Here is a 288,358-nt window from a genome sequence, read left to right as displayed (position 1 = left end):
AGTTAATCAGAAGATGTAGAAAGAACTTTTATTTTTCATACTTAATAGTTAAGGAAAACAATAGGTAAAAAGCATTAATGATATTTTCTGATTCATGGAAAGAAAGCCTGTGTTTTCATCACTAACTTAGGAAAGGAGAGCTTAACTGATACGTATTTTAAGTGTTTTATTATTTTTCTGTGTCTCTGTAATTCAGTGTTGTGGAAATTCCTCAGTGTCTTTTCAGTTGTATTACCTTTGTATAAGGAAATTCAATCCCAGGAAATTAGCTTAAATTCAGTTATAGTTTCTATTTTCTATGAAGTTATCTGTGATAATAACACTGTCACCGAGATACCATTTATTCTGATATACGTGGAGGAAAATTCAATGTTCATTGCATGAAATCAAGAAGGTATTAAATATAACTTTGTTCTTACTCTTAAAAAGATGCCCAAAGGCAAAAGTGCCATTTTCTGTCAAGTACAACTCAATTGATAGTTCACTCTCCATTCTGCACAAATGCTTCTTTTAAAATGATTCAATTCCTCTACTACCTCATCTTCTCTGGCCAGGCAGGAGTCATCCAGAGAGAAGATTGGCCTATTATCTTCCCACTCTGTCAGAGGCAGCAGCAGTAATGGTCATGATTCTCTCATATGCTACCAGTTCAATGCTCCATAAAACACAGGAACTATGCTATCTAGACTTAATTGTGCCTAGAGTAAAATAAAATGAAATGAGGTGAGTACTTAAATAATATGTTGATACTATGTTGTCTCTCTATGTACATATTTTAGTTTTCAAAATCTAAATTAACATGTGACTTCAATATCTTATTAGGCATTCACATAGTTAAAAATTTAACTTGCATTTCATCAAAATTCGAGTTGCTTGGGATATTTTTACAATAAACAATCTAAAGAGCTGTTATAAAACATATTCAGTTCACTTTGTTAGCCCCCTTGTAAATGGAAAAAAAAAAAAAAAGATTAAGTTACCAGGTGTTATTTGTCTCTTAGATCAATTAATTTTGAACATATGGATAAAGCTTTAAGGATAATTGAATGCAGCTCTCTGCCCCCTCCCCCACTTTATTTTTCCTTTCAACTTTTGAGAATGTGATTTTATGTATGCATGCATATGACTGTCTGCATGAGTTCAGAAGCCAGCTGAAGTAGAAAATATCCTGTGCTATAGTCTTCTTTTCATGGCATTTCTGATCTTGCCAGTTAGAGAGTTAGAGAAAAAAAAAAAAAAGATATGTGCAAGTTTATTCCTGTCAGATTTCCAGACTGTTTCCAATTAAAATTCTCAAAGAAATATAGATGAACTGCAGAGAATTAAAACAAGAAAAAAAATCACGTACTAAAAATAAGTGTATTTCATAATCAGGGACCCATCAAATCTCTCACTTTGGCATATTAATGACTAGCCTCAGTAAAGTATTAATCCCTTAAGTAAAATTTACCATTAACTTTGGTGAGCTCTATCCCAATTCCAGTCGTGTAAATAGCTATGAATAGGAGGAATATGGTACACATGTAGGCACACACGCATGCATGCCCGTGATGAAAATTAGGACAAACCTATAGAAAGACTGAGAGGTGGGAGCTCATCTCTTTGGGAAGGAAGAGAAATCTGAGCTAAGGATAAAATGGAATATTTCCAGGAAAAACAGCAGAGGCCCAGCACTAGATGAGGCAAACAAAGGTAATGTCCAATAAGAGCTAGTGTGTGCAAATTTGCCATCTTGTCCATTCTATAATCTGCTGTATTTGACGAATGCAATCAGGTGATAAAAGACCTTGGTAAGGAACAGCAGTTCATGGGAGCATGGTAATAGAGTTTCTATGGGGGCAAGATCAGCAAATTTGGGCATTTAACAGTTAATTGTGTTTCAGGGAAATTCTACCCACTAGGGCAACTACCTTAAACGTTAGCCCACCCAAGAGTCACAAATTTAAGCATTAATGACAACACTTCCACAAGGGATATGTTATTATTAATTCATATTTTTAAGATAAAATGAATAATAAGTAATTATTTTTGAAATACATCTAAATAATATCCTACACAAATATATTCTAGATCCAAACAGCAAAATTTCAAGGATCAGAAAACACAGTGTATTTTAAGAGATAAGTGAGAAACATGGCATAAAGAATGTTTACTCAACTCATCCAATAAGAATAATTCTTGGGGTACCTGGGTGGCTCAGTGGGTTAAAGCCTCTGCCTTCAGCTTAGGTCATGATCTCAGGGTCCTGGGATCGAGCCCTGCATCGGGCTCTCTGCTCTGTGGGAAGCTTGCTTCCCCCTCTCTCTCTGCCTGCCTCTCTGCCTACTTGTGATCTCTGTCAAATAAATAAATAAATAAAATCTTTAAAAAGAAAAGAATAATTATTAAATGGATTAAAGCAGCACAAAAAATAATAATATAGAAAAATGTCAATTATAGGCATTTATATAAAATTGGAATCTAATAGTGTACTGGTAAAATTGTATGTGTTCTTATTCTGGAAATTACAGCCTGTATTTTCTAAAACTCATGGCTCAAATTAAAAATAATCTAGAAGTCTGGATGAAAAAATCTTCCTAAGTGAATAGTTTTTAGTTTTCAAGAGATATAGGAATATTATAGTAATATCCATAGGGGCAAAAAAAAAAAAAAAAAGGCAAGTTAAATTGGTAGCACCAGCTATAATTCTGAATTTCTTTGATAAGTTATGTGGGAAGAATTTTTTTTTTTTTTTTTGTAAGAAGAACTTTAACTATCAGTGGACAGTACAAATGGGGGGGGGAAGGGAGTAGTAATTATAGTCTTGACTCACATTTAGAGAAAAGTCAGACTAAAATAAATACACACCATCCTCACAGACATCTTCAAACACAGTACATAAGGAGACCCATGAATGGTGACTTGGCCTATGTTTGCTTAGGAGATAATAAAACAGTGAAGTTTCACTGGAAATCCTAAACACATTGAAATAGGACTATATTTTAATCTATGTCAGTGGTTAAACAAATTACAAACCAAAAAATAATAGAGTGTCTTGAAGTTCCTAATGGAAGTAAAATTTTTTAAGGCAAATTCTGGAAAATCTTGTCTGAATAGATAACCTCCCAACTCATACTAATTGACTTATAGCTATTAAATAAACGTTATTGGTTGTAATTTCTTTCATCAGTAAAACAAAACAGGATACTATATAACAGAAGTTTATGTGACTTCACTACTAAATTCTACCACATATTCAGGAAGAAATATTTCAAATCTTACCCAAACTATTTTAGAGCATAAAAAATAAAGAAAATATACTTAGCCTGATCATATTGTATGAAGGTATTATATTGTTTAGTGAAATCTAAACAAAGACAATATAAGAATGATGAATCAGAGGATAATTTCACTAGGGAATATAGATTCAAAATCCAAGTTATTAGCAAATTATATTTAGCAATATTGAGAAAATACAAGATACAACAAAATTGAATTTACCTCAAAAGCCATTAAACATTGCTTTAAAAATTAAAATAGTTAAAATTGGTACATTAAGAATCAATAGTGTCATCTCAGCGAAGAGGCGGAAGTAGTTCTAAGGACTTTTTTATACGGAAACAATGAAAATGAAGCAAAAACTGTCAGAATAAATTTTGTCAGAATTCTAGAAGATAGACAAAGGTTTATAGAAACGTGCCAGCATATAATAATAATATAAAAAGGGCGAGTTAAAAATGATAATAAGGGGCACCTGGGTGTCTCAGTGGGTTTTAACCTCTGCCTTCGGCTCAGGTCATGATCCTAGGGTCCTCGGATTGAGCCCCACATTGGGCTCTCTGCTCTACGGGGAGCCTGCTTCCTCTTCTCTCTCTCTGCCTGCCTCTCTGCCAACTTGTGATCTCTGTCAAATAAATAAAATCTTTTAAAAAATGATAATAATAACTTCGTGGTTTTTTATTTGCTCTCTCCTTCCCTATATTCAGTGCTATGGCAGTCTTCACAGAGCATCCAACATTTCCAGGGTGGGATCTGGGTTATGTTTGGGATGGAGCAGAGTAGACCTTATTCTCAAGGATCAATTGTGTTTGTTTAGCTCTCTCTGGAGGTTAACTGAAGAAATCACGCAGGACACTGGCCTTTGTTTCGCCTCATTAGGAACTCTTTCAGGCCAGAAAAGTGGTTACAGTTACCTGAAGGGCATTCCTCAAAAGCATTCAAAGGCAAATGAACAATCTCAAGAAATTACACTTGAGGCATACAATAGAAATGCCTGTAGTCTGAGAGGAAACACCTATCCATGTCCTCCTTGGCCATAAAACTTCACCATACCTTGGTCCCATCAAAAGGTCAGTGTATAACTTTAACAAACGCTGCCCTCGCTCCTTAATATATAACCAGTGAAACTCCTGCCTGACTAGATTTCCAAAACAAGTCAGAGTTCAGTCTCCATCTTCATCTACAGCTAAAAACTTTTTGAGGTAAATTCAGCCATAGAACTCACTATGCTCCCCTCAAAGATCTAGATGGAATGGTTTCCTTCCATTAGCAGTTCAGATATCATCTAACAAGGGAGTGAGATCCTGGCAATATAGAGCTTAAATGCATTCTCCATGGGTCTCTTACTTAGGTTGACATGAGGTAATGTTTCTGCCCATGACCATAAGTAATTTTTAAAAAGAAAAGTATGAGGGAATCAAGAAAGGTGGTGTCAAGTGGTAGTTTGGAAATAAATGATTAGTCAAGCTAATGTCTGCAGGAATATAACAGCAGGAAAAAAGATTTTAGGTAAAGAAAGAAGTATGAAGGTTAAAAAGTCTTGATTAATTCAGAAACCAAAGGCAATTATAATAAAGACAAAAAGCAATTAATGGTATATAATAATTGATTTATAATTTAAAAAAAAAAAGAAGCTTGGTGAAAATTAACTTCAATTTGGAGTATCCAAAGAGATTTTTTTTGAGGATATTGGTTCACTTAATTTAACTTCATCCACACATGTGATTTATTTTCAGTTTCTTATTTCTGATTATTAGCTTTTTACAGTAAATGTTTTTATGAACTGATTATTATTGAAAAAATTTATGGGACAATTTCACATATTTTTTATGTTTAAAATACATTTTTACGTATTCTTGTATTTAAGAATTCTGTTAGGCCTATATACCATAATGATTTCTATGTGATTATACATACATATGCTAATAGAATATTCAAATAACATTTGTATACATTTCTTGGAAGTTTTTACAATAATTTTAAATTTGGGCTTTTTTTTTTTTTTCATTTATTTGAGAGAGAGAGTGAGAGAGAGTACGAGAGGAGAGAAGGTCAGAGGGAGAAGCAGACTCCCCATGGAGCTGGGAGCCCAACATGGGACTTGATCCCGGGACTCCAGGATCATGACCCAAGCATAAGGGAGTCATTTAATCAACTAAGCCACCCAGGTGCCCAATAATTTTAAATTTGGATCTTCAAGCTCATGGTATAGCAGTAGGAACTGATAAGGAAATAAAAAGAAACATAGATATTGGGAAGTTTTGGGTATATTTCTATCATTCAAGCACTTTAAAATATTTTAGTTAAAAGCCATACTGCACACACAGTTCACCTTAAGCAAACTTAATTTTATCTTCTTTGATATTATATCAATTAATTAGGTATGTCCAAAAATTATAATGCTACCTTCTCTATTGACTATGTGAGTGGTTATTTTAGGTGTTAATATTGGGTTGTCATTTCATATGCAGTGCAGCTCTTCTTTTACAAGAATAAGGAACAATGAAATAACGTTTAAAAAAGGGCTGTCTCTGCTAAACTGTCAGTACATGATGACAGGGAAACCAATGTAATCATTTTTATAATGTTAATATTTTTAAATAAAATAATACAGACGAATTATAAGACAAAATGAGAAGGCATATAATTCAGGGTCAGATTGTGGAATCATTTATGTGGAATTCCAGATTTTACATTGAAATCATTCTTTTCTGAAAGAAATAGGAGAGCAAAGTTAGAAATGACCTTGACTCTACCTTCCCTCAATATTCAGAGAGATTCAAATCAAATAAAGATAAAAAGCTTATTTTTTAAATCAACATATAATGTATTATTAGCCCAGGGGTACAGGTCTGTGAATTGCCAGACCTTTAACTGTGAATTTATACACTTCACAGCACTCACCATAGCACATACCTTCCCCAATGTCCATAACCCAACCACCCTCTCCCAAAAACTTTTTTTTTTTTTTTTTAAGTGAAATGTCTGGGACACCTGGATGGCTCAGTTGACCAAGGGTCCAACTCTTGGTAGTGGCTCAGGTCATGGGATCAGGCTCTGAGTCAGGCTCCAGCTCAGTGTAGAGTCTGCTTGTCCTTCTCCCTCTGCTCCTCTCCTCCCCCAATCCTGCTCTCTCTCTCGTGCACTCTCAAATAAATAAATAATTTTTAAGTGAAATACCCTAAACAATAAACTATAAAAAAAAAGACAATGTGTTTTAAGCACTTATATCATTTATTTCATACCCATAAAATCTTTGATCATTATATAGTTTTATGACATCTTTCATCTTTAAAAGCACTCTAAAATTTATATACTGAAGGTATAATTATATACCTTCAGTATATAATTCTACTAATTATAAAGAAGTAGAAAGGATTGAGGGGCTCTGGTGATTCATAAAAAATGAGCCAAAGAAGTGTAATGTGAGAATCTCAATAGAATTAAAAAAGCACGCATAATTTTTAGGTCTTGATTGTGTACCTTGTGGGAAAATGCTTTCACTTTCCATTCAACTAGATATTAATCTTATTTTAATGTTTATAAGAGCAAACATTATGGGACTTGATGATTTCAACCTTTCAAAACAATGGGTAAAATAAAACAAATTATTTAGTGTTTTGCAGAGTGAATAGTAGTTCTATACCAATTCTCTCTTCAGAGTTTCTAACTGCATATATGTCACACACTTAAGGATCTAAGCAGTGATCTATAACATAGCATTTGCTTGTTTATTCATTTTTACGATCTTTTTTATTTATTTGAGAGAGACAGAAAAGAAAACAGTAAGAGAGAGAGTGAGAGAGCATGAGCTGTGGAGAGAGGGAGAAGCAGTCTTCCCATTGAGCAGGAAGCCCAATGTGGTGCTCCATCCCAGGATCTGGGGTTGTGACCTGAGCTGAAGGCGGACGCTTAACGACTGAGCCACCCAGGCACCCCCATCACTTGTTTAGAAATGCATTATGTTCTTTAATTACAAGCCTACCTTGTTTTATTGAGCTTTGCTTTATTGGTGTTTTTCACAATTCAAAGGTTTGCAGGTGGCAACTCTGTTGAGGAAGTCTATTGCATCATCTTTCCAATAGCACTTGCTCACTTCATGTTTCTGTGTGACATTTTGGTAATTCTTGCAATATTTCCAACATTTTTTGTTATTAATGTGTTTGTCACAGTGATCTGTGTCAGCGATTACAACTCGCTGAGAGCTCAAATGATGGTTAGCATTTTTAGCAATAAAAATTAAATACCTTTTTTTAAGGTATACACATTGTTTTTTAGACATAATGATATTGCATGCTTGGCAAACTGTAGTGTAGTGTAAACATAACTTTTTACTTTTTATTTTTTAAATTTTTTATTGACATATAATGCGTTATTTGCTTCAGGGGTACAGGTCTGTGATCATCAGTCTTACACAATTCACAGCACACACCATAGCACATACCCTTCCCAATGTCCATAACCATAGCACATACCCTCCCCAATGTCCAAAGCACCCTATCCCTCCCCTAACCACCAGCAACCCTCAGTTTGTTTCCTGAGATTAAGAGTATCTTTTGGTTTAGCTCCCTCCTGATCCCATCTTGCTTCATTTTTTCCCTCCCTACCCCCATGACCCCCCGCCCTGCCTCTCAAATTCCTCATATCAGAGAGATCATATAATTATCTTTCTCTGATTGACTTACTTCACTCAGCATAATGCCTCTAGTTTCATCCACATCATTGAAAATGGCAAGATCTCATTTATTTTGATGGCTGCAAGTATTCCATTAATACATACATTACACACACACACACACACACACACACACACACACCCCACATCTTCTTTATCCATTCATCTGTTGATGGACATCTGTGTTCTTTCCATAGTTTGGCTATTGTGGACATTGATGCTATAAACATTCAGGTGCACATGCCCCTTCAGATCACTACGCTTGTATCTTTAGGGTAAATATCCATAGTGTGATGGAAGGGTTGTAGGGTAGCTTTATTTTCAACTTCTTGAATTATCTCCATACTATTTTCCAGAGTCACTGTACCAGCTTGCATTCCCACCAACAGTGTAGGGGGGTTTCCCTGTCTCCACATCCTCTCCAACATGTGTCATTTCCTTACTTGTTACTTTTAGCCATTCTGACTGGTGTGAGGTGGTATCTCATTGTGGTTTTGATTTGTATTTCCCTGGTGCTGAGGGATGTTGAGCACTTTTCCATGTGTCTGTTGGCCATTTGAATGTCTTCTTTGCAGAAATGTCTGTTCATGTCTCTGCCCATTTCTTGATTGGATTATTTGTTCTTTGAGTGTTGAGTTTGATAAGTTCTTTATAGATTTTGGATACTAGCCCTTTATTTGATGTGTCATTTGTGAATATATTCTCCTATTCTGTCAGTTGGCAGTTTTGTTGACTGTTTCCTTTGCTGTGCAAAAGTTTTGATCTTGACGAAGTACCAGTAGTTCATTTTTGCCCTTGCTTCCCTTGTATATATTCACAATTTTAAACACAACAGTATTATTGGCAAGAATTAAAAAGGCAGATTTTGACTCTTGCATTTTAAAGTAATAGTAAGACTTGAAAGATATATTCTTTAGGTACTAAAGAAAATGCTTCTTAGCTGCCCAAGGGCCAGTTTTAGAAGGCAATTGTCCCTGTGACTAATTCAGTTGATAAAAATAAATTCATCACACATTTAAACGATTTTATCAAATAGCTACAGTGCGATAGATATAATCTCTGACACTAAAATGAAATAAAGCTAAAATTGACACACTATTTCTACCTACAGGGAGAATAAAGTTTTGCAAAGGAGAAAGAAATAGCTGAAATGATTCCAATGTACATGGATAGATGCCACCTTGAAAAGCTCTGTGAATATGTTGCATAGCTGTGCAGTAGGACAGAGCATGTCACCTAAATAGCACATAAAAAGAAGCCCTTAGGGCTGGAGAAAATACAAAAGAGATAGGGGTGAAGGATGTATGTGTTGCGACGTGGGGTTACAGAGATTGTCAGGGCCCATCCTTTTAAAGGTATTAAAAGCAATTTAATAGCTATTTGTCTTCATAAGGACATGTCAACCTGAATTTAATCAAGTGGAGAAAGTCACAAGATGGGAGACTCATAGGATTCATTTTGCATGTTCATAGTATCACTCTAATGTGAACAGTGGGTTGGAGGATTTCCACGATAGGGAGATTGGCACGTCAGGAAATCAGTCCAAACCTGCTGGTCACAAAAATGAGGCAAAAACTTTCTTAAAGAATCCTTTAAAACTGCATAATCTTTCCAGCTTCATTCTAAGTACAGGAAAATGGGATTTCATGGTAGAGTAAGGCTTTTCTTTAGCTGTTGCCAATCTAATGAGAAAATGAAAACTGATATCTAAAGGATGTGATTGCTACAAGGGAAGACACACATGATTTGCTGAAATAATGAGTGTTGCTTGCATTCAACTAGGCTCAAAGAAAAAATGGGACTGTATGGGCTTCCCTAACTCAATTCTGCCTGGCCCATGGAGGGAATGTATGCTTCCTGAATATTAATTAGAATTGAGCAAAATGATATCATCAGTAAATAAATTGCTGTTAATATGAATATACTTTTCCCTCCTGTTTTGTCACTATGTAATATGTGTTTTCCCACACTTAAAAGTTTAGATTTTTCTTGGGGAAATTCTTATATGTATGCAAACATTTTTCAAAGGATTTTATCTAACAATAAATAAACATTAATAACTGAAATGTCAAGATTATTATTTTTTTTCCATGCAAGGGGAAAGGATCTGTTTTTATTGTTGGCTTGTTAGGGCTTTGCTCTAAGCTATAACAGAAAAATACTTTTTTTGAAAACAGTCAACATTTTTAAAACAAGAAACTAGTTTAAAATTCACCTTTATTAAACCCAGTGCATATGAAAATTATAGAAATGAAGTAAAGGTAACATAAAATAGTGCAAAAAATAACACCACAATACTCTTAGGAAATTGCATCTTTACTAATGTGAATAATAAGTGATTCTCCATTATGATTATTTCTAGAAAATAATTCTCCATTAGCTAATGACAAACCTAAATGTATCTAGAGAAAAGATGATAAAAAAAGATAATAAAAATTGCATATGGATACATAGAAGTTGTATCTTTTTTCTAAAATCATTTGCTCCAATTTGGAAAATTCAGAACATGTTGAATATCTGTCAAACAATACAAAACTACAGTCTTGCATCATGGGTCATGGCCCAGTTTTTTAAACTATAACCAGATGAATCACATGTATTGCAGTGACTATATTTAATAGACAATGAGATGGATGGCTTGTATATTCCCTTCTATTGATTTTACCCACTTTTAAAATAAAGTTTTTACTATCACCATAAAATGAGTTCAGTAGCCTTCAACCATCTAGTCTTTGGAACAATCCATATCCAACAGGAATATATTTTCCTTCTTCCAAGTATAAATTTTGTAGAACTTCTTATGATATTTTAGATAGCTGCTTTTATGGAATGAAGATTTTCCTTCTCTTCAGCCATTATTTGTAAATTGAAGTTTTCTGTTTCTTTTTCACCAAATTTAACATTCTGTAGAAATTAATTTTAATGATGTTTTTAAATTTTCATTGGTGTATGTTCGTTTATAATTCACTTGAAATGTCTTTGTATTTACCTTGTCTGAACTTGTGAAACTCTAACACATCACATTTTATTTTTGGAAAGTCTCTACATTTTTCTTACTAGGTCCTTACTAGTCCTGTTCCTATTATTGTTCTAATCTGATGATTTTCAATGAAGCAGCTCTTGTTTTTATTGTTTTAATATTGCTTTATAGTCAGTTCTTTGTTTTATTTAATCTTTTCCTTATCTCTATTTTTCTTTTCTTCCTTTGAGAGGAGGAGCAATGGCATTAATTTTATCCTGTTTTGCTAATTTCGTTAAGAGCATGAATGCTTTCACTTTGTATTGTTTTTGATTGATAAATTTAGACAACTTTTTTCTTTTGCAGTAATTATTGCATGATAGGATCCAAGATCTGTTGTTGCTGTTATTATTGTTTGTTATTTAACAAACATTTCCACTTTAATCCAAAGTTTATTCACAGAATTTCTATTTTTTTTCTATTTTTATCAGTGATTTTTAATGATAGCAGAATTTGCTCATAGAACATTCATTTTTGTGGGATTATTCAGGCTTTCTTGTAGTTTACACTAAAAAAAGTGAATGTTATATTCTCTATAGAAACTATAAACATATTCTCTATTAGTTCTGAATTCATTTTTGTGTACTTGATTCATTTTGAGTTATTGCTTTTCTGCATCTAACTCTTACAGTTTAACTGATTATTGATTTATATTTTCTACATTTTTTTAAGGTTGTATCATATATTTTGGATTTATACTTTGGTTGCTTTTTATGTTTTGTATTCCACTTTGATTTTTTTTTAAATATGTAATTTTTTCTTTATGATTAAAAAAATTTGAGTTACTGGTTTTCTGATAGTAAAATTAACTAGACTTTCTTTTTAAATTTGGGGTTTTTTTGTATTTTGCTTTTCATCATTTGATTTCAAGCATCACTGCATTATTTAGATTAAAATGCTTACCTTCAAATAATACATTGGTACATCTTTTTTATTCTAATCCAATCTGAGACTATCTGTTTTTTTGATAGGTAGATTTTAAAATATTATTTTAGGTCACATATTATTCAGTCATCTCTGGTCCAGGGATGATAAAATAGCTAATTTAATGTTACAATGTAAACTAACATTAAATTAGTTATTTTATCATATGAATAATAGTAATTCATATGTACTATATTTTTATTTTGATTATTGCCAGAATCTTTATATTTGAAGTTCTTTCTTCTATGTTTGCCTAAAAGTTAAGAAACGAGGTATTATAATAAATTAGTGATAATCTTACATTATCCTGAACACACACAAAAAATGTTAATTTTGGTCTTCTAATCTATTTTGGTCTTCTAAACTATTTTGGTCTTCTAAATCAATTTTGGTCTTCTAAACTATTAAGAAATTAAAACTTTTTTCAGATTTTTTTGAGCAAACGGATTCAAATCAAGTGTCACTAAACCAAAAGTGTTCCACCAGCAGGCTGGGACAAAGTCTTTTCAGCAGACGCTGAAGCAAAGGAAAGAAATTATTTGATTGGTTATGGCTTATGTGGTTGCCTTCTTTGGGAAAGTCTAGTTGGCTGTCTCAGATTTATTGTTGTTAAATTTCATTTTTTTAAGGATAGGAGTACATTTACAGTGGACTCTGGCTTGGGTTTCTGTCTGTTTATATATGCTTCTAAGGCCCTGAGCCACCTCATTGTAATGGCTTACTTCTATAATAACTTTAGCATTACAGTGTCAGGGTCACTATTATGTCTTTATATTTTTGATGTGACTGTAACTTTGATGGCATTGATTTTTCCCCCCAACAATAGGGAAACAGTTGGTTATTCCTCTCCACTTAGTTTCTTATTTTTTATTCAGATATGAATAACCAATCTTAATACTTCTGAAACCTATAATATCTTTAGAGTGTCTTCAATTTAAACAATGGTTGGAACAAATATATCCTTTGAAGTTTGATTTCATTTCCCTCAAGCTTAGAAAGTATTATTCCTTTCTTTTCCCTCTTGCTTAGAGTTTTGCTATTAAAAAGTCTGACTTGAATGTTAAGGAGAGATTGCATTAACAATATAACTTATTATGTTTATTCAGTGCTTAGTTATTCGGTCTCTAGAACCAGTCTGACTAGATTTAAATCTCACTCATGGGTTTTCTAATATATAATTGGGAATAATGATAGTATGGTAGAATTGTTGTATTAAGTTAGTTAATCACTTAAAACTGAATAGTCTGTAGAATATTTTAGCATTCAAATTCATTTAAGCTCCATTATTAAATATATTAAATGTGAAATCATTGTAGAAGCCATATTAAGTATCCTCACTATTAATTTTGAATCAATATGAAATAAATACAAAACAAACATAGAAATTCATTACACTGAAAACAAGAATGTATATTTAATATTGTCAAAAGTACCTATCCAACTAGAAGAAAAAAAACACTGGGTTTATGCTTCCTGTTATATAGGAAAATGACTCCAGATAGGTTAATGGACTAGTAAATAGAATAAATAAATATCTTACAAAAATTTTAAAATTGGCATGTCAAGGTCAGAGGGCCTATTTAAAAAAGATAAAAAAGCACAGCAACTATACTATAATCAGCCTGTCCCCTCCCCACACAAACATACACACTTTCAAGATACAGAAGGCTATACAGAAATTTGTGAATCATTCATGACAAAAAATAATACATAGGAAAAAATGGTTGCTACTATCTAATAAATAAGTAATATACATAATAAAAATGCAATTAAATGCAATACAGAGAAATTAATAATCAAATAGGAAATATCTAAAGAATATCAAAAGTCAATTCAAAGAAGAACAAAATTAAACAATCAAATAAATTAAATAAACATTAAATATGTTTATATTTAAATATAAACATATTTAAACATTAAATATGTTTATATTTAAATATAAACATATTTAACAATTCAATAAACATTAAAAGAACTCAAACTTAACCAGTAGTCAAGAAAACCTAAATAATCCATCAGTATAACTTTATGTCCATCATATAGCCAAAAACATAAAAATTATCACTTGTGAATATTAGGAGAAATAATAGTATCATTTTGCAAGGGACTAAATAAATATAAAGTCTCTTAGACAAGTAAACTGGCAATCTCAATATCTCTCTTTCTCCCTCAGCTACCCTGCAACCAGGAATATCATGTTAATATAGAAATATTATTACTGAACGTGATCAAAAAGATACATGTACCTTAACATATATTGAGAACATTTTCTTGATAGCAATAAAAATTTGAAACTAAGTGCATATGTCATATTCAGCATGGTAGAAACTATCTGCTAAGTATTTAAAAAAAGAAAATAAAAGATTTAAAGTTATAAGGAATATGTAGGTATCAAATTAGAAGTATATAACTTGATGATATACATAATGATGTACATAAGGAAGTACATAATGATGGTATTGAATTAGAAGTACATAACAACAGGAGGAATAGAAAATAATAATTTCAGGATGCCTGGATGGTTCAGTTGGTTAAGGGTCTGTCTTCAGCTCAGGTCATGATCCCATGGTGTTGGGATCAAGCCCCGCATCTGGGCTCCCTGCTCAGTGGAGAGCCTGCTTCTACCTCTCCCTCTCCTGCTCTCCCTGCTTGTGTTCTCTTGCTACCTGTCAAATAAATAAATAAATAAAATTTAGAAGAAAAGAATTGTTTTGCTAAATAAAGCAAAATAGCAAAGTAGTTGAAGAAAACTCAAATGAAATAGGATAAAAAGAGGATAAAAGCAATGTATCAAAACTTATTAACTAAGTTAAATCAATAATTAAGGGGAATTTATAGAAATAAATGTTACTATTGGAAACTATTTGGAAAAAAGAAAGGTCTAAAATCAGTAAGCTAAGCATCAATCTTAAAAAGCTAGAAAATACAAATGAAATCCAAAGTTGGTAAAAAGAATGAAATAATCAGATAGCAGAGATCAGTGAAATAGAAAATAGACAAATGATAGAGAAAATCTATTAAACTAAAAATGTTTTTCTTTGTTTTATTTTTTTTTCAAGGATTTTATTTATTTATTTGAGAGAGAGACAATGAGAGAGAGCATGAGACGGGGGAAGGTCTGAGGGAGAACCAGACTTCCCATGGAGCAGGGAGCCCAATGTGGGACTCAATCCTGGGACTCTGAGATCATGACCTGAGCCAAAGGCAATTGCTTAGCCAACTGAACCACCCAGATGCCCTTTGTTTCATTTTTTTATTGTAGTAAAATACATATAATGTAACGTTTACATTTTATTCAGTTGTAAGTGTACAGATCAACTGTATTAAGCATATCATCACTATCTGTTGTGCAAACATCACCATCATCAATCTCAGGAACTTTTTCTTCTGGCAAAACCACAAATCTATATCCATTCAATAATAATTCCCCATTCTTCTTTACACCTAGTTCTTGGAAACTACCACTCTACTTTCTGTCTCTATTAAATTTGACTACTTTAGGTATCTGATATAAATGAAATCATACATTATTTGTGTGTTTGTGATTGGTTTATTTCACTTAGTATAATGTCTTAAAGATTGATGCTTATTGTAGCATGTGTCGGAATTTCCTTCCTTTTTAATACTATTATTTCATTAAATACGTATCTGTTATATGTTGCTTATCTGTAGATATATTGAATGACAGTTGGATTATTTCCACATGAATACTACAGCTATGGGCATGAGGACAAACATCTATTTGATACCTGTTTTGAGTTTTGTTGGTCATGTACCCAGAACTAGAATTGCCATATCATATGATAATTCTATTTTTTTTTTTTTTTTTTTTTTGAGGAGCAACCTTTGCTACTTTCGGCAGCAGCTGTACCATTTTACTTATATGCCACCAATGTGCAAGGTTTCATCTACATCCTCAGCAACACTTGTCATTTTCTGTATTTGTTTTGTTTCGCTTTATTTTAATAGTAGCCATCCTGACGGGTACAAGGTGGTATCTTATTGTGTTTTGATTTGTATTTCCTTAATGATTAGAAAGGGTGACAGTCTTTTAATGTGCTTATTAGCCATTCATACATCTGTGAGAAAGTATCTTTTCAATTCCTTCACCCAATTTTGAGTCAAGCTATTTGTTTTCTTGTTGTTGAATCGTGGAAGTTCTCTATATATTCTAAACATTAACCCCTCATCAAATCTATGATTTGTACATGTTTTCTTCTGTTTTCTGAGTTCCCTTTTTACTCTGCTTTTTAAAAAAAAAAGGTTTTAAAAAGTCATGGAAATCATGAAAATCATGAAATCCAATTTGTCTATTTGTTGTCGTTTCCTGTGCCTTTGGTATTGTATTCAAGAAATCATTGCCAAATGCAGTGTTGTAAAGTTTTTGTCCTATGTTTTCTTCTCAGACTTTTATAGTTTTAGGTCTTAAATTTATTTCAAGAATCCATTTTGTATATAATTTTAGGTAAGAGTCCAGCTTCATTACCTTACATATGAATAATCTAATTTTCTTCACACTCTTTGTTGAAAAGATTGTCTTCTCCATTGAATGGTTTTGGAGTCATTGTCAAAAATAATTTGACCATTTATATGAGGACTTGTTCTGGACTTCTTACTCTCCTTTACTGGTCTATGTCTCTTTCTTTATAATCAGTACTACACTGTTTTGATTACTGTAGCTTTGTAATATGTTTTTAAATCAAGAAGTGTGAGTCCTCCAGATTTTTTTTCTTTTTCAGAATTGTTTTGGCTATTTGAAGTTGTTTGGGAGTCCATATGAATTTTAGGATTTCTTTTTTTATTTCTGCAAAAAGAAAATGCCATTAGGATTTTTTTAGAGATAGCACTAAATCTGTAGAGTACTTTGGATTGTATTGACATATTAACAATATTAAGTTTTCTAATCTATAAACACGGGATGTCTTTTCAACTATTTATGTCTTCCTTAATTTCTCTCAGGTGTTTTGTAGAGGTTTGTTTTTGTTTTGTTTTGTTTTTTGTTGTTGTTGTTGTTGTTTTTAAGATTTTATTTTTAAGTTACCTCTGCATCCAATGTGGGGCTCAAATTTACAACCCCAGGGTCGAATCAGATGCTCTACTGACTGAAGCATTCAGGAGCCCCTGTAGTTCTTAGTATAAAAGCCTTTTACTTTTTTGGTTTAACTAATTTCTAAGTATTTTTAATGTCATTATACATGGAATTATTAATTTTCTTTTCAGATTTTTCATTATTGCTGTATAGAAATACAACTGATATTTGTGTGTTGACTTTGTATCCTGCTACTTTGCAGAATTCATGTATTACAGGATTTTTGCATGTGTGGAATCTTTGAAATATTCTCTGTTAAAGGTCATATTTTCTGCAAGAAGAGATAATTTTGCTTTTTTTCCCCCAAATTGAGTGTTTTATTTTTAATTTCTTTTTCTTGTTTAATTGGTCTATCTAGGAATTTCAGATATGGTACTATGTTGAATAGAAGTGGCCAAGGTAGGCATCTTGATCTTTGAGGAAAAGCTATTAGTCTTTAAGTATGATGTTTTCTATGTATTCTTCATATATGGCTTTAATTATGTTGAGTGGTTTCCTTTTTATTTTGTTGAATGTTTTTATCATGAAAGGATGTTAAATTTTTTTCAAATGACTTTTTGCATCAATTGATATGATCTTGCACTTTGGTTTGGTTTGGTTTTCCTTTATTATGTTAATGTGGCATATTACTTTGATTGTGTTGCAAACCACCCTTGCATTCCAGAAATGTTCTTTACTAGCATCATCACATGGCTAACCCTTACTACAGCTGGTCTCACATTCAATTTCATTGCAGATGTTCTTTTCTACAGAGGTCAGTCCCACCATATGTGCTCTAATAATACCTGTACTATTTTGTGTCATCCTTAATACTTAAATTACTTTTCATATAGCTGTCTTCCTTCAAGACTGAAAGGTTAAGGATCTAGGGATCATGTTTCTCATTCATCACTGAATATCTCAGACGTCAATGGTTCCTGTAATACAGTAGTTTTAAAATAATCTTTTGCTGATTGCAACAATGATTGGGTGAGGGAAAATGTATGAGAGTAGACAACAAAGGTTTAATCTAACCTACATCAATGTTTTGACTTGAGTCAAAACTCTGATTTGTGATTTTCACAAGAATATTTTTTCTTTTTTTTTTTTTTTTAGTTTTTGTGTTAATGAGACTTGAAAATTTGCAAGCATATATAGACTTTCACATTTTCTCACATGATAGTAAATTTCCTGGCAAAATAAACTGATAAGGTTAAGACATTATAAAAATGCCAGTCTTAATTCTGTTTGCTGTATTTTGTCGAGGATTTTCACATTTATTTTCATCTAGATTATTGGATTATAATTCTCTTTTCTTGTACTATCCTTCTCTGGCTTTGATATCATGGTAATGCAAACCAAATTTAATAGCACATTAAAATGATCATACACCATGATTAAGTAATATTTATCCCTGCAGTGCAAAGATGGTTCAATTTAGCAAATCAATAAATGTGATACACCACATCAACAAAATAAAAGATAAAAATCATATGGGCATCTCAAGAGATGCAGAAAAAGCATTTGTCAAAATTCATAGTCACTTCATGATTAAAACTCAACAGGGTAGGTAGAGAAGGTATGTAGTTCAACATTATAAAGGACATGTATGACAGACACGCAGCTAACATCATACTCAGTGATAAAACTGAAAGTTTTTCTGCTATGATCAGATAAGGATACCTATACTCTCCACTTCTTTTCAACAGAGAAATGGAAGTTAGTCAAAGCAACTAGGCAAGAAAAAATCATGAAGGACTAAAACAACCTCTGTTGGCCAACGAAATTATCTTTTATTAGGAAACTCTGAAGACCACCAAAAAACTATTAGAACTAATAAAAAAATTCAGAAAATTTTCAGGATACAAAATAACATACAACTATCAGTTGCATTTCTAGACATTAACAAAAAACTATCTGAAGAGATTAAGTAAACAACCCCATTTATTATAGCATCAAAAAACAAAAACAAAAACTTAGGAATAAATTTAACCAAGGAGGTAAAAGATATATGCACTAAAAACTATCAAACATTGATGAAGTTAAGGACATGAACAATGGAAAGATTTCTTCTGTTATTGGATTGGGAGAATTAGTATAGTTAAAATGTCCATACTACCCAACGTGATCTACAGATTCAAGTGCAATCCCTATGAAAATTCAAAGGCATTTTTCTAAGGAGAGAAAAAAAAATCCTAAAATTTCTATGGAAACAAAAAGACCTATATGGCTAAAGTAAACCTGAGAAAGAACAAAGCTGGAGGCATCACACTTTCTATTTATTTATTTATTTATTTATTTATTTATTTATTTATTTATATTTTAGAAAGAGTAAGCGGAAGAGCATGAGCGGGGATAAGGGTAAGGGGACAGGGAGAAAGAGCATCCTCAAGCAGACACCCTGCTGAATGCAGAGTCCAATGTGTGGCTTGATTCCAGGACTCTGAGATCATGATCTAAGCCAAAATCAAGAGTCAGACACTTAATCAACTGAGTCACCCAGGCACCCTCCCAACATTCTGATCCCAAATTATATTACAAAACCGTAATAATCAAAATAGTATGTTATTGTCCTAAAAACAAACAGGCCAATGAAACAGAATAGATTGCTAAGAAATAACATATATATGTATATATTCAATTAATTTAAACCAAAGAGCCAAAAATATTCAGTGAAAAAAAGGACAGGTCTTCCAAACCCAATTCAGCTGGCATAACTGAATTGCCACATGTTTGCATAATCCATCTTATACCTTACACTAAAATCAACTCAAAATGATTGAAGACTTGAAGATAAGACCTACAAATGTAGAAGTCCTAGAAGAAAACTTATGATGTTAAGTCTTGACATTGGCCTTGGCAATGATTTTTTTGGATTTGAAACCAAAAAGCAGAGGCCACAAAATCAAGTAAGAATGCCAACTAAAAAGCTTCTGCACATCCAAGGAAATCATCAGAAAAATAAAAAAAGCAACCTATGGAATGAGTAAAAATATTTGTAAACCTCTTATTCAATGAAGGGTAAATATCCAAAATATACAAACAACTCAAAAGCAAAAAACAACCTAATTAATAAACAGAGGACATGAAAAAACATTTTTCCAAAGAAGACATATAAAAGGCCAACAAGTACATAACAAGAGGAAGATGGGTATCCCTGCCACTCAGAGCTTTCTCAGCATGTAATAATGTAATTAACTACCTGGCCTGTTAGAGTTAAAGAACTTTGTACAAAACTCTTCTATGAAAACAAAACAAAAAAAACATCCTATATTTGGAGATTTTAATGGTATATCATACAATGTAAGCAAATATATACATCTATATGTATACATACCTTTACATATATAATACAGATACTCAATTTACACCATTTTCATTTTTTTCTGTGTGAGTTTTATCTCAAATGAAGTGACAGGGTAGTGTGAATATTCATCATCTGATATAAGATTAATCTAAACAAAAAGAAATGCCGGGTGTATGGTATATTTAGAAATTGGTGACTAAGCTCAAAAGTCATCAGAGTGTTGTTTTGTTGTATAAAACTTTAGTTATTTTTTTCTGCTACTATGTGAATTTAGACAGTACAATAGGATAATTGAAAAAGACACATTTTATATTTAAAGAGTTGGGTTTGTTTCCATGGGAACATTTGGCAATGATTTTTGCAAAAGAAAATGACTAAGCGTTCACATTCTAATGATGCTCTGTTTTGTTTGTTTTTTTTTCCCCTAATGTTCAAGTCTTGAACAATTTAAATGATTGAGATTTCTACTGCTAAGATGAAATCCTTAACAAACTGCATTTCTACTTAAAAAAATGTAAAGAAAAAACATTTTCTGATTCATACCAGTTCCATTTTTAGGCAGTCTGAAAGAAAGTTAATGCTACAATTTCTCTCTATGTATATGTCTAGGTTTTATGATATCATTTACATTTTTTTTCTTTTCTGGCTACTTGTATTTATGAACAAATCTTTTAGAGTTTTATGATTGCTTTAATTCAGTATATTTTTGTTTTTTATAGTTTAAAAAGAAAATATATAAACAGTAATTGGCTTGATATCACATGAAATGATTTCTAACAAAAGGATTTTCATTGAAAAAATTCTCATTTTATTATGTTTCCTTTGAAATGAAATGTTCTACTTTATATGAAATACAAGAGAGAGAAAAAAGGTCCCTTGTGATCTTTTTTATTCTTGTGGTACTAATTGCATAATTTGTTCTTTCTTCATTTCTTAGCTATTTATTTGAAATTTCTCTCTCTGTTTCTTTCTTTCAGGATAGCTAAAGTCTTGTCAATTTTGTCTTCAAAATACAGCTTTCACTTCTGTTGATTTTTTTCTATTCTTTTTCCATTCTCTATTTCATTAATTTCTGATCCTATTATTACTCTCTTCCTTTTGCTAACTGTGGACTTAATTTGTTCATTTTTTTCTAATTCCTTAATATGTAAAATTTTATTTGAGATTATTATTCTTTTTTAATGTAGGTATTTATTGTTATGAATTCTTACTGCTTTTGCTGCATCCTATGTTTTAGCATGTTGTATTTTCATTTTTATTTGTATCAAGATGTTTTCTGATTTCACTTTTGAGTTTTTCTTTGACTATTTGTTGTTTAGGAATGTATTGCTTTGTTTACACATACTTATTAATTTTCCATTTTTGCTTCCTTTTGATTAATAATTACTTTGATGTCTTGTTTCATATCCTTGTGGTTGGAAAACATGTATGATATGATTTCATTGTAAAAATTGTACAGCAACAAATTGGATAGCCTGGAAGAAATGAGTAAATTCTTAGAAACATACAAACTACCATGACTGAACCATGAAGAAATAGAATATTTGAACAGACCAATAACGAGTAAAAATATTGCATTAATAATCAAAAACTCCCAAAAAAGAAAAGCCTGGGAGCAGATGGCTTCTCTGATGAATATTATCAAACACAGGAGAAGAATTAACACCAATCCTTCCAAAATTCTTCAAAAAATTTGAAGAGAGGATTCTTCCAGCTCACTTTATGAGGCCAGCATTACCCAGATACTAAAATCAGAGAAAGACATCACAAGAGAAGAAAATTATACTCCATTATTCTGTATGAATATAGATGCAAAATTTCTTAACAAAATACTTGGAAACCAAATTCAGCAGCCTATTAAAAGGATCATGGACCACAAAAAAGTTAGATGTCTTCTTGGATGCAAAATGGTTTGACTTCTATAAATCAATAAATGTGATACACATATTATCAGAAAGAAGGGTAAAATAATATGATTATCTTAATTGATACAAAAAAGATTTCAATATCCTTTCATGATAACAGCACCCAACAAACTAAGTTTAGAAAGAATGTACCTCAACATAATGTCATATATGATAAGGCCCCAGCTAATATCACATTCAACAATAAAAAACTGATTTTTATTTTATTTATTTATTTATGTGTTTTTTGCTATGGTCAGGAGCAATACAAGGATGCCCACTCTTGCTACTTTTATTTTAACATACTACTGGAAGTCTTAGCCAGAGCAATTCGACAAGAAAAAGAAATGAAATGCATTCAAATTGAGAAGAAAGAAGAAAAATTTTCTTTGGCACCAGATATTATTAGTATATAAAAATGGTATACACTGCACCAAGAAAATTATTAAAACTAATAAGACGACAATTTAGTATAGTTTCAGGATATAAAATCAACAAAAACAAATCAGTTACAAGTCTACACCCTAACACTGAACTCTCTGAAACATAAATTAAGAAAATTCTATTTATAATAGCACTGAAAAAATAAAATACTTCAGAATAAACTTCACCAAGGAGGTAAAAGACTCGTGCACTGAAAACTACAAATTATAGATGAAAGAACTTCTTTAATATGTATATAAATAGAAAGACATCTCATGTTATATGGATTGGAAGCCTTAATATTAGTAAATGTTTATACTGCCTAAAACAATCTACAGATTCTAAAATTCCAATGGCATTTTTTAAGGAGATGGGAAAAAAATTTTAAATTCATGTGGAAACACCAAAGAACCAGAATAGACAAAGCAATCTTGGAAAGAACAAAGCTGAAGCCATCATATGTCCTGATTGTAAAATGCATTACAAAGGTATAGTAACTAATACAGTATAGTATAGGCATAGAAACAGACATAAAGATTAATGGAACAGAATAGAAATCCCAGACCTAAACCCACACATATATGGTCAAATGATGTTCGACAGGGTGCCAAAAATACAGAATAGTGAAAGGACAGTTTCTTCAACAAATGGTAAAGAGAAAACTGAATATCCTCATGCAATAGACAGACACTGAACCTCTATCTTATACCATGTATAAAAATCAATCAAAATGGATTATAGGGGCGCTTGGGTAGCTCAGTGGGTTAAAGCCTCTGCCTTCGGCTCAGGTCATGATCCCAGGGTCCTGGGATCGAGCCCCACATAGGGCTCTTTGCTCAGCAGGGAACCTGCTTCCTCCTCTCTGCCTGCCTCTCTGCCTACTTGTGATCTCTCTCTGTCAAATAAATAAATAAAATCTTTAAAAAAAATGGATTATAAACTTAAAGGAAATACTTAAATCATAAGATTTCTAGAAGAAAACATGGATCGAAAAGTTGATGTTGGTCTTGCTAATGGTATCTTAGATATGACAATTGAACACAGGCAACAAAAGCTAAAATATACAAATAGGACTGTATTAAAATAAAAAGCATCTGCAAATCACAGCAAAAGAATGAATCAAGAGTGAACATCAACCTATGAAGCAGGAGAAAATATTTGCAAATAATTTATCTGAGATGTTGTTCATGTCAATAATACATAAGAAAATTCTGTAACTCGGGCACCTGGGTGGCTCAGTTGGTTGAGCGACTGCCTTCAGCTCAGGTCATGATCCTGGAGTCCAAGAATTGAGTTCCACATTTGGGCCCCAGCTCCAAGGGGAGTCTGCTTTCCTGCTGACCTTCTCCCTTCTCATGCTCTCTAATTCTCAAATACAAAAATAAAATCTTAAAAAAAAAAAACAACCCAAAAACTAACTTTAAAAAAACAATTATGTAACTCAATGGCCAAAAAAAAAAAAAAAAAAAGTAAAACAAATAACCCAATTAAAAATGGGTAAAGGACTTAAAAAAATGACCAACGATTATATGCAAAGGTGCTCAAATAAACTTTGCAGATCTTCTATATAACATAGTAGCTATAGTTAAGGACACAGTATTGCACACTTAAAATTTTATTGGAAAGTAGATCTCATGTTAAGGGTTCTTACCACACACAACCATAAAAATAATAAAAAGGACATGAACTTGTAGAGGCAAAGAATATGTTTATTATTTCCATTGTGGTGATACTATCATAGTGTATGCATATGTCCAAACCATCAAGTTGTATACACTAAGCATATGGAGATATTTGTATATCAATTATGCCTCAATAAGCTGTTGTGAAAGAGAAAGCATATTTTGTAAACAATGTGAGCATTTGTCTTAATCACTTCTTAAGGCTTTATTAAGAAATTAAAGTCCAGAAATTCTAGATATACTCATGAAATGCCTTAATTGAAGCTCTGCTTAAAAATAGTCTGAAGAATTACTTTGCTCTCACACATAGACTTCCATTTTGTTTCTTGTTTCTCTGCCTCCCTTAGTGACTGTATAGTTCAGACATAAAACTTGGCTCATAATTTTATCCTGAAAAAATTACAAGGTTTGAGGAAAAATTTTCCTGTGGATTTTCCTTTTTCTTTTTTCAACCTCCTATATATTTATAACAGCAACACATACCACACACACGCACACATACACATATAAATGCACACACAACACGTACACACACGCACACATACACATATAAATGCACACACAACACGTACACACATACACACACACACCAAAGTATACTCACATACCTTCAAATCATCATCACCTTTAGAAACTAATGTCACTATATAGAAAAGAAAGAGTCATATATTTTTCCTCTTCATTATTTTCACTTCCACTGGCATAACTGGCAAAGAAACAACACTTGTTTATGCAGGTCTACAGTGTTCTGCCTTTCCTTTCTCTTTCCTCCTATGTATTTAAAATGTTCTTAAAGGAAAAAAAAAATGTCATGGATCCATTAATTGTTCATAAGGTTAGAAGACAATAAACACCAAAAAAAAAAAAGTCTAAGAGAAAAGAAAGCAAGATGCTAGAAGAAGACACATAAAAGAGATTTAAAAAGTAAAAGATGCTGTATAAAGGTAACTAAGAGCTACCTAGCTTTCATAGTTGGGCCCAGAAAGCATGTAACTGTACAGATGACAGTGTAGTCAGTCTCTCACACTGTCTTGTGAAGTGTGTCATTTCTGTTCTTTGTAAAGACAACATTTCTGGCCCTGATCTACCAAGCCAAACTGTCACAGATGGAAGTTAGATGTAGTGTGAATCTGTCCTTTTCCCCATGTTCAGGAGAACAAGGTTCCTAATAAGGAATATAAGTTTTGATGTCATTTTCTTTTGATGATACCTCAAAAAATGTTCAGATTTTGAAGATGCTCACTTCAATGGACTGAGCTCAAAATGAGATGCTGTGAAGTCTGTAGGGAAATGACCTTTTGTAATTTCTCCAAAATGACTTTGAATGCAAGTTGTGCAAAACTTAAAAGTGGCAAATTGTTCCTGTTGTTATTTAATTGAAAAATCACTTTGTTAGTGGATCAGATATACTTAGTGTGTTATAATAAAAGAAAGTGTTATTTTGAGCTCAAGAATTCCATGTCAGACAAGCAAAAGCTAGTTAGGACCTGGAACACACACATTGATTTTTTCCTAATTTTTCTCAATCTTGTCCTATAATTGTCAATTAATTTTACTAAGACTTATGAAAAGGAAGAGGGGTGGAGGGAATAGGAAGTTATTATTCAATAGGTATAAAGTTTGTTATGCAAGATGAATAACTTCTACAGATATGTCACATAACCTTGCCTATAGTAAACAATACAGTATTGTGCATTTTAAAATTCATTTAGGGGGTATATTTCATGATAAATGCTCTTACTACATAAACAAATGCAAAACAAAAACACACAAGGAAACTGCTGGATATGTCTATCCTCTGTACTGTGATGGTATGGATTTTTGTGCATGCCTAAATCCATCAACTTGTACACATTAAATATGTGCAGTTCTTTTCATATCAGTTATACTTTCTCCATAAAGCTGTTGAATTTAAAAGGTACATATCTAAAAATCATAAAATGGATAAAAATATACTATATTGAAATTTGAGTCAGACTAATTTATATGAAAGTTTAATATCCATTTCAGGATATGGGGACCATTTTAACACAATAATAATGGTGAGTGAGGTTTTGAATGTCAGTTCCACTAGTGTTTATCTGCAAGGACCTGAGCAGGACAAATTTGTGATTAACACTACCTTCTTCATAAGAATGCAATGAAAGAGAAATGAGATATATAGTTCAAAATAACTCAGGACTTTTCCTTAGCTTCCAGTGAATGTTAAGTACTATTTTATTCTTTAAAGAAGGATTGATCTTGGGTTGTTTGGGTGGTTCAGTCCATTAAGCCTGGGACTCTTGATTTTGGCTCGGGCCATAATCTCAAGGTCATGAGATCAAGCTTCAGGTCAGGCTCCCTGCTGAGTACTCTCTCTCTCTTCTCCCTCTCTCTCTTAAAAACAAAACCAAAATTAAAACATGGATCTACTATGTAACTTCTTGTTTACCTGGATTCCCAGCACTCAGCTGGATCCTAGCAAAAATTAGACCTTCAGTAATTATTTATGAGCACATGAAAAATACCTTGAATTACATAAATCATCATTTGCATATAATTCTCGAAAATGGCATTTCTAAATAATAATCGGTATCCAGCAGAAAAAAAGAAAACTATAACGTACCGTAACTTCTCACTTTGAAAGTCACCATATAAAGTAAGAAATACCTGATACTAAGGAAAGAAAAACCCAAATATAGTAGATTGCAGTATGATCTCATTGTTTTGGCTACAGTTATCATTTTGAAGCATGCTTTTGAAGCCAAGTGACTTCTGAAATTTTTTCCCATTATATCATCTGGTGTTCTGCTTGCTCAAATCAACTCTGTGAGATAGGTACTATTATTGTTCTTTTTTTTTTTTTTAAGATTTTATTTATTTGCCAGAGAGAGAGAGAGAGAAAGAGAGAACACACAAGCAGGCAGAGAAGCAGGCAGAGGCAGTGAGAGAAGCAGGCTCCCTGCCGAGCAAGGAGCCGGATTGGGGACTCGATCCCCGGACCCTGGGATCATGACCTGAGCTGAAGGCAGCGACTTAACCAACTGAGCCACCCAGGCGTCCCTACTGTCCTTTTTTAAGATCAAAGGGAAATTAATGAGGTTAAGATTTTCTCTCAAGGTCACTCCACTGATACATGTCGTTTTGAGTTTTTAACATTTGAATGTTCTATGAGTATGTATGTAAGTATGTTTGTGTTTGGGGCTATTACAGTTTGGTTATATATGTGTATTGGAATTTAATTTATTAACCTTATAAAAATGAAAACCTAGATTATTTTAAATGAGTAATTTAAATTTGCAAATCATATTTTATTCTCCCTTATAATTTAATATATATGCCATTGAACAAGTTAAAATATTAAATTCCCCTAAATCATTTTCTGTTTACAAATTTAGCTAATTAAATTACCATAACATTTTATTGTTTCTACAGTTAACATGATATTCTAAAGCACTTTAATATCTCTCAGAATATTCTTAAGATTTATCAAGCAAATTATTTCATGTATTTAAGGAAATCTTATAAAATATAATAAGTCAAAATAATAAATAGAATAAATTAAGACCTCTTAAATATTCCAATATCACTTACAAACCTTAAACCTGATTATACATGCAATCTAATCTCACACATTTAGTTCTGACTGCCTCTTTCAAATTAAAATTATGCCTAATATTCTGGGTATTCTCATATTTCATATTCTCTTAAGGATTAATCTTTAATAATAAATGCAATAAGTATACTGAAATAAAACTTCTTTCTAGGCTGGGAACACATTAATAGTATGGGTTGAGATATTTCAACATCTTATTTCTAGAATATTTACTTCTAAAATTTATTTCTAAAATATCTGGGGTTATAAAGTCATTCACATACTTCATGATGTAGTTTTACCATTTTATTGTTTTGAACTTACTGGGAGAAAAAAATTAATAGGAAAGATACAAACCAGTAACATATTAAAGATTGAAAATGGGGACCAGTGTACCATAGACTATAACACTGATTTCATCCTGTGGAGCTATTGTTTATAGTCATGTTCTCTGTTCTGTCTGCCACATCAACAGTGAAATTTGAGCAAACATCTTTTTTTTTTTTTTTAAGAATATTTATTTATTTATTTGACAGAGATCACAAGTAGGCAGAGAGGTAGGCAGAGAGGGAGGAGGGAAAGCAGGATCCCTGCTGAGCAGAGAACTCCATGCGGTACTTGATCCCAGGACTTGAGATCATGACCTGAGCCTAAGGCAGAGGCTTAACCCACTGAGCCACCCAGGTGCCCCAAGCAAACACCTTCTTTTAGGACTTAGTGGGTCATCCATCCCTTGAGTAATTTTAAACTTAGTGGGTCATCCATCCCTTGAGTAATTTTAAATTTTATTTTATTTTTAAGATTTTATTTATTTATTTGACAGACAGAGATCACAAGTAGGCAGAGAGGCAGGCAGAGAAAGAGAGAGGAAGCAGGCTCCCCGCTGAGCAGAGAGCCCGATGTGGGGCTCAATCCCAGGACCCTGAGATCATGACCCCAGCCGAAGACAGAGGCTTAACCCACTGAGCCACCCAGGCGCCCCGTGTAATTTTAAATTTTAAATTGCTCAATTACTTTTGTAATTTTTCCCAGTTTAACACCTATATGGGTAGCTGGAATTCTCCACATCACTCCCATGCTGACTTATGTCCATGCCCACACATACATACACACACCCACTTAGGCATGCATACACACAAATGCAATTAATGTATTTTCTGCATGACTAGTTAACCACTTTCTACAGTCACATACTGGTTTATAGTAGTAATAATAATTGTTGTTATGATCTCTCTTTTATTTGAGAATACTGTCTCATCTCTATTATATCATCTGTCTCATTGGCAATGAGTTTATATTTATAAAATTTTAAATATAGAGATACATTGTAAGCAAAATACTAAATAACAAGATTAGGGAAATATTTAGGTAATAGCTATTACTTATTAAAAGAACTGTGTTTAAATGATTCAGATCAACACTTTGTAGATGACTATATAAAATTTATCAGTGTGATGATAGGTGATCTTTATTTCTTAGCATTCTTTTATGCATTCCTCTTGTTTACACTAATTCTTATATTAATAATCCAGAGATTTCATTCTATCTGTTTTCTTCAGGAAGCTTTTTTCCAGTCCAAAATTGGGATATTTATCCTCCCAGTGGCCTTTCTGCTAATTCTGTCTTAGTGACCCACACTCTGCATTGATTATGTCTATTTAGCTAACTTCTGCTAATATACCGTGGTCTACTTGAAGATGGAGTTAGTGATTGGCCACCACTTTCCTAGTAGACTAAAATATAATAAATGATCAAAATTATTTATTGATTATTATTTGTTAAATTATTTATTAAATAAATATAATTTTTACATACAGTCTACTAAATTATATACTTCACCTCAATTAAATAATTATGAAACATTTTATAAGAGAACTTAAAAAAATCTACCTAATCTGGGAAGTTAATAGCTTTTGGTAATAAATGAGGATTTTGAATACACTTACCAGTCCTCCTGACTCTAGTAGTTATATGGATCAAAAATATAAATTAACTAATACCAATTAATGTTTCATTCAGCATAGTAATACACCAATTATCCTAGCTGAAACTTCCAATATCACAGTCTTTAGAATGTACTCATAGGAAGCTTTCTCAAGGTTAACAATCTGAGCGAAAGGGAATGTTATAAAAATAAATTCCCACGTTCTGTAATTTCCCTATTGCTATTTACTAAAACTGATCTGCCTATGGACTGACCTACATACTTTCATAGGTTCCCCTTTCGCACATACGTTCCCTAAAACTCCTACTTAAAAAAGAAATATATCCTCCTGCTATTCTGATGTATTGTTCCTGGGGGTAAAACCACATGGAATGCAAAAGAAAGTGTCAATTAGAATTATTGGTTCTTGTGGAAACTCCTTTTATGATTTATTATAGCATAAACATTCTTGCTTTTCTCATATATATTTTTGTTTGAGTTAATGAGGCTTTAAAAGCAGAGTATTTTGGCACTTGTTGAGATCTTTTAAATTCAAATATATTGTAGAGCAGTTAGTGAAAGTGATTTGTCCTCTTCCATTTTCACCAGTTTTTGTCAAATAATACATGGCTTCTTAAGAAGAGAGTTTTAAAAACAAATTAAAGAAAATATCAAAAAACAAATTAAGCAGTGTTTAAAGGTAAGTAATATTTTTAAGCTTTCTCAAAACTCATCATTAGGATGAATGAGTGGCTGAAAGGAAAGTTGTGGGGGTGAAGAAAAAAGTTAAGTTTGTTTATGATACCAAATCTTTTAAATATCACTGGAGTGCTTCCCAGGACACCCACAATTTTCAGGATGCACTGAGTAAACAAATGTGATTTCTTTTAGATACAGTCCTCATAATCTAATGAGATAGGTAATAATGTCATGAAGTATTTGCTCCAAATACGGCCATTTCTAATTTTATTTTTTTCTTACAATATGTTGCATTTCCTACTTATTATTACTGAAGTAGCTGTTAGTCATTTGATTTCAGCAGCATATAATTTTGTTTTCATTAGATGCAAGGGAAATGGTGGTGGAAACAAACAAAATGAATGGATTTATTTCTTATTTTATTCATATTCTTATTTATTACTTAGATGTCGAAATCAGACTGCTATATGCCCATACATAACTTGGAAATAATATCCTTTATTCTGTCATACATCTTCATAAATAACATAAATTTTTAAAGATTTTATTTATTTATTTGACAGAGAGAGAGAGAGTGCACAAGTAGGCAGAGAGGCAGGCAGAGGGAGAGGAAGAAGCAGGCTCTCTGCCAAGCAGGAAGCCTGATGTGGGGCTTGATCCCAGGACCTTGGGACCATGACCCGAACCGAAGGCAGCCACTCAACTAACTGAGCCACTCAGGCACCCCTAAATAACATAATTTTTAACAACATAATAGACTACCTTGTTGCAATTTAGATAACAAGAAACTTATATCATGAAAAAGTTAATTATATTACTTGTAAATGATTAATTTTAATTCATTTTAAACATTAAAAAGTTATTTATATTATCTACAAATGATGTTGGTTGTGACTTAAAATTTGTATTTCACAATTTATATTTTGGTTTTAAAAATATTTAAGTGGATTTTAATATGTTTTTTGAATTGAAAAATGAAAAACATTTTCGAGAGAAGTGAATCTTATTTGGCTGGTTGGTTTGACAATGACAGCTGATTTTGTTATAAAAATAATAAAATAGAAAATAGATGTAAAATTTAATTTGAAGATTTTGGTGAGAACCATTTAAACATGACATTTAAAAGACATTTTATTTGGGGCAGCTGTGTGATTTAGTTAAGCATCCAACTCTTGGTTTTAGCTCAAGCCATGATCTCCTGGGTCATGAGATCAAGCCCCGTGTAGGGCACTGTGCTCTCTGCAGAATCTGCTTGAAGAATTTCCCCCTCTGTCCTTCCCTGCTCGCTTGCACTCTTTCTCTCTCTAAAATATGTAACTCTTAAAAAAAAAAAAAACATTTAATTTGAAAACTGTAATAACACATGTATTGCCATTATTATTTTACCAAAATTGTTTGTAAATCTGATAAAATTAAAGCTCTCCACACAAAGGCATAATATATAGAATTACTAGTCATGTAATATAACTTATGAAAACATTTGGTAAAAATTTTAAATGTAGGTACATTTAATGATAGAGACAAATTCTGTTACAGATCAAACTGTTTTTTTTTAATATTGATTTCAACAACATTGATAAGGGGCTAGTTATTAGTTGGTAGATCATTAATTTTGTGGTGATAGACTATTATATAAATTTTGACTTACAATTTGAAATGAATTCAAATAGTTGTGTGGTATAGATATATTAAAATTCTTTTCATGCCATCTACTACTATATGTGACCCAGATTTCTCAGTTCTTATAATCATTATTATGCAATGCTAAAATTCTGTAATTACATAATAATTCTAATACCAGATAATCAATGAGCATGAAAGGTAAGACTGGCTCTGTATTTCTAATCAACATGCTATTTATGAATTGGTGAAGTAGGAGTTCAGAAAAGGCAAGTTAGAGTTGATAATATTTGAGATGAGTCCAAAGAATGAATAGATCAGGAAAGAGTTTAAATATTTGCAGGTAAAAAGAAAAACTGGCAAAGGAAAGTAGGTGTTTTACACTGGAGTATGTCAAGAAAGGGAAGTCAGTGTTAGTAATGGTAAGGTGAAAGCTAGAAATGCACTTTAAAAAGCACAAAGATATCCACGCATCAGTTCTCTCTTACACTCAGATGAACTCTCTAGAGTTTTTGTTGGCTGCAATGCAAAGATCCTGATGAAATGGAGAAAAGGCAGGGGTTGGATATATTTGGATAGTGAAAAAAGTTGATATAGTTGATATGTAGTGGCCAGGTGGATCTACATGAAGGAAGACTATGGACAAATAACTATAGACAGTAGTTACCGCCTACACAGATTTTGACTCTATTCATTCTGCTCCATATGCACCATCATAACCCTTGTCCATTCCATTTTGAGCTCTCACTGGAACTGTTGCACTTCACTGCCATTTTTGTTTTTCATCTTCTGATCTTTTCCACCTTTCCTTTTCTTCATTCCTCACTAATACAATTCCACATAGCAGCCAGTGTTGTTATTGTTGTTACTTGAATTAGATGATGCCAGTCCGTTGTTAAAAACTTAAAAAAAAAATTCTTAATTAACTTGTCATGTATGTTATATGCCAATCTTTAGACATATTCTCTAGGTAGAATGATTGTATAATTCCTTGTGTAAAACTTTCTGAGGGTGACAGGGGGCACTATTGATAATTACACCAAAGCAACAGTTATAACCTCATTGGGGCATGCTGGAATGGATAGCTGCCCTCTTTATAATGGCCCATGTCTCTCTCTCCCATCTATCCAGTCAACCTCATCACATTTCAGTCTCCATCGTATCTCTTCAGTTTATCTGCAATTATCTCTTTTATGTTCCATATAACCATTTGTATCTCTTCAATACAAATGGTGTTATAATTATTCTTCCCTTTCCTTCACCATTCTACCCAAAGTTTCTCCTGCTTTTCCAGTTACTTCCTACTGTATTGTATTTTTATTTTTACATATTATTTTTTACTTTCTGACTTTGTTTTTGAATTTGTCTACTTTCATGTCATGTGTCTCCTCTCCCAAGAATGAGATTATTTAAAAGAATGTACTTCATCTGACTTATTCATTACTTTATCCCCAGTGCCTAGAACAATGTCTGGAACATTCAAAGAACTTAAATTTGTTCAGTAAACACATGAATAATTTAGTTCATGCAGGGTTTCAGAAAACACTGCAGTAGAACAGCCAAGATCTCCTGAGATATTGAAACCGTAATCGGTATTAGGGATCAAAAATTAGAAATAACAAATGTAAGAAATATTGCAGCAGTAAAAGAAGGAGGATTTTAGATTGACAAGCTTTGGATAGCACATAACTTTTCCAATGGGTAATACTGACATTTTTGAAGTAATAATCCTTTGTTTATTATTATCTGGTATACTGCAGAATTTTAGGATATCTGACTTTGGTGTACTAAAAACCAGTAGTACTTCTGTCTTTGTGACAATGAAATGTGTTCTCACGTATTTTACTCCTTAGAGAGGTGATAAAGTTGAAAACCACTGAGTTAAAAAAAAAAGAAGAGGAAACTTAATGGCATTCAGATTTATAGCAGAAGACGATACAAAAGCTGGTAAAAATCTAATAGTGAAGAAGTGACAAATTTTTCATGAGGTTGCAAATAATTAAGACTAATTAAGGTTTCGGGGTGCCTGACGGGCTCAGTTTTTTGCGGGTCTGACTCTTGGTTTCAGCTCAAGTCATGACCTTGGAGTTGTGGGATCAAGCTCCACATAAGGCTCCACACTTAATGTGGAGTCTGCTTGAGATTCTCCTTCTTCCTTTCCCTCTGCCCCTCCCCCAACTCGTGTTCAAAATAAATACATAAGTAAGTAAATAAATAAATAAAACCTTATATAAAGAATAAGGTTTTGTAAGTCTCTGAAATATACAAGCATCTTTAAAAGTAGATCCTCCACTAAGCTAGAAATATAGTTTTGAATATTGCCCATATTATAACATATGTGAACAGATTACCTTCCCCAGTGAAAACAAGGAAAAAGGGCATTGGGCTGAGGCCAAAAGTCCAAAGGTCACCAAAACCTAGAAAGCAGAGCAGAAAAATTCACATAAAAACTGAGAAGAAACAAATTTAGGAAGAAACTATGAGATTAATCACTAGGAAACCAAGTATCTTTTTGTCTATTAGAACTTAGTTCAATATTCTTCCAAATAGTTATGAATTAAGAGTTAATAATGGAAGCAAGACTTTTCTGATCTTTGATCCATTCCTTTATGAATCTTAATATTGGATGATGACAATAATTTAGTGTCATATGACTGGCTCCATTAAAGAATGAAATAGATAAAATCAAGTCTGAATAAATTCAAATTAGCTAACTTCCTAAATGGGAATTCAATGTGCAATGTTTAAAGAATACTAATAACATAAACTAATAAGAATGTGATATATAGTCTTCAAAATATTGTCATCTGTAAGTGTTCACTGCAGCATAATACAATTCATGAAATATTATCTTAAATCTACTTGAGTACTGATCATTTTATTTCTGTATAAGTTTCTTAAAATAATTTATTATTATGGAATATTTGTGTACATACTTACAATGCTTCTGAAATGGATATATGATTCATTGATACTAGTGTGTTATTTTTTTAAAGATTTATTTATACTGAGAGACACAAAGAGCACATACAGGGAGGAGGGGCAGAGGGAGAATGTAAGAGAGAATCTTGAGGGGTGCCTGCGTGGCTCAGATGGTTAAGCATCTGCCCTTCGTTCAGGTCATAATCTCTAGATCCTAGGATTGAGCCCCATGTTAGGCTCCCAGCTCAGCAGGGAGTCTGCTTCTTCCTCACCTTCTGCTTCTCCTTCTGCTTGAGCTCTGTCTTTGTCTCTCTCTCAAATGAATAAATAAAATCTTAAAGGCGGGGAGGAAGAGAGATAATGTCAATCACACTCCCCACTGAGCACAGAGCCTGCCACAGAGCTCTATTCTCACAACCCTGAGATCATGATCTGAGCCAAAATCAAGAGTCAGATATCTGTTCAACTGACTTAGACACCCAGGTGCCCCAGCATGTTATTTTGAACAACAACAGAAAGAGCCTTCAACATGGATGAGTATAGTATATACTCCTTTTAATTCTCAATCAGAATAATAGTATAGATTCCTTATGTATGACTTTGTATGTCTTATATCAAAGTATGATGTATGACTTTTCATATTAGCAGGGTGTTAAATGATCTACCTTAATTCTGAATTTTTCAATCCACCAAAGCTTATACATCAAATGATTTTGAGATTGAAACCAAATTCCTAATGTCAGATAACAGTTGAATCTATATTGTTTTCAGTATCTCATTAGCTTTGAGATATTTTAAGTATATATCCACATATTTATTCATTCAATAAATACTTACTGTTATGTGTAATGACTGATATTGACACTGAAAGACCTTGATTGCAAAATGATAAACAAGAGAAACATACTCCTCCCCTCTTGTGTTTACAATCTAGGGAGACTGTTAGAACCTACAAGAAAGTAAATAGACAATTTTAAATTTTCAATGTAGGGTCTAAGACAGTATTTCAAATGTAAGAGGACAGCCAGGTTTATGATAATCATATGTTCATCGCAAAGGCCAGGACTCTCGAGGCTTTTCTAATTCCCACCCAAAAAACATCTCTGAAAAGAGATGACAGAAGTTTGGAACCACGTTTCAGGTACAAAAAATTTGTTAAATTTTCTAATACAAAGTTCATTCATCTACAATATAAAGATGATAGTAACCTATACCATAGGGTTTTGATGAAAATTAAGTTAAGCTTTACCTGTAATGCATAGTGCCTACAACATCTGTGTATGTCTGCATGATTTCAATATATTGTTGATATTATTATATTCATGCTGGGGTTCCTTGTGCAAGACAGGAAGGAAAGGTTGAATAGCAGAAAAGAGGTAAAAAGTGAAAAAAAAGGGAACAAAATGTGACACTCTATTGACTCTGACTGGTTTTAAATTCCCAGTAGGTGGATGGACAAAACAAATCTTCACAAATATCTATCATAAATTTCAGTGTTTTTTGATATACACGGATGAATATGTGAATATATGTACATATATTAATGACACTTGTGGTTAAGAAGGAAAATGGTGCCAGAATTTATCATAAGAATGTTTCTGTATTTCTTCTTCCAGAAATCTGCATAAATCATGGTCTTGTGAGGACATTTTTCTCTTATACAGTATGCAACTGGGTATATTAAGCCAATACAATGTAGATTTTAAGTCCAAATCATAGTCCTAACCTCCATATCATTTTCATATGTTTGTACTATTTATGAAATCAGAAATACAATTGATGAATATATTTTAAAGGAAGTGAAGTTTATCATGTTGATAAATTCATATCATATTACATTGAGTAAAAACATGAAGTGAATTAAATTAATAAAAGTACCTTAAAAACAGGACTTCAATTTGAATATGAATTCATATAATAAAAATACCCTCCAGCAGAGAAAAATATGAGAGTTATACATGTTTTTATTTGTAAAATATGAAAAATATTTTGATTTATTAGGAGGCTTAATCATCTTTTTAAAAAAATACAAGGCCCAAATCATTAGAAAAATAGTACTTTTCCTTCAAAAATACTCAATCTTTTTTAAGATTTTATTTATCTATTTTTAGAGAAAGAGAGAGAGATTAAGAGCATGAGCAGTGAGGAGGGACATAGAGGGAGAGAGAATATTGTGCAGACTCTGCACTGCATGTGGAGCCGAGGTAGGGCTCAATCTCACAACCCGGAGATTATGACCTGAGCTAAAACCATGAGAGGGAGACTTAACCAACTGAGCCACCCAGGTACCCCCAAAATACTCAGTCTTTTAAAAATATACTAGAAATATAAAATAGTAGAAATAGTAAAAATGTAATTACTGCAAATGAAGCTTTGCCAATATCTGTTCATTCATCTCATTAATCATGTCTATGACTACTGTATTCTAAGCAAATTGCTGATGATATACACATAAGATTAATGACAATGAACCATGAAATAATTTTATGAGAGAAATGACATAGAATTCGAATGTCAATAAGATGCATAGGTCAATTTTTTTAATACCAATCAGAAATGTTGATCAAAGATACAGAAGAGAGGGCGCCTGGGTGGCTCAGTTGGTTAAGTGGCTGCCTTCAGCTCAGGTCATGATCCCGGGATCCTGGGATTGAGTCCCCCGTCAGGCTCCCTGTTCAGCAGAGAGCCTGCTTCTGCCTCTCCCTCTGCCTGCCGCGCTGTGTACTTGTGCTATCTCTCTGTCAAATAAATAAATAAAATCTTAAAAAAAAAAAAAGGATACAGAAGATAGCTATGGTGCTAGATTTAAGAATCTTCATAAATTTAATCGTGATTATAGACTCAGATGTAGGAAATACTATTTTAGAAGAGGTATTTTAGATATCTGGAGTCTTTTTAGTCTAGCATCTGAATGGTTTTTTTTTTTTTTCATATATTTAAGAATTTGTCAACTACCATGTAAGTTAAAATTGGCCTAGGGCATAGGCTTGTGAACAGGTCTCTATTATGTGGAAAGTATTGCTGATTGAATCTCCTCCATTCCATTTTTATTCTAGGGTACCTTTTTTAAAACTATATTTTTCCCCAAAACATTACAGCTAGCAATTTAGTATTAAAAACTTTCCAGGAAATAAGTATATGCACTCTTGATTTCTGGCAGTCAGAACTAAAGGAGAAGAAAAAAGTTGTCTTCCTGCTTTTTTAGGCTGTTTTTCTGCTGAGTCAAACAAAACTTCTCCACTTAACATATTCTAGCCAATAGGAAGGAGAAAGTATAGAAAAGAAAATGCGTGTGGCGTCCTAGAGGTATTAAAATGCAGTGGCAAGCATCACTTCTTTTCGTATCTTATTTGTCAGAACTTAACCACATATTTCCCCCAGTTTTCTGGGACAAAGTCGTTCCCTGCAAGATAAAATCCAGGAGGAGTAGTATTACAGAAGAGTTTGGTACATATTTGGGGAACATTTTTCTTGTAAGCCACTAATACCAGGCACAAGGAGATCAGAACACCTTCCAGCAGTAGGGCTGCTAATTGCTGGGACTTTGGTTTCCTTCCCAGGACTGACAGTGGCACACAGGGCTGGTGCTTTGTGAGTGAGAATGGCTGTGGTTTATTACCACTTCTGCGTGGGGGGCAGGGCATTGCTCTGGCTGCTTTGCCTCAGGGCCTTTGTTGCCAGCCTGCTCTGTGATCTACACAATATCCTTTTAATGGACTCATTGTCTCTTTAAAGCGGCAGGATGCTGCTGCAGCTCCTCTGGTGACTAAGAATTCTGAGTCTCACAACGATTATGCAGACAGATGGCAAGAGGATAACAGAATCCAGAGGAATACAGCCTTTTTCCCCCCTATGGAAAATTAGGTACTAGGCATAGAAATCCATGCAAACCAATGTTAGTTGGTCTTTTTAAAAGATATTTGTAGTGTAAAGATGATGTGAGGTACTTCAGTTTTAGGAATCTCAGTTGGAGGAGTTTTTGAACTCTCCTATAAAAATTTCCAGGTGCATCTACACAAAGAGTTATTTTGGGTTGTGCTGAGTGATTTAGAGGATCACTGTCTCATTTCTAAATTTCTTCCAGAAAAGTCAGATTAGCCCAGCACATGATTTTTGGCCAGTAGAGTCGGGTGTCCCCTCTCTCTCCCTTCTTCAATCAGTTTTGACATCAAGCTTCAGGTCTGCACATCTCCCTGTCTATAAAAACACCATCTGGTATGACATGAAACCCAAAAATCTAAGTGACTAAAAAATAAAGCTGTATTTCCCTCTTACAACAAGTCTGATGTGAATATCATTTGTCAGGTGGTTCTCTTTGGTGGCTCTTCTCCAAATAATAAATTCAAGGACTCGAGCTTTTCCATTGTATATCTCTAGTATTAGAACATCTTCACTTGCCAGTCGTGTAGAGCAGGACAGCAAGAGTGGGACAAATTCAAGTTAGGAAATACATCTTCTATGTGCCAAAAAGGAAAATTAAGTCCTTTCATGAACATACAGCATTTGTCTCCTCCACATTATCCAGTGGTTGAACTTGTTGAGAGTGGTCAGTTTCTCTGAGAAAGATAGAGGAATAACACACCCTACAAAGCATTTAATATAAATGCTTAGAAACAGGAAATGTTCACAAAATTCGGGAAATACTATTTTCATTTTATAACTAACCAGACACAGAGAAGCTGAGTAATCGTCTCATCATCACACAGCTGATTAGCGAAAGAACCAGATATTAAATCTGTAGAGTTTATCTTCATTGTTCACCTTCTTAAACAATATTCTTCATTGGCCTCCATTGGCCTTTTATTCTGAAATTGCAAGATTTTTCTTTTGATGTTAATTGCACTTACGTATTTTTAGTTGTATTTTAACCAAATTCTTCACGTCTTTAGAAAATAAAAACGAGGGATGTCGTCTCATTTCAACTTAGTCTGCCAAGTCTAAGTGGAAGGAGTAGATAATTTTTAACTCCTAGAGGAATTAAAAATATTAAAAAAATTACTTACTTAACAGATTCAAATTAAGAATGTAACAAGAAATAGCATACCAATTTCATAGATAAATTATACATTTAAAAAAGTACACACATATGGGCGTCTGGGTGGCTCAGTGGGTTAAGCCTCTGCCTTCAGCTCAGGTCTTGATCCCAGGGTCCTGGGATCGAGCCCCACATTGGCCTCTCTGTTCAGCGGGGAGCCTGCTTCCTCCTCTCTCTCTGCCTGCCTCACTGCCTACTTGTGATCTCTGTCTGTCAAATAAATAAATAAATAAAATCTTAAAAAAAAAAGTATACACATAGTGATATCTTTTTAATATCCATATTAGTCAATGAGTTTTGAAAAATGGATTTTTAAACTTTCATAAATAATAAAAATTTTGCTGAAAGTGTCTGTAAGAGAAGTATGCGACAAAAAGATTGATTAGTATCAACTTATAGCCACTAGGATTTTGAACATTATATAATGAAATACTTTACACAAAATGTTGGAAAAGAGAACATTAACACATTGCTAGTGTAAATATAAATTGTTACAGTATTTGGGACCTAGGAAACTATTCCATACATCTAAAATCACAAATAAGTAAGTGTGATTGATCTTCATTAATTTGTTCAGTTTCCTCCCAAACTATTTCTAAAGTGTAGAAGCTTGCATTCTTTGATATTTGGGATTAAGATAGTATTTTAAGCTCTGTTCGTTGGATGCATTTGTGCAGCCTTTGATTTACAGCTAAATTATTCAGAGATAAGAACATTCAAGAAGGCATTCATTTTGCTCTTATTAATTATAGGAAAATCAGCATGGTTCTGATGTCTGAAATTATAATAGGAGCTTCCTGACTCAGGATACCAGATTGCAGAATTGGGAAGCACAGTTCTGTCTTGTGTTGTGAAATCTTATCTCTGGAGACAGACTAGAGAGATTTCAGCCCTCTCGATGACCTGGAAGGTTACGTGTATCTATTTTACGTGCCTGCGCATGCACAAACACATGCTTACTTCCTTCACCAAATTCCCTTGTATGAAAACTAGCAAGGGTGATTTCTGTAATATATAATTAAGAATACTGAGTGGTATTGCAACTGAGATAATAAACATTTAAGGAATAGGTACCTATATCTATTTGATTCTATATAATTGTATCTATCTTTCCTACCTGTTAGTTTTGTAGGCTTTGAGGATCTGGTTTCAGGAAAGAGATATAGTAAGCCATAGCATTCAGGATTCAGTCAGTGGGATCCTTCAGTCATCAACGGTGGTCATCTCGAATAAAATGTCTATTGAAGCAATAGGAAATAATAGACAGGCATGAGTTGGGGATCATAAGGAATATAAAGACTGTGGCTATCTGCTTCTATTTACCGTGGAAAAAGAATAGGTTTATGTTTTAGATTTTTCATCTTAAGGCACGGTCAAAAAAAAAAAAAAGAAAGAAAAGGAAAAGAAACAATTTCTATCATTTACTTTAAAAAGCTCTTATATCAAAAACAAACAAAAACCCTAAGGACTGACACAGCTGAAATTAATGAGCCATTGCTAATCTTATGAGTTGGAGAATTACAAGACAGATTTGATGTATAACTTCACAAGTTTGTATTTGTTTCTTCCAGACTTGGAGATCTGATTGGGAAAGAATAGGAAAACCAAGATCTTACCGGTGATGTTTGAGAAGAATGAGATGTCTTGTTTGTAGAAAAACATTATTCTTGACTCCTGTTAAGGAATGATAGGGCAGACATTATTCAGGAGGTATACCACCATGGGGTTTTGCAGCATGGGAGAGAGATTGGGTTTCACTCCAAATACAATAAGGAAAAGTGGAATTTAGAGCAGAAGGCAGGGTGAAGAGCCATGGATGTTTTTGGTTGTAATGCATTATAAGCCTTTCTAATTCCTTAATTACATAAGAAGCTCCTTAGGATGTGGAACAAATCTCAGTTCTCTGTAACTAGAAAATATTGCCCTTTTTAGGGCATTTCATTCCTTACCTTGGTATTGGACTTCTGAAATGACTAACTATCTGGTTTACATTAGGTTTTGTATGGGATGCTTTCTTTCACAAGCAAGAACTAAATGATATTAGTATCAAAAATGAACACAGAGGTGACTTAGGGGGAAAGTAGGTTAGGGAGTACTTGGCGATGTTTCTTTCAACACATAGAGTTGTCTTCTTCCTCCACAAGGACAGATGCTTTCTTCTAGAAATCAGAGATCTACTCCAATGCAGAGACAGTGGTTAACGATCTCATTAGAACTACTGGATGGTCAGGGACTGAAACAAGTAATATTGGAAGGTTCTTTTTAAAAATAATGTTTGAAGGAAATATTGTAATGGAGTTTTTGGAACAGATATTGAGTATGCAGATGCTTTTCTTGAAAGCTATTTCTCAGGCAAAACCTTTCTACAATGACAGTTCTTAATCTAGGGGAAAGATAATCTATTTATGAAGTCAGTGAACCTCTTCCCCAAGTCAACCCAATAGTTCCTCAGTGGCTTCATGATCAAACTGTCTACAGTGGCAGTGATAGAAATTGTGTGGGTTTTTTAAAAATGTAATTTCATGAAGGCTGATCAAGCTACTGTCAGTTTTAATACTGATTCGACCATCAATAGAAACCAATGCTTAATCTTCAAGAAAAGCACTATATATCATCAAGGATGCCAGCTAGTCACTGGACTCATTCAAACATGGAAGAGGTAGGAATATTTTCTTCACAGAACGTAATAACTCAAGATCTGGAAAAGATTTGTTAAGGTAAACAATGAAAAGGTAGGAGAAATTAAAGGAAAAGAGATAATCAAAATCTGACCAAATATTTCAGTGTGATTTTAGTTTTTTTAAAAAATTGATATAAATAAACTTAAGAAGCCAAAATGAGCTATTGCATATTCTTAGAGTCTATCTTGCTATTTTTGTTAAATATTTTACCTTTTTTTAAAGAATGTAACAGCACTTCTAGTACAGATTATAGAAAATTGGTTGAAATTTCTTCAGTACTTTTCAGTGTGATACTACTTAACACTTTTATTCTTATGAGACATTTAAACATAAAATTAGCAATATATCATAACTAAAAATGCCAAGAGACATATTTCCATAATATAGGAAATTGCACCAATATTTTTGCATGTAGAAACATTTTTCATTCTAAAAGTACTAAGTTTACTTGGATAAGACAAACAGATAAAAAGGCTATTCCAAAATAGCACATTTGTAAAATGGAGAAAAGTTCAGCAAGATTTACAGTTTTATTTAAGATTTTAAGTAGTTTTAGATTATTTATCACTGTTCTTTGCTTTTCTTCTCCAAAAGGTTGTCTTTACTAGTTGCAGACATCCATGAAAAAAAAAAAAGTAAATATAAACATCTCGAATAAAAAGACAACTAGAGCACGTACATCATGATTATAGCAGCCAGCTGGAAACTCCAGGGGAGAACAGAAATGTAATCCAATGATAAAACAATCTCTTATGCACAAGGGTAATCGCTGTAGGTACAGGACCCTGATATGTAAGTGGAAATAAATACCCTCACTCTGTGAAAGGAAGAAGAATCTCGTCTGATTTAAATAATTCTAATCTTCTGAGTGCAATAGGCTGAGAGCTAATTCCACAGAAACCTAATGACAAAATTTCAAACAAAAAGCAATTAAAAATATATTCTATCAAAAATTTAGGAGTTGATTAGAATTCTCCTATATTTTATAGATTTGTATCCAACACTCAAGTATCACTAACATCGTGCAGAGTTGTCTTTCTCTTTGCATACATGTATTTAAATATATATTGGTCCATTTCTATCTGACCATTTTGTTTGTCCTTTAATTGAGTCACCTTTTGTTTTGTTATTAAAAAACTCAAAAATGAGAAATGGTTATAATAAATTTCTAGTGACAAAACAGTTACATCTAATTGAATAGCCTTTAACAATAAATGGATCTTATAACATCAATGGTTGTATTCTTAGTTCAAATATTACAGAAAAGTCATCTTTTGAACCTAATAAAAAATCAAGTTGTATTTTTTTAAGTTTTTTTTTTTGTTGTTGTTGTTTTTAAGTACTCTCTACACCCAGTGTGGGGCTGGAACTCACAACCCCTAGATCAAACGTTGCACGCTCTACTGACTAAGATAGCCAGGTGTCTCCTAAGCTGCATTTTTTTTTTTAAGATTTTTATTTATTTATTTGAGAGAGAGAGATCACAAGTAGGGAGAGAGGCAGGCAGAGAGAGAGGGGGAAGCAGGCTCCCTGCTGAGCAGAGAGCCCGATGTGGGGCTCAATCCCAGGACCCTGGATCATGACACAAGTCGAAGGCAGAAGCCCAACCCACTGAGCCACCCAGAGGCCCATCAAGCTGCATTTTTGAATGATAAAATATTTAAGTGTAGGGCTTGTATTTTAAACACTACACAAAACAATGTTAGAAAATAGTTAACATACTAAGTCATGTAAAATAATGCTGGTTTGTTATCTAAAGTCAAAAGTACTACTATTTAGGAAAGGTCAGATAGAAATGGAGGTAAAAATCATCCATTTTAACTTGGCCTCATTCTCTTTAATGTTATGAATATTTTAAACAGAAAAATAACTCCATGGATATAAACAAGTAAAATCAAACAGCACTTTTTTTGGATTTGTTTTAATATTTTCATTGAATCTGCAATCATGTCAAGCTGTTGGAAATTGTACTGCAAAAAGGTACCATTGCTCTCTCTACTTTTTAAAAGTTTATCTTAAGTAGGATACTACTCTAATATATTAAAACTTTGACTAATTAGAATCAAATTAATTTAGGCAAATGATAAAATATATTACATGATTAAAAAGTTTTTCTTTGATCTATCTACTTGTATTTTCATGTCTTCATTGATTTAATTATTATTTTCTAGAAAGTTGTCCATGTTCTCAAGCATCTCACTAATTATTATTATAATTATTAATATAGTCACACAATTTACTTCATTAAATTTCTTCATTTTTCAAATATTATTGGGATATTTCTTGCTTTTTAAAATTTACTTTAAATTGTTTTGGGTTACCTGGGTGGCTCAGTCATTAAACATCTGCCTTTGGTTCAATTCAGGTCATGATCCCAGGGTCCTGGGGTCCAGCCCTGCATCGGCTCTGTGCTCCCCAGGAAGCCTGCTTCTCCCTTTCCCACTCCCCCTGCTTGTGTTCCCTCTTTTGCTGTCTCTCTCTGTGTCAAATAAATAAATAAAATCTTAAAAAAATAAATAAAAACTAAAAATATATATATATATATATATTTTTATTTCTTCTCCTTTGATTTGTTTGACCATTCTAACTTAGTAGGGAATCTCCTGGATATTTGACTTTTTTTTATTAAAGCAATTTTCACTTAATTTTTAAGAATTTATTCTATATTTATAATAAATTTTAATTTTAACTATTTTTCTATGCTTTTTGAGATAGAATTGACATATAATATTAAATTAGTTTAAGGGTACAACATAATGATTTGATATATGTATTATGAAATGATTACTATAATAAATTTAGTAAACATCCATCAGCTCACATAGTTATAAAATCTGTTTAGTGATGAGAACTGTTAAGATTTATTTTTTTTCTTGTCTAATTGTTCTGGCTTGAACTTTCAATATTATATTGAATAAAAGTGGTGAGAGTGGGCATCTTTCCTTGTTCTTGACCTTAGTTGATAGGCTTTCAACCTTTCACAATTAAGTATGGTAGTTGTGGTCTTTTCATATATGGTCTTTATTATGTTGAGGTATGTTTCCTCTGTACCCAGTTTGTTAAGAGTTTTTGTCATGGATTTTTGACAGTTTGACAAAAATGAGAGTTTTTGTCATGTTAGTTTATCCATTGCATGAGGCCATTGTATTTCAAGAATATCCATTTAAAATACAAAGTTTTATTGTAAATTTTCATGTACTTCATAATTATCAAATAATGTTTATAGTCATTTATTAAATGTAATCACTATACATAAATATAGCTGTAAATATATATATATGTATTTATTTAATTATCTATAACCAGTAATTATTGTACCCTTAATAGTTTTTCTCCGTTCTTCTCATTAGCAGAACTTAGGAAAACATACTTTAGATACATTGTGGAATTCACTATTCCACTTGATTTCCACATTGGCATTTATCTTCTGCTTGAATTTTTTAGTTGGATTCTTCTCTTGTGCACTTTCTCTTAAGTGGATAAACTGTTGTTTTATTTTCTGAATTTTTTAAATATCTGCAAATGTAACTTTTCTCAATGCTATGATTGTGCTATCTTGGTTAAGAAAAGATTTGGGGGCTGTGATCTCATTTCTCAGAAATTTTCAGATGCTCTTCTAGCTGTTGAGGACACTAGCAATAGAACTTTTAGTTATTTGTTAGTCATATGTTCTCTCTCTGTATGGAAATTTTGTAGATTAAGCTCAGGAGTTTTATAAGGCTAAACCTCATATTAATATCCTTCCTCTCAATCTTGTCCATAATTAAAGGGTGGAATTCTTTCAGTCTTTAAGATATGGTTTCAAATTTTTTTCTTTAAATTAATTTTACTTGAAATAGTGTTCCTATGAACAGAAAAGAAAAAAACAATTTGATGTACAGCCGTAACGGCAAAACACAACTTTTTCAATCTTATAATTTTATCAGGTTTACTCCAACTATTATTTTGTTGTCACTTTAAGTGAAAATAACTTACACATAAAGAAGATTCTTATGTATTCCTCCACAATCTATTCATCTTCTTTCACAAGAAGGAAGGCGTATAATGAATTTGGAAATTCTTAAACAACAGATGTATTGGAAAATGTTTCTCTTGTGATAAAATATTAAATAAATGGTATATACTTCTGCAGCTGCTTTTATACTTAGCATGGTTTTTGACATTTTATGAGTATTGATGCATATAGTGTTTGTTCATAGGTTTTGATTGCTAAATAATTGCTTCTAATATATGCATATACATGAAAAATATGTTTCTATGTATTTATATACATTTTGTAAGTTAATTTTGGTATTTACAAAGTGTATATATATCTAGATGCATATATACATATTCTTAAATTATACATATATATTTAGTATTAATTTTCACTTAATGTGCATTTAAGATATTTGAAGTATTGCTATAATAAATAATTTTAAACAAAAAAAAAATTATCTTTGGGATGCCCGGGTGGCTCAGTCGGTTAAGTGGCTGCCTTTGGCTCAGGTCATGATCCCAACGTCCTGGGATTGAATCCCACACTGGGCTCCTTGTTTGGCAGGGAGCCTGCTTCTCACTCTGTCTCTGACTGCTACTCTGCCTGCCTGTGCACTCTCGCTCTCTGTCTTGCTCTCTCTCTCTCTCTCTGTGTCAAATAAATAAATAAATCTTAAGAAATTATCTTCCTGAGATATATACACATACATTTCTAGAATATTTCCTTATTAGTGGAATTGCTAAATCTTGAGTAATATTATGTAGCACAAAGTATAAAACATGTTCTCTGGCATGTCTGACTTAGTCTTCTGTTAGATAACTTTTTCTTTACCAAATCTATAAGTTTATTTCCCTATATTCTATATAACACTTTAATGTATTATGTTTTGCAATCAAATAACACCTTCATGTTTTTCTATGTTATTACTTGAGATGCATATTTTCTGTGTGAACATCAGGAAAGGGTTAATAAGTAGTAATTAATGGAAAAGTTTATGTTACCTGGAATTTATATGTGTGCATATTAGCTGATTACTCAAAGCATCATTGACTGAATATTTCATTGTTGTCCAGTCCTATCATTAGTGAAGATGATAATGAGGACATAAGGACAAGGACACAGCTGTGTCTCAGGGAGCTCCATAAATACCAGAGACCCCATATTGCCATAGCATGACACTAACATTAAGTGACCTGGTGAGATTAGCCAATTACAGAAATATTTCAGTGCCAGAATCGAAGACTAAGGAGCTGCATTTGCTCCTAAGAACAACTTTTATTTGACTGCAACTTACATACTGGTGGTGGGGCACGAGAGTGGCTCAGTCAGTTGAGTGTTGGATTCTAGGTTTCAGCTCAAGTTATGATCTCAGGAATACGGAATCCAGCCCTGCATTGGGCTCCGGGTTTAGCATTGAAGTCTGCTTGAAATTCTGTGTTTTAGGGCACCTGGGTGGCTCAGTTGGTTAAGTGTCTGCCTTAGGCTCCTGTCATGATCCTGGCATCCTGGGTTTGAGCCCCGCATCTGGCTCCCTGCTCATTAGGAAGTCTGCTACTGCCTCTCCCTTTTCCTGCCGCTCCCCCTGCTTAAGCTCGCTCTCTGTCTGTAAAATAAATAAATCTTTAACAAAGAGGACATAAAAAGGCACTCCACTGAGCTCATAGGTGATCCTGTTGTTCCTGCAAAAAAACAAAAACAAAACAAAAAAACAATATGTGAATTAATAATGAAAATAAATAAGACTTCTATGGTAAGAATTTGGCTAATATTCATGTGTCCTTGAAACTAATATAAAGTTTTATTTTTGTGTATTAGATTTTCAGTATATCTATTATATAAAGTCTATTAATTACAGTCTTTCTAAGGTTTTTCTGATCATTACCTGCTCATTAGTAAAATAGTAAACTAGGGAATAGTTGTTGTTGTTGTTTTAAAGTGACGGTGGATATATAAAAATTTTATTTGTCTTCTTTTTCTACACATCTGAGAGTACATAATTACAATCATCTACCAAAAAGTTGATTTCTTATATCCTCCTGTTCTTTTTTTTCACTTTATGATTAATGTGCTATCCCGTTTCATCATCAGTAATTATTTTTTTCCTTAAGACCTCTTTGTCTGATACGAATATTGTGCCTACTTCCTTCATGTGCTTATATCCCCTGTATATTTTAACAATTTTTTTAAAATTTTAATTTTCTTGTTAAGAGCTGACAAATGGAGTTCTACTTGAGCCAGGATGTAGAAACAGACCAGAGTTGTCGTCCCAAAGCTTGATGCAATTAAAAGGCCAGGCAAAACACATAGCAATGGTTCTGAGACCTTGGACGTAAGGCCACATAGGACACTGCCCCCTGCTGGTGGGGAAGCAACAGCATCCTGTCTGGAGAGAGTTTTTAAGCCCCAACAGAGGAAGAGGGAAGTCTGGCGGAGCATGGTAGCCACCCCATCCCCCACCCACCCCGAGTTGAGAAAACTTTGGGAGAAAGGGAAGAGCAAGGCAGCTAGAGTTTGCAGGGCAAACAAGCACTAGAGAGAACTACTTTGACTGAGAGCTTTGAAAATCTTCAAAGGGTCCCACTGGAGTCACCAGCCTTGGTCTTCGTAGGTAGTCCTATTGTGTAGGGTTAAATAGCAAAGGTTTTACTGCTTTATATACAGGACTAAGAAGGAGGAAATCCTGCCTCATTCTTATTGCAATGAAATTCTCATTGCAAATAAGAGCAATGATACAGTGATTTAATGATACAGTGGTTTAATAGGACTTATTTATAGTCATCTTTTCGAAAGGACAAGATGACCTGTAAAGCCTGTGTCAGGACTAACTGTGTAAAGAGGGTTTAATAGATCCATATCATAATGTAAAATATTGTAGAAGGGAAAGTTACATAAATAATTACAGAAATAGTTTATGTAGAGCTATGTTAAAATGAAATCAATATGGTTGTTTTCAATAGGAAGCCACTAATCATTATTATGTGAAGCACAACTCTTCTAAGTAGGAAATATTCATTAGAAGATAAGTTTTAACCCAATTAGCTGAGTGGTTGTTTTACAGGTGATCAATAAATTCAAATCTCCTTTTCAAATCAATTAAAATATAATTTGTGTGCTGGTGAATAAATGCATTTCTGATGCATTTGCTTATTTAAAGGTGCATGCAGTTCTTTAAAGATCAAGGGATAGATAAAAAACATCATTGTTTTCATAGAAAGAACTAACATATATACCATTTAATAGAAACTAAAAAATGAATAAAAAATTCTGAACCTGACAGAAGTATAAAGCTCTCTATCTGTTCAGGAACTCCACAGTAGTTAGTCCCCACCCTCTCTCCACATGTGGATGTAATGCTAGGAGAGCATTTTGGAAGAATATTTAACTAAGTGGAATCTCATCAGGAAGCACTTCAAAGGAGTGCTGTTTAATGTTCAAATATAAGTGTACTTTGATGACCTTCCTTTTATCGAGCTCACTATTAAAATGCTTTCCTAATACTTCCTTCCCCCAAAGCCTGGGCTTGTTAATCATATGATCTCTTTGAATAACCTTTGATCCTACTAGGTGATTAAAACCAAATTTGAAAAGAATATAAGGCATTGAAGCAAATTTGACCTTGGTAAAATTATAAACATTGCCTTCAAATATCCCCTCATCTGAATGTCATTTTCTGTTTAAATTTATTGATTTTCCTCTAAGTACTCGTGCTATCCCTCACTTCTTCCTGTTTTTTACAACCTTATCATAGCTTTCTACAAAGGTTGCCTACTTTCAAAAATGTGACATTTGTGAGAACACATAATTGCAGAGAAACCCACACTCAAATTCTTCCTTCACTATTGTATTAGTTGGGTTACCTAGAGCCATATATTCTTTCTGAACTTCAATTCACTTACGCACGAAGCTGGAAACAAAAATCTGTGATTCCACATAGCATTTAAATGGAGTCAACTGATAATGCATATTGATTTTTTCTTAATATAAAATACACTATAAATTAGTATATTATTACATTTAAGGTCATTCATGGCATTTTTTTCTTCAATGAAGCCTTTTTTTTTCTTTTTCCAAAAAATCACTTTATTCCTTTAAAAAATCATTTTGGCTTTGTTTTGTATTATATCCCATGAATAACCCAGTTTGAAAAACGCATAAGCTGACATGACTTATCTTCCAGTTTATGTTAAATTAACATACGGAATATAAGAAGGACCAGTTAGGTAACACATTACCTATAAGCAAACAGGTAGAATATAAGCAAACAGAGTTAAATGGATAACTAAGGAAATGTTACTTCAAGTATTGTGAACAGTCTCTCTGTGGAATCGTTTTAATAGGAAAAATTCTGAAAATACTTTCCTTTTATCCAGTGAATATATTCTATTACTAATGGAAAATGAGGTACAACCTCATTGATTTTCATGTTTGCAGACTAAGGTGTACTTCCAAGTAAATCAAATGAGTAATTAAACCAAAGTTTGGTATTCAGAGAAGAATATTAATTCAACCATAATTTCCTGGTGATGTCTACGAAGTAAGTACTAAGCAGTGTACATGCCAAATAATGGCTGGCTAAGCTGCAAAACTCCTACCATGCAATGTACAAGTTTCAGTTGTGGATACTCTTTTTGCAAAGAGTGCTTTCTCATTGGTTCTTCATGGTGTTATGGTTATGACATGGTATGGTTGTCAAATGTGGACATTTTTGCTTATATTTATTTATTACTTCTAGTTTTGTTTTACTATAATTAGTGTACTCTGCTGTAGCTTTTTAGTTAGCCCTATGTATCATAATGATATTTATAATAATATTTTTGACTTATAATTTCCTAATAACTAGATCAAAAACATGCTTTTAACATGAACAAATAAGTAAGATGTGTGCAGAAATCTTAAATATCTGAGCCTTTTTTTTTTTCCAATGGACGGTATGAATACATGTTAAAGTTGAGCCAAAGGAGATCATCAAGCTGAGCAGAGTAAAACTGAACTTTTCAGTAAAATTTGGTCCCCAAATCTACAATCTAAAAGAAGTATATCAATTAAGATTCTTGGGTGGCATGGAATTTAAGAAACAGAACAATTGAGCAAGGGGAAGAGAGAATGAGAGAGAGAAGTAAGCCAAGCAACAGCCTCTTAACTATTGAAAACAAACTGGTAGTTACGAGAGGAGAGGTAAATTTAGGGGATGGATGAGATAGGTGATGGGGATTAAGGAGGGCACTTGTGATGAGCACCAGATGATGTATGGAAGTGTTGAATCACTATATTGTACACCTAAAATGAATACAGCACTATATATTAACTATACTGGAATTAAAATTTAAAAAAAGATTCTTGTGTGGCAGGAAATGGAAATGACTCGATAATTTAAAGGAAAAATAAATTTACTAGAAGATATAGAGTAGTTTATAGAATGGAAACAAATCCCAAATGGCCTGGAGAGAAGAATTTCAGAACCATGGGCACAGGTACTACTGGTAAACTTGTAGGCATAACCTAAGGAAGGTCTTAGCTATTAACAGTTTGTTTTGTTCTAATAATTTCAAGTCTAGTTAGCTAGATTTCATCTCCAGCAAATATTAAAAGTATTACTTGATAGAAAACTTAAATTCAGTGAATCACAAATCTGCATTGTATGCATACTACTGTTACTAGCCTTTGATTTTTCTAATGTAGTACATCGTATGGTTTTTGGATAGAAGTCTATTTCATTATTTAAAATAAGATGTTTAAATATCTTCAAGTGTTATGGCTAACCTGGAAAGTTTCTAAAATTAGATAAAAATGCAATGCTTTTTAACAGTGTAACTTAAAGTCTTAATGACCCCTCATTTTCCGATGGTCCACTCTAATTTTTTTTTATTCTTTTCTGGAGATAGTACATTTTATGGTGTACTTGGGAATGAAGGAGAGGGATTGATATATATTATATCTCTAGATTGAGAGTCATTTTTAGAAAGGAAAATAAATAATGGTTTATTTTCTACATTTTAGAAGAGGATGTTAGGAATAAAAAGTTGGCAATGGCTGCTTTGGGGGGATGTTATTTTCTTTGAGAGTACACTCTAAAGGCCCCAGGCAAGTACTTTAATTAACACCGATTCCATCTATCATTTGAGTTCCCCCAAACTCAATTATCCACTTGAATAGTTCCAAACTTCCAGAATAAACCTTTGAACAACACAGCAGAATTATCAAAAGTGAGAAAAGCAGATTCATGGCTTACCCCCTTCAACATAGTTATTTTTTTTTATCACAGCCTTTGTGCAAGCAATAAATCCATTTTTCTTTACATAAGGTGGATGACATTATAGTTATAATCCTGAAATGTATTTTATATAGATACTGTTAACTCACATTTATGTGGATGTTTTAAATTTTTAAATAAACCTTATTTAGAATAAATCTCATTTAAGAACTAATGATTGGACATGAATGATCTTAATCACCTTGCTATAAGTAATTCTCACTACTGATTTCACTAGAAATTTTGCCAGAGTGTAACATAGGGTATAAATAGCGATAATTCACAAATGTATGAATAACCTTATAATTCATGGTGGTTAAGAGAAAAGCATTGGTGTCAGAACCTTGTTTTGACCTTGTTTCTGCTGACTCTAAAATATGTGTCTTGCTTAAACTCTTGTGTTTTTGTTTGTTTGTTTTAGAGAGAGAACTCCTGTGTGTATAAGTGGGAGGAGGGCAGAGAGAGAGAGAGAGAATCCCAAGCAGGACCCACATCCTGGGCAGAGCCAGATGTAGGGTCTACCTCACAACGTTGAAATCATGACCTGAGCCAAAATCAAGATTCCAGTGCTAACCAACTGAGTCACCCAGTGGCCCCATTTTGTTTCTTCACTTAAAAGAAAAAAAAAAAAAATTGCTGAAAGGTTAAATGGACTTAGTCCTATAAAAGGGCTTAGCAGAGCATCTTGTATATAGTAACATTTAACAATTTGGGGTGTATTGGTAGAACCATACTAATTAAATTAATTTCTAACTAAACATACAAAAATGTTTGAAGACATTTTTTCCCATTTTTATCAACAAACAAGTATTTTTCTAAAGTTCTAGTACTTTGAACATATGTTTTTATTTATATTAGAGTATCACATCAGTGCATTACATATAATTGCTTCATTTTATATATACTTAAATGTTTGAAAGATAAAATATAATGTGAATATTTTATGAATGTCAATTCTTCTACTTCTGTAGTAGAGTTGGAAACTGATGATCCCCTAAGTTCTATCAGTTTTGGTTTTCATATTCTAGATTATTTTACATGAAATATCATGTTAGTTTATTTTTGTGCTAAAGTAAGTGTGTATTTTACAATTAAAAAAAACAAACTAAGATGTATAAAACAACACAAATCTTTCTAGTCAATAAGATACTGAAATATGGAAGGTTGTTTATTATTATTTAGCGTCCTTAGAGACTGTGAAGACAAGTATCTTTTCTTACCTATTCCAAGAAGCAGAGGGGAACAGAAAGATTATTATTATTTGGCTGATTTTGTTGTTCGTCCTTCCATTCTTTCATCTTTTTATCCTCTCTTCCTCCATCCCTTCATCCCTTCATCACTTCCTTCCTTCCTGTCCATGTTCTTCTCTTAGAGTAATGGGGTTAATTTCTGAGGAGTCCTTCAGTTTCTAAGATTCCCTCTTATCCATAAGTCAGGGTTATTAAAAAACAAAACAAACAAACAAACAAACAAAAAAACCAGAATCAAACACCAGTTGTAAAAAAGGAAAGATACAATCCCAATCAGCAGGCTCCTATCCCAGTAAGGTTGCTACAAGATGTGTTGCTGGGACTCTGAGACTGAAGGTCACAGAAAGCAGATCATAGAGAGGAAAAGAAAGACAATCCATGAGGTTAGAATCAAGCCATACCTTAATACAAGAGCTCCCCTGATTTTTTGAACTTAATTAACTGTATTATCTTGTGTGTTTCAAAGAGTTTGTATCTGCCCAAATGGAAAAAGTCCTGAATGACACATCCATGTCCAACTATAAACACACATTTGTGTGAATGAACACATGCATGTACATGAGAAATCATGACATATTTTCCAAATGAAACACATTTTTCCAAATAACATTAAACATTAAGGTATTTAATAATCTAATGTAAGCTATCAAACAAAAATTCTAAGAGTCACTGATTAAAAAAAAGAGAGAGAGAGATTTTTCTCATCTTCAGCATGCGTGTTTTAAAAATCTCATGGGATTATAGATATCTATGGAATATGAAAAAGAAATGCTTAGAAATTTTTAAATAATTCTGATTGCTGCCTACTTCTTTTCTGATAATAATGAGTAGTGATATGTCTTATTTATTACAGTACCTGCCCAAGAATACCACTCATTTAGACTTAGGTTTCCACCCTTGGTCTTTACAGATAACCCTAATTATGTGAGATAATCAGTTGCTCTTTATTTATTTTTTTTAATTTGCTTCTTGAATATTCATAGTCAGAATGTTGGTTTGTGGAAAGTATAACACATTAACTAAATGAATATTAAATTTTGCCATACAAATTCAACAGCAGGCATAAAAAATTCTCTGTTTCAAAATATAACATGAATGCACAGAGGAGACTGGCACCATGATTCCTGCTCAGATCATTTTTCCTATCAAGTAGAACTTGACACAGAATGGTTTTAAAAGATACCTCATACCTGCATTATACTTTGGGAAAGAAAATATGAATCATCTTGTTCTCTATTGATTCCTCTTTCATGATGATCTTCCAGTTCCTACACTGGATTCTGTTTGAAGCTCCTGCTGGATATTTCCATATAAAAAGTAGGACAGGCATGCTGTTTCACTCCATTTCAAATTTATTTCATTAAAAAAAATGTTTTAAAATAGTTATCTTCATTAAAAATTCTGTTACAAGTTACTTCTAGCATATTTAAAGGGGAGAAGTAGTTTCAAAAAAAGTCTCATATTTTATTCCACAATAAGATACTATTGTCATAAAGTCTTGAAAATATATAAGATACTCAGAAAATTATGTCCATATGGCAAGATGGTTGGTGACTCATGGCCCATAATATTGCTCACTTTGCATGACTAAGCAGCTAGCCAAATGTGCAAATATAATTAGCCACACGTCTCATCTGTGAAAGGATGTCTTTAAAATGAATCCGGTTCATGGAGAATATCAGGTTCATTAACTCTTTGGGGCCATTAGGGTGCCATTTAAAAGGCATTTATTCTCTGTGACATAATTTTCCAAATCAGACTCTAGTGGCTTGTCTTGGGTATTCATTTACTTGAAGATACCTAGAGAGAGGGTGTGGAAAAAGAAAACAAAAGAAGGAAGGAACGAAAGAAAGATTTTTATATTCATACTATACCATGTGCTCAGTTTGCTCTTTTCATTTTTCTCCAACAAATCTATATTTTTAGTTTTAGAAATATATACACATTATTTATAAATAAATTAATAAATAACTAAAATGTTTTTAGATTTTTGTCTGAATCACCATGATTAAGGAAAAATATGTCTTTTAAATATAAATTTCAGAATCTGTATTTAGTTTGTAATAATATCTAATAATCTAAATTATCTAAATCTAAAAAATAAATAATCTATAAAAGGTTATTTTCTATCAATCAACCTATCTACCTATGTACCTATCTATATAAGAAACAAATAACTTCAGTAAGATCTTTGAATTTTTTTACATTAGCTAAAACTCAATTGTCAAGCATATGCTATATTATGGGAAAAATATGTACCCTAAATATATAGGAAAACTGTATTGAAGTTACAGTTCTTTTTAGAGACCTGAATTCTTACCTATTTAAATGTTAAGTAAGATACCTTAAAAGCTAGTATATTGACTTGTAAATTATATCGATAGAGTCCAGCCATTTTATAAACTGGGAAAATGAAAATTATACTCTGAAACAATATTTTTGTGTGTTTTACATAAAGGCAAATAGGAATTTCTTTACTTTTATTTACTTAAGAACACTGAAAAGGAAATCTTAATGCTTTTGTGCTATATATATTTTTAAATTTTCATTCTTTAATTTTTATAATAATAAACTTGATTTATACCTTTTTCCTATTGAAAAACATATATGTGATGTAGTGCAAAGTTCTTAACAAGTGCTCACTTAGAATTAAATGGATAAATATCTAGACAGTAGAAATGAGGCAGATCAATTTTTAATTCACATTACTTATTATTTTTAAATAGTTTCCTGCTAAAATTTCCCTACGTAGTTTCAAATTCCATAAAATTGTTTGAATCTATATGAAATTGGTCTATCAGGTGATAGTACATTTTAGAAGGACTATCACCATCTTGATATAGATACACATGGAAGAAATGATAGTGAATGTTTAGCTATTTGATCAATGTTTCCAAAGTTTTTCTTTTTTTGTTGCCTCCTTTAAAAAAGTTGAGATATAATTGACATATAATAATCGTGAAAGTTTAAGGTGTATGTTGATTTGATACATTTGATACATGTTGATTTGATACATTTATATATTGCAGAATGATTCCCACCATAGCATTAGCTAAAACCTCTATCACCTAATTAACATATCTTTTTTATGGTGAGAACATTTAAGATATAATCTTTTAGTAAATTTGAAGTATATAATAAAGTATAGTTGACTATAATCACTATGTTGTGCCTTAGATCTCCAGAATTTATTCATCTTCTAATCCTAAATTTGTGCCTTTGGAATATATTCTCAATTCCCTTACCCCCTCAGCCCCTGGTGATTACCATTCTGCTCTGTTTCCACAAATTTGGCTTTTTAAGGCTTCATATAGGGGCATCTGGGTGGCTAAGTGGGTTAAGCCTCTGTCTTCGACTCAGGTCATGAGCTCAGGGTCCTGGGATGGAGCCCCGCATCAAGCTCTCTGCTCAGAGGGAGGCCTGCTTCCCCCCATCTCTGTGCCTGCTTCCTTGCCTATGTGTGATCTCTTTCTCTCTCTCTCTGTCAAGTAAATTTAAAAAAGTAAAATAAAAATCTTTAAAAAAAAAAGTCTCCATATATAAGTGATATCATATGGTATTTGTATTCCTCTAACTTACATCTCACTTAGCATCATGCCCTCAAGGTCCATCAATCTTGTCACAGATGATAGGATTTCCTTCTTCCTCATGTCTGAGTAATACTCCATTGTAAAGATAAAGAGTATTTGTCTTCATCTATTCATCCACTGATGGACACATAAATTGTTTCTATATCTTGAAGAGTTCAGCTATCTTTTCAATATCCTGTTTTAACTTCTTTTAAATATATACCCAGAAGTAAGATTACTGTATCGTATGGTAGTTGTATTTTTAATTTTTTAAAATAAACCCCATGTTGTTTTCCACTGTGACTCTACCAATTTACATTTCCACCAATAGTGCATAAGTGTTCCCTTTCTCTACATTCTCACCAACAATTTTTATCTTCTGACTTGCTAATAGCTGTTCTAACATGTGTGAGGCAATATTTCATTATGGTTTTGATTTGCATTTTCCTTATGGTTAGTGATATTGAGCATCATTTTTTATGAACCTGTAGACCATTTACATGTCTTCTTTGGAAAACTGTCTATTTAGTTCTTCTGACCATATAATACTCAGACTGTTTTTTATATATTGATCTTATGAGTTCTTTATATTTTGGATATTAACCCCTTATCTGATATATGGTTCACAAATATATTCTACCATTCCATAGTTTGTCTTCACATTTTTTATTGTTTCTTTTATTGTGCAGAACATTTTAAGGTTAATATCCTCCCACCTTGTTGATTCTGGCTCTTGTTGCTTGTGCTTTCATTGTCATGCTAACAGTCGTTGCTAAGACCAATGTTGAAGAGCTTTTTTTCTGTTTTCTTCTAGGAATTTTATGATTTCAGATCTTGTGTTTAAGTCTTTAAACCATTTTAAGTTAATTTTTGTGAATGGTGTAAAGATGGATGAGTTCAATTTAATTTTTCTGCATGTGGCTATCTGGTTTTCTCAACACTATTTATTGAAGAGACTATCTTGTTTCATTAAGTATTTTTGGATCTGTGTCAAATATTAGTTGACTATATTATATGTCTGGGTTTATTTTTGTTCTGTTCTATTGGTCTGTGTCAGACTCTATGTCAGTATCTTTTTTTTTTTTTTTTTTTTTTTTTTTAGTTCCCCAGGCCCAGTGGTGTGACCCATCTGGGCCACATGAGGGATAATTCTCCCCCTCCCCCCACCACATACATGAATATCATGTTTGTTTTGATTATTACAGTTTTGTACTGTAGTTTGAAGTCAGGAAGTATGATACCTTTAGCTTTGTTCTTCTTTCTCAAATCGCATTAGTTCTTTGGGGTCTTCTGTGATTCCATTCAAATCATAGACATTTTTTGAATTTATATGCAAAATGTCACTGAAATTTTGATAGGGATTGCGTTGAAACTATTGCTTTAGTACTCCCAGACATTGGGTAAGAGGGGGTTGGAGCTGGTTTACAAGTAATTTCCAGCTCCACAGTCCATGACAGGATCTGTCCGCTTATTTCCCGATGCACATATGGGCAAGACTCCTCCCAAATCCCTTGGTGTATGATGTTGGATCTCACAGTTTCCACAGACACAATCATGGATAGATTATGAATTTTGGATATGGATGGTAGGTGGGATGAAACATGTCTTATGCCACCATGATACTGACATTTCTCTCCCTTGTTTTTTATATATATATATGTATATATATATATATATATATATACATATATATATATATATATATATATATATATTTTAGTTTAACTGTCAAGAGTTTTAATTTTGTGATTTTCCACCACCATATGATTTAATGTCTTTGGGGTGCCTGGGTGGCTCAGCCAGTTAAACCTCTGACTCTTGATTTCAGCTATGATCATGATCTCATGGTTCTGAGATCAAGCCCTATGTTGGGCTCCACACTGGGCATAGAACATGCTTAGTATTCATTCTGTCCCTCTCCTCTGCCCCTTCCCCACTCTTGCACACTAACACCACTCTCTCCCTCTCTCTTTAAAAAAAAAAAAAATCGAATTTTTATCTAGTACTCATTGGCATATTTTCTATGGTCAATGATATATTTTTTAAAGATTTTATTTATTTATTTGACAGACAGAGATCACAAATAGGCAGAGAGGCAGGCAGAAAGTGAGGAGGAAGCAGGCTCCCTACTGAGCAGAGAGCCCAATGTGGGGCTTGATCCTAGGACCCTGGGATCATGACCTGAGCTGAAGGCAGAGGCTTTAACCCATTGAGCCACCCAGGTGCCCCAATAATATTTTTGTTATTAATTTTTTGGTGTTTTTTAATCACAAATCTGTTCTCCCACTGTATCGCAGCACTCTTTTCATCAGTGGTAACGCATTCATCAGCTTTCATATGTTTATCTTTCCATATCTCCTTTTCGACATCTAATTTTCACTTAAAACATTATTCCCTGCATTTCTTTGTTCAACATTATTTGACAGATAGATAAAAGTTTCTGAAAATATTTTCACTCATTGATATTAATATTCTGTTTATATAAGCATTATTTCAACTAAGTCAAGGCTCCAACTTGGTTAATCTCAGCAGAGTCAAATTGAACAAATATGTAATAAACCAAAAACACAGAAAGCCAAATCACAAGTCTGATATCCATAAAAAATATTAAAAAATGATTATAACCTTTCCTATATCTCTTGAATAGAGTTATTTTATGACGGTAATTCTTGAATAGAGTTACATAGCTTGGTTCATAAGATAGGATCTTATCGACTCTTAACCCCTTTTCAAAGTTTCATTCAGTATGAATAGTCTACAGACTCCCTTTCTTTATTCTTTTTGTGCCAATTTTATTTTTTAAAGTAATTGATTTTCATTCCTTCTCCATGCATTACATATATATATCCTTGGTTGACCTCTTTCAGTCTTTTCTTTTAATCAGCATAAGAAATTCCTGGAAACCAAGAGGAAAAGAAAAAAAAATCTCTTTATTTTGGGATTTTAAACAAGATATAAATATTTATACTTTGATACTTTCGTTCCAAAATATATGGAAGATATATGATGATTATGTTAGTTTATATGTCTCTATTTTTCAACCTACATAATTATAAAAATGACAATCTGTTATAAGAGAAAGTACTGGTAATAAAAATAATATTAATATAATAATAACAATAATAATAATACATATTGTATGTCTAGTCCTGCTAGTTACATTATCATAAGGGCCTCATGATTTTATTGATGTGGAAATTGAACCTCAGGTAAATTATACATTTTGACCAAAGTCACACTTGCAGGGAAGAGTTGTAGTTGCAATGTGAACACAGGCAGCTTTGCCTCCAACACCAATTTTTACTTCTATACCCTTCTGGTACATATGCTGTTTTTCCCAATTTTCTACAAATGATATTACTTTATTATTATGTATGTCTATTTTAATTTGCACAGAGAATTTTTTAATTAAGAGTTGTTTATTGTAAGAACTCATGGGGAGGTAAGAGAAACAAGAATGAGTTTCAACAGCTATACAATCATACATTACTGAACAAATATAGTGTTCATTATAAAACCTATTGACCAAAAATTAATTATAACCCTTAAGCATGGCAGCTGCTCTATATTGTAACAATCATACGAGCTGAACTTTTTCTGTCGCTTCTGTTTCAGATTTCCTTCAACTAAACACTGACTTGCATTAAATCTTCCAAGTGATTATGTGACTGTGTTAATCTACCACCCACTAGAGCACTCACTGTCATATAGATGATGCTTTGTAGTCTGGTGTCATTTACTGAGACAAACCAGCTGATAACAATAGAGGAACTACATGATACAACATCCAAGAAGAAATTGAATACCTTTGGTCAATTTTTCTTAGAAGGGAAAAAGAAAAAACTGTGCACATGGCATCAATAAAGGTACATAGAGTTTTGTACATATGATCAGAAAATAAAAGGATCAAACAGTGTAAAGAATTAGTGAAAACCAAATCAAAAGTCTTAACAAAAAGAAGATATGTAGTCTTGAATCCAATGAGATCATTGACTATATTTCACTCAGGCATATTTTTCTTTTATGTAGCACAATCCCCAGAACAATTTGATAATTTTCTAAACTAATGAACCCGGAGGCCATGAAGAAAAGGAATCATGAAACAATTAACAAGGGGACCCTGGGTGGCTCAGTCAGTTAAGTGTCTGCCTTTGGTTCAGGTCATGATCTAGGGGTTCTAGGATCCAGCCCAGCTTTGGGCTCCCTACTCAGCTGGGAGCCTGTTTCTCCCTCTCCTTCTGCCTCTCCCCCTGCTTATGCTCTCTCTTTCTCTTTCTCAAGTAAATAAATAAATACACTTAAAAAAAAAAAAGAACTAGATTTCCAGCTTATTGGAATAGGGTTTAAGAGAGGACAGGAAATTGAAAATTTTAAACTCGGTGACTCAGAAGTTTAGTTTCAATAACGTGGAGAAAAAATAAAGTATAAACACATGGAAGTCTCTATAGGAAATTTAAACTATGTCAAGTTGGATTCTTCTTTCTCATACCAATGAAAATTAAAAATTCTCTGAGTGATTAAAATTTATTTATTTTAATCCAAATTCAACATTCTACATTTTGAAGAATTATATAATGGCATTTATGTCTATGTCTTATTTTCTCATTATGTTTCCAGGCTGAAGTTTGTTTTTCTATCCAGTGTGAACCCAATGCTACTTAATTATATTCCTTGATTTAGGAACCATATAGAAAATAAGTATAATTGATTGTGGGTGCATGTGTGTGTGCATTTGTGCACGTGAGTGCTTGCTGGATAGATTCAGTAATCCGTTTGCCATTCAGTTCTGCCACTTCCGTTGTTCTGTTTTGTTTTGGGGACCTGTTCTTGTGATTTTGTCATGTCATGTCTCGGTCACTGTGTCACCCGATGCATAGACAGACTCTGAGGCTCCAACTTCATAACTTCATTTCAAATATTAATCATGTCATCACATTTTAATGCTACTGATCATTTTTTGCCAATGGTTTTAAAAGTTCCTTCTTTAGAAAAAATATTTTTTGGTTTCTCCCATAAATAATGCTTAAATATATTCCTTTATCATAAGCAAAACTAAATATACATGCTTAAATATTCCATCTTGCAGCAATACTACAGATGCAAGTTTCAATTTTTGGCATCTCCTGTTTTTTTCATTAATTCTGTTCTTTTGACCGTTAAAAAATTAACCTCATATGCAATTGTAGTTTTAAAGAGAATTTGATTTTCGAAGCTTAGGAAATCTTCCTTTTCAGTTGATCTAATAACTACAGTACTGAATGTAAACATACACGTATAATTGGTATCTAAAATAGCACAAATTGGGGCGCCTGGGTGCCTCAGTGGGTTAAAGCCTCTGCCTTTAGCTCAGGTCATGATCCCAGTGTCCTAGATTCCCTGCTCAGTGGGGAGCCTGCTTCCCCCTCTCTGCCTGCCTCTCTGCCTACTTGTGATCTCTGCCTGTCAAATAAATAAATAAAATCTTAAAAAAAAAAAAACACCAATTTACTGACTGGAGAGCTTCATTTAAAATTTACTCTGCTTAGGGGCACCTGAGTGGCTCAGTTGGTTAAGCATCTGCTTTCTGCTCAGGTCATGATCCTGTGGGCTGGGATGGAGGCCTGCTTTGGGCTACCTGCTCAATGAGGAGTCTGCTTCTCCTCAGTCCCTCTTTCTGCTGCTCCCCGTGCTTGTGCTCTCTCCCTCTCTGTGTGTCAAGTAAATAAATAACATCCTTTAAAAAATAAATTTTATTCTGCTTAAACACCTTCATAGTGATGACATAAAATAAACAGAACATAAACTATTTTCAAACTCTCTTTGAGAAAGAACATTCTTTCTCTGTTGTGTAATACTCTGTTTAAGATACAAAGAGATACTTCCTTTACATGAACATCCCAACAAGATAACTCAAAAAGTGTGTATGTGAGGTAAGTATATGTGTGTGTGGTTGTGGAAAAGCGGGGAGATGGAGAAAGCCCTGTGTTAAGACAGACTATGCAGGATTGTTTTCCCATATAAAATTTACCACGAAATGTAATAGAGATTGTTTTCCTTTAATCAGTATGGTTGTTATATGTTAAGATCTCAAGCCGTGCAGGTTAGAAGAGATGGTTGGTTTTCCATGCAGCCGATTTGACCAATGTATTAGAGGCAGTGCTAAGCTGATTTCAGGGCTTGGTGCAGGCAGCTAAGTCTAGAAAGTTAGCTGGTCGAAGATATTTTTAATAACGTAAAAGCAGGTAATCTTTGAATAACCCATTATAGCTCACTGTTACCTGTTTCCTTCTCATTTTCCCTCTGTAGCATCCGGGTAAATAAATCCGATTCTTCATTTATTTCCTTGTTTCTTCTTCCTTCCTTCCCCCCTTCCTTCCTTCTTTTTTTCCCTCCCTTCTTTCCTAAATAATAATTTTTTAAATTAATCTCTTATTTTTAAGACCATGGCTACATTTTAAGTCCAGATTCTGACTGTGTCCTCAGTTTCAACTAATTTTAGTGTTGAAGTGTTTTGAAGCTTATAGGGAAATTAGAACTTTCTTAGTCCTAATGTCATCTTGGTAAATTTCTGGAAATGTGGAAATAGTCTCAGGATGGTCCTGAATCTGCTAGCTAATGACAGGTTAGAAGGTAGGCCTCTGGTTTTTGTAAGTCCTTATTTTATTTTATTCTGTTATTTTATTTCACTTAATTTTATTTGTTCAAACAATTATTTTCTGTTGAGAATAACATTCTTCATATTCTTGAAACAACTGAAATTACTGCTATTGCCAATAAATGTAAATTAGCACAAGTGATACCTGTGGAAACAGTAAAAAGAGAGTAAATTTTTAAAAATGATATAAGAATGGCTTGAAGATATCTTAAATTGTAAAATATTTTTAAAGCAAGATACTTAAAGTTCTGAGGTTGTATGAACATGATAACTTTATAAACAGCAGGATAAATATATTTAGTTTCTCAGTGTTTACCATATATGATCCTGTGTCTCAATAACTTATTAGCAAAATACAGAAGTTATATAATAAATATATATATAAAATTAATAACTTACCAATATATACATCCTTCAAAGGCAGATTACTTCTGTGAACACAAATCAATGACTTCCTCTCATTTTTTAAAGTTGGATAATCAGTAAAGAAAACAGTACAATAAACACATCCCTAAATGCTAATCAATCACTCATGCTTCTGCAAATAATGTCAATCTACTTTTACATCTGAAAATCTACCACCACGCTTACCAAAAAACAAAAAACAAACAAACAAAAAATACCTACACATACATACATACATTTATGAAAATCAATAGCCTGCACTGGTTGGAATACTGTGATTGACCTTCATGTAACTAACCATATATTGTAAGCATATGACATTATAGAAAGCTACAAATTCAGCTTTATCTTTTCATTTCAGATATTAAACCATGGTCTCATTATCCTTCGACGATTCTGGAAGTGGTGCTGAATTTTCTCAAAGTCTCCCGAGTTTGGATATTTGAGAGGACTCATCAGCTCTCACAGGACATACTCATAGAAGACTTTTATTTAAAGGCAAGTGATATGGTGTCACAAGATGAAAAGAGTGTGGGAAAGCAATAGGAAGTCCAGAAATAGCTCAAGAGCAAGCTCTCCAGGGTCTTAATTAATATGCAAATGGACTGTCCTCTATTTCCAAATTGGACCCCCAATATCTATGTATAGAAACTCAGATTTTGGAAGAAAACAGAGTTTTTCAGCACAGTTTTTACATGTGTTTGACCGTGTAACCTGGCCAGACTAGAGTCAGCTGGGTCAGTTGAAATTGACCCTGGGGGTTATTTGTGGAATTTTGACTTTCAATAGCACATCAAATTCCCTCGAGTCCTAACCTCAATCTGCAGTCCAAAAAAAAAAAAAAAAAAAAGAAAATCCAGAAAACACAGACACCTAGGAATCCCCAACACCTTTCCAGTTTATCTATAAATCAGTTCTACCTCTCTACACTGCATGAAAGACCCTTGGCTGAGAGTCTTCTAGAGCTTCCTTGTACCAAGACCTGTACTCACTCTGTTGCTTGAGCTTAAATTCCATTTTTTTCTTCCAATTTGCCACCAGGTGTTTTGAATTCAATAATGATCTGAGCTTTAGTAGTTTGATTTAGTTCTTGCTGAATTTAGCTCTCTTAGCATTGTATTTCTAACAAAATAGGTCTTTGTATAGAGTCTTTAGGTCCATGTTATTATATCATATAATCAGACACAGATGTTTGTAGTATAAAGTAATCACATCTTTTGATTTTAAGGTGTACCACATGATAAATAATTCAACTTGTTTCTTAGCATAAGGTACTCAGGACCAGGTTTTTGCATTAAGTAAGTTGAGTTTTGATTTGAAGGTGTATTATTTGGTAAATAACTAGGCTGAGGCTTTTGTACAATGTCATTAGACATTTTGTTTTGGAAGTATAAAATTTAGTAAGTATTTTGACATTAACCTGCTTTTCTCTTGCTTAGCTTTCAGCAAAATTAGCTAATAGTTAATAATAATAATAATAATAGCTATTGTCATTGCTTATCTATATATTGGTTTGCAAATTTTATTGAAAGGGACCACATAGTAAATATGATAGGCTTTTTTGGCTACATACCATCCCTATGGTAAATTCTTCTTTTGTGATTTTTACAAACATTTACAAATGTAAAAGTCTTCCTTGATTCAAAGGCCATAAACAAAAAGTCATTTGACCTGTTAGGCTCATTAGTCGTAGTTTGATGACTACTACATGTATGAGGACATATTCCATGTATTTTTGTTTACTCTTAACTATCTTATTGTAACTGATTTTTTTCAAAGATTTTACTTATTATTTATTTGAGAAAGAGAGAGCATGAGCAGGAGGAGGGACAGAGGGGCAAGAAGACTCCCCAGTGAGTGGGGAGCTAGAGGGTGAAGCCAGGCTCAATCCTGAGATCATGACCTGGGCCCAAGGCAGACACTTAAATGACTGAGCCACCCAGGTACCCCTCCATCTGAATTTATGAGACTCTTCTACAATGAAAGACGGGGGGCATGGGCCCAATAAGTGTCTAATCCAAGTAGTCCTAAAGAGCTAATTGTTGGAGGTCACTTGGAGGTCTGTTAGACTGAGGACCAGTTGGAAAACCACAATTAACCAATTTTGCCTTGGTTACATCTTTAGGAGCACACACTTCCTATATTATTAAGTTGTAGCAAATTTCCATATGAAGTAGCCAATTTTTGGTCAAACCATCTATATGTCACATACCTTTTTAAATTATCAATTTGGTCATAGTTTTCCTTTTTCACAGCTTTAGGTTTACACATTTCCCAACTACTGTATCTTGTTCACTTCAATAATAAAAATAACTTGTCTAAGTCCAGGATTTGATAGAGAAAATTATCACCCTAACTATATAACTTAGTTCTTCCCAGCTATTGTTAGCACAATCAATTTAAAAAGCTAAGATATACATTTATCTTGCCAATAATGTTATTTTTAAAACGATGTATGAATTAAAAAGAATAGTCTTGTACTCGAAAAATTATTAAGGTGAAAGAATATATCCACCACAGAAACACCCAGAGAAGACATTCCTACAACTGTGGTAAATTGATGTTAACTGCAATAAGACTCTTGGATTATTCTTCTGAATAATCTTCTGAATCCGTCTGAATTAAGCTCTTGGTGTCAATCTAAGACCAAGGCTAATTGCTTTGTGGGGATATTAGTTGAACAATTCCAAGGATATAATTCCCCCAAATACTCAGTGGGTTATGTATCCCTACAAAACTCCAAAGGGATGAAACGCTATCTGGTGAAATAAATATTATCTAGTGGAAGAGATGACTAAAAATGTTCATTCTGTCAGTAAGAGTTGAAGAACTTGAGATGGACATCGAAATAGTTGTGGCTGCCATATTCAATAAGGATATCTAAACCCTGACTGCACAACAATCCTGTCTATTATGCTTATTTTAAATATGAATAAGAAGATGGGCTTATAATCAGGGGGTGGCTATATATGAACTATCTAATATATAATAGTTCATGAATCATTGGGATTTGTCTTCTGTTACAGAAAAATTATGACACATTCATTAATTGTTGTAATTTTATTTTTTCCACAGAGAGTGATTTGTTGTTTGTACAGCAGTTATTTTTTGTCAACACAAGATGTGAGTTTGAGCTTCTATCCCAAGTATAAGTCAAATTTCTTATTCAGATCATCTATATTCACTCAATATTTTGATCAAGGTGTGAAGTCTTAGATGAGTTAACTGAACACATAAGTGCAGTTATTAATATAATTAATCATGCCATTATCTCATCATTACAAGTTGTAATCTTTCAATTTATGTGGAGATTTTTTGAATATCCCTAGATTTGTAATATTAACTTGAAAGTTTATCTTCACTTATAGTACTAGATTTTAGTGCCTTGTAACTTGACAGTCTCCTACCAACTCCACACCAGTATTAATCAGTATTAATTTACTTCTTCTTCCAACCTAAAATCTGACATATGATCTCCTACAAGGGAGAGATAAATTTCTTTTTCAGCATTTGGAATCATACCCTCTTTGATCTTATGAAGAAAGACTAACAATATTCTTTAATGTACACCGCTTTGATCTTGGTAACATTTTATGTGGACCTCTGCTTCGAAGATACAATGATTTGGAGATTCTAATTTATAATTTATACTGCAGTTAAGTCTATGTGTAAACAATTTATGCAATTGTGGAAATAAGTTTATTTTCTGGTGCTTCAGTGAGCATTATGATATTAAAAATGAACCGTGAAAATGGAACTTTACCTTAATCTAAGTCTCTATCCTTGTTAGATACTTTTGCAAAATCACATTTGACGTATTAGGCAATGAGTCCATTATTGGCTCTGTTCAAATGAAATAGGTAAATATTTCAAAGTATATTAGTGAAACACTTCAAAGTACTGAAGCTTTGATGATTTTAACCATTTTGACTTTTTGTTTGTTTTCGACCATAAAAAAATTTTATATTATGTTCGGTTAGCCACTGTATAGTATATCATTAGTTTTTGATATAGTGTTCAGTGATTCATTGGTTGCATATAACACCCAGTGCTAATCAGAACACATGCCCTCCTTAATACCCATCATCCTGTTGTACCATCCTCCCACCCCTCAGTTTGTTTCCCAGAGTCCATAGTCTCTCATGGTTCATCTCCCTCTCTGATTTCTCCCCCTTCAGATTTCCCTCCCTTCCCCTATGGACCTCCATGCTATTGCTTATGTTCCACATATGCGTGAGACCATATGATATTTGTCTTTCTCTGCTTGACTTATTTCACTTACCATAATCCTCTCCAGTTCCATCCATGTCGATGCAAATGTTGGATATCCATCCTTTCTAATGGCTAAATAATATTCCATTGTATATATGTACCACATCTTCTTTATTCATTCATCTGTTGAAGGACATCTCGGCTCCTTCCGCAGTTTGGCTATTGTAGACATTGTTGCTTTGAACATTGGGGGACACGTGCCCCTTCTTTTCACTACATATCTGTATCCCTTGGAAAAATACCTAGTTACTGCTGTGTCATAGGATAGCTCTATTTTTAATATCTTGAGGAATTGCTGATAGGAAGGAAATCAAACAGGTCTGGGATAAACAGCTAAAAACAGACTCAGAGAGATTAACAATGCCATGAAATGTTCAAATATCAGAATTATTAGGATCCCTGGGGGGGGGGGTGGGGAGAGAGAGAGAGAGAGAGAGAGAGGACTAGAAGGTATATTCGAGCAAGTCATAGCTGGGAACTTCTCTAATCTGGGGAAGTAAACAAGCATTCATGTCCAAGAGGTAGAGAAGACTCCTTTCAAGATCAATGAGAACAGACTAATGCCCCACCATATAATAGTAATATTTGCAAATCTTAGAACCAAGGACGCTGTCCTGAGAGCAGCTAGGGGGAAGACATTATGATTGTTCTATGTGGGAACTTCTCATTCAAATGATTTCTGACTCAGTCCTTACAAAGCTCCATTTTCTTGAGTTCTACTAATGACATATATGGAGTGCCAAAAAAGAGAAAACATAAGAAGCATTAAATTTATGCCTGACAAGAATGTTATTAGCTAGAATTGGTGAAAAAAAATTGCAGAAATAAGTGTGATGGGACAAGAGAAATTACTAGGGACCTACTTTATTTTACCTTAAGTAAAATGAGAAGCCAATACCTGCCTGTTGAAATAAATAAGATAATATCTCTAACTTTTAACTCAGAGATGTTCATCCAGAAAATAAAATCCTTATTCCACCACTGAGTAGACTCAACTCCCTAATGTTTGCCCATTTCCTCACTCCATAATTCAATTTCCACTTATAACCATTCCTTATTGTTTTTAGATTTATTGAAATATAATTAACATGTAACATTGTGTAAGTTTAAACCGTAGAATGTGTTGATTCAAGATATATATATATATATATATATATATATATATATATAAAATTATCACAATAAGGTTTGTTAACCTGTCCATCACCTCACATAGCCCCTCCCACCCACCTTCCTTCCTTCCTTCTCTTTTTCTTCTGGTGAGAAATATTTCTCTTAGCAACTTTCAACTGTATAGGAATACAGTATTTTTAACTAAAATTACCATACTGTACATTAAATCCCAAGAACATATTCATCTTATAACTGAAAGTTTGTACTCTTCGATGGACAGCTCTCCATTTCTCCTACTTCCCAGTCCCTAGAAACCACCAGATCAGAGGAGAACATAGAGAAAAATGGACAAGGGAATTTTTCTAAACTAGCAGGATCAGAAACTAATTCTTTGGACCATCTCCTATTCAACCTGTCAACTTTTTTTTTCAACCTTTCAACTTTTCAACCTGTTGGTGAAGGAGGCATTTGGGAATGGTCATATGCACAACACATGCTATTAGACAGATGAAGTCATGGCAGTTTGTCACATATAAGAATTATATATCATAATAGATAAATGTGTAATACATAATTATAAAATGGAATTATATATTATATATATATCACATATATAATATATAATTATATATAAATATATATAATTGTCACTTTATTAGTCACATAAGCAATTAAAGAGGAGGAAAACATGATGCTGTCCAAGGTTACATAATGTTTGTACTTAAGACAGGAATGAACAAGGAGGGGTTGTGGGAGGCAGAGTTTGTTGTAACAAAAGATGGAGTAATTTCTAATTCTCAGGAGAATGTGATTATACTGTTTTTGAATAATGTTTGGGGCTCTCAAAAAACTGAAGCTAGCTAGCTATACAGAAGAAAACAGGCACTGTACCTAGAGGGCTGTGTAGCCATAGAACCTTATTCACAGAAGTAAAGTTAGGGAGGGGAGTGTGTGGTTAGGCATTTTTGGCTCTCCAAGCTTCTGATGTTATGGCAGCACATAATATTGAATCTTAATTTCAGGTCTTGCACCCATCAAAGAACATTTTATAACCAAAGGGATTACAGAGTTTCTATGGACCAAACACTGATGTCTGGAATTATGTTGTACAAATTTCATCAGTAGAGAGGATGTGTCACAGGGTAGATAACTTTTCTTTTTAGTTATGCAGTCTCCAGATAAAGAGAAGGTGTATCAAGAATATGAAATTACCTTATATTACCTCACAGTGAGAATATTATAATGCATTACCAAAAACTATTGGACCTTGATCTTGATGATAGGACTGTGTGAATTATTGAGTTATTTTTCCTCTGCAAAGAGCTTGAGTGCATTTTATAAGCAAATAGAAAGTGAATTTGGTATTTGATGGATTCTGGTGGCTATTAATGGTCTTCACAAGCACTTAATTTCTCTTCATCTGAAGACAGCTCTGGCCCCTGGCTTATTTCAGCCAATGAAATATGACAAAAATATTTTATTTGGCATGTTATTTTCTCTCTGCTATGGTTATATGAAACATTATATATGGTGCAATCTCAGTTGGCTGGAATTCTTGAGTGTTTCATGACCCATACTGACTGGCTACCTCTGATTTCAGCACCACCACTGTAAAATTTTCATGAATACTAGCATGTGCAGTTATATTATTTTTTTCCCCATGTGGACAAGTAATAGGTATGTAGCTTGTACTACACACACAGACACACACACTCATACACACATGTGTATATATACAAATACATTTTCTTGTTTTACAGCAATGAAGTTCTAATTTTTTTAATACAGCTTTACTGAAATATGATTAACACAATAAACTCTATGTATTCCCGAATGATTGTTTTTTCCTCTTATCATAGATCATGTTTCCCCCACACCTTTGCATGACTTTAAATGGTGTGTCTGACAAGAGACAGTGTGAAATTTTCCTTCCTCTGTGTGATGAATAATTTTTTTTAATACCTTAAATGATTTTTAGGTTTGTTCAGGGAGATCATAAAATCTTGAAAATGGTTTGTTCCCTTTCAATCTTTTTTAATACTGTTGAGGGAGGAACAGAAGTGTCTAGTCTAGGGTTAATTACTTTCCACTACCAAGGCAAGACTTTCTGAATACTCTACCTGATTCCTCATGAACGAAGAGGGTTTCCAGTATGATTGGTGAGAATAAGCAGTTTTCTGGCATTTTGTGAGCTCCAGAGATTGTTTTGCTCTAATCCTGTCTGTAGCTCTTCCCACACCCTTGGGTAGTTTCTTGATCAATATGTAACTGATTCTTGAAGGGGTTACCTGAAGATGTCTGAGGTTCTCCTCTTGTACAGCAGTCTTTTATCTGATATATTTTCCTGAAGTTCTGACCATCACAGTCTGCCTGGTTTCCTTTCTCTGTCTTATCAAGTCAGGGAAACTTTCTAGGTCTGCTTGGGTTCGTGCTGTCTGAACCTTGAGCCACAGCCTGGAAATATCTTCAGGCAGTAAACTGGGGAAATAATTGGATTTACTTTGTTTGTTTCCCATTTTCTCAGCAATCATTCTCTTTCACTGCCTAATGTCCAATGTCTTGAGACCCACTGTTTCATATATTTTGCCCAGTCTTTCAGTCGTTGGAGAATAGGACACTAAATTTTTCCCTGGTTACTGCATCTTGGCCAGAAATGTATGTCATGGCTATCATTTAATTACAACATAAGCTAGCCTTTTTGCCTACTACAGGGAAAGTTATAATAGAAGCAGTATACTAAAAAATTGATGCAGGGCAAATTTTTAAAAAAGCACCTCATATATAATTTCTAAATAAGTTTTGAACATATGTGCATGTGAGTATGCATGTTTTATATGAAAAGAGAACAACCTTAATAAAGATAACCAATATATCAATCAAGATTCTATGCAAGACCAGGAAGATGCTTACACAATTTTTGGATGAAGTAAAACAGTTAAAGTCGCACAGTGACCATTAGGTTTTGGCTTTAATTTCATACCTCTACAGCTAGGATTAAGAAGCCAGGAAACTGCTTTTGTCCCCCAGAGTTTAGGAAATGGTTTCTGCCCCTTTTAACAATGCTGCCACAGTCATTACTTTCTTGGAACATGAGTCTGGTAATTAGACATTAAGACATGGATCCCAGCTTCTGTCAACCCTCATTGTTTTCAGAGCAACCTTAATCTGTCCAAAATACTCCAGAAATATGGATCTGCCTCATTTCTGACTTATAAATGTAATAACTAATTTATGTTTGGAACTCTAGCTTTGAAAATGTCTGAAAAATGCAATATTTAGCTTCCCAACCCTAGAAATACAAGGTAAAAGAAAGATTGTTAATATCAATCAACATATCCACATACTCCATCAGTTTGGTTCCTCCAATTCACTCATCACTTCCTATTCCTAATGAATGTCTGTCTTCACTGTAAGACGAAGCCAAGGCGGGTTCCCAGTGCACCATCAGTCATGATATCCATCTCCGTGAGATCCATTCTCTGCTTATTTGGTCAAAATTCTGCCTTGATTTTCTGTAAATAGAAAACCAACTTATAACGCAACTATCAAAAAATACAGCATATGTAAAGTATTAGGGAAAAGGAAAGGGAAGCCATTATCCATATTAAGGCAAGGAGAAAATATTCATAGTTACTGTATTAGGAAAGTCATAAGGAAATGTAGCTATATGTATAACTGTGGAGGTATTGGAAAGGAAGAGAGGCCACACTCAGTTACTAATGTCTACTTTTCAGTTCCCAGGGCTACAGTTGATGTTCATCTTACTCTTCATTCACCATATATTCATGTTGCCTTTCCCTTCAGCCAGCATCTTAGCACTTTTATTACTTGGTACTTTGAGCCATTAGTGTTTTTGCTTTTTCTATTAGTCCAGGTTATGAAGGAGTTGAGTGATTTACCTGAGGATCCTCTATTTTCAAAACACACTCCTGTCTACCTGCTTCATCTTGATAATCAGAATTAAATGTCTCTGTGCAATAAACATCTCTTCTTGTGATTTAATGGCATAGGGTTCTAAAGTGGTATGGTGACTGCTTGGAAACAGTGTTTTGTTTTCTGAGTGAATTTCAATTTCTAAACAAGAAGAGTAGATTTCAGGTGGTTGAAAACAAAAACTTACTAGTGATTTATTAGGAAATACCATTTACAGATCTTGAACATCAGAATAGTATGTTGTGGCTGTGGCAGAAACAGTATCAAATATTGCCTAGGGAAGGCATGTTCATATCCTCTGTAATTGCTTATTCCAGGACCTACAAAGAGATGGTTACATCTATGGTATTACAAATAGATGGTTACATCTATGGTACTATTTGTAGTACCTGCAAATACAAATAGATGGGACAATATACTTAAACCAGCTTATAGCGATGTCATTGTTAATTCTTTAAAATGTCCCTTCAGCTTTACATGGAAACAGTTTATTCTAGCTGAGAAAACTGGTAAGACAGATTCCCTAGACATGAGCCATTCTGTCCTCAGTATTAATTTTTTTTCTTGCTGTTTTTGTAAAAATGAATTGTTCATTCAAAAACAATGGTGTGCATATCATAGCCATGAATTAGACATTTGGCAAATCTGTAACTGATAATTCTCAGAGAAGTCTTCTGGCCAGAGATGACAAATCCATATCTAGCATAATTTTTATCAAGGGAAGAAAGTTGCTTATTTAGAAAAGAAGGGGGTCAAACTGTCAAGATTTCACTGGGTGATTTCACGATCCTCCAAGGAAATGGTGTTATATCAGGTAACAGCAGTCTTCTATGCGGTCATGAGGCTGGGTTCCACCAATGGTTGTGACACATTTAGCCTCAGTGAAGTGAATTCCCTGCTGTTTGATAGGGATGATCTGTATCCTGGCTCCTGTGTGAGTTTATTGATCAGGTTTTATGGTAATTAGGGAAAGAAGCTGACCAGGATGGGTAAGCTTGTCCCTCTAATTATCGAGTGTCTCTTCTGCAGTACATACCGTTCCATTAGGATTCACATACGAAACAGATATGCTCTCACTTGAGTCTCACCCTGAAGTTTCTATACATACAGTTCTTCCCCAAATTTCTTTGTGAGGAAACAGCAACTCTTTTCTTTTGTATTAATTGCCCTTATCTTCTTGCCATGTGGTTAGCCATTGCCCATAAATCATTGCATAGTTGTACTTCTGGTACTTTTTTTCTTTAAGAAAAGTATACTTCTATATATACTGTTCAAAGCCGTGTCTGTATGAGAGATGATCTTTTCCACTAGCCTTCAGGTCCGTCCTTGAGTGTGTAGGTAAAATGGGATAGCATTTCACTCTTAGCAGGAGCCAGTCAATGAGACAAAACAAACTGTAAATCAGACTTGAATCTGATTTCTTGAGTTGAGTGCTCATTATAATCTCCCCATGGGTCTGTAGATATGTACAAAATATTAGCGGCTTTAAGACAGATAGTCAGTCCTCCCTCATTTATACTGTTTCTACTTGAAGGAGTCCTGCGGCACAAGTGTAGGAAGCTGAGACTATTTCTCACAAGAAGAATGGTTCTTAGCATAGCTTCCTTTCATAAGCTAGTGGTCTGTGATGCCCTTCTCTGATTGAAGATTTCTGCAGACTCTGACCAGAATCCTGATCCACCAAAAAAACATCAATCCTCTTTGAGATCTGCTGGATCAGCAGCAGCGTTCACGCAACACTGTGAACAACAGCCGGGACAGCATCTAAGCTTTTTCTGATTCTTGACTGTTGAATTCATGGGTTAAAACGAAATATTCAGCCAAATAGTCTTTGCGACCTCCAAAATCTAAAGAGATCTAGTAAGAGTCATGCATTCTATCAGCTAAGAAAACCAGATTTTGTGATAATTAAGCTCCAAAAAATCTCAGTGAAGGAAAAAATAGCCATAATCAAAAAAGAAGAAACAAGAACTGTTAATAATCACAGGTTATATGACTTCATGCATAAAACTATCCAAAGTAATCAAATTAATAATAATTGCTAATTATTAGAATTAACATGAGATTTTAGGATGGCTGAATATACATTAATACACATATATACATTTTATTTTAAAATAAAGTTACAAGTAGATTTTTTTCCTGATTCTAAAATTTAAACAGAAGTTCAACTGCCGACCATATCAAAATGCTACTGAAGGAAGAGATATAAAGAAAAAAAAATTGGTATTATTGTAGGAATTGACAAAATGACAATTGGGACAAAAGAGAAAGTCCAGGAATAGACCTACACCAATGCAGAAACTTGATATGTACATAGTGGTCTTCTAGGTAGTGAGAAGAAAGAATTTTTAATAATCAGTGGTAGGAAATTTGTCTATCCATATAAGGAAAAGAAATGAAATTGGACCTCTACATCACATAATTAAAAGGGAATCAATGCCAGGTAGATTGAAGACCTAAAATGTAAAAGATAAATATATAAAGCTTTTAGAAGATAATATATAAAATGATCTTCATGACCTTGAGGAAGAGAATGATTTCTAAGACAAAATATAAAAGAACTAATGCAAGGAAAACATTGACATATCGTATAGACATTGAAATTAGGAACTCATAAAAGTTGTGAAAAGATAATCTAAAGAATGGTGACCATATAGAATTCATTAAGAACTTCACAAATCAATGAGATTATTTTTAAAAAGCAAGTGAATAAATGGGAACTTTACAAAGAATGGACTCCAAATGGACAATGAATTGTGTGAAAGTCTCTCAATGTCTTTAGTAACCAGGCAAAAGCAAATCAAAGCCATACAGTGATGTTCCTACATCACAGATTGATTAGCTAACATTAAAGTCTGCCAGTATCAGTACTGGCGAGGGTGTAGATCTGTGAGAACACTTCTACACTGCTGGATGTCATGCAAATCAGACAAAAGTTTTAGAGAACAAGTGGGCAATTTCTACAAAAGTTCACATATGCATATCCCACAACTTAGCAATTCTACTTCCAGCTATAAATCCTAGAAAAAGAAGTGCACATCTAATCCAAAAAACATGCATGGCAGTCTACAAAGAATCATCATTTAGAATTGCCAGAAATTGGACACAACCCAAATGTTCATCAACATTAGAATAAATGAATAAATTGTGGTATAACCACAATAGAATATACAGAGCAATAAAAACTGATGAACCATAGCTATAGACCATTGGGAGGTATCTTGAACAATTCTTAAAAAGAGAAAGAAAACAACAACAACAAAAAACATATACAAGACAGAACCGAAGGCTAATATGTGTTGACAGATAAACATATGTCTTCTTATCAACTCCTTAGGAATTTTTTCCTTGGTCATTTTTTTGTCTATCAGAGTGTTACGCGTAAGTCATAAGGACTGAATATTATAATCTGAGGAGGATAGTTTTTAATGATACTGTTATCACACTGAAATCTAATGAGCAGGTTTGATTCTGCTATGTTTAACCTTTCGGCAATGACGGTTCAAAATATTTTATCCAGTCAGCTGTATAATAAATTTTCATTAAGCTTATAAAGAAAAGCAGGAGAAAATGAGGCTAAACTGCCATTTCTCTGTGAGAGGATGCTTATTTTTAATATTTCTGCTAAGGAGAATATGATCGAAAGCAAATGTTTTCACTCTTTTGTTCTCAATTTTTTTTTCCCTCTCGAATCTGAAGAGGCCAGTACTCCTAGACCTTTCCAAGATAAACAAACTACTGCATGAATACTGCTTTGTGATGTTATTGCAAATTCTAATGTAATGTCTTCTCTCAGCCCATTTTTAAGAGAATAAAGTCACAGGAAACTCCTCTGAAGAGGCAGCAATGGATGTGGTTGTTAGACTCATAAATCCACTCTCTCTGGCCATGGTGAATAAAGTGAGGGTGAATGGCTGAGGGAAGTGCATTTAATCCACACACAGGCCTGAATTTATGGTGAGGCCTCCTGAGAAAGATAACCTGAGTCAAACAAACTCTCATCTTGGGGACTCTCCACGGCAACTGGGACTGGAATGATGCACTGCGAGAGGAGATCGGGGTGAGCTGAAGTCATTGCTGCCTCTAATGGGGATTTTAATCTTTCTGACTTTTTAGGTTCTTGGCCATGCTCTTCGAATGTTATCCATATACTTTTAACCCCATCTAGTGGGAAATAGACCTCAGCCTGATTTATGGTTTTGGCTTTCTGTTTCCACTACATGGAGACCACTTCTTCTAGCATTCTAAAGATTCACAACAGTTCAACTAAAATTGCTATGGTTTTCAGACTTCTGAGTTTTCCCCATTTTCGTCCTCTTTCTTATTCTGTTCTTTTTTCTGTTGTATATGGCTTATCATAAGTCCATTATTTCTTTTTCTGGATTGGTAGAATGATAGGACAAGCACAGTAATCAGTGGTAGGCCCTCCTGCTTGGACACTTTGGGGACCTGGAACTGAATACACACAATGCAGCATTGAATCAGCTGGTAGAAGAAAAACATTTCAAAAACCATATGGAAATATTCCAAAACCTCAGGGTTCTAGAGGGCAATGTGAAATGCTAATTTATGACTGAATAAAAACAAGAGCTACACAGGAATGTTGAGTAAAGTGAAGTGAGGACATGGACCAGGATGTCAGTGGAAGAGGAGGAGGTTTGGTGCACACTGGAAAAGCCTGGACATAATGGCAGAGGAGGATTGACGGTGCGTGGCAGGGCTGATCTGAAAAGCTTTTGTGGACAATTGCATTTGTGTTGTAGTCTGTGAAGCCTGTTTATGTGTTATCCCTGACTTTCTATGAAGTCCAACTCTAGTAATATAATCCCAGGTTTCTTGTTCTCTGCCCTTATGGTACATAAAATGTTTCCTTCTCTCCAGGCTCAGGAGCCAAGAAAACCCATGACTTAAGGCAGATGATGAATCTGGAGTAAAACTCTCTAGAATACCAGCCCATACCCTCAGTATTAGTTAAGGCTGATGGAACTGAAAGCTCCTGGTCCATCGAAGGTCCCCATAACAACAGAACCCAAGCCCAGCTTTAGCACTGACAAAATTCACCCAATACTCACATTCAAGAGTAGTCAAAAAAATGTGACCATCAATCAGCATAACTAATATTTATTTCAGACCCAAGAGTCTTGAACATCATTAATCATCCAAGAAACATAAATTAAAACTACAGTGCTAACATACAGCCAGCAATACAGCAGATTTTCAAAAGAAAGATTGAGAATAATGATGGCAATGTAAGGCAAACAACTTTGTCAGAAATTGCTGGTAGGAATGTAGATTAAGCATCCTAATAACTTAATTATTAATCATATAATATATTAATTAGATTGATAATTTCAATATTATTATGTAATTTTTAAAAAATATTTTATTTATTTGACAGAGATCACAAGTAGTCAGAGAGGCAGGCAGAGAGAGAGGAGGAAGCAGGCTCCCTGCCAAGCAGAGAGCCCAATGTGGGGCTCAATCCCAGCACCCTGAGACCATGACCTGAGCCAAAGGCAGAGGCTTTAACCCGTTGAGCCCCCCAGGTGCCCCTAATTATGTATTTATTAACATGAGTTTGCCCCTTGCTGAATTACAGGTGCAGACTACACCAGGGGGAGCTGACACACAAAAGAAAATCAAATAAGCAAATAAGGAAATCAAGGGGATTAACTTTCAAAGCTGAGGCTTTCTGAGCAAGGGTCAATGGTTTCCTTTTATTTTAGGGTTATGGTGAATAGTCAGAAAAGGAAGTTTTGTCATTTTGCTTCGAGGCAGGTAGAAGACTGTGTTTGCATCTTAAGGAAACAGGCCCATACATTGTATGTAATATTAATGAGGTTTGTGCTCCTCCTCGGGTGGAGACTTTAGCATTACAAGGAGGAAGAAATAACAGTCTAGGGTCCACCTGCCATGATGGAAGTCAGTGGTAGAGCTCAAACTGGTCTGGACAGGTCAGAGCTCTTCTTCTGAACAGTTGTTACTGCTTAAGTAGTAGTTTCTGTTTCTATCATTAGATGCTTTGCCCATTGGGTCTTTGGCCTCAGTTAAAAGATAAACTGGAAGGAAGAACTTAAGGAAAATGTGGGATAAGGGCTAGGGAGTACATGCAGGTGGCAGTAAAAGTCAGGTCCTGGGGTCTTGCTGGTGACAAAATTAGTTTGAAACCTGTTCAGAAGTATTTACTAAAACTGAAGTGTGACTCAGCAATTATATGTCCAAGGAAATTGTGTACATGTTTATACCAAAAGACATACCTGAGAATATTCAAATCTGTGTTATTAATAAAAATGCAAACTGGGGATGTCCGGGTGGCTCAGTTAGTTAAGCCTCTGACTCTTGATCTCAGCTCAGATCTTCATCTCAGGGTCATGAGTTCAAGCCCTATATTGGGCTCCATGCTGGACGTGGAGCCTGCTTAAAAAAAAAAAAAAAAAAATGCAAACTGGAAACAACAAACCTACCTTACGGAGTTAATACTACATATCAATGAAATGAATGAATTATAAATTTCACAAACATAATATAATCTGAAAGAAGACAACGAAAGTGTATACAATAAGAATCCACTCATATCGGTATTATAAGATGATAAAATTAGTTCCTGGTGATAGAAATCCAATCAGCACTTTCTTCTGGGTGATGATTATCAACTATGATGGACATTTTTTTTGGTAGTTTCTGGGTTGCTGTTAGTATTCTTTATCTTGTTTTATGCTGTAATTACATAGGTGTATTAAACTTTTCACAGTTCATCCAGCTGTATTATTATGAACTATGAAAACATTTTTATGAAGAAACAAAGTACTTAATTCATTAAAAAAGATCCAATCCATTTTCCCTGAAAGAAGACAGAAAAAACAGAGGCATTTTGAAAGTAAGCAGGTGTTGGAAGTTCAGGCCTTCAATGGCAATGAGAACCATGTACCTGGCAAGCTGGAGCACTTTATCACAGACATTGTTATAAGTGCCAATTCATCATGGTACTTGAAAGCAGACTGAATTTCAACCAGTGTATTATTGTTACATCTCTAAAACAATGTAGTCTCCTATTGTCTGTACTCAGGACAGACCATCCTCATGGCCCACCCCCTTGATATATCACCACTTTGAACAAAAAGCAAGCAGGAATCACAATTTCAAAATCTAACAACATACTACTCTGAGCAATAAATTAATCATTTATATTGAGAAATGTTGTGCATTGATCAAAAGAGCAACTCATCAAAGTTGTAATTATCAGGGCGCTTGGGTGGGTCAGTCAGTTAAAGCATCTGACTCTTGATTTTGGCTCAGATCATGATCTCTGCATGGTGAAATCCAGCCCTGAATCAGGCTCTGGCTGGTCACGGAGCCTGCCTCAGAGTCTCTCTCTTCCCCTCCCTCTGCCTCTCTACCTTTCCCATCCTCCCACCGGCCCCACCCCACTCACGTTCTTTCTCTTCCTCTCTCTCTGTTTCCCAAAAAAACAAAACCTTGCAATGATCATGAGAATATACATGAGTAAATCAAAATACATAATGTAAAATTACATCAATTTGAAATCAGCAAACGTTTATTGAAGGCTATTTTGTGTCAAGCTCTACTTCTAGGCACTTTGAAGACCTTGGTCAATAAGAGGTTTAAACTTTCTGTGGTTATGCAGCTTTTATTCTAATAGATAAAACCAACAAATAACCAATTCAGGGGTGCCCGGGTGGCTCAGTTGGTTAAGCATCTTGCTTTAGCTCAGGTCATGATCCCGGGGTCCTGGGATCAAGCCTCACGGTGGGCTCTCTGCTCAGCAGGGGGCCTGCTTCTCCCTCAGCCTGCCTCTCTCCCTGATGCATGCTCTCTCTATCCTTCTCTCTGTCAAATTAATTAATTAATTAATTGATTACCAAATGACCAGTTCAACAACAGTAGCGCTTGGAAATATTCACACATCATTTTTGAAAGCTGCTAGATTCATGAGACACATAAAAACAAAAATAAAGACCTGAATTGTGTAATTAACTAGTTTAGACTATATGTTGAGTGTGATACAGTAAAACCATAAATACATTCCTCTATTGTATATGTGAAAAGTGGACAATGACGTTCTTTTGTCTACTATGGAACCCACCATTATCAATCTATTGCCCCCCCCCCAAGAAAAAACAGTTCACACAGACAATAATTCTTTACTTCAATAAGTGTAAGAAATGTAGAAGTCAAGAATAGAAGTGTAGGCTAAAAAGTCAGTATGTCTGAAAACCAAATAACATAGTTAAATAACTTTTAAATTAAAAGTAAAAGCTTGGTTTCCCACTTTACTCTTTTCGAGGTAAATGGTAGAGGGTGCCTGTGGTGCATCCTTCATTCCTGTGAAAGATTTCTCAGTTCTGTTCCTCTTTCTGCCCTGCCAAGACCATTACCTTGCATGCGGAAGGCTGCAGGAGCTCCAGGGCATCTCTCATTGCTCTCCTTGCCCTTGTCTTCAATCAGCTTGTGCTTGTGCTAATGCCCCGCAATCAGAAGGACATCTTGCACATCTCTCTTGGATCTTTGCCCTGCCCAGCTTTCCTGCACATGGTGAAGTCCTTGGAAACAGAGGGCTCATGAGTGCTCCCTGGAGTTGGGTCTTGGACTCCTCGTAATTCTAACCATCACTCCCTTACAGTGACAACCGTTTGTTAAAAATTTGTCTGGTTTTTCCACAATTCTCAAACTAGCGGTTTCCTTCTCAACCTGCTTTTTTTTTTTCTTTTCTTTTTCTGATGGTATTTTCTCCCTTAAAAATGGTTAGGGGTACCTGAGTGGCACAGTTAGTCGAGCATCTGACTCCTAAAATTCTGGCTCAGGTTATGATTTTAAGGTCCCGAGATCCAGCCCTGGCTGGCTCCCAGCTCAGCAGAGTCTGCTTCTTTCCTTCACCCTCACCCTCTGCCCCTCTCCCTATCCAGGCCTGCGTGTGTGTGTGTGTGTGTGTGTGTGTGTGAAAGAGAGAGAGAGATTGTGTGTGTGCACGTTTAGGCACTAGCACTTGATCACTCTTTCTCGCTCTCTTTAAAAAAATGGCTAGCCACTTTCTGGAAATTCATTTACATTTCTTTACATCCCCAGCTCTTTGACGGGTTTTGAAAAATACTATGATTTTGTGGCTCATTTGGCTTAATCTCATATTTTATAGAGGAAAAATGATCTACTGATAATTTCTACACCCGACACAGCAGCATTCTGTTTTGGTTTTAAACTAATGACTTCAAACCACATCACTATAAGCTAATAACTGTATCGCAAACAGAGAATATTATCTAAATCTGAAACCAGTCATTGTCTTTAATTATTTCAGCTTGGAAGTATTTTCACACCTGGGTTCCACTTAGTGATGGCATCCAGTTATTTCCACCATACTGTTTTATCTACTCATCCATCACATACATCCAAACACAAATTCCACTGGGTGTCTGATTTTGCATGCACCTCCCAATGATGGCTATGCTCACGTCCCCGAGTCAGCAGATTGGTTTCTATCCTGCTGCTGATCCTTCCCCTGTATCCTAAAAACGCATTGTCCATTACATTTCACCTCATTCTAGAATATTTTCTTCTTTTCTCTTAAACGACCTCAGACATACCTCTCTCTGCTGTGTAATTATGTTCTTTGCTGTTTTTGACGATTTCGTATTGTGCTATTTCTTATGAGAAGTGTTGCAGATGGTGATGCAACATGATTTGTCTTACTCAAAATTATTTCTTTTCTACACATGACATTTGTGTTCTTAGAAAAATCATCTATTCAGAGCTCATCCATCTTCACATTCTTCTGGTATCAGTTCATGTTCTCCACCTTTGTTAGCTTTGTGATCTAAGAAACTTCAATAAATAAGTAGATTTCTCACAGAAGGGATTACGTACTTATCCCCTGATTCCTCTAACCCAGTGATTTTCACCTCTTCTCTCTTAATCTCATCCCATAACTATATCCTGCAGCCAAGCAAAATCTTGAACAGCTTTACCTCTGAATTAATTAAACATCAAGATATCTAACTACAGCCCTTCTAGCTCTCACTAATTCCCATATTTACCTACCTAATGAATTTGTTACCTTCCCCTTCTGCCCCTATTTATTCTCAATTAATGATTTTCAATGTTTATTCTCTCTTCTTACATTCTAGAGAGACTGTATAAGACTTTAACTTCTTTCTCAAAACTCCCTCTATTTAAGACTTCATCATTTACTTTACATTGCCTTACGTTTTCTCTTGTGAAAAACCCCTACTTGAACTAAGTATGTCTTCTTATTTCATTCACTTTTCAGAAACTGATAATAAATGTCACACTCTAGAAAGATGTTTCTAAATACCTTTTACTATAATATTTGCACTTGACCCGTGGCGACTTGATGTTGTTTTGAATATTTTCATAACTTGATTAACAGTTCAAAATACATTTATTTGTATAGTTCCTGGTAACAAATAGAGTAATGTAAAATGTAAATCTGGAGCTACAAAATTTCATTTTATCATTTTTTTTCTTTTTAATGTATCTATATGCTGTATAATAATTATATTCAATACAATGGATGTATCAAGAAATATTACATTAAACTATTTTGACCTTGACATCAGGTGTTACATTTTAAATGAAATGTTTTCCAGCCATTATTTTTATCTTGATCTTATTTTTTTCACATTCAGGAGGAATTATTTGTGAAGATTGAACAGCAAGTTGAAATAATGATAAGCAAAACACTCTTGAGTTTGCTATATGAATAGCATACAGGAATGTTGAAAGAAATAAAAATATCTGAATTTTAGCATTAGAGCTTATTTTAAAAAGATGATTTGGAAATGATAGTGCTGTTGAATACAAGCAGTACATTGGAAGTCAAACATTGTCAATAGGCTAAATTTGGTACCACTCTAGAAAATAAAGAGTAGTTGATTCCTGATCTCTACTTGAATTGCTTATATTTTAATATTTGAGCTAAGTTGTAAATTGGTTTAAGATATGTGAATTAATAAATGTTCATGCAACTTGAAATATAAACCCTGACCTTAGCCAGAATTATGGGACTGATAAAAAGCTACTGTATGAGAACTCACTGCAGGGAATTAAAATGGTAGAGCCTAGTAAACACGTCCTTCAATTAATCATTGAAAAGAAGGTTAGCTGTTTCTAAGCAACATCTTTCAGAATCTAAGGCAGTTAGATGTGGTAGTAAATGAGAAAGACCACTGTGCTTTCAGACATTATTCTTCACATTGCTTTCAGTCCTTAATGATCTAGGGCCATAGTCCAGGAAGTGTGTTAACGCATCTGGGGGAGTCTATAACTTTAGGATCCTTGAAGGTCACTAAAGATGCATGTGGCTCATGTATAGAAATTCTGGATAAAAAAAAAAGTTATCAACAGGAATTTGAAATTTACTTTTGGTAATTACCTCCATGTCTTTGAATACCACCACAATTTCCAACCAGTGGGTGCTAAAAAGCAAATGAATCTGCACAAAAGAGATTATACATTTGTTTTGTTTCGTTTTGTTTTGTTTCTTAAAAAAGATGGAAACTTGTATTGAAGCCAGAGGAACTGAGGGCCAAAGATAAGTAGGGAAAATATGAGACCTGTGACTTTATCAAGGCACCATACTATTTTAAACGTTGGGATATGCAGTCTATAGGATTTCTTTTAGTCTTCAAAATACTTTCAAATACTAGATTTTCTAGAAGTGGTAATAATAGCATCACTGTAAGGATTTAAAAATATGTTCTCTACTGTGTCTTCTGGGGAAAGCAAGCATATCCATTACAGGTTAGTGCATATATATTATTATTATTATCATCATTATTATTTTACATTCTTGCATATGGGGATATAACTTTGCATTCTCCATGTCCACTATTGCATTTGTTATCTATTGTTTATAATAAGTATCCTGAAATCTGGTCACTTAAAGCAATAAGCATTATCTCACAATTTTTATGGGCTAGGAATCCAGGGGCAGCCTCGTTGGTACCTCTGACTCAGAGTATCTGTAATCAAGGTTATCACCTGGAACTTCAGTCATCTTGTGCCTCAATTAGGGATGGATCTGCTTCCAGACTTACTCTTCTGGATTATTGGACCAAAGATCTATGTTCCTTACTGACATTGGATGATATCTGGACTCTGTTCTTGGCCATGTGAACATCATGAGAGATGCTACAATGGCATAACTACCACAAAGAAGGGATCACGGGGAGCCATTTCTGAAGTTGTCTTCTGCAATCACATTGTTCAGGTCTATAACATAACAGAGTGAAGAAAGCAGAAAGCATTAGATTTATGACAATTGCTCAAAATACTGCTGTCTTCATGGAAAAAAAAAAAAAAAGAAAGAAAGAAAAGGCTAAAAGTTATCCAAGCCAAAAAAAATAAAAAAAAAAAAGTAAAAAAAAATCTAGGAGAGTCAAAAATTATAATTTAATCTTCAAAAATTGTTTTCTCTAAAATGATGTTCTGGAACTCCCACTAAGCCATTCACTATTAACACAGCCTGTGATCCTGCTGTCTTGAGTTGTTCAAATAAGAATTTCAGTGCTGCTTTCTATGGCAACATTTTTTTCAACCTTCAGTTTTTTTTTGAGTCAGGTTTTGAAAAGTATCTATCAGCTCTCTTTAATTCAAGAGTATATCATATACTCTTCACATCATTTACATTTTATAGATTCTCAGTAAGCCTTCATTATGAAAAAGACTGCCAAACATTTACTTGTATTTTAGGCATTCAAAAATTATGGAAATATGTGGCTACTAACTTGAGAATTCATAGGTTAGTTGAAGAGATAAGATATACATAATTGGAAAAACAAAGTTTCAAAGCAATGTAGAAGTAGGTGTCAATATATAATAAATTAAATGTCAATAATGTGAGATTAAAACTTGGTTTTGAGATAGAGCAGATCAAGATTCAAGGAAAATAATAGCATTAGGTGGGCAACTGATATGTATTTATTTGTTTATTTCTAAATATTTATTTATTTATTTGTGGGAGAGAAAGCATGACCAGAAGACAATCACAGAGAGAGAAGCAGGTTCCCTGCTGAGCAGGGAGCTGGTTGCAGGACTTGATCCCAGGACCCCAGGATCATGACATGAGCTGAGATGAAGGCAGATGCTCAACCAACTGAGCCACCCCTTATTTATTTATTTGTCACAGAGAGAGTACAAATAGGGGGAGCAGCAGGAGAGGGAGAAACAGGTTCTCCACTGAGCGAGGAGCCTGATGTGGAACTTGATCCCAGGACCCAGGGATCATGACCAGAGCTCAAGGCAGACGATTAACCAACTGAGCCACCCAGGCGTCCCAGCTGATATTATTTAATTAGGGTATTTACTTTCATCAAATAAAGATAACTATTTAACAGGATTTGCCTCAATATTCAACAAAAATAATGTGACTTACTGCTTTGAATATCAGAGTCAAGATGTTTGGTAAAAATGACAAGCAAATGAACATACAAATATATAACATATTCAGACACATGCATAAATGAGTATAAATAAATGTGTGATTGTGAAGTTAGTGAATTAGTGAAAACTTGAAATGTTATCTCCAACTTTACCAATTTGATAAGTAAAGAAAAAAAAATCCAGAAAATATAGAGGATCTGTGGGTTTTGGCAAGTTTAAAAGCAATACGTGGATAAATGTTGTTTTTTTTCTTTACTGATTTCTAGTTTTCCTAATTTTAGCAATGCACATATCTTTCTTTTATTTAGAAAATAGTAATATTATTTTTAAATGCAACAAAAATAAGTAATAATAATAAATAAAAGGAGATGTCAATACCTCTTTTCATATTGTGGCTTGAAAGAGTTTCCTACGCAATATATTGCTTTCATGCTCTAAATGAAGAGATGCTTTCTATGATGTTATTTTGTCACTCAGGATTTTTCTTTCTTGTGCATGTGTCTTTTATACATAGTCTTATACTCGGTTACATTCCACTACATATGTTCAATTTAACTTAGTTTTACACCATCTTCATTTCTATAGGTGAAGATCGATAGTGAAGGCAAAGTTCTTATCATAGATAACTTTTTTTCCTGTGGAAAAGGTTAAAATGTTCTGTATATTTCTTATTTCTTCTTCTATTTTTAAACTGTTTGCTATTCACAAGGATTCTTACATCAGCCAGAAAGGGCAAACTTCAGCTATGATTTACTATCTTCTGATTTCTGACAGGCTTTGTTTATCCGCAAAAGGACTGGTTTTACATATGCATTTACAGACTGTCTTACTATGTCTCCTGAAATGCTAACCTTATCAAGGAGGGGTTGACATTTCCTCTCTCCATCAGAATGAAAACTTCTCTTTGCTTTGTTTGGTTCTGCCCTTGCCCTTGTTTTTACAAATGTTCTATGTCTTTTCTTTCTAATATATAAAATTCATTTGCCATAGTATCATTATAATCTTAAATCCAGTATTGAGACATAAATAAAGCAAACAATAGAATATATTTCAGAATAAGCATGCCTACATCCTGATTCCATCACTCACTAATGCTGTAACTGTAGATACATGTTTGAAAACTCTCTTTTAATGGTGGCCAACTTAAGATGGCCCAAGAATGGGATCATATTGAAGAACTGAGATAGAAGAAATTACTGATCAAAATAATAAAACAATTAGCAAATTTTCACAACCAAATCCTCAGCCAATGTAATAACTAAAAGCAGTTCTACAAATATGTTAATTAAATATTAATGTTTAAGAGGAATAAAGCACAACCCCATCCACCTCCAAGCTTCAGTATAATATATTGAATAATAAATTTCTATTCAACCCAAATTATGGGAATTTAACATATTCGCTATGTGCATATATAACAGCTTATGTGCCCTTGTAAATAATTCCTTTGTTTGTAGACCACTTTTAAAAGTACTATACTAGAACCTTTAGCCACAAGTTAATATCAATGCATACCAAAACTAACTTTAGTAACTTTAATAACCAAAAAGCCTTTACTTTTATGTACAAATTAAAATGCAAAATTAAAAAATAAACTATCCCATGAAAAACAAAAAAAGAAAGGACTTGCATTTTTGAATTAGCTTTTAATTAAGCACAGAGTTTCCATTAATCTACATATGTACTGCAGAACATATGTTGGTAAAAGTTTAAAAAATTATTAAATTTATGTTTATAAGCTAAGTCTCTTTATATACAATAAACTCATCATTCATGATTCAAGTCAGTTATTTATTGAGAGAGAGAAAGAGAGAGAGAGAGAGAGAACACGTGCAAGCAGAGGGTTGGGGAGCAGATAGCGAAGGAGAGAGATAATTTCAAGTAGACCCCTAGCTGAGGACCAATGTGGGACTCACCCTTATCACCCTGAGATCATGACCTGAGCCAAAATTAAGGTTCAGATATTTAACCAACTAAGCCACCCAGGTGCCCAAAAATCATTTCTTAAATTGCCCTATCATGTTCCCTCAAAGGGTATTTCATGGAACATCCATTTTCCCTGAGTCTACACAAGAAGTAAAAATGAATTTCTGATTCATTTAATCTGGGAAATACAGGATTTAAAATGATTAAAAATTTTAAAAATACATCTTACAGGTTCCTAATAGAATAATGAACTACACATCTTCCAAATATATTTTATTGTATGGACCTTACTTCCAAAGAGACTATTGTGAATCTAGAGTAACATTAACAGACATTTCCCCAGTGATTGAAGTGTTCCTTATCTTTGTTTTCCAAGACCCAAAAGTATAGCCACTCATCACAATATTTCATTTCAATACATTTCAATACATTCATACATTTCAATACTTGAAATGTAACTGGTATGACAGAGCAACTGAATTTTAATGTTACTTAGTTTTAATCAAAATTTGAAGTTATTTGCAGATAATGTTTATTTTATTGGACAACTCAAGTCTAGATTCATAAAACACATTGAAACATGCTGTCCTGTCATTACAGTTTATGAGTAATTTAGTTAGTTGGAAAGTACCTCTAAGGGGACATCAAGTAGGAATGTGATGATTGTAAATATCCCCATAGATCATGGACTAACGAGTGTACTAATGATGAAACCAGAGGAAGGGAGTTGTCTGCAAATAGAAAAAGGTGTAAGGATCTGGGCATCAGGGTGCCCTGGTCAGTTAAGTGTCCAGCTCTTAGTTTTGGCTCAAGTGATGATCTCAAGGTCTTGGGATCGAGTCCTATATCTCAGCAGGGGTGTGCTTCCCTACACTCTCTCCCCTTGCCCTTTCCCCCACTCCTGCACACACACTCTCTCTCTAAAATAAATTAATCTTAAAAAAAAGAAAGAAAAGGTGTAAGGGTCAGGAATGGAAGTTGGATGAAGCCAAAAGCAACTACAGATTCTAAATTGTATTATTTATTTCAGCTTTCTTAGAGGCACCCCTCACTTATCATCCTTTCTAGTGTTACAAAAAAAGGGAAAATAGAAATGACTTAACTAAAATGAATTATGTTCATGTTGCAGAACTACTTTTCAGAGACAAGCCTAGAACACTGCAGTTACCAGCATGGAATCACATTCTATTTCATTCCAATACTATTAAATTATAACTTTATTTATGATAATACATAAAACTTTATATGGTTATGAGGACTGGCTTACTAGTATATTATATTAGTGAGCAGTACTTATCCCCTGATAGGTGTTCTTGGAAATATTAAGGGAAAAAATGTCCCTGAGTCTGTTCATCTCCATAACTATTTTCCTGTGGCCTTAAACTTGAAGTTAATATAACTGAATGAAGGTTAACTTACGTTTTCCCTCTTAATGATCTTAAAGTGTTGAGTACATAAACGTTGCTGTTGAAGGGAGGAAAAGCTCTTCTTTACCCCAAGGTCTTCAAGGTAGGCTAAGAATTAAATTTACATGAGATGGATTAACAGGAGAAAAAGATCAGTTTTATCATGTGCATGAAGGCCCAATAATGGAATGGAGATCTGAAGAAATGATCAAGTCAGGCAGCTTCTATATTGTTTTAGACAAAGAGACAATAAATCTGTAAGGAATTGATAGAAAAAAAAAAAACAAGCTGTAATTAACAAGGACTTCTAAACAATTTGGGCTGGGGTGGTAAATTCGTAAAAAGTAACATGTTGGCAAAGGTAGGGCAGGATGGACAGTATAATTTTCAGTCAAGTGTCTTCTGATTTTTTATTTCTTTTGGAATCCAATTATATATATGTGTGTGTGTGTGTGTGTGTGTGTGTGTATACACATAGATATATAATACATTATATATACTTTTATTTATAATATTTACATATTTTAAAATTTAATATACATTTACAATTCCTAAAAATTGGTTAGGTCTTATTTCATATTGTGGTTTTTTTTAAATATTATTTTTGAAATTTTTCCTCACTGTCTTTTTATTCTGAATAAGTTGTCTGTTTTAAAGTTTCAAATAAAGTATTAGGTTAAACTTTTCAAATTTTTTTTGTCATTTTTTTTGTCCTTTAAACCTCATTCACTTTATTTTCATCTTTTTATTTCTTATGACAACTGTATATTATTTTAGAGTCATCTTCCCTTGTGTCCATTCATAAATGTCCATTCATAAAGAGATGGATTTTTTTTCTGGCATCAAAGGTTTGTTTTGTCTGGCTGGAACGGGCTATGCTTTGTCTTCTCAGTGAGCCATTTCTACTACCTTCCAATCTCAGACACAAATTCTATTTTCCTCTTAAATCTTCACCCAGCCCTTCCATGAAGTCCTTTTCTTTTCTCTAACTAATGCTCAAATAAGTGTGCATTATCTTTTCTTCAGAGTTTAGCCCCTGCCCTTCTGAGAGCATATGTTCACTAGATCTCTTTTCACTCTTAAGAACTTGACGATTATGGTCCCATTTAGTCTTTGAGTTTCTACTAAATTTGTATGTGTATGGAACCTCTGGGAATTTCTCCAGAATTCCCTGATCATGTTCAGACTTGTTTGCTCAGGATTTCAGTAAGGAGGGGCATCTACCCTTTCTGACATGTGTATTCGCTGATAATTTTTGGTGTCTGCCCTTATCCCCTATCTCCTATCACTCCACCAAAGGGGATCCCATGCTTCATTTGATGTGATGGGTAATTGGCATTATGAGTTTGTGTGAGGGTTTCCTTCTTTCCCCAAAATCATACAGACCTCCAAAGATAGCATATTATTTTAAAATGCTGCTGTGACAATTTGCCAGAGACTTGGTGGCTTAAAACAATACAGGTGGATTCTCTCACGGTTCCGGAGAGCAGAGGTCATTCATTGATTTTGGGAAAGTCAAGGGGTCAGTCAGGTTTGTTCCCTCTGAAGGCTGCAGGCAAGATTCCATTCCTTGTCTCTTCTGGCTCCTGGTGGCTGCATTCATTTTTGGCTGCATCACTCCAGTCACTATTTCTGTGATCACATTGCCATCTCCTAGAAGATCCCAGCAATTACAGTGTCTGCCCATATAACCCACGGCAATCACCACATCTCAGGATCCTTAATATAATCATATGTGCAGAGTAATTTTGGCCATATAAGGTAACACAGTCACTGGGTTTGGGAATTGGAGGGGGCGGAGGGCATTTTTAGCTGCTATAGATAGTCAAGAATAACTGGCTGGGGGAGGGGTACAGATAAATTGAAAAAATATTTTTATTTTGAAAAAGTAAAAACCGGTTTAAGACATAAAAAAAGACTGAGTTTAAACAGTACTTAAGGAATGAAGATGCCAGGAAGAAGGGAACTCCTCATAAGAGGTTTTTCCAACTTAGTGTTTTAGGGACAGGAAAGATGTGGAGGAGAGCATTTTTATAAATGATAATGCTGACGACTCGACATTTGGAGGAACTCTCGGTGGAAGGGAAAGAGCCTGACAGCTGCTGTGTGTCTGCAATGGGATTTACCAACTCTGAGTTGTTTGAGCTGTTGCTGCTGTCTTTTCCTACAGGCAGACCAACAAGAGTAGGGTAGCAAGCAGAAAGCTTAGCTGCGTTTCCTCCAACCATCTCCCACGCCAGGGCTGCACACTCCACGCACCCACCTGCTGCAGATCGCAGGCCTCAAATCGGACCTCAGACTGCAAAAGGGGTTTTAATTTTTATTGTTCTCATTAGTTCCTGAGCTCCTTCTACTACATATTTCTGGCTTTGGAAAACGCATTCCCATTTCATATATTTCGACAGTGCGCATTATAGGCATTTCAAATATCGTATGCAGATTCTCACACATTTTGGAGAATGCAGGTGAGAAATCCCTTTGACATTAGACCCATATTAGGTGAAAGAGAGAGAGAAAGATAGACAAATACACGCGCACAGAGAGAGAGAGAGAGACAGGGAGGTCTGCTACATTGGCTAATTTCCCATTGTTCCCAAGTTAAAAGACAAATGATTCTTGAAACTCTTTTTTTTCTCTTTGCGAGAGAATGCTGCCATAAAGATGAAGGAAAATAAGCAGAGAACTCAGGAAAAAAAGATTTAGACTGGACAAGGAGGGAAGCATTATAGATGTGTGTTGAGAGTTCTAGATTCATCTCTTTACTCTCAGTGAGCAGGCAAAGGTTATCAAAAATAGTTACCTAAACCCTTTAATAAGAAATAAAGCAAATAAATGCTTTTCTTTGTTTAAGCATACTTTTATTTTACTCGAATGTAGCATATGGTTCGTTAAAATTACTAGATTTTATTTTAGCAGCATGGCCTTGCAATGTTTCTAACATGTGGTGACGCATTTTAATCCTTACCTTCCAGTTTATAAAACTACGTTGGCATCTGCTGTGTGTAAACAGTGTGATCAACACCAGGTAAGTGTGTCGCTGTTTATTGTCCTCTAGGGGAAAAATGGAGGATGGCATTTAGCTGTATAAAAAAGAGTATGCGACTTTTTTAATTTTGAAAAAAAAATATCATTGGTATTTCCACACTGTCGAATGCATGAATCTAAGATGTACACGCTAGCAAAATAGGACATTATATGCTCTGAGAAAATTAGATGGGCTAACAATCTGGTATTTCCTTATACAAAACAACGTGAACACGGTGTGTATAGAAAATGTGTATATTTATAACGCTGGTATTTTGCTATGGGTTTGGCTGCTTGCGATATATTTGAGTTCCTAGGACAAAAAGACCTGAAGGAAGTTCCTGAGGTCATCACATCCATTTTTCTGACTTAGAGAAGGTCTGTAACAACCCAAACAAAACACTCACTCACCCAGCCTGATTCTCATCTCACCGTGGGGAAAGACTAGGTTTGAAAATAACTGCTATGGAGCCTCAGAAGAACGCGTCCATATATAATAAAACACCAAAAATCATACAGTGTCTCTTCTCGGGTCCTCAGATGCTGAGCCTGCTCTGACATTATAATATTCCATAGCTGTTTGTGACGGTTTCATTTAGATAGTGCTCTTCGCAAGCCATAGATATTTTTTATAGCATCATTAGCCTTTGAAATAATAATGACCATGTGCGAAGGATGAAGTAGGAAAGACAATTTCAGGACGAGAGTTGTGAATTAATGCGTGGTTAGTCGTGTCACCTCTGGTCACTGCACAACAGCTCTCTCTCGTGCAGACGACAGAAGTGAAACGGGGGTAAGTGTGGATAAGAGGGTTGTGGGGCAGAGTACGGGACTCTGAATCTGGCAAACTTAGCTCTCCGTGCTCAACCCCACTTTTCCTCCCTACCACAGCTTCGCTCCCATCTCCCTCAAACATGCAACAACTTCTTTAATAACAAAGGGAGATAAAAAATGCAATTTTTCACTCTGTTGCAACCAAATCAAATTACATGTGGTCTCACCAAATTACACCAAACGTGAAAGGTTAAAAAGTGATGGATTTTTAATAGCATAAAATATTTGCTATATTTCCCTTGAAAATTTGCAGCACGAACCTGCTGACCCTGTATTTGTCCCTTGATAAGAAAAGACTTCACAGGGATTCCAAGTTTCTGAAATTCAGTCACTGTAGGGTTCTGGTATGTCCGTAGCTTAATGTTCAAGAAATCTGAAGTAGAAAGAGAAAGGAGAACTGGGGACTTTCTCTTGCCAATTGCTGTAACCTCTCCCTACCTTGACAGATCGTGCCTGGGGCAAAGGCTGGAGATGAAATAGCCCATATTTTATCTTTATCCCAAAGATTTGTCTCCATGTCTTGTCCTGCAAGCGGCTGTCTTTTTCTTGTTTTTCTTCAACTATTTTCCAATAATTATTTTCTCCCATTTTAGCTTAAAGGTAATTGCATAATTATTTCTAAAACAATTCTATAAGTATTTTAACAAAATAACTGAGCCAGGGAATGTACAATAATTCAAAGACTTTATCACATAATGTTTTTTGCTGATAATATAGTTTTAAAGCATATAATCTGACTTGTACAAAACACAATGTAGACAAAACTCAAATACAGGGGTCGGTGAAATTTTCAGAGGGAGAGGGAGAGACAGTTTTATACAGAGATCTGTGACTACAAGGAATAGTCACTGAGATAGGTGATTAAAACTGACCCCAAACTTCAGGGTTTTCTTTTCATGTTTCCTACCATGGTTATGATTTCCCCTATGGCTTCTTTTAAAGTTTTAATTAGAAAGAAGGTTTTCTAGGTAAAGAGAATCAATGTCTAAGTAGAAGATGGTTAAAAAGAAAACATGCTTGTTTTCTTCTTGAATGGTGGAACACAATTAATTTTGCTGATACAGAAGTTTTTTTCAAATATACCGTCTACACTACTGGGAGAGAATGAGATTTTGAAGAGCACACCAGGACTGAGAATAGAACAATACTTTGCAATCTGGTCATGAAATATGAATTCTTTTTAGCCCTTTTGTTGTCTAGTATAGCTTACAAGCGTTTATACGCATATGTATATACATATGTGTATGCTTAAAAATCCATGTATGTATTTGTGTACATACCATATACACAGAACACTCAGGGGCTACCGTCCTGAGCTAAATAATATCAATAACACGAAACCATTAAAAGATGCTTTCTATTCCTGTGGATAGTTTAGATTTCAAAAGACAGGGAAGAATTGCATACACAACTATATGCATAATAATGCAAAAATGTGTATTAGAAATATTGAAGTTGATATTCTTGTATAATTTGAGAATACTTTCTAGACCTAAACAAATTTTGAATTTGCAGATGAAAATACATACAGGAATAAATACTGGCTGAGTTGTGCCACCCCCCTCCTGCTGAGTTTATATGATGAAATTTTAACATCGATTCCTCAGAATATGACTGTATTTGGAATTTAGGTCTTAAAAGAGATAATTAAGATTAAATGACGTCATTCGGGTGAGCCTTAGAGCAATATGACTGGAGTCCTCACAAGAAGAGACTAGGACACAGGCGCTCACAGACGGAAACCCATGTGAGATGACGACCATGTATATAAGCCAAGGAGAGAGATCCTTAGAAAAAACCAACCTTACCTATACCTTGGCCTTGAACTTCTGGCTTCCAGAACTGAAAGTGAATGCATTTCTATTGTTTAAACCACTCAGTATGTGGTACTTAGTTATGGCAACTCCAATAAACAAATACATATGGAATATCAGATCAAATTAATGAGAAAAAGAAAACTGGCTTTTCCACACATAAATTAAGAACATTTTCATTGTATTCAAGGACAACTGATACATTTAAAAAAAATTCTCTCTATAAAAAAATCATTACAAGACCAAGATTAGACTGCACTCAAATGCCCCCTTTTTTCAAACTCAAGCTTCCCTTTTATTGCTTATACTATCCCCAAAGTAATAAAAATGATTGAAATAAGTGTGGGTGGTTTTATTTTCCATTTTGAAGGAAAAACAATTATTCCTATGCTATTTCCACTGCCAGATTATGGGCCCCCAAACCTCAAATTTGTTTTTGTTTTTGGTTTCTAGATCTGGAAAACGTATTTCCTAAGAGTTCACTGGCAATAATTTGCATAGAACCTCTTTCGAATGCTTCCCCTTTATTTTCATGTTTTTGTCCTAGATCACTCCTCCTCCAGATGTGCGGATCTCACATCCTCACTCCTGCCCACTCCCGCCCAGAGTCCCTCCTAAAGTTCTCCCTAGCTGTGTAGGTAAAAACCACCTATCCCAACCTATCCCTCTACCTTTTTTCCTCTATATGAAGAATTTCTACAAAGAAAAATTTATTACCTCCTAACATATATACCCTAGGTTTATTTGGGTTTTTACCTACCTCCCCAGCTACACACACACACATTTAAAGAGAGAAGGCCTTGTTTTATTCATATCATGTATCAATAGCAGAGATTTCTGGAATGTTGTTATTCATTAGATTCAAAGGGAATGCACCTGTTGCTTGCATATACTGGCCCATCTTTTCCTGGATTTTGCAAAACCACCGGCTCTTTTGGTCTTTGGTGAAATCAATACTTATGTATTCTGGGCCCCTCCAAAACAGTTGAAAAGGTTTAGTCTTTTGCCCTGATCCTTAGGGACTCTAGGGCTGAGAAATTCGGGGATTTGAATTTGAACTGGCTCCTCTCAGACCCCACATCTTCCTCTTTTGGAGGTAAGTTATGGCCTGGAAGATGCTATAGTTGTTAGGTTGGGCTTTTGTTTTAATAAACAGATGCATTCCTTTTGAATAATTGGAATAAAGAAAAACCAGAAGCAAGGAAAACTTGGATTCAGAAAGATAACCTAATTATTATTCAATTTTATGAAAATTATAAAGGAAAGCATAATTGAAAAGTAAATTCTTCTGAATATTTCTCAGTGTCTTTTTCAAATTCACATTTGTAGCATTGCAGACCCAGACTTCTCTAGCAACTGTTAACTTATAAATCCATGCTCTATCCTAACTAAAGCTTTGACCTTGGTCCTGTGAAGTTACTTCCCCCCACCCCCAACCCCCCAGTTTGGAATTTATAAAATGCTCAAAATAGTATTGTGTAATTGCACACTTCAGTTGATGAAGTTTTACACAAAAGCAAAGACTGAGATTGGATATAAGAATAAATCTGAGTTCCTCAAAGCTGGGTATTGTTTTTCAGCATGAATTTCAGCAGAATAATTATGTATTAGCACATCATTGCCCTGGGCCATACCTTGCATAGCATTTTTCAGTGAAAGGGTTCATATGTTTCTAAGATACCTAATAGTTTTTAAATGGAGATGATAAATGTGTGCAATAGTTCTCCAGACACTTGTGCTCAGCGGTGTAAAATTTGGAGCAATCAAATCAGGAAACACAGATTTAAAGCAATTTCCTCAGACTTATGGTCACAATGAAACCCACACATTCCTGTTTTAGCCCTGTGCTTGTGCATGATGTGGGAGCCTCCTGCATAGTTAGCTGAGTTACGGTTTACCTCCTTAGTGATCTGCTACAGGCTCAGGGACCAAAGATACGGAGTAGCCCTCTTGAAAGGGAGGCCTTACGAACAGCTGGAAAGTGAAAACTACTTTAAGTATGACAAAGTAGAATATATTTTCCTACCATCAAATAGCACATCATATTGTATTTAAAACCGTGGTTCTGGCTTCCTACAGTATTAAGTTTGCGAAGTGCTTGGGAGGGAACATGAGTAGAAATAAAAAAAAATACACATTTTATTTCTAATATAACTTCTGTGTGATGACTGGAGAAGGGTCTAGGGATAGCCAGAGTTGCAGGAGTTTAGGCTCTTCTAGGAGGTTAGATGAGGAATTAGGACAAAACTAGTGTTGGTGACATTTCATTCACAGATCTCAGTATCTTTTGACAATGGATGCAACACATTCCAAGAGTAAGTTCCCCTAGGAAGTCCTTATCTTGTATTCTTGCCAAACAAGAGGTGCTATGCTCTAAAGAATTCCAAATGTGCCGAGACCGTAAAAGAGCATGGTTTTCAGGGCTGCATTGAAAAAGCCTGATGCAGCAGAATTCAGTACAGTTCTATTTTCACAGTATTCAGATCTTACCTTGAATTAGACAATTTAACTTAACCAGGATGATTTATTGAAAAATCTGTTCTCATTGCATTTTTCCTCAATGTGCATATTTAATTTGGTTCACTTTATTTAAAAGAAAAAAAAAACAGGCACGCATTAACACGAAAGAGAGGGAGATTATCCAAAAAAATGTATTAGAATTTCACCAAATTTAAAAGCAGAAGTACTGGTGGGGCCTTCTGGGAACTGAAAACTCATTATTTCTGTCTCTCTTCTGCCTCGGGCCACAAGGGCTAGATGCTCTGCTTCTCTGCCTTGTTTCATCTTCTCTCTGAAGACTGCAGGCTCCACTCACTCCTCTGCTATCAGATGATTAGTGTCGTATTCCTTTCCCTAGGTGGCAGCCTCAGCTCCTTGGTCTCCCCACTCTTCTGGTTCCTCACAAACAACTAAGTTTTTTATATCCCAATTCCAAAATCTCATCTCCGGGAATCCAGTCAGCCTGCTTTGACTCGGGTTCCACCCATGAGTCTAATCAACTCTGGACAGAGTCTTCTGGAACACAGGGCAGGCCATACCTGGCTCTGCGAGGGAAAGGGCAAAGCACAGAGGCACATATAGAAAGCAACACGCGGGAATCTCTAAAATCTTTTTCGATAAAATTTCAATTTACCTTCATTGAGGATACGTAAATGATGTAAATGATGCTTTCCTTCAATTGTCAATAATGTTACAGTGTTACTTGTTATTATTAGTTGCAGCGTGTAGGAGAACCTTGATAGGAGTTTAACTATTTGCAACAGGTATGGAGTTCAATGTATTTATTTGGGCAGCAAACTTTTATTGACACTGTTTGCCACACAATGGTAATAATACGATAAGAAAAAGCATGAATAGACAAGCAAGGATCAGTAGAGGCAGAAATTGGAGATTTTGCTGAAAAGTTAAATCAATCAGCATATGAAGTTGGAGGTACTATTCTTTTTTTTTTTTTTTTAAAGATTTTATTTATTTATCGGGGTGGGGGGAGAGCAAGCAAGCACAGGCAGACAGAATGGCAGGCAGAGGCAGAGGGAGAAGCAGACTCCTTGCCGAGCAAGGAGCCCGATGTGGGACTCGATCCCAGGACGCTGGGATCATGACCTGAGCCAAAGGCAGCTGCTTAACCAACTGAGCCACCCAGGCATCCCGGAGGTACTATTCTTCTCTTGGCATCCTGTTAACTAAAGACAGTTTTAGTTTAAAACTGTCCTTATAACATATACAACCACATTAGTTTATGTCTATTGTAGGTTTCTTTTTCTTGTTAAAACTCATTTATGAATTTTTTAAAGAAACATAAGATGTATATTATTCAGTTATTTTTTGCTGGACATCAACAGTTTTTTAGATAAAATATTTGTTTGCTAATATCAAGATAAAAACGAGCTGTAATTAAATCACATCACCTCCTGTTTGTCAAGATAACTATAAATGTGTTCCTGTAGCACATTAGGTCCAATTCCAAAATTCATAAAATAAGAAAGTAATCCACTCTAATTGAGAAAATTAGAACACATTTAATACTTTAGCTATATTTCAGTGATGTGCTAGTTTGAATTTACAATCATTTCCAACAAAGCCACCACTTAATGAATTACAAAATTTTATGTACTCTTTTGAATATTGGTTCAAATTTTACTCTACGTTTCATATTTAGCCCTTATTTTGAAAAGTTTAATAAATACTGATTTTTTCCTATAAAATACAAGTCTTTAAAAACTAATATACAGAAAAATTCACAAAATTCCCAGTTGGAGTAGTCCTTTAGAAAGTTTTAAATACCATGAAAACAGTTGCAGTGTGCTTAAAGGAGATTATCTGAGGTAAAGTATGTGGTCTCCTTTTAATAAGAATAACTTATGTAGATTAGGGTTAAATAAATTCTATTATAGTAGAAGCACCAGTAGAGCTATAGTGTTAACTGAAAATTAAGCCATATATTCCCTTATTATTTCTTAAAATATTATAAAATTGGATATTAATTTATATGCATTTCCTGAAATACAGACATTAGGATCCACTAGGAATGGACATGGAGGGACTGATTTGTATGTCTGTCCTCAATCCAAACATTATTTTCCCTTTAAAAGTATCCTTCGATGGGGAGGGTGGAAAATACTGATTTCAATTCAGTGTGGAAAATAAGGTCTGTCTAAAATATGGTAATGTACCATAATTAAAAGAACAGATTTTACATTTTATCAGATAATCTTCCTATAAGTATCATGGCTCATAAAGATATGTAACATGTCACAAGTTACAGACATTGAATTATCAACTTAAAGATTTACATTTGAAAGTTTATCAACATACAATCTTAAAATAGTGATTTGTGTCAGAGTTTAGGGTGATGGACTATAAACCATAAAAAAATGTTAAACTATGGAAATACCACATTTTAATTTAAAAATCCCATTGAAAACACACACACGCACACAAGGGAATAAAGCTGAGAATGTGTGATGGAACAATAATGGCTTCAAAATCAACTGACATTTTAAAAGAGATTATATTATACATACATTTTAGAATGTAAAGCATGCATGGAATAGAAATACTACTTTTGAACTTATCTGATTTTCAAGTTAGAGAAAGTGGTTTGGATAATCGTTCTCTAATTAAACTCCATTTGGATGGTGTGTTAAAATTTTTAATGGAAAATAATATACAAAAACTTTGTTTCTATTGCTAATTAATAGTCCTCCATTACAAAGTCATGACCTAACTTGATTGCTTACTAGTGGTATGTGCTGCCTTGTTCTGTGCACTCCTTACTTCATTCATTCAAGCATGAATGGCACCTTTGGCCAAGGAAAAAACTGTATTGGTTGTTCTCAAAAAGAGCAGAATTTCAAAGAAAAATAACCCATGTCTTTAAAAGTCAAAATGGAAAGAAAATTGTCCAGAATTTAATCAGCCACAGAGTTCAAGGGCTTTCTTCCTCTAAAATTGAACTTACTTTAATTATTTTCTTTAATAGGTTTACAGGGGTATGTGAATACTTCCTGATAATGTTGCATTGAAAGGTTTGCAAGAAGGAAAAACCTCTACACACAAAATAAAAGTGTTATAATAGAGGGTCGTGGAGTTTATAATCTGCTGTGGCAGTTTCCATAGTGATTTCACAAAGAGAAATGCTGCATGCAACCCAGAATAACCTCTATTACATATGAAGAGACACACCTTTAATAAAAGTAGATAATTTTAATGGATTTCAGACTGACATAGCTCTTTTGTTTTATATAGGTTTCATGGTTTTTGTATGGTACATTTACAACTAGAATCTCGTTGAATGACACTTTGATTTTTTTCACTTTTATGAATATATCCTGAGATCTTGAGATATGAAATTTGAAGTTGTTAAATCAGTAATCATACCACTTATATTGTATTTGGTATTTCTTTCACCTAGAATGGTGCCTGGAGCATAGTAGGTGCTTAATAAATATGCATTCAAAGGATCACAAGTGTCTTCACTAATTTAATTAAGAAATGTTTCCATTTTACCCTTTCTTCACTTTAGTTCAGGACTAGTGCAAGAAGTATTGGCTGATGTGATCTCAAGTCTGAACATTTAGTCCTCTTTATCATGGACACATTCCAAACTTCATATATAAAAGTGAAACTACATTTCTGAATTCTAAGGACAGCAACATCATTTCATCTTCTGTACAGCCTCTGAGAGGAGGTTTTTTTTTTTTTAAAGATTTTATTTATTTATTTGACAGAGAGAAATCACAAGTAGTCAGAGAGGCAGGCAGAGAGAGAGAGAGGGAAGCAGGCTCCCTGCTGAGCAAAGAGCCCGATGTGGGACTCGATCCCAGGACCCTGAGATCATGACCTGAGCCGAAGGCAGCGGCTTAACCCACTGAGCCACCCAGGCGCCCCTGAGAGGAGGTTTAAAGAGGAAAGAGACAACTGTTGATGCTTATTCTTTTATTGTAATTTTCTGTGTTTTCCCATTTAAATTTTACAAGTTCCAAGGTAACTACGACTCTCCCATTCTGGATTGTAATCATCTCTCCACTTCTGTCAGAACGGTGTAAAGATAAGGATCCTAAAATGTATACTAAGCAATTGTTATTCATAAGTTGAATCTGTACAGCCAACTGGGTACATTTATAAAGCAAACATTTATTAAACATTAAGCTGCGACGTGAATGATGAGGCAGCAGACTCTTAAATATTTTGTGGAAGAGATCATTTCACTCGGAGGAAATAGCTAATAAGCATAAGGGGAGAAAAGATGGGAGCATTTGAAGGGCAGCAAACAGTTACGCTGGATCTACTGGGTGAGAAGGTGGACAAATAAAAGGTAGCATGCAGATAGACAGCTGAGCCACCAATCACAGATGGCCTGTTAGGTGGAGAGAAACTATATTTATTTCATTATATTTATGATGGGCTACCCTTGGCTAATTGTGATTGTGTCTGGGATCCGGGTAGGGGAGGATGGTGGCGGAAGGAAAAGAAAGTGGAGCCAGGAAAGCTCTTGAAAAAAAGCAAAAGAAAAGGGGATAATGGCTGGAATAGAGCTGGGCATGATTATCAATTTAGTAACTTCAAAGAAGTGGTTAGATTTGGACATGCTTTGCATATATGAAAGAAGACTTGATGGGTGGGATGTGGGTTGTGCAAGAAAGACAAGAATCAATGATGATTTCTTGGACTTGGTACTGATCAACTCAAATTAGTTAAAGTTGGACTGGGACTCACTCAAGTCTCACTATGTGCTAATGGCTCAAGAGTTCTATAAGGGTATCTTCATAACCATATTCCTTAGGACATCCCACCATAGAAGTTTGCACTGCATGTACATAATGTAATATTATATTTAGCCACTAGGTACTGGCATCAGTTTTGGGAAACAGAACCTAGGTAAGTGGGTGATGATGCATAACAACTTGCAGATGAAATTATAAAAAAAGCTCCAGAGAAGATATTCTCAAAGTTGCAAGATATAAAGATTCTGAAAACATCGTGATCACTAGTTGAAGATGCTATTAAAAATAAATAAAGGTAGATTAATATTAAAATTACTGCTTGCTCTAGTTTTCAGTCATTAATCTGTAATTCATTCATACCTTAAGTCATAGGTTAGATTACAAGGTTAGGTTCCAGCTCTTATGTTTTTGTATTTTGGCTTTACACTTTAGTAGAAAAGCCTCATAATAAGAGACTGTTGGGAATGGCATAATCTGTTCGGTAACTGTGCTATACAATTCTGAATATTTGAATCAATCCTAGATCCATAACTTAAGGAGTGATTTCTTTTTCTTTTCTTTTCTTTTTTTTTAAGATTTATTTATTTATTTATTTGACAGAGAGAGAAATCACAAGTAGACAGAGAGGCAGGCAGAGAGAGAGAGAGAGAGAGAGAGAGGGAAGCAGGCTCCCTGCTGAGCAGTGAGCCCGATGCGGGACTTGATCCCAGGACCCTGAGATCATGACCTGAGCCAAAGGCAGCAGCTTAACCCACTGAGCCACCCAGGCGCCCCTTAAGGAGTGATTTCTAATTGAAATCTATTTATCACTGCTAGATTTCTGACACAAGTAGAAGCTGAAGTTAGGATTTACTAATATTTGAGGTAGTAAAATGGAGTTTAATTTACTAGTGGCTGAATTCTGTAAAGTATTTGTTCCTGTGTTGCCCACTGTGAAAGTTGTTTTTTTGTTTTTTTGTTTTAATTATTACTATGTTCTGTTAGCCAACATATAGTACATCATTAATTTTTGATGTAGGGTTCAATGGTTTGTTAGTTGTATATAACACCCAGTGCTCATCACACTGGGTACCCCATCCCCCACCCCCTCCCTTCTGTAACCCTCAGTTTGTTTCCCAGAGTCCAGAGTCTCTCATGGTTTGTCTACTTCTCTGATGTCTTCCTTCCCCTATGGTCCTCCACACTATTCCTTATGTTCCAATTTTGAGTGAAACCATATATAATAATTGTCTTAAGTAAAATAGCAATTAATTTCTTTATCAGACTCTAAGAAATTGAAAAATAGTCAGCCTCAGTGAGTGAGTTCTTTGTACTAATCTGGTGTTGCAATAGTCACATTTATACTAAAAACTAAGCACTGAAGTGATGAATTTATTCAAGATAGATAATTTGTACTACCTCATAGCATCTGTCATATTGTCATCTGATCTCCAATTACTTTTAAGTAATTTATTTCTAATATCTCACATTTACAGGAAACTTTGTAGTGTTAACCGTACATCTAGTGGTAGGCTGGAATGGGCCCCAGCAACTCACAAAAGTCAGTTTTCAACATTTCAGAAATTTTGCAAACAATTATTAAACACAGCAATTTAAAAATGAAATTATATAACCTTACAATTAAATAGTTGTATTAGAAATAAAGGTAATAAATGCCCTAAGCTCATCAGTTCTTTATTTTGTGTATTATTTAGCTAATAACTGTGATCCAGGAGGGTTTTTTTTTCATACTTACAATATGTGCGCAATAAAAATTTTATGTAATGGTTTGTTACTACACATCTCTCCCAACTCCCTGTTCAATGGTGTTATATTGCTACATTGAATTAAGACATTGTGAGTATATTTATACATGGAGATGGGCAAACAGTATAGATAAGACTTGTCTTACTGTTTTTATTTCATAATTTCATAAATATCTTTAGATTGAAGACAATAAAGGGAAAATGTTAATAATGCAGATTAAAATAAAGTTATGTGTAGCCTTTATATTGTGATTGGCACACAAGGAGAAGAAATGTACTTTAAATGTTAGAAACTATTGTCTGATTCAGCTCACATGATTGACAAATGAGGGTAGGTCTGCTGTACATCTTAGTTGTTTCACTTTTTTCATGCTTGTTAATATAAACAAAATAACTAAAATTCATGTTGGCATTACACTGGAAGATCTGTTTGCCAAAAATTTATCATTACACCAATACTTGTAAATATCTCTTTGCATACATGTAAGAGATTTTGCCAAGTGTAATTCCAGAGATTGATAGAAAATTTATTACAGATTGCCAATATGTTCTCCAAAGTGGTTGTATAGTATGTATTCTATCAGTAAATGAAATTACTTATTGTTCAATTAAAAAAACGTGAAAAAAACCAAAAACAAACAAACAAACAAACAAAAATACAACTAAAAAAATTGCTTATTGTTCTATATCTTTAGTAACACATGTTTTTTTTTCAGGTCTTTTAATTTCTCTAATGCAATAGCTGAAAATGACAGTACAAAGTATAGAAATACACATATGTGTATATTTAACCAAATTATGAAGATGAGAATACTTTTAATATTTATTTGTTTTTCAAGCATCCTTTTTCTGAACTGGCAGTTCATATATCCTACCCACATTTTCATGGGATGGTCTTTTTAATTTAGCAATTATATATGTATTATATACCCACATACTTACGTGTATATATTATTCATATACATTTATTTGTATGTATATTCACTTATATACATTTATATGCATGAAATATCTTTTTGTGTATGGAATTTTAACTTTGGTTATAATATTATTTTTCATAATTTTTATATTTCCATATAAATAATTAACATATCCTTATATTTTTCTTTATAGGTTACCTTTTTTTTTTACTTCAGGTGTTAGAAAATGAATATGAAAATCTCTTCCACCTTGAATTGTCACATGTATTTTCATCATGTTGGAATTTATTGGCATATAGGAATGCATCTTTCCATTTTTGAACTGGATATCTAACTTCTATAACATTAACTCCATAATTTCCATATTGGATTAAAAGAATGCCATTTATTTTCTATACTAAGTTTATATAATAAATTTATAAAAAAATAAAATTAATAAATATAAATATATACACATATTTATATATGTATGTATATAGACACACATCAATATGCCAATACATGCACATACATATATATATATGCCCAGCTATAGGTGATTAATAATATTTAGGTAATTTTTTTTCTTTAAATTGTTTTGAATTACATTAGTCAATTTTTAAATTTTAAGCCTTCTTTGCATTCCTGCAAAATATATTGTTAGATCATAGCATATCATTTTTTAACATTGCACAATTTGTTAACATTAAATTTTGGATTTATGCATTTTTTAAAAAATTAACAACTTACAGTTTTCCTTTCTTCACCACTTAAATGAAAGTTAATTTTTTCTTATTTCAGAATATTTATTTTATATTTGGTAGGATTTTTTGACATATGCCAAAAGGAACTATCTGTGGCTGTTGATTTTTAAAGGGAACATACTTGAATTACACTTGAAGTTACTTAAATAATTTTTTATTAGTCAGCTTCTACAGTTTATGTTTATATAAGAATATAGTTCATTAAAGTTTTAAATCCTTTAAGCAATGATGTCAGTGTATTATTCTACAATTTTAAAAATTCCCCAGTTAACGTAAAAACATTGCCTTTTCAATCCATATGTTTATTTTTAGTCATGTCTTCTTTCTTCTCAGTGTTCTTTTTCCTCGGTCGATCATGTAAGTTCATTGACGTGGAAGCTATTACAAATGATATTGGAATAAAGTAAAAAGGACATACGGAAGGCAGTGAATGTAGACAAATCTCTTGTGAACATTTACTATAAAATTAAAATGCTGATAATAGCGGGATAATGTCATGAGAAAGATCGTTTCTCCTTCGATGTCTTGGATCATGTTTTGGTTTTGATTCAGATAGGTGGTTTTGAGACAGAGCAGGAACTGGACTCAGATCCCGTCAACCCTAACCACAAAATCCAACATTTCTTGATAGCTGCTGAAACCCTTTGCAGCACATTTTAGGGGAATGCAGAAGCAGGATACTTAACCAAAGGAGAGACTCAACGACAAAGACTGGCAAAGACCAAACCAAACGAGTCTATGCCAGGGGTTGACCTTTCACTGACTTTTCCCCCCTCGTTATAATAAGAATAAGTAAGCCTACGGGTGGGGATTTAACATGTGAATGAAACTTGCAGTACATATTCTGCCCACTGCATCAGGTAACCTAGTGACAGCCTTCCTGTAGCTCCCCCTGACCTTAGTGCTTATAGGTCACTCCTTTCCTGTCTTAGTGCTTTAAAACTTTCCCCGACCTGTTCTGAGAGCTAGCATGGAGGACCCATTCCTTTTGCGGTCTTCTTGGGGACGAAGCATGAGCCCCAGTAAAAGCCTTGACTGGGAATTCCTGTTTGGCCCCAGTCGGTTCTATTACTTGGAGACTCTAAGGACTCGTGTTGGTGACAGTTTCAGAGCATATTTATCGGTTCATTTGTATATTGCTCTAGAGTATCCAGAAAGGAATGGAAATAACTGAAAATGGTGAGTAAAAGTAAATTTTAAAGTAAATATGAACAGACTGTAATTTGAAGAGCAGCAGGCGTCTTCATCTGTGAAGGGAAAAGACCATGAACACAAATGAAGGTAAATGTGGGGATTTGATGGTGATGCAACAACACAGTCTAATGAAATTTATGAAAAGGATAGCAGCTCAAATTGAGGAAAGAGGAGGAGGGTAAACAGTTTCAAGAGAGAAAACAGAAATCTTTGATTTATAGAGGCAGAGTAAGTTTGTGTGGCAGTGATGAGATTTCGGTTATTTTCCATAAAGCCACTTGTGTATTTGAATGATTTTCTTCTCTATGAACCTGCACATGGCAGTATTACACTTGATTATGTGCATTATTGACAGTTTTCAGATTGAAATGATGGCTTCTACCTTTGGTCACCATGTAGTAAGCACCACTGCACTTGCCCTACCACTAATTTATAGATAATCAGAGTTCCAAAAACAAGAGATGGTAGAGCAGGAAAAAATGGAAAAAATAGTGACAGAAATGACTGCAACTTTGGTTCAACTGTCAACATTTAGATCCAAGAAACTGAAAGAATCCTAGCCTAAAAAAAAAAGAGACATGGTATGTAGGCTCATCATAGTGAAACCACTAAAAATCACTGGTAAAGAAGAAGTGTTAAAGGAAGCTATAGAAAAAGGATGCAAGATATCCAGGTGAAGAATGACACAATGACATCTGACTAGTCATCAGAAACAACAGAGTTTGGAAAACGTTGAAAACACATCCTTAAATTGCTGAAAGGGAAAAGTGTCAAAAAGATTCCTATATTTAATGCAAATATTCATCAAAAAAGGCAAAACAGAGATGCTTCCTGATTAAGAAAAGCTGAGACAATCCTTTGCCAGAAGGCCTGGCCTAAAGGAAATGTTAAATATAGTTTTCAGGCTTACAGGAGATTACATACAATCTATACTAAGATATGAAGAGCAACATAATTAGGAACTATATGTTCAAATATATCTGTGTGTTTTCTTCTTTTATTTTTTTTTAATAAGGAAAGGTAGATTAAAAAGTTTGCCAGGCATGGATTTTATGATGGATGTTAGATTCTAAATAATAATAGTGAGACTTATCCATAGAAGACTTACATGCAATGTAAATAATTTGTCAAATTGCTCAGAAATCATAATAGAGTTTGTAAAATGTAGTGTGTTATTTGAGTATTAGTCTGTAAAAAAACAGAATACAGACATCTGTAATTTTGTAATGTAGTGTGTTACTTGAGTATTAGTCTGTAAAAAAAAAAACAGAATACAGACATCTATAATTTTGGACAATTGTAAGATGGTATTTTACAAATACCATTTGTATTGACTTAAGAAAAGCAGTTTGTTTGTGGATGTAGACATTACATATAATTAAGGCAGGAGATAATTAAGGTAAGGTCTCATGGTCTCATGGGCCATGAAACCAAGATCCTAAAACTAATGTTTTAATGAGTAAGATAGAGAAGTTTCAACCAAGAACCCCCTTATTGATTGTCCATTAAATGGAGGAAAGGTTCACATATTCAAATACCTTTAGCCTCAGAGGAATAGGAAATTTTGTGAAAGATGAAATGTTAAATAAGGGAGACATCTTCTCATCCTAATGTACGTATGGTGTGAGATACATTTTAGTGAATTGTAGTGTCTTCACAGAAATAGCCATATGTATGCATGCACATGCACACACACACACACACACATACACACATATATCTATACTCTGAGGTGAATGGATAGGTTAGAATTCAGCATCCTCTTTATTTCCTGTAACTAGACATTTAATTAAAGATTTACCTGAGGTATCAGCATACAGTGGATTTTAAATGCTTAAGGGCAATTCTAGAACTCCAAACAGCAAGTTAAGGGAGATTATTAAATTTAAAGGAGATGGGAATCACTTAGACTACTCCTAAAATTCATAGGATCAAGAAAGTTGATCATGTGTAAATCAGGGAGTGTTCCATGTGGAATATATGGGGGAAATATTTACAATACATTCAGGACAAGAAATTTTTATCAGAAGATAATGGGATACTAATAGAATGTGGACTAAAATTAAAGCGTCCAAATGGAGAGCGGATGAGGCTGCTGAAAGAAAGGAACCACATTTTCCCAAGTATCTCCTCTGATAAATGTCAGCAGATCCTCGGAGGAAACGTGTGATGAGCCAGTGAGAAAAAATGGTTTTAAGTATCAGGCAGGTCTACAAAAAAGGGTGGGGGGTATCTTGCAATTGTCCCGTTCAAATAAGAAATTTTGACTCCAATCCCAGAGATGCAGGCAATGGCAGTTAGCCAGAAGACTAGGAAGGGGCAGAAGAAGTGAGCAGGAAAAACAAGCCAACCACACTTCCTTCCATCTAGGTGTCAAGTCCACTGATAGGTTCCAGCTGGAAGAATCAAGAGGAAGGTGATTCTTCTGAGTGAAGAGTAAGTCTTAATTAATATATCGAAGGGGTCATTGAAAATGCTGAAAAGAAGCTGGGCTTGATGAATGAAAGCAGCCTTGGACTTTGCCAGAGTTTTCATTTAATTACAAGAAAAATAATTTCCTTGCCATGTATATATTCAGGAAGTGTGGGAGAGAAATATAAAGTGTGTTTTTATTATGTCCCACTTAACTGTCCTTGTTCAACGTACAGATTCCATCCTTTAATGCACTTTCCCAGAATTTGCAGATAGCCAGAAGCATTCATTGAATATATTGAAAGGTTCCTACAACTAATTTTGGTTATAGATTTAGTACACGGTTATAGACTGTTATTTTTCAGAAGCATACCTTTCATGGGTTTATACAAGTATCCTGGTGAAAATAAAAGTGCTCAGATTTCATGGTCAATAACATTAGGCTGAATAATCGAAACCACAGTTTATTCATATATGAATAGAATGACAATAGTTACCTTGTAGGGTTGCTAAGAGGTTTTCAGATAATTAATACAAAGGAATTAATACACTCCCATTATTTAATATACATTTTTGTCATCGTGCTGCTATAATTGTTTCACAACCAACATTCTCTAACTCATTGTCACAAATGCTAGTTGGATACTAAGGACAAAATATGAAATAACTTTCAGTTTTACTTGATCTCAAGCTTTGCCTGTGTGGGGGGTTGCTGACAACATTGACTCTATCATTAGCCCTCCCTCTTGTTCATGCCCTCAAAATTGACCTCCCTTTGGGCCACAGGTTCCAGACTCACTGCAGGATAATGTAAGCTCTGACCAGGATGTGGGTAGGCTTGTTCTGACCTTCCCTAAAGGGGCACCCAGGAAGCTCCACTTTAGAGAACTAGTAGAGATCATCTGGTGCACAGAGGGCACCATTTAGATAATTGCCCTTTGACCTCAGCACAATGTCCCTTGCTCTATAAAGGCTGTGGGTTAAGGTCTGGCTTGGTGGAGAATAGTTGCATGGCGTCTGGGTTGTCTCTCTGCCTAATTCCCCCGTCAGTAAGTTACCCTGCATAAAACTCTGTGTAAGTGGTATGCAGTACCTTGCTTCATTCTCTTTTTTTTTGGTCTCAAATGTTTTCTCAGTCTGGAGGATACTTTACTGTCCCTCCTCTACCTTGTAACAGCTTGATTACAAAACTTTTAATTAGACTAATCAAAAATTAGGGAAATTTGGGAATGCAAGAATATAGTCTAATAAATATTAAATAGTCGTCTGTATTCTCTGAATTGCATAACATGCGGTATATTTTTAAAACCATGAATTCACTAAATAAGGTTTACTTTGTAAGTAATCCGCTGGGGCATTTATAAAAGATATAATGTTGAACAATATATATATTTTTAGTAATTTACTGGGACAAAATTCATGTAGCATATAGTCACCCTTTTAAAGTGAATAATTACATGAATTTTAGTCCATCCACAAGGTTGTACAAGCGCCACCCCATCTACTTACCAAATATTTCTCACAATGTCTTGATTTATTCAAAACAGGCAGTAGTCAGTTTTCAGTGCTATTATTTGAGAATTCAAGTAACAAAAAGAAAAATGTTTAAAAATCATCATGAATTAAGATACTTTTCATAAATATTTAGTTCTATTATCATCAGTATTTCTCCTTAACATATAGTAGCAAAAATAATTTTTATATTGCAAAGAAAAACTATATGCAATCATTCATTTTAAGGAAATACGTTCATGGAAAGTATTTAAACACAATATAAAAATGAATTTAAATATTTATTATTTGAGAGAAAGAGAGAAAATGTGGGGGTAGGGCAAGGGGCAGAGGAAGGGAGAGAGAGTGGATCTTAAGCAGACTCCCACTGAGTACAGAGCGTTAATCCAGGCTTGATCCCACAGCCCTAAGATCATGACCTGAGTTGAAACGAAGAGTCTGATGCTTAATCAACTGAGCCACCCAGGCACTCCTAAAAATGAATTTAGAAGTGAGTCACATGCCTGTCATAGCAACATGATAGAAATATTAGCATTTGGTTCAAATTCAAATCAAACCCAATCATAATTTTATGTACTCAAAAATGCTGCATACAAAGTTTTGTTTCTAATGCATTTTCATCTCTATGACATTTTATCACCAGGGCAATATGTGACTACTTTTGCAATCTGTGTCCTCTTTCAGGATCTGAACTTGGCTAAAGATTATGGAGTGCGGGGGAAGGTATCCAGGGATAGTTGGCTTTTGTAGGATAGAGCAATAAGAGGGTAACGTGAGTGTCATTGATTTCAGAAACTGGGAGAAAGGGGTTATGGAGTAGAAACAAAGGGTAACCAAAGGTTTGTGTTGCTGTTAGATTTCTTTAGCAGCTGACAGTTTTCTGGCTTTGGGTACAGGATCGTATTGTGGTTCTCATTAACGCGAACTTTGTTTCATTCGCTGCTGCTGTGGTGGTGATTGTTGAGTGTGACTATGCAGGAAAGGAGAACAGAAAATAACAATCTAGGGAAACAGATTCTGGAGAGCATGGCAACCAGAAAGATAGGCCAAACTGACTAAGCTCCAGGTGGTCTGCAACTAAGCCTGCATTATACCATTTCTATATATTCTAACAAATAGAATTATGATTCTGAGGATGGATAAAGTTAAACCAGGAAGCTGAGTCCCTCTTTTCCTGAGCAAAAGTACTCTAAACTAGGGCATCCTCCTGATAAGAAAAAAAAATTCTTTTTTTTTTCTTTAAATCAGGACTCTGAGCTAGCCCATTCCATAGCACACACTTTCAGATTACAGTTCATTAAATGGGGATACAGTTCATTATATGAGGATACCCTGTAAAATTAAGGAGTGCTATATAGAAAACCTTGCTATGAATAGTTGAAAAACTCTTCTATTAACTTGCAATGTTAACTGCTAAATAAAGGGCATTTTTAAATTTAATCTATGTTTGCACACTTAAAAAAACACCTCTTAGGAATAATGCAATTGTTATATTATTTAAACAAAACTGAAGATAATGTTAACTTATTATAATCAAGCCAAGTGTTAACTGCTGTTCAAGCATCACCATGTAACTGGGTATTCATTATGCATTTTTATGTTCTGTACAATAAGAAAATGCACTGTTTGGTTGAATGGATTTTGCTTAGAGACATCAACTTCACGTGGCAGCAAAATTAAACTCTGCCAACACAGCAAATTTTGTTTATTCAATTGCCAGGCTAAATGATCCATAATGACAGGTATTCTAACTTTGATTTCACCAAATATCTTCTGACTTTAAAAATGTTTTAATGTTATTTAATTAGAATTTTTAAAATTAATAGAGGTATATTTGTTTTGCTGATATGGAAAAAATCATGTCATAAGTAATATTTTTAGAAAATTGCTTTTACCATTTCACAGCATGACCATGGCAAATTTCCAAAAGAATATTTATAAACCTTATTTACTCATTTTATAACATTTTACTTATTGCTTCTAATACTTGATTTTACTTAAATGATTCCATATGTGTTATCTTTTCCATACAAATATAAATACTAACAAACTCAGCTTATAGATTTTATCTTTCCTATCATTGAAATTTTTATTAAAATATTTCACATTTCAGTAGTTATGACTGATCTATTAAAAAGTATGACTGATCCATTAAAAAGTAATAGATTTCTAAAATATCCTTAGAATCTTGGCTTTTATAGTTTTATAAAGAATTATAAATTTTTCACTGCCCTACAAGTTTTCTGAAATACAACCTGGTGTTATTTGACAGGATATTGCATTAGCTAGAATAGTCATTATAAAGTTGTAAAATAATATTTTTAACAGTAATACTAAATTGTTACTTATTTAATTGGCAATACCTTAGTGATTTACAATTTTCTTTTTTTTTCCATTTTCTAGTCCCAAATTGTATTGATTTGAAGTCCATGTATTTATGACATTTCTGAGTGAAAGTGAGAATAAAGTAGAAAAATAGAGCAAAGGAATTGTACTATTCATGCCCATTGGTGTTCTTTCTCTTCTCACCAATCAAATGTCCTTCTTTTCCCAAAGGGAGGAGCCAATGAGAAGAAGAAAGAAGAAACATTTTTCCCTCAAATAATCCTGAAAAGGTAAGTGTTCTTTTTTCTATGTGAAAAGAATTTCAAGGAATGTAAAAGATAAATGCTTGGCTCCTAAATATTAATTCATTCGAGAAATCACAGTTGGTATGTATTAAGGCAGCAGAAATAAGTGGTGAACAAAAGAGACAAAACTTCTTGTGTTCACTTTGTTTTCATTCCAGTGTGTATTTATTTGTATGTGTAGGGATAATAAGTGTATTTAACAAGTAAATTATATGGCACCATAGATGGTATTTAGTTGTGTGGAAAAAAGGAATTAAGAGGATGCCTAGGTGGCTCAGTTGGTTGAGCTTGGCTGCGTTTGGCTCAGGTCATGATCCCCAGGTCCTGGGATCCAGTCCCTCATCTGGATCCTTGCTCGGCAGGGAGTCTGCCTCTCCCTCTGCCTGCTGGTCCTTCTGTTTGTGTGCACTCACTCTCTTTCTCTCTCTCTCTGGTAAATAAATAAAATCTTTAACAAAAGAAAAAAAGAAAAGAAAAAAGGAATTAAGAAGGGTAAATAGGAAGTACCCGGTAGGAATGGAGAATGGCAATTTTGAGTTGGGTGTTTTGGGCAGGTCTTAATGAGAGGTGACATTTGAACCATGAAGCTCAAGGGAAGAGCCTCTAGGGAGACAGAATAGTGTGTACAAAGACCCAGAGAGGGAAGCTTGTCTGGTGTGTTTCAGGAAAAGCAAGGATGTTGGTCAGGGAAAAAAAAAAAAATAGCAACCTTAAATTTTGGGTAGAAATAGTCTGTAAAACTGTCTGGGTCTGGTAATCCTTTGTAAATCTTTTCGATTTATTTTTATTGAAACAGCCTGTTCAGGTTGTCCACATCTTTATGAGTCATCTTGGCAATTTATATTTTGATAGAAAATATGCCATCAATTTGAGATACTAGAATAAACGTCAACTTTTGTCTTTAAATTCCATTCATCTACTTTTAGTGTTTATAGCCCTGTTTTCCTTTGAATTTTTCATGCGATCTCCTGCCCCATGTTTTGCAAAAAGGTTTTAAACCAAATTTTCTTTTCAAAATAATTCTTTAGGTAAGTTATCAAGATACTTCAATAATAATTTTAAATAAGTAAGAACAAAGTTCCTGCCACATGGAACCTATACTCTGGTACAAAAGGTGGAAAATAGAAATCAGTAAAATATGTAATATGTGAAATAATGACAATGCATATGAAGAAAACAGCTGGAAAGTAAAAAAATTGCTAAGGATAAGTTGTAGTTTTAGATCGTGTGGTCAGGAAAGATCTCTACAAAAAGCAACAGGGTGATCTGTTTGGATATTTGCTTAAATTTTTCTTGGTGTTTTCTAAGCACAAAAATTTGAATCTAGGATAAGGCCAATACTAACACTCCATGTTTTTTAGTTGAAGAATTGTTCTTATAGACACAGTCCACTTACAACTTTTCTTTAAAATATGAATTATACATTTATTTCTCAGATTTTGGCATTCTATAACATTGCATTAATAGGATTGTTTAATAACATAATAATACTAATTAATTACAAAATAGACAGCAATAGTAAACACAATGTATTATTGATAAGTTACGGAGAAAAATAAGAAATGTGTAATGAACCATCAAATGCACATTTATCAAAACAATTATAGGTAATGACAAGTAAATAGTGAAGACAGGTAAGAGTGAAAATATTAGAGGAAATTAAAATGCATAGTGCTGTGCAATTAAAGAAAACATCATTCAGACTTAATATTTTCTATTATTTTTGTTAGAAGTACCAGAATTCCCAAGAGACTTTTCAGATCTATTTTTAAAAAGTTCTTCTGTAAGCAAAGTCCTGAAGCATTATTCTTAATATTATGTTAATGCTGATATTTGTACATTTGTTACATCTTTTGGTTAGTTGCATTGAATCAACATTTAATGATAGAAAAGTAATCTAGAGAAATAGTTTGAACAGCATTGAACATGAACTATTTTGATGACTAAGAGACTCTTTTTTTTTTTAAAGAAAGAGGAATTTAGCATGTTAAATCGAGTGAATCTGCCAAAAATTTTATCACAGCAACCAAATGGTGGGAGTTTCCAAAAGCAATGAGAAAATGCAGGCATGGAAAATCCATTGTGAGCTTGCATCTCAATTCTAAAAGCTTTATTAATCAAGCATATAAAGTACACATTTAAAAAACTGATGTGGATTCAACCAGACTTACTGTGGTGACCATTTCAACATATACAAATATTAATCATTATGTTGTATGCCTGAAACTTATATAATGCCGTGTGTCACATCTCAGTAAAAAAAAAAAAAAGAAATATTTGATTTTCTCAAGTTTCTAATAAATGTACAGAATATTACATGTGTTTCCCTAGTCATGATGCTACATAAAAAATCAATTTGCTAAATATATTTCAAAGATATGCAAATCCTAGATAAAAAATTTAATTTAGAAACGCCTGTTTATTTTAATAAGGTAAATATTTAAAATATTTTAAAATGATTAAATGAATTTAACATAGCAATGCCTTTAAACATTTGTTCATGTTTTTAGGGGAAAAATATCCCCATTGTCCAACATACCCAGACTTCTCCCAGAGAGATCCTTGAGAAACATGCTGACTAACTTAACTGAGGTGATTTTTAAAAAAATTTATTGTCACAGACATTTTTAAATTAAACTTTGTGTTTTAACGTAATTATAGATTCACATTCAGTTGGAAAAAATAATGTAGAAACTAATCTTGTGTATTCTTTACTCAGTTTCCCCTAATAGTAACTTACTGCAAAATTATAGCACAATGTAACAACCAAGATGTTACACTAATACAGTCAAGATCGAGCTCATTCCCATCACCACTAGGATCCCTTATGTTGTCCTATAATCACACTCTCTTCCCTCCCACCCAATACTCCCACTCTTAAACCCCAGCAACTACTAATTTGTTCTCCCAATTTCATAATTAGGTTGTTTCAACAACATCATATACATAGAATCATAGAATATATAGTCTTTTGGGACCAGATTATTTTACTTAGTTTAATTCTCTGGAGATTCATGCAGGTTGAAGTGTGTATGAAGAATTTCTTTCTGAGTACCGTTCCACGCTAGGTATGTATCAAAGTTGTTTAATTCATTTACCAGTTGAGAATATTTGAGTTGTTTCCAGTTTGGGGCTGTTCCAAATGAAGATGCTATAAATATTTGTGTAAGTTTGTGTGTGAACTGAAGTCTTTGCATCTATAGGATAAATACCCATGACTGCAATTACTCAGTCATATATTAGTTGCAGGTTCAGTTTTGTTTTGTTTTGTTTTGTTTTCCAGAAATTTCCGAAGTGGTTTCCGAGGTATGTGTGCCATTTTATATTCCCACCAATAACGTGTTAGTGATACTCACCTGCAGTTAGTGTTGTCACTTCTTTTAGCCATTCTGCTAAGTGTATAGTGATATCTGATTGTGATTTTAATTGACATTTGTCTAATAGGTAATGATGTTGAATATCTTTTCATGTAATTGCTTGTATATATATTTATGATCAAATATTGCTTCATGTCCTTTGTTGATGTTATAATTGAATTGTGTGCTTTTTAAACTTTACTTTGAATTTTGAGAACTCTTTATATCATGTATATACTAGTCTGTGCTGGATACACTGTGTGTTAATGTTTTCTCTCAATCTGTAGCTTATCGATTTATCCTTTTAACAGGGTCTTTCACAGGGTGAGAAAAAAATCACTTTGATGACATCTAATTTGTCAGATTTTCCCTGGATGGACTGAACTTTTGGTATCAAGTCTGAGAATTCTTTACCAACCCCTAAATTTTCTTTTTTTTTTTTTTTCTAAAATGTTTTATAGTTTGACAATGTACATTAAGCTCTGTGATCTATTATGGGTTAATTGTGTAAGATATGAGGTTTATATCGAGGTTTGCTCCTTTTTTTCTTTTTCATTCTTCTTCTTCTTTTTTTTTTTTTTACTTTTTCTTTTCTTTTTTGGTCTATGGATTTGTAATTGTTCTGCCACCTTTTGTTGAAAAGGGTGTCTTTCCTTGAGCATGATTTTGTAGGTTTACTTCTGAGTTCTCCTTTAAGTTCCCTTCATTTATGTGTTTCTCCCTCTAACATTGTCCAAGTGTTATTTACTATAGCTGCACAACGTTGTGAAATCAAATTAAGTGATTTCTCACATTTCCTTTGTATTAAATTTTTACTTTATTCTTTTAATCATTTTACTTGTTCTATATCCTTAGCCATTCTATTAAAACAATTTAGTATAAACTTGTCTACGTCTAAAAAAAACCATTTAGGAATTTCAGGGAGAAATCATATGTGATGATTAATTTTATGACCACCTTGGTATGTATCTGTCCTATGCATATGTACCATGAAATATCATATGCACACACATGCCTTATAATATTCCAGAAATGAATGAAAAATTATTCTGAATATGTATTTAAAGAAACTATGATTCTAAGGCATTTTATCTAAGATAGACATTAGCAGAATTGGCCTGAATTCTAGATCTCTTATGTCAAGATGAATGTTCTTAATTTCTATATCTAAAATATTTTCTCTACTGTTTCCCTCAGATGGACACAATCTTTATGTAGTTGGCTGAATAATTGCCCCCCCCCAAGATGTTTATGTCCTAATCCCCATAGCACATGAATATGTTACCTTCTATGGTAAAAAGGGATTTTATGTATGTGATTAAGATAAGGATTCTGAGAAAGAATTATCTTGTCTTATCTGAGTGGGTCTAATGTAATCATTAGGGTCATAAGGGAGGCAAGGATAATCAGTGTCAGAGACAATGAGTTAGCACTGAGGTAGAAGTCAGAAAAGAGAGATGTTACACTGAAGGCTTTGAAGATGGGGCAAGAGGCCACTAACCAAAGAGTGTAGGTGGGTACACAAAGCAGATAAAAGGCCACAATTTTCCTCTGGAGACTCTAGGAGGAGTTCAGGTCTCCAGACACTGATTTTAGCCACTGATGTTTCACTCTGACTTCCAGAACTTCAGATGACCATTTTTGTTATTTTAAACCACAAAGTTTGTGGCAATTTATTACAGTAGCAATGGGAAAGTCATATACCATGGTACCTCAGTCGTCTATTATGTAAGATTCAACTTTCTTGCATTAACGTCCCCATGCGACTACATTGTGGCATCACCACACTCTGGTGCCCTATCTATATAGTCTTCTGTAAAATATTTTCATACTCCTTGACCTTCTTCTTATTGGAATCTTTACTTACATTCACCCTTAGTCTCTTATACATTCTCATCTGTTTCATAGTCAATTATCAACATTCTAGTATAACTTATAATTCACCTTGATGTTTTCATTTAGTTTTTTGTTTGTTTGGTTTTTTTGTTTGTTTGTTTGTTTAATCTCTTTCCCTCTACTTTAATAGTAAGTGTCCCTGCCCCTTTGCTTATATATCTGCTATGTATGGTCTTCTGGTAAAGTCTTGTGTGAACTTCTTGTATCCCATCCCCAACTGCTTTATATAAAACGAACTGCAATAGTTTGAGAAAAGAGCAGTCTTGTTCACATTTTAGCTTTTAAGAGGTTCAGCAATATCTCTAAATAAAGCATGGCTATTGCAAAGAACAGAAACCACTCAAATTATTTTGAGTTAAGGGAGATAGTTACGTAAATAAACACTTGCTTAAGTAAAATCCAAGCAAGTAAAGGGGGAAAAGGTAAGGTCAGGACAAAGAGCAGCTAACTGAACATTAGAATATCATGGACAAAGAACATTTTCTTTAACAGACATCTCCATGGACTGTTGTTTTATTTCCTTTTGTCACTGATTTCTCTAAAGTGTTTGCCTTGCTCTCATTTTACCAAACATACTGCTCTAAACCTACCTTTAAAAAACCTTTCTAATAACAGGTTTCTAATAACAGGTTCTCTGCTCTTTAGTTCAAATCATCAAATGATAAAGAATCTGATTGGCCAGTGATTTGAATGTCTATGGTAAGGTGCCACCCTTGGTTCAGTTGCTTTTCTTGTGGGTGGGGATGGGTATATGGGAAAAGCATAACCTCGGATGAACTTTTACATGAGTGTGAATATCAAAGCTTGAGTGGAGGAGGAAGATATAGGTAAGTACATGGAATTTGACAAATGTCTACTCCAAAGCACAAAATTAAATAAAATAAAAATAGTACCTACCCCCAAAAGATACTTTTGTTCCTAATTTAATGATTTGGATAGTCTGTGCTTTAGATTTGGAGTTGAGATAATGAACACATGAAAATATCAATTCATGTTATCTTACCTCTTTAGCCATCACAAGAAACTGTGTATAGGTTAGTGTATTTAAACCAGAATTTAACAGTATAATCTGGGGAATTATAGGAGTTATGATGAAAGTAATTATACTTTTATCTGCTTTTTATGTTTATTAGTTTAATGATGTTATTAGTATTTATTTGCTTAGTTATTTTATATTAATGGGATACCAATAAACAATTAGATAACAGAAATGAACATTTATTCATTGACACCCTTATAACTAAAATGTAATAAAAATCTATGAAAGGTTTTATATGTATTTATTTCACTCAACTACCTCCATTTATTGGCAATATACTGGATCATTCAGAACCTCCTTTAGGCTTAATAAAAGACATGTGCAATACAAGCAACAGCTTTCTATTTTTTAAGATTATTTATTTATTTATTTGACATATAGAGATCATAAGAAGGCAGAGAGGGGTGGGAAGCAGGCTCCCTGCTGAGCAGAGAGCCTGATACGGGGCTTGATCCCAGGACCCTGAGGTCATGACCTGAGCCTAAGGCAGAGACTTAACCTACTGAGCCACTCAGGCACCCACAAGCAACAGCTTTTAAAAAATATAGTGGCACATTTTTTTCTTATGAAACAAAGGATGGTGGAGTCAATTTGATTTATAAAAATTTATTAAAACTAAAATATTAAAGATTTTTCTGAAGTACCACACTTAAGAACTCTTATTTCAAATTGCAATGTATCTATTATTCATTTATTCTAATTTCAACTTTTTTAGTAAAACATCACTAAAGTTCTACTAAGTCAATATTAAAGTGAATTAAAAGTCTTGTTTAAATATCAAAGTTTTGGTGATTGAGTAGGCTAAAAATGGTAATCTTGCTCTTTTGTAACTATCTTGCTACCTCACATATATGTCCCCATGTACTTCCTTCTTTGTACTTACACATTAGTGCTCACCAGAGCACTATGAGTCTGGATTGTTCCTGGTTGAAGTCACCTAAACCACAATAACAACTACTGAATTTATAAATCTAAAATCTGCTATCTCAAGTCCAGAGTTCTCTGTTGAGATCCTGAATCCTACCTAACTCCCTATAGTACATATACTTTCAGGGTTAACTCTGTGAGCTCTGAAAGTAGGGCATTAAAATAGAACATAAAATAGTTTCCTCTACTTCTGCTCTAGGTATCCTGTAGACACTTCCTTTAACTGTCTCTGAGGTGGATTATTGGATGCACCACTACATCCAACATCACAAATGAGTGTTTATTTCGCCGTGACCTGGGAAAGTTGCTAGCAGTCCCCACTGAGTTATTGGCTCTCCTTGGAAAATGACTCCTCTGAAAAGAGGCATTTTATGAAATACCATTTTTTTCTTCCTGGGAATCCCACACCTACTGACTGTTTGATGTGGGAGTATGAATATCAGCCTCTTGACTCAAATGGGGCCATTCTAAAAGGCTTTCCCAGTTTTAGAGCTCCATGGATAGTCAGCAGAGAGCCTTGACAGAGACCACATCTAGGTTCAATTTCTCCCTCTGCTCAGTCTTATCCAAACTCTTCTTGTACAGGCTGAAAAAAAACAGATGCTAACAAGAGTTTGGAGTTAGATCACACATTAACTTGCTGGCCATGAGGTTACCATTATCACTGACAGAGAGAATATGGATAGTACCTGGCATGACAAAGCATTGCAAATATGAATTTTTTTTGTGTTAAGGTGTGATGAATTTCCAATGGAAGGGAATTAGCTATAATATTAGGTATAATATATCAGACTTCTGTAAAAAAAAAAAAAGGCGGGGGGTAAGAAATAGTAACTAACCATAAGGAGAGTGGGATTGTGTGGTTATTTCTGAGTATGGATAATGCATTTGAAAAAAGATAAGGAAAAGCTGAGAATGATTAATCAGCAACTGATCACCAAAGGTGAAAGCCAGAGACCTCCTTAGTAACAATTAAAGAGTTTCTTATCAGAAGAGAAATCTGAGTCCTGGGCCCCTCACCTAATAATAAAAGTAGCAGATTCCCAAGAATCTTAGCTGAGATAGATCTGCTATGCTCAGTGAGGCCATTAGAAAGAATTGGACCCTCATATATGGCATGAGGGCTGGGTTTATGTACTGAAAATGTTGGCTCTTCAGATAACCCAGAATCTTTGGGCCTGGAGAAGTGGACTGGAGTTCACTATTAAGGGCTGTATTGCTTGAAGACAACGCAAAGACTTCCCTTCGCAGGATAAAGACTTCACCCACCTTCCCTCCCAGCCACTAGGCCACTAGTTAGGCTTGTCACAATGTAATTTCCCTGTGGATGTACTCAGCTTAATAAAACATTAAATAAATTAGATGTCAAAATGCCTTCAGAATCTAGCCAAACATGTACTGGCAGGAACAAGAAAGTATGTATTGAGCTTCATCAAGTGAGCAGAACATAAATTGGATGAAAAAAAGTTGATTGATTTGAGAACACATTTATAGGATTCAGGATAGAACTCTCCCAAAGGACCCCAAAAGACAGTACAAACACATTACTAATATGGCTCTGAGAAGCATGGAAAAAGTGCAAGTCCACATTAAATGTTGTAAAAAGATTGAAATTGCCATAGAGGATAGTGGGTTGTGAGATTAAAATATTTAGAGAAGTGAGCATGCTAAAAGGAATATATTATCTAAAACTAGAAGACCCGCAATATTACTGTATTCTATAGAAGGGTGTGGGAAAGAATGCCTTGTGAAAGGATTATCAACGTCATGCATAAAATCAGTGGTGACTTTCTTCTCTTGGCTGGTGGCAATGCCAAAACAGAACTGTGAAAACTGATAGCAATGAGGACAATGGGACTCCAGGGAGTGGATGATAGTTAAGGCAGGTGGATGCAACTATAATTAGAGATGAGGAAATAGTAGGAATCATGGGGGGCTGACCCACAGAGAGCTATAAAGATGAAAATCTAATGCAGCATTCCTGGGGACAATGTATATAGGCAGTCATATAGGAGCGAAGGACTCTTCCTCCTGTAGCCTACATGGTACTGGGAAAGACCAGAAATAAGCACATTATTTCTGTGTTTGATACTAGGAAGTAAAAACAGAGTAAATACTAGAGTGATCATGGGAAGTGACTTCACTGTTGTGGTCAGAGGAAATCTATCTGGGAACAATTGAACCATGAGGAGTCAGTTTAGCAAAGAACCTGAAGATAAAATATTTTCAAAGTGTAAACAGGAAATTAGGTCAATAAGAAATCAGGCAGATATAATTATGTTAACAAACCAAAAAAGAGAACAAGAGAGAGAAAAGAAAGAGAAAGAAGGAAATAAAAATGAAGAGTCAATAAATTATCTCAGGTACCTAGAATTAAAACATTATATTTTTTCTACAATATTTCCTTTAAGATCTTAATTTGCCTTACATTTGTTTCTCTTTGCCTTAAATTTGTCTTATGTTTAAATTCCTCATATTGAACTAAAGTCTAATAATTTCTCAAACATATAATGTCTATCTCAAGTTTTGGCTTAAGAGGTTTAATTTGAAGTTTTGGGAGTCTAAAAATATTTATAAAAATGTTAATTCAGCAATTCCAAAATAGATTTAGAACAATAACATGTTAGACTATTAAGTTATTAGTGTATAATATGTAATAACATTTAAGTGAACATTTATACTCACAACTTTAACAATATAATTCAAACCACCAAGGACTCCTATGACAACTCTAATTATTTATGTTTTACATATCTGTTTATTCATTTTGTAGTCAATAACCATTTGTGTAGAACTTGTCATGTACTATTCTAGAATAAATGTGTACATGAGTGAACTAAATGTAGATTACTCTCTTGGGTTTGTATTCTAGTAGGGATATATAGCTGATGATTAAGTAAATAAATAAATATATAAATATAATGTAGTGAGAAGTGATCTAGAAAGAATTAATACAGATCAAAGGATCACAGATATAGGAGTGGGGTTTGATTTTACAGAGTGTTGAGGAAAGACCACATGTATAAAATTGTTTGAGTAGAAGATTTTAGAAAGTGATAGACCATTATATGGAGGAAGAACATTCTAGGCAAAATGAAGAGTTAAAGCAGATACTGAGGTGAATGTATTTAGAGATGGTCATAGAACAGCAGAGGGGTTGGGGAGCAGGTTCAGTGTCACTGGAGCAGAATGAGCTGGAGGAAAGAGGAAATAGTTGAAGTAAAACAGGCAGTAGTTAACATACCCCTGGAGGTCTGTAAGCCATTGCATGGGTCTTGACTTTTACCCTATCCTAACCCAATAAAGTGTTAATGGGGTGACATTTATCTACCTTTGATTTTAAAACCTTTATTTTAGCTCCCTTGTGGAAACTAGTCTCTACATGTGTAAAAAATGGAAGCATGTAATAAAAACTATTCCAATACTTCAAGTGAATAATTATGGCAGCCTGGCTCAGGGTTGTAGCAGAGCACATGTGGGGAATCATACGGACTCTTGGTGTGTTTGAACACTAAGAAAACTTTGATGGTGGAATAGATGTGGGGTGTGGGAGAAACAGTGTTAAGGAAAATGACAAGTTTTGGGGCTTGAACTGCTTAAGGAAGTAGTTAATTAATCTGTCATTAATTGAGATGAGGAAGATTTTTGGAGGAACAGATTTGAAGGAGAGCATTGGTGCTGAGCTTAACATTATTAAGTTGAAAATGCCTGCTGAGCTGAGAAGTGAAGATATGAAATAGGTTCTGGTATATATGAGTATGGAGTTCAAGTTAAACTTCTGAATTAAAATTATAAATTTGGAAGTCATTTAATTATTAATAGAGCTGACAATAATAAAGCTGGGTTGAAATCCTATTGACAGTGCTTATAGTTATTATTTTGATGTGTTATTGTGAAACAACATATCTTATGAAACAATTATTAATTCTATTATTATTATTATTTTTAAAGATTTTATTTATTTACTTGACAAAGATCACAAGTAGGCAGAGAGGCAGAGAGACGGGGGGGGGGGGGGGGGGGGGGGGGGGAGCAGGCTCGCCGCTGAGTAGAGAGCCCAAGGCGGGGCTCGATCCCAGGACCCTGAGATCATGACCCGAGCCAAAGGCAGAGGCCCAACCCACTGAGCCACCCAGGTGCCCCTTTAATTCTATTATTAACTATAAAACTGCAGAGGCTAATATTTAAACGCAGGGAAATTATTATAATTAAAGAAAGTAGCAAATGTCTCTCAGAGATACAAATAGGTAATTCTCTTCACATTTTTATCTTTCATTGAAAACTAGGAATACATGCCTGGACTTTTGAAGCAGTTTTGTTGACAGTGTTTATACACCGTGAACATGTCTATACATGCCTTCTTAAGTATGTGTGTGTGATTTTCCCTACTTACATATATATTCATAGGATAAATAGTGTTTTCTTCCTCCTGAAGTTAGCGATAGAGCGTTAACAAGAACAACAAGAGAAGAACCACTGCTTCCACACAATTTCCTATTTAGCAAAACTTTCAAAATAGGTTAATTTACATTCAAGAAAAAAAATGTGAAGTTAATGCAATCCTCTTAAATTCACCTATGTATTTTTGGGTAGTTATTTCCTTCTTTGCCTTCCTTTTCCATCATGAACACAGATTGGTACTGTAACTGAGGATTTTAGCATGACTGCCCGAGTTCAAGTTAGGATTCATCCGCTCGCAAGTATGAACCTTGAGAAAAATAAGCCAAACTCTCTTTACCTCTGTTTCCTTGTCTCTAAAGTGAAAATAATCATAGAACTTACCTTATGAATTTTGTGGTGATTAAATGAGTTAAATCTATAGGCACAATAACACAGGGGTTGACACATTAAGGATTCAACAAATGTTAACAATTATTAGCTATTAGAGTGGAGATTCTTCTGTTATTCCACTGATAAAGGTGCTTTATATGATTGCTTTATCACCAACACCAGCTAACTCTGTACCTAATAATAATAGAAGTTTTTTTTTTTCTAGTAAACCTCATTTATTAGAGGTAATTACAACTAACAACCTAACCATATCTCCTCTTATCTGCATCTTAAGCATCTAATTAAAAAGGACAGAAATAGAAATTTAAAAAAATAAAGTCTAACAACTTTAGTTGTCAGGGTACTTTAAACTTCATTGTGTATGGCACATTAAATCAAAATGGATACAGCAAAATAAATCAAGTGAAAAAATTCAAAAAATGTTTTTATATCATCTTCACTGCATTATGGTTCTGGATCTCAACATATTTTTCATTATTTAATGTTATGACATCTGTAGGATACTACTTAGAATTTATCTTTAATAATATATTTTCAATCACTTCACTTAGTATTTATTATTTCTAAGACATCATGCTAGGAGGAAGTAAAGAAATAAGTATTGAACATTATACTTTAAAAGTACTAAAATTTCTAGCTCTATTGTTGGTGCAATGACTTACTCAGTGTGAGAAAAAGGAGTGCCCCAATATTGGTTCTTCAGTTTGCTTGAATTGCTAGGGTTCATGAAAAGCCTACTTCAAACTATATAATGTTATTTGTATGGCTATCATTGTGGGGGAATTTTCTTTATGAATAGGTACACCTAATTTTCTTTGAACATCCAAGTGTTACAGAGCAAAAAAAAAAAAAAAATTGTTTTTCTTTCTTTCTTTGAGAAGATTTATGGCTTGAGTCTGAGAATAGGGGAAAAGTCTAATTTCAGAAATTAAAAGGTATGCTTCTAGTAGAATTTTGATCAAAGAATACTCCATAATATTAAAAGTTATGTCTTCTAGTAAAATTTTGATCAAAGGATACTCCATAATAAATGCCTGCTATAATTATTATCATTAAGATTATGTAGATTAATGATTCTTCAAAAAGCTGGAATTTTAGACAAACAGTATTTTTGATGTAATAAAACAAGTTTAATTCAAAAGCAAAGAAAGTAAATCTATTATATCTATTAATGTCTACTTTGACTGAATATAATTATGAGTAATTTTCAGTAACAGCAAACTTACCAGGCAGCGTCTACTCATATACTATATCACATGGCAAATAACCATGGAAAGGAATGAATAGTATCAAATTTGAACATAAACATGAATGTAAAATCCAGGGAGAATACAGCAATTGAAACAAAATCAATTTCCAACTTATAAATTTGAATAGTAAAATAAAATTATGCTAATCTAATGTATTTGCCTTATTGTGTTTTTCAGTTCATTATGCTGCATGCATAAATATGAGATTGTTATTTTTCCTTTGATAATACTCCTTAAGTTATTTGCTTTAAATTGGTTTGCTTCCTTTAAGTACTGGCACAGTCTTGTGAAAGATTTTGTTTTCCAATGAGCTTTCACTGCCTGTTATATTTTATTTTTATTTAGTTTTGTTTACATCATGTAGAGGGCATAACCAATTATTTTACTTACTTGTATTATGAGACTATAGTACATAACTATCCCAAATTGCCTCCCATTTTCTTTTCAGAGTTCTACTCTCACTAAGAACATATCAAAATTCTAAGATACTATTTCTTACAGTAAATACCTCTGAATTTTCCAGTGGTTCAGGTCATTGCTGCCCAACTTCTCTGACCCAAATTAACTTTATTTTTGTCCTACTTACTACCTAGCTGTTACATATTTTTTTTTCTCTCCTTCATATTAAGCATTTTCTGGTCTTTCACTATTAAATAATCATTTCTATTTCCTTCATGGGAATGTCTCATTTTATTGAATACTCTGTGGTTACGCCAATAAATGAAAAATGAGGCATAAAATATTAAAGTGATGTGTATGCTAAAGACTAACAGCATAAAATATGTTTATTCAGATTTTTCTTGTCTCTAGTTTTATTTTAAAAGTTCCAATATCTAAGAGGCTTACCTCAGTGATACTAGAGGTAAGTCCAGACCACCATAACAGAGTGAATACTGTGAATTTTTTGATTTTCCAGTGCATGTAGAAGTTGTGTTTATACTGCACTATACTCCATTAAGTGTGAAATACCTTTATGTCTAAAAACTGTATATACTTTAATTTAAAAAAATATTTATTGCTAAAAAGTGTTAGACATCCTCTGAGCTTTCAGGATGTTCTAATCTTCTTGATGATGGAAAGTCTTGCCTCAGTGTTGATTACTGCTGCCTGATCAGAGTAGTGGTTGCTGATCACGGGGGTGGCATGGCGATTTATTAATATAAACCAACAATGAAGTTTGTCACAGTCATTGACTCTTCCCTTCACAAAGAATTTCTCTGTAGCATGCAATGCTATTTCATAGCATTTTACCAACAGTAGAACTTCTTTCAAAATTAGAGTTAATCCTCTCAAATCCTGCCAATATTTTATCAACTAAGTTTATGTAATATTCTAAATCTACTGTTGTCATTTCAGTGGTCTTCAAAGCAGCTTCACCAAGAGTAAAGGCCATCTCAAAAACCCACTTTGTTTGGTCATCTGTAAGAATCAATTCTTTTCTTAAAGTTTTATTATAAGATTGCAGCAATTCAGTCATATTTTCAGGCTTCACTTCTAATTCTAGTTCTTTTGTTATTTCTATCACATCAGCAGTGACTTCCTTCACTGAAGTCTTGAACCCCTAAAAATCATCCAGGAACATTAGAATTCACTTCTTCCAAACTCCTATTAATGTTGACATTTTGACTTCCTACCATGAATGACAAATGTTCTTGATGGCATCTAGACTGACGAATCCTTCCCAGCAGGGTCTCAGTTTATTTTGCTCAGATCCATCAGAGAAATCCCTATCTATGGCAGTTATGCCTTAAATAATAAAATTCGAAAGTCAGAATTACTTCTTATTTATGGACTACAGGATGGATGTTGTGTTAGCAGCCATGTAAATAATATTACTCTTTATACATCTCTATCAGAGCTCTATCAATGAGAAGTAATATCTGGAAAGGTACCCTTTCCTCCCTGAGCAATTGGTGTCAATGGTGGGCTTCAAATATTCAGTAAACAATGTTTTCAAGAGATGTGCTGTCATCCAGGCTTTGCTGTTCCATTTATAGAGCACAGGCAGAGCAGATTTAGCATAATTTCTATGTGCTTTAGGATTTTCAGAATGGTACATAAACATGGGCTATGACTTGAAGTCACCAGCTGCATTAGCCCCCTAACAAGAGATTCCACTTATCCTTTGAAGTGGCATTGACTTTAAAGAAGACATTGACTTCTCTCTAGCTAGGAAAGTCCTAGAAGGCATCTTCTTCTAATAGAAGACTGGTCTACATTAAAAACCTATTGTTTAGTGTAGCCACCATCTTTAATGATCTTAGCTAGATCTTCTGGGTAACTTAGGCATCTTCTGCATCAGCACTGGCTAATTCACCTTGTACTTTTATGTTATAGAGACAAGTTCTTTCCTTCAATCTTATGACTAACATTTCTTAGCTTTAAATTTTTCTTCTGCATCTTCTTCACAGCTCTCAGCTTTCATAGAATTGAAGAGAATTAGGACCTTGCTATACATGAGGCTTTGGCTTAAGGGAATGTTTTGGTTGTGCATAGTGCACATCATCAGCAAATTCAAAGCAGTGGTTTAAGATTTTGGCTAGCAAGTCATCTTCAACAAAGAATAATACCTTTGCTGAGAAATGACAGGACAAAGGAAAGCAGTTTTAGGTCTACAAGGGAGGCAAACTATGGGAGGATAAATATATGGGAGGGAACTAATAAAATAAGATTTCTTTGCAGTTCCTCTGGTACCATCTCTGAGATGGTAAGAGTTTGTCTTCAAAAACAGATTTTATATCCTGCCTTGAGGTTGCAAAAAGGAAGACTTTTCTGGGTTTTCTACTTCTTAATTTCCTTCACCCTAAAATTACTCTATGTCAAATATTTGAGGTGAAATATTCTAGTTTCCTCCAATAGATAGAAAGACCAGTATTCCTTTAAATCTCATAGAGCTGAAATTGCCATGCTCTCTAGGTGAACAAGCCTTAATAACATCTCAGGTAGCATTTTGTTAGATAACTGAAAATACTGAACTAAGCAGTAGAAATTTAATTTGCAAAACAAGCAAGAACTAGCCTCTTAACATACCTTCTTTGGAAAGATAAGTCCATCGAACTTTATAGTGAATAAGTAGCATGAAAAGCTACTTTGAGCTTGTTCTCAAACCATTTGAAAGCAACTGCCACCTGACCTGCTCACCCCAATATTAGCTGTTACCCGAAAGTTAATTCTTTTGGTAACTGTGTTCTCTTAAGTCCTAATCCAAGCCATAGCCCTTGTCCTAAAATTCTCCTCTGAACCTTCCTTTCTGATCAAGTTCTTAAAAATTATTCTTAGCAGCAGATTTATATGCTCATAAAAATAAGGATAAACATGACTTACTTCTTTTATACATGTTTTTGAAATTATAGTTACTTGAAAAATAAAATCCAATTTTCTAGATCTTTAATATGTAGGTTCTAGGTTTTTAAATATAAATTCACATTAACACAAAAGTCAACTCATCATATATTATATAGGTCTCCTTCATCTTCCATAATTAATTTAAATGTGAACTTGTATTTCTTGGTACTATGGGCAAATTCTTTGTTATCCTAATTAAACAAAAAAGTCTTTATTGTATATCTATATATTATTTATAGACAGACATAGAAATGGATACAGGTAGATTAATGTAGGCATTTCTCATAATCTCTATAGAATATTACATTAAAATTAGACCAGGTACATTGAAAAGAAGAATGCCTTCCTTAATGTGTGTCCTAACTCCTTTTCCCCTAAAGATCCATCTGTCCCACCTGAATAGCTCTCAGTACTGGCCACTTTTTGACTGTGAAACACACATAGCCATTGTGACCTTCTAACATTGCCTCTTCCAGTATTCCCTGTGTTTGTGGCACAATGTGATATGCCATTGCAGATGCCCTCCAAATTGTAAAGGATAGAGTATTTAATAAAGGCAAATGTTTTGTTTTGAGAAAATGGGGAAACTATGCAGTGTCCATGAGATTGACTATACATGTATCTCATGCCCCAGAAATCTTAATTCTGAGTATGTGCTTAAGATTAATCGTGTATAGATTCATAAGAAGATGTGGACAGGAATATTTATTTCAGTGCAATTTGTGTTAGACAATAATTGAAAACACATTAGATGCTCATAATTAGAGAAGTAGATTAATTAAGAATGTGGTGGGTACAAATTACAATATGATTTGTAGCTGGAAACAACTATATATATAGTTACAGTTAATATACATATGTACAGCTAACATACTTATATTCATAAAAATAGATACACAAATAAATTCATACATATATACAGTAACACAGAAGACTTTAAAAAGTGGAAATTGCAAAGACTAACATAATACCATTAGGCAAATTTTAAAAAGGAATACACACAGTGACGGTACTACCTATTTTGATAGCCTGCATAATATTAAAAGACAGACGAAATCTGTGTCTGTGGAGAATGGGATTAGGTGCAGTTAAAAGGGAAAATTACAATTTAAAGACAAAATAGAAAACACAGACTAATGTAAATATGGTTTTTAACATATGGGTATTTCAACTTGAGGAACAGATTCCCACAAGAAATATTAATATATAATCGAGGAGAAATTGTGTGATACATTTTTTAGTTTGATTGGTCTTGTTTTTGCTTTTTTCCTCTCTCTTGCATAGAGATGGTAGTTTGGGGATTGGAGTTTTAATGATTGATACCATTGTACAAAGGAAGAAAGGAATCATAATTGGCTATTTTATTTCATTTATGGGGGATTTCCTTTTTATTTACTGTCAGAAGAGCTGATTTGAAAACTTAAATAAATATAGTTGGACAGGCTAACTATGTTAACCAAACATAATGATTCAACAAAATAAGCATGCTTTCATTTTGACCTCTAACTATTCCCTGCTAGGTATTTTGCAGTATTTAGTTTCAATGTATAATATGGTAAGAATAGACATAAGTAATAACAAAATAAGCAGGGACTCCATAGTACATGGTGAAATTTTAAGAAGGAAAATACATTCTATTTGAAGTGAACAATTAGTCTGATTAAATTGAATTCATACCAGTAACTTTAATGTTGACCTTAGAAACAATAAGAGTTTTTAAATGTGCCCCAGATTGTATTTGAACTTGTAAGATGACTCTGGCTGCCCTGTGGGAGAAGATACAGGAGATGAGAAGATACAGGCAAGGTAACTATTCTCTAGTTCTTAGAATAGAGATCCTTTACCTCTTTGGTTAGGTTTATTCCTTATATCTCAAGGTTTTTGGTGCATTTGTAAACGGGATCAATTCCTTTATTTCTGTTTCCTTGGTTTCATTGTTAGCATATAGAAATGTAATTGATTTCTGTGCATTGATTTTTATATCCTGCCACATTGTTGAATTCCTGTATGAGTTCTAGCAATTTTGGGTTGGAATCATAAGGTATTATGTCATCTGTGAAGAAGAGAATTTAACTTTTTCTTTGCCAATTTGAATGTCTTTTATTTCTTTTTGTTGTCTGATTGCTGTTGCTAGGACTTCTAGTACTATGTTGAACAACAGTGGTGAGAGTGGGCTTCCCTGTTGTGTTCCTGACCTTAGGGGAAAAACTCTTGGTTTTTCCCCATTGAGAATGATATTTGCTATGGGCTTTTCATTATGGCTTTTATGATATGGTATGTTTCCTCTATTTTTACACTGTGGTGTGCTCGCTTTGGCAGCACATATATTTTTACACTGTGGAGAGTTCCAATCAAGAAAGAATGCTGTATTTTGTCAAATGCTTTTCCTGCATTGGTTATGAGGATCGTATGATTTTTGTCCTTTCTTTTATTAACATGATGTATCATGTTGATTGATTTGCAAATGTTGAATGACACTTGCAGCCCAGTAATAAATCCCACTTGGTCATGGTGAATAACCCATTTTATGTATTGTTAGATCTTATTGGCTAGTATCTTGGTGAGAATTTTGGCATTCAAGTTCATCAGAGATATTGGTCTGTATTTCTCCTTTTTGATGAGGTTGTTGTCTGGTTTTGGGATCAAAGTATCACTGGCTGTGTAGAATGAGTTTGGAAGTTTTCCTTCTATTTCCATTTTTTTGAAACAGCTTCAGAAGAATAGATATTATTTTTTCTTTAAATGTTTGGTAGAATTCCCCTGGGTAGCCATCTGGCCCTGGACTCTTGTTTTTTGGGAGATTTTTGATTACTCCTTCAATTTCCTTGCCAGTTTTGGGTCTGTTCAGATTTTCTGTTTCTTCCTGGTTCAGTTTTGGTAGTTTGTATGTTTCTAGGAATTCATCCATTTCTTCCTAATTTGTTGGAATGTAGTGCCTAATTTGTTGGCATGTAGTGGCTCATAATATGTTCTGAAAATTTTTTGTGTTTCCTTGGTGTTGGTCATGATCTCTCCTCTTTCATTCATGATTTTATTAACTTAGGTACTTTCTTTTTTCCAAATTCAATTAATATTTAGGGTGTTGGGAATAGGGTGTTATGTTGTGGTCCATCCAAATACTAGCTTTTATGGCATATGCTAATGTTAGATGTAGTTTTCTGATGCCTCTTGAGGTGTGCTGGGTGTGATTGATCCTAAATATGGTTATCCAAAATAAATTGATTCAGGTCATTTATAGTCAGAGTCAATAAGGCTTGATGTCCTAAGTAAAATGTATGTCTTTCAAAGAATTAATACAAAAATCAGAATAATTCTTGTTTGAGAAAGGTGTTTGAATTAATTATGTCTTACCCAACTTAATTTTTTGGCTCATTGACCAGAACCTATCTTGTCTTTTGGGAGCACTTTTGGGAGAAAACTGATTAAATTGTCACAAAATCAGAATATGTTAGCTATGAAGTGATATTATATCTTATATAGGCTTTATATAACAGGGTAGCAAGCACAATATAGTTCTTTATACTGCATGAATATATGCAAATCAAAACTTTTTCTGCTTTCTTTTGCATCAGTAAAACTCCTTACGAGCCTGTACATGTTTATGACACTTGCTAAAAGTGATTGGAATTGAAGCATAATGTCATGAATACAGAATTTAGTCAATTACCCAGAATAAAATAAGAGTGTGTTTGTTAATTTCCCCGGGCATATGCATGATTTATATATTTTGCTTAGTTTCAATGTGAGAAAAGTTCTAAAATATGGATACAAAAGGATTGTTGATGATTACTTCTTGAGTAATACCCCAGGCATCATCATTATGATATATTTGGTCTAATTTTATTTATATTATTTCCCATTGAACTAAAGACTATTTTTAGAGTAGTTTTAAATTTACAACAAAATTGAAAGGTACAGAGATTTCCATATACCTGCTTAGACTCCACACGCATAGCATCTCCCATTATCAGTATCACTCACCAAAATTGTACATTTTTTTTTTTACCTAACTTACATGGGCATATTATAACCACTGGAACTCCATAGTTCACCTTAGGATGTACTCTTTGTGTTGCACATTCTGTAGTTTGGGACAAAGTATAATGATACATATCTACTATGCAGAGTATTTTCTCTATACTCAAAATTCCATCATCTCCACCAGCCCCCGAAAAACACTGATCTTTTCACTGTCTCCATAGTTTTGCCCCTTCCCAGAATGTCATCTAGTTGGAGTTACACCAGTATGTAGATTGGTTTCTATAACTTAGTAATATGCATTTAAGTTTCCTTCATGTCTCTGCAAGTTAGATGATTCATTTCTTTTTACCACTGAATAATATTCCATTGTCTAGATACACCACAGTTTATTTCTGAACAGGTATAATGGCAGAGAAAATTAAATACTTAAATTATATTTGCCCTTTAAGACTATACAATATAAGTAGACTAGATGTAAATAGTTGAGGTGTCAAATTAAGCAATGGTAGGTTGAGCAAATACATAAAGATTTCAGTTGACCTCAGTCTCAATGTTTATCACTTGTTTGAGTTAGTTTTCAAATAAAACTTTATGTCAACTTCAGCTTTCCTAATACAAGTATAAGACCAGAATGAGAGGAGCTCTAATACCTACTTAAACTGTATTTATCCAACTACATGTAGAGAACTATATTCACTGCTGGATATAATGTTTTTAGAGTTATCTTTATAATGTGAAGTGGAAACAACTTAAAATTTGACAGTAAATAGAGCATTTAAAAATACTTAGGAAACACAGTAAGCTTAAAGAAATTATTTGATAATGAAAATGTACTTATTTTTTTTCTAAATTATTATTTATTAGAGTCTGTGACTGTACAACTGGAATATCTGTTTAGTTCATGTGACTTTACAATTTAAGCTTTGAGATGCTTGGAGGGCAGAAGAGAAAAATACAGGCTTCAATTCTTCATGATTGCCTAGCTGTCTATCTATCCATCTGTCTGCCTGCAGGCAGTGTTATGAAATGAATGATGCGGAGGAGACCAAAAAAGCCATGCCTCTGTGTGGAAGGACCTTATAGTCTCATAGGAAGAACTCAGAATGTATACAATTAAATAATATTTTGTTATTTGACAGTAGAAATTACATAATCAGGGGAATTTAATAGAGGATAACTTTGTGAAGGCCTGCATTGTCTATGGAAATTGAAGGCTCTCTCTAGTAATATGATCTTTGGACCAGCCCTAATGAGATAAAAAGAAGCCAGCCATGAATAAAATAAGGGTCAATATTCCAAACAGAGGGAGGCAGCTTATACATTTAACTTCTAGGGAAAAGGAAGTTTCTAGAAGTTCACTTTGGGAGAAACATAATGAATAATGGAAAGAGTGATTTGGAGTGAGGTTGGAGATTTTGGTGGTTGAGGTCAGTGTGGAGTGTTGGTATTTTGCTTCCAAGTGAAATGAAAAGTGGTGAGCTAAATATTTGTTATTTTTGTTTGTCCAACATCCAAATATCTTTCTTAATTAGGAGGAGTACCCTAATAACTAAGACTTAATGAGAGACAGGTCCCCACCTTCAACTATTAAAGCAAAGGAACTTAGAAAATCTATTCTCCTGGCTCCCCAACAACTACTGTATTGGCCGAATTATCAGTGAGAATTAAGGGAACAGGTCCATAAGAAAATGTAATCTTGGACCTGATTATATAGCTAGCTAGGAACCCAGGTTCTCAATGAATATTCTCAATAGGAATATACTGAATCTTGCTCCATGGCAGAAGGAGAATATTGAATTATTCTTGTTAAACTTAGTTATCCTTAATACCCTTCATATATAGTAAAGAACCCACTGAGATCTAACATTTTAAGGACCACATTGTCATTGCCACTCAATGGTGTGAACAAATGAAGAATCAAGAATTGTGAAGTGGGGTGCAGCCTCAAAAATCAGGAAACTTTAAAAAGAGCATAAAAGTTCAAATATTAGCTTAAGGCATTGGCAGAAACCAAGAAACTTTCTATAGCAGTGGTAAAAGAATCTTTTATCTCACGAAGCTGCAAAACTGAGATATCTGACATCCAAAATCAAACATTGATCTGTTGATCCTGCTGGTTGCAAATTACAATGTCAGTTGCATTTACAGTCCTGCCAGGTATCCTATGTGAAAAGTAGGACATCTATAGGATAAGATCAGAATCTTCAGAATTGTAATGGTTTGGGTTAGCATGAGTACCCAGTTGGACAGCTCCCACTAAATCTCCCATACAGATTGCATTTTCTTCTTCACTTACTGATAAGGCTGATGACGCTGCTTGTCAGGGGTAATTTTCTGAAAAGGCGGACAGATGGTCCTCATTTCCTATGACTATCACTGCTCAATGTTTAAAAGTCTTAACAGAGTTGAGTTACCTCATGGAAGCAAGGTAGAAAAGAGTGACCATCAAGAATCAAACCATAAGAGGGAAGTAGAAGATAAAGGTTTTTAGGACTTTTCCAATTTATGTAGGCTATCTAAATCTAAAGAATAGGTGAAAAATAGATTCTAAATATGCATAACCAATGGCAGAGGAGCAAGTTATATATAGAACTGGAACTGATACATTATTCAAACTTTCATCACATTCCCTCCTGACTCACAGTCATCTTTTAGTCTTTCACTCTACCAACACTTGGGGTCTATAAGGATTGTGTGTGTGTGTGGGGGTCCATTAAACTTAGTAGGATAAATTTCAAACCTCCTTTAAAAATGGCTCCACAGGACATACTGGCAGAGATCCTGATAGCCCTTCAGTGCTACTAGATCTTGCATAAAATAATCAGGAATGGCTTTGGTCTCATTTGGTCTCATTATCTGTGGTCTCTGGAAGAAGATTAAGGTTTAAGGTAGGGATAGGCAAGTGTATTTAAAAGTCTGTGTCATGCAGAGCACACCAGAAGGAATCAAGGATGGCTGCTAGGTATGAACTCAGACCATAGTTATGCCTTGCAAAATTTCAAATTTTCAAGAAGCAACAACATTTGATTCTCAACATGTTAATCAGATAGTTACTGAAAGCAGATTGGCAAAATTGGGCTCATTTCACTATAAGGAGGCCAATGATTTGTTTTTACTGAGTTATACAGATATTCATAATTTGTATATGCATTCTTGGCCTATTATACTTTATTTAGCACTTATCTATAACTTATAAATTGTCATGATATGCTACAGAACATTGTTATGAGTAGGAAATTCATTTTACAATGAAATTAATATGTTAATAGACAATTAGCCATGTAATTTCTGGTCATATAAGATATCCCATCTTTAAAAAAACACTTGGATTTTTTGGAATTACAAAATGGCCTATTGATATTACGATTAATTGCATTGGAGATAATATCTTGAGGATTTTGCACAAGAGTGTAAAAGAGCATGTTCTCTAAATTGACAGACAGTATGCGGCTTGAGGTAGTTCACATTTAATTGCTTCTATAGTCTCTAAAAGAAAGGAGAGATGTTCAACAAAATGAGTGTGAGAAATCGAAATGATAAAAGGTTACCCAAAGAAAATATTGATAACAGGATTAGCAACTAGATGAAAGAAAAATGCTATTACTCTTGAACATTGCTGAGGGTCTGATCTAGTTTTAATACTATTTACTATTTTGTTGCTAACAGTATTCTAAGTACTGAATGAAACAGAGCCCAATTTTAATCCTAATGTGGGGAGAATAAAAGTGGAAAAATATTAAACATCAAAGTGACAAGACTTGACAAAGGAATTGAGTGAAAGGAATTAAGAATGACTCAGTAGTTTATGGACTGAGCAACAGCAGCAATGTGGTAGCCAGTTGCTAAGCAAAAAGTCTTGGGAGAAGCAGGTTTGTGAGAAAAATCATATATTTTCTTAAAGTAATGTTATTATCTTCGGAGTTCTGGCATTTCTTGTAGAAGTGTTCTCCAAAGCAGATAAAAGTGAGAAAGAGATTATTTGGATTAGTTTTTCTATTTTATAGATTAATTCAGTTAACAAAGAACCTGTGTGTTTAAGGTGAATAGTGAAAGGAACAAAGCCAAAGGAGATTCTATCAGAAGAAATGAAGGAGATATGGTAATGGATATCTCTGTGAAATCAACTAATAAATACCAAGTCATAGAAACTACACAATAAATCTAAGGTAAATATCATTACCCTTGTGGTATTGAGTTGTAGCTGAGTCTTCAAAAGTTTAATAACTTGGATAATACTTGGGTCTGCCTCTCAGCCAATAAATACTACAGTTGGAATTTGAACATTGAACAGTCTTTCTGACTGTTACGTAGTATCTCAACTGCTAAGGCATATTATTTTTTCAAAAATTAGTACCATCAAGGGATTTTGGTTAAATATGGCAAATCAAATTCATATATGTTATATAATATATTATGTAAATATTGATATAGATGTCCATTCTCCTCATGAAACTAATAAACAAAAAAATTCAGAAGCCCATGTTTTGTATACATTGATTTTACATAAAATGTATACATTCATTAAACAAAAAGAAAAACAAATGGAAAATAGGGAAAGAAAAAAATCTAAGAATATTATAATATAAACCAGAACTTTAAGGAAAGGGCATATAGAAACTGAGAGGAAACTATCAAACAAATAAATCAGTAAAATTTCTAGATCTGAATAACCTATCCTTTTGATTAAAAAAAAAAAAAAAAGTCCTCCCGCACCAAATGCCTAGACAAATCTATGCTAAAATAGCTCCATGAACTACATTATTAGGAATTTCAGAAAACTATATGCTTAATGAAGATCTCATGGGGTTTAGGATGTATGTGGGTAAATAGAACAAATACAATCAGTATACACAAGCCATTGCACTTTTTTTTATCAATTGGAAGCACAAAGATCGTGTAAAATAACTTTAACATTTTTGAGGGAAAATGATGTAGAAACAGGATTAGTATAATCAACCAAATTGTATTTCAAAAGTGAGGACAAAATGAAGGTTTTCAGACAAGACCCAAAATTGTAGTTCCCCAGTACCACTTCTTGTAATCTGCCTGGATAGCTCAGTCCATTAAGCCTCCAACTCTTGATTTTGCCTCAGGTCATGATCTTGGGGTCCAGGAACCAGCCCCACACCAGGCTCTACACTGGGCCTGGAGCCTGCTTGGATTTCTCTCTCTCCCACTCCCTCTGCTCCTCCCAGACAACCCTGCCTCAAGTATGCATGGTTGCTCTCATTCGTGTGCTATGTCTCAAAAAATTTAAAAAAAAAAACTATCTGTGACATCAAAATGAGGTAATAAATCAAGAAAAGTAGAATGCATGGTCTCCAGGAGGGAAGAAATAGATGAATGAAACATTCCAAAATGGAGGCAAGAGAAATTCCAGAAAGATAGTAATGTCGCAGACCTAGAATCAGGAGCATGTATAATTAAAGGTCTATCTCCAAGGAAGAATAAAAAATAAAACCGACAAATATAATATTTGATACTGTTGCAAATAGATTTATATTTCAACCAGTGAAGTGTGCACAAATAAGAAAATGGGATAATATAAGCAATTAATATCCCCAGAAAGAAAGAGAAGCAGTATAAGGAAATTGTAGTATACTATGCTATATGTATCATTACTGAATTTGATATGTACATACACATACATACTCATATAAGTAATAATAATAATAGTACAATAGTAGTGTAACAGAACTCTCAGAGCAAGGGTGATTGGGTTCCTTTTATTTAAGGTCAGGGTGAATAGTCAGAAAAGGGAGTTTTGTCATTTTGCTTAGAGGCAGGTAGAAGGCTGTATTTGCATCTTAAGGAACATGCCCATTTATTGTAGTAATATATTGTTAAGGAGGTTTGTGCTGCTCTTTGGATGGATACTTCAGCATTACAATGAGGAAGAGATAACAGTCCAGGGTCCATCTGTGGTGATGGGAGTCGGTGGTGGAGCTCAAACTGGCTGGCAGTCTGGAGGGGTCAGAGTTCTTCTTTAGGTAGTTGTTATTGCTTGAGGGGGTAGTTTGGATGCTTTGCCCATTGGGTCTTTTTACCGGAGTTAAAAGATAACTGGAAGGAAGAACTTAAGGAAAATGTGGGACAAAGGTCAGGGGTACATGCAGGTGACAGTAGAAGTCAGGTCTTGGGGTCAGTCATGCTGCGTTTTGCTGGTGACAGTACGTTGTCAAAGAGAAGTGTATGTGAAAATTGGAGGCCAAGTGTATGAAAGCCATAGGAGGAAAGCCAAGAAAATTGTTTAAAATTGAAAGATAAATTATAGTAATATTTTTCGGGAAATTCAGAGTAAAATAAGAAGGAGCTAAAATACTTGAGTGGTTTCTCTGGGGAATGATAATTAGCAAATTTGGGAAGAGATAAGCAAAAAGACTATTTTTCTTTGTTTATGATTACAATCCTTTTAGAACTGGCCTTTAAAACTTGAAACATGCAGGGCACCTGGGTGGTTCAGTCAATTAAGCCTCTGCCTTTGGCTCAGGTCATGACCCCCGAATCCCTGGATCTAACCCCAGCTGGGCTCCAGGCTCAGCAGATTCTCCCTCTCCCCCATCCCTCCTCCCAGCTTGTTCTTTCTGTCCCCCTCTCTCTCTCTCAAATAAATAAATAAAATCTTTAAAAACTAAAAATAAACTCTGAACATGTAAAAAAATGAGAAATAGAGAAAATAGGAGGGAAAGATCTAGAGATAGCTCTTGTATTTTAAAAAGTAAGTAACAGGCTTCAGAATGATTCAAAGCCTAGCAACTTCCAGCGTTAATGAAAAGATTTTTGTTTGTTTTCCTGCCATTATCTTAAACAGTGATTTGAATATGTTTCATGTAGTTCTACAACTAATTTTAAATGTTCCAATTGTCCTAACCTAGTTTGATATTATTTCATGAGAACAAACCAAATATGTCTCCTAAAAGAGTGTAATAAAATGTATAGAACTCTTTTGTCCAGTTTCCTGATTATAAACACTTGTTTGTGTGATTGTATAAAAGTGTGACTGTGTTTGTGTGTGTGTGTGTGTGTGTGTGTGTAGAAATTCTCTGAAGATAGAAGGAAGAATAAGAGAATGAAACTGTGGATAGTTACTGATTTTGCTATTTTGATGTATGGTAAGGGACAGCCTATCTAGGGGAGGTAATGTATGAAGTATTACACTTGATCTTAGCCAAAAGGCCGAGAAGCGGTAATGTATGAAGTATTAATTAAAAGGAAGGTAATGCATTTGGAACTTAGTGTTATTTTATATTCCTTATTGTTCCAAAGAAATGTATCTTACCACTTAAAAACTTTAAATATCATATGGTCTTTATTTTGCAAAATTTTATATATTCAATGTCTGAGTATATTCAGAAGTTTGCACCTAAATACCATTCTTTTCCCCAATGCTTTAAAACAAATTTGGATGCCAAACTGCCTGTTCATATCCAGTAGAGAAGAAACAGTTTCTTTTGAGAAATAGCCATATGATAGCAGAATTATGTTTCACAGATCTCACAGGGAAATTGCAGCTTTGTTGTCCAAACAATTCCAAAAATCTATTATTTCCTGACAGACCATATTAATATATTTGGAAATCCAGCTGTTTGTTTACTTACAATCTTCATATTGTTTTACTTAGTAAGCCCTCTTTATGTCCCTACCCTTTAGGAACACATTCCCATTTCACATAATTGCAGACATGGGGTTTTAAAACCATGGGGAACCAAAGAAGATATATGGATGGCAAATAAGCATATGAAAAGACGTTCCACTCAAAAGACATGAAGGAAACTTAAATGGGTTTCACTAAATGAAAGAAACTAATCTGAAAGGGCTACATACCGTATGATTCCAACTATGTAACATTCTAAAAGAGGCAACACTATGGCGACAGTATAAAGATCAATAGTTAGCAGGGGGTAGAGGGAAGATAGGGATGAATGGGAAGAGCACAAAGAGTTGTTAGTGCAGTGACACTATTCTCCATGATACTACAATGGTGGATACATATTGTTACTCATTTGTCCAAACCCATGGAATGCACAAAACTTGAGAATGAACCATAAAGTAGTGATAAGAGTTTTGGTGATTATGAAGTTTCAACATAGACACTTCAATCCTAAAAAAAAAGTTGCATTCTTGGGAATAATACTGATGATGGGGAGACTGTGTGTGAAGGTGGACAGTATATAAGAGCTTTCTGAAAAAACTGCTCTAAATAATAGTCCATTTAAAAAGAAAAGCAAAAACCAAAACATTGGGGGTGCATGAAACATTTGAATAGATTTTAAATGTTCTATTTATTAATCTGAATAATGAGTGCAAGTGTGTTTATAGTCATTCCATATAATTTATATGCAATATTTAGATGTGTTATTTGAAATCTTTTATGGCATTTATTAAGTTTTACAAAGACTAAGAAAATTTTTTGCTTGTTTTCAGTATTGATAGTTGTGTGTTTTGTATACTGACCTAAAAATAATTTCTATAGCACCCTTTGTCAATTAAAGAAAAACTGATTAGAAATCAAGTGCAAACTCATCTTAACAGCTCAAGTTTAAGTATTAGAGTTGCTTTCAGAATTTAAATTTAAATTTCAGAATTTAAAATGAAGTTACCTGGAGATAGAATAACATGCAATTCCTTGTCACCAGCTGTTTTCAAACTATAGTGTTTTTAAGTGGCTGTAATACTTTATTGTTTCCCAACTTCAGATGTGCCCTTTATGTTGTTAATATGTCTATCTTTAAAGTTTCTACTCTAAAATAGAAATGCTTTCAAGGAGTGTGGTTTCTACAGTGCAACATACCTTGCCAATATATTTAATGACATACAAGTATATAAAACCCAGTTTACCAACAGACAGAAATGAAGCTTAGTAGTTGATGTTTGAAAGCATTAATGTAAATGAGGAAAAAATTCTCCAAAATCACTGAAAATATTATGCCACTTTGTTGAAACTAATCAAAAATCTCCAAAGAAACAGGCAATCATCAACCACATATGTTATGATAAAAATGATGAACTAACAAAATTGAGATTTTTATTTCAATGGAAAGTTAATTTAGGGATTTTGAAAATATAATTAAGATATTCCAATCTTCTATAAATGGGATGAATATTTAATTTGATACAGTGTTAACTAGTTGACCTTCAGGTTTCAAGTAAGATTATTTCTAGGATTGGGTGTTGAATGTTTGAAACAGTTAAAAAGTTTACAAAAGTGAAAAAAATGCCATTTTATTTGTGATATTGTAGGTCTTCATCTTTATTCTTCTATAAATCTTCCAATGCCAAACACTACCATAAAATTTAACAAAGACACTTTGAACCCTATATATGTTATCAGAAATACTAACATTTCAAATGGATCCCATTTTGAGGTAGATAAAGTACCATTTGGTGAATCCAAAAATTGTTAAGCTTTGTAATGCACTTTTATTGAAGCTAGAGCTCCCAGACTAGAATTATTATATGTGCCAATATTTTCCTTTAATACAATATTTTATATGAATAAAATAAAAATAGTTTTAGCTTTAAAATAACTAAGCATACTATCAAAGTTATTATCTTATGATACAATATTTCCTCTAGTTTGATTTGTGAAAGCTATTCACAATTTTCTTCTGCATTCCAATGACAAAACTGTAATGTTATCAGTGGTTATATAGACCATAAATACATTAACTTTGAATTAAGAACTCTTAATAAAATAGCATTTTTTCTTTTATTTTACAATATAAATTAGGAAATTCTGGTAATAAATGGAAGGAGCTATTCATTTCATCTACGTATAAATTCTGTAATAATTATCTATTGTGCAAATTTGTGACTGCTTCCAGTTATTACTTTCCTTATCAGCGAGGAGATAACTTACTCATCTTTGCCATACCACTAGGAATTCTCTAGCATTTTCCTTTGACTTTGAATTAAAATGATATTGGTATTTTAAGACATAGAAAAATTTTAACCCAAGTATTAAGGATTTTGTTAGGGCCAAGGGTAGGCAGCTCCAAGATGGCCCACATTGGCATGAACATTATTTTGAGTTAAAAACAATCAAACCCCAGCAGATTCAGTAAAAGCTCTCTACTTCTCTCTCTCAGTTACCTACTTGTACCAGGAAGACAGCTATTAACAGTTTCTTCTTTACCTAACAAGCTTACCTCTATAATATGGCAATCTTTGTTTTCCAAACATCTCCTTTCACCTTCCTGTTAATGGTCTTTCTTCCCTTTGCATTCTCAAACCCCTACCCCTCTTCTTAGCTCATATAAACATCATGTTGCCTGACTGTCTTTGGAATTCCCATATCTGCGTGGATCCCCAGTACTCACAGGCTATTACATTTTACTTTCTTCTGTTAATCTGTCTCCTGTCAATCTGATTCTTAGTCCAACTACAAAGGCCTGGAAAGGTAGAGGGAATTCCTCCTCTTTTTATAGGAATTGCCAAATTTTCTCCAGAAAATAACTTCAAATTAACATTATAATCAAGAGTTACCTGTTCTTCCAATTGTAACAATAATAAGTATTGAAAAATACACCAACTAAAAAAACCAAACACCTGATACCATTTCTAATGAACATAAGAAAGGAAGAAGAAGAAATAGAGGAGAAAAGTAGGGAGAGGAAGAAAGTCTAATAAATAAATCTGACATTCTAAAAATAACTAATTTTTTTCTTTTCTTTTTTTTTAATAGTTTATCTATTTATTGACACAAAGAGAGATCACAAGTAGGCAGAGAGGCAGGCAGAGAGAGAAGGGGAAGCAGGCTCCCTGCTGAGCAGAGAGCCCGATGTGGGACTCCATCCCAGGAACCTGAGATAAAGACCTGAGCTGAAGACAGAGGCTTTAACCCACTGAGTCACCCAGGCGTCCCTAAAAATAACTAATTTTTTAATGCTCAGAAAATACAACTTGTTTCTTACGATCATAACTATGTAGTTAGTTACTGGGTAAGTTATTTAATTTGTGACATTTCCTCTCAAATGTAACTTCATGTTTTCAAGTGCCTGGTACACGAGGCACTCAATAAATACATGTTAGATAGATAAATAAATGCATTTGTTCACCATTATTCTATATAATATTATATTTTGTTTACCATGCGATTTTGTTTTAAATTTTTTAAATGTCCACATCATCTTCAAAAAAATACCAAGCCACTTACACTGTCCTTATAGTTATGTCTTTCGAAGAATTTTAATTAGGTATTGCATTTTCTAGCAATAGGGCTTCAACTTTAACTATTGTTTTTGAAACACACAGAAAGCAAGGAAAAGTCAGATGTTCAAAGAAGTATAAAGCAGGAATGTGACATCCTTAACATTGAATATAAGGGAGGAGGGGCACCTGGCTGGCTTAGTCCATAGAGCATGTGACTTTTGATTTTAGGGTTGTGAGTTCAAGCCCAATATTGAGCATAGAACTTACATTAAAAGAAAATGAAAATGAAAAAAATGTGTAAGGGAGCAAATTTTCATATATGATGTGCAAAACAAATAAGGAATTAATTAATCCTAATAAAGCAGTTCTATCGGTTATAGCCCTTATAGGGAAAAGTGATGGTTATACTTATAATATCCATGGGCTCTGTATTAAGTATTTTACATGATTACATTTTCTTAGTTATATCCATCACAACCTTAAAACTTAGCTATTATTATTATTATTACAGATGAGAAAACTGAGCCTCAGAAATCTGAAGCACTAGGAACTTTAAGTAGCGGTATTACAAACCAGATTGGATTTAAAAAGGAGAGCGTTCATTAAAATATACTTCTGCTAATAAAATACTAAAATATTTGGTAGAAATTGACATGTTCATCTTTGAATCCTACACACACACACACACCCCCTAGATGCTGTTTTTAGTTACATTAGCATGTTTAATCACAGTGATAGCTGTGTTTTTTCAGCTTCACTGGGTATCAGAATCATCAGGTTAGTAAGGAACAGATTTCCAGGTAGTCCCAGAGTTTCTGATTCAGTAGGTCAGAATGGAAATTGAGGATTTTCATGCATAACAAGTGCCTAGCTGATACTGATGCGCTACACTATGAAGAGCACTAATCCCGAGGTATAATCCCTATATAAGGTGCTCTTTTGGGCGCCTGGGTGGCTCAGTGGGTTAAGCCGCTGCCTTCGGCTCAGGTCATGATCTCAGAGTCCTGGGATCGAGTCCCGCATCGGGCTCTCTGCTCAGCGGAGAGCCTGCTTCCCTCTCTCTCTCTCTCTGCCTGCCTCTCCATCTACTTGTGATTTCTCTCTGTCAAATAAATAAATAAAATCTTTAAAAAAAAAAAAAAAAAAAAAAGGTGCTCTTTTGGTGGGTAATAATACAGAGGTGATCTCTATTATCTCAGAGGAACAAGCTTTGTCTTTGCATTTCATGCAGGCTAATGGACAGAATGTTTACCACTGCTGCTAGACACATGCGAAAGCATTGCTGATTGAGTAGAAACAGAGGCAGAGTGGAAATAATTTATTCCCTAGAGAATTTAACTGTTTCTAGATTCTCTGAGACTTTCTGAGATTGTCAAAGGGTTATAAGATAATTCTTATACATACTTCTCTTCCAACAAAGGTGCATTGCATTTTCCCAAATTAAATATGGGTGCAGAAGAGAGATGAGAGTTATCAATTCCAGGTGATTTGGGCTTTCAGCTGCTTTTCCAAAGAGAGCAGGAGGCATCCCAGAAATCCATTTGTGACATGCAAAAACTTCAATCGCTTCAGCTGAAGGTGAAATAAGAGTGCTCGAAATATATATGGGAGGCATTCCCGGCCTTTACCGAATGTAGAGCGTTTCTGTTTTGAAGACTAAGGGAAAGTCACAGGACAGATGAAGATCTCTAAAGGCACAGAAAGCTGAGAAGAGACTTAGAGAACAAGGAAAACTCCTCTGTGACCCAAAAAGCTGGGCTATAGGAGAGACAGAGAGAGAGAGAGAGAATAGGATAAGCTGAGGACTTAGCTTAAAAAAAAGCACAGAGATCTTAGGGATCATGCAAAAATGCACGTTCCAAACTTTTCAGAAGGAAATGTTCTGATTCCTCCTCAAAACGTGGAGCAAATGAAATCAGAGTTGCATAAAAAGCCTAAATACAACTCAAACACACATCATATTTACTCAACACCTTACATCAGTAACGTGTCAAAAGAAGAGGCATGCTCTTTTCTAAAGGTAACTAGAGAGCAGAAGAAGTAGAAGAAATATTTGAGAATATTTGAGAAAAATAAAAGAATTAGAATATGAAAAAATGAAAAGCATCCACCCATAGATTCAGAAAGCTCAATCCTTTAACATAATTTTGTGCACTATGCCTTAGTAGCCAAAGCCAAAATATTAGGGCATTCCCTAACATACTGAATTACTCATTACTTGATGTGTATATATAATCCTTAGTATATATTTGTCAACTAAAATATAGAATGTTTCCAAAATTGTATTATCCCAGCACTATCAAATATTTAGTTGGTTCAATAAATTGAGACAAGTTGATTACTATTGTAAATATGGACCCTTAGAGCTGAGAAACAAACCTCAGTTGTCATGCATTCTGTGTTCAAAATCACGATTCACTGTATGTTTCTAATTGAAACAAAGTTCCCTATCTCCCAGGCTCATGTTATATAGAAAAATCTCTCCAGAAGTACAATGTTTGGTCAATTAAACTATAAACCATAGTAAGTTAACAACTTGAGTTATCACATCAGCAATTCTTCTATGAATTAAAAGAACAGAATTTAGAGATTTTTTTAGAGAGAAATATTAGATTTAGAATCTAATATTTATGTTTTAAAGCATAATAGCTAAAGAGGTTTCAAACAGCTGCAGTTAATTAATGGAGTTCAATAAAATATACATACATGCCTACACACACAGAGATGCACACACATACATATACAATTATACTCAAAGAATGCTGACAGAACCAAGCATCTAGACAAATTTAAGCAAAATTCTAGTCATCTTTCCAAGACTACTAACGAGTATAAATTTCTGGTGGGTAGGTAGGTATTAAAAGCAAAGTAAAGTGAGATTTTTTTTTCCATTTTCTTGTTAGTACTGTCATATTAGCCCAAATCAAAAAGTCAGCACTGCAGTGAAAAAATACAGCCACCCATTTTTTAATTGACAGTAGGAAAAAGAATTCTTTTTAAAATTAATTTTTAAGTTGCTTAAATGAGAAAACCAAAATAATCTATGACCAGGTTACAAAGATTTTTAAAAAGTTTTCATTTTCCATGCCAAATGATATACAGATTTATGATTTTCTGACAGAAATTTTAATTATTTATTCCCAATGACATCACTTCAAAATATTATTGAATCTTTTGTTTAAATTCCAGTTGTGTCTTTTAACATTTATCAAGTACACCAAGAATCACAGGATGTGCAACTAGCTCAGGGTTTTATCCAAAGTTATTGAGTCCCTAATTGTGGCCTCTGTGTTGTCAGGAAAATGAGGGGCGTATGTGTCATTTTACATGTTAAGGATGGCTGAACACAATGGGATTTTGTGTATGAACATGCATCAAATTATACTTCAAACGCACTGTCATCAGCAAAATTTCCGGTGAATTTTATAAGCACTTAATGTGTCTCATTACCAGAGAAGGCAGTAGAGATTTATGCTTTTGAGTTTCAGGAAAGGTAATTAAAGGTTCCCTAATAGGGAAGAAAGATTCATAAAATAAATAAGCAATAACATTATACTTTTTGATGTTCTTCATGTGGGAATTGCTCACAAAGTTATTCAGTAGGTTCAATATAAAAGCACTTATTTTGGAGTCCTCACACGGAGGAAACTCCCATGCATTGAAAAAGTGGTTGTCCATTTAAAAGAGGATTTAAGATCAAACTAATAGAGGCCTTTTTTTTTTTTTTGAAAGATTTTATTTATTTATTTGACAGACAGAGATCAAGTAGGCAGAGAAGCAGACAGAGACAGAGAGAGGAGGAAGCAGGGTCTGCCCTGAGCAGAGAGCCTGATGTAGGACTCGATCCCAGGACCCTGGGATCATGACCAGAGCTGAAGGCAGAGGCTTTAACCCACTGAGCCACCCAGGTGCCCCAGAGGCGCTTTTTTGTTTGTTTGTTTTTACTTTCTAAAAACAAGAGGTACTTATTGTACCTCTTGTTAAAACAAAAGAGAGGTACAATAAGGGCCATAAGACACAATTTAGATATGAGTTAAGTGCAATTTAGATGCAATCTCATTGACTTACTTCCTTAACATATGCTTAGTCTGTTATATTATTCTGTGTATTTTTCTTCCACAAAAAACGCCTCTCATTCTAACATTTAGTCCAGGAGGCTGCCCTTTTGAAGCTATAATCTGAATAAACAGCAGTGACCTATGTGAACAGTTATCCTATGGAACCTAATTGGCCACACTTATAAAGCCTAGCTTTGCATTTCCTTTTCTGAGGTATATGTTGACATTTTCATGCAAAGGGAGAATGATTAAGTCCAATAATAAAAAGGACAGTTTGATAGTACAGAAGATAATGGTCTTCTGGCATTTGCTTCAAAACATCTAGTAGCATTCATTGAGTGTTAAAGAGATCTCCTTCTTGGAAGAGTATATATAACATTTGTTTATTCCTAAGACATTTAATGAGTTCTACCATGTGAAGGAATTGCACTGGACTTTCCAACACAAGGAGACTGGTATATTGCTCAGGCATTAGGGATGAGTGGAAATGTTTTGTTTTGATGATTATCAAGTGACGTTCAAAGATGAGTACATGATTTCATCAGGTTTTTCAACCTCGGCACTATTTAAATTTTGAACCAGATAAGTCTTTATTTTCAGGGATTGTCCTGTGCATCATAAGACAATAGTATCATTGTCTTCTACCCCCTAGTTGCCAGTAGCATTCTCAGTGAAAACTTAAAATGTCAGTAGATTTTCCAAAGTCCCCTTTTGGGTTGAAGGATTTAAAACTGCCTCCAGTTGATAACTACGGGACTAGATCATCGGTTATCGATAAGTACCAGGATGAAGATTTTCACAAAACTGTTCATAGTGATCATCTTATAGTCTGCCAGATGAGATGGAAATTGCTCCTCTCAGGATTTCAGTGGATAAGTGATTTCAGTGATAAGGCAGAAATCAAGTCACTATAGGCAATAATAGAGAAATGGGAATCAGAAATTGGAGACAATAAATGAGATCCTGTATGTCAAGATACTTGGTTATGAAGAGGATTCATATGAAGGACTTTGTGGAGTGACAATGAAGGATCCAATGGAGTGAATATCATGCAGAGAGTCAGTGATACAGACCTGAACCTCAGACTCAGTTCTGGCTTGACTGTTCACGTTATGGTAGCATTAATGTATTGTGATAAGTTAGCCACAGTACTTGGCACTTTTACTTATGCTAGCTCTTTTAAAACTTTAAATTAAAATTTATAGTCAATTAAGACAATTCTGGGACATTCCACAAAATATCTGACCAGACTCTTCAAATTTTCCAGAGTCCTAAAAGATAAGGAAAGACTGATCAATTGCCCCATATTGGAGGGTACCAAAGAGATATTTAAATTAGATGTAGTGAGGGATCCCAGATAGGATTCTGGAGTGGAAAGAGAATTTAGTAGAGAGACATCTTCTAGAGTCCAAATGCTTGATGTCCTTTAGTAGTAATAGCACTGTATCAGGTTCATATTTTAGTTTTGATTAACATTTTGTCTAAATACAGGTAATTTGTCTTTTTAAAAAATATGTGTTTATCTTTTATTACGGACCACAGTTATGGTTCAACCAGCCAGTATTTTTTTTATTATGAGTTTCAGATTCTCTTAGAAAGGACCTTGAAAGTAAGATACTCTTTTAAAAAAAAAAAAAAAAAGATTTTATTTATTTATTTGACAGAGAGAAAGAGAGCGATCACAAGGAGGCAGAGAGGCAGGCAGAGAGATAGAAAGAGGGGGGAAGCAGACTCAGAGCAGACTCTGCTCTCTCAGCAGAGAGCCCGATGCGGGGCTCAATCCCAGGACCCTGAGATCATGACCTGAGCTGAAGGCAGAGGCTTAACCCACTGAGCCACCAGGCACCCCAGTAAGATACTCTTTAACATAATTCTGTTGTAATGTTTATATTTTTAAATAATTTTCATATGTTATATATATTTTATTTCAGTGGAGAATCAATGGTAATTTTAATATTTATTTTATATATCCTTCTCAAGTCTGTTAAAAATGCTACTTGCATTATAAATAAATTTTCAATATATGCAGGACCATTTTTGAACTTTACTCTTCATTAGCTTATTTTTATAATATACTTTGTTTTAAAATAAATCTGAAAAAATATTATGACAAACTCTTTACCTTATTGTTTTTGTAAAAAAAATTGTCTTTATTATTCTTTGTTCATTTAATCTTCCTGATAAACTTCAGATTTAATTTATCATGTTACCAAAAACATTTGTATATTAACATTAACTTGAAGATCTAAGTTCACTTAGAAGGATTGAAATCTCTGACACGTTTGTATATTTTTATATTATCTCTCAGAAAAAATATAATTCTCAATTTTTTTAGTTCTTTAAGGTTATATTTTACATCTGATTGTCTTTGCATATCAAAAACAAATCATGTTTTTATGTTGAAAGTGATATTTTTCAAGACTATATTAATTAGTTCACATAATTACATAAAAAGTTATTGACTTTCATATACTAATCAGATACCTAACTGAATCCCTTTTAACATAAAATCATGTTTCAATTAATTCTCTGTGGTTTTCCAGATAATGAATCTTATCATCTATAAATAATGATGGCACTTAAAATCTAAGTTGCACTTACCACATGCTAGACACTCTTTTGAAAATTCCATTAATATTTGTTCATGTAATATAGATTTGTAGTTTATTTTTCTTGTCTCATGGTACTGTTTTATATACCTTAAAATAATATTGAAAAGCAACACTGACAATCTTTTTTTAATTATTTTTTTCATTCAACTATAATTAACATATAGTGTAATATTAGTTTCAGGTATATAATACAATAATTCAGTAATTCTATATATCGCTCAGTACACATCAAGATAAGTATACTCTTAGTCTTCTTTAGCTCTTTTATCCATCTTCACACCCACCTCCCCTAAGACAACCATCAGTTTGTTCTCTTTTTTTGGGTATCTTTTTAACTTGTTTGCTCCTTTGTATTATTTATTAAGTTCCACATGTGATTAGTATTTGTCTCTCTCTGACTGACATTTTATTTAGCATTATAACCTCTAGGTCCATCCATGTTGTAATGGCAAGATTTCATTCTTTTTTATGCTAATATTCCATTTTATATATGCACCACATCTTCTTTATCCATTCATCTGTCAGTGGACACTTGGATTCATCCCATATCTTGGCTATTGTGAATAATGCACTAAACATAGGGATGCCTATGTCTTTCTGATTTAGTCTTTTCATTTTATTTGGGTAAGTACCCCAAATCAATGTTGTCCATATCTTGCTTGTCCTCATCTTTAGGAATTCTAGCATATTTTTTCCCTATTTACTGTATACATCAACAATTAAAATTGGGCCAAGATATTTATGAATTTATCATGTCACTGAGCCTACCCAGTTTGAATTGCACTTCAGTGAGATTCCTATAGCAAATGAAATTGGAAATAAAAGTCCCTTGCATATAAAGATTAAATTTATGTCACTTATCCTTAGCAAAGTACTAATATTCAACATATACAACTTCTGTAAATTTATGGAATTTTATGACAGTTAATTTAAGTATCAAAAAGTATAGTATATATAGAAAAGAATAAATATATTCTCAAACTTATATGGGCATTTTTGATGGCCAAAGATAACTATTTTCCATTTTCCAGAGAAAGTTAATTTGATAAAAGAAAATTAAAGGCATAGTAACATTGGGTATAGTTTCTCTTTATTTCTTGAAAATGACAGATTTTGTGCTAAATGTCCTGAAAATACATGTAAAGTCCCAATTTTCCTCACTTGTTATGGTTGCCAACCAAAGGCTATAATATGTATAATGAAAACTATTTTGAGGCTAATTTTGAGGGTTGAAATTCAAGTACAACAAATCAAAGCCTTAGCTTTGCTAGCATTTTCTTTTCTGATACTGCAGAAGATACATATTCCCCAAGTGTCTAATATCCTGGGATATATAACTGAAGCAATCACACCCTTGTCAAAACATTTAGTACACAGGTTATAGACCCATGTGTACTGCCTGATTTGTGAAGCACTTTCTTAAATTCTTAATGACTTTCTCTGTAGGAAGATCTTCATGTTGTAACTTAAGTATAAACTTCCAGACCCAATTTTGGAACTCTCCGTTAAAGATATGCTTTGGATATGGTATCTTTAAGCTACTTTCTTATAAGCTGGGTATTTTTCTTCTCTAAGTATTAGGTGAAGAGCCAATTCAAACCTTTTGGCTGTAGTTCTGTTTGGCAGATATGGCTTTCTTTGGATTTAAGAAATCTTAGAAAGTCAGGAATAAAAGTGAAAAAGATGTCTTGGAAGCATGTTGAAGAAAACTATTAACTTTATTATTTAATTTGATCATGACAGAACACATTTGCAAAATTAAACTTCATACATCACAAACTTTCCTATAAAATATTGAACGATATATTTAAATAAAGTTTGGAGAAAAACAAACTATTTTATTGGCATATAAATTCAGAGAGAAAGAAGCAGCATTCGAGGACTCTGGTTTTGGAGAATAGGGTCAGATAACGAATTAACTTGTAATTTCTTAGATTCCACTAATTTAATATGGTAATATTAAACAGAAGATATGATTTTCAAACTGATAACAGAACAAACAGAATGAGGAAAACTTTATGCAAATGAGAGAGAATATGAATAAACAAATGAGATGAATGGAGTGTATAAAATAAGATATATTTTGAAATGTATCATGAGCTATCAATAATCACTATAAATACAAAACTCCCTATAAAGCTACAAATAATATGACTTGTTATAAGGACGTCTGATTGGCTCAGTTGGTTTAGTGTCTGTCTTCGGCTCAGGTCATCACCCCAGGGTCCTGCTTTTTCCCTCTCCCTCTGGCTGCTTTCCTCTGCTTGTGTTCTCTCTCTCTCTGACCAATAAATAAATTAAATCTTAAAAAAAATATATGACTTGTTATAAAAGTGAAAATATCAGATATAGTAAGAGTTTGAATTCCTCTTTGGTCTTGATGAGATTGATTTATAAAAACTCAAATGCATTTTGATATTCCAAGTTAGTGCACTTGACAGCACAGTAAAGCATCAACCAAATATTGTTTTAACGGATTCCTTAGTATTCCTGGAAACATTCTGTCTCTAATAAAATGATATTTACCAGATCATTTTTTCTAGGTACTTTGCCATTTTCCTACAAATCTGTTAAAGTTAAAACATTATTTTTATTATTATATGTATCATTTTAATAAGTATATTATTCTGTGATTATAATTATAGATAAATTGATTATATGTATGTTAATAAATAAGCAGAATAATTGACATATCCAGTGACGTTCCTCCCTGGCTAATAACTTCTTCATTCTTTGTTATCTTTGATTTATCATTTTCCTTGAATAATTATTGTAGTCCAGCCACAATTTCACTGATCTGATTTTTTGATTATGCCATTTGTACTCTTTCAATGGCTTTCTGTAGCAGAGAAATATTCTCATATTCCTGTTCACGGGGGCCCCTCACTGTCCACTGCCTACCTCTCTAACTTCATCCGGAATCCCCTTCATTCATTGCACTCCCACATAACAGGGCTACTTTGAAGTGTTTCAACAATCTACCTTCCTTTTAACAGTTCCTTTACAGCTTGGTTTTATCACATCCTTTATCCTCTTTAAAGAAAATCAAATAATGACCCAAAGATACATAGTAAGAACTAAGAGCTGGAGCTAGAAACTAGTAGCGTCTGTCACTAAACTCCTGAACCACGTTACAAGGAAAATAACCATTTTTGGTTTTGTTTTATAACAGAGTAACTCTAAAATAACACGTGAAGAGGAAAGGTGAGCAACGGGTTCTTAAGTCATTCCTCTGAACCGTCTTTGGACAGGACTCTTAGTCAATCTCTGTGACAATATTAACTAAAAAAACTTGTTTGGAATTTTCAGGTCCAAGTTGTAAGATTTGGGCCAAAGACTACCTATAGGATTAACTGCCTTTATCTATTATGAAGATCCAGTAATAGGTATCCAGCATTTAGGAGAGGCAGCTAATCTGGAGAATAGACCCAGGATGCTGTACCTGAGGGCTATGTGATTTACAAGATATCAAAGTGGGAAGAACCAGTACTGATGGCTTCCATGGTCTGAGATTGTCCATGTACATTGAAGCCTCTCATGACTGTGCATATCTTCAGGCCATCAAAATTCTGCCTGGAATCCAGTAGATGTGTGTGATGCTGTTGCTGTGTTTGCTGTTTTGCTTCCTGCCCTGTATACTTTCTGATAACTAAGTAAATTTGATACTTCTGATAACTAAGTAAACTTGATACTTCTTGAAGCTTCTCGTGAAGCTTTGTTCTCTTAAGTTGTCTGCTATTACCTAAGAGTTGCTGCTCCTATAGGCTGATAGTATGTTAAAGACTACACAACCCAGAAGACACTAAAATAATCCTACTCAAATTTCAGTGAAGCTCTGTTTCATTTTATCCTTATATGACCTGATACAACTTGTAAACAACTTTTTCTCCAGATTATACTAGTCTCTACACTGAGTTCTCCAATATAATAGGCACTAGGTAAAATATGATGTATCCACAGGAATGCAAACGTTGATATCCTTTGATCTTATACTATACATTAAGATGTTTAATAAATATTTCTAAATGATTTTCTAGTTGTATCCCCCCCCCATGCTTATACTGTAGTCATATCAGGGAACATTTGTCAGAAATTCAATATAATAAGAACAAACAGTTGCCTCTATTTCCCTCAGACAGAGAAGATTAAATTACATCTATGTTGAAATTTTGATAAATACTATATAGTTAGATGTTTATTTAACTGGTGGTATGTGAAGAATGTATTTTGTTAATTTTCATTTCGTCAGTTTTGGTGGGCCAGTCATATAAACTCTCATTTTGTTATTTTATTCATATTCAACAAAGAAAATATATTTGAGGGATATAGACCTATGTAGCAAACTCTCTTTAAAGTAAGAAACTGAGAACCATAAAATTTAAAATAGCAGTTACCTCTGTGGAAGAGGCAGTGATACAATAAGAAGGAGCAGTTAGAAAACTTCAAAGTAACACTGCTGTTCTGGCTCTTAATTAGGGTGACTAGGTCGTGGCTGAATTATTATGCTTAATAGTATTCGCATGTGATTTTGATTATATAATTACATTTGAGAAGTGTAACTGGGAAAGTCCTTGGGACAAGATAATTGTCTATGCGTACGAAATGTAAAATAATAGGAAAATTACAATGTGTCTTAAGTAAAAATTTCTTTTGACTCATTGCTTTAAGAAGCCTAATCTAAGCCATTCTGTGAAAAAAAAAATTCCCCAAAACATAAAAATGGTCAGTGCTGTATATTTAACTTATATATAACTAATAATGTATAGAAAATTTGTGTTTAGTTTCATATATATTTTATCATCAATACTAATGTTTTATGATTGCAATTGAATTTGTAGAGATGAAATCCACAGATAACATTCAATAGTAAGTAAAGACTTTGACTTACAACACTGTGAGCTATATTATTCTAACTTGGCATAGTGTATTTTTATTTATTGCTATTCCAAGATTTAACGGCTTAAAATAACACACATTTATTATCTCAAAGTTCCTGTGGGTCAGGAATCTGGGCATGATTTAGCTGGGTCTTCTGCTTCACATTTCTCACAAAGTTGTAATCTGTGTCAGCCTGTAGTCTCATCCAAAAGCTTAAATAGGGAAAGATCTCCTTCTAAACCACCTAGTTATTGTTGACAGCTTTCAGATCCTTGCTGGTTGTTGGCCAGTGGCTGTCTGTAGTTTCTCCTAACATGATCTCTCAACTGTGACAATTTACTTCACCAAAGCTGTACACTGAGGAGCAGAGCATGAAAGACGGAAGTTATAAACTTTTGTAACCTTATCATGGAAGTAACCTATAACTTTGCCATGTTCTATCAGTTCATTACCATTTAGGGGAACAAAATTGTATAGTCCATCAATACTAGGTGGCAGTGGTCATTGTGAGGTATCACAGAAGTGTATCTAGCACATATAGAAGGCACAGATTAATTAACTTAAGTAACTTGGGTGCTTGGAATAAATCAGTAATAAATATATCTAGTTGGAAAGGTGTGGTGTGTCTTTGAATATGAGAATAAGGCATGCCAACTCACTGCACATTTGCAGCTACAAGCCTACTGAGATTGAAAGCATAACTTTCCCGTATGGTAGCATTTTACACAATTAAATTTAATTCATCTGACTAATTTCCTCTCAGGCAGAGAGTCAGACACTGGAAAGACTTGGTTTGAATTATAGTCATTTAAGTGGTAAAGGTAATTACATCTAGTAGGATGCTGAACATTTCATAGGCTTTCATCAAATGTTATGGTTTTTAATATCAATGTAAATAATCAAACCACTCAAAAATGTCTTCAAATATCTCAACCTCAAGTATTAGCAATAAAAATTACTATTTATATTACTCTATGAAACATTAAAATATTATTATTAAAATAGTTATACATTATTATAACATCAAAATATATAGCACAAATATATTTTAAAAGTAAAAGACATGAATTTTAAATCAAAATAACAACTCAGTAGGTAAGTGTATATAGTAAGGAAATGAGAGGTATGTGACTTCTGCGGCATGATTAAAACTTTGCCAAACCACTTAAATTTATAGGGAAGATACCAAGAAGACTTGGGACACAGTTAACTATTTAAGCTTTATGACAACTTTATGAGAGAGATACTCATAATTAATCCCATATAAGGATTATGAAGTATTCACAAAGAAATTCATTAACTTGATTAAAGTTCATGAATGTTGACAAATACTAGGGCCATGTTTTCAACCTAGGTGGCTTGGTTTCAGAATCTGTACTCTTAACCCAAAGCTGTTTTTTTTTTTAAGAAAATAATCTTAGTACATATAACTCCCTTATGAAAAACCAATTAACAAAACCAATTAATAATAATAACTATATATTTGAAAAATCATATAATTAAAAAAAATGACATGCAAAAGTATACAATTACAAAACTGTCCATCTCTAGCCATTTCTAATTATTACTTCTATATTTAAAAAGAATATGTCATTATCTGTGAACTGTAATCCCTGACTCCCCATTGATTCCTTGAAACTCTTTCGGTTTCACATTATCTGAATCATTAATAAATGATGCTAAATGTAAGCAGACTATTTTATCTCCAATGATGTAATGTTTGAACTCACTCAGCTAAACGTCCCTGGTAATTTCAAACTTCTGCTATGTAGAAAGGCATAGGTTTTGTATGGTGATGTGAAATATGTCCACCTTGGAGAACTATTTAGTTCTGATGTCATTGGTGTTGCATCCTAAATATGTTTTAGAAGGTCATGCAAAACAGTAACGCAATGATGCAGGCACTGATCACTTGGATTAGGAGCATGGTGTAAGGACATCATATTTGACTGATCTTAATAGGAAAAAGGGAAAAAGATTGGAGGAGCCTGGGTGCTTTAATGCATTAACCACATAGAAAGGAACAATCTAGGTAGTTTTAAAGCCCAGGGTATGGAACTAGATCCTCAAGGTCTGAACCCTGCCTCAGCAACCTAAATGTTTTATGATTTGGAGAATGCTAATTTGTTTTTATTTCATCTTTAAAATGGTAATAATGAAATTATCCATTTTAAAAGAGTGTAAACACACAAATGCATTTATTATGCTGAGACCTTGCTTTCTTAGGCCCTTTCTTAACTCTACAAGCTTTCTTTGGACTCCTCAAACCCATTCTGAATAAAGTAAACTTCAGTCCTGAGATCTTGTCTGTATCCACCATCTCTTTTCAGTTGTCATATGTTGCACATACTGAACTCCCTCACCCCCTTTCACCCTTGGCTACTGGAAATCCCTGCAAAATCCAAATCTTTGCTTATTTTTGACCTTTCAGGAAACCATCCCTGATTCTTTTCAGACCATTATTGGCACATATCTTCTGAGTTACAACATTGCAACAGTTTACTTATTTTATAGATATTTGCAGTTATTTATTTTTATGTTATCTCACTAGTCTGTGGGTTCTTTATGGCAGAGGCCATGTCTTTTAATACGGTGTCCCTAGTGACAGCCGTTGTGCCTCAGACATCATAGATGTTCAGGAGATCCTGGAACAAAGGGACGTGGATAAATTATCTTTCTGCCTGCCTGGTTCCATGTTTCCTCTACATATTTTTCCTCAATTCTCATTATAAAGCTATGAAGCAGTATTTTTGTCTCCATTTTACAAATGATAAAAGTCTGAAAGAGTTAACTTCTCAAAAGATCATACACTAGTAATTATAAAGCAGGGAATAGCTCCTAGACCTGTCTAGTCTAAAGTTCATGCTCTTTTCACTACCCCCTGACTGAGTGAAAGATGACTAAAGCTGCATTTAAAGAAGGACGCCTGGTGTCTGTGTGCATTATTCAAGGACTAATAAGAGCTCTAGCTTGCTTTAGAGGAAGAAAATGCTCTCCAAGGACAAGAGAGGCTGTTAGGGAAAGAGTAGCAGAGAAAAAGAAAACTAATTGCAAGCCCAACTAGACCAGAGCCTGGAAATGATGATACCAAAGAAAGCCTGGGGGCCAGTGAAGAATAGGTTCCAACAGATCACATGGTCATTTTAGGAGTGATGGCATTGTTTACTTAAAGCTACATAAAGTCATTCTTTTTTCTAACAGAGTCCAACAAGAGCATACGTACTTACCGATACCAACAAAGTAAGGGGAGGAAGAATTACAGGCAAATTTATTTTTCAAATTATTGGTAAAATGAAGTAAAAATGCAAAGTTTTTTTCATATTCATGTACCATACAATTACAAATTGCAAATACAGTAGCAGTATATGCCTATTAGTGTACTTTGTGTGATGGTTACTTTTATGTGTCAGCTAGACTGGGCCATCGGTGCCCAGGCATTTGATTAAGCATTATCTGGAGTGTATATATGCGGGTGATTCTGGATGAGATTAACATCTGAGTCAGTAGATCCAGTAAAACAGAGTCCCCTTCCTAATGTGGGTGGACCCCATCCAACTGCTGAGCAAAAAGATGAGTAAGAGGAGCAGGAGGGGATTCCTCCTGCTTGATGTCTTCGATCTGTTTCATTGGTTTTTTTCTTGCCTTCAGACTTGAACTGAAACATGGGCTTTTTCCTGGGTCTTGAGCATGCAGACCTTTGGCATGGAACTATGCTATTGGCTCTCCTGGATCACCAGGTGTCTACTGCATATTGTGGGACCTCTATATTCACTTGCATCATTATGTTATATGGTGTGCCTACCATGACCATCATAGTAAATATGACCTCATATTTTTGTTATCTATTTTCCTGTTACATTATTGTTGTTGTTTTCCTTATAACCTATTGCTGTTTTTAACAAGCTCATTTACTCAATGTTCCATTTTTGGATTGTTGCATAAAAAATGACCCCAAAATTCAGTGATTCAAAAAATAAACATTTTTATTATCGTTTATGACTTTCGTGGATCAGAACTTTAGGAAGAGCTTGCATAGGGTGGTACTGCCTCGGGGACTCAATGATTGCAGATTAATTACTGGAGCTGCAGCATCTGAAGGCTGGCTAAGAATTTCGTTCTTCATAGAGTCTCAAAGTTTCTCTATGGTGCCTTTCAACCAGGGCTTGTTTGATCTTTCTTACAATATGGAGGACTAAGGACAATTGAATTTCTTATAGTTCAGGACTCCAGAGTGAAGTGTTTTTGCAAAGAATCCAGAAGTCTTTTTACCTTTTTCTGACTTAGCCTTTGGGAAACATACAGCATCACGTCTTTCTGATGTGATAATACTATAAAGTAGCATTGTAATTTTTCCCAGAGTCAAGCAAAGATGTCATGGTCCCCACTTTTGACCAGAAAAGTATCAAGTTCACGATACCAAAAACAAAACAAACAAAACAAAACAAAACAAAAAAACATATAGATATTGTTAAGCTGTCTTCAGAAAATACAATCCAATGGGGACCTGGGTGTCTCAATCAGTTGAATGAATGACTCTTGGTTTTAGCTTAGATCATGATCTCATGTGAGATCCAACCAGCCTCAGTCCTCAGGTTGGTACTCAGCAGGGAGTCAGCTTGAAGAGTCTCTCCCTTTCCACTTGTGTGTGTGTATGTGTGCTCATGTGCACACACGCGCGCCTGTCTGGCTCAGTCCGTTAGCCATCTGCCTTTGACTCAGGTCATGATCTACACATCCTAGGATGGAGCCCTGCTTCTGGCTCCCTATTCAGCAGGGATTCCTTATTCTGCTTCTCCCTCTGCCTCTCTCCTTTGCTCCTATTCTCTCTCTCTTTCTCTCATGAATAAATAAATCTTAAAAAAAAAATACAATCTTGGGGCACCTGGGTGGCTCAGTGGGTTAAAGCCTCTGCCTTTGTTTCAGGTCATGGTCCCGGGGTCCTGGGATTGAGCCCTGCATAGGGCTCTCTGCTCAGCAGGCAGCCTGCTTCGACCCCCGCCCCACCCCTCACCCCCCGCCTGCCTCTCTGCCTACTTGTAATCTCTGTCTGTCAAATAACTAAATAAAATCTTAAAAAAAAAAAAACAATCTAATACTCCCATTTATTCTATACTGATGTCTTTTGCACCCTCCAATACACACATTAGAATGTAAATTACACAAGAGCAGAGCTATTTGTGTGCTGGGTTTCTACGATTATGTAGGAAGTTGCTGACTTTCATCTTCTAATCACATACTTATGAAACTGCTCATGACAAAATACTATCATTCAAATGATTCTGTGGAGTTTTCCCAGATAATGCCTTTTGACATCAATAAATCATAATGCCACTTGAAATCTCTTATGTAGAAATTACATCCCCAAGCTTGGATGTTTTATAAATATTTGTTCATATAATATAGATTTGTAATGTATTTTTGTTTTTGCAGTTTTACATACCTTAAAAGTAGTGTTGACTAGCAGTGATGACAACCATATTTTTTTTCTTAACAGAACGTTGTCCATATATTCCTTGATGGTAAATACCATGCTATTTTTAACATTTTATCCCACGTTTTTAAACTGACTGGTATAAAATAGTTTATTCATTTTTAAGATTTAGTATGTATTTTTATGTGTCACATGTGTTAATGTTAAAATACAAGTGTCCGTGGACCCAGAAATGGGGCACTTTGGATTCTTCAGATTTGTATAAATATATTTTTAAGTCATGTGCCTTAAATATGATAATACATAGAGACTGCTTGTTAAATTGCCTAGTACACAGGAAATAGGTGATATATAAAACCCAATGTCCACCCAACCCTCATACTTTTGCAGCTTACACGCAAATGTTCCAGATGCTCTAGGGATTCGATATATATAACAATGAACAAAATACACAAAGATGCTTGGACTCATAGCTGAGAAGCTAATATAATTAATTTTTTGTATGAAATGGAAGGGCAACAATTTTTTTAGGTTTATTTATTTATTTTAGAGACAGAGAAAGTGAGTGAGAGGAGGAGCAGAGGGACAGAGAGAATCCAGAAGGAGACTCCCTGCTGAGCACAGAGCCCAGTGTGGATTTCAATCCCAGGACCCCAAGATTATGGCCTGAGCAGAAATCAAGAGTTGGCAGCCTAACCAACTGAGCCAGCCAGTTGCCCCAAAGGTGCAACAATTTAAAATAGAATTCTACTTGATCTTAGGAATACATAACATGTCAGTAAATAAAATGGTTTCATTTTATTTTTATTTTTTATTTATTTTTTTTAAAGATTTTATTTATTTGACAGAGAGATCACAAATAGGCAGAGAGGCAGGCAGAGAGAGAAGGGGGAGCAGGCTCCCTGCTGAGCAAAGAGTCCAATGTGGGGTTCAATCCCAGGACCCTGAGATCACGACCTAAACTGAAGGCAGAGGCTTCACCCACTGAGCCACACAGGTGCCCCAAAATGGCTTCATTTTAAACATATTTATCTCTACATATTTATAGGCAATGGAGTAACAAATAATAAATGCACAATAAAAATTAGTTTTTAATATGACCATTTAAGTTAACTGTTGGTAAGTCACATTAAATACTATTTTCAGAAATAGAACTTTTTCCTTTTAAGGGAATGTATCAATGTTAGAATCTTTATTAGCAATAATATACAAGGTTATAGAAACAGCAATAAAAAGAAATTAAAAACATACTACAGAATAGAAGACTAAATATATCTTGAAATAAATAACCAAAGTTTCTTTCCTGATACCTCTCTTTATTTAATAAATATTTACAAGTGCCTGTATTTTCTTTTCTAGATACTAAGGGAGGCATTGTAGATATGACAGTGAAAAGGAAAGGTATCTTCTATGACATGATAGAGCTTATAGTGGAATAGAAGAAAGCTAGAATAAACACATAAAATTAAGAAATTAAATATTTACAAATTGTGTCAAGTTTTTTGATATGAAAAATACAGTACTATGAAAGAGAATAATTGGGACAATGTATTTTCATTAGCATGTCAGAGGCTGTTTGATATTCTACAGATGTATTTCCATCTCCTCTAGAGTAGAACTCTTAGATTTTTTAGATGAGTACCTGAGTACTTCAAATAAATACTGACCTACCAAATTTTTCTTGATCTTAGCAATGGCCACGTGACCAAATTCCAGTCATTGAAAGAAAAATAGATCTTTCTCTTCTTTATCTCCTTCCTGACATCCAAATGTCATGTGAGGACCCAAAGGCATCACTGTGTACCATGAGATGGCATCCACATGTTGAAAAGTAGGAAGAGCAAGAGAGAAGGCTGTGGGTACCCAGATGACTAAGGAACTAGGAGGTTACCCCAGGACTCCTCATCAGGAGTTTTATATGAGAAAGAATTGCTGAAGCTGAAACATAATCCTGTATCTACAAGTTGAGTGAAGTAATAAGGGCAAGGAAAGATAGAAAACAGACCAGCAGGAAAACGTTTTGCCTTAGAGGGGATAAAATAAGGCTAACGTGGATGAAATCAAGTGTATTAGTGAGAACATATTAAAATATAAAGTTGAAAAAAGGTTCAAAAGGTGCATGCTATTCTTTGATTATACCATTATTTATTCAACATCTACTCTGTGCTTGCTGCTGTTTTAAGCTTAGGAATATGGCAGTAATCAGGTCAGAAAAGGTCCCTTTGTCTCATTGCACTCTTTTTCTGGAAAAAGATTAAAAGATAAGTAAGCAAGCAAATAGTGATGCAGGCTATGCCGAGTTTGATCTGTAGAGTGCCAGGGTTTTTCAAGTAGTCAAGGAAGGCCTGTCTGAGAGACAATATCCCAGTTGAGATTTGTGTAGAAAGAATAAAACAACAATGTCAAGAGGGATGAGAGCAGAAGTTTATAACCTGGGGTGGGAATAGTTAATCAAGGGGGTATATGATATAAGAGAACTACACAATGATCAGATAGGGTTGTCTATTAATGTAAGATTTCCTAATGCAATACCTATTAGAAGCTGAACTGATCTTGATAAGAGATATTTATTTGGCCAGGAAATTGACTGTAAATATAGAAAAAAATTTGGGAAGTCAATATATATTTGGATAAAAACAGAGGGGATGCTGCCTTCTGGTTTCAGCTTTTGCAAAGTGCTTAGTTTTTATTCCTACCCTTATAGTAAGAAAAAAGACTGACCTTCAAAATTCCCCCTGATATTATTTGTGGCCACCTTACAAGTTAAATATCAACACACTTTCTTGGATACATCAGAGAACTGAAATTGCTGGCAAACCACCAGTCCCAAATCTGGACAGTTGGGTATATCCGGATAGGCACAGCTGAGATCTGCTTACGTGGAGCAGAAGCTGCCAGATGCCATAAGTTGGCAGGAATATTTAAACCATATATTTGACATAGTGCTGGAAATGAAGTGCAGACTATCACGAGACTGGAAAGTTCCTGAGGTGTTACATTGGTAGGGAGTTTTCCATAGTTTTGCAGGCTTTTCCTCCAGGTACCTCAGCAGTTTCTCAAAAAGAGAATTGGAGATGGCTCCCCAGGTGTAATGTCAGGGAAAAGGGGCAAAGTAGCCATTGGGAGATTGTTCAGACTCATGCCCCCAACAAAGGCTTGACCGCTGGGGAAGGGAATTGGCCAGAGTACAACTCCGAAATCTTACCCATGTCAAGGAGTGGGACACACTAGCTCTTGCCTTCTTGGCACATCCAGCCAGCCAGGCAGCCACAAATAGATAAATAAAAGTTATTTATATACACATATAAATAAGCAGATGAAGAAAAATAAAAAATAAATACATGATAAATGAATGATATAATCTATAGAAGAGAGGACAATTAAGAAAGAGTCTGGAAACACTATCACCAGGGAAAAGACTAGGGGTTATGAAAGCTCTACTTCTGGAGAAGGGCAGGAGTATTTCTGAAGGGCACACTCACCCAACACAGGACTCCTAAAAGACTGGAAATTAGAGATCACATAACACCTCACGCTCTCACCACCTACCTTCACGTTGAGAAGCACTGGGCAATAATAACAATGGATTATAGCTAGAAGACGCAGACTTTCTCGGAGGACCAGCAGAAAAAGAAATTCCAATGCCAAAATGTGAGGGGAAAAAACAACAAAAAAAAACAAGCTTACTAGAGAACTTTGAAGCCTCTGGTGCCTATAATTATATGAAGCAGGAAACATAGCCCAACTCTAGAAAGATTAATAAAAACACAGACTCTAAAGGTCTATTTATCTCAGTAAATATTACTCCATACAGTATGTCTGGTTTGGGACAAAACATTACAAGCCATGTCAAAAGGCAAGAACAAATATGTCTGAAGAGACAAAGCAATCCTCATAGCCAGACTCAGATATGATCCAGATGTTGGAACCACCAGGCAGATAATTTAAAATCACTATGATTAGTACATTAATATTTCTGATGGGAAAGGTTGGCAGCAGGCAAGTCCAAATAGGTCATATCAACAGAGAGATTAAAGCTATTAAGAAAAGGGAAGTGGGGGGAAATCCTAAATATCAAAACAAAGACAGAAATGAATACTTTTTCATTGACTTACCAGTAGACTCAACAAGATGGGGGCGGTGGGGAATCAGTGAACTTGAAGACAGGTCCATAGAAACTTCCTGAAAAGAAATAAAAGTGGAATAAACAAATCAGTGGTTGCCAGGGGCTCAGATGGAAGGAGGAAGGTTGGATAGTTACAGTGTAGGGTTTATTTTTTATTTTTATTTTTATTTTTTCAGTGCAGGGTTTAGAGGGATGAAGCTGTTGTATGTGATACTCTAATGAGAAAGGTAAGATATCAAATATTTGTCAAAATTCGTAGACTTTATAGCAAAAGAGCAAACTTTAATGTAAAGTGTTAAAAATGTCTCAGGAGCCTGGGGAATGGCAGGCTGGAATACAGAATGTGACAAAAAGAATCTAACTGTATTACAGATATATGAGATACTAATGAAGGGAATGGGAGAAAAGTTGCTGACTTTTGGAATTATTTTGGAATGGATTTTGGAAATGGATGGAGTCTGTAAGGCAAAAAAGCAAAAGAAACTGTTCATAAGCACTATACTTTGTGGGCAAAGTTGTTTCCCACAGGGGTATCAGTTAACAATTCTGATAACACTGTACTTATCTGATGGGATTGAATAATTAAGTAAATGAACGTCAAATGGTCAGAGCCTGGTTTCTGGCCCTTTGACTAAAGTTACAGATAATCAAGGGGAGGAGACTAGAATGATCCTCCGTTGTGATAGCTTAGAATGGGAGACATCTGTATGAGCTCATGTTTAGCTTAACGTGAAGGCAGATTGTTACACAAAGAAGTATTTACATATATGATTATATTCATAAGTTAGCATACACACATATGTTTTCTTGCTCTGTCAGCTGAGAGGGCCTAAAAGCAAAGGAACTTCAGTAGTAATGAGCAGAACTAGTGCCCAGATCTATACCATTCTCCAATAAAAGTAATTTGCACTTGTTAAAAAAAAATAGTTGATTCTGGACTATGGGGAGTAATAGACAAAATAAGCCTGTAACTTCTTGTAGACCAGAAAGTAAGGAAGTCATCAAAAAACAAGCAAACAAACGAAAATCCTCAAACATTGGAATGCTTTAGAGGGACACAGGGCCAACTGAGAGTTCCCAATGGCCAAGGATGTAATAATTTGAGCAAGAAAGTAAATTACTAATGGATTATAATTCAATATATAAAATTAACAGTCATCATCTTAAACAGTAGAAATAAACAATTGAAAAATAAATTTAAAAATCTCTCATGCAGACATATTTCAAATAATTTATGGAGATATTCCTCCCTGAAGGGGGATAAGCATATCACCCTACTCCTTACGTGTAGTTTATAAATAATAACTTTCAAGGAGTACAGTGTAGAAAGGATGATTAAAGAACAATTTTATAGTTGAGAAACTTGACTAATAATGGCCACATGATCAAGGTGCACATTATCAGCGATTAAGTCAAAATGATAGCATGTACTCTTGATACATTGTATTAAAAATGGTACTTCACCTCTGTGCTCTCCCATCCCAAACCTAAAAATCCAGTCTAACCATTAGAGAAGACATCAGACATGTTGAGGAACATTCTACAAAATACCTGACCAGGGCTTCTCAAAACTGTCAAGATCATGAAAAACAAGAAAAAAATTGAGCAACTGCTGCAGCTCAGAGGAACCTAGAGAGACTTGATAAATAAATGTGGAAAGATACTCTGGTTGGAATTCTGAAACAGCAAGAGGACATTAGGGAGAAACTAATAAAATGCTACTAAAGTACAGAATTTAGTTAATAATAATCTATCAAATAGGTTCATTAATCATGACAAATGTACCACAGGAAATGTAGGAGGTTAGGAAAAAGGAAATCAGGGCTGGCTGTCTAGGAATTGTTGATACTCTCCTACTTTTCTATAAATTCAAATTACCTCAAAACAAAAAATTGTAAAATATGTAAATAATTTAGAAAACAAATTATGCTTACATAATATGCATTATATATGTATGTGCATGTATATATAGATGTAAATATATACTTTATATATAAATATATAAAATATATATGCATGCATGTTTAATTATGCATGTAAGTGTATATGCACACATATATTTGTATATAGATATGTACACACACACACACATATAGAATATAAAGAGTAGAGTAATGGCCATGAGTGACTTCCAAAATTTGGGGGAATCAAGATTATTTTTAAATTTCATCTAAAGCTTCTATAGTGACTACACAAGATTATCTATGTTCAAGATTCTCTTTTTTCTCAAACAAAACTACACATTTTAATTATCTATGGAAGCTTTTAAAATTAGTGATATCTGGATTCCACCCTAAGAGATTCTGATTGAATTGCTTTTTTCAGTTTCTACATGGTTCCTTATTGAGCTATCACTGAAAAATCACTATGTAGTTCATTTATTCCATATCTTTATACTTGATGATACATTAAAAATTACTTTATTAATGGGAAACGTTTCATTAGATGATTATATTTGAAGTCTAAAGTATAAGTCACTGATGTAACTAAATTATTTTCATTTTAGGAGCAATTGATAAAACAACTAATTTATGTGTGAGAGGAGAACACATGACACTATTTGAATTCAAATACTCTCCTCTTACAGGCAAATTTTTGCATTTGCCAGTACACTTTCTACCCAGGCTGCCCAGCTCTACCTATTGAAGAAATGTTCTATAGTCCACACTGTCCAATATGGAACCATATGTGGTTACTGAGCATTTAAAATATAAGTAGTGTGATTAAAAACTGATTTAAAATTTTTTTAAATTTAATTTAAAATTATTTAAATTTCAATAGCCACATGTAGCTAGTAGCTATCATATTAAACAGCATGATTCTGGACATTTGTTCTTAGAACCTGAGACATGTCAATACCAAACTTTATTGGCTTTTATTCAAATGCATGGGCTCCTATTGGTCGCAATAATGAAAGAGATATAAAATAGGAAAATCATGGGATGCCTGGGTGGCTCAGTCAGTTAAGCATCTGCCTTCGGCTCAGGTCATGATCCCAGGATCATTGGGCTCCTTGCTCAATGGGGAGCCTGCTTCTCCCTCTTCCTCTGCCTGCTGTTCCCCCTGCTTGTGCTCTCTGACAAATAAGTAAATAAAATCTTTTTTTAAAAAAATATGAAAATAGTAAAGTAAGAAAACACAAAATAGGGGCGCCTGGATGGCTCAGTGGGTTAAGCCGCTGCCTTCGGCTCAGGTCATGATCTCAGGGTCCTGGGATCGAGTCCCGCATCGGGCTCTCTGCTCAGCAGGGAGCCTGCTTCCTCCTCTCTCTCTCTCTGCCTGCCTCTCCGTCTACTTGTGATTTCTCTCTGTCAAATAAATAAATAAAATCTTTAAAAAAAAAAAAAGAAAGTAAAAGAAAACACAAAATACCCAAGGTGATGATGGAGTAAAGCACTAAGAACTAAAGATTTTGGATACAGCTTGGATGGATATGCGAAGATTTGACCAAATTTCTTAATTCATTTTAAACAAGTATACAAGCAAATAATGCAACCAATATAAAATTCCATATCTGTTTCCAGTGAAACTTTCATTAATGAAATACGTATTTTAATCTTTGCTAAAGTTTCCCTATTATATTACTCACTTGATAATTATTTAAAAGAAAGTGCCAGAATATGTATCATTTCATCGAGATAGGCATCTTCGATTTCCCTTTTATCTCAACTATACATTATTATTTCCCTGTGCTATAACAAAATTCTGCACTTTCTCAAGTATTAAACTATGAATCTCTTTGGAAGGTGCTTTTTTTAAATTTCATACACACCAGATTATACAATTGGAAGAGTATCCACTGCTTTTATAAGATTATAAAGTAAGAGCTAATTATACATTTGTAGAATAAAATTGAATGGTTATCTTCTTGTAGCCACTGAACTTAAATGTTGTATCTTTGCTCTTTTAATTGCTTTTAAAGTCCTGGTTTATGTCTCTTTTAGATAAAATCAGAAAACTTCAATGTTTCTTTCACATGCAATAAACCAGCCATTGTTTTCAAATCACCCTTTAAAACACAGGAAAAAAAAACAAAAACAAAACATGTGCTTGATTCTGTTATATTATCAGGTCTCTTCTGTTTCCTTTGTGGTAGATTAGAATCTTTTGTGCTTGCCTTCAGAGAATCCTTCTTCTGCTTTAAGCATACATGCACATTAATATTATGGTTTTTAAAATGCATGTGATAAATTGTGAATTATATAATATGAAAACAATTAGGATAGAGATCAGGGTTGCTTAGTATATTACTGTCAGCAAGGGCGTGATGTTTTATTTTAGAGATATTCAAAGTAATATATTAATATTTATGACATTTACTCAAGCTTTGCAATCTGTTATGATTTGTCTCTAGGACCAAATGTTTCCTTGTTATAAATCTGTTAAAAGAAAAAATAATATTTGTACCTAGTAGCATCTAATATTGTTTGACTAGTAAAAAGATCTTTCTATAATATATAAATAATATTGGCCAGAATATATTTCACATGGAATAATTTTGTATCTTTAAAAATTGATTTTATGAGAATATATATTTTTGAGTTTTACTGTGTGCAGCATTGAGTGCTATGCACTGTGTAGATTCAAATGGCATGGTGTCAGAAATGAGTGAAGTCACAGGCTGTACCACCAGCTTTCAAAAGAGGAATAGTTTTGAAGCTCAGGCATAGCTAGATCTGCCAAAACTGTGAACACTTTGGCAACTAAATTTATGACGAAAATTCATTGGCCCAATTTCTTCCTGATTTTTTTTTAATCCTGAGAGGAATGTTTGCTTAGGTTAACAGTCTTTATGACCTTATACTATTTGATAACAATTTCTTGGTTTTTTTTTCTTTTTTCTTTGCAGCTTTGGTTGGGATTAGCTATCTTTCAAAAAAGCCAAGATAATAATGCATATTTAAAAGACTATGCCCTAAACTAATATTCCTTAAAAAGAGAGAGAGAGAGAGAGAGAGAGAAATATTCCACAGAGTATTAACAGCTGTGTACCACAAACACCAAAACCAAAACAAACAAACAAAAAACAAAAATAAAGCTCCCATATTAAATAAATTTGAGAAATACTAAGTCAAACTTCATTATACAGCTCCTAAGTGAAAGAATGATGATAGCATTCATGATTTTAAAAAAGGGAACATTGGGGCGCCTGGGTGGCTCAGTGGATTAAAGCTTCTGCCTTCGGCTCAGGTCATGATCCCAGGGTCCTGGGATCGAGCCCCACATCGGGCTCTCTGCTCAGCGGGTAGCCTGCTTCCTCCTCTCTCTGTGCCTGCCTCTCTGCCTACTTGTGATCTCTGTCTGTCAAATAAATAAATTTTAAAAATCTTAAAAAAAAAAAAAAGGGAACATTGAACTACTAAAAGTGAGATTTGTTCTTCTAAGTGTGTGTGTGTGTGTGTGTGTTTGGGGGGGGTGGAGTGAGTGTATATGCATGAGAGAGAGAGAGGAAGAGAGACTTATTGACTCAAATACATACTGAAATACATATAAAATCATTTATCTAAAAAATAAATATGGAAGCTATGTCTAGTATTTTTCCAATTCTGAAACTATATTTGACTAATCATGTTTCCGTTACCTCTGTAGTATATTACATGTGACAGACATTATTTTTAAACATATATGCCAACTTAAATTATTAACATTAAACTACTCTCTCTTTAGAAAGTTAATAAACATAAGAAGTACACAGAGGACCATAGGGGAAGGGAGGGAAAACTGAATGGGAAGAAATCTAAGAGGGAAACAAGTCAGAGAGACTTTGGACTCTAGGAAACAAACTGAGGGTTACAGAAGGGAGGGGGTTGATGAGAAGGGGTAATGGGGTGATGGGTATTAAGGAGGGCACGTGTTGTGATGTGCCCTGGGTGTTATCCACAACTAAAGAATCATTGAACGCTATATCAAAAACTAATGTACTATATGTTGGCTGCCAACATAATAAAAAAAAGTAATAAATACTAAAAAAAGTAAGTCAACTTTAAAGTTTTGTCAAATATCTGAGCATCATAAAGAACATTTCAAAACCATTTGTGGCAAAACAAAATCCTATGCCAGAAACAATGTCTAAATGCTTTAATTTGAATGTGTTTTCAAGAATTAAGTAATTAATTGGTGATGTATATTCACATTTAATTGGATGCCTACCACACAAAGAAAAAACAACTCCAGGTGCATTAAGAACTATAATTTAAACAACAAAACCATAATGTATTTGAAAAATAGAGGAGTATAACATTCTAACCACATTAAAGGCAAATGTTTTCATTAAATGGAAGCAAAAGGACTGTTATATAATGTTATTATATTAAACTTATGAACTTCGTATTATTAAATCACAAAAAATCCTTGAACTGAAGAAGACATTTATTACATATATAATTGGGAAAGAAGGGCTCTGATAATATGAAAAACTCACAACCCTGGAAAAGGGACAATTCAAGAGAAAGAAGATGAAACATAAGAGAAATACAAATGACCAATAATCATGAAAAATTGTTGAACATCATTGTTAATCAGAATATTAAAATCACAATAATGAAACCTGTTAAACACAAAACAAAAGAAAAAAAAACAATTTAAAGTCTTTTAATAGAAAGTGTTGACAAGGATTTGGCTCATTGGATCTTACAATATGGAAAGTCTGTAGTAAATTACACTGTGTAGTTAGAAAAAAATGGGTTTTAATCTATTAAAACAAGCAAGCATGTGTTCTCTGCATAAGACCCAGCATTTACTCTAGTAGGTTTATATCTTAGAGAAGGTCTTGACCTCAAACCATAACATGTATAAAAATCTCACTATTGCCTTGTTAAGAGGTAAATGAAAATAATCCCCAAATCTAAACAGAGTAATAGGAAAATAATTTAGACAGTGTTCACACAATGGAATATTACAAAGCACTGAAACTACATAAACTTCAGCTTCATGTATCAGCATGGATTTACCTCCTGTGTATAATGTTGAATTAAAAAAAAGTGAGTTTCAGAAGAATTAGAGTAATTATTATAAGATGCTATATTAGTATAAAATCTAGTAATCTTTTAAACTGGTCTCTATAAATAAGTGATAAACTTTTAGGAAACATAGGTTTTTTTTTTTTTAAGTTCAAGATTCAGGCTATCTGGGGCAGGAGGCAGGAAGCAGATATTTAAAAGTATACAGATAAATTGAAAAACATCTGTAATACACTCATACACATATATAAAACACTCATAAAACATCCTTCATCAGGGAAATAAAAAGATACATATCTATATCTCTAGATCTAATTCTATACATCATGTTATCTATTTCAAAACCAATAAGTTATATATATTCTTTGTATATTTAAAAAAATGTTTTACAACTTTTTAAAGAAAAAAAATTCGTTATTGAAAAATAGAAGGAAACTCTAGCCCAACCAAATTTACAGATCAAGGGAATTCAATGTTCATTTATATACTATATCAGAAAAGGCCACTGTCTGGCATGAAACATTACCAAAGATTAAAAATGATATTGCTACACGATTATATGATCTGTAATGAATTCCAGTATCAATATGAGCCTGAAATGCTGGCTGTATGTCAGAATCTACAGTAGCAGTCTGGATCTTAGAAAATACTGATGATGCTAGTCCTGCTTAACTTGGAAAAAATGAGGACCACATGAAATGTCTGTGAAAGTCTTCCTTAACGACCACATATATATTCACTGTACAAGTTTCAGAGGCATAAGAAATACAATTTGAAATATAGATGTTGCATTAAGGCAAATATTATTTGAATAAAAGAAAAGCATTTAAGAATGACAGGATTCATTTTCAGCAGAGAAAATGACCATTAACTCAGGATGGAAGAAAACATTTGTGTCACTTATTTTGTGGTTATATTAAATAAATTCAACATTTGATAACTACTGCACCATGAAAGTATATGAAATCACATCACTACTCTAAATATTTGTTTCCTCCGTTGGTTTCCAGTCATTATAGATTTATTATGTGTGTTCTCAAGGTCTTTCTCTTAAAGTTAAAAGTATTCAAGGTATTAGAACAAATGAGAGAAGAGTTGTTTGTTTGTTTGTTTTTTAAGATTTTATTTAAAAGATTTTAGGCTCATTTCAAACACACAGAGAGAATAAGCACAAGAAGGGAGAGAGGCAGGCAGAAGGAGAGGGGAAGCAGGCTCCCTACTGAGCAGGGAGCCCAATGTGGGACTCAATCCCAGGACCCTGGGATCATCACCCAAGCCGAAAGCAGACGCTTAACCCACTGAGCCACCCAGGGGCCACGATAAAGAGACTTTGACCTCACTTCTATCCCTTTTCACTGTTTCAATGGTATTCTGACCTTAAACACTAGACACTAAGGAATAGAGTATGTTCAATCTGTGAGAAAACTTCTAACTCTAACTTCTGTTCCACTCCCCTCCACAAAAGCATACTCCATTCAGAGTTAGGTGGGTCAGTGCAGCCCTGGCGTTATCTCACTATTGAGGAAACCCCTACAAAGGCTTCAGCAGTTTTATGGACCCAGGGGGTCAAAAGGAGGGGATGGAGTCAGGAGTAGAAAAGTAGGATACTGAGTCAGCGTGGGAAAAAAATGTCTTCATGTTTTCCCGTTCTTCACCATGCTGTAGAAGGAGGCTTAGGGTTGGAGGGATCGGTAGGGGAACCAGAAGAAGACCCAGAGCCCAAGGCTTGGGTAAGGACCTAGAAATGCAAATAACTGGAAAGCATAAGGACTAGAGGGTCCTGAGTCCTTGAATGGAACTCCCTTCAGAGACTGCAGTGCACTGACTGTGCAGTAAATCTGATGTGGAGAGGACAGCTTTTAGGTAGGGTCTTTGTAATTGCCAGAATCTGGCCTGAAAAATCACATAAACGTGTATAGTCAGGAGCCAGACTCTTCCCAAGAAGTTTTTATAGTTAGGTGGGGACTAGGCCAGGACCAGAGGTAGGACCACACACAATTTTTTTTTAAATCTTATTTGATAAAGAGCATATATTAAATCCATTCCCTGATTTAAACATTACTTGATAATGACATTCAGTTGTCGGATTGCCATATGCTGGGAAATATCTATATGTAGTTAAAATATAGCCGAAACTTGTCTGTAATGCTGAAAAAAATAGAACAGCATGTTATATTGGCACAAATATAGTGAAGAGTTCCTAATTAGAAGTGCTCAAGGAGACATTCATAGTTATATAATTTTAAATTTGGAAACAATCTGATATATCAAAACCAATCTATTGATTTTAAACAGGCATATAAAAAAGTAGAATTTAAAAAATTTGTCTAAGCACACACAATTAATAATGGCATATCTGCAGCTATAAACTAGAGTGCTTGGTTCATAAGCCCTTGAGAAGTCTCCTGCATCATATGATCCTGATGTCAAGAGGTTTATCATATAGTATTATAGAAATATCATGAAATAATACACAACGTCACCAGTAGAGTTTGGGTTACTTCATTTGGGAATTTCATATTCAAACTGCAGAAAACCAAAAGCAAAAAGAAAATAATGAAAAAATCCAATCTCCCAATTTATGAATATTAATATTTCATAAAACCCCAGATGCATTCCTCACATACAGACCAACCACTGGAAAGCCTGTCTCCCTGAAAAAAATTTATTTTATTATTTTATTTAAGATTTTATTATTTATTTGAGAGAGAGAAACACAGCGAGAGAGGGAACACAAGCAGGGAGAGTGGGAGAGGGAGAAGCAGGCTCTCTGCTGAGCATGGAGCCCGATGCAGGGCTGGATCCCAAGACCCAGGGATCGTGACCTGAGCCAGACAGATGCCCAGCTACTGAGCCACCCAGGCGCCCTATGAAACAAATATTTTAGAACAAAAACAATGCTAACTTGATTCACAGCTTAAAGTGATCTGATTGGTCACAGCATTTGCTCTTTGGATGAAAAGTAGTCTCCATTTCTTATTTTTCATAGTCACAAATGAAATACCCAGCCACTGACAAGTAAATGTCAGTAACATTCAGTGATTGAAACATTTCGTGTTTGAAAGGGGCACATGCAATTCTCTCAGAATAATTCTATCAGCAGTGATACAATGATTGCCTTTATGATAAAAGTGAAGATTTAAGTAAGCATTGATAGCTTTTGAGCATCATATTTAGTTGCTCCAAGATTGTCAATAGGTTACTTACATCGAGATGGTTATTTTTGCTGTGTTGTTTTATTTGACAGTCACCTGGGCTTACTTGAATCTGACATACTTCAAGAAAAACTCTCCACTCTTAAATTGTTTCTCTCGCAATGATGCACTACAGTTACTTCTACTCAGGAATTCCTCAATTCCTAATATGTTTTTCTTTACAACTGCTAATCACCTTACATATACTTAACCTTTACCTTATATTCTAATATTGCTTTTTAAGGAGGCTCAATATTTTAAATTTGGGATGTTTTAAATCGTTAGATCTTATCACTTTAGCTAACAAATATCTACTGGTACAATCTAAAATATTCAAATCAGTAGTTGACCCACTTTTTGCTATAGGGATATAACCTGGCAGTTATTTCATTCCCTTAAAAGGAATAATAAACCTTGGCTAATTGAATTTAAATAAAAAAGGAATAATAAAACTGCTTATAGACAGAGAAAGGAAAAGAAGCTAATATCAGCGAAGTTATTTTTCAAGAACTTGTTATGTCTTGGGAAATGGAGTAAATGTGTGGTTGTAGATGGTAAAATTTTTAAATTTGTGTGTAGAAGAGTGGACACTATTTGAGATTCCAAGTGAATTTTACATATCATGGTTGGTTTTAGATATTACTTTAATGTTGTTTCTTATGTTTTTACTTTTTTAATAAAGACATTTTATTAAATTATTTATTTATTTATTTATTTATTTATTTATTTATGAGAGTGAGTGGGAAGGGGCAGAGGGAGAAGGAAAGAGAGAATTGTAAGCAGGCTCCACTGCTTAGCCTTGAGATCATAACCTGAGCCAAAATGAAGTGTGGGAAGCTTAATAGACTGAGTCATCCAGGCACCTGTGAAGACATTTTTAATTATTTCTTAAGGGAATTTTTTTTTTAGTACAAAAATTATTTAAAATATTTTGGCATATCCATCAAAAGTAATCCTTAGTCAATTATAATGTACAAAGGAGAATCAAATTTATATCAAATATCCATTATAAGAAAATATATTTCTAGATGATGATGAGGTTTTTTCTGTATTAAAGTGTAGTTTATATATGTTATTACATTAGTTCATTTATATGCATTACAATACGATCACCATGGTAATCTAGCTACCGTCCATCACCATGCAGAGTTGTTATATTATTATTCACTGTATTCCCTATGCTGTTCATTAAATCCCTAGGTCTTACTTATTTTATGAACGGAAGCTTCTATTTTTTAATCTCCCCCCATTTCTTCCTTTTTTCTACTTTCTCGACCCACCTCCCCTCTAGCAACTACCTTATTGTTTTTGTATCTATGAGTCTCTTTGTTTTATTTGTTCACTTATTGTTTTATTGAAGATCCCACATAAAGTGAAATCATACAGTATTTGTTTTTTCCCGTCTAACTGATTTCACTTTGCATATAACCCAATGATCCATCCATAGTGTCACAAGTGGCAAGATTTTGTTCTTATTTTATGTTAAAGAGAATACTGCTTATGTTTTCTTCTAGGAGTTTTATGGTTTCCAGCGTTATACTTCAGTTTTTAATCCATTTTGAGTTTATTCTCATATCTGGTGTAAGTAATGATCCAGTTTCATTCTTTTGCACATAGCAATCTAGTTTTCCCAAGACCATATTGAGAAGAGTGTCTTTCCCCATTGCATATTCTTGCTTCCTTCATCAAAGATTAATTGACCATATATGTGTAGATTTATTTTGGAATCTCTATTCTGTTACATTGATTTATATGTCTATTTTTATGTCACTAATATACTGTTTTGATTACTATAGCTTTCTAGTATAGTTTGAAATTAGGGAACATGTTACCTCAAGCATTGTTCTTTTTAAGATTGCTTTGGCTATTTGAGATGTTTTGTGGTTTCATACAAATTTTAGAATTGTTTGTTCTTGTTTTGTAAAAAAAAAATACCATCGGTGTTTTGGTAGGGATTGCATTGAATGTATAGATTGCTTTGGATAGTATGGACATTTTAACAATTAGGATTCTTCCAATCCATGAGCACTGTATATCTTTCCATTTGTTTTGTGTTATCTTCAATTTCTTTCATCAGTGACTTACAGTTTTTAGAGTACAGTTCTTTTGCCTCCTTGGTTAAATTAATTCATAGGTATTTTATTCTTTTTGATACAACGGTAAATGGAATTGTTTTCTTAACTCCTTTTTCTGATAGTTCCTTATTAGTGTATATAAATGCAACAGATATATGTATATTAATTTTGCATTCTACAAATTCAATGAATTTATTTGTTGCTTCTGTTAGTTTTTAGGTAAAGTTAAGGGTTTTCTATGTGTAATATCATGTTGTCTGCACAGTGACAATTTATTTTACTTTTCCTTTTCCAATTTAGAGTCCCTTTATTTCTTTTCTTCTTGTCAGATTTCTGTGGCTAGCACATCTAATTCTGTGTTGAGGAAAGGTGGCAAGAGTGGGCATCCTTGTCTTGTTCCTGATATTAGAGTAAAAGCTTTCAGCTTTTCAACATTGAGTATGGTGTTACCTATGGGTTTGTTATATATGAGCTTTATTATGTTGTGTTATGTCTTTTCTATATCTACTGTTGAGAATTTTTAACATAAGAAGATGTTGAAATTTATCAAATGTTTTTCTGCATATGATGGGTATTGTTGATGGTTTAATAATCTCTTAGAAAAATAGTAAACATGACTTAAATGATGACAATATAAACTACTGAAATCACAAGTACTTCACTTGCTTATAGTAGGTTTGCCCTCTATATTCAGTGGCTGAGATTTACTGTACTTTCTATTCAGAGCAAAGAAGTAGAACAAGCAGCACTGAGAATAAACATAAAGGTTTATTATTTTTTTATGATAGGAAAAAATAGAGATATTTCCAGTTATACAAAAATGAAATTTCTAATATATTCTTATTAGGGGTAGACCAGATGAAAATCAATAGGAATTTGTATATGAAGTTAATTGATAGCAACCTGGTGCTGTTCCCAGGGCACTAACTAACAATACTCAGATACTTGAATATTTTTTTAATTTTTTTTTGTAAATTTTAAAAATAGGCTTCCTTTAGAGGATTGCTTGTAGTAAAGTTATAGGTTCATTCTTCTTAACCTTTCATCTAATTCTTTCATATCTTTGGAATAGTTTCTCTTTGCTTCTCCAAATAGTATGCTTTCTTTTAGGTGAGTGTGAAGAGTTCTGTAGAAATGGCAACAGGAAAAAATCAATACATGTCAAAAAAATCTATGTGGTTTTATATCAGAAAAAGTAAGTCTGATAATACCAGTTGATGCTGAAAATGTGGAAATGTCTGCCTGCTGATGGGAGTGCAAATCTGCCAAAACAATTTTAATGTCAATTTGGTAATATCTCACAAAATTATAGATGCATATAACCTACTTGCCAGCAATTCTATCCTGATTGTTTACCCTGGAGAAGCTCACACTATGTCTCTTGAGGCACAGGGCAATGTTTGGTCCAGTCATGCTTTTTAATACCCACACTTAAAAAGGAGCACCTAAGTGGCTCAGTTGGTTGAACATCGGGACTCTTGATTTCAGCTCAGTTCATGATCTCAGGGTACTGAGGGATTGAGCACCACCCCACCAAGGGATCCACATTCAGTGGGGAGTCTTCTCTCTCCCTCTTCCTCTCCCTCTGCTCTTCCTCTGCTCATGCTCACTTGCTCTTTCAAATAAATATTTTATTATTATTATTATGTTTTATTTATTTGAGAGGGAGCAAGCATGAGCAGGGGCAGAGAGAGAAGCAGGCTTCCCGCTGAACAGGGAGCCCAATGCAGGGGCTCAGTCCCAGGAGCCTGGGATCATGACCTGAGTCAAAGGTTTAACCAACTGAGCCACCTAGATGCCTTTAAAATCTATAAAAACAAACAAGCAAAAACCTTAAAACAACCTAAGTCTTTGATGAAATTAAAAGAACCAAGCCAGACATATCAGCAAGATGAACCTCACAAACACAAACCTGAGAATTTAAAAGGTTGTAAATAAAACCATGACATATTAAACTATTTGAATAAGCCATTAAATGTGTAATACATCACCATCCCTTTAAAAAGGTACCTATGATATAAAAAACAGATGTGTATATACCATTAAATATATAATTTAGCTCCAACTCAATGAAAACTTTTTAATAATTGTGCTTATTTCCCACCCTCCCTCTCTCTCTCTCTTTCTCGCTCTTTTCTAGTTATGGAAAATACATGCTAAGGAGCATTGAGTTTAGAGAAATATAATTTTGCATTGAATATCAAGTCAAAAACTTCATAAATGTGTAGTGTTAGGCTAATTACATGACCTCCATGAACTGTAATTCCTTCATCTGTTTCTTCAAAAGTACTGTGGAGTTTAAAGGAGAAAATGAATTTGAAGCTGCTAATATAGTGTCAATCTAAGGGCAGATATGTCTCTTTCAGATATCTATTTTTATTCCATAAAAATAATCTTTGGTTATTAGTTGTAAAAATATAATTAAGCAAGCTCTAGAAATTTTACATCTTAATATTTAATTTAAATACATTAATTAAAAACTGACAATATGAATTGCCTGCTTTTAAACAGTTATTCACTGCTAAAATTTGGATATATGATTATTGCTAATTCAATTTATTTCCTAGTCTGAACTTTTATTTCACTTATTATCTTTTTGTTATTCTCACAGGCAGAGAGTTTCTGTTTTGTATCTTTTAACTGCAATTTAAATAAAACTGGTTCTCTCTGCTTTCTTTGTTGAATGAATGTGGATTAAAAATAAAAGGGCAAATACACTAAAAAGCCTATTTCTTCATAGCTTTTGAAAGATTTCTTGAAAGTTATTATTTCACATATTCTTTCATTAAGGAACTGATAATATAAAGGGTTTCTACTCTGTTACTTTGTTAAATGCCATAGGAGATACAAAGCTGAGTAATTCAACTCCTGTCCTCAAAAAACTCAAGCTCCAATTTGATGAGCAGTGGACACAGCTAGGAATTCACACCACCAAGCCATATTCTCAAATGACTAGTAGGTCACTTTGCATATAAAATAGCGATTATTATAGCCAAACTCACTGTCCTTTTAAATTTTTCCATTCTAAATGTCTGTTCCATTCAGGAATTTTTATCTGTTCTGTTACTGCTTTATCTCTCTATAGTGCCAAGGAAAATGACTGTTATAGATTTAATGGATTAATGAACAAATGAATGAAGAGTGAATGAATATGTTTATTTCTGTTCAAGGACAACTTACATCCTTTGGTGCTTTTTAGTATATTTTGCTAACAAAAGTACAGATTTTTTTTTCTTCTCAAAAGGCTGCTGACTCTTCCTTTATACTTAATTATTCAAAAACCTTCAAAATCTTTACCAAAAGTTTACCTTCAAAAACTTTGTCCAAAAGTTTACACCTTTATTTCAAATGAAATTTTACTATGTTTTAAGATCAATATGAAGCTATGTGCTCTTTTAAGTACATTTGTTAGTTTTTAACTACTCAGAACAACCCTGTGGAATAGGTTACTGTTTTTTCCCTCTGTGTTATATATGAGAACATTGGGGCATGTGAAAGTTAAATAATTTCTCTCTTAGAATAGATTGATTCTGTGATCTGAACCATGAAGTTTCTCTTCAAACTTTATATTCATAACAGCTACACTATTTTTTCTCCATACAAGATTATGTGTCTCTCTATAAAGCTGATATATACATATGTATTATAAAAACTGAAGAAATAAAATTAAAAATGGGTATACAGAACACATATATGACATAAAAACTTAAAGGTGCACAAAAATATGTACATGTATGTGTTATATTTATTTTTAAGTTTTTACGTTTTTATTAAATTGTTCTAATTGCAAAAGAAATCTTGCATTGCTGTCGACCTTAAGAGAGATTATCCAGGGAGACTACATCTAATCAAGTAGCCTCTTTAACAGCAGAATTTTCTCTTGCTGGCAGCAGAAGAAAAAGTCAAAGAGATCCAAAGCTCAAAATTGATTCACATACAGATGTTAGTTTGATGCTGGAGGAGGCAGGTGAGAAAGAACGTAGGCATCCTTTAGAGGCAGAGTGGCCCGGCTGACAGGAAGGAAACGGGACTTTTAGCTTCCTGTTACAAAATCTGCATTTTGCCAACAACTGGTAAGCTTGGAAGAATCCCAGGTCCCAGATGAGAACTGCAGCCTTTGCCTACACATTGTGATATGTTGAACAAAGCAGCCAGCCAGCCATGCCACCCCAGGTCTGACGTAAAGAACTGTGAAATCATAAATGAATGTTGTTTATGCCCTATAATTATGGTGATTGGTAAGCAGGAGTAGAACACTGTGCATTCACTTTACCTTTGTGGTTATTTCTAAAATAAATGAAAATCACATAACACGTACTAGCCTCTTAGACTGATTTGAATATTTGTTTAGTTAAGTAGATTCTCTTGTTTCTACCTGTGGATATTGATTATGTCTCTTCTGTATCTCTATCTCCTTTTCATTGTCTTAAGAAGTTAGTTCCTGTGGGCACCTGGTGGCTCAGGGGTGTGGGGGGGTTAAGCCTCTGCCTTTGGCTCAGGTCATGATCCCAGGATCCTGGGATGGAACCCTATATTGGGCTGTCTGTTCCTCAGGGAGACTGTTTCTCCCTCTGTCTCTGCCTGTCTCCCTGCCTACTTGTGATCTCTCTCTCTCTCTGTCAAATAAATAAATAAAATCTTAAAAAAAAAAAAAGAATTTAGTTCCTGCAGAACAATACAAAAAAATAGCAGTAATGAAAGGGGGCTTCACAATTTTTTTCTTCACATTAGTAGTGATACTTTTATCACTTTATTATGTTAAGTATTGATATTGAGGGATGTATGTTATCAATAAAATCATGATACATTTGCCTCCTTTTCAAGAATTTAATCACAATTGCTTATTAAACATTATCAAATGCATTTTAGTATCTTTTGAAATATGTAAATGGTCTTCCTTCTTTTAGTCATTTTTAGAATTGAATTATGTTACTAGTTTTCTTAAGAGTAAAACACCCTCATCTTCCTTTAATGACACAACCATTATTATACTGTTTTCTGTTTTGTCACTGTATTTGTCATACTTAATATCTTATTAAGTAACTGTGTGTCTATATTTGCATAAATGAAATGAATCCATTGTGTTCTTTGAGGGAGCAATGATGTCTGATAGAGTTGTCAATTTTATGCTACATAAAAAGAATTATAAAATATTTTCTATTTTTCTCTGTTTTGGAACACATAGAACTCTTTTTCTTTTCTTTTCTTTTTCTTTTTTTTAAGATTTTATTTATTTATTTTCAAGAGAGAGAAACAGCCTTCCTGCCAAGCAAGGAGCCCAGTGCAGGACTCAATCCCAGGGTCATGATCTAAGCTGAAGGAAGGTGCTTAACCATCCGAGACACCGAGGTGCCCCAGAACTTTTTTTCTTTTTAAAATATGTTCTAAGCTTCATTTCATTTAAAGCCTATTCGTGTTAAATAATTCTTGTGATTGAACATTAGCAATTTTTTCTTTAAAATTTACATCCTTGGGGGCAACTGGGTGGCTCAGTCATTAAGTGTCTGCCTTTGGCTCAGGTCATGATCTCAGGGTTCTGGGATAGAGCCCTAAATCGGGCTCCCTGCTCAGCTTCTCCCTCCCCCATTCCCCCTGCTTGTGTTCCCTCTCTCTCTGTGTCTCTCTCTGTCAAATAAATAAAAAATCTTAAAAAATAAAATAAAATAACATAAAATTTACATCCTTCATTCAGTTTCTTTCAAATTTGTTGATAAAAGTTTCTGTTGTTTATAAAATTTGCTTATGTTTAATCACCTCTGAATCTGTCAGTGTACTCTTTTTAATTTCTACTGCTTAATATTTAGGCTCAATTATCTTCTAGCATATGCCCTGATCATGTTAGACTTGAACACAGTCTTCCTTTTAATTATCTACAGGCTTTTGTTTTTCATTTAACTACTGTGGTTTTCTTAATTTTTTCTGTTCACTTTCTTTGAAAGTTGATATTCTAGCTTCTTAGTTGGAAATCGAATTAATTCATTCTTAGACATGCTTGCATAGATAGATAGATAGATACATACATACATACATACGTACAGCTTTAAATTCTCCCAGCATTGCTTTGAACCCACCCATTAATTGTGACAGGGTACTTTTGGTTGTTCAAGTTTTACTGTCTTTGTGCACTAACGTACCACCTGGGTGCATGCTAGTCACATCTCAGATGTTAACTTCTGTGACAGCGTGTGAGGAAATAGTCTTTGGTCTTCCAGTAAAGTCTTGGAGCAGAAGAGGCAAGCCCCTTTCTAAGTCAACCTATATTAGCACAGATAGCTGATAATGGCCACACAGACCTACCTGTGGCTACATGTTGTCCTTGGTGTTCTCCAAGATCCTCTTGAATGCTCTCTGGGGATCTCTTGAGATTTTTTTTTTTTTTTTTTAAGATTTTATTTATTTATTTGACACAGAAATCACAAGTAGGCTGAGAGGCAGGCAGAGAGAGGGGGAAGCAGGCTCTCCACTGAGCAGAGAGCCCTATGTGGGACTAGATTTCAGGACCCTGGGATCATGACTTGAGCCGAAGGCAGAGGCTTAACCCACTGAGCCACCCAGACACCCCTCTTGAGATCTCTTTCTCCAGGGGATCCTTCTTTCTTACATGACTGGATTCTCACTATTGGTTTCCTGTGGCCAAAACCCATCAAGCAAATGGGTGTGCTATATAATAGCAATTTCCCCAGATTCGTAACCAGGGCTTAGGCTACTGAGTTTCAAAGTCTACATTACATATTATTTTAATTAAATGAAAATAATGGCAGGCATCTGAGTGGCTCAGTCAAGTAAGCATCTGTTTTCAGCTCAGGTAATGATCTTGGGGTCCTAGGATTGAGTCCCTCATCTGGTTCCCTGCTCAGTGGGAAGCCTGCTTTTCCTTCAACCCCTCCCCCCTGCTCCTGATCTCTCTCTCTCCAAAAAATAAATAAAATCTTTAAGAAAAAATTTTAAAAAGCAATGTGTTGGTCATTGAATCCCACTACCAGAGCTTTTCTTATACTTTCCCTACGCATTTGTTTTTTTCTTCTTTCCTTTTCAAGATGACACTGTTCAGGGTCATCTAACACTGCTGAAATGGGGTGACCCCCTTCAGTTTTGCTTTTCCCAAATTCGGTAATACAATAATATTGTCTGAACTATCATACCATTAAAATACATTACCTTGGGGAGTAAACACCTTTTCTTTTTTTTTTTTTTTTAAGATTTTATTTATTTATTTGACAGAGAGAAATCACAAGTAGACGGAGAGGCAGGCAGAGAGAGAGAGAGGGAAGCAGGCTCCCTGCTGAGCAGAGAGCCCGATGCGGGACTCGATCCCATGACCCTGAGATAATGACCTGAGCTGAAGGCAGCGGCTTAACCCACTGAGCCACCCAGGCGCCCGAGAGTAAACACCTTTTCTTATTTTGCATAAATACCACTTTGGGCCAGTTAGCATCCCTAGGTTTTTAAACACAAATTATTTCAGTTTATAATTTTAGCTTTGAAATCTTCTGTAAGAAAGCTATTATATGAAAAAGAAATTGTGTGTGTTGCCTTTGTGGTCATTCTGGTATTATTATTTTAGAAAGTTTTTTTTTTTTAAGATTTTATTTATTTATTTGACAGAGAGAGAGAGAGAGAGAGAGAGAGGCAGCGAGAGAGGGACAATACAAGCAGGGTGATTGGGAGAGGGAGAAGGCTTCCCGCTGAGCAGGGAGCCTGATGTAGGACTCAATCCCAGGACCCTGGGATCATGACCTGAGCCGAAGGCAGATGCTTAACAACTGAGCCACCCAAGCGTCCCCCCCTTTATTTTAAGATTTTATTTATTTATTTGACACAGAGAGAGATCACAAGGAGGCAGAGAGGCAGGTGGGCGGGGGGAGGAGAATCTGGCTCCCTGCTGAGCAGAGAGCTCAATGTGGGGCTTGATCCCAGGACCCTGAGATCATGACCTGAGCTGAAGGCAGAGGCTTAACTCACTGAGCCACCCAGGTGCCCCTGTTTTATTTTTATTTTTATTATTAAATTATGCTTGCCATGCATTGTTTAGTTTCAGATGCACACAGAGTGATTCAACAATTCCATACATTACACAGTGCCCACCACAATAAGTCACCATCTGTCACCATACAGCATTATTACAATATTGACAATAGTTCCTATGCTGTACTTTTCATCTCCATGAGTCGATTGTTTATAACTGGTTTGTACCTCCTTTTTTTAAAATTTATTTTATTTAAATTCAATTAGTTAACACATAGTGTATTCTTAGTTTCAGAGGTAGAATTCAGTTATTCATCAGTTGTATATAACATTCAGTGCTCATTACATCACATGCCCTCCTTAATGTCCATCACCCAGTTATCCCATTCCCTGACTTACCTCCACTCCAGTAAACCACAGTTTGATTCCTGAAGTTTGTACCTCTTAACCCCTTCATCTATTTCATTCATCAAGTTGTTTTCATTTATATTATCATAAATTATATGATAATATAATATTATATTATATTTCATTTCATTTATATTATCATAATTTCCTTTTTGTAAATGTCACAGTCTTCTGCAAAACTTCTACCCTATAAAGTAATAAGTGAATGGATATGTATGCATATGTGTATACTGATTATAGTTCTTTGCCTATTAGAAAGAAGAAATCGGAGGTGGATATGAGGCCAGGCAATAATTCCTTTTGGATATATGGAAACTTGATTTCTGGGTTTAAGAGTTTATGTGTTGAGGAAGACCACATATTACCTGGAGGCACTGCTTCATTTCTCCCAGCAAGCCCTCAATCCGGCAGCTTCCTCTGGTAGATTCTTCCGTCAACTTGCCTTGGGCTTTGAGTTTAAAACAAACACTGAAGTCAGCATTCTGAGAATCAGGAACAAGAGCAACAAAGTAATTTAGTAACTGTATTAAAGACCCATACCCTTCCCTTTTTCCAGATTCTTTAGCCTCTGACAGTATAGATACTCAAAAATTCTGCTGTGGAATCTGGATTTTCTGTCATCCTGATTCTCACCTATATGTCTTTGAAAGATGTTTAACACTTTTATCCTTTTATATTAATTTGATTTCACCTGCTTTATGTTTTAATTTCTCACTGTTTTGTTCCATTATTAACAAATGTCCTGATCTGCATTACATGATAAGCACTCTTATTTTACATTCCTTCAATTGTTTCAGTTGGATTTGATGAAGGAATGGAAGGAAACATTCATTTACACTTCATGAACTAGATTTCTATTCATTTGTAAGACATCTTAATGGAAAAGAAAGTATTGTAATTATACATAAAATTATGGATGTTTAATTATGATTATGCAAGTTATCCTGACAGGTGTCAAAGAAACTTATGACAGATTTAAAGATACTAATAATAGAAACATAGCTGTTAAAATTAAATTTCAAATCTTTTATCACCAGCAACATGACACCCAGAGGAAAAGAGCTGTCTAAAAGTCAGCAGAGTGAACCACACTGAGGCAGTCATGTACGCATATTTTAATTTAGAAATTATCCCACACTCTATTTTTCCAGTCCCACTGAAACAGACTCATCAGTTAAAGATGTAAAGCTTTAGTCTCTCTTACTGGCCATCCTGGGGTTTTCTTTGTTTGTTTTATTATTTATGTTTTTGTTGGTTGTTTGGTTAGTTGGTTCTTGATTCATTAACCCAAAAAGAAGTTAAGAAGGATTTTATTAGTATGTGTGATTTGGTACTCAAATGAAACATTTCTAATTCATTCTATAACCATCCTGAAGAGAGTGGTCCCAAAAGTCTGTCCTTTAAACCATGCATGATCATCAGAGATGAGTATCCTGGTAGAAGTAACATCTCATGTAAGGAAGGAGGCTATTTATATGGATACCATGTGTCAAATCTTTCTTGGAAGAGAAATATTGGTCCCTATTGTTGTAAGGACTTTTGTTAGCGTTTCAGTGGAGCCATGTTCTAGACAGAGGATGGGAGTCATTTCTCTCTAATGCATTGAATTGTTGATGAACATCAACCAAAGCTTGAACTGCCTTTTTCAGACATCTGTGAAGCCCATGGGACTCATGTGCAATGTCAACAAGCACAAAGATGCCTGTCAGGGTACTTATTATTTTTCTTTCTTCCCCTTCTTATTTGATGTGATCTTTAACTGTATTTCATTTAAACTAAGAATTTTTCTTTAAGATTGTGGGGTTTCATTCTGATCCTTATGAAGCATATTTGCCACAATAGAATTCTTCATGAATGTTTCAACTAAAAAAAATATAATTACTGAGAGCAGAGACCGGACTTCGGTTAAGAATTGTGCAATCTCACAGACCTGTACCCCTGGGGATAAAAATATATTATATGTTTATAAAAAATAAAAAATAAAAAATAAATTTAAAAAGAAATAAAGTTTATGATTCACAACAAAAAAAACCAAAAATACATAATTACGTTTTTATGTGACTAAAAGTCAGCAAAATTTAAAAGACAACTACATGTATATGTTATTGTACATACCTGAGTAATTTGTTAATGGATCAGCAATTAGATGAGTAATAAAGTAAAAAACATGTATAATTCAAAAAAAAAAAAAGAATTGTGTAATCTGACTAGAATCATCACCTGCCTTCCAATATTCTTGGACATAGCTACCTCACTACTATATTCAGTAATTCTCTCAACACATCTGACATCATCTATGGGCAGTTTTTGACATGGTGGAACATTTCTTCCTTGTTAGCAAGCTTTTCCCACTTGACTTCTAGAGTGGCCCTTTCTTTTTTCCTTACTGGTTTTTCTTTCTTCTTTGCTTCCTTTGGACATATCCTTAAACTTTTAACTTTGGCATGTCCCCAGAGCTCTCAGTTTTTAGATCTCTTTTAGTTGCCATCTGTAGTCATCTCTATGACAAGCTTTTATGGCTTTAAAATTCATGTAGATACTGAACACTCCCAAACTTGTATCTCAGACACTAGCCTCTTTTCAGAACTCCAAGTGTATATCCAAATGCCTATCAGATATGTCTTCTTATATCTTTAATAAATATTGCACTCAACTGATCTGATCTTTCCCTGAAACTTGCTCTATCACCTTACTCCTTACTTTCAGTTGAAGATTCCACTCTTTAATTTGTTCTGTTTGAACATCTCCAAGTATTCTTTGATTCTGTTTTTCTCTCAATTCTCATTCAGTTATTACATACAAATCTTGTTGCCTGTAGCTTCTGAAAACTTGCCAGTACTTTGCTCAAACTCTTTCACTTCTTTCTTTGCTCAAACTACCTCATTTCTTTTAAAGAACTGATGACCTCAAGGTCCTACATGGTATATACTTTCACTCTCCCCTTAACTCTTGGCTTTAAACCCATGATATTTTTTCCTCTCATTCCTCTGTGGTCATGCTGGGCTATTCTCTGAGTCTTATACATACTAGACATTCTTCCATCCCTGGTCTATGTTACCAAATTCTCCCTCTGCCTAGAGTGTTCCTCTATAGATAACCAGACGGCTTATTCTTTCATTTCCTTCAAGTGTTGCTGATAAGTCACTTTTTAGTCTAGGGCCACCTTGGCCATCCCAATTTAAATTACTATCACAATATTCTTCACTCTATGGAAATATTTGCTGTAACTTTATTTGTTATAACTTTTTCCCATACTTTCACTTTCTAATATGGTATATCATATATATTTTTAAGATGTGTTTCTTTCCTCATTAAAAATGGTCCTAGCTATAAGAAAATCACTTTTTCACTGGTATATCCCAGTGCTTAGAGGACTAGATATGACATATTTGTTAAGAGAATGAATGAAGGAATACATAAATGAATAAAAATAAACTACATATAGCTATATGGTGCCTAATTTTATTTTATTTCCTTCATAGATTTACTCACCTGGAATAATCCACTCAATCCTTGTTTCCTTGCTAAACTTTAGCCATAATTCAAATATAAATATATATTACACACACAATTTTTCTGGTTTTACTTTTTTAGGTTAAATAATTCTGTACTGAAGTGTGCAGTAATGAATTTTTGATTAACTGAAGAAGTGATGATGAATTTTTGATGTGATGAAGTTTTACAACCCAAATACCCCCATGAAATTACAATCTTGGTGAAGGGGATGTGAGAGTAGTAACAGTTTTTTAAAAACCTCTCTCATGCTTTACTCCAGTAATTATTACTTCAAGAAAATTAACCTCTGACATCATAAATTAGTTTCTTGTTTTAAAACTTTATAAAATTGAAATTCTTCTTAATGTAACTCTTTTATCTCTGGATTCCTTTTATTTCTCCAGATCTTTTGTGAGATTCATCAGTGTTGTTGCATGTCATAATAATAGTTCTTTTGATTGTTCTATAGTAATATATTATAAATTATGTCTATTCTAATTGTTCATAGGCATTCAATTTTTTCTCATTTTGAGATGTTGTAAAATGCTTCATAGATGCTGCTTTGAATATTTTGTTCATTTTTTTGGTGCAAATATTCATATGATTAGGGGAGTAATAACTGAGTCACAGAGTAGAAATGTGTTCTGCTTTAGTAAACAATTATGAACCCAGGTAGATACGGCTATTTACACTTCCATCAGCAATATCTAATAATTTTTAGTTACTTTAAATGTTTGTCAAATATGGCCTTATTAGTTTGCTGTTACCGATGATGTTGCTGCAATTTTACTTAGTTACTTATTACTTTTCATTGTTTGTATTTTTGTTGGGCAGGAGGCTGGTTATAGTTCTTTTTGTATTTTTCAGAAAGCTAATGATGTTGAGAAATTTTCCATAAATGTATTTGTTATCTGGATTTTTTTTTCATTCTCTATTCAAACACTAAATTGAATTTCTGGCTTTTTAAAATTGATTTCTATGTTCTCCACAAACTTTTATATATATATAATCTTATGTATCATATATATTTTATATATCAGGTATATAATATGTATTAATATAATATTTATAATATGTAACATTTAATACATACCATATATGTAACATATAATATATATTTATATATCATATATATCATATAAACACCAAATACTTCTATTTTGAGACTATGTTTTCTGTACTTAGATAAAATATATATATATATATACTTAATTATAATGAGGTCTAATTCACCAATCTTTATTTCATTTTGGTTAGTACTTTGTATCCAGTTTAGGAAATAATTTCCTCCCTAGTGTGATGACTGATTCTTTTTTTTTTTTTTTTTAAGATTTTATTTATTTATTTGACAGACAGAGATCACAAGCAGGCAGAGAGGCAGGCAGAGGGAGAGGGAGAGCAAGCTCCCCGCTGAGCGGGGATTCCCAGGACTCTGGGATCATGACCTGAACCGAAGGCAGAAGCTTTAACCCACTGAGCCACCCAAGTGCCCCATGAATGATTCTTGATATTTACCACATACCATAAACAAAAATTAATTCCAGTGAATCATAAACTGGGTGTAACTGGCAAGATTAATTTTTAAAAGATAAACACTAAGATATTTTTAAATATATCAAATATGCTATGTAACATATTGTACATATTATACATAATGTGCAATATATGATATGCTGTATGACAATATATGATACATAATATGTTATGCATATGTATAATGATACATAAAATATATTTAAAGATTTTCTAGTGTTTATCTTTTATTTATTTTTAAGATTTTATTTATTTATTTGTCAGAGATGGAGGAAGAGAGAGAGAGAGAGTGGCAGGCAGAGGAAGAAGCAGGCTTTCTGTTGAGCAGGGAGCCCAATGTGAGACTCAAACCCAGGAACCTGGGATAATGACCTGAGCCAAAGGCAGACACTTAAATGACTGAGCCACCCAGGCATACCTAGTGTTTATCTTTTAAATGCCTTATTTTCCCATCCAAATATAGGTCTATTCTATAAATCATTATAAATTATAAATATGTATATTATGTATTATATGTTATTATAAACCATATTATAAAGAAATAATATAGATTTTATATGACATAAATCATGATATACTATATATATTGCATACTATGCACTATGTATATTATATATTACAGTCATAATGTATTACTCAGCTCATTTATTATTACATTATACAATATATTATGTTTACCTATCATTTTCAGTTAGTTTCTTAACACATTTTTTAGTTTTTAATTTTGTTTTAAATATGTACTTTTACTACTTCTAAAAAAATGCAAGGTCCCTGCATAACTTAACCTCTCTTTACTGTATTCCACATTTTTCCATTGTTTTGATAAATTTTAATTTTTCATACATTTAAATCTCAAAAGGTTATGGTTTTAAAAATTGTATAGACCTTAATATTTACCAACACTATGTTGTCTGACGCTTTTAATTTTTTCTTATACTGGTGTAACTCATTTAACATCATATACCTTGGTTTACTTTAGTATTTCTTTTAGTCCAGGCCTCTGTCAGAAAATATCTGTTTCTATTTGCTGAATTTTATTTTATTTATTTATTTATTTTTAACGATTTTATTTATTTATTTGACAGACAGAGGTCACAGTAGGTGGAGAGATAGGCAGAGAGAGAGAGGAGGAAGCAGGCTCCCCGCTGAGCAGAGAGCCCAATGCGGGGCTCGATCCCAGGACCCTGGGATCATGACCTGAGCTGAAGGCAGAGGCTTTAACCCACGGAGTCACCCAGGCACTCCAAAGGTTGTACTAATATTTGCTGAATTTTAAAAAATATTTTCATTGATGGCAGAATTCTAAGATGACATTTGTTTTCTTTCAACAGTAAAAGGTAATATTCTTTTGTTTTTATGCTTTCATGGTTTCTTTTGAGAAATGAAGTCTCAACTTCCTTAAAAAGAAGGTGTGGTTCTTCCCATATAGCAGTATTTAGATTTTTTTTGTCTTTGATTTTCAGCAGTTTACTAGGTTGTGCTCAACATGCTTTTCTTTGTATTTATCATGCTTGGGTTTTATAGAGTTGTTTAAATATGTAGTCTGATCTCTTTCAACAGTTTTTAAAAATTCTCTGCCTAGTTCTTTTCTTCTGTAATTTGAATTATGTATATATACTGTACTTTTCTATTTTGTTCTATAGTGGTTTTCCTGCATTTATAATCTTGTTTTCATTTTAACTCTTTAATCTGGCTATTTTGTACTGATCTTTCACTTCACTAATCCTCTTTTCTGTTGTGTCTATTCTTTTTTTTAATCCCATGTATGTAGTACTTAACCTTAGTATCTTTAAGTTCTATGATGTCTTTTTTTTTTTTTTTAGGAGATTCAAGTTCTCTGGTAAGATTCTCAATGTTTATCTACTATCCTTAATATATTAATCACAGTTATTATTATAATCATAATTTTTTCCTTCCATAGGTAGTAAGTTTATATTACCTGCTTTCCAATTTGGTTTTATGCTATTTGGTACTCTTTGCTAGCCAAAATTCATAACTAAAAATTTTAGGTAATTTTTGATGAAATGCTTGTCATCATGTATGGTAGCTTGTACAGTCTGTGGCTTTCCCTGCAGAGGATTGAATAGTTTTGTAACAGAGTCATAGGCTTTAAGTTGCAGCTTTGTATCAGTCCTCTAAGCCTCTGACACAGAAGTGAAAATACGGGTTTGAGGTTAGGGCTCATTTCACTGCATTTGTCTTTTACCTGACATCTTAACATATCATAGTCTATTTGGTTGATTTATATTGTCTTTTGTTTGTTTCTATTGAGGTAAATGGACATATAATATTAGTTTCATGTGTACAATACAGGGATTCAGTATGTGTATATGCTGCAAAAATGATCACCACAGTAAGTCTAGTTAACATCCTTCAACACATATAGTTACAAAAAATTTTGTGTGTGTAATGGTGACATTTAAGATTTACTTCCTGGGACGCCTGGGTGGCTCAGTTGGTTAAGTGGCTGCCTTCGGCTCAGGTCATGATCCCAGCGTCCTGGAATCGAGTCCCACATCCGGCTCCTTGCTTGGCAGGGAGCCTGCATCTCCCTCTGCCTCTGCCTGCCACTCTGTCTGCCTGTGCTTGTTCTCACTTCTCTCTCTATGACAAATAAGTAAATAAAATCTTTAAAAAAAAAAAAAGATTTACTTCCTTAGCAACTTTCACATATGTAATACAGTATGATTAACTACAGTCACCATGCTGTATATTATGTACATGTAACTTCATTTTGTAACTGAAATTTTATGACTTTTGACCCCCTTAACCCATTTTGCCCACCCCATCATCCTGATCTCTGGCAACCACCAATCTATTCTCTATCTTTGAGCTATATTTTAAGTTATTCCTATTCTGTTTTATGCATTCTGCATGTTATCTTTGTTGCAAAAATAAGCTTTAAAAAAAAAAAAAAGCTTTAAAGCTGCTACCCAGCCATTTTTTCATATACATAAGTTGAACCACACTCTATTTGCACATTTTCCTGATCTATACCTACTTCCATGGTGTTTTGAGGGAGTATGACATAATGCACGTAAATCTCTCAACACTTTTCTCAGATACACTGACTCTCAGTGAAGAGTCGCTAGCATTGTTATCACCATTTTCATGAAGATGATAGTGGTCACCATGTTAATAATCATTATCACATACAAACTTTAACAAAGATTAAGACTTTACCCTTTGGAAATATCCTGCAGAAGTCTCAACTTACTGGTTTGTAAAACAGGAATAGTGATGCAACTATAGTGGAAATTTAATGAATGTCACTGATCATCATTTTTTACCCTGATTCTGATTATGATACTCATTTCCTTGAGCTATTGATGTGTTTCATTTCTGAACATTCAGCACCTCACACAGGAGCAGAACGATTATAACTGCTTACTTAGAAATATTTTAGACTAATTGCACATGTATATTAAAAATTACTGCATTTTATTAAAAATTTACCATGTCAAGTATGCTCATTCAAAATCAAATTATTTATTACTTCCTTAAAATTTAAGAGGGATGCCTGGGGGACTCAGTTGGTTAAGCATTTGGCTTTGGCTCAGGTCATGATTCCAGGGTCCTTAGGATCAGCCCCACATTGGTTGGGCTCCCTGCTCAGCAGGGAGACTGTTTCTCCCTCTCCTTCTGCCTCCTGTTCCCCCTGCTTGTGCTCTCTATCAGATAAGTAAATATTAAAAAATAATAATAATAAAATAAAATTTAAGAGCATATATAATATATAATAGATACCCAAATAGAGCAAAGCACAACAGAATGGGTTTATGCTAAGAACTGATGAAAAATTGGATGTGTAATTCAAAACTGATAAGCACATGTAAGTCCGGATGCTTATCTGAGGTGTACCAGCACTCTCTTTAGGTTTTATGATCATGTTGACAACCACCTCTTTCCTGTGACATTTTCCTATTTCAGGAGAGTCAAAGAATGCAATTTCTCATAGCCAGTTAAACTGGAAAGGGCAATGTTCCAAAAAATAAAATTTAGGAAATAAATCTCTTCCAATAAAATATTAATCAAGGGATTTCTTTGAAGTAAAATATTTTGTAGAAGCAGATATAAAATTGCTTTGACCTTTCAGGTACAATACAGAACAACCATTTGCATTTACAACAATAAAATACCTTACCCATATTAGACAGAGGGGTTTGGAAATCAGGAGAAAGTTCAATTAAAGTTTCTCTTAGGTCTCAGTCCTGAATGCTAATTCTAGTTAATGTTAGTAGGTGTTCCACATTATGTATTTTTATTAATATAAAATGGTAGATTTCTAACACAGATATTCAGTAACGAGAAGCAAAAATGACCCTGCCTGCTATTCAGTTATTGAAGTTATAAACAAGAGGACATTTTGGTTTTGTTTGGTTTTATTTCATTTTGTTTTTATTTTATTTGGTTTTTGATGAGTAGAGGGGTTGGATGTGGAGCGGAAATCTGAGGTGGCAGAGAGGAAGAAGGACAGCAGAAACAACATTTTTATAGTTTTATAGCCTTGCCTAGGACTGGTCTTTGTCTCACATAGTTACTTCAATTTTCTGGTAATTTATAGTTGTGCTGTTATTGTAGACATTAACCTTAAATTTCCAGAGGAAAATAATGAAGCAAGAGAAAAGTTAGTGAAAATAGGTTAGTGGCTAGACATAAACATGGCTTCTGCATTTTATGCTTACACCAGTGTATTCTACTTTAAATTTCTGTAATTTCCCCCCACATTTCAACGTGGTGGAAATTATTGGCTGTCCTTATGTGTAGTTAGTACATTTCTTTTGTGGGGAAAAAAGTTTTTTATTTTATTTAATTTTCTATACGATATAAATCATATATTACATTGTGTAAGTTTAAGGTACACAATATGTTGATTTGATACATGTGTATATTGCAGTTAGATTGGCACTGTACAATTAGCTAACACCTCTACCACTTCCTACAATTATTTCTTTTTCTTGTGGGAAAATTTAATATCTAGTCTTTTCACAACTTTCAGGTATATAATAATATAGTATCTCTTACTATAATCAAAATGCTGCACATTGAATCTCCAGAACTTACACATGTGCTAATTACCAGTTTGTACCCTTTGAACAATATCTTCCAAGTTCCCCCACACTGCAGCCCCTGAAAACCAGCATTCTACTCTGTCTCTGAGTCTGACTTTTCAGAAGCCGCTATAGATGATAAAATACAGCATTTGTAGTTCTCTGATGTATCTCACGTAGCATAATGCCCTCAAGGTTCATCCATGTTGTCACAAATGGAAGGATTTCCTCCATTTTTATGGCTGAATATTTTCCTATTCTCAATCTCTCTCTCTCTCTTTATATATATGTGTGTATATATATATATATATATATATATATATATATATAGGAAAAGACATATGAAAGGGCATATATATATATATATATAGAGAGAGAGAGAGAGAGAGACCTCTTTTTTTTAATTTTTTTTTTTAAATATTTATTTATTTATTTATTTGATAGAGATCACAAGTAGGCAGAGAGGCAGGCAGAGAGAGAGAGAAGAGGAAGCAGGCTCCCTGCGGAGCAGACAGCCTGATGTGGGGCTCAATCCCAGGACCCTGGGATCATGACCCGAGCCAAAGGCAGAGGCTTTAACCCACTGAGCCACCCAGGTGCCCCTGAAAATATATTTTATGTTGAAAGTAATTTGTAGACTCTGAGAATGAGCAGCCAACCAAACAATAAAACCTCCATTGATAAATTACAACTGAAAACCTGGTAAGCATATATCAGTAATGATAATGACAATGTGAACTGAATACAATTAAAATTTTCTTAGCCTTAAAGCCTGATTCTATACATCCAGAGAGCTCTATACCCAGGGGAAGGGCAGAATATAGGGATAGTGAAAAACATATACAAATTGGGTAGAATAATACTCTTCTCTATTGATTCAGTTATGTTTGTGTGTGTGTTTGTGTATGTGTATGTGCAAGTATGTGTATATATTTATATAGTGTTTGTGCATATTTTATATGGGTATATAGAAGTTGAGTACATCCCTTAGGTTTATTCCTTAAGAATAACCTTAATAATATTAAGAGTCAACTCAGGACCAAGCTTAGACTTTTTGACATTTTGAAAGTCTTGTAATTGAACTAGGTGGAAATACCAATATTTAAATAAAAAGAAAGGATATTGCCTCACAGGACCATTAAAACTTTACTTAGGAGCTCTCCAGTTATTCATTGTCAAGTCCATAAAACTGAGCTATTTTCAACCCAACCTTTCAACCTAACGTTCTAAATAAGATTAAACATTTTGTAGTGTATTTCTTGGTGAACTAATGAATGGAAAAGTCAGGATCCAATTCCTGTTTATTTTTCTTATTTCACGGTGTCACAATATTTATATAATAATTCCATAGTCACTACTTGTTTCTTTATCTGATACTTACTTCTATCCTAAGTATCTTCTATTTAAAATAATAATTACTTTAATTCAACATTGAATAGAAGGATCCAACACAATGTAGTGGAAAGAGCATAGGGATGAGAGACGGGAAAACTTAGGATTAATCCTCTATCCAATTCTAAAAATGTTGATTAGTCTTTCTCATGTAATACACACAGTTTCCTAGACTTAATCCCTCCAATTAGAAAATAAGGGTTTATTTTACCATTAGGATACTGTTATGTACTCTTTCTGTCATCTCTAAAAATTTTATACAAAGTTGCATCCTAATTTATTTATTTATTTATTTGTCTATTTATTTATTTAATGGTTCAAGTTTTTATTTAAATTCTAGTTAGTTAACATATAGTGTAATATTGGTTTCAGGAGTAGAATTTAGTGATTCGTCACTTACATACAACACCCCATGCTCATAAAAAGTGTTCTCTTCAGGAAAGAATATTAGAACTGCAGAGAGTCTAGAATATAATGTTCAGAGATCACTTACCTTGCTTTAGAACTTTATGGTACTGAGGAAAAGGCACTGAATTAAACTCTATGTAAGATATTCCTAGAAAGCTACTTATCATTCTCCGATCATCATCACAGGGAAGGATCTATAGGACTTAAAGAATATTTCCCTTCTAAAATTAAAACTAGATCTTGAGTGACAAAAATGTAGTTCCTCCAGCTACAAGGCACTTTCTTGTGGCTTCTTTTTAATTTCTGTTCCATCGTTAAGTCATGAACAGTTTTACAATTGCAAATTAAATTAATATAAACTTATTATGTAACAAAAATTTAAAAGAAGCTATATAATACAACCATAAAAGATAATACAAATCTGTTACATGATTTTTCAAATATACTAAAACAGCTGTCATCATTTAAACTTTAGAACTGAATGAAACTCAATGTGAATACTACACATTTTGTTTTCCTTTAAATCTAACAATTGATGAGTCTCTGATATAGAGTTTACAGGTCAAAAATGCTGCATTTTATTTGTGTTGCTGTTGTTGTTTTGTTTTGTTTTGTTCTTTTAGTAATTAGAATTCAATTTTCCTCCAATAAAGAGAATTAATTGCTCATGGAAATTTAAAAAAAATCTATATTTCTTTCACTGCCGTTTCCTCAACTTAAATACTTAAGTGAGAATGCCTTATTAAAGTAACATTTTTCATTTTGATAAGATAGATAAAAAAAAAACAGAGATTCAGGTATAATGCTGTTTATTCTCTGAAATGATAAAACTATAGTTGCATAATAATAAATATTTTAATGAAAGTTAGAAAAAAGTCAGCTAATTATTATTTAGATAGCATTTATTTTCAAATATTTGGAAATGAAATGCTTACTATTCTTAACATGGTATTTCTCCCTGGATTTTATTTTCATGCTTCTAAAGAAACCTTTATTTTTTACACTTTGCTGTTATTGAGGAAAAAAAAAAAAAGATTACATTCTAGAGAGGAAATAAAATAGACCCCCTTTTGTAAAGGGGGTGCATGTTCTAAGATGTTGAGTGGATGCCTGAAACTGTAAACAGCACCAAAACATATATATACATTGTGGTTTTTTTTCTTATATGTATGTACCTATTTGTGACTTTACAAATTAGGTACAGTAAGAGATTGAAAATAATAAAATAGAACAATTATAACAATATCCTACAACAAAAGTTATATTTCTCTCTCTCTCTCTCTCCCCCAAAATCCCTCACTGTACTGTGCTCATCTTTCTTGTGACAATGGGAGATGATAAAAGGCCTACATGGTGAGATCTAGTAAGGTGAATGACATAGGCGTTGGGACGTAGTGTTAGGCTACTATGGACCTTCTGACTATTTGTCCAAGGCTCATCTTCTTCCCCCATCCTTGAAGGCAGGTAACTGAAATCACAGAAAGGGCCGGAGCAGATAAAGGAGGACTACTGTAAACCGCTAGGTCATCCTTCCTCCATGTCTCAGGCCCAAGGTAAAATGTTTCTTTTCCAAGAATTGAAAAAAGCAAAACAAAAAACGCATATACACACATACAAACATTGAATCACATAAGAATCAAGCGGTAGAGTTATTCCAACTAATCTTTAAAACTTATTTTACTGGGGCGCCTGGGTGACTCAGTGGGTTAAAGCCTCTGTCTTTGGCTCAGGTCATGATCCCAGGGTCCTGGGATCGAGTCCCACATCAGGCTCTTTGCTCAGCAGGGAGCCTGCTTCCTCCTCTCTCTCTGCCTGCCTCTCTGTATACTTGTGATCTCTGTCTGTCAAATAAATAAGTAAAATCTTTAAAAAAAAAAAAACAACTTATTTTACTATTTGTGCTGTCTCCTCTTACTAAATACAGAGCTATCCAGATGTTCAGGCTGAGTCTTTAAGAAAATTTCCACCAAAAAAAAAGAAGAAGAAGAAGAAGAAGAAGAAGAAGGAGAAGGAGAAGGAGAAGGAGAAGGAGAAGGAGAAGGAGAAGGAGAAGGAGAAGGAGAAGGAGAAGGAGAAGGAGAAGGAGAAGGAGAAGGAGAAGGAGAAGGAGAAGGAGAAGGAGAAGGAGAAGGAGAAGGAGAAGGAGAAGGAGAAGGAGAAGGAGAAGGAGAAGGAGAAGGAGAAGGAGAAGAAGAAGAAGAAGAAGAAGAAAAATAAAAATAAAATATACACACAAAAAGAAAATTTTTTCATTATATTAAGTTGATATTCAGAATCATTTTTTTTGTATGTCCTAAATTTCCAGTCATAAGGAGTTGAGAAGAGGATCTACAAATCTTTTAAAAGTAATGATAAACTTTACCACCTTCACATTGAGGCACAATTATGACTGATATTTTTGCTTGACCTTAAAAAACACAATTTGTTATATTTTTTATAACTCCTATTAATTTTTCCTTCCATAATGACACATAATAACAGTTGAAAATTAAGTGAGTAAACCATCATAACTTAACATATTGACAGTACAAACTTACATATATTACTGTATTTGGTTTTTTTTCTCAAAGAAGTTAGCATTTCACTCCAAAAAGCTTTAATTATTGATAGACTCTCACTGTTACCAGTTAATTATTTATTTTTATTATGTTATATTTGTCACCATACAGTACATCATTAATTTTTGATGTAGCGTTAACATGATTCATTGTTTTCATATAACACCCAGTGCTCCATGCAATCCATGCTTTCCTTAATACCCACCACCAGATTTACCCATTCCCCCACCCCACTCCCTTCTAAAACCCTCTGTTGGTTTCCCAGGGTCCATAGTCTCTCACGGTTCATCTCCCCCTCCAATTACTCCCTTCATTTTTCCTTTCCTTTTCCTAATGTCCTCCATGCTACACCTTATGTTCCACAAATAAGCGAAACCATATGATAATTGACTCTCTCTGCTTGACTTATTTCACTCAGCATAATCTCTTCCAGTCCCATCCATGTTGATGCAAAAGTTGAGTATTTATCCTTTCTGATATTCCATTGTGTATATGGACACCACATCTTCTTTATCCATTTTTCTGCTGAAGGGCATCTCCTTCCTTTCCACAGTTTGGCTATTATGGATATTGCTGCTATGAACATTGGGGTACATATGTCCTTCTTCTCACTACATCTGTATCTTTGACATAAATACCCATAGTGCAATTGATGGGTCATGGAGAAGCTCTATTTTTTTTTTTCAGTAGCTCTATTTTTAATTTTTTGAGGATCTTCCACACTGTTATCCAAAGTGGTTACACCAACTTGCATTCCCACCAACAATTAATAATTGAAAACTAAGTTATTGGGGCATCTAGGTGGCTCAGTCATTAAGCATTTGTCTTCACGATCCCAGGGTCCTGGGACTGACCCCCGCATCAGGCTCCCTACTCAGCTGGAATCCTGCTTCTCCCACTCCCACTTCCCCTAATTGTGTTCCCTCTCTCACTGTGTCTCTATCAAAAAAATAAATAAAACCTTAAAAAAATTAAGGTTTTTTATGTTTGGTAATTTTACATCTTGAAAAACCTTTCACATATGTTATACTTTTAGGCTTCAATTCTGCTAGTGGAAAAATACATATGAGTTTTTCTTTCTAGAATATGGCGACCAAATAAAATCTCCAGAAACAACTGAAATATATTAATGATATCATATGAATAAAATAGTTTATAAATTTAAAATATCATGAATATATTTTAGAGAGCTAAGAGTTCTCAGTACTGATAATTCTTCACAAGCTTTTCTCTATAACAGAGATCTGCACAATGTTCTGCATGTTATGAATATGATACTCCAAGTAACTTAGTACAGAGTGGAAGGATTTGTTCTTACAAAATAGAATACACAAAAAATTAAATATATGTCTCTCTTTGTCATTTAATAAAATATGGAAAATTATCCTTATATTTTGAAATGTTTCTTCTTGCATCACTCATAATTAAAGAACTAGTCAAGTTCTTTCTTCATCAAACTGAGTCCCATTGCAAGAATTTTTGGAGGTTTAACATCAAGGAGAATATAGAAGCCCAGCAGCCAAGATTTTCACTATGAATCTTTTAGAAAATCAGTTTCTTGACCTGTATGCACTCATCTGTTTCCCTGATGAGTTTATGTATAATTTCTGGAACTCTCAGTGATACATAAACAGGCTTTCAGGATGTAAGTTATTCTTAAGATATTAAACACAGTTATAGTTACAGTATAATTGTTATTAATACATTGACAACATGATTAAAATGCTTGTGAGTATAATATTTAAGACACAATTATTTAACATTTTATTAGATTATGGTTCTGTCTGAAAATGTTTAAAAATGTATTTTTCCTTCAGATAACTGAAAATAAAATAGATTTGACCTGATACAGACCTGTTAATGTTTGCTATTTTGGTCTCTTTTATGTGGAAAAATATTAAGGTATGAGTTTTTTGCCTGAACTATTTTAATGGATTAGATCTTTGGATATTAAAACACAAGAACAACATTAGAGTAGTAGGCATTCTATGCTAAGCACATTCTTACTCTGTAACAGCTTGTTACCCTTGCAAATTACCCATGTTATCAAGTGGTCTTCTCTGTAAAAAAATAGAAAATAAAATCACTTAATTTTTCTCAGAGACTTTTATAATTTTTGAAGTTTTTTAAAAATTTTTTTAAAGATTTTATTTATTTATTTTACAGACAGATCACAAGTAGGCAGAGAAGCAGGTAGAGAGAGAGAGAGTGGAAGCAGGCTCCCTGCTGAGCAGAGACCCCCAATGTGGGGTTCAATCCCAGGACCCTGGGATCATGACCTGAGCCGAAGGCAGAGGCTTAACCTACCGAGCCACCCAGGTGCCCCTGAAGTTTATTTTTAAGTTGAATCATGAGGTTTAACTGGTTGCTCTATGGAAGTGATCCTATGGATCTCTATGGAAAGTGATCCTGAGAACTCTGAGACATAAGTCAGGTCGTATCAGGATTGTGAGAGGATGACAGAAAGAGAGCTACTCCCTCGTACAACCTTTTAAGTCAGTGCTCCATGGGCCTCTGGTCATGTTTTACTTTTACATTATGAGTAAAGATCATCATTTATTAACAACGAAAATATCACTAATTTATTCTTTTCTTAGTGTGTAGCTAATGAAGAATCTATCCTTTTTACAGAATAAATCAATGATTTTGGAGAATTTACAGGCCAGCGCTTCTGTTAAGGTGCTAATATCCAGGTCCATTAATTCTGTTGCACCAACTTTTGCAGCAACCCCCAAGCTGTGAGTCATTCTGAACCGTAATGACCTGAAGACTCCAAATGACAGAGAAGATCAAAGAGCTATATGAAAAAACTCCTTCAGAAATTTTTAAAGGTTAAGTTTTCATAAAGAGTGGAAATATTGTAACATTTTATTTAGGGGAAATATATTTATATCCTTGAGGAAGGAATGGGAGACTCTGAGGTTTAAGAAATGTCCCCGAGATGATCAATCAAGAAGGCACACTGAACAGACTTAAAATATTCTCTGTCCCCCTTCTCAAAAAAATAACATTCGAAATTAATCATGGGGGGGAACTCTGTCTACTAAAATTAGAAGGGAACTTGAAGCTATGCCTTGCTTCTCTTGGTTTTTATTCCTTCTTCTGGCATAGTGACATATATATTTATAGACAAATAATAAATACTTGTGGATAAGTAAATTAATGGAGACTCTGCTTCTCCACTGGTGAAATAAGGGTAGGGTAGGAAGCAGAATTAAATGGAACCTGAAAGTTTTTTTCTTCTCTATACTCTTATACTCTAAAATACAATTTCTATAGCTAAAAATAAATATGGCTATCAATATTTTAAGATTTAACATAAAGTTTAAGGGAAGCATGTAATTAATTAAATCCTACTAAAGTTTTTATTCTCTTGGCTTACATCCCTTACAAAATGTTAAGCAAAACCTATCAACCTTCAAGTAAGGAAGATTTTAATCCTCATTTCATCCTCTGAATCTTAATGCCTGGTCATATTCCAGCATTAATTGCTTTATCTCCAAACTAATGAGCTAATTTGCATTTTTTACACAGTGTACTTGCTGTCAAAACATCTATATGAAACTGAAATTTAGTCAATCATCCATATATGTATCCTCATGCTTCCAAACATCTGGCTATTTAGAAACTGCAGGATGTTTGAAATAGCATTTTAGCATTCATCTGGAGTATTGTTCATAAACTTTTGGGGTCAAAGGACTGTTTGGCAATAGATGATAGCTATCAGCCTAATCACTGAGGAGAAATTGCTTATTCACACACTCAGAAGATTTTGCATGCAATTTCAGAGACTTAAATCATTTGAAGCCTGCCCATAATCTCAAGGCTAATTATCCCTGATCTTGAAGTTTACTGTTTTACAGTCAATATTTTAGGATAGATTATGTTGGTGTTAGGAGAATTTCAACCCCATCTTGTTCTGTTCTCAAATCTTTTCAAATGTCTATAAACTATTACATATTTAAAGTATCTTTACATCATTATTTGCTTAATATCTACCTACCAACTCCCTGAGGTCAGTTATTCTTAATCTTGCTTAACCATTTACCATCAGCACCTAAGATATTTCTTATTCCAACAGAGAGTGGTTGTTGAACTAACCGAATGGTTTATGAGTGGTTCAATTATCTATGCTTGATAATATTTATATATTTGGTAATATATTGATAATATTAAACAACAGTTTCAATGCAAGAACAATTTTTCTTTCTCTGTCTCTTTTCCTCTGTCATTCTCTCTCTTTGTCCTATTTTAAAATCCACAGTTTCAAACTCAGCCTAGTAGATATCTGTCACAGAAGAAAAGCAGCAATAATTTAAAATATCTGTTTAGACTGTGAAGATTCAACTGAAGTTCAGTTTTAGAGAATATGAAGAGGCTGAGATGGAGAAATTGACATGCGTCCTCTGCATCTTCTCCATATATTAGATTTTCTTTCTGTACACAGACACCATATATTTAGGTTACTAAGATGACAGGAGGCATCTTGATCCAAATCCTGGTTAAGGTAAATGTTTCTTAGCATTTGAAACAACATATTACTCCTTTCTGATATATTCCCTTCGCTAGGTGTTTTGGATCTCACATCCTCCTGTCTCACTGCTAGCTCTTTTGCTGCTTCCTGCTTTTATCCATGAATTTTAATGTTGAAGTGCATCAGAATTGAGTTCTTATTTTCACTCTTCTTTATCTATACTCACTCTTTTGGTAATCTCTTTCTGACCAAGAGGGTTTTTTTGTGTGTTTTGTATTGCTTTGTTTTGTTTTAAGATTTATGTATTTATTTGGGAGAGAGTGTGTGTGTGTATGTGCAAGCAAGGGGTGAGTGGGATGGGGGGAAAGGGGCAGATGAAGAGGAAGAAAGAAAGAATCTCCAGCAGACTCCCCACTGAGCTCAGAGCCCAACATGGGGCTTGATCTCAGGACCCTGAGATCATGACCTACACTAGAATCAAGAGTTGGGTGCTTAACTGACTGAGCCACCCCGGTGCCCCTAAGTGTTTTTAATTACTGCCTGCAAAAGAAAAAAAAAAAATCTGAAATGTATGTCTCTACCCTTCTCCTTCCCAAACTCCAAACTCAAACTGAGTAATTAAGATATCAAATGTAATACATTCAAGATTAAATTCCTGATTTTCTGTTAGTCTCTTCCTGACCTCATCTTTTCCTTTCCCTACTGGTAACTTCATTAGGTCAAAAATATTGGATTCCTATAGGACTCTTCTTCTCCTTTCATACCTGATGCTTTAAACCCCATACTCAATCCACTGTAGAAAAAGAAAATGTTGGTTCTACCTTTATAATATATGCAGTATCTGAGCACTTGGCATTGCCTCTGCTGCCAACACCGTGGTCTGTACTAATAATCTCTAACTTGGATGGCTGGAATAAGCAGATCCTGCTTTCATACCTAAAGTTTGCACTTTATACTGAGGATGGAGTCATTCTTTTAAATAGAAGCAACATGATGACATTCCATTTCTGTAATCTTGCATAACTTAGTGTAAATGTCAAAAATCTAAATGATGGCTAAATCCCCACATGAGCTGGCTTCACACCCCCTGTCTGAATGTTTCTCTTTTTACTTTTTCCTTGGTTTGCTCCACTTCAGTCAGTCTGGTCTTCTTCTTGTTTCTCAGATACTCTGGGCACATTTCTGCTTAGAGTTTTTATTTCATCTACTTATAATCTACATCTACTTTTTGGTTATCTCCTAAAGTTTTTGCTCAAATCTTAACTTTTCAATCATTGGCCTATTTAAAAATCTCAAATATTTGCCTAGATACTCCGCCAAAATATTCCTTATTTTCTTTATCTTGTTTTTTTTTTTTTTTTTCCATTTTCTTCTCCCATAACACCATTATTTTCTGGCATATTAGACAATTTTCTCACAACATTTAGTTCAGCACATAATCATCTTTGCATAAATAGACTTTGAGAATACATTTTTTGATCTCTGACGGATTACTTCGTAGAAATTTTGTCATCTGGGACCCAAAAAAGTGATTAAATCAAGGTACACATAGTTGTGTAGACATTGAAGCATCAACCAGAATTAAAGGATGATTTGTTTTTACTGGAAAATAATGTAGTGACTTATTTATAAACATAATCACAAAACTGTCAAATTGGATGTAAAAATATAAAATTGCAAGGAAAAGACATAGTGATTTAAAAAAAAATCTATGTTAGTATATAGGAAAGAAGATCAAGAGTAACAGGATATTAAGGTTTTAATTATGTTTAATTTAGCACGCTTAAATGAATACTGGAAAAATGCTTGCAGTTGTGCATTTTATACAGTTATTCCCAAGATATCCATATGCTTAAGGAAATAAATTTCCCCCTCTATAGGATTGAGTCCATTTGTTATACTGAAAAAGAAACTGTAGGAGTGAGGTATGACATGAAGAAAAATGAAAACTTTTTAAAAAAGGACTACTAATCTAAGGGCAAAACTGCCTTTATTTTTCCTTGATATGTGCCAAGATAAAGAGGCCTAATGGAGTCAATGGTCAGACATTTGGGAACCACCATTATCCTATGCATTAATAAATTTGCTTTATTATATAAAACTTCCAATATTTCCAACAAAAGCCCTATTTTCCTCTAAGAAATAGGTTATAGAAACAATAACAACATAAACACACAGACACACACATACACGATTTTCCTACCAATGATGTTGGCTTATTTTTACTTAAAAAAATAAATTATTGCCATGAAGATGTTTTAAAAAATGAATTTAAAATAATACTCTAGTTTATAGAGAAAACTTGAAAGTGTAATGAAAACATTGTTTTTAAAGGTGAAATGTTTCATTTAAAGAATTCACATAGGTATCTACTTGATATAATAAAGAATAGAAATATAACGTCTTCCAAAGTAAAATTTCCTTTAGAGTTTTGTACCAGCTTTGTCAAATCTGAATCTCAGGGGGATGATAAACTTAGAATCTTTTGGGTTGTTTTAAGAGCCTTCACAAATGGGCCATGGGTGTAAGGATCAAACAGTACATAATAGAACAATACATTTTAAAATCTCAACATTGAAAAAAAAATAAAATCTCAACATTTCATGTATGTAAATATTGTATCAATTAAAAAAATAGAGAAATGATAAGAAAAACACATTTGGTGAATACTATGTTTGACTCATAGTAGGCTCTTATTTACTACTAGTTAATTGAATATGTCTCATACATCATAATCCACAATATAGCAGCTTTCTAAATGCTTGGGGAGTAAATATGGGGTACAAAAACTTGGTAAGATGTGGCTTTCTAAATTACCAAGATAGTTGCAATAACAATGCATAACAATCTTGGAATTATATTTGAGTGACTTATGAAAGAATGTGCTAATAGAAGACTACATACTAGATGAATGATTTGACAGGAGAATCTTGCCAACTGCTCCTATTGTCACTATTTCTCCCAAAGCCAATCTACTTTGCAGAGTTCTCACTAAATCCTATTTGATCGGCTAGTATATGTGAGTAGGTATTAAACTCATTCTTCTGTGCCTGGAACTCACTGTCTTGAAGGACTGTGGATGACCTGTTGCTTCCTCATTTGGAACCAAGTCTATACTTCCATTTTGGTTTGTCTTTGATTTTCCTTCTTGTTTATCCCTCAGACATATTAGGTGGTTGAATTCCTGCATCAGAATCACCACACACCTATTTCTGATGTGAGAGTGGCTGACCCCTTCCTATCCTAAGTTTTATGGTGTAAAGTTAGTGTATTTCCATCTTTGGTAAAGTCCAATAAGGGTATTGACTTAATTTCAACACCTTACACAATAAATATACCCTAGGATGTTCACTCAGCATGTACACCATAAAATTTTTACAATATAGACCATTTTTAGTCCTTATTAGCAACTTTTCTAAAAATTCCCTAGTTTTCAATTTCTCAAAGACTTTTCCAAAGAAACCTCATCAATAATGTCTGGGATACACCCAGAATTAGAATCCTTCTGAACCAAGCAGGGATATTCTATATTTCAGGTAGAAGTATAAGCTAAGGAAACACTATTTAACTAGAGAGAAGAAAACAAATGAAAATCATGATCCATAAGAATAATAGAGCAATGTCTTCTGGGTAACATATGTACAATCGATCCATTGATGAGGTAGATAATTGTATGTGTTAGACTAATTTTGTATTTCTAGAATTCTCTGGTTTTCTTGCCATTATTTGTTCTTTCTTTGATTATATATAAAAATGATATATAAGAATGTAGATGCCTTTCTACATTAATTTTAGTCCATATAGAATATAAAATTTGAAGAAACCGAGCAACGGAAAAATGCTTCATTGAAAACAGCCGTATTTTTAAAGGACGGTTTTTAAATGTGATTAATAAGTTCTTTCTCATATAAGCTGTAGTTTGTACATGGTGTATTATAACTTTCATTAAATCAATTTTAATCAACATGGTTTTAATCAGAACATTTGTTGATGAATCTGTGAGTGGGTGTAGCAGAGGAAACAAGCAAAAGGATATGATGAGAAAAAAGTAAAAGGTTAAAACACATTTAATCTAAATTTCATGATTTATTATCTTTGGTTTATTATTATTTCTTAGCGTTATATTCTAAAGAATATTTTAACCTTAGAAGAACAAGTGTAATAATTTCATCATTTAAATTGTTATTAAAATCAATAAAATTGCTTTATTACACTTTATAAAATTACTAATTGTTTTTAAGTAGGATATAGTATATGAAACACATTGGAAAAAATAAATGGCATACAAAATAGAGATTTATCTCAATAACCCCATTTAAATACATAAGAATTATTGACATGTCATATGTATGTATAGATGTATTCCTGTCTATGATCTATCTATTATCACTCATCTATCCATCCACCTCCCTGTCTACCTAAATACCTAGTTGTATAGTTACTATCTCTAAATAATTATATTTTTATGCATTTGTTCTTGTTTAATATTCCTTGGATTCTTTTGTGACATTATGGAAATAGACATCAAGGGCATTATCATTAACAGTTTTATTTATTTATTTATTTTTTTAAAGATTTTATTTATTTATTTGACAGAGAGATCACAAGTAGGCAGAGAGGCAGGCAGAGAGAGAGAGAGAGAGGAGGAAGCAGGCTCCCTGCTGAGCAGAGAGCCCGATGCGGGACTCGATCCCAGGACCCTGAGATCATGACCTGAGCCAAAGGCAGCGGCCTAACCCACTGAGCCACCCAGGCGCCCGTATCATTAACAGTTTTAAAGATACCTTCCTTACCATCAAAAATACGAAACTTCATGATTGTGTAATAATATATAATAGGCTTACAACTTTTGCCTGAACTGGTAGTATGAAGATATACTGGGACAGAATTATAATTGTGGAGTTATATTGTGCTACACAAAGGCACCACATTCAACAGGTGTCATTCACATCAGTGATTATTTTATTTATAATGATAATTTTCCAAATGATAAGAATAAAATATCTTGAGGAATTGTTGTTTCTGTTGTTTTTTGTTATTTTCTTTTCTTTTAATATTTTATTTCTTTTTAATTTTCACAAAATTTTCTTGGGCTAGCAATGACCTTTAGACATTTTGTTTGCTTAGACACCTACATGAAAACTATCACTGAATACTTCAGATGTAATACTTCAGGACACTAGCTGGTCCTTTTATGCACCTTGTCTAAGTTATTTAGTGGAAAAGTAGTGCATCTTGATCTTTTGCATCTTCTCTACACTTACTTAGAAATTATGAAAGCTGTAAACTATGACTACTTCTTCATTAATGCCACAGGAGTGGTATGGTAAGGAAAGAAGGATATAGCTATCTTTTCATGATGCCATGCAAGAGTGACATGATGTAAAATCAAAAGCCTTACAAGAGTTTTATAGAAAAACAAAAGATCAATACAAAATGCATCTCTTTGGTATTATCTCAGGCAAGATTGCTTCTTTTGAAGTGAGTTATTTTTAAGTGATCAAAAGGTTAAAATATAAAAATCGCAATTAGACTAAATACTAATTTTTACTTTCTTGTGTTTTTCTTCTTAAAAAGTTAATAGTATCATCTGTAACCTATATCTTAATGAACATGACATTTGTTAAATCTAGAAAATAAGTAATTTTAATAATTTCAAAAGATTTCTCCTTGTTTTATCTTTCCTAATTAAACAACTTAATCTTCTTTAAAAATAGTAATACAGATAAATCCTAGAGTTACTAGAGTTAATAATTAGTAGCAGTTAATAAACATTAACTCTTAAATATCAAATTTAAGGAACAAAGAAGTTTATTGGATATTGCAAACATCAGTCTACATGGTGAGCATAGTGAACAAACGAATATGTGAGCATAATCTCAACACCTGTTGCACTTTTGGGAGGGAGTAAATGGAATTAAAACTAAAAGTCCTTCTGTATTTGACATTTGTCTTCCAGAGTGACAGTCAAATATGCTCTATACTGAGTTAACTTGACATTTTTGTTGTTCTTTTGGATGTAGCTAATCTGTAGTAATGCAGAGTACCTAGTGCTAAATATTCAATATTTGTAGGAAATTTTTCTGGCTCATAATATATTAAAAAAATGAGTCATTTGCCTACTAGCACACTAGAAGTGTATATATATATATGCCTGTGTGTTTATGTGTGTGTATATATATATATTTTTTTACTCAAACTCTGACTAAATTTGCACTCTGCTCAACCTTCCCACACAGAGTCCTGAATAAATTTTGAGAACATAAGAAAATGAGAACAACCTCCCCTTCATATATTTAAAGATCGTTAAATTTCTTAAATGAAATAACAAAGCTTTTGAGTACTTTTAAAGGATCTGCTGAAAAGAGGCTTGACAAACTGGTAAAAAATTAAAACAAATGAATGGGCAGCAATAATAGCGTAGTGTATAGTGTATTTTTGTATACACTTGCATAGTGTATAGTGTATTTTTCACTGATGATCAATTACTGAATGGTACACATGTTATAGTTTTCAAAATCATACACATACATGGAGACGCAATACGTTTTTTTTGTAGTGAAAATAGCCAACATTTGTTGAGAACCTACTATCCTCTCAATTTTATGAAATCAGTACTCTTTCTTCTCCAAAGTATAAACATTAAGTAAATTGGCTAAGGTATTTAAGCTTCAGAGTCCATCTGTAGGAAAAAGCTTTTATAGTTCACTTGCTGTGTTATATCATGTTTCAGTACAGCATAATGGTGTCAAACATCTCAAAATCAATGTTATAAAGTCAATGAAAGAAAATAGAACACATATAATAGGATCTCTACATGTCATCTGAACATTTGCATTAATGTCTTTCATTTTTTACCATATTGTTAAATTAATAACTGAATGTTAATTATTTGCTAAAATTAATTAAGCCTTATTCTTATGATTAAACAGTAGGATCTAGGAAATATACCAAAGGGCCTCTGAACCAAGAATTAGTCAAAAAAATTTCTAATCAAATCCTAGTTCATCAATAAAAAAATGTTAAAACACATTTCTAATTACTTTTGACTTTATATAAATAAATTCACATGAAAACGTTTTAAAATTTTGAATTATGGCAAAATATTCACATACTTTTAAAGTTTTATATATATATATATATATATTTAAAATTTCTTTTTTTTTTTTTTAAAGATTTTATTTATTTATTTGACAGAGAGAAATCACAAGTAGATGGAGAGGCAGGCAGAGAGAGAGAGAGGGAAGCAGGCTCCCTGCTGAGCAGAGAGCCCGATGCGGGCCTCGATCCCAGGACCCTGAGATCATGACCTGAGCCGAAGGCAGCGGCTTAACCCACTGAGCCACCCAGGCGCCCTATATATTTAAAATTTCTATTAACAAAACTACATTGGATTCAGTTGTATTTGTAGATCTAAAGGCAGGAGAAAAAAAGCAAAAATAAGCAAATGGGACTACATCAAACTAAAAGGCGTTATGAGATCTAGTAGTTTGAGGGTGGAGTATTTTGGGTTTTCCATATAAAGTGTCATGTCATCTGTGAAGAGAGAGAGTTTGATTTCTTTGCCAATTTAAAAAATTTTATTTCTTTTTGTTGTCTGATTGCTATTGCTAGGCATTCTAGTACTGTGTTGAACAACAGTGATGAAAGTGGACATCCTTGTTGTGTTCCTGATCTCAAAGGGAAGGATTTTAGTTTTTCCCCCTTGAGGATGATATTCGCAATGGGTTTTTCATGGATAGATTTTATGAAGTTGAGGAATGTTCCTTCTATCCCTATACTTTGAAACATTTTAATCAGGAACAGATGCTATATCTTGTCAAATGCTTTTTCTGCATCATTTGAGAGGACCATGGCTCTTCTCTTATTGATTTGTTCTATCACATTGATATGTGAATGTTGAACCACCCTTTCATCCCATGGATAAATCCCACCTGGTCATGGCAGATAATCTTTCTAATGTACTGTTGAATCCTATCAGCTAGGATCTTGTTGAGAATCTTGGCATCCATATTCATCAGGGATATAGGTCTGAAATTCTCCTTTTTGGTGAGGCCTTTGCCTAGTTTGTGGATCAGGGTAATAATGGATTCATAAAAAGAGCCTGTAAGTTGTCCTTTATTTCTATTTTTTGAAACAGCTTCAGGAGAATAGATATTATTTCTTCTTTGAATGTTTGGTAGAATTATCCAGGGAATCCATCAGGACCTGGGCTCTTATTTTCTGGGAGGTTTTTGACCACTGCTTCAATCTCATTACTAAATATTGATCTATTCATGTTGTCAACTTCTTCCTGATTCAGTTTGGGAAGTTTATTGGTTTTTAGGAATGTATCCATTTCATCTAAGTAGCTTAATTTATTGGCATATGACTGTTGATAATAATTTCTGATGATTATTTCTATTTCCTTAGTCATGATCTCTCCCTTTTCATTCATAATTTTATTAATTTGGGTTCTCTCTCTTTCTTTTGGATTAGTTTGGCCAATGGTTTATCGATCTTATTGATTCTTTCAAAAAACCAGCTTCTAGTTTCATTGATATGTTCTACTGTATCTCTAGTTTCTATCTCATATAGCAATTCAGTAGTGTGGCAGGATACAAAATCAATGTACAGAAATCAGTTGCTTTCTTATACACTAACAATGGAAATATAGAAAAGGAAATTAGAGAATCAATTCCATTTACTGTAGCACCAAGAACCATAAGATACCTGGGAATAAACCTAAACAAAGAGGTAAAGGATCTGTACTCAAGGAACTACAGAACATTCTTGAAAGAAATTGAAGAAGACACAAAAAGATGGAAGAGCATTCCATGCTCATGGATCAGAAGAATAAACATTGTTAAAATGTCTATGCTGCCTAGAACCAGCTATACTTTCAATGCCATCCCAATCAAAATTCCACCAGCATTTTTCAAAGAGCTGGAACAAACAATCCTAAAATGTGTATGGAACCAGAAGAGACCCCGTATAACTAAGGAAATGTTGAAAAAGAAAAACAAAACTGGGGCATCACATTGCTTGAATTCAAGCTTTAGTACAAAGCTGTGATCACCAAGACAGCATGGTACTGGCACAAAAACAGACACACAGACCAGTGGAACAGAATAGAGAGCCCAGATATAGACCTTCAACTCTATGGTCAAATAATCTTTGACAAAGCAGGAAAAAATATACAGTGGAAAAAAGACAGTCTCTTCAATAAATGGTGCTGGGAAAACTGGACAGCTATGTATAGAAGAATGAAACTTGACCATTCTCTTACACCATACGCAAAGATAAACCCGCAATGGATAAAAGATCTCAACGTGAATCACGAATCTATCAAAATCCTAGAAGAGAACATAGGCAGTATCCTCTTCAACATCGGCCACAGCAACTTCTTTCAAGACCTATCTCCAAAGGCAAAGGAAATAAAAGTGAAAATAAGCTTTTGGTACTTCATAAAGATCAAAAGCTTCTGCACAGCAAAGGAAACAGTCAACAAAACAAAGAGGCAATCCACAGAATGGGAGAAGATATTTGCAACTAACATTACAGACAAAGGTCTGATACCCAAGATCTATAAAGAACTCCTCAAACTCAACAGTCAAAAAACAGATAATCACATCAAAAAATGGGCTGAAGACATTAACAGACACTTCTCCAAAGAAGATACAAATGGCTAACAGTCACATGAAAAAGTGTTCATCATTACTAGCCATCAGGGAGATTCAAATCAAAATCACATTGAGATACCACTTCACACCAGTTAGAATGGCCAGAATCAACAAGACAGTAAACAACAAGTGTTGGAGAGGATGTAGAGAAAGGGGAACCCTCCTACACTGTTGGTGGGAATGCAAGTTGGTGCAGCCACTTTGGAAAACAGTGTAGAAATTCCTTAAGAAATTAAAAATAGAGCTACCCTATGACTCTGTAATTGCACTACTGGGTATTTACCCCAACAATACAGATGTAGTGAAAAGAAGGGCCATCTGTACCTGAATGTTCATAGCAGCAATGACCACAGTTGCCAAACTGTGGAAAGAACCAAGATGCCCTTCAACAGACGAATGGATAAAGGAGATATGGTCCATATATACAATGGAGTATTATGCCTCCATCAGAAAAGATGAATACCGAACTTCTGTCAATATGAACGGGACTTGAGATTATGCTGAATGAAATAAGTCAAACAGAGAGAGTCAATTATCATATGGTTTCACTTACTTGTTGAGCATAAGGAATAACACGGAAGACATTGGGAGAAGGAGAGAAGTGAGTTGGGGGAAATCGGAGGGGGAGACAAACCATGAGATACTGTGGACTTTGAGAAACAAACTGAGGGTTTCAGAGGGGAAGGGGTGGAGGGTTAGGTGAGCCTGGTGGTGGATATTCAGGAGGGCACATATTGCATGGAGCACCAGGTGTGGTGCATAAACAATGAATTTTAGAACACTGAAAAAGAAATTAATTTAATTTAATTTTAAAAACTAAAAGGCTTTTCTACTGCAAAGAAAACCATCATCAAAGTGAAAAGGCAACATACTGAATGGAAGATGAGATTTGCAAATCATACATTGATAAGGAGCTACTATCCAAATATGTAAAGAATTCACACTATTCAAGAACACCAAACAACAACAACAACAACAACAACAAATCCTCACTTAAAACATGGGCAGAGGGTCTGAATAGTCATTTTTCTAAAGAAAACATCTAAATGGTCGGTAGGCGCATGAAAAGATATTCAACATCACAAGCCCAGCCCTCTGTGGAACGGGAAGTCCCAGAGAATCTGTCATTACTGACACAAGTCTCTAAACACAGAACATTCTCAACCTAAGAAGTTCCCTATTCTTCTTAAAACTTTCTTAAAGGAAGATTTGTTTTCAAAATAAACAAACAAGCTTCTGCATTCATTTGTTGTTTATTGTACCCTTAATGCATATTAGTACAATGAGATCCCCAGCCAGCCTTGATCAGGATTAGAATGAATAGTAGCTGTAATTGGTAGATCAGAAGAAGGAAAGTATAAAAGAGGACATATTTCAATAAAGATGAAAGAGCTTCTTGGAAAGAGCAATCCTCAGTAAGCAATTAATGAAGATTAACAAGACAAGGGTGGTTCTTTTAGAATAAGTGAGATTAGGGCAGGGTCATAAAGAATAGATATCTTTAACAGAACCTTAATGGAAACTTTATTGTTTAGTAATGAAATGTGGTATTTAGCAAGATGTCTTTTAAAATGCAATGCCTGTAAACTTCAAATGACATTAGTTCAAACCTGTGTCTCTTTGTCTTGAGTTTTCTCCTTCTGTGAAACAAAGAAGGAAGCCATTTTTGAGTTTGAGAATCATACAAACTCATTTTTCAGAACAGTTTAAATTTAAGTATATCTTTCCCCTATTTTCATAAACATACTTTTCAAAAGTCTTAAATGAAAGTTTTTCAAAAGTCTTAAATGAATCCGTGATTAATGGTAGGTCGAAAGTCAGGGATAGCATTCTTTTCTTTCCCATTTCATTATGAGATCTTCTGTGTAACTGCTGTCTGTTTGCAAATTCCAGAGGGGACTATGTACTTTACTTCTATGCGCAATGTGTCTCAATCCATATTTTTATAAAGTTATATAATCAATGGTGAAGATCAATTGTGAAACAGAAGATTATTTGGGGTAAAAATGAAAAAAAAGATTTTGTGTTGCAATAGAGAATAACTTTCTACTATCCTAAGTATATATAAGTGTGTGTGTGTGTGTGTGTGTGTGTGTGTGTGTGTGTGATATAATCATGTATACACCAGTGAAGATCTGATCTTTTACTGAAGTATCACTCTAAAAGCACTATAGCTTAATCAGTGAAAGTACATGGTCTTAGATTCTGACAGCTCTGCTAACAAACATTAGCTCTATCACTTGATTTGTGTCCTTAGTCAATTGCTATAAATTTTTGAGAACACTCTACTCATCTGTAAAATGGGGATATTGATGCGTCCTGGGAAGAGTATTAATTCAGTACCATATTAACATGATACAGATAGCACACTGTAGATCCTCAGTTGATGAGAAGAATTAATATTATTAAATATTGTTTTAGTACCATACAAAAGGCAGTACATACTGTTTAAAGAAAAATGTAGTTGATGACATTCAAACAATTTTTTTTTCACTCAAGTAAAATTTGTCATCATTAAGGTAATACTCATAACTTCCTGTATATTTCCTCAAGTAATCTCTTTCTTACATTGCTTGGCTTGGAAACAGAATTGGCTTGTATGTGCACAGGAAGCTTACTGTGAAATTATAACTGTCTTCTGGTCACCAGGTTTGTCACTCCTCTTGGGTAGCAGCTCATCTAACAGCAGGATAAGCTGCCACTGGGAGTTGGGGACTAGAATTTATCTGGATGCTGTCTGATTAACTAGAACCCATTACTGTCTTCCTCATTCATTCCCAATGAAGAATCCCTCTTTTTGACAGTGTCACCCATTACATGGACTTCGGAGATCGCTGTGGGTAACAGAAGCTTCATTTGATAAAGAAAAGAAGATTCTAGACTCTTTCTATTGAGGATTTCATTAGGATTTACAGTCCACTTGATAAGACAAATAATCAGGAACATGAACTCGGTGTACCCATATAAGTATATAATCTTCAACAGAAAGTATATAATCTTCAACAAAAATTCTTATATAGACACTATACCAATCTGAAGACTTAACTTCATGTGCTAAAAATAAAAAGAATATGTAGACTTCTTTTTCAAGGAGGCTATGGGGTCTGGTGTTGTTCCATGTTTCTGCAAGGTTCACATTTCTAACCTGTATCAGTGTAATATTCTCCCCCCCCACCAAAAAAAGAATATATTCTAAGCCATTATCCTTATTTCAAAAGTGTGCAGATAATTCAAATTGATCAAACTAGCAAACCACTAGCATTTTCTATAAGGCACTTTGCTAAGTACTGGAAGTATATGAATATGTAAGCTGACCTCCATGCCCTCTAAGATAAAGCAATATAATTTAAAAGATTCAGATACAGAAATGAACTAATTACTAGGAGTATACAAAGAAGAGATTCACCTAAATTAGATGAATTGAGACCTAGAATTTGAACATTTAGGGACAGATTTTCAAAGATCAACAAAATCATATTTGGTTTGGAATGGCAGCAGCTAGACTTTTTAATAGAAGCAAAGAGAATATGATAGCTCTCACGTATTCAAGATGATGTGACCGCACTTATAAAATGTGTACATTTCATAATATGGATACATTTAAATGATGTATATTACAAATGCATATAAAACAAATCAGACTTTTACATCAAAAATATCTTTATTTATGTTAAAAATTTCCCATGGCATGTGATGACTTTAACAATGTAGATAGTCCTATTATATTAATTTTGATATATACATACAAAAAGATAGAGCTTAATACAGTACATATAATTGGGGTGTGTTTGTGTGTGTGACATTCTGTATTTATGTACCAGTATTAGGTTCAATGAATCACCTGCGAAACTCATGAGCATTCTTTTCTACCTCATGTTACATATATATGTCATTTTGTCTGGAGGCTTTTTTTTTTTTTTTTTTTAACTGCTCCCAATAAATAAGAGCCTTTGCAAACCAAGAGCCATCAAAATGACCAGAGGGTCACAAAACATAACACTTAACAGGTCATGTGGTGTCACTATAATTTTACAGGCGGCATTTAAATATCATATTCCAATAACAAGAACCTTTTTTGACAGCAAAGGGAAATGGCATAAGAGAAAGCTATTTCTGTGACAGTGATTTTGGCTAGAATGCCAAATAATTCCTTACTTCAATCTTAGCTTATAATAAAATATGGTTTTACTTGTGATAATAAAGCAAACTGCACGAGTGATAGTTGTTAAGGTATTGGAAACACAGTTCATAGTCCTACACCATGCACATAATAATGTTTTTTTATACTAGTTATAACAAACCACCAGGTTCAATGGGCGTTAAATATAAACAAGCTGATACTTAGTGAAATTTGTTCTACAACTTAAATCTAGTATTTCAAATGATTATTTAAGTACTAGGTAAGTAAAAGTAATTAAAAGTATATGTTAATGTTAGAAGGATCTTAAAAGTTTGCTAGGTACTAATTTATAAATATACATTTATACATGTCTAATGATTTAATTTGTTAACAGTTTTTAGACTTTTTTGCTAAATATTATTTATTAATATGAAATCTTTGGAATAGTAGTAATGAAGACAGATTGAGAAAGAAAGTCAAAAGCAGAGATTAGCAATTCTCATAGCCTTTCAAAAAAAGGAAGTGGAGATAATTTTGTCTTCCTGACAATAAACAAATAATTAATTAGTACACTTAATGAAAACAGGCTAGAGGGCTTGTTACACATGGCAACTGAAAGTCGTTTTGGGGGGAATCTGCTGATAGTTGTATAAAGTACGGCATTTATCACCAATACTAAAGAATATATGAGACTACATTTTTAAAAGTCCAAACTTTCTTTCAATCATTTAAATATTATTATTTATTTCTTTGGTGCTTGTTATTTACATTTTTAAACAGCAAATTGTTTGTGTGTGTGTGTGTGTGTGTGTGTGTGTGTGTGTGAGAAAGAGAGATCACAGTGGTTGGTGTTGGTAGTATTGTCCTAATTTACTTCTTTTTGTTTCCATGTCTCATACCATGTGATATGATCTATGTTCCTTTCACTAGAAACTGGATTGACTTCTCACGTCCCGATTTGAGCCCACTCATGTAACTTGCTTTATCCCCGGATATATTAAGACACGTGTATGTTTGTTTGGTGAACTTTCTCTTTTGTGCTGCTCTTGGCATGACAAAAAAGGATCTGGGTAGGCCACTTGTTTAAGAAGAAGAATCATAAGAAACAGACTTGAAACAGCACCTACCCTAACATTTATCACCCAAACACAAGCCAGACAAGAGATATGTGAGCAAGACAGATATTTTTTTTAAGTTTAGATGTTGCAGAAAATCTGAAGCAACCAAGGAAACTCAAACAGCACACGGAAATCAGGGAGAATTGAGCTTTATTATCACCGGCGGGGTTAGCGGGATCCTTTCCCAAAGGCTGAGCACCTGACAGGGTCAGGGGTGAATTTTTATGGTTATGGGTGAAGGGGATGGTAACGGGGTGTTTTTGCTATCTCTCAGGGCCAATTGGTCCCCTTCATGTGGAAGTATATTCTATATGGAGGTGTTTCAGGAGAGCGCTAGATCATCCCAGGGGAATTTTTTTTTCTTTTAATCAAACAGAATGGTCATTTGGACTTTCCTTCTGTCTCAGCAGGAGCAATGACTTGTTTTCTTATCTTAACCAAACAGGACAGCCATTTGGTCTTTTCTACCACCTAATGGAGAGCAGCAGACAGGAAGAGGCTGGGGCCTGGGGGTCTCTATCTGCCTCATGTCCCCACTCCTGATGATTGGCAGGGGTATCCTAGAGATCATCATTATCTAGACTTAAGGGACTGTATCCTCGGAGGGTGAAGATACGGGCTGTCATGTGTTAAGAGATGGTATTTCTGATGAAATAGATGAGGCTGTTGAGGAGGCAAGGACCAAGGGTAACTAGGAGGAGTAGGGACAATAAAGGGCCTGCTAGGGGTAATAGCCAAGATGTCCATGATTGTGCGTTGAAACCCCAAGGTGGGAGTTCTTCTCAATGATGTTGGATGCATTCTCGGAGCTCGAGAACATCGGAATTGACAATCCCGGACTGGTTGATATAGTAGCAGCATTCTTCCTGTAGGAAGAGACAGGTTCCTCCCTTTTCAGCAGTGAGGAGATTTAGTGCTTGCCAATTCTGGAGGGCTATTGCTGCCAGACTGGAGAATTGTGTCTGGAGGGATGTTAATGAATCTGCAATGTGTTCCATGTCATCGTTGAGTTCCTGTGAAAGCTTGAAGTAAAAGTTAAGGGAAGTCTCGAGGCCTGATGCACCAGTAGCTATGGCGGTGAAGACTCTGGTCCCCAGGAGAAACAGACTATTGCCTGTCGACTTCAGTGGTGAAGAGAGACCTGGGACTGGAACTGGAAGTCTGAATATAGTGAGACAGAAGGGGACAAAAACAGAAGTATGCAAACAGAAGGGGCATTACTTTTATTGTGGCACCTAAAGAGAAGGTTGTTTTTGCAGGAGAGGAAGAAGTCGGGGCCAGAATGGGGGTGAGGGTGCGGTGGGGGGGTGCAGTAAGGTAGAGGAGCTGTGAAGTTCTGGCAGCCTGGGTCTGGGGCCTTGGTGCAGTGAAGGGGAAGAAAGCAGATTATATTGTTAGCTGGAAGCGGCAGGACTGAGTTTCGTTTGGTGCCCAAACTCATAGGGCTTGTATTATTGGGCAACGGCCAGTTAGGAGGGATGGGGTTACCAAAGAAAGTCTATCGGGCCAAGGGGAGACAGACCCAACAGGCAGAACCAGTAGGGGAATGGGTCGAGTTGAGCCATAAGTGGTAGGAGGTGTTTAAGAGCTGATGAGTATAGTTTTGAATGATTGGCCCTGGGGGAGTGGGGTTTATAGAAGAGAACCTGGGCCATGGAGGGGGTCTGTCCCGGTGGAGAGTGAATGTCATTCCAGGGTCCCTTCCAGAAACATGAATGCAGTCCCCAGCATTGCGGCTGGTCCAGGTAGGAGCCTCCGCAGTTCTGTGGGGGTAATTGTGAGGTTTGGTTGGCCTTGGACATGTAAACCGGGGAGAGCCGAAGGTTGCCTGATGTCACCCACGGGGCTATAGTCTCGCAACCCCATCAGTCAGAAACTTTTTCCCTGAATTCCTCTAACCCCTGGTCTGGACAAAGTTCTATCTGGTGTCCCTGTTCTTTACCTAGACTCCTTCAAGCACCTGCTCCTTATATGGAGCCAGGAGTTGACATAAGGATATCTGGAAGGTGGGACACTTGGCAGTGGTCTGATTACAAAGGACTTTGTCCTGGTCTTCTGAAGTCTGGGTTAATTTCCAGTCATATGTTGTTGAGTTACCGGGGGTCCCTCGTGGGAAGAGGCAGAGGAAACTTAGTAGCCATAACATGAGGCTTCAGCTGGGTTGAGAAAGGAGAAGATGTAATTTAAACTTTAGGGGCCCTTCTTTAGAGTGATCTTCAGAGAGTTTGATGGTGATGGATGTGGGATCCAGGTAGCCTGGTTTGGGTTTGCCTTTTCAGTGATAAATGGTGCATCCGTGGTGATGTTGGTAACCTTGAGGGCAGTGGGAGTTATAAGAATTACTGTATGTGGGCCAGTCCAGGTTGGGCAAAGGGGTTTATGTTTCCAATCTTTTACCCAGACCTCATCTCCAGGGTGAAAGGAATGGACAGGGGTTCCTAAGGATATAGGGGCCCTCTCTAATACATGGACGTGTAATTCTGTGACGGTTTTTCCTAGGGATAACAGTTGGTCCTGGAGGCGTGTGTCTCCTAAGACATTAAAAAAAGAAGACAACAATGGGGGTGGCCTACTATAGAGTATTTCAGATGGGGAGAATCCATTTTTCTGAGGGGTACAGTGGGAGTGGAGAACTGCTAAGGGAGGTAGATCTGTCCACCCTAAGGAGGTCTCAGCAGGTAATTTGGATAGGGTTTCCTTGAGGGTATGGTTCATATGTTCTACTTTCCCTGAGCTCTGAGGCCGGTGGGCTGTGTGGAGTTTCCAGGATATGTTGAGGGCTGAAGTTAGCTCTTGTAGAACTTCAGAGATAAAAGCCAGGTTATTGTCACTATGTGTGGTAAATGGGATCCCATACCGAGGTACAACCTCCCAGAGGAGTACTCTGGTGGCTTATCTGGCCTTCTTGTTCTGTGTTGGATATACCTCTACCCATCCTGAGAAGGTACAGATCAGAACTAGCAGATATTTTGTACCTTGGTAAGGAGTCATCTCTGTGAAGTCCACTTCCAGGTCTTTGAAGGGAGCTGTCCCTGTGCACTGTACTCTGAGGGCCGAGAAGGTCCGGTTTTTGGATTGCGTCTAGCACAGTGGTGCACCGATCTGTGACAGACTTGCATAAGGTGGAAAGTCCAATGATGTAGAAATGTTTTGCTAGCAGTTTTCCAAGCCCTGTTTTTCCCAAGTGTGAAGTTGAATGTTGTTCAGTGATAGCATAAGGGGAGAGGTTTGCTGGAATGGGTAAGTGTCCATCTGGGAGGATCCACCACCCTTGGGGATAGTGAATGGCTCCCTTGGTTTTGGCCCAGTCATTTTCAGCTGCTGTGTAAGTGGGATTTTGTAAGGAGGGGGTAATGGATGCTATAATTGCAGGTTGTCCATCTTGGACAGCTTCCCAGGCTGCCTGGTCAACTAAGCAGTTCCCTATAGCTGGCTCAGTATCTCCTTTTTGGTGTCCCCAACAGTGGATGATGGCTAAGCTTGGGGGCGCCCATACTGCTTCTAACAACTGGAGGATTTTGTTTTTGTTCTTGATGGTTTTTCCATCGGATGTGAGGAGTCCTCTTTCTTTGTAGAGTAGTGAAGGCATATCTTGAGTCAGTATATATGTTGACCTTTTTGTCCTTACACAGTAAGAGTGCCCGGATGGGGGCCCAGAGTTCACCTCTCTGAACTGACCATCCTGGAGGGAGTGCTTTAGTTTCTAGGACTTCTGTAGCCATGGTAACAGCATAACCCACTTTTCTTGGGCCATTGCTTAGGAAGCTGCTACCATCAGTGTATTAGGTAAGGTCAGCGTTCATCAGAGGGGAGTCCTGGAGGTCTGGCCAGGTGGTGTAGACTTCAGTTATGACTTCCAAACAGTTATGTTCTGATTCCCCTTCCACCATTAGGAGGTATGTGGCCAGGTTGAGGGCCTGCACAGTCTAGAAGTAGCTTTTGATATTGAATGAGCCTCGCATTTGATTACCATTTCTGACCCTGACTGTTCAGAAGAGTGATCGCTGAGTGGGGAACTTTTACTGAGAGCTGTTACCCTAGAGTGAGCTTGTCAGCTCTATACCAGAGTGAGAAGTGTGGTGGCTGCCAAGGCCCATAGTCAAGGGGGTCATCCGGAGGAGACAGGGTCTAATTTCTTTGACAGATATCCAGTGGGATCTGGCTTAAGAGGGTATAGGGGTTTGGAACCACCGGGTGTAGAGTCCGACACCCGGACAGTTTGGTAGTCATCATTGGGCTTTTTGACTGGGAGCAGTAGAGTGTTCTAGGGAGATTGGCATTTGACTAGAATGCCTGTTTCTTTTAGTCGCTCTGAGTGGGCCTGTATGCTTACTTGGGCTTTCCCAAGTGCAATTGGATACTGTCTTTGCTGTTGCAGCTGTGTTCCAGCCTTTAGTTCTATAATGACTGCAGTTCTTCAGATGGCAAGTCCAGGAGGGTTATCTTCCGTCCATACATTGGGAACTGCAGTCCAGTAGCCCTCAAGGTGTTCTTGTTCATATGATCTCCATTCTTCATCCTGGGGTGTGCTGAGGGATAAGATGAGTTGAGGTACATCAGGGTTTAGACTCACGGTGGCCTGTTCAGAAGATTCGAAAGAGATTTGTGCTCCTAATTTTGAAAGCAAATCTCTTCCCAGTAAAGGGAGTGGGCAGTCTGGAACATACAGAAATTCATGGGACACAATGTGTCCACCTAGCTTACAAGTTCAGGACTGGCAAAAGGGTTGGCTTGTGGCTTAACAAGCCCGGTCCCCATCAGTCAGAGTCTATGTTGGCTAGTTTGATAAAGTCTGGATCCTGGCCTGCCTGGGTTTCAGGTCGGGTAGAGGATGTGGATGGTTTTGGCCTTTGATTTGGGCATTCATTCTTCCAGTGCCCCATTTCCTTGCAGTATGCTCATTGGCCCTTTTTGCAGGTTCTGCATTGTTGAGGCTGTTCTCTTAACTGTTCTGCCAGTCCTTGTAGTTGAGAGTTTTGTTGAAGGGCTGCGGCCAGCAGGGTGACTTTTTGTTTCATCTTCTTTTCAGCCTTGTGTTTTGCTACAGTCTCTCAGTTTTAATAGACCTTATTGGCTATTTTTAGTAGCTGGGTGATGTTCATCGGCAAAACCCTCAAGTTTTTGGAGCTTGTGATGCATATCAGGAGCTGACTGTGCCATGAAGGCTGCATTTACCACCCATTGGTTCTCGGGTGCTTCTGGATCAAATGGAGTATATATGCAGGAAGCCTCACAAAGCTGCTCTTAGTAATTACCAGGAGTTTCTTCCCCGTCCTGAGTCACATCAGCTGTCTTTGACCTATCGGTAGGTTTCTTGGCACCTTGTCAGAGACCTCACAGGATGGCTTCCTGGTAATGCTTGATAACATTATGGCCTTCTTCTGTGTTGAAGTCCCAGTTGGGCTGATTATCTGGTACAGACTCCTCAGCCCATCCCTCAGCATTCATAACGCCACCTGGAGCCACCTCCTCGAGCCACTTACACGTCTCCTGAAGGGTTCTTCTCTCCTTAGTGTTGAACAGGGTGCAAAAGAGCTATTGACAGTCTTCCCACGTTGGTCACTGGGTTTGGAAGATGGATTCCATGAGGTCAGTCATTGCCTGTGGTTTCTCTGAATAAGTGGGAGTATGATGTTTCCAGTTTAAGAGGTTGGTAGTGGTGAAAGGCTGATAATAGATGATGGGCCGACGCGGTTGGGGGGTGTCATCTGCACCAATCGTAACAGGACCTCAGGTCTCAGGGAAGGACATTTGGTAAGTTGAGATCTCCCATGTTCAGAGATGACATGTGGTGTTTCAGGGTTCAGGTTCTGGGGAGGAGTCCCCATCATGAGTAGTTGGTGGCGGTGCAGAGGCTGGTAGTAAAACCATTGACTGTTGGGGAACCTGAAGCAGCAGGGAGACTATGGCTGTTGGCGGAATCAGGTGTTGGAGAGGCTGCAGTTGACGCTGGAATGAGGGGAGGCAGGGATGGAGCCAAAGGCAGCGGAGAGACTGAAGGTGGCAGGGTGCTAGATCCCACTTCAGAAGCAGTCGGGGGGCCAAAAAAACATACAGTGGTGGGAGCTCTTCCTCTGAGTCCCCCTGATGTATGGCTTTATTCTGAGTATTTCTGGTTGGTTGAGCAACGAAGATCCTACATTGTCCCTTACTATAAATACAGAACAGTACTCATGGGGGAAGTGTTCTAGCTATTTCTAATCAGGAGTCAATATATGGAAACTGATCTGGGTGCCCTGGGTTTCCTGTGACCACGCAATAAACACGTCTGATGGTAGGCAAATCTAAGGTTTCTTCTGAGGGCCATCCAACATCAAAACTAGGCCATTCTAGCTTGCAGATGGTCCTGAGTTTTCCCAGGGTCATAAGAACCCCGTAGTCACTGCTGAAGCCCTTTTTAAAGTTTTTAAGCATGCGATCTAAGGCAGTGGGTTTACTGGCTTTCCCTCCCATCGTGAATGATGTCAACAGACAAAGGGAGGGGATTCTTTCGGGTGCTGTCCTGCTCGTGTCCCTCACAGGAACTAGGAATGTCTTAGCTAAGGTCTATCCGAATAAGCCCCAGACCAGGCTACTCCATGGAGTAGATGACCATTATGCCATATGATGCTCCACAAGACTCAAGGTGCAACCCACTCCGTAGCTGAAGCAGTGGAATCGTACAGACAGATTCACACAGTCAGGCACTCTTCTTATTCAATCAGGTTGGCACCCCTTTCTCTGGGTATCCCTCACTAATGGGAGGTGATCAGTCTCCCTTTCCATCCTCAATGGACGGGTCTGACTGATGGTGTCATCTGAAGAAAAAAGCTTTGAAAGAAAAATAATAAAAGGGCGGCTGGGTGTCTCAGTGGGTTAAGTTTCTGTCTTTGGCTCAGGTCATGATCTCAGGGTTCTGGGATCTGGTCCCGCATCAGGCTCTCTGCTCAGCAGGCAGCCTGCTTCCTCCTCTCTCTCTCTCTGCCTGCCTCTCTGCCTACTTGTGATCTCCCTCTGTCAAATAAATAAATAAAATCTTAAAAAAAAAAAAAAACTTAAAAAATATTTTGTCTTTGGTTGCATGTGCTTTTGGTATGACATGTAAAAGCTTTTTCCTAGCCAGGTTTACTAGGAGATGCTCTTTCTTCTAAGTCTTATAGTTTTAGCTCTTACATGCTTTCATGCTTGTATATTTTTGTCTTTCTGGCAGTATGACAATGTGCTCATTAAGAAAACTTTATAAATAACTCCTAACTTCTGGAGATATAGTTTTTTTTTTACATTCTTTGTTAGATTCCTGCACATCTTTTAAAATATTTACTCACACATAATGGGTACTTTTTATGCTATCATACTTGACATTGTACTTTTAAGATACTTTCTAGGTGTATGATGCTAAAATATAATTTTCTATATTGTACATGTATCCATAAACTTACTAAATGTACTTATTATAATAACTTTCCTTTAGGTTCCTTTATATTTTCTGTATACAAAATCATTTCAACTGAAAATAATGATCTTTCTTTCTTTCTTTCTACTCATTAATCATTTTATTTCTTATTCTGGACTAATTTTGTGAGCTAGATCCTGAAGTACAATGATGAATGGAAATGGTGGTAGTGACCTTTCTTGTTTCCAATTTCAATATTTCACAATTCTGTAGAGATTGGCAGAAACTCTTAAGTAATTAAATTTCATTCTCTTCTAAATGAGCATTGAGCTTTTCAAATACTTACTATATTGATAAGATCACATTTTTTTTCTGTTTCAATCTCTTAATGTGGTGAATTATATTTTATGATTATAAAATGCTAAAACAAATATGCTTCCTTAGCATAAACGTCATTTGGTTATGTAAGGTATCTTCCTTCCTGCATAATGCTGATTTATTAACTGCTTCAGGTTAAGTTTATGAGGGAGATCAGCCAGTAATTATATTATAGCATACAATTGCAATATCTTATAAAAGGGAAGAATGTGAGAAGAGAAGGTGTTTAAAACATATTTTAGGGTAGGAGCAGATGAAAAGTTTTTTTTTTTTTTTTGAGAAGTTTGTTTATTTAGAAGCCTATTAAATCAAAGATTCTTATTTTTTATCCAAGCGAAGATGCCACGTAAGAAATTGGATGTATAAGTCCAAAGTCAGAAGTGGTATGAGCATTAGTGTTTGAAATTAGAAATTTGACAGTTGTAGGTATTTATGGTATTTAATGCCAGGAGACTGTTCACTCACAACACAGACAAAGAAAAAAGTCCAAGGACACATCCCCAATAAGATAATACTTAAAGTTCAATGAAAGGATGAGGGAACCGTTTTGCTCTAACTGTAAGGAGAAAAATGGTGAATTGTCTAAAGGGGGATCTAGAGATAACAGGAGACCTTGTTTTCAATTTGCTTTAGTTAATATAGCATATTTGCATGCCAATTACTCCATAAAGAGGGAAAATTACAAGATTAGTGACAAAAGGGGATCATTGTTGATTTGTAATCCCTGTGTGCTCAAGAGTAGATGGGATCCAGGATCCAGTGAATGAGGTTACTAAAAAGTCAATTTTACAAAGTATTCAACACCTACCTAAATTTTACATTAATTAAGCTTTGTTCAATATTATACAAATGGTCCATGATTTATGATATTCTGACTTACAGCTTTTTGACTTTATAATGGTGCAAAATGATAGGTTTTCAGGAGAAACCATATTTCAAATTTCAAATTTTTATCTTTTCTTGGAGTAGCGATATACAATACCATCCTCTCTCCTGATGCTGGGCAGAGAGAGAGAGCCAGAGCTCCTAGTCATCCCTGTGACCATTAGGGTAAACCACCAATGCTCTTACAACCATTCTGTGCTAGGACAAACATTCTGTTGTTCACTTTCAGTAGAGTCTTCAATAAATTACTTGGGATATCAAGATGTTATTATAAAACAGGCTTTGTGTTAGATGCTTTTGCCCAACTGTAGGCTAATATAAGAGTTTTATAATGTAAGCTTTGAGGAGTGAAAAGATAAATAAGGGAAAATGAGTATAAGTCACAAAGAAAATGTCTCTATATCTCCTCAAAACAAGTATCTCATAATTAAAGTTGTTTTAATCAAGCATTCATGTTATAAATAGAGGCATAAAAGAACCTAAAATTACTTTTGTGATCTTAAGTATATATTAAATATACATAACTACAGCTTAATCATTGGAAATTGCATAGAGATTGTAAGAAAAATTTGAGGGAATAAATAGCTCCTAAAAGAATACAGGCATTGCATAAGATGACAGTGGTATTTAGAAAATGTTTATAAATATACAAAAAACTGGGGCACCGGGGTGGCTCAGTTGGTTAGATGTCAGACTTTTGATTTTGGCTCAGGTCATGATCTCAGGGTAATGCTGTTTATAAAATATACTGAATTATCATGTTTGGCCATCATCATATGTAATTAATAGTAATTATTTTTCCTTGAAAAAAATCCATATAGATTTAGAGATTTTTAAAACCTATTTTAAAATAAAAACTATCTTTTTAAAATAAAAGTAAGCATTTAAAAATGTTTAGTCTCATGCAAAACTCCTTTTATGATTCTTTATTATAATTTTATTATAATTATTTGTTAAGTACCTGATAATGCATGCCCAGGTAAGATGCTAGATGTGCAAAGTATATGGAAATGAATAAGACAATTGCTTATAAGGAGTTTTAAAACACTATAGTGTGTGTTTGTGTGAGTGTGTGTAAGTATATGAGCATGCACATAAGGAAAACTCACAGGCATATAGTATATTCATTAATAGATTCTTCTGGTGATAAATACCCACCATCCTTTTGGGTATTCATAGAGGAAAAGTACAGCAAGTTGTAGATAAATTCAGAAGAGGCTTCATAACAAAAAAATAATTTGAGACTGATACTTTCGATTTGATCTTGACAACCAATGACGGGGGTAGGGAGTAGAGGAAAAGGCATTCTGAGTCATGTGATTAAAGTCACAGAGGTAGAGTTGGACAGGTGTCTTTGGCAAGCAGACAATCCAGTTTTCGTGATAATTAAATCATGTGGATTGTCAAGTTTGTAATCCCTCTCCCATATACACTGTACTTCTATTCACTTCCTAATTCCACAAGCAGGTATTGATCTTCTATTATATTCGAGAAGAAGCAGTACAATCTAAGACTACAAAGGTAGAGAAAACCTAACTTACCACAAAGAAACAGGATTTAGTAGGCAAAAATGATTCATTAACAATGTATTGGCATTTTGTGTGACAACTACCATTACAACCACAATATTGCAGTTAGAATGGCAGCATAACTAGAGGAATAAGGAGGGTGGTAAAATACATCCTGATTTTTGGTCCTGAAACTGAGTAACACCTTGTACTATTCTAAATATAGAATCACCAGCTCTCTGTATCCTTGATTCCTTGCTTCAAGGAGTATCCTTGAAAGCACACTAAACGGGGATTTACAAATCCACAATTCAAATCATAGCTTGTTTATTTATTAGTTAAATGAACTCACCCAAGTGACTGAGAGGTCAAATTGTCCAAGAAGAATTTCTGGGTTATTAAATCAGATCCAAGAAGAATTTTACTTGTTTTATTAAATCTGCCTTATTAAATCAGAGGTTAAAAAGTCCAGAAAGAATTTCTGTTTTATTGAATCAACAATTGGAATTTTAGGGCTCTGTAGTTAACAAAGTCACACTTTACACAAACTAGTTCTATTTAACCCATTCACAGACTCTCTGAGGGCATAGTAAGTACCATCCAGAAATGTGTGTCCTTTCATTTATGGTTTTGGAGATTTTACAGGGCCTCATTTTTAATCTCTGTAGTTATAAATTAGTGTAAGAAAATCAATAGAGCTATTTTCATGACAGTTCAAAATTTTAGCTCTGGAATTAAATTTTAAGATGGCTTTATGAATTTTAATACTAATTAATACTAGAAAAAACACATTTATCTTTATGTACAAGACCATAATATCATACCAGAATTTTTATATGTTTTCTAAGAGCTCAAATATTAACACAAATAGAATTTTAAAAATCTTATATCTGGTAAGATTCTATAACATAATTGGAGTCTAATGTTCTTCAATTAATTTTGTATTTCAAATTTATGTCTTAAAAATACCATTGTAGGAAGTCCTTTTTTGTTAAAATTCTGTCTACCTTCTATTTTATTTTATTTATTATTTTTTTAAAGATTTTGTTTATTTATTTAACTCAGAGAGAGATCACAAGTAGGCAGAGAGGCAGGCAGAAATGGGTGGGGGGATGGGAAGCAGGCTTCTTGCTGAGCAGAAAGCCTGGTGTGGGGCTTGATCCCAGGACCCTGAGATCATGACCTGAGCCAAAGGCAGAGGCTTAACCCACTGAGCCATGCAGGTGCGCCTCGACTTTTTATTTTCAGCCTATGAAATCTGTATTTTATTCAAGGATAAATGGTTACATTGAAAAATTATCTTTTGTATAGAATACAGGTGTTTGTATCTCCAAATTATCACGTCAATTATGTATATTTTATTCCTTTTCATTCAAATTTGTGCACTATTTCCCCAGTACACTTTAGATCAAGTCATTAATATTGATGATTAAAAAGGCACAGGCACAGTCATCTATGTAGTCTCAAACTATGTAGACACACAAAAAATATTAACTAGAACTGTATCTAACTTCACCAACTCTTGAAAAAATAATATATTTTTGTCAATCTTTAATTTGTCTTTAGTAACATAATTAATGATATTTAAAAACTGGAATCAAAATGAATTCTAGTTATTACTTTTGTGTTAAAACATGAATTCTGTTTAGCTCTTCATGATAGTGAATTATTTTACTGTTTTCAGTACCTTTCTCTAAAAGAGGTTACATTCTAAATGACTTCTTTTGACTTTCAAAGTTTTCTATCTGGTGAAAAAAAAAAAAATTTACATCTCTCTATTTCTGTGCATATGTCCCTAGAGGTCCCCTGCAGCATTTCATGCGCTCAGTCCCTAACCAAAAGGTGACATGAAATACATTTGTGTTGTTACTTCACTTTTTCACTCATGTGGCTTGGAAAGAACAGTACAAATCCCATTCCTAACTTTATTCAGTTGTGAGAATCAAATGAAATAGTATCTGAAAGTACTTTGAAAACTATACAGCATTGTGAAAATATAAGGCATTGTTATGGGTATTAAGGGAAGGACATTTTTCAGCCTTTATTATTTTCCCCTTCATCTTGGAAAGTAATTACTTCCACTTGTATTCTTACTACCTCTGATTTGTATTTGTCATTGAAAATGTGCATTGGATTGAGAGCAAATTTGGGGGAAAAAAAATCTATGGCTCTTTTATTTTCTGTTTCATGTGCAGTACTTACAGAAGTTTTGTAAATTGCTGTAGAGAAAATTGAGCAGGAGTTTAATGAACTTTCCTCAGTTTGATCTATTTGATTTAGCAATCTTTACAGAATGTGTGTATTTGTGTCACCTGAGTGTTTGGTCTAATACAGAATCCTGGGATCCCTAGGATCTACTGAAACAAATTCTTAGGAGTATATGTTTCTTAAGGTTCCCAAGTGGTTTTTTTGTTTTGTTTTGTTTTGTTTGTTTGTTTGTTTTAGGTTAAGTGCGAGAAATTTTGTGCTGGGGAGTTAGCTTTGAATAGTGTGAAAATAAGCATTTAGTACAAGCCCAGGTTTTAAATAACCTGTAGGTACATTCTGATTAAACATATTTTTAATGGCAAAATATGTTGAAGTATGTTTTGTAATATCAAAATGAAGGAGTTAAAACTATGTTTATTTAAAATAGATTTTAGCAAATTGAACTAAATAAAGGCATTACAAAAATTCCCTGGATCTTATCATGATTGTTTTCATTTGAAATATAGTCATTGGTTTGGTCAATGGTAATCATATTTGGAGGTCATATTTTAAGGATTGCCTAAATAACAAGGGATACAGAATGGCAAAGTAGTAAAACGCAGGATGCTACAGCCAGAGGGATGTTCCATTTCACTTTAATAGTAATATTATAATAGCCATGAGTACAGAATGATATAGACTCACTGTGGAATGATAAAGACTCATTCTTTCCCTAAAAACTAGAGCAGAATCAATCGTTATGTTTCCTATTCTTTTCTACCCAAAGGCACAGCTATATAATTCAGAGCTGAGATGCTATAGAAAACTGATAAGAGTTTCGAACTGGGGATATTGGTATTTGATTAGAGAGAATCAGAATGACTTAGAACAAAAGAGAATAAGGAATGTATTGCACATGCAATGCCTTATATAATTGTGGATATTGATTAAGTATCTATGTAAGAGTGTTTTTTCTGTATCTGGTGTTGGACTTGAACCAAGCAGAGCCAGAAGTTGGAAAGGGAAGGAGGCCATAAAAACTGCAAGAATAAGGACACAGTGAAACTCATAATGACAATCTGGAAACAAAAGAACACATTGGAATATGCATCTGTCTCTCACTATTTCAACTCTTGTGGTACAAATGATGCATAAACTGGTACCCTTCCCATTGAGCTGCCCATGTACTTGGCCCACAATTTTAAAGAAGCCAAATCTGGTGGGAGCTACCGATTTGTGAATATGGCTGTTACCAATAGTTGAGTTGGCAGATGAGTGACTGCATGGAACTGCAATAGGGTCTGGCCTCACCAATCTTCAGAATGTAAAAAGATGCTACTTCCCTTTCACATTCCAAACCTCACACCAATTTCTACGGGACCAATTCTAACATAGGGACATGTGAGGAAGGGCATTCTGGGAAATGCAATTTTAGCGTAGCTAACTGGATGATGTTCAAACCCACTAACATCCTTGTCAATCTGACACCAATACCCAGCACTTTTATCCATACCTTAATGTTCGAATCAGGAAATAGAAAAATTATACTTCTGCTAACAAGACACAGTTTGGCTACATCTAAACAAAGATGCAGTAATCCACTCCCCAAGAAGATACAAAATTTTGTTCTTCTCTCTAAGGGACATTCAGATGTTCATTCCTTTGCTGAGTTATACTCTCTATTAATAGCCTATAAATTAAATGCTGGATATAAAATTACCTAAAATTTATAGCTCTAAGTGACTTGGTAGAAGGAAAGAAAATAAAAATAGGGTTTAGAATATAAGTATACATATGTATAATATATGTTCTGATCAGAATACGGAGAAATGTTCATAACAATTACAGTCATTTCTGCAACTGGGCACAGGATCATAGCTGATATTTATTACATTCTTTTTTTACTACTCAATATATATTCCTTTGCCCTCAGCAAGTAACTCAGTTGTCATAAATACTTGCTTAGTGGACTGATCCAAAACTCCCTTCCTAAAGAGTCTGGGCCATTATCTGCACTCCTCATAGTGGGTTGTTGCACTTTCCATTTTCTCTAACCACAGGATATAGTATTATTTAGAGACACCCCGTGGATCATCTGCATTCCAGACATCCTTCTCATCTTCAGTGTGTAGTAGCAACTTAGCTTCTTTTCAGTTAAATAAGTTGCTCTGTCTAGTACAGTGGCCAACATTTTGCCTGTTGGAAAGGGGATGTGGTCAGAATGTATCTTGTCTTTAAGTTTAATGGAACTCTTGCTGAATCTCCTGATGGAATCATTTGGGAAACTAAGATCTTTAGACCAACAGACTTAAAATGAAAAGATCCATTTAAAGAGTGGTGAAAAGATATGCTCTAATTTCTACTTCTTGACTCATGGTCATCTGAATTCTGGCTCTAAGAAAAACATCACATATATCAGTGCTGATTTTTTTACAACATCCTAGAGGATCTTACTTCATGCTACTTAGGTTTTTGCCACCCAGCTGGTATGTATGAGAAAAGCTGTTTGATTATTTTATCAGGATAGCTACTTTATGGTAATGGGAACATAATAAGACCAGTGAACTCCAGAGTTATCAACCCCATTGCCATGCTTCACTTGCTGGGAGATTATTTTCTTGGTCAGAAGTCATACTGTGTGTAATACTAAGACAGTGAATACGGTATATTGTAAGTCCACAGATTTTGGTTTCAGCAGAAGGAATAAGTAAGAGAATGCAAATCTATATCCAGAGTAAGTGTCCATTTCAGAAAGAACGATGCTCTGTCTCTTCCATGATAAAACCACTGTTATCAACCTGCCACTACAAAGCTGGCTGATTCTACTGGGAGACATCAGAGTATGGGAACTTGTTATTGTTTTCTGATATTGGCTAGTTGGTCATGAGGCTGTGGTTGTAGCTGAGTAGGCCTTGGTGATTAGGAGTCATTTTGCTCAGTCCTTATGTAACATCCATCCTTGCCTCATTGGCCATTTTCTTTTTTCTTTTTTTAAAAGATTTTATTTATTTACTTGATAGAGACAGAGAGATCACAAGTAGTCAGAGAGGCAGGCAGAGAGAGAGGAGGAAGCAGGCTCCCTGCTGAGCAGAGAGCCCGACACGGGGCTCGATCCCAAGACCCTGAGATCATGACCTGAGCTGAAGGCAAAGGCTTTAACCCACTGAGCCACCCAGGTACCCCTCACTGGCCATTTTCTATGTGAGTCTATTAGGCAAAGAAAAAGGATAGCTGGAGAAAATCTGATTGTCATCCACAGGGTGATTTATTTTATTTAATTGTTAATCCTTCTTGATCATTTACCTGGAACACAAATATCTTTATCATTTCTGCCCCTTCTGAAAGGGCTATGTACATATCTCTTTGCCGAACTCCTTGTTACCAAGTTTCTACCAATTTACTGCCAAACAATTAGACCTATACCTCTGGCCATCTGTCCTTCTAGGTAAAATGAACAACCAGATACACTGCCCAAACTCTTGTCCACTAAGAGGGGAGAAGCTGGTACTCTTCATTATGGAGCTTCATACATGCTTAGTTCAAGGTTAAAGGGGCTGATGGAGAAGACCTGGCCATTTCTGGAGAATGTACACACCTGGTGCTGACCCACACCAACAAGAACTAGCAGATCAGTAATACTGTGTAAGTCACAAGCACTTGGCATAACACTGGCCTTTGGTGCATAAAAATAGATGTTTTACTGTTTCTGATTTCCAAATCTCACAGAAATTGTGCTTGTAGGCAAAAGTTACTTGTGAACATTCAGTGAAGAGAATTTTGGGAAACAAAGTTCAGTTTAGCTATTTGACAAGCAAAAAGCCATCACCTAGGGCAAGGATATTATGGATGAGGAGATGGAACACATTTGAAAAATGTAAATAAATTGAAAGTGGTGATAAGGAAGGTAGCTGTCAATTGTGATTTTAGTTCATGTCATTGGGTGAATGGTCATATCACCAATTGAAATAATAAAGAGGAGAGAGATCCCTATCTTATCTCTTATAGGTTACATTTCCAATATAACCTAAAAATCCAATTCTTCCAACTGAAATCAGAGAATAGTTCCATTGTAGCATCACTACTATCTTCTCTACTATAGAAGGGGAGCCTTGCAGAGATTTGGAAGTGTGCCAGTGTTCCTATGACTAGTTCAGTTTTAATATCTTGGTCAAAGGAATGTCCTAGTGGGCCTACCCATTGTGTGTAAAAGGGTAGTTGAGATATTTGCTTATAATAGATTTAGTCCAAAAATTTCATCTAGAGCATTTAGACTCCATCCTCTACATAGGATGTCAAGAGTATTAGAAATGTACACTCAAATGGAACATTTGTAGAGAGTTTAAGAAAGAGATAAATTACATAGCTCTGTGGATGGCTTAAGGAAACCAAAAACATTTTGGAACACCAGTGCCAATATCTGAGAAGAACAATTACCAGCCTATGATGGTTACTTTTAAGTGTCAGTTTGATGAAGCTAAAAGGATGCCAAGACAGCTGGTAAAACATTGTTTCTGGGTGTGTCTGTGATGGCATTTGTGAAAGAAATTAGCAATTGTGTAAAGATTATATTCACCAACTCAGGTAGGCATCATCCAATGTGCCCAGGGCCTGAGTAGAACAAAAGTGTGGAAGAAGGGCAGATTTGTTCTCTGCTTAACCTGAGACATCAATCTCTGCTCTCAGACATCAGTACTTCTGGTTCTTGAGCCTGTGGACTTTGACTGGGATTTGGGCTTAGATTGGGACCTGTATCATCAACTCCCCTAGTTCTTGGGTCTTTGGACTTGGACTGAGTTATACCCCTCACTTCTCAGCTTGCAAATCACAGACAGTAGGGTTCCTTAGCCTCCAAATTGTGTGAGCCAATTCTTATAATAAATCTTATATATATGAAACTGATATATACATAGATATGAAACTGATATATACATATATAGCTACTTATATCTATCTCTGTCTTCTCTTTACTTACCTACCTACCTATCATCTATCTATCTGTCTGTCTATCTGTCTATCTATCTATCTATCTCCTATTGGTTTTGTTTCTCTCAGACCATAATACACAGTCATAGGCCTAAAACAGTGGTTCTTGGAAGAGAAAGATTTTGCCATTAGGGGACATGTGGCATCTGAAGATATTTTTGATCATACAGCTCGGGGGGAGGGTTACTCTTGGCATATAACGTGTAGAGGCCAGGTACGCTGCTGAACATGCAGCAATGCATAGAATAGCCTTCTCCCAGAGCAAAGAAGTATGTATTCCCAAGTGTCTGTAATGCCAAGTTTGAAATATTCTGCCTCAAGATGTAAAAGGTAGGGGAGATTACTTTAAGTAAGGGTAACCTAGAGTTATTTGAAGAGTAACTCTAGAGAGGAATGCCTGAAAAGATCCGTCATTCCAAAACAACCCAACATTTTAAGAGCCCAGAAGATAAAAACCTGATAGGACTGCTTTCATGCTTTTTTATACCCTGCCTACACTTCCAGTGAGATGAATCTGGCTGCATATCTGCTGACAAATGGGCTATATGACACTGACTAGAAAATTTAGCTCCTTAGGGCATCGAGAAAAGAGAAGTCAGGTAAAGAGTGCATCTGGAGTGGCAAATGGAGGATACCTACGTGATGTGTATAACTTGAGAATATACATGACTATCTAGGAGAAGACTGTAAATAGAAAAAAAAGATATATAGGATAGGACACTGAAGAACCATATATAAATGATGAGGAGAGAAAATGATACGTGCAAAATATCAAATAATGAAGAAAAGAGATAGGAGAATATATGAATAGCTTTCTTCTTCTTCTTTTTAAAGATTTTTATTTATTTATTTAAGAGAGAAAGTGAGAGAGAGCATGAGCAGGGGTGGGAAGAGGGAGAAACTTGGAGCTCAATCCCAGGACCCTGGGATCATGACCTGAACTGAAGGCAGACACTTAACAGACTGAGCCCCTCAAGTGCCCCCGAATGGCTTCTTTAAATGACATCACAAATTCAGATGTGTAGTCCAAATGGAAACAAATGTATTTCAGTTTTCTCTTACTTTCTTTTCTTCAAGTTTGGCTGCATATATTACCCAGTACTCATCACATGTTGCCTTGTTCAGATATTTGGCTTCTTATTAGTTAGTAGCTTTCAAAGTGTTTTCACTAGATAGCAAAGCACTTTGTATTGAATGCTTGAATCATACTTTCTCCTAAAACAAATCAAAACATTATCAAACAAGCTCTACTTTAATTTGTAAGATTTTTATGGGAAGAGATATCTCAAGGCTAAATTTTAAAAAATAGAACATCCACATTATTTTTGTTTGTTTGTTTCACTCTTTGGCTAAAAGTTTTTTTTTTTTTTTTAAGATTTTATTTATTTATTTGACAGAGAGAAATCACAAGTAGTCGAAGAGGCAGGCAGAGAGAGAGAGAGGGAAGCAGGCTCCCTGCTGATCAGAGAGCCCGATGCGGGACTTGATCCCAGGACCCTGAGATCACGACCTGAGCCGAAGGCAGCGGCTTAACCCACTGAGCCACCCAGGTGCCCCTTGGCTAAAAGTTTTAAAACCATAAAGAGACATCATTTGGATGATATCTATGTAGAGCACTTGTGGTTTTTGAATTTAATATTCCTGGAAGCATTGGATATGCCATAAATATAGGAAGAAAGAAAAGAGCTGTTTGCAAAACAAATTTTGTTTCTATATTCACACCTTGAGAGTAATAAGGCAACTTTCAAAAGTCAAAATTTAAGGACTGTTAGATCATTTTAAAAAATGTGTGACAATAATAAAACATATTTTCAATATCCTTGGAAATTAAAGGCACTATTCAAAATCAACTTTATTAACTTTTTAGTAGTATTGATTTTGTGTTTGTACACACTTTGCATTTGCTTATGACTTTGGGCAATTTTAGTAAAATGGTCTCATTTATATGCATGTCCACCATTTACTTGCAAATGTGAACTAAGGAATCTCATAAACATCTGAACTCTGTATTCAGGGGAAAATAACATCTGTTTTAAAGAAAAAGGTTTCACAACTGTTTCAAGGGATTTAAGGTTATATTGTCATGTGGTACTTTGCAGAGTCAACAGTTAAATTAACATGTGTGTCAATGTGAGATACTTTTGTAGATACTCAATATTATAGAAGGAGAGACAGAGAGAGAAAAGAGATGAAGGAAGGGCACTTGCATAAAAAAGCAAAATCATTATATTAATAAAGTATTTTATTTTGTTTTTAATTAAGTATGATAATGGGGGAAGCACTGAGACATAAAAGGAGTACTGAGATTTCTAGAATTAACTAATCATTATAAATTATTTAGCTATGACTTCAGATGTGTGTAGAATTCTTTAATAATATTAATTCACCATGGAAGATTCTCTCTATAATTTTGATTATGCTGAGAATTTAAGCTGTTTATGGAACATGATGCTAGTATTTTTTTCCAAGAGATTCTTGTCCAGGAGGATTAGACTATAAACCAGTAAACAAGTTCATTGCTCACTTTGGGAATTTCCTAAAAATCAATTTATCTGACTGTTTAAATAGCAACATTCTCAGGGCAAAAGGTTGATGGTGTGCACAAATAGCATACTTCTCAGAACAACAGATCACTTAAGTGGGCAAACCATTGACTTATCAAAAACAGTTTATTCACACAAGAGTCACAACCCTGTGTCCATTAGTCCTAAACTCTGTGACAAACTTTATTCAAATCACAATTGCATCTCAGCATGAAAATACCTAACTACAGCTGCCATCATGCAGAACAGTATAACCCTAGAATGTATCCTGCGGATGTTTCTCTTCTGAGTCATTGTACATTCTGTCAAGTTGATGTTCCTCCTTATGGTAGGAAATAAACTCAGTTTTTCTTGATCAACAAGTTATTCTTGTCAACTTTTAGGGAGTCAGCAGTTGAAAAAGTCAAGGTGTTACATGGTACAGCAGTGTAGTATTTTTACATATTTGTCTCTGTGGTCATCTATTATTTTTTGCTTGTGGTTTATCAATGCTTTAGAAATAGGCTGTATAATTATCAGCTACACATCATTGAGTTATTTGTTTTTAGCGTAAAAATTGGGAATGAATTTCCCTTACTCCGGGTAAATTTCAAAATTGCCAAGATTATACAGGTAGCTGTGTTATGCTCAAGGAAATCAAACAAATGTTATCTAAATTTAAGCATAATTAGGACTAAAAAACTGTTACCAAAGAAGTCAAATGAAAGTCTTGTGGATTTTGACCCATTTCAGATTTTGCAGGAAACTTTCACCTCCCTCCACTGTGTGGGAAAATTCTGCCTTGTACCTAGTTTCTGGGAAAAATGTGAAGGTTCGGAAATCATGAAGCAAACAGTAATGGAAAGTATGAAAGCATAGAAATTGAAAAACACCTCTATAAAAATGCAACATAAGAAGCAGTTTGGTATGTGTAAATCACCTTAGTTATTGCCTGAACTTATCAATTTGAACTTAAAATGTGTTAACAAAGTCAGAATACAGAATGTTCCCCAGGCATCTGACAGAGACAGCCTTAAAGTTCCCCTCAGCTTGATTAAATTTCAGACTAGCTTCTTCCAGACCACAGGCCCCTGATCTTCCTTTTCTGTAAAGCACTTACTTGAGAAAACTTTGAATAGTAAATTCTTTCTTTGTGCTTCAAAGGTAGAAATCTCCTAGACCCTTGTCAGTTCAAAATCCCTTGTCTTTCTCATTAGCCTGGAAGTCATCCCTTTGAAATGTAATCAACAACCTGTGGGAGGGTAGCAGCCTACTTTCCATAAGCAACAAATTGCAAATATGGTTGGCCTTAATCACAGAGAAAAACATTTACAAACTCAGGCAAAATGACAAGATTAACTGCAAGTCAGTGTTTTTATTTTGTTGAGTTGATAACATTCTACAAGAGGAAATTTTCTAAAACAAACAGTAGAAAGTTAAGACTCTTCTAGGCATGATGAACATTCAAAGAAACCCAACCTGATGAAGTTCTAGAATGTAGGTGAGGTTCGGTGGGGTGAGGTCCGGAGCTGATGACCAAGAAAGAATTCTTGAGACATCTTTGGTGCAGAATGGTGGTTTATTAAAGCAGGGGACAGGACCCATGGGCAGGAACAGCTGCTTCCCAGGGATGTGAGGAGTGATCTATTATACACCTGTAAATTAGGGAGGGGATTAGGGATGGCCTAAGTCTCTAAGGAATTTTGGAAGCAAGGTTTCTAGGACCTTGAGGGGCTAGTTATTGTCTGGGGAAAAAGTTATTCATTACCAGTAATAAAACCTTCTCTTGAGACCCTTTAGATATGTATCAGTGGGCCGTATGCTTGGGAATCATTGTTGACACTATCTTGGAGGTTTAGAGATAAAGTTTCCTAAAGGAATTGTTAAAGTAGACTTACAGGATCCTGGTTGGGAGTAGGTGGTTGATCAGGCTAGGATTGTTCTTTGCCCTTAGCAAAGCCTTAAGGTGGAGGTCACTCTGACTGTTTTTAAGGGCTTGTCAGTAGGTAAGGAAATTTAATAATTATTCTTCTGCCTCTGTGTCCCACATCCAAACCCATATCCACAATATTCTAAAACAATTGAGATTGTTCATTAATCAGTACATGCCATGGTGATGGTAGATGAAAGAATTGGATTGTATACCTTTTATAAAAGTCCACCATAAATATATTTCCCTCTTTACATCTTTTTCTAAAAACTATTTTAATTCTCTCCTGCCTGGCATTCTTTCTAACTCCTGTACCCCCCACCCTCAGCTCCTTAAGAATAATTATTTAAGGCATGCTAGTCCTTTCATACATAAATTTAAGAATTTGCCACTTTGCCTTTCCTTTATTTTACCGATCAGATCAACATGATATAAAAGTAAAACAATAACATCCATCTTGTAATACTTTGGACTCATAGCACAGCAAATAGCTTTTCTTAATAGTTCTTCTTAATAGTTTTTTACTTTATCAAATGATTAATTTCTCCATCCTGAATGTTCATGAAATCAGTTCTCATAAATAATATTATTTATATTCGCAATTATTACATTATATTTATGGTACTAAGCTTAATTAGTGGTTTATAATCCTACCATCTCTTTTATAGTATAGTGACAATATGGAGATACCAAAATTAGGAAGGAATTCTGGCAGCAAGAAAAAAAATGGTAATTAAAAATACTGTGAGGAAATAAATATGGACACACTTGGGTGCTGTATTTTTTAACCATTTAGAACCTGATCCACCATTGTACCCAAGTTTCTAGTGATCTCAATTCCAAAAGCCTTTCCTTATTGCAGGACATCTTCCTCATTAAGACTACTGAATTTGGTGCCAGTGATATTTTCAAAGCACAGCCCACAAACCATGATTTCCCATTAAAATAAAGTTATGATGCATCAAGATAATAGAATATAATAAAATACTTTAAAACCCACATTTAAAAGAATACTTAACAACAGGAAACATGCTACTAATATTTCAATAATTTTAAAAAGTAAGATGACAATAATGTATTTGATGCAATGGCAATTTGTGTTGGAAGAAATGTCTATAAAACGTACACAAAAATAAATAACCCTACCTGTGCTTTTAAGTGGTATTTATTTTACTCTGTATTCTTTCCAGTTTGTCCAGTAATATGCTTTCCAATTTGTCCAGTAATCAAGTATCTTACAACCAGAGCCTTCATTATTTTCCTGCAATAAAAATCTCAATACACACTAATAAAAATTAAGCAATGCACAAAAACAAAGAAGAAGAAGAAAATGAAAGAAAGAAAAAGAAAAGAAAAAAATAAAAAAACTAACAAAAGAAACTAAACCAAACACAAACTTTGGTGACCACAGAAAAATAAATAATAAAACATCAGTGTTTATAAAAACATTATTATTATTATTTTTTGTATTCATACAGAATGTATACTTCTAACTTGGTTTTTAAAACTCACACTGGGCTTCAGCTATAAATAGGGCCATGTCAAAAAGAGTTGCATGTATATGAGTTGTGGAAATAAATGAAGATAGCTGAACTGAGAAAAAAAAAAAACAGAAACTGTTTATTCGGTTTGCTATAGTGAGGTCGTCAGCCACAACCTCTATCGCTTGCATTTGGCAGAGACTCAAAGGCAAGCAGGAGAGTGGAATAGTTTATAGTGAAAAAATTAAAAAAGGGAATGGCTTCAGATATATTCTGATTAGAGGTTATTGGCAATGAGTAGCCAAAGATGGGTTAACTAGAAATGGGGCATCTTATGTGATTAGTTTTAAGGGGCTATGTGGCTTTCTCTGGTTAGTCCTGACTTGGAAGCTATCTCCAAATGAAGTCACATTGAGAGTTGAGGTTTTCAAAAACATGAATTTTGGGAGGTTGGTTACATCTCAGTTCACAACCCTGGGTGTATGTTTACTCTCTATTGTTTAGATAGTTTACAGTCTCTGGTAAGTGCTATGAATTCTTCCATGTAGGTTGCCCTTACCTCAGGTGGAGGATTGTATTCTAAATGACAGTTTAAATGAGCATATTCTGCTTGATAACCTCCAGTTTCAGTTTTGAGGTAGGATCCTTACATAAATAATACTAGATCAGGATTCTTAACGAGAGTCTCTAATAAAACTAGATTAGGTGCAAAAAGTTTCCTGAGGTCAATCATATATATCCCCAACTTCTGATTTAGAAGAAAGCTAGTGTCAGCATTCAGGGTGTTGGGGTGGTGAATAATAATGAGAGAGGGAAAAAGTAACAGAATCTTCTAAGAGGTTAATTGGCTGGCTAAAAAAATGTTGCGGGTTCTCAGTCAGTAGTAATGTCTGTACTGAATGAGGAACCATGAGATGAAGCGGAGAGCCTAGAACTAGTTCAGCAGAAGTACCAGCAAGTCTTACAATGGCAACTATAGCCCAAAGAAAAGGAGGTAAGCCTTTGCAGTCAGGTCAATGGTGAGGCTACAGTAAGTGATGGTTATTAGATGGTTTAATTAAAGTTGAGTTGAAACTCCAAGGGCTTACCATATTTCTAAAACACAAATGACTAAGGGGCTTCCTATTATTTATGATGGCTAAGGAAGGAGGCTATTCACGAGTTTTCTTTGGGAATTAGAAGCCCTGATCTTGTTTTTCTTATCAGAGGAAAAGTTGTCTAACTGAAGACTAGTTAATTCATAAAGTGGCATTGCCATCTTTGAAAAATTTGCCACTCATTGTCTGTAATATACAGTTAAACCCATAAATCTTACTAACTAGTATTTTATGAGGGATCTAGGATACATTTGGACAGGCTTTAGTCTGTTGAGAGAATGCTTTTCCCTCCTTAGATATGTCATACACTAAAAAGTAGACTATGTTTTGGCTAAGTTATAATTTGTTTTTGAAAGTTTCATGTCCCTTTTCTGCTAAGGCTGAAAGCAAAGCTAATGGAAAGCTTTTTAAGACTACCTTGTTTTCTGAACAAACTAGAAAATCATCTACATATTATATCAGAGCTGCCTCACAAGGGAAATTTAGATGGTTTGATTTTTGATAGGAGTCCTAGGTAAAATAAGAGGATATTTCAGTGAACCCTATAGTCGCGATTGTCCAAGTGCATTGCTGTCCTCCCCAAGTAATGGCAAAAGATATTGATTGTCTTCTTCTAGAGACACACTGCCAAAGTCGAGAAAAAATCAGAGTGAAGCAGTAGCTTCATACATAATTGTTGTCAGGATGGTATTTGGTTTAGGTACTGCCAGTGAGCAGGAGAGAATGATTTTGTTGATGGCCCTGAAGTCTTGGGAAAAAAAAAAAAAAAATTAGTATCCTCCTCTATTTGGTTTCTTTCCAGGCAAGACAGGAGTACAACTAAGACTAATGCAACATAGGAAAAGATCATTGGATATAAGGCTTTTAACTTTTTAATAAGGTTTAAGCCCTTCCTTTGCTTCTTTCTTCAATGGATATGAGAAAAGCTTTGGTAAGAGCACCTGGGTGGCTCACCTGACCTCTGCCTTCAGCTCAGGTCATGATCTCCAGGTCCTGGGACGGAGCCCCATGTGGCTCCCAGCTCAGCTGGTAGTTTGCTTCTCCTTCTCCCTCTGCTCCCCCTGCTTGTGATCTCTCTGTCTCTCTCTCTCAAATGAATAAGTTTTAAAAAATTTAAAAAGCTAAGTTTCAGTAATAGTTTGATAAGATCTATCTAACCTTTAATAGATTCTGCTTCAATTATTTTTCCTATGTCATTAATTCCTATGTCAATTATTTTTTTTAAAATATGATTTTTAGAACACTTTTAGGTTTACAATAAAATTAAGAGGAAAGTACAGATTTTCTTATATACCCCCTGTTCTTATGTGCATAGGTTTCTCCATTATCAACATCGTTCACCAGAATTATATATATATATATATATATATATATATATATATATATATTATTATTATTATTACTAAAAATGAACTTGCATTGTCACATCAGAAGCACTCCATAGTCCATAATTTACCTTAGGGTTTACTCTCAGTGTTTTACATTCTGTGGGTTTGGACAAAAGTATAATGATAAACATCCGTTATTATAATTCATGCAGAGTATTTGCAGTGTCCTAAAATCCTCTGCATTCTGCCTATCCATCCCCCAAACCCACACCCTTAGCAAACACTGATCTCTTTATTGTTTCCATTGTTTGCTCTTTTCCGGAATGTCATGTCATTGGAATCGTACAGCATGGACCTTTTCAGACTGTTCTTTCACTTAAGCCTTTCCATTTTCTCTTTGTCTTCTCATGACTCAACAATGCGTTTTTTGTTTTAGTTTCTGTTTTTTTAAGCGCTGAAAAATATTCCATTGTCTGAATGTACTGTGGTATATTTGTCTGTTCACCATACCAAAGCATACTCTTGGTGCTTTCCATGGTTTGGAGATTATGAATAAAACTGCTATAAATATCATTGTTCAGGTTTTTATGTGAACATAAGTTTCCCTTTCCTTTAGGTAAATACCAAGGAGCACAACTGGTAGATCATATCTTGTTTACCCTTGTGAGAAACAGCCTAATTGTCTTCTGATGTGGCTATCCTATTTCTGCCTTTCCACCACCATTATATAAGAATTCCTATTGCTCCATAGTCTTGCCAGCATTTGGTGTGTCCATGTTTCAGATTTTGGTCAATCTAATGGTGTATAGTGGTATCTTATTGTTTCAGTTTGCATTTTCCTGATGACATATCACATGGAGCATCTTTTCATTGTTTGACTAATAGTCCTTTCTCAGCTGTGTCTTTTGCAAGTATTTTCTCCTCAGCTGTGGCTCATCTTCTAATGCTCTTGATTTTTGTCTTTGCATAGTAGAAATTTCCAATTTTAATGAAGTCCAGATTAGCAATTATTTTTTTAGTGAATCATGCCTCTAAAAGTCATCATCCTATCCAAGGTAATCTAGATTTTCTCCTATGTTATTTTCTAAGAGTTTTATAGGTTTGCATTTCATATTTAGGTCTATGATCCATTTTGAGTTGCTGTTTTGTGAAAAGCATCAGGTCTATGTCTAGTTTCACTTTTTTTGCCAGTGGATGTCCAATTTTTCCACCACCATTTGTCATAGAGCTTTTCCTTTGAAATTAGAATAAAATACAAACTTTTACTTTGCTACCAAATTCCTGTATGATTTCAGTCTTTTTTCCTTTTCAGATTTCACATCCTACTCTTCCTTCCCTGTTCACTATTATTCAACCACACTAATTTATTTCTCTTTCTAGATCAAACCTACTTCACGATCTTGGCACTTTGTACCCCATGACCGTTAATGAGCTAGTTTTTTCCTCTACTCCAGTTTTACTGCCATAGAGAACATACTTTTGGCCAACCCATGGGTTATTTTCTATCACATTCAGCTGTTCATTTCATTTGTGGCCTTTATCAAAATTTGAAGTTATCATTTTAGTTTTGTGTTTTCATTTTTATTGTGTGTTTCTTAAGAACACATTGACAAATTTATGAGGGAACTTGCATTATTTTTTTATAGTTCTGTTCTCAGTATAACACCTCAATAAGTTTTTATTTAATAAAAGAATGATCATTGTTGTCAATAGCGTGAAAAACAAATCTCACAACGTCCCAAATAACTACCTTATGTAACAATGACTAATGTTTAGCAGATAGTAAAAATTGCTATATCTATTATTTTCACTTCCAATAGAAATTTGAGTAAGTCACACTTTTACTAAAGTCACACTTGTGAGAAACAATTGAATAGGTATTAGCAGAGACAAGTGAGATAGAAATTAGCAACCCTGAAATCTATACACAACATTGATTTTTAAATGGTGCCTAAACTGCATGCAATTCTCCTTCACAGGATAATTATTCAGACTGAGTGATTGATTGTTCATTGAATCAAAGTCTATTCATATGTTCCAAATGCAATGGCTTTAGAAATGATTTTGAACATAGTTACCGAGAGTCAAGAAAGGGAAAAGGAAAGCAGGATTTCTGTCATAATGTTCAAAGCATTTGTAGCTCTACTGCTGCCCACCCCTCCTCCTAGCCCAGGCTGAGTTTAGAAAGAAAAGAAAAAGGATTCACAGAGTTACAAATACACATTTTCATCATTCTATAGCAACCAAGTGAAACGTTTAAAGATCAATTGTGGTTGATTTTTTTTTTTCTGCACAAAAGAAGTTGATAAATTTTATAGATTGCTTTTTGTATTGCTTTTGAATAATTCACAGTGGCAATATGGAGTAGAGCCACCATATATTTAAGGTTTACTCTGGGCCACTAACTTTTCTCATTTAATCCTGACAATTATTTAATGACATTGATTAGAATAATCAGTTTTACAAATGAGACCCTGAAGTATAGAAAAGTTAGGCAACTCATTCAAGGTTACACAAGTCTGATGGAATATATTTTCAGATCTGACCAGATAAAGCTAGTGTCTTTTCCATAAACAATTATATTTTCTCACCTACTGACACATAGGTAGCATACCTTTTTGTCCTTATTTATCAAATCCTTTTCTCTCTTTAGTATTAACATCACTATTTTATCTTATTATTTTAACAGAGGCTTTTATCATTCAGTTTCACAAAAATTTATTTTAGAATAAAATAATGTTAGAAATGAAAATGGACCTTCAAGTTACTCTCATTATAATCTGCTCATGCGTGAGTACACTGGTGGGCTCTAACTGGAAAAAAATACATTTTAAAACTTTAAAATATATTAACTGTCACAGAATATCTACTTCTAGAAATACTATCTTAATGAAAACAATCCTAGGGACAAATGAAATATAATCATATGGTATCCCTATATATGAAACAAGAATTATGAAAATCCAAGAATAATAAACTAAGTAATAGAGGGTTTGTTAAATAAATGAGGACATGTTATGGTGCCATGGAAATTGTGTTTTTGAGGAATATTTATTAACATGGAAAAAAGTTCACAAAAATATTTGATTACATGGGAATGCAAAACTGAATGTAGGATAAATTCCCAATCTCAGTAGAATATGTGGAACTGTATATTAGAATGGAAAGAAATCATTATTACTTTAATAAGTAATAATTAAGTCTTCTTTTGGACTTCTCTAGTCCAAAAGAAGAATATAGATCTGTGAGTAGTTTTTGTGCTTTTTTTCTTGGATGAAGAACCTTTACACAAAATCACAGAGTAACAGAGTTTCTAAGAAACCTAAGTAAGCATTAATGTTGCCTCGACTCTGCTGAGATAAAGTGGGAATGTCCTGGGTGGATCCTCGGCCAAAGAGAAGAGCTGAGTTACTACTTCGAAGCTAAGCAGAATCTAATGCCTTCCTGAGCTGAGAAGGGGCATGGGGATTGGTGTTAAGTTACATAGGTATCTTTAGAAAGATGAATTCTATCTATCTGATTAAATCAAGGGCGGGCAACTCCATCAGGACATTTTAGCAAAGGCTGCTCCAGATGAAAGGAAAGGCACCACGTTCTCAACCTATTCTCTTTTTTCCCCAAACACAAAGTGACCTAAATGGACCAGTTGAGCATCTCTCTCTGACCCTTTTCATAACACTAAGGCATGTAGGGGGCAAACACCTTTTACCTTATAGAGGATGAGCATTTTAAAGGAGATATATGTATGCATAGAAATACATAGGGAATCTAAATATCTCCTAAACTCTATCTATCTACACACACACACACACACACACACACACACACACACACACACACACAACAGGGACTATGCCTCTATTCAATGTTAGTTAGGTTCTGATGATGACAAGACATAACACAGTGATTCTAGGATTGATAAAAAAATTATTATTATTTACAGCTTTGGAGGAGGGAAGGCTGCCACACTGGGTCATAGGGGGTTTGCTCTGAAGAAAGGGCTAAGAGCAGGCTGGAATTGTAAGAGGTGGTTTAGGTGTGACAAGCTGACTTCCTACAGACTGGGTGTTCTGCGTATTTCCATGGGCCTAACAAAGGAGTACCTGTCCCTAGATGTTTGGCATCTAGGATTTATGGCTGGGTAGGTGTGTTGTAACCCAGGAAGGAGTTGAAGTCTATAAGGGAAGTAGCTGGTAGGCAAGCTTAGCAAACTCATTCAAAGTGGAATTGAGACTCGTTTTTAGCTATGATCTCAAAACTGGATCAAGACAGCCCTCATGAAATATGGTAGTATTGTCTCTCCTAGAGCCTGTATTTTTTAAAACACAGTCAGTAATATACCAAACATAGGTCTGATTCCTAAATTCAAACTCTTTTATTGCAAGCAAGTTGCATCTGTGAATCTGTAAGTGTGTGTGTGTGTGTGTGTGTGTGTGTGTGTGTGTGTGAGAGAAAGAGAGAGAGAGAGCGCGTGAGAGAGAGATCCTTCTTTCTTTAAGCAGCTTTAGAGGCAATTATCAAAAAGAAGCAAGTTGTTTTTTCAAAGAAGCTATTGGGAAGAAATAGGCTAGGCCCCAGCAATTGATTATTTCAAAGTCTTTTTATAAGGACACTCACTGATAATGTAATGTTAAACTTAAAAATGAAACAGCCAGTTATTTTACTAAGAAAATGAGTTTGTTCCAGAATATCAGAGGAATTACAATTTGGTTCAAGCAAAGTATGGTGAACCATAGCAAAGTCCAAAGAGATGAATGGAAGGTCAATTTTGGTTAGGTGTTAGGTGGGAATTGGAGAGAGTTTGAACGAAAGTTCATTGGAGAACAACAAGAGTTAAGAAATTGTGATGGTTTCTCATCGGCTTCAAGCAGTGGTTAGTGCATTGTTGCTGGAGCAGGGAGAGATCTTCCTTCTTTTTCTAAAAAGCAGGAGATAATATTTCTTTGTGGGAAAGAAAATATTTTCTTGGTCAAATTATTCTGATTTTCCCTTTATCCTGCTGGTTATGCAGGCTATAAGCGGTATGTGCATCAGAGCGCCCCCTGCAGGACCTTCTGCCTTTTTTTTTTTTTTTAATGTTTTTTTAATTTGAGAGAGAAAGAAAGTGACCTGAGGGGAGAGGGAGAGGCAAAGGAAGAGAGAGAATCTAGGGGCACCTTTGTGCTCATTTGGTTAAGCATCTGCCTTTAGCTCAGGTCATGATCCCAGAGTCCCCATATGGAGCCACACATTGGGCTCCCTGCTCAGCAAGGGAGTGGGCTTCTCCCTCTACCTCACTTCCTCCTTACCCCCCCCCCCACCCCACAGCTCATGCTCTTGCTCTCTCTTGCTCATTATCTTTACTAAATAAATAAATAAATACATCTAAAGGCGGGGGGTGGGGGGTGGGGGGAGGTAGACTCTGAAGCAGTGTTTATGCTGAGCATGGAGCCTTGCCCAGAGCATGATTCCATGACCAGAGATCATGACCTGAGCTGGAATCAAGAGTCAGCCACTTAATGGACTGAGCCACCCAAACAACCCCTGAATCCATTTTTAATGAGGCTTCCTTTACTCATTTTCACAGTAAAAATATTCCATTGACTGTCTTGTATGGGTTTTATTTTATTTTTATACATACTTATTTTTATGACTTTTTTGCAATGTACATGTTTATCTTTTAGAAAAAGCCAAAATAATCATTATAGAAAGTATCATCAAACTTAAAAGATTATTAAATTCAGACATATTCTGGATAAAGATCTAATAATTTTTAGCTTTCTGATATTACATTAAAATGTTAATGTCTTATGAGTGACCATTTTCATTTTTAAATGAGATTATTTGACATCTCAATCATCTTTATTATTGTACTGTTTATTAAACCTTTCCCATTGTCATAAACCCTGTTCATAGGGACAGAAAATAAAAAAAAAATTCTTGGGGAGCTTACTTTCGAAGAACTTTGACTTTTTTGACATAAGTTTTATTATTTGGACTTCCCATGTTATTTTTTCAGTTGTTTTGATTGTGTGATGACCTTTAAGATTTTGTTGACTATATATCCTATCTCTTCACCATTTTGTAAGCTTTCTTTCCACAGGAGAAGCACAAATATAAGTAAAGCAAAAGGATATAAGGAGAATAGTGAGTTTTTGCTGTTCTTTCATAAAATAAGGGAGAAGATTAGAAATCTATAGGTGGTTTTCAAAATGAGGCAAATTTAAGTTCAGCAAAAAGAAATTGTGATAACTAGAGAATTTGAAACACAGAATGGATTGACTTGGAAAATTTTAAACTCTTCCATGCACAGAATGGAGTAGAAATTGGATGATTATCTTCAGGTATATTTCATAAGGAACTTTTATCTTGAAAGAGAAGAATCATGACTTTTAAGTTGAATTCCAATTATGCTATTTTGAATTTTTAAAAATTAAGACAGAGACACCTGTGGCTCAGTTGGTTAAGTGTCTGACTCTGATTTTGACTCCGGTCAGGATCTCAGGGTTGTTAGATGGAGCCAAGTTTCAGGCTCATGCTCAGTGGGGAGTCTGCTTGAGATTCTCTCTCTTTCTCCTTCTCCCTCTTCCCCTCCCCCCTGCTCTCTCTTATTCTTTCTCTAAAATAAATAAAAAATAGATCTATTTTTGAAAATGTTTAGATAATCTAGAATAAACTAAAATGAAATCACTCATAACGGGGACAGAGTGGAGATGGTCAATGCAAAGTATAAAGGAAAATGAAACTTGGCCTCACCTAACAGGAATTTACAGTGATTCTTAGAGATCAGTAGGAGACTGACAGTCTATCTTCAAATGCCAAGTCTATTCATTACATCTCTGGATTGCCTTATTTCCCTACTCAGCTCCCCTGATCCAAATAAGGAAGACCATGAGGCAAGCAATCAAATGAATAAAAACAAATAACTTTCATATTTATCCCATAAAAATCTGTCAGTCTGTAAGCAACCTGCTCACAGCCCATTGCTCCCATAACCTTGTGTTTCACAGCTTGTGGGTTGAAACCCTTGTAATAAACTCATCTTTCTGCTTTGTTTTACTCAAGTGTGTAGAGTTTGGTTTCTGACACATGGTAAAATGTTTATACTTTGAAAATAATGACTCTTTCATTAAGACCCAGGCAATGATTGAGCTAATTGGGCTCTTTGTTTTTTAAATGTTTCTACCCAGATTATAAAGGCAATGATTAGATCCAGAACAGTAATAATAACACTTCAATTGCATTGATATAAGCTCATAATTATATCATTTTAAGATAAGCCCCAGGAAACTTAATGTGAATTCCATATCGATCCTGCCACCAGGTTTATTTTTAGTTTTGTGTTGTTATTGTTTTTGTTGTTGTTAGGTTGGTAGTTTTCTTATATATTCATATGACCTATTTGTATACTGAGGTTAAACACAGTGATCTTAAGGTCTAATATAAATATTGTGCAAACCACTGATTTGCAGACCTATAGACATCATTATGATCTCACTAATATTGGGCTGTGGTCCACTTACCATGCTTTTTCTATGGGGAAATCATGAAGGATTATAACATCAGGTCAAGCATCCATCTTACTGACCTCTATCTTTTTCTTGTCCAATAGGATTTGGGGGAAGAAAAGCAAAAGATTCAAAGTGAATCATCTCTAACTGCTGGATGAAGATTTTGCAGGTATGTGTGCTGGGCTGGTTTTGCTGTCGAAAACAAAAGCTGACTAGTGGCAACTTGAACTGTGCAAAGTGTCTTTTGCAGTTCTTCATAATGGTGGTATAAGTTACCACATCATAACACTTCCATGGCAGATATTAAGATTTTTTTTTTCAAAGATTTTATTCATTTATTTGACAGACAGAGATCACAAGCAGGCAGAGAGGCAGGCAGAGAGAGAACAGGAAGCAGGCTCCCTGTGGAGTAGAGAGCTCCATGCGGGGCTCAATCCCAGGACCCTGAGATCATGACCTGCGCGGAAGACAGAGGCTTTAACCCACTGAGCCACACAGGTGCCCCTTACATGTATTTTAATTTTTTAATTTCAGCCTTTGACTTTTATTGTATGTTGCCTCATAGATGGGCTTTTAAAATTCATGTTTTTACTAACATGTTTTTTGCCTGTTTAAGAAAGTTCTTCCCTCCCCAAAAGTCATAATAATATCCTTATATATATTCTAACAAATAAAGAATTATTACTTTTTGCAATTAGGTCTTTAATCCAAATAGAATTGATCTCTTTGTGTGAAGAAAAGGAAATTTATTTTATTTTACTTTCCATATGGATAGCCAGTTGTCTCATTTACTGAATTGTCCATCCATATCTACTTATTTACAATGACATGCCTGTAATATATCAAATTTCCATAAAAGCATGTGTTTGTTTCTGAATTCCCCATTTTGTTCTGTTAGGCCATTTATTACATCTTTTCCAATACTAGACTGTCTTATTATTCATAATGTTTATAATAATTGTGGAAATCTGATAGGGCAGTAAGCTCACTTTTTCTTTTTTGAAATTTTCTTGCATATTTTCTTCCTTAGGGTTTTTTACATGAGTTTAGAGTTATTTTGTTCAGTTCTGCAAAAAAGCCTGTTAGGAATTTGTCCAGAATTATAATGATATTTTATATTGATTTAGAAAGAGTGAACATTTTTATATTTTGGACTCATAGACATTATGAAATTCTCATTTCAAGGACTCTTCTTTAATGTCTTTAATAAAATGTTATACCTTTTTTCATAAAGATAATGTAGATACATTTCTCAAAAAATTATAGGCTTTGCCAGTATTTCAAATAATATGTTTTAACATATTCCATTTTTACAACTGCCTTACGCTTGTATAAATCAAGCAAACCAGCTGAACTTATTACTACTAGTGTATATTTACAGATTTTCTCAGGTTTTGAGGTAAAAGGTTCTATTGCAAATAATGACAAAATTGGTTCTGTTTAAGTCCTAATTAGATTTAATGATTTTTCTTGATTCTCTGCCCTAGATAGGAACTCCAGCAAAGTTTTGGGAAAATGTAGTAATTCTTTCTCTGCTCATAGCTTTAAAAGAAATATTCCTTATGTTTCTTTATTACGAATGATATCTACTGTAGTTTTGTGTATTTTTTTGTTGTTATTTGCATTACTGTTCAATTGCTGTGTAGCAAATTACCACAAACTCAGCAGCCTAAACAATACATATTCATTATCTCATAGTTTCTGTGGATCAGGAGTGTAGCATGTTTTTACTGCATTCTCTGTTCAGGGTCTCACAAGGCTAAAATTAAAGTATGAGCTAATCATGTCCTCACCTGTAGACACCACTAGAGAAACGTCTTCCATGGACACTCAGGTCACTGGCAGAATTCAGTTCATAACCATTGTAGATCTGAAGACCCCATTTTCTTGCTGGTTGTCTGCTGGACAGGCCTCCTGGTGTGGGTGTCAGGTCCTTGCTATACACTCTGCTAATTCGAATCTCTTCCTACAGCAAAGGTCCAATCTCCTTTTCAAAAGCTCACTTGAAACCTTCAGGGTCCTCAGTATAATCTCTTTTTCCTTAACTCAAAGTAGTGAATTTTGAACCTAAATTACATCTAAATCTATGGGATTCCTTCACCTTTGTCATATAGGTAAAACTAATCACAGAAGTAATTTTATTTTTTTTAAGTATTCAATATCCTACCCACATTCAAGAATAGGGGATTATACAGGGTGTGTGCACAGAGGGCAGGATTCTTGGGGACCAACTTAGATTTCTGTTATCACATTATTCTTTACCAAATTAATATCATCCTTTTCAATTCTTGGTTTACTAAGACATTGTGTTTTTAAATATACTTATCCTTATACCTCGTTCACAAGAATCAGGGCTAGCCTGAAAGTAAATCTTTAAATCGGGTAGTTCAAACTTCAATTATTTTTTCCAATTTTATTTTGACTATTCTAAGTCCAATGTATGTTAATATAGATTTTAGAGACAACTGACTATTTTTTTAAACAGAGAGACCTGATATTCTCTGGGCTTACTTATTTCTAGCATCTTTATGGTGGAATTATTAGAATTTTCTATGTACATAATCATGTCGTCTGAGATAAAGATTCCTTTTCTTCTTCCTTTCCAATTTGCATAGCTTTTAGTCATTTTTTCCACCTAATACATTGTGTAGATTTTCCAATGTTGAATAGGAGAGGTAAGAACAGAAAACTTTGTCTTGTTCACAATCTTAGAGAAAAAACATTCTGTCTTTACACATTGATGAAGTCATCTGTAGGTTTTTCATAGAGTTTTTTTTTTTAATCAGTTTGAGGAATTTCTCTTCCATCTCAGCTTCTTAAAATTTTTTATCATGAGTGGTACTGAATTCCATCATATATGCATTCTGTATCTCATGAGATGATTGTGTGTGTGTGTGTGTGTGTGTGTGTGTGTGTGTGTGTGTTTTCTCTTTTCTTCTGGAGATTTGGTAAGTTAAATTGTTTCATTTTTCCATGGGAAACCAACCTCTCAATGCTGTTACAAACCCTGTTTTTTCATAGTGTTATCTTTTTTTATATTGCTGAATTTGATTTGCTACATTTCATAGGAATTAAGATATAATGCATCTGTGTTTCAGAGGAATAGTTGGCTGTAGCTTCCTTATAATTTCTTGTCTGATCACATAATACTGTCACCAGATGACTTTGGGGTATTCATTCCTCTTTATTTTCTGAAAGGGTTTGTACTGAATGAGTATTATTTCATTTTTAAATCTTTGGTAAAACTTACCAGTGAAATCATCTGGGCTCAGTGATTTGTTTAAAGGAAGATGACACCCAGCTTGGAAATTGGAGAATTTACTTCAATTTTGCTGTGGATATTGACATTTTTGGTGCAATTCAGTAATTATTTACTGAGAATTCTAGTGTATCTAGGCATTTAGCCTAGTATTGGGCAAATAAAAGAGGCAGTCCTTGTTCTTTAGGGATGTTAGAAGCATAAGAGAGATAACATTTAGAATAGTATTGATAAAAGGTGATGTTTACAGGTAACGAAATAACTAACGTTTTAGAAGTAAGAAAGCATGGGGAATATACAATGGACAGAAAATAAGTAAGTTTCTAGGAATGAGTAGTCCTTGGCAATAATTACTACCCATAATCTGAAATCTGAGTATCATATTAGGTGGCCATATTTTGGGTGTGTGTGTGAAGATTTATTTATTTATTTTGCAGAGAGAGTGAGAGAGAGAGATCATGTGCACTTGGTGAGAGGGGGAAAGGGAGAAGAAGAGATAGAATCCCAAGCAAACTCCCTATTGAATATAGGGCCCTATGCAGGGCTCAATCCCAGGACCCTGAGATCATGACCTAAGCTGAAATGAAGAGTCCTATGCTTAACAGACTGAGCCACCTAGGTGTCCCTAGGTGGCCATATTTTTATAACACCTGTATCAAAATCTACTTAATAGTTTTCTTTAGTCAATCTTTACATCTGTGACTTAACATATATACAAAATTTCTTTACACATGTACATGTATATATATGTGTGTAAATAAAAATTTTTATGTGAACATAACCTAAAATTAATGTACCCACCATCAGTGACACAGCCAATAGCATCTTTATGACACATTGTGATATGTTGAGGGTAATTATTAGAGACAAATATGAAGTACATTTTAATTATACTGTAGGCAAACTTAAATGCCATACTAAGAACTAGTTATTATTTCAGCAACCTGTGTATACCCACAGGGCTTTTCTCGACTGGAAATTGCCATAATCAGAAGTATGCTTTAGAATGACTGATCATAAAAGAACATATAGAAGAGTAACTGGATAATGAGGATACTAGCGAACATGCAGGTAGGAAGCTGTTATAATGGACCCTCTGATTTTAAATCTCCATTAGCTTTTGTCCTTTAATCATACCAATTTAGGTAAATTTGTTGATTATATGATCAGAAAAAATTGTTGGTTTAGATTTGGTTTTGTTTACTTCAGGACAGAAAATTTAATAGTGGATTATTATATGGTTTGTACAACATTCATTATAGACTTAACATGACTTAAGGAAGGAAATGAATAGCTAAAATAGGTATCACAAACCCTCATTTTAGAAAGACAATTTTCTGTGAATTTTCCTGAATGGGAAAGTAAATGTGCCTATTCATTCTGTCAAGGAATCATTTCCTAAAATATAGTTAAATGCCATTTCTAAATTTTAAAGTTACAGAATCAAAATATTCTTGATTGGAATAACATGTAGTTAAACTAAAAGAGTAAGCGATTTACAGCAAAAAGTAATTTATAAAATAACTGGGAATGATTTTTAAGATATGTACAATATTGACATAAGGAAAGTAGACAAGTTTTCAGAAGATGGTAAAAAAGAGACATGAATAATTATATTTCTCGAGTTTAAAGTGCACCTGTTCTAAAGGTATCATTTACCCTTAATTAAGATACAATTTTATGACATTTCAATAATAATGCTTAATGGAAACTTCTTACAAGCATAATAACTCATGAGAATGTTTTATACAAATATTTTAAGTCATTTTAAATCTGGCATAATTAAAACCATGTGTTCTTGGCAACATGAAAAAATAAAAGTTTCAGTAATAAACCAAAAAAATTACATGTAATAACTTTATTGATCATAAAATGGCATGTAAACTTGGTAAAACTAAGTAGAATATTAAGTACATGGTATTGACATAAGGGGTTAAGCTTTGGGTAAAATATTATATTCACGTCTCATTCCACAAATCAAAATAAGTCTCACTACATAAAATAATACATGTGAGACAAAAAAAAAAAAAAAGAAAAGAAAAGGAAAGGAAAGGAAACAGGAGTGCCTGGGTGGCCAGTTAGTTACACATCTGACTTTGGCTCAGGTCAGGATCTCAGGGTCCTGGGGTGGAGCCCTGGGTCAGGCTCACCAGGGAGTCTGCTTGTCCGGCTCCCTCTGCCCCTCCCTCTTTCATGCTCTCTCTGTCTCTCTGAAATTAATAAATAAAATCTTTAAAAAAAAAGGAACCATAAGAACGTTAGAATTCTCTCATAATATAAAAAAGTGAATTCTCTTGTAATATAAAAATACAGGGCTTTCTAATGACAAAAATAATTTAAAGCAATACTGAATTAGGTGAATCTAACTGACAAACAGAACACTTCCAACGTAAATGAATGAATAACAGACAAAAAACCCAAGAAGAGTATCTGTGGCATATATTACAGGTTAATCAGGAGAAAGGATGTTATAAACGGAGGTAAATGCATACGTATGGAATGATTAAGAAGGCACATTCTGTCAGAAAGCACTAGGACCACAACCCAACAACAATCTTAGACTTCAGGTAATTTTCTTAATTTCTCTGTGCTTCATTTTCCTTATCTAAAAATTGGACATTCTAATACCTGCTTTGCAGGTTTTTTGAACGTTAGATGCATTTAAAGACGACTTATCCCAATGTCCAGCTTATAGTAAGCACTCAGTGTTGAATCTTGCTAATAGTGAATATCCCCTAAATCAGTGGTATTGCCTCAATCAGCTTGGTTGGATTTTTTTTAAATCACTTATTTACAAAAGAATAATAAAATATTTAGAACTTAATACTTGGAGTTAAGGTGGAGTAATTAAAGACAAAAAGGTAGAAACGCTGGAATGAGAGAATGAACACCAGCTCTGGTGAGGTGAGAAGGTAGTGAGCTTTGTCATGTGGGCCTACAACGTCCAAACCACAACTCACTTGAATGCGTGACTTAGGTGATTTCTTACTTAGTTTGCATCAGTGGAAAAGACGGTAGGAAAAACAAACAAACAACTGCTTTTTACCACTTTCAAAGATGGCACAACATTGAAACTTGAGTCTAGGTTGAAATGGGTTCCATGAAAGCAGAGAGTAAGGAAGATTTCGTTGATAGGAATTTTTTATCTTTTGTGTTCGGTCATAAAGTAGCGCCTGCAGGGATTGAAAGAAGTGGATTATCATTTTATCGCCATTAGAAACACTGTGAGCCAAAGCAAAACACAAGCAAAGTGTAAGAAGTAAGATGCGGGTCTGGGAGAACCTCATCCCCCAGGCCTGTCCTAAGTGCTTACTGTTAATGAACTTCAGGATGACAAATGTGACAAAATTCTTCATCGCAAAGCTGCTGTTGAGCCATAGGCTAGGTCCGGAAGCAGTTTCCAAGGGCCTGCCCATTCGGATAGTGTTTTAAACTGTGCTAAGGCAAAGAACAATTTGGGGGCCATTAAAGATGAAATTTAGAGAGAGAACAGAACATAAAAGCTTATTTCTAAGACAGAAATTCCCAAGCTGGTTTCCCAACTAAAGTGGAAAACAAACAAACTATAGATCAATATGAACTCTTGTTTTAGCCATTAGATCATGAGAGGAGCCTGAAGTAAATTTAGCAAAAGCTAGTCACATATTTGGGGAATTGTTTCCAACGTGAGGCGAGCTCTAGAGTAGAGAGTTTCCACAAAGCCCATCTCATACATACCCTTAAACCTGGACAAGGTCTGATGCACAGGACCCCGTGTTTTGACTTATCACAAACACAGGACCACGAAGACAGTTTGTCGCTGTTTCATAAAAGTTTCCTGCCCGCTCCCAAAGTTTTAATGTGGCTCACCATACAGGAGTATGGGATGTGATCAGGTTGGGGCTGAACAGGCGCCCCAGGCCAGAGGAGAGGGACTAATGAGCCTATGGTGTGTTGGGAAGAATCATCATGCTTTCTGCTCAGGGAAAGTAGAGCAAGAATTGCTGTTTTTGTCTTGAGTTAGCTACCCTAGCACACCCTAAATACATGTTCAGGCTGACCTTGTTTCCAAACTAATTGTGTCCTCTTCCTCACCTCCTTTGGGGTTTTTTGGGTTTCATGTGCTTGCGATGCACTTAGAATTGACTGGGAATCCTGCATGAAAAATGGAGCTCGAAGGTGAAGTCTTGGCCTGAGGAGGCTTTCAGAGTTCCTCCTTGGGCTGAGGAGTGGAAAGTGATGGGAAGGAGGGTGTTTAAATTGATCTTTGTATCAAATCAGATTTTATAGTTAATCATGGGATTTATTTGTATGGTCAGCCTAGAATATACCTATATGATGTAAAATCAGAAAAAAAATACAGAACTAAATATGCTTAAATCCTTCAATTTTAATTAGTATCCATCCTCATTTTAAAAAATGCATCCCATTTGTTTATTTTGTTTTGACAATTTTTTAAAAAGATTTTATTTATTTATTTGAGAGAGAGATCAGAAGTGGGTAGAGAGGCAGGCAGAGAAGGGAAACAGGCTCCCTGCTGAGCAGAGAGCCCAATGCAGGGCTTTATCCCAAGTCCCTAAGACCATGACCTGAGCCAAAGGCAGAGAAGTAATCTACTGAGCAACCCAGGCACCCCATTGTTTAAATATTTTTATTCTTCCATTCCTAAAGTGGTGTACTTGGAATTGAATTGAAATGTGTCAACTCTGAACATACATTAGACTTGGGAAAGTTTCCCAGTTCTGCCACTAACTGGTTTTGTGATCTAAGCTGCTATCACCCAGGCCTTCTAGCCATCAGTGTCATCATCTGTAAAGTAAAAGAATTGTACTAGGATATATCTTAACATAAATGGAACCCTCATAATCAGAGGCTTTAAGGGGAAGGTGCTAGCAAATGACACAGAGAAGAATGGTGTTTGTATCTTACCCTTCTAAACATTTGTAAGCCAATCAGTAAAACAAATAAAAAGCAAAATTCATTATCCAAATAATTGGGCATCATACTCATTCTGCTAGTTTATTATTTTATAATAAATTATCACAAGTGATAATGAAAACACGTGGTGTATTTTAGTTTAAGTTAGGTTGTTATGGAGCACCTGGGTGGCTCAGTGGGTTAAGTTAGGTTGTTATGTGCTAATTTCTATAAAATCATAATTTAGTATTTCATAAATAAAACTACTGTTTATTCAATTTGTAAAACTGAAACTGTAAATAATGTCCAAAGTTGTACCTTATTTTTAGGCCACCATCATTTACCAAGAATCCTTCAGTTTAGCTCTCATTTCCACAAAATATTTCATTGGAATGGGTATTTATGAGGACAAAAGAAAATATTTATAGTATTTTTATTTATATAAATAAAATTTATTTTATAACAAATAACATGGAGGACAAGGGGAGATGGAGAGGAGAAGGGAGTTGAGGGAAATTGGAAAGGGAGGTGAGCTATGACAGACTATGGACTCTGAAAAACAATCTGAGGGTTTTGAAGGGGGGGGTGGGAGGTTAGGGGATCCAGGTGGTGGGTATTAAGGAGGGCACAGATTGCATGGAGCACTGGGTGTGGTGCATAAACAATGAATTATGTTACGCTGAAAAGAAAAAAAAAAAGAAACACACACACACTAAAATTTATTTTATAATAAAATTTATTTTTTAAATTTATTTTCAGCATAACAGTATTCATTATTTTTGCACCACACCCAGTGCTCCATGCAATCCGTGCCCTCTCTAATACCCACCACCTGGTTCCCCCAACCTCCCACACCCCACCACTTCAAACCCCTCAGATTGTTTTTCAGAGTCCATAGTCTCTCATGGTTCACCTCCCCTTCCAATTTCCCCCAACTCCCTTCTCCTCTCTAACTCCCCATGTCCTCCATGCTATTTTGTTATGCTCCACAAATAAGTGAAACCATATGATAATTGACTCTCTCTGCTTGACTTATTTCACTCAGCATAATCTCTTCCAGTCCCGTCCATGTGGCTACAAAAGTTGGGTATTCATCCTTTCTGATGGAGGCATAATACTCCATAGTGTATATGGATTACATCTTCCTTATCCATTCGTCTGTTGAAGGGCATCTTGGTTCTTTCCACAGTTGGGCGACCGTGGCCATTGCTGCTATAAACATTGGGGTACAGATGGCCCTTCTTTTCACTACATCTGTATCTTTGGGGTAAATACCCAGGAGTGCAATGGCAGGGTAATAGGGAAGCTCTATTTTTAATTTCTTGAGGAATCTCCACACTGTTCAAAGAGGCTGCACCAACTTGCATTCCCACCAACAGTGTAAGAGGGTTCCCCTTTCTCCACATCCCCTCCAACACATGTTGTTTCCTGTCTTGCTAATTTTGGCCATTCTGACTGGTGTAAGGTGATATCTCAATGTGGTTTTAATTTGAATCTCCCTGATGGCTAGTGATGATGAACATTTTTCATGTGTCTGATAGCCATTTGTACGTCTTCATTGGAGGTGTCTGTTCATATCTTATGCCCATTTTTTATATGATTATCTGTTTTGTGTGTGTTGAGTTTGAGGAGTTCTTTATAGATCCTGGATATCAACCTTTTGTCTGTACTGTCATTTGCAAATATCTTCTCCCATTCCGTGGGTTGCCTCTTTGTTTTCTTGACGGTTTCCTTTGCTGTGCAGAAGCTTTTGATTTTGATAAAATTTATTTTTAATGAAATAAATAAAATTTAATTTATAATATTAACTTATACAGTAAAATATATTCATTTATGACATACATTTGAACAATTTCTTTTATGTGAACTTCCCTACATCTTTCAGGATTATTTACTGAAGGATCCTAAAACTGAATTGGAATACTTGAGACTCTATTATTTAAATAATATCTCAAAGTCTCAAATGTATTTTCAATATCTATTACATCTTAATGGAACTGTGATTTTTCAAATATGATACTGTTTTAATTAAATATTCCAAATTATAAATACCTCAGTACTTGACATTTCTTTTTACTGGCTCTTTTGCTTATGTATATTGTAACATCAGTGACAATGCTAGAGCAACCAAAATGCAATTCACTACTCAAAACATCTATCTTTAAAGAATCAAGCACAAATGAACTGTTAAATGGTACATCCTGTAATTGGCTTACCTTTTAAAAATGTATACAGTAGCAATGTAAATAATGGATGTATGGAAAACATAAATATCAGTACAAGTGGATTTTTTTAAATTTCAGTTAGCCAGCATATAGTACATCGTTAATTTTTAATATAGTGTTCAACAATTCACTAGTTGTAACACCCAGTGCTCATCACAACACATGCCCTCCTTAATATCCATCACCCTGTTACCCTCTCCCCCACCCCCTTACCCTCTCTATCCCTCAGTTTCTTTCCCAGAGTCCAGAGTCCAAGTGGATTTAGACATAATTTTAAGGTTTTCCTTCTGTATCAGGACTTAATATGAATCCTCCTTTTTAAATAGAAAGTTTTATTTTGGAGTATGTTGCTATTTAATCACTGTCTTTTAATTGTTCTGAGGGTTAAATAGAGGCTTACTGAAATACACTGCAAATCATATTTAAAATGATGGTTTTCTTTCTTTCTTTTTTTTTCTTTTTCTTGGAAAACATTTTTCAAGCACATAGGCTTCCCGGCAATGTATTCAGAACTTTGAACATAGACAAAGAAAGCTATTGACTAGCTGTCATTTAGAAAGGGCTTAAAAGTGTGTTCACAGTCTCAAACACATTAATCAAAAATATCCTACTGTATTCTAGAAATGAAATAGAAGAAAACTGGCCAAACTACTTTGTTTCTCTAAATGATTATCATACAGCAATCCATTTAATGATGTCACTTTCAAAATGTGTAATTGTGGAATATTTTAAATAATTATTGTACATTTCTGAAGCAGAAAATTGGATGCCTATTGATAATTTGCTTAGTAACAGAATGAACCCCTGAAGCCAAGTTATTCCTTCAAAAAATGCTTCCAGAAAATATGGAAAATATGTTTGTTTTCATTTGGGAAATGAAGAGTGATCTTAAATTTTCAAAATAGTTATAGCAGAATGAAGCACAAAATTTACACAGATTCTCAAAGAAATAGTATAGAGAACATCGCATGTACTAAGGAGAGGGAAGTTTAGATATTTTCATTTAGCATGAAAAATAATGGGGTTTTATTGTAAAGACATCATTCCTTTCCCCATAAGTATTGTTACCAGGATATTTGGAGTTTAGAGGAAGAAAACACACAGCTTTTAAACAATTCTCACATCATTAATTTTATTTATCTGAAGTATATTTATATACTGCATACAACTGATTAAAGTAATAAATTCTATAATATTAATGCATTCTTGTAATCTTCCTTCTTGATATTTGATATTCAAAATGACCTCAATGATAAATCTCAGTTCACCTGAGACAACACATTATAAATAATATAAATAATAAGATATTATAACATCATATCTATGGGGAAATAAAGTTCATCATGATATTTATTCAACTGTTCCTCTATTGGGGGAACAAGATATAGACAAATAGTTCTGAAAGCCTACCTACCAGTTGCCAGTGCATCACCTGTCTAAAACAATGTCTTCAGGAAGAAGAGTTTCTTGAGAAAGTCTTCTAGTCATGCATTTAAATTGCTTTTTAAAGTCCATAAGACACCTTCTTAGTAGAATAAGCTTATCCAAATTTTAAGTGTTAGTACAATGTGGGTTTTGTCCTTATGTTCCATACACTACACTACATGAGGAAAAAAGAAATTTTAGGGGGACAGTGTATGAATCTGTTTCAACTCATGTGGATTTGCACTCTTTAAAGCATTTGCATTGTGCAGATGGTTTTCAGGGATACTTGGTAGAGCCCCCATGTAAACCATGTTTAGCTAAAACAATGAAATATTTTTTATATCTACTTTTATTTCATAGGCACAGATTAAGACTCTAGTAAGTTTAATTCATGATTTGATCAAGTTTAAGAAAATATTTATGCTTTTCAAGCAATGCTAGCAAGGTACTCCTAGTTTTCGTTTGCTTTATTTTGCAATCGACCTATGTGGTTCTATTATATTACTATTTGATGGTTTTAGTTACTTAATTTTTAGATATGCCCATAGTTACATAATAGAACAGCAGTCATAAATCAGTGTTAATAAACAAACACCTTTTACTAACTTTTGACATTGATTTGTCATTAATTATTTCCTTTGAGAATCACTTAGTTTCCATTCTTGCCAACCAGTATGAATAGTAAATTTGAGAGAGAATGTATGCAACTGTTAAATTTTCTTGGTGAACCTATAATTAATTTTAATCCTGTGGAGCAATAATTTGTTGTGAAAAGGATCAGACATAGCCGAAGCAGACAGAATCAGTTTACTCTGTGTCACAGATATAGACACATTTTCCTGATTTGCATAATGGGGTAAAAAGTTGGAGTGAAATATGAAAATTTAAAAAAAGTATAAATGCCAATATTCTTTTTTTTTTCTCTTTAAGATCAACTTTGGCATCATGTAAAGTCCCATTTCATTCAGATTTCAACCAAGACCAAATAAATGAAATGCCCACTATATTAATATATTCATTCAGTGTTGATGGATATATCAAGAGTAGATTATAAGGGATTTATAATCCCTTATCATTTAGGTGACAGGGTAGGGGAATACACACACATACATACATCATATGTCATATACGTGTCACATATATGTTGTATGTCATATATGCCATATATATGACAAGGTAGGGGAATATATATGTCATATATATGATAATGACAGGGTAGTGGAATATATATATCATATGTGTGTGTCATATGTCACGTGTCAAAAGTAGATTATAAAGGATTTATAATCCCTTACTTAGGTGATAGGGTAGGGGCATACATGAACACACGCACACCATGTCATATGTCATATATCATATGTCATACATGTGTCACATGTATGGCATATGTCATACATATGACAAGGTAGGGGAATATTTATTTCATATATATGATAATGACAGGGTAGGGGAATATATATATCGTGTGTGTGTGTGTGTGTGTGTGTGTGTGTGTGATATTTCTCCTCAGTAAAGTATCATAAAATCTTAATTTTATTCAAATAAATGACATTTAGGCTTGTGCAGAGCAATTCAAATTTGTGTTAGAATCGTCTTCTTAAATGAAGAATATCTTGAATATGAAAAGCGCACTCAAAATTATTTTCTTTGATTCTCTTCACCTGCTTGGTCTACAGAGCTGTGCCAATGTACTCCACATTGAATCTTCAGGTCACATTAGACCTTTCTCTTTCCTTAAAGCTATGTAATTGAGCATGAGTCCTGCTGAGTCTAGCTCTGAACCATAATTCTAATCTCTTTCCTCCTAACTACATCATTAAAATAGTTAAATTCTGGTTTTATCCATCTCTTCTTCTTTTTTTAATCCATCTTTTCACAAGATAATTTTAGTAATTGCTAACCCTTCTTCATTCTATTTTTTTATTCCTTCAGTGTATATCCCATACATTTAAAAAACGTCGTGGACTATAAGATTTAGAACAGCCTGACTCACCTGTCTGGCTTTGAGCAGGCTGTTCTGGGTTTCATCTCATGGCTTCAGTCACAAGATTCTGAAAGCAATCGAGAAAGCTATCTGTAATAGTGTAAGCAGTTTTCAAGAATGTATCAATTTTGCCAATTTTTCTTTTCAGTCAAATTAAGTCATAGGGCCAACCTAAATATAAGGGGCAGGAAATGAAAAACTTGGATGAAAGAGAAAGAATTGGTAATGGTTGTTGCAGTCTACCATCACTTTTTTTTTTTTGAAAGTGACTGCTCGTTGCCCCAGTAAGCTCTGAAGTCTTTAGCATGGCGTACAAGGACCTTGTCTCCAGGTCCTACATTCAACCATTTCAATCTGTTCACCAGCTTTATTGCCCCTCTCTGCATGGGTTTTCTCTGTCAAAGAGGACTTAATTTTCATGCCGTTCTTACTCTGCCATGCACACCCTACCCATACCTATTTCTTTTCTAAATGACTAATTCTTTTGTGCTAATTAAAGATCAGGTCACGAGACAGAGAAAGATAAATACCATATGATTTCGCTCATATGTGAAATCTGAAATAGACCACAGAAGAACAAATAAAACAAAACAGAAACACAGCCGCCTAGATACAGAGAACAATTTGGTGATTGCCAGACGGAAGGGGGTGGGAGGATGCTCAAAATAAGAGAAAGGGATCAAAAAGTATGAAGACTGATGATTCACAGACCTGTACCCCTGAAACAAATGATACATTTTATGTTAAAAATACATACATACATACATACATACATACATACATACATACAGGGGATACAATGTCCAGTATGTGGAATATAGTTAATAATATGTAATAGCTTTGCATAGTGACAGATAGTAGCTAGATCTATTGTGGCAATTACAAATGTCAATGCTAAATCACTATATGGTACACTTGAAACTAACATGATATTGTGTGTAAAGTATGTTTAAATTTGGGAAAAAAAATCATCAGGTCACTTTCTCCGAATGATCTCTAAAGTTTCAAAGAGAGTTCCAGTAAAAATGGCTAACTTCACTTTTATAGATTTTTATACTTAAAACACCATTTAGTATTAGGGTTATTTATTTGCTTTAACTTTTTTCTTTACTGCCACAGTCCCAAATCCAGAATACCAACTACTTAGGACAGGGATGCTAATGTCTCTTTGTCCTCAAATCCTAGAATGGTGCCTCTGATGTTATAAAATGAATGTTGTGGGACTCGATGTATTGAGGCATTATTAGTCCCTTCTGTGTTATAATTATAAATGATTATATGCTACCTCAGTTTTATTTTAAACTAATGGAGCTATATATGTTATATACACATTCTTTTGTGTAACATTTTCTCTTACAACGGTGTAAACTCCTTCAAGGAGAAATGAACCTTTTTATTTTTGTGTGTGGTTTATGTAAGTATAGAAACAAAGTAAGTATTATAATAATAGTTTTGAATTGAGTAAAAAATTCCTTCTTGCAAATTAAAATTATACATTAAATATCAGTTTTAAGTCTCGTATCTGGTGACTAATCAATTTTACTGGGTTTTTAAAACTGTAAAGAGAATTTTATTTTTTCACTGTTACAAATATTTGACCTTAGCTCTATCCAGTTTATACAACTCTGTGGAGCTCAGACCACTTATAAAAAGCCTTACACATTTTTTTTTCCCCCAAATACAGAAATAAATACATGGCAGAAAACATTTATAAAGCTTTTTTTTTAGAATTAGTAGTACCTTGTAGTCCAGTTCTAAGAATAATGAAAAATCTCAGCTCAGTTTATTTAAAGAAACAGCTGTAATCTGAACATTTTGAATAAATGTTAATTTTTGTAAGAGGGTTTTATTTAGGTCCTTGACCCCATTTATTTAGCTAAAGCTTGTGAAGAATTTAGTTGCTCAGACCAATAACTTGTGAGTGAAAGACACCAGTAAAGTGTTTTGGTTGAGTGAACTTTGGGCTGCAAGCTAACACAAGGCTTGACAAGATATCTCTGATAGTTTAGCCACGTTTTCTGCACTGTTTCTCTACTGCAATTTTCTTTTTTTTTTTTTTTCCTCTCTCTCTCTTTTCTGGCTTTATAATACTTGACTTTTTAATCCTCTTATAGTGGATTATATGATTTATTTTGTATCAGTAAATTATAAATTATAGGTCAACATAAGCAGATGTTCATGTCTCTACCTGTCTCCTACCAAATTTTCAGCAGGGAAAAAAAATAGTGATGATTATCAGTACATTATTCAAATACGTATACCTCAGTGCTTTCTTAGTTCTTAGTTTTGATGCATGGTGAAAAAGCCATGCCCTAAAACACACAAATGGTATGTGCTCTTGCCATTCAAAATATTATAATTAAGAGTCATATCCATGGAGAGCATTATTATTTTCACATGTTAAACAACATCATTCTGGAGCTTGTTATATGTAGTTGCCTATATTAAAGTCACAAATCAATAACAAATAAAAACTGGTAAGCCTAAGAATCTATACAAACTGCATTTAAGATCAGACTCACATTTAAAATCAATATTGTTTGCTCCTTAGTTTTTTAGTACATGTGACTTGAATTTTTCATTTGGAAGTCAAGCAAACCTGTCATACCGTGGTACTGCACCGAAGCTGATAAGACATGATTATTTTTTTGATTTTTCCCAGGGTTTCCAGAAAAAATTTTTGCATGTCACCTAATTTAGCCTAATATATATTTAAATCAGAGTAATACAAATATTCACAAAATGTTTTGTTGACATCTTCCTGCATTCTCAGCCTTTCTTTTTTTTATATATAACTTAAAAAATTTTTTTTTATAAACATATGTATCATTAGCCCCAGGGGTACAGGTCTGTGAATCGCCAAGCCCACGCACTTCACAGCACTCACCCCAGCACATACCCTCCCGAATGTCCACAACCCCACCACACTTTCCCTGCCTCCCTCCCCTGACAACCCTCTGCTTGTTCTCAGCCTTTCTTAAGAAAGATTCTGTATTTTTGAGATGCTTCCTCAAACTATGCAATGAATATATTTATATTTACGTGATATACAGTATTGAAAGTCACACCAACTCAAATACATCCTTCTAACTTGGTGAAAATGTTTCCTGTTTCCCCTGCCCTAGAGAAAAACTTCTCATTTCTTAGAGATATTTTCCAGGAGACCCAAAGTGAATTTTGTAATTATCGCAAGATTTATAGTTTCAGAAAAAATATTCCTAAAACTCAATCTTCAAAATGGTCCTAAAAGCACCTACCTATTTACATTGTTGTGGAATTTATTTTTATTATGTAAACACAGGTTTTATTTAAGATTATTGTCTAAATTGAGAGTTTAAGTGTAAAACTAAGCAGAAAATCCTCTCAAAGCACCTGAGAAGATGAGGTTACATTACAAAAACACCTGGGAGGCTCGGTTAGTTAAATAAACATCCTGCTGAATAGTATTTTATATTTTACTTATTTATTTTACTATTTTATTTATTTATTTTATTTTACTATTTTATTTATTTATTTATTTAACTATTTTACTATTTTACTAAAACATTCTGCTAGAAGTCACCTGGGTGGCATCCTGCTGCATAATATTTTTTTCTTTGGGTGTACCACAGTCTGTTTATTCAATCAGATGCTATTGAATTGGTTTCCTCATATTTAATTGTGGACTATTTCATTTATTTCATTTATATTCATAAGGGATATTGCTCTGTAATTTTTTTCCCTTGTGGTATCTTTAACTGGCTTTGGTTTCAGGGTAATGTTGGTCTCATAGAATGACTTAGGAAGTGTCCCTGTTTTTGCAGGGTTGGGTGTTAATTCTTCTTTAAATATTCCATAGAGTTCACCAAAAAAAGACATACCATCCTAGACTTTTCTTCATTGGAAGGTTTTTGATTAGTGATGTAATCTTTTTATTTGTATATATCTACTAAGACTTTCTGTGTTTTCCTGAATTGGTTTAAATAATTTGTGTGTTTCCAGGAATTTGTTCATCAATGTTATCTAATTTTTTACTGTACAGCTCTTCATAAAATTTACTAATAATCCTTTATTATTTCTGTAAGATCACTTGTAATGTTTCCACTTTCATTTCTGATTATAGTGATTCATATCTTCTCTTTTTTCTTTTTCAGTCCATCTAAAGGTTTGTTGATTTTATTTTTTCCAGAGGAAACAACTTTTGATTTCATTGATTCTCTTTATTGTTTTTCTATTTATTATTGCATTTATCTCAATTCTAGTTTTTATTATTTCCTTTCTTCTGCTAGTTTTGAGTTGGTTGCTTTTCTTTTCTCCCTCTTCAAAACTATTGTTCTGATTTTTTTTTCTTATTTGATGTAGATGTCTGCAGTTATGTTCCTTTACAGTTATCATATACCTTATTTTAATTTTCATTTGTCTCTAAGTATTTTTTTATTTTCCTTGTGATTTCTTCTTTGACTCATTGGTTGTTTAAGAATTTGTTGCTTTATTTCCACATATTTGTGGATTTTTCAGTTTTCTTCCTATTTTCAATTTCATTGTGATTAGAAAGATACTTCGTATTATTTTAATCTTTTAAAATTTATTGAGACTTGTTTTCTGGCTTAACATATGGTATTAACCTGGAGAATCTTCCATGTGTACTTGAGAAGAATGTTTATTCTGCTCTTTTGGGGTTGAGTGTTCTATTTTGTCTATTATATCTACTTAGATTATAATGTTGTTCTCTGTTTCCTTACAGATTTTCTGTCTAGATTATCCATTATTCAAAGTAGTGTCTGGAAGTTCCCAACTATCATTGTGGAATTACATATTTCTCCCTTTAATTCTGTCAGTGTTTTCTTCTATATTTTGGGCTCCATTGTTTTCCATGTATGTTGATAAATGTTACATCTTCTTGATGAATTAATCCTGTTAGGGTATAATGGCATTTTGTTTCTTAAAACAGTTTTGGACTTAAAATCTACTTCGTCTGATATTAATATAGCTACTTCTTTTCCTTTTGGTTACTATTAGCATGAAATATATATTTTCATTCCTCCACTTAGTTTTATCTTTGGATTGGAAGTGTTTCTTTGTAGATAGCATATAGATGGATCATTTAAAAAAAAAAAACCCATTCTGCCAATCACAAGTTCCAGAATTTGGAGAATTTTATCTATTTACACTACTGTAAGACTTGTGCCATTTTGCTGCATTTTTTGGTTTATCTTATACTCTAGATTCTTGGTTCCTCCATTTCTGTCTTCTCTTATATTTATTTGAATTTTTTGTAGGGAACTCTTTGAATGCCCATTTCATATCCTTTTTCTTGGTACATTTTTGAGATGTTTTCTATGCCTACCATAGAAATTTTATTTAACACCCTAAGTTTATAAAATCAAGTTTGAATTTGAATTTATACTGAATTAAGTGACATACAAAATTCTACTTCTAGGCAACTCCACACTCTTCTCATGTGGAGTTATGTACAGTGAACTTAACTAAGGCCTCGAGTTACTCAGCTGAAAGTAGCTGAATCACCTCCAGACCATAGCACAGGCACTGTCTATGATGACTTACACATAAACCCAGTTATCTATGTAGAAGTTAGCCTTTTCACAAATGTTTAAGCCTTTTCACAAATCTCACTGTCTCCAATTGTTAGTGTTTTAAAAAAGAAATCTTAATTAGTTTTCCTTGTTTATGCTTTTATACTTCATTTTCTCTTGGTTTTCATTTTGTTCTGATAACATGACACTATTAAAACTATAATATATTAATCTGTGGATCTTAAAATGTCATAAAATCATTAACTAATTTTTTCTGCTATAGTGACCATCAAACCATATAGCTCAGGAAAAAACAATGTGTTTAGGTTAAATAATGTGAATATTTCCAGGTCTTTACAATGTAACAAAACAAAGAAACTATCTATATAGTTCTTCTGGTTGCTTTAAGAAATATTTCCTAAAATCAAAAAGAAGGATGTTTCATAAATGAAACCTATCTTTTTAGTCTGTGCATATAAATTAAACATTAGTATGCAATAGAATTTAAAGCTGGGATAAATATTCAGTATCAACTGCATTCAATTCATGTTAGAGCTTTTTAGCATTCCTGCTATCCATCATTGCTAGAGTAGTTGGCCAGCACTTAAACATGTTTGGCCAAGATCAGTTGGCAAGAGCATGACATTGTCAGTTAAATGCATTTTAGTGACTTTTGTATTATGATTCAAGTCCAACATATCTTTTTTTAATCTTACTTTTTACATTTTCATGAATTTGAGTAATTTGTACAGTCAAAAATATATTGCATTCCTAGAAAAAACTTTTGTTTTCTTTATTACATTTGATTTTATGTATGCCACACACACACACACACCATCATTACCACCACTGCCACCAAAAGCAGAAATCTAAATAACTGTTCTTTATGTTTAAGTTTCTACAGTTCAAGCTTTTCCATTACTTATAATTAAGTATCTATTTGTTATTTATTAAATACTTCAAGTACATTATATTATTGTTCATTTCCAAAGGTTTTACTAAACCCAATTTTGAATGAAATTATTGAATACATTTTTTTGAATACTACAATTATGAAAGAACAGTATACCTTCTTTTTAATATAGCTCTTCTCTAAACATATTCCTCCAAAACAGGATCCTTAAGTATATATGAATATGATGTCCATTTGATAAATAACTATATATTAAGAAAATTAAAGTTTCAATAATAATCTATTTTATAACTATACTAAGATATAACTGAGTCTAATAGTTCCCCACACAATGATATTATAATGAGCTATCTCACTAAAAATGCTATATGATGCCATATTGGATCATTAAAGATACAATATCACAAAATAGTTAAAAGTTACAAAAATATTCTAAAAATTGAAATGAAACTCTACAAGGTATCCTAAAACAAAACTGATGAGGAGGGGCGCCTGGGTAGCTCAGTGGGTTAAAGCCTCTGCCTTCAGCTCGGGTCATGATTCCAGGGTCCTGGGATGGAGCCCCGCATTGGGCTCTCTGCTCAGCAAGGAGCCTGCTTCCTCCTCTCTCTTTTCCTGCCTCTCTGCCTACTTGTGATCTTTGTCTGTCAAATAAATAAATAAAATCTTAAAACAAAAACAAAAACAAAAACACCCTGATGAAGAGCTGAGATTTTGATTTCTTAAAGGTCTAGATATTTTCATACAATTATATTGCTACATAATGGCAAGAATATTTGCTAATTTTATATAGTTTAAATATTCTACACCAAAAATTAAGTAGGTGAACTTCAATGTTTTATATTTTAGATCCTATAACCTCAATCTAATAAAATTGTGTTGTGAAGTTATGTAAGAAGTAATTTTCTAATTCATATTTAAAATTCACTGTGATTAGTACACTTCAAATGACAATCATGGAAACCAACAAAAATAAGCTTAAAAATAAAGGTGTACAGGTTTTTTATATGAACTGTAAATGTAAACATACAGTTGTACCTAAAAAAGGCACTAGAACCAGAAGAGGAAAAAGGATGTTTTTCAGACTCTTGCCTCTTTTTCTGTCTTCAAATGACTTACTCTTTCCTCTCAGTACACTTTTTTTTTTTTCTGTATAGTTCAAAAAACGTGGTATGGCTTTCCCTATCTTTTAATTCAGCCTAGATTCCTATTTGCACAAAGAAAATAAATTTACGGGAAAGAGATTGGGTTCTTTGTGGAAGCTTTGGGGATTGTTTTGGGAGACCTTAAAAACAAGCAGGAACAAACACGCATACATGCAGTTAACAGTGGGGCTGAGCTGATTGATGGGGTTGATCTGAGGAAGCTATTGTGGCTACTGCCACTTAATATTAATTCCATATCTTGCAATCTGGCACCACCAGTGTTAACTGGATAGGGCCACACCCTTTCCTATTTTGCTTCTGGTAATGGTTGTGACAACTTCATTGTTACAATAACCCTTAGTTCCAGGTTCAAAAATTGTGTAAAGGTATCTCTTCCTAGTTGAGCATCACCTGTGTAAAAGTATATTTGGGCTCAAAAAGTCTACCAAGAATGCACGTATTTGTTCACCCTTAAGAATTCAAAGTGAGCTCTTTCTCCCAAGGAGACTTATAATTTGTGGAGATGTCTAATCAAGAAATAGGGCACAGAGGGGTGCCTGGGTGGCTCAGTTGGTTAAGCGATTGCCTTCGGCTCAGGTCATGATCCTGGAGTCCTGGGATCGAGTCCCACATCAGACTCCCTGCAAGGAGTCTGCTTCTCTCGCTAATGCTCTCTCTCTCTCAAATAAATAAATAAAATCATTTAAAAAAAAAAAGAAATAGGGCACAGAAATTCTTCTAAACTAAGTGGTATCATATTTGTCTCTGTTATCTTGTTCACGTGATAAATATATAAGTTAACAGAAAAATTGTAAGATAGTTACCTAACTCCTCTGCCAAATTTTTAGGGGAACAGTGTCTCACTAGGGCAAATTTGATCAGGTAGTCTTTCCTGTCACATTTTATTTTAAGATTTATTTATTTATTTGAGAGAGAGAGAGAGAGAGTAGGGGGAAGGACAGGGAGAGAATTTTCCAGCAGACTCTACTCTGAGCATGGAGCCCGACTTATGGCTCAGTCTCATGACCCATTTGATCATGATCTGAGACAAAACCAAAAGTCAGATGCTAACTGACTGAACCACCCACGTACCCCCCTTCTTGTCGCATTTGTGGACTGATAGGACATAGGCAACAGAAATTTGGACAGGCCTTCCTCTGTATTGGGTTGTTATGACTCCTATAATAAATTATCACAAATTTGGTGATTTAAAACAAGAGAAATTTATTTTCTCATGGTTCTAGAGGCTAGAAGTTCAATATTAGTTTTACTGTGCTGAAATCTGGTGGCAGCAGGGTCACAGGCTCTAGAGAAGTGTTCCTAACCTCTTCAATCTTCAATCTTCTGATAACTGCTGGCTTTTCTTAACTTGTGGCCATTTCACTCCAATCTCTGCCTCTGTGGTCACATTACCTTCTCTTTTTCATCTGTGCATGTCAAATTTTTTACTCCTCCCCCTTAAAAATGATACATGTGATTGCATTTAGGACCCACACAGATAATCTAGGATAAGATTATTACAAGAGTTAATTCAATCACATCTGGAAATTCTTTTCTCTTTCTTTCTTTCTTTCTTTCATTCATTCTTCTTCATGTAAAATAATATACACAGACAGCTTCTAAGGATTAAGGCACGAATATCATTTGCAGGGAATGGCATTTATTAAGCAACTACAGTCTGCCCTCAGCCTTTACTTATTTTTTTTAAACATTTTATTTATTTATTTGACAGACAGGGAGAGAGAGAGCAGAAGCAGGGGGAACCACAGGTTACCTGGTGAGCAGGGAGCCCTATTTGAGGCTCGATCCCAGGAACCCCAGGATCATGACCTGAGCCAAAGGCAGCCGCTTCACTGACTGAGCCACCCACGTGCCCCTGCCCTTAGCCTTTAAAGATTCATGTCTACCCTATGCACAAAATACATTCAGCCCAAAGTGTTTAAGAACCTCAATGCATTAGAACATGAACTCAGAGTCCAAAATCCAGCCTGTTGGCACAGACATTCCCAATGTCAGCACCTAAATTAAGTATGGGTAAGTCTCTGCGTATGATCTATCTTGGGGCAAATTTGTCTCCATTTGTGGACCTGAGAAGCTACAAAAGAAGTTACCTACTTCCAAAATGCAACAGTGGAACAGGCATAGAATAATAGTTATAGACATTCTCATCCCCTAAAGGAGAAAATATTTTCCAAGGAAGGAACTGATCTTATTTATTTTTTTAAAGATTTTTTAAAAAAGAGTTTTTATTTATCTATTAGACAGAGAAAGATCACAAGTAAGCAGAGAGACATGCAAAGGAGGAGGGGGAAGCAGGCTCCCCGCTAAGCAGAGAGCCCTATGTGGGGCTCAATCCCAGGATCCTGGGATCATGACCTGAGCCAAAGGCGGAGGCCCAACCCACTGAGCCACCCTGGTGCCCCAATCTTGTTATTTTTAACACCAGCAGGAAAAATTTCATTAGATTTCAAGGAATGGAAAAAAATCCTCCTTGACTTGATATTCTGCTCTCTGGATTCACAGAGGTAGAATAATTTTGTACAGAAAGACCAGATTCCAGACAAGTTGCTACAATTTGGAAGAAATATCAAATGTATATAACTACAAAAGGAACTGCTGGAAAACTTAAAAAATATCCTTGGAAACATATTGGCTACTCTTAAGTTGTCTTATCAAGGAAAGTACTAATAAAGCATACTAGTAAAATGTCTTTCAAATCCAGATCTATTCAATAACTCATTATATGAGAAATTCAGAAAATAGTCTTATGTTGTGACCTTTTTATTTTTTTAAATGTATATGCTTTTGGAAATTAACAGTGCATTTGTAAAAGTAAATAGGTAAACATAGGTAAACATAAACAAACTAAAAGGTAAACATTTCCTACAATCATGACTTTCTTGAAAATTTATCAGAGCTTCTGTTTGAGTCTCTTTATAATAAAAAATATTCTTCCCTCTCTATTTAAAATCCATTGATCTAGCTGTGCTATTTAAAATGACAAATAGAGTCTTTTGCTATGAAAGGGAGTTAAGCAACCAAACAATGAGTCAAATAACTTTTTTTTGTAACTTTGCATTTGCAAGATTGCCTGGTTAATGACTTGAAAAAAATGTTCCACTGCCCCATTTGACCCGGTGAAATGAAGCAACATTGTTATACTTCATTGCATTTAGGCCTCACAACATGTCACTTTTTTTTTTTCCCCCCTAGATAAACCACAAACCATTGACTGATCCCCCCACCCACCGCCTGGCCAGGCAAACCTTATTTTGGAAACAATTTCCTGATATCTCCTATCCTTCTCATGAAAGGAAGAGACAATTTTTGCACAACAAAATAATTCTGGAGCATAAATATGAAATTATCAGTTTCTAGCATATTACATGTTTATTTTGTTCTTGTTATTTTTTTTTTCTTTTAGCACTAATCTAATCTAATATCAGGGTATATTTGATTTTCGCAATTACAAAAAAAATTTCCCTTTCAGATAAAGAAATTGAAGCTGAACAAATTAATTTTCAAAACCCATACAGTTATTAATGGCAAACTAAAAATAAAATATTGTAATTCTCTGGCTTCAAAATCTATGATCATTCCATTGCAGTTCATGACCTTTGTAACAATGGATAAACATGAAAAGGGATTTTATCTGTTCACATTTTTACCTATATTTCTTATTTACGAGCAATATAGAGTTAATTTAAGAGTAAACTTATTTGAGGGTTAAATAGAAGAATCTTTTTGGATCTTTTTGTGCAGCAGGAACTCTAACACCTTTGCCTTTGGGCACAATAAGTTTATTAAAAGCAGACATAAAAGCATAATCAAAAGTAGTCCTGTGGCTCTTGGTCATTGTCCACTAGCCAAATCACACCCCTGTCTGTAAACATGAAACCAATCCAATTCTCTGACCAAGCCTTCTGGGAAGCTGAATGAAAAAGTCTCTTTAAGAGCTACAAGACTTGTAGCTATAAGACCTCCAGCTCACTGTAGACTGACCTGGAACATTTTTGTACTGGAACAGATAACACCTTGGCTGATTAACTTCACTCTAACTAAATGTCATGAGCTTCTAGCTACCATTTGCAACTCTTGTAATTTTCTGCAGTCCTCTTTATGTATATTTTAGGACCAGGGACAGTGCTCCATTGTTCTGTCCTATTGGGCAATACACTCTTTACCCAAGAAGCTAGGGCACACTGCTTTATGCATATGGGAATATATAGATTCTCATCAATGAGTTGGCTGAGACATTTTTACTAATGACAAATGGTAAGGGAGAAAAATTCCCCACATTGGTCTCCAAATTAAACCAAAAGTGGTAGCATTTTTGATCTCTACTTCTCTGAGGTAATTTCTATGCGCACACATTCTAATTTTTATTCTAACCCTTCCTAGATTTCCCTTAACTTCACTTTTTAAAATTAGTGCTTTTTTGCTACTTTGGAAATTGTTCCATGCATGAAACAAATCTAATATGTTAGTTTTACATAAAAGAGAGACATAGAAAAAGGAAACAGTCTATTGGAAACACAGATTGTTGACGGAAGAAATTTCATAGAGAAATAGTATAATACGAAGTTTAAAAGTAGAGAGTTTTGCTTGTTTGCTTTTTATTGTATGCAAGAACAGTATTCAGCTCATGATATTATTTGAAGTTTCAATGATATAACTTTTAAAAATCCCCATTTCTAAAATAAGGCATAAAAATAGATATTATAATTACATTCATGATTATGTTAACAATTATGTCACTAATATGGAAGCTAAAACCACATATGGATCTTATTATGGCAAGAAACAACAGGCATTTCAGGGATAATGAGAGCTTCCTAAGAAACTCTTTAATCTTTTAAGTAATTTTTATTTTGGTTTACAAAAATCAATAGCAACATCAGTAAGCTTTCCAATAAGCAGCCATGTTTTCCAAAATAGCTCATTCTTGAAGTTCTTGTCTTCTTTAACTTCCATTGTCTGCTGGCAGCAAATCAAACTGGACACTTGCCAACTGGATTATTATCATCTGTTTTCTGGAAATATTTTCTATTTTCTATCTGATCCCTCAGTCAGCCAGTGCCAAACACAGCAGTTGCACCGTCTTCAATTACAAAAGGTGCTTCTCATATCAGTGATCAAGCATGTATGTTCCATTCAAATATGCTATTATTGAAGCAGTTGTATGTAAAAAAAAAAAATATATATATATATATATAATTCCAATATATATATATATATATATATATATATAATTCCAATTTTAAAAGTAACACAAGTGCCTTCTTGAAATCTTAGAAAAATACACATGTATGAAATAAATTAAAAGTCTCTGTTACCATAATAATCAGTTTTAACATTTTTCTTTATTCTATGTGGGTGTATTTAATACATATTTAAATAAAAATTTCTCGGGCGCCTGGGTGGCTCAGTGGGTTAAGCCGCTGCCTTCGGCTCAGGTCATGATCTCAGGGTCCTGGGATCGAGTCCCGCATCGGGCTCTCTGCTCAGCAGGGAGCCTGCTTCCTCCTCTCTCTCTCTGCCTACTTGTAATCTCTCTCTGTCAAATAAATAAATAAATCTTAAAATAAATAAATAAATAAATAAATAAATAAATAAAAATTTCTCTAACCTAACTCCAACTATAAGAAAATTCAAAATGGTGATTAAACATAAGCCTAATTTTGTAAAAAATAAATATATATATGTATATATACTTTTTTTAAAAAGGTTTTATTTATTTGACAGAGAGTGAAATCACAGGTAGGCAGAGAGGCAAGCAGAGAGAGAGAGAGGGAGGCAGGCTCCCTTCTCAGCAGGGAGCCTGATGTGGGGCTCAATCCCAGGACCCTGAGATTGTGACCTGATCTGAAGACAGAGGCTTAACCTACTGAGCCACCCAGATGCCCCATATATATATATACTCTTGTGTTTGCTTTTGTTTTCATTTTTACTAAGTTTTTAATTTTTATTCCAGTCTAATTAACATATAATGTTATATTAGTTTCAGGTGTGTAATGTTTCGATACATTACTCAGAACTAAGAAGACTTCTTATCCCCCTCCTATGCAAGAGGTGATTCCATAGGCTATAGAAAGAAAAAAATATAAAATATGACAAATTTGAGCATTTATAACATTCAATTTTTGAGTCCTTATATTGTTAAGTTTTAAGAAACTTTACCCAAATAATGTAATTAGAATACCTATGAATGGAGAAATGAACATAATCAACAGTAGTCCTGTGGCTCTTGGTCATTGTCCACTAGCCTGATCACATCCCTGTCTGTAAACATGAAACCAATCCAAATTTCATAGAGAAATAGTATGATACGAAGTTTGAGAGTAGAGGTGAAATGGTGAAAGTATAAGAAAATTTAAACATTTATAATAGTGAAAGTATGAGCTTTTATTTTTTTTAATTTTTTTTAAGATTGTATTTAGTTATTTGAGAGGGAATGAGTGAGAGAGAGCATGAGAGAGGAGAAGGTCAGAGGGAGAAGCAGACTCCCCAAGGAGCTGGGAGCCCAATGCGGGACTTGATCCTGGAAGTCCGGGATCATGACCTGAGCCCAAGCCAGTTGCTCAACCAACTGAGCCACCCAGGCGCCCCAAGCATGAGCTTTTAAAGCAGACCTGAAAATTTCAGTTCGTGCACTTTCTATGCCCTGAATTATCATGGCCAATTTGCTTCTTTGATCTCAGTTTCCCCACTGTAAAGTAAGAGTAATAATAGTACCTTACTCAATGGAGTTTTAGAAGTTTCATGAACTGTGTATGTTCTCAATAAATGTTGGCAATTATTATGCAAAATAAACAAATCAGGCAATTTTTCTATACCCTGCAATTCCAAATTACCTAGAAATTTTAAAGTGAGAAAAACGGAAACATAAAAATATGGAGCAAAGAAACAAAAAGCCTTCCATTAGCCATGGGAGAGCTTTATTCTCTCAGGATAATGAAACATGTTTTTCATTTAGAGTTTTTATATTTTGGGAGAGGGAGGCTGTTATGGTTCCATATAATATATGACATCCCACATTATCTTTTATGTCAAGTTAGCAAATTAAATGTGTTGAGTATTATATGCCCAGAAATTATTTGTAAGCTTTAAAATGTATTTTTGTTTTCATATATTAATAGAAAACTAGGAAAATTTAAATATATATTTGGATTTGAGTAAATTTTATGTAATTCAGAACACAGTATTTTTTATAAATGTTTTGTAATAGCTATAGACTGAAAATAGTTTGCATAATATTCTTGCTTCTTTTTATTTTCAACATTAAAAATAACAGCAATCACCTTATCAATTTCCTTTCTGTAAATGAATGTCATCATTGTACTTATTTTCTGTTTTCTCAATCTTAATGATTTCTACCTTAAAACTGTTTTGAAGTAAAAATAAATAACAGTTTTCTGTTAGCTCTTTAGAGGATCGCTTTGACTACTACATTGCTGAAAATATAATAACATTTATTTTGGCTCTGCTGAACAATTCAATTCAATGGATTCATGAATATAAATCAGTTATTTAGTGCTTGCTTAGCAGGTAGTAAATTCATATATATCTGTTTATACATTGGTTTGCAAACCTCAAGTCCATATCTTATTACATTTTTCAGATAATCCCATCTCTATTTACATAATGCAGTTCCAGTTTCAAAATTTAGACATTTATTTTGGTTGTACATGATCTAATCACATGCTTATGAAAGAGAGCTGTTCAATTGCTGCAGATTTGTTGTTTTCCTTTGCGTGATACAAAATGCAATATTGGATTGACGATCATCGTCTGCATTATAGTTGTAGTCAGTGTCCTTTGTCCAGTCAACACTTGCTTTTATAACTCAACAAAATGTGACAATATTAGTATTAATATTATTAATGGATGTGCAGATCTTTTTACTAGGTATGGTGAATTTTCAACAGAATCTGTTATCAGTTCATTTATTTCTCTTAGCTGGGAACTTGCTTTCTCCTTTTATATGTTTCTTTAGCTGACATCGTAGTTTTACTATTTGTCTCTGGGCATCACATTTTAAAAAGATTATCATTTATTTTCTAGTAGAAATACTGGCTAAATGAGTTGCTCTGTATTTCAAAAGGAAGCAAGTACAAAATACCAGCCTACTACATTAGCAATGTTTCATTTTTTTTTTAATCATTTATCAAAAGGATCTCTTTTCTTAATCTCCAAAGTTTGGGGGCCCATTAGTAAAAAAATGATGTTTTACTTCTAGAGTATACTCCATCATATTTTTACCACATGAATCCCTTTGAAAAGAATAAAATATTATGTTTTCCTTAATTTTAGAGTCAAAATAAAATTAATAAACTGGGGACGCCTGGGTGGCTCAGTTGGTTAAGCAGCTGCCTTCGGCTCAGGTCATGATCCCAGGGTCCTGGGATCGAGTCCCACATCGGGCTCCTTGCTCGGCAGGGAGCCTGCTTCTCCCTCTGCCTCTGCCTGCCTCTCTGTCTGCCTGTGCTCGCTCGCGCTCTCTCCCTCTGTCTCTGAAAAATAAATAAAATCTTTAAAAAAAAATTAATAAACTGATTGAAAACAAATTCAGAAATTGAGACAAGCTATGGTTTGTTTTCAAGCCCCATTTTTATTTGTCTAGATTTTTATGTTATTGAAAATGACTATGTTATTTTTACAAGTTAAATACTAAACATTGAGATTTCAAACTCTACTAAGTAGTAAGTAGTCTGCAGAAGACGAAACACAAGACAGTTTTACATGGCTCACCCTAACTCATAGAATAAAAGTAAGTGCCCTAAATAAGGTAGATATTCAGTGAATGTCTTTTAATTTAATAGGTTATGGCTCTATTTTGACTATCAACTATTAAGTAAAAAATGTGTCCCTAAAGATTGTGGTTGAAAGGAACACATTTATGCTGACATTTCAGGAGGTGAAGTGTATAGAACTTTTTTTTTTTTCTTCAAGATTTTATTTATTTGACAGAGAGAAACACAGCTTGAGAGGGGACAGAAGCAGGGGTGGTGGAAGAGGGAGAAGCCGGCTGCCCACCACTGCGGCGCTCCATGTGGGGCTCAACCCAGGACCCCGGGATCATGATCTGAGCCAAAGGCAGACGCTTAATGACTAAGCCCCCCAGGCACCCTCAAACTTAGAATTTAATCTTCATACCCAAGTCATACTAAAGAGATAATTCAATGCCTTTAGTATTTCTTAGCCTTTTATAAATCTTTAGTAATTTTAAGAATTACATAATAAACTCATCATATTAGTCTCTAATTTCAATATTATTCTGACAAGTTTGAAAAAAAAAAACCTAAAAAATAACAACTATAAGATATTTATGTTCAAGTGACAGGGCATCCTCTTACAGAGATAAAGAAGACACCGACCCCTTAGTAGATAAGCAATATATGGGCTTAAAGAGGAAATAAAATTGGCCTGGGAATCAAAAGTTCTGGGTCTTAGGAATCTATGGTAATTTAGTAATGCATTTAAGAGTTGTAGATAGTGGGGCACCTGGGTGACTCAGTGGGTTAAGCCTCTGCCTTTGGCTCAGGTCATGATCTCAAGGTCCTGGGATCGAGTCCCGCATTGGGCTCCCCACTCAATGGAGAGCCTGCTTCCCCCCCTCCCCCCGCCTGCCTCTCTGCCTACTTGTGATCCCTCTCTCTGTCAAATAAATAAATATTAAAAAAAAAGAGAGAGTCGTAGATAGTTGTAGATATACTCAGCTGTGAAACGAAGAGATTAGATTATGGTTGCCTAAACTCATTCAGGGTGTCAGTGTCTGCAGATGGATAAACTTGTGTTTGCAACTGGTTAACTCTATGAGGAGAGGGGGAATGATTGAATTGTTTACTTTTGTGTTTAGCAGAGTGCCTGACATATAAGTACTCAATAAATATGTTATGACTAAATAAATGAGCTGAATATGAGTTAGTAGTACATTGCTACTGCAAAAGAAAGCTTGATGGCACTAAACTGATATCAAACTACCTGTTACAATTTTTTTTAAAGATTTTTATTTATTTATTTAAAGATTTTGTTTATTCATTTGACAGACAGAGATCACAAGCAGGCAGAGAGGCAGGCAGAGAGAGAGAGGGGCGGAAACAGGCTGCCTGATGAGCAGAGAGCCCAATGTGGGGCTCAATCCCAGGACCCTGAGATCATGACCTGAGCTGAAGGCAGAGGCTTAAACCACTGAGCCACTCCAGCACCCCTATCAAACTACCTCTTAAGACATGATTCTTCCACTCTGTGTTCTCCACTTACTAGAACATGTGTTTATTTGGTCTAATGCGCACTAAAAGGATCTTGTGAAAGTAGAGTGGAAAGGGATAATCAGAAAAATCCTAGTTTGTTTTCAAATCTCACTTCTCATTATTTGTTCTCTTGTTTATGGAGATTGAAATGGAGATGATGGACAGAATGTATATTCATTTATTATATAAAGATAAAATTTAGAACTGCACACACTTGGGTTTAAACATACCAGTTATGTCACCATAGACCAACTAAAGTCAAAAAGTTAGCCATGGGCCAATTATTTATGCTTAGCAAGTAAATGTTCTATCTCTAAAATGGAAATACAATGCTACCTATTCCATAGATTTATTTTAATAGAGTTCTTCAATAAATGCTCATTTCTTCTAAAGTCACGCCTTAATTATTTTCTCAGAATGCATGAAGCTCTTGATGTAGAGGACAATTAGCAAACATAAATTAGTGTATTTGATTCTGGAAATTCAACTCAAAGAATATGAAGCAGGGGTGGCTGGGTGGTTCAATTGGGTAAGTGTCTACCTTCTGCTCAGATCATGATCTCAAGGTCCTGGGACTGAGCCCAGTTTTGGTCTTCCAGCCTAACAGGGAGCCTGCTTCTAACCCCCCTCCCTCTGCCTCTTCCCTCTACCAGTGCACTCTCTCACTCTCCCTTACTCTCTCAAATAAATAATTTTTTTTAAATAAAAATGAACTGAAAGAAGAATACGGAGCATCAGATGTTTGGTTAAAGTTAACATGTATATATCAATTCTCTTCATTTTTTTTTTGTTTTAGATTATATTTATCAATATTGTGATTTAGGGATAAGATTCAAATACATTTTCTGTCTCATCCCACAAGGTGATCTATTCAACTAAACTAGATTTCTTATGGATTCCAAATTGCTCTCTCATTTCCCACCTCTCTTCTCTCATGCTTACTTTTTATTCTGACAAGATTGCACCATATTTGCCAGACTTTAAGTTTGTATTTGTTATTTCAAATCAAAAGATCTAAAAGCATGTCTTTATTAAAGCCTTTCTTGACTTCACCAAGAGATTTCATAATTCTAAATAAAATATTCATTTTGATTACAAATTTTATAATCACCTTTTTAGTGGTTGTTGTCTTCTAGTTACTTACCTTCATCTTTATTTCTTTCTCTCACTAAGCCAAGAACGTAATGAAGAATGAGCTTAGTGTTGTTTTACTTGCTATAACAATGGATCTATCAGCAAGGCTGATATGGGTACCCAAAAATACTTACTGAAGAACTTAAAAAAAATGAGTAAATGAGACTTTATTAGCATTTACTTTTGCTTTCTTTTATAGATAGCTGCATATAAAGCAAAGTTGGTATTGGTCACCAAATTTGAGAATCAAAACACTTTGATATGACAGGTTA

The sequence above is a fragment of the Mustela erminea genome, chromosome 17 (genome assembly GCF_009829155.1).
Source record: "Mustela erminea isolate mMusErm1 chromosome 17, mMusErm1.Pri, whole genome shotgun sequence".
Lineage (NCBI taxonomy): Eukaryota > Metazoa > Chordata > Mammalia > Carnivora > Mustelidae > Mustela > Mustela erminea.
Note: the sequence above shows the minus strand (reverse complement) of the source record.